The sequence below is a fragment of the Macaca fascicularis genome, chromosome 4, assembly GCF_037993035.2.
Source record: "Macaca fascicularis isolate 582-1 chromosome 4, T2T-MFA8v1.1".
Lineage (NCBI taxonomy): Eukaryota > Metazoa > Chordata > Mammalia > Primates > Cercopithecidae > Macaca > Macaca fascicularis.
Window position 1 is genome coordinate 136,911,514 of NC_088378.1, and position 246,619 is coordinate 137,158,132.

At 45.4% G+C, this 246,619-nt stretch overlaps 3 protein-coding genes, 4 long non-coding RNA genes, 2 other non-coding genes and 2 pseudogenes across 29 annotated transcripts; 6 read left to right on the plus strand and 5 right to left on the minus strand.

Annotated features, from left to right (window-relative positions):
- Positions 1 to 561: 561 nt before the first annotated feature.
- On the minus strand, positions 562 to 16,755 carry SNRPC (small nuclear ribonucleoprotein polypeptide C). 15 transcript variants are annotated; one of them, XM_045390714.3, is made up of 7 exons: positions 16,285 to 16,755; positions 15,891 to 15,933; positions 11,434 to 11,542; positions 6,335 to 6,424; positions 3,671 to 3,775; positions 1,353 to 1,409; positions 562 to 912 (listed from the first exon to the last, which is right to left on the minus strand). In XM_045390714.3, exons 1-7 carry the CDS (start codon positions 16,452 to 16,454, stop codon positions 788 to 790), a joined length of 699 nt encoding a protein of 232 aa, XP_045246649.2. In that variant the 5' UTR covers positions 16,455 to 16,755; the 3' UTR covers positions 562 to 787. The 15 variants fall into 15 exon arrangements, 13 of the variants coding, with proteins under 13 accessions (XP_045246649.2, XP_073894445.1, XP_065400199.1 ...); XM_074038344.1 differs by having other exon boundaries at positions 16,040 to 16,333; XM_065544128.1 differs by having other exon boundaries at positions 773 to 912; positions 11,406 to 11,542.
- Positions 16,756 to 25,477: 8,722 nt separating this feature from the next.
- LOC141410121 (uncharacterized) lies at positions 25,478 to 33,097 on the plus strand. The gene is made up of 2 exons (XR_012433897.1): positions 25,478 to 25,545; positions 29,398 to 33,097. It is a non-coding gene; the product is annotated as an uncharacterized lncRNA (long non-coding RNA).
- On the plus strand, positions 26,888 to 29,091 carry LOC135970639 (uncharacterized). Its single transcript, XR_010586433.2, has 2 exons — positions 26,888 to 27,656; positions 27,980 to 29,091. It is a non-coding gene; the product is annotated as an uncharacterized lncRNA (long non-coding RNA).
- Positions 33,098 to 57,847: 24,750 nt separating the features above from the next.
- On the plus strand, positions 57,848 to 67,579 carry LOC135970641 (uncharacterized). Its single transcript, XR_010586435.2, has 3 exons — positions 57,848 to 58,200; positions 61,002 to 61,074; positions 67,444 to 67,579. It is a non-coding gene; the product is annotated as an uncharacterized lncRNA (long non-coding RNA).
- LOC135970640 (uncharacterized) lies at positions 58,653 to 82,917 on the minus strand. The gene is made up of 3 exons (XR_010586434.1): positions 82,765 to 82,917; positions 68,398 to 68,488; positions 58,653 to 58,734 (listed from the first exon to the last, which is right to left on the minus strand). It is a non-coding gene; the product is annotated as an uncharacterized lncRNA (long non-coding RNA).
- A 215-nt stretch (positions 82,918 to 83,132) lies between these two features.
- ILRUN (inflammation and lipid regulator with UBA-like and NBR1-like domains) lies at positions 83,133 to 198,742 on the plus strand. Of its 7 annotated transcripts, none has more exons than XM_074038338.1 (5): positions 83,133 to 83,598; positions 128,399 to 128,553; positions 136,533 to 136,730; positions 176,796 to 177,145; positions 195,420 to 198,742. In XM_074038338.1, exons 2-5 carry the CDS (start codon positions 128,463 to 128,465, stop codon positions 195,453 to 195,455), a joined length of 675 nt encoding a protein of 224 aa, XP_073894439.1. In that variant the 5' UTR covers positions 83,133 to 83,598; positions 128,399 to 128,462; the 3' UTR covers positions 195,456 to 198,742. The 7 variants fall into 7 exon arrangements, with proteins under 7 accessions (XP_073894439.1, XP_005553309.3, XP_065400196.1 ...); XM_005553252.4 differs by having other exon boundaries at positions 83,133 to 83,471; XM_065544124.2 differs by lacking the exon at positions 195,420 to 198,742 and adding an exon at positions 192,552 to 192,817 and having other exon boundaries at positions 83,133 to 83,471.
- On the minus strand, positions 86,925 to 87,031 carry LOC123573262 (small nucleolar RNA U13). Its single transcript, XR_006697989.2, has one exon. It is a non-coding gene; the product is annotated as a small nucleolar RNA U13 (small nucleolar RNA).
- On the minus strand, positions 99,145 to 99,248 carry LOC123573247 (small nucleolar RNA U13). Its single transcript, XR_006697974.1, has one exon. It is a non-coding gene; the product is annotated as a small nucleolar RNA U13 (small nucleolar RNA).
- LOC123572922 (large ribosomal subunit protein uL30 pseudogene) lies at positions 166,846 to 167,583 on the minus strand (annotated as a pseudogene).
- An 8,958-nt stretch (positions 198,743 to 207,700) lies between the features above and the next one.
- LOC141410120 (interferon-induced transmembrane protein 3 pseudogene) lies at positions 207,701 to 208,565 on the plus strand (annotated as a pseudogene).
- Positions 208,566 to 226,548: 17,983 nt separating this feature from the next.
- Positions 226,549 to 245,046, plus strand: SPDEF (SAM pointed domain containing ETS transcription factor). Its single transcript, XM_005553256.5, has 6 exons — positions 226,549 to 226,948; positions 238,282 to 238,746; positions 241,612 to 241,809; positions 243,267 to 243,314; positions 243,433 to 243,579; positions 244,385 to 245,046. Exons 2-6 carry the CDS (start codon positions 238,311 to 238,313, stop codon positions 244,561 to 244,563), a joined length of 1,008 nt encoding a protein of 335 aa, XP_005553313.3. The 5' UTR covers positions 226,549 to 226,948; positions 238,282 to 238,310; the 3' UTR covers positions 244,564 to 245,046.
- The last annotated feature ends 1,573 nt before the right edge of the window (positions 245,047 to 246,619 follow it).

The following is a 246,619-nucleotide window of genomic DNA, read 5'->3' on the forward strand; positions in this document are numbered from 1 at the left end:
CAGGCTGGTCTGGAACTCCCGACCTCAGGTGATCTGCCTGCCTCAGTCCTCAAACTGCTTGGATTACAGGCGTGAGCCACCACGCCCGGCCTTAAAGTTATTTTTAAAAATAACTTTAAATAAGTTTTTTAAAAAGGAGAAACTTTTCACATTATTTGAGCCCAAGGAAGAGGGGAGCTGAGAGAAAGGAGAAGCTGAGTTTAGGGCAATTCTTGCCATTCTTAGCTGACATGCACACAACAGGAACTATTTTCCCTTACTTCAGCATAAAAGACTTAAAATTTTCCACTTACTATACAAAGTGTTATTCATGTGAAAAATTAACGGAGCTGTTGATTGTTTTAACCAACAAAAGCTCTGCAAGTGCTAGATTTAGTGCTGTACAAGATGACTTTACTAATAAAGGGAGGATGCCCGAAGAGATTTACTATATAGCTAAGGAAAAATAATCTCACACAGAGGATATGCTGAAGAGGTAATGAGCTAGAGAAACAGAACTGGAATGTTTCATTTCCTTTATGATACACAGAGAACACGGAGAGGAGGAAAAAGGGAACACACTTTTAATTGAAAGAGTTGACAATTTTATTTTCACATTTCCCAATATAAATGAAAACTGCATCTTTTTTGTCCCACTTCTCCCCTCCAAAACTATTCTCTCTTTGATAGGACAGGGGAGCAAGTCTTCCCTATGCTGTTTAGAAAACTCAGTATCACAGCAGCATGATCTCCTGGTGAAGCAGAACAGGTAATATAAAACTGATACAATGAAGCCTCCCCTCTATCCTTATCTGTCTGGTCGAGTCATTCCGGGCCGAGTGGGCACCATCATGGGACGGGCAGGAGGTCTCATCATTGGGGGCCCAGGCATCATTGGCATGTGGCCTCCCATGGGCGGCCTCATTCCAGGAGCTGCAGGACAAAACAAAGAAGAGGGCAAAAAAAGGGAGTCAGAAAATATTATTTAGGGAGAGTTTGATGGGACTTCAATTAAAAACAAAAAACGTAGCCCCCCTTGCAAAATGCTGGAAAAAAGACATACGTGACAGAAGAAATGCAACAAATTTATCACATCTGTAAATTACTTAGACATTCGCAGACAAAAAAACAAAAAGGTCAACACAAGAACCATATGGGAATCATGATCTAATGATAGTAAGGGGGAAACTATTAATACATTGCTTTCCAGAAATCACCAGGGACACTAGTTCCCTAAACTGACCTTTTTTTCTCACTCAGGGAAATTCACAACTAAGTCACATGTTTTTCAGTCAGCTCTTTTAATCAGTGATATCCACCATATAACCAGGAGCTATTTCATGAATGTACACAGGCACAGAGGACAATCTTACCACTAAGCGTTTGTTCGGAGTTGTAGGAAAGGTGAGCAGGAGGCCCATGCTGGGAACCTGTTAGTAACCATACTTAGCTCAAGTCAAGAAAAATAATAGGCAATAACGTGATTTATAACAATTAGTGCACACAAAAATCTGATTTTTCTAATGCATTTCAGAAACTATTAATGAATTTTTTTAAGTGTCCCATCAATAAACCAGCCAAATAAATGAGCCAGGGAGGGGAAGGCAGGCAGAGGGGTAGGGGAGGAACACAGGTGGTTTCAATGGAATCAATAATGTTCTACTTCTCAGCTGGGTGGTGGGTTCATGGATATTAATTTTACTATTATGCCCCATAATTTCATGTTATCTATGTTCTTTTTAAACATCAAATTTTACCAATTTATTTTTAACTAAATAATTTGGATTAAAGGTTTGCAGCAAAGGGTTCAAGAGAAAAGTATATTCAAACTTGAATATAGCCTTATCACAAATAGTGAAACACAAGAATATGCAAAGACACAAAATCCAACAGGTACAGAATTTAAGACCAATTTAAACAGGAACAGAGAATATTACTAACTTCTAAATACCACATAAAAGCCCATGCTTAACCTATATTTAAGAATTTCTTAGAGGAAATGGATGGACATAGACCAAAGATTAAAAACTGGCAACTTGTTTTCTTTGGTCTCCATAGTGGATTTACTTTGAATCAGTTGACAACATTGGGATTTCATACGAAAGAATAGATTCCTTTTTTCTTTTAAACTTTTTATGATGGAAATGTTCAAACATACACAAGAATAGTAAAGAAGAGTATAATGAACATCCATGTATCCATCATCCAGCTTCAACAATTACCCACTCATGGACAACTTTATCTCTACTCCCCACCCATTCCTATCCCTGTCCACCCTCTAACTACTCAATTATTTTAACACAAATCCCACAATCTTATCATTTTATCCTGGCTTGAAAAAACAGAAAACAAAAAGCAAACTCAGGAGAAAAGGCAACACCAAGCCTGTATTCTCGAATGTCAACCACAGGCTGAAGCTGAGTTCTAGAAGCCTTCTTTAGATGAATCATGCATTCCCCAGTTCACCACATCCCTAAAACCTCTAAGAATTTGAATTTGTGAGCCTGGGTTAAGGATGCTAAAGTCATTGAAGTCATTTTGATTGTGTTTTGGGCTCACAAGTCAGTAAGGCAGGAATTCTCTTTATCTATACTCTCCCCCTCCTCTAAGTGATACCCACAGCAGACATACTGATACTTCTGCCTAGGAAGCTACCCTAGTAACTTTGCAACTTGTTTTTCCAGAGGAGTTGGAGGTGTCGGTCACATCTGTTCCCAAACCTGATTATGTCAGTTGTAGTTATTACTCTAATTATATATATATAATTTTTCTGCAAACCAATTAAATGAGTGTGAAAAGAGAACAGCTTCTATGAAAACTAACTTAATACTTAGGAAGACTCAGATAAACTATCACCAAAAAATGCCCAACAATTTGGTAGGCAAAATTATCATAAAAGATTGGAACCAGATTATATCACAAGGCTTCAGACCACTTCAAAGAAATGAAACTAAAGTTGGTAGAGGACGTGTTATAGTTATGGCTTACTGGTTAATGCAATAAATATACAGTGTTCCAATCATTAGACACACTCTTAAAGCAAAGGTCCTGCTCATGTATCAGAAAGATTTGCAAATTAACGTATGTTTAAATTGACATTAAAATAAAATGTTTGAAGTGTAAGTTTTTTTACCCCTCCCCAAATAAAAAACCAACTACCAGGCTGAAAGCTTTTTAATATAATGATGTGGCCAAATTAAACCGCAAGATTCAACAAGCAGCAAGAGGTGGCTCTGCTCCAAATCAAAACTGAGAAAATGTATCTATAACCTTCCCCCTCCCCACAAAATGGAACAAGTTCATCAACCCTTCTCTTCAGTATAAATGGCCAAAAGCCAGGGTGAGGCAAGGAAACAGAAGAGAGGAAAATAAAAACAGACGCAACCTATCCTGCTTTTAGTAGCACAAGGTCACTGGATACCATCAATTATAATGATAAACCAAGTATTTCTTTTTCTTTACCATTAATAATTGACCAAATTTAATTTGTTACAATAGTACATTTAGACAGCTAATTAGACAATTTATATAAGTATTCCACCCTCAGAAGTGGAGCACAACTCCCCATTTTCAAGCTTTGGCTACACATACTAACTTCCATTAAGTGTCAGTTATGCATAGTGACTAAACTAAATGGAGCACACTAGAAACACAAGGGAGCAAACTAGAAAGACAAGACATTCAAACTTACCAGGTCCCACTGGCATCATCCCAGGAGGAGGAGGGCCCATCATTGGCATCATGGGAGGGCCCCCCATATGGGGTGCTGGCATCATACCAGGGCGAGGAGGACCCGCTGAAATAAAGAATGGAGCCTGTGGTTAAGGTGTGCTCACATATTAACATTTTCTCTTCTCTATTTTTTTTTGAGACGGGAGTTTCATTCTTGTTGCCCAGGCCAGAGTGCGATGACACGATCTCGGCTCACCGCAACCTCCACCTCCCAGGTTCAAGCGATTCTCCTGCCTCGGCCTCCCGAGTAGTTGAGATTACAGGCATGTGCCACCGTGCCCAGCTAACTTTGTATTTTTAGTAGAGACAGAGTTTCTCCGTGTTGGTCAGGATGGTCCCGAACTCCCAACCTCAGGTGATCTGCCCACCTCAACCTCCCAAAATGCTAGGATTATAGGCATTAGCCACTGCCCCCGGCAACATTTTCTCTTCTTAATCAAACTAAAAGGATCTCATGAACTCCTTCGAATTCTGAAACAATATCCCTCTTATGGTTTCTTTTTATAATAGCAGATCCACAAAAATCACATGCATAAAACATTAATAAAAAGCAAGAACAAGTCTGCCTAGACAGAAGAATAAAATAAAGTCAGATTCCCTAGGTTAAGAAAAATTGAGATTTTAATTTAAAAAAACAAACCAAGGGGGTGGAGAGGTTGTACCTTCTATAGGGCTCGTGACAAAAAGCTGATGGACTTAAGCCACAAGCATTTAATTTCAGATCCCTTTGTAAAAAATGAAAACATGGTTTTAAAAGATTCTTTGGAAATACAAAGACTTATATGCAGGGATATTCCTTATAGTATCATTTACAATACCTAAAATTTGGAACAACTTAAATATCCAATAAGAAAATAGGCCGGGCGCGGTGGCTCACGCCTGTAATCCCAGCGCTTTGGGAGGCCGAGGCGGGCGGATCACAAGGTCAGGAGATCGAGACCACGGTGAAACCCCGTCTCTACTAAAAATACAAAAAAAATTAGCCGGGCTCGGTTGCAGGCGCCTGTAGTCCCAGCTACTCGGGAGGCTGAGGCAGGAGAATGGCGTGAACCTGGGAGGCGGAGCTTGCAGTGAGCCGAGATCGTGCCACTGCACTCCAGCCTGGGCGACAGAGCGAGACTCCGTCTCAAAAAAAAAAAAAAAAAAAAGTGAGGCAGGCTGGGGATGGTGGCTTAAGCCTGTAATCCCAGCACTTTGGGAGGCCGAGGCGGGCAGATCACAGGAGGTCAGGAGGTCAGGAGTTCAGGACCAGCCTGGCCAACATGGCAAAACCCCATCTCTACTAAAAATACAAAATTAGCTGGGCATGGTGGTATGCACCTGCAATCCCAGTTACTTGGGAGGCTAAGGCAGGAGAATCACTTGAACCCAGGGAACCCAGGAGGCGGAGGTTGCAGTGAGCTGAGATCACGCCACTGCACTCTAGCCTGGGCGACACAGCAAGACTCTATCTCAAAAAAAAAAAAAAAAAGAAAGAAAGAAAGAAAGAAAATAGTGAGGTAAATTATGGTAAATTCATACCATAGACTATTCTGCTATCAAAAATAATGGAGTTGAGTACCAGCCAGTCAAGGTAGAAAAGGAGAGAGAAGTAACCTTGCAGTTGCTATGGGCTGAGGCCTGACCAGGTCCTAGGATGGCAGGTGCCCAGAAAAGGTTTGGCAGGACATTAGTGGTTCACCTACATTAGTGTGCAACTATTACAAACAGCCTACTTCCCTGAGTCTATACTTGTGATTGTGTGCAAGATTGAGTCTAGGTCCTGTATGTGATTTCAGTCTGACTGCTCCCAGAAGAGCCACAGTACAGTATGATCCAGTGCAGCACTCAGTCTCCTCTTGTCTGTCACACAGAAACAACAAACTTTCCCAGAAAGCTGGGCCCATGATCCACTCTCCTTTCAATGATCTCATTCTTACCTTTCTTTTTTTTCTTTGAGACACAGTCTTGCTGTGTTGCCCAGGCTGGAGTGCAGTGGGGTAATCTCAGCTCAATGCAACCTCCACCACCCAGGTTCAAGCAACTCTCCTGCCTCAGTCTTCTGAGTAGCTAGGACTACAGACATGCACCACCACGCCTGGCTAATTTTTGTATTTTTAGTAGGGATGGGGTTTCATGATGTTGGCCAGGCTGGTCTTGAACTCCTGACCTCAGGTGATCCACCTGCCTCAGCCTCCCAAAGTGTTGGGATTACAGGTGTGAACCACCACGCCCAGCCTAATTCTTATGTTTCTAAGATATAGATTTTGGTGTTAGGTGGGTTAGAAAATAGGGCAAAAGACTAAGGAGTTTATCAGCTATTTCAGTCCTCTAGTGCTGTGCTCATAGAGTAAATAATTTAATGTACCTAGCAACTCCTATTCATGTATTAGCTCATCTAATCAGAGGTTCATTCTGAGCTTTCTTTCCATTTAAATCTCTCTTAGATCCACACTTGGGATGCCACAAATACAGTACTTAGTGCAATGCAATCAAAAGTTAACTCTAAAGTTATTTTAGAAATTATACCACTAAAGTTGTTTTCCATTACTACACGCATTGAAAGCCAACGGTGAGATAATGTAACCTAATCAAAGGACAGCCTGCCCCATCACACCCCTTAAGATTAAAACTTTAAACTTACGAAGGCTGGGGGGAGGTGGTATCATCGCCCCTGCAGGAGGAGGAGCAGAGAATGGAGTAGGAGGTATCTTTCCTTGTTGAAATGCAGCCGCTTCGGAGATGAGGGTGAGAAAAGAAAAAAGATGAATAAGAGTTCAACAACCCAGTAACTAAAATAACCACTTTCTTTTAAGTCTTTGATGGTTCCAATTACTTTACTCTTGCTAGCTGTCCTCTAAAATTATTACATCATGGTTCTACAGTTTAAAAATCATTTTTAGGTATTCACCGGCTAAAATTGCAATTAATTGGTTTATTGATTCATATTTTCTGATTAGCATTTCTTTTTTTTTTTTGAGACGGAGTCTCAGGCTGGAGTGCAGCCCAGGCTGGAGTGCAGTGGCTGGATCTCAGCTCACTGCAAGCTCCGCCTCCTGGGCTTATGCCATTCTCCTGCCTCAGCCTCCCGAGTAGCTGGGACTATAGGCGCCCGCCACGTTTTTTGTATTTTTTAGTAGAGACGGAGTTTCACCGTGTTAGCCAGGATGGTCTCGATCTCCTGACCTCATGATCCGCACATCTTGGCCTCCCAAAGTGCTGGGATTACAGGCTTGAGCCACCGTGCCTGGCCTCTACTTAGCATTTCTATGGCTAAATTAAATATGGGAGACTGGAGTAAAAATTTCCTGCCTATCAATGTCTTTTCTTTTCGAGACAGAGTCTCACTGTCACCCATGCTGTAGTGCAGGGACACAATCGCAGCTCACAGCAGCATCGACCTCCCGGGCTCAGGTGATCCTCTCACTTCATCATCCCGAATAGCTACAGGTGCTTGGCACTATGCCTGGCTAACTTTTGTATTTTTTGTAGAGACTGGGTTTCACCAAATTGCCCAGGCTGGTCTCAAACTCCTGAGTTCATGCAATCCACTCATCTCAGCTTACCAGAGTGCCAGGATTACAGGCATGAGCCACCATGCCTGGCCCTATCAATGTCTTTTACCAAAGAGGAAGAGTCATCTTTAATCTGTAGATGTAGTTTATAACCAATTCAAGCCATTCATAGTTTTGTCTGAAAAAGTGTAATACATGCCCAAAAAGCTAGGCTTTATAAAATTTCTATCCTTCCTATGTATGCTGTCCTAGGTCAAAATAATACACTATGTTGGTTTACCAGTTTGGAAATCAATGCACTAACCTAGGATATTCAAAACATACAAAGATTTCAAACTATAAGCCTGCCCCAAAAGAGTTATGATTTTTAAGAAAATCTAATACAATCAATTTAAATTTTTTTTTCAGATGAAGCATAAGAGAAAACAAGAGAAACTGAAGATCATCTATATTTGGTTTTAGCAAAGAATCACAAATAAATATTAAAATATACACTCATAAAGTCTATTCCTGACATAAGCTGTCTATAGCCCATCCCACTCCACTCCAATGCAAAGGAAATCAAATTACTCATCAATTACTGATAATTAATGGGATCAGATCAAAAAAGTGACCTAAGTGGAGATTTATGAATAGCTTATTATCCATATGCCTCTGAACAAAGCCTGTGCGATCTCAGGGATTATATCCCAATGGACTTTTTCAATCAAAAAGGCCTCTCTCACATCTTTTGTAGGACAGCTTGTAAAGCCTGAAGTGGGGGAAGCAAAGTCACTGACTTAGTAGCAGGCTCTATGTCAACATAATCACGGATTTCATGAGTATGTCCCTGAGGGGGTCCCCTACTCTTCTCAAAAAGTCCCCCACTAAAAATGTTTATTATTCTGACTAGCCTTAAAACAAAAACAAAAACATGTACTCAAGCCGAGTGCAGTGGCTCCTGCCTATAATCCTAGCACTTTGGGAGGCTGAGGCAGGAGGATCTCTTGAGTTCCAGAGTTAAAGACTAGCTTGAGCAACATAGTGAGACCCCATCTCTACAAAAACTAAAGATTAGCTGGGAATGGTGGTGTGCACCTGTAGTCCCAGCTACCTGGGAGGCTGAGGCAGGAGGAATGCTTGAGCCCAGGAGTTCAAGGCTACAGTGAGCTATGATCGGGCAACTGCACTCCAGCCTGGGTGACAGAGTAAGACCCTATCTCTACAAAAATTAAAATTTAAATTAAAAAAAATGTTTATTCATCCTAAATTATTTTGCTGCCTATGGAAAGTAACTACAGAATATACTGTAAATCTTTTAATGCTAAGAAATTTCTAACATCTTTTCAAGTAAGGGGAAAAGATTACATCATGGTTTATTTTTTCATATGAAATGGGACAATGGGGCAGGTGTGGTGGCTCATGCCTATAATCCCAACACTTTTGGAGGCCCAGGCAGGAGGATTGCTTGAGGCCAGGAGTTCAAGACCGGCCTGAGCAACAAAGTGAGACACCATCTCTACACAAAATTTTACAAAATTAACCTAGCATTCCTAGCTACTCAGGAGGCCAAGACCAGAGGATCACCTGAGCCCAGAAATTTGAGGCTGCAGTGAGCTTTGATTATACCACAGCACTCCAGTCTGGGCAACAGAGTGAGACTCAGTTTTTTTAAAAAAATCGGGACTGGGCATGGTGGCTCATGCCTGTAATCCCACCACTTTGGGAGGCCAAAGCAGGTCAATACTTGATGTCAGGAGTTCAAGACCAGCCTGGCCAACATGGTGAAACCCCATTTCTACCAAAACCAAAAAAAATTAGCCAGGTGTGGTGGTGTGCGCCTGTAGTCCTAGCTACTCGGGAGGCTGAGGCAGGAGACTCACTTGAACCCAGGAGGCAGAGGTTGCAGTGAGCTGAGATCGTTCTGGCCTGGGCAACAGAGCAAGACTCAATCTCAAAAAAATAAATAAATAAAATAAATAAATAAAATCAATTTTTTTTTTTTTTTTTTGAGAGGGAGTCTCGCTCTGTCGCCCAGGCTGGAGTGCGGTGGCGCGATCTCTGCTCACTGCAAGCTCCGCCTCCCGGGTTCACGCCATTCTCCTGCCTCAGCCTCCCGAGTAGCTGGGACTACAGGCGCCCGCCACCTCGCCCGGCTAGTTTTTTGTATTTTTTAGTAGAGACGGGGTTTCACCAGGTTAGCCAGGATGGTCTCGATTTCCTGACCTCGTGATCTGCCCGTCTCGGCCTCCCAAAGTGCTGGGATTACAGGCTTGAGCCACCGCGCCCGGCCAAATCAATTTTAAAAACTGGGACAATGTCTGAGGTTTGCTCCATAATAATCCAGGAAGGAGAAGGAGTAGGTGACAACATTTAGTGGCTCTCTTGGCCAGAAACAATTTTGCCTTCCAGGGACACTGCACAATGCCTGGAGATATTTTTAGTAGTCACAACTGGAGATTGGTACTGGCATCTAGTTAGCAGATGCCAGGCATGCTGTCAAAAATCCTGCAACGCACAGAAAGATCCCCACAGCAAAAGATTATCCAGCCTTAAATGACAACAGTATCAAGGTTGAGAAGCCCAGAATAAATGCAACAAGAGTGCTACAGCTGAGTGATGAGAAATGAAGGGTGAGGAAATTCAGAATGGGAGGTTCATTAAGCTTGTCTATTTTTTTTTTTTTTTCAGACAGAGTCTCGCTCTATCGCCCAGGCCGGAATGCAGTGGTGAGACCTTGGCTCACTGCAACCTCCGCCTCCTGGGTTCAAGCGATTCATCTGCCTAAACCTCCCCGAGTAGCTGGGATTACAGGCATGCGCCACCACACCCAGCTAATTTTGTATTTTTCGTAGAGACAGGGTTTCTCCACGTTGGTCAGGCTGGTCTCTAACTCCTGATCTCAGGTGATCCACCCACCTCAGCCTCCCAAAGTGCTGGGATTACAGGCGTGAGCCACCATACCCAGCACCCGCTTGTCTATTTTATTTGAAAATTTTCACAATAGTTTTGCCTTTTTATTATTTATTAAATTATTACTATTTTTTTGAGACAGAGTCTCACTCTGTCGCCCAGACTGGAGTGCAGTTCAGTGGTGCAATCATAGCTTGCTGCAACCTCCGCTTCCTGGGTTTGAGCAATTCTCCTGCCTCAGTCTCCCAAGCAGCTGGGGCTACAAGCAGGCGCCACCATGCCCATCTGAATTTTTTGTATTTTTAGTAGAGATGGGGTTTCGCCATGTTGGCCAGGCTGGTCTCAAACTCCTGACCTCAGATGATCCACCACCTCCTCCTCTCAAAGTGCTGGGATTACAGGCGTAAGCCAGTGTGCCCGGCCAGTTTTGCCTTTTTATTACTTTTTAATTTAAAAAAAACTTTTTGGCCGGGATTACCGGCGTGAGCCACCACGCCTGGGCTAATTTTTATATTTTTAGTAGAGATGGGGTTTCACCATGTCGGCCAGGATGGTCTCCAACTCCTGGCCTCAAGTGATCTGCCCGCCTCAGCCTCCCAAAATGCTGGGATTACAGGCATTAGCCGCTGCACCTGCCCTACTGCTTTTTTAAAAAGTCACATCACAAAACCCACATTTGCTTGCCAGCTTGGAGTACAACGAATGATTAAGAAAGGCTGTGATTCAAATACACCAGGATGATCTAAACTAAAAATGCAACATCTCCTTCAGTTTGTGTCCTGGACCCAATAAGCCAGAACAAAATGTTCCTAACAATAAGAGCATGGGATGTACAACAGGGGTCCGAAACATATTCAGACTATTTTGTTACATCAAGTAGTTTCTTTTTGACTAGTACTCCGTCAGGACTACATCTAAATATAAAACATCTAAATATAGTCTCAAACTACTTGGGGAAAACCACAAACCCACTCCTGATCTGCTCCAAAAGAATAGGAACACACTTCTAAAACCTGTGGATTAACTACAAAGGGGCTTTATAGAAATTTGCTATAAAATCTGGTGTTAATAGATAAATATTAAGCAACTCCATTCTTCTCTGCCTCACTTCCCCATCTAACCTTATTGCTGTCTCTGATTGCTCTATCCTCAATAATAAATATTAATGTGTTCTTATATCCTTGGGAAACCAATGACCTTCCACTTCTTTCATTCAACATATCCAAATGCTCCTATTTATCATTCAGAATGAGTTGCCTCTGTGAAAAACACCAGAGACAGGGACAAGAAAGAATAGGACCATTTTACCACATCAGAACAAGAGACTGAAGCATACTTGTTTTGTCAATCAGGCTCTGAGCCTGCTCTTCCATCCATTTCTGATAATAGTCTTTCACATTCTCTTTGTGTTTCCTTCCACTGCAGTGTGTCTTTCTCACAGATGGCTGTAAAATAAAAAGATCATATCAGACATAGAAACAAATGTCCAACACTAAAAATTTAATAGTTTTGCCTTTATATAAGTAACGTGTCTAGTATCAGGAGCATTAGCTGGCTGCTACAGTATTACTTAAAAACATTATCCAGCAACATACTGTGGTAATTTTTTTACTATATTATCTAGACCAGAGGTCAGCAAACTATGCCCCATTGGCCAGCCACTGGCTTTTGTGTTTAAAAAAAAAAAAAAAAAAGTATTGGAACACAACCACATTTATCTCTATCTACCTTTTTTTTTTTTTGAACAGGGTCCTGCTCTGTTGCCCAGGATGGAATGCAATAGCACAATCTCAGCTCACTGCCGCCTCAACCATCCGGGCTCAAGCAATCATCCCACCTCAGCCTCCTGAGTTGCTGGGACTAGAGACACGAGCCACTATGACCAGCCAACTTTTAAATTTTTTGTAGAGATGACGTCTCACAATGTTGCCCAGGCTGGTCTCAAACCCCTAGGCTCAAGTGATCCTCTCACCTTGGCCTTCCAAAGTGCTGTGATATTACAGGTGTGAGCCACAGAGCCCAGCACATTTATTTATATATTGGCTACACCTTCTCTCTACAAGGAAAAGTTGAGTAACTGCAGCAAAGGTGGTGGTCCCAGCTACTTGGGAAGCTAAGATGAGAAGGACGTTTGAGGGTAGGAGATCAAGGCTACAGTGAGCCAAGATCACTCCACTACACTCCAGCCTGGGTGACAAAGCAAAATCCTATCTCAAAAAAAAAAAAAAATTGTTCCTGGCTGGGCACAGTGGCTCCAGCCTATAATCCCAGCACTTTGGGAGGCCGACGCGGGTGGATCACGAGGTAAGATTGAGACCATCCTGGCTAACATGGTGAAACCCCGTTTCTACTAAAAATACAAAAAATTAGCCAGGCATGGTGGCAGGTGCCTGTAGTCCCAGCTACTCAGGAGGCTGTGGCAGGAGAATGGCATGAACCCAGGAGGCAGAGCGTGTAGTGAGTTAAGATTGTGCCATTGCACTCCAACCTGGGAGACACAGAGAGACTCTGTCTCAAAAAAAAAAAAAAATTGTTCCTTGTCCTCCCAACCACTGCTTACATTAACACAACAATGATGCCTTAAGCCTAATAACAAAATCATGACTAGCAGCCAGTCACAGTGGCTCACACCTATAATCCCAGCACTTTGGGAGGCCAAAGTGGGCGGATCACCTGATGTCAGGAGTTCAAGACCACCCTGGCCAACAAGGTGAAACCCTGTCTCTACTGAAAATACAAAAATTAGCTGGGTATGATTGCACGTGCCTGTCATCCCAGCCACTCGGGAGGCTGAGGCAGGAGAATCACTTGAATCTGGGAAGTGGAGGTTGCAGGGAACTGAGATCATGCTACTGCACTCCAGAATGGGCAACACAGTGAGATTCCATCTCAAAAAAAAAAAACAAAAAACTTCATAACTAAAAATCAACCAAAGTCCAAAAGTTACAGCACTGAATGTTTTTACACATTTCTTTCTTTTATTTGGGGTTTTTTTTTTGAGATAGTCTTACTCTGTCACCCAGGCTGGAGTGCAGTGGCGAGATCTCGGCTTACTGCAACCTCCGCCTCTCAGGTTCAAGCGATTCTCCTGCCTCAGCCTCCCAAGTATCTGGGATGATAGGCGTGTGCCACCACACCCAGGTAATTTTTTTTGTATTTTTGGTAGAGATGGGGTTTCACTACATTGGCCAGGCTGGTCTTGAACTCCTGATCTCGTGATCCGCCCACCTTGGCCTCCCAGTGTTGGGATTACAGGCGTAAGCCACCATGCCCGGCTGTTTTTACACATTTCTAAGTCCACTATAGGGATCTGTAAAATCAATCACCATAGAAATGTTCTATTTTTGCAAGACATCATTTTAGAAGGAACAAGCGTTCATGACATTTCTCATGAAAAGACATTTTTAATATAAAGAAATACTTTTCAGTTCTCTGAATTCTGGCATTAGCAAGAAAGTGAATAATAGGTATATGAAACTATAATGCCAAAAAAGGGCAGAAAGGCACAGCCCCCTCATTAACAATTTCAGAAAATTATCTCTAGGGGGTTTTACCTAGAGAGGGGGTAAAAAAAGGACTAGGGATCTATAAGCAAGAACCGACGAGCTATTAAAAATACCAATTTATCAGAGCATTCTACTCCAGGACAATGTATGAAAATACACAGAACTTGGCCAGGCACAGTGACTCACTCCCAGCACTTTGGGAGGCCAAGGTGGGACTGTTTCTTCATGGCGAAACCCCGTCTCTACTAAAAATACAAAAACTAGCCGAGTGTGGTGGTGCAGGCCTGTAATCCCAGCTACTCGAGAGGCTGAGACAGGAGAACTGCTTTAACCCGGGATGCGGAGGCTGCAGTGAAACAAGGTCGTGCCATTACACTCCAGCCCGGGAAATAAAGCAATACTCCATCTCAAAAAAAAAAGATAATATACAGAACTATAACAACGTCTTCAAGAGGAACCACCCAACTTAAATGTTCCACATCTCTATTAATGCTGTACTACATCTGACCACATGTTAGAAAGAATTCCAAATAAAGTGACAATAGAAAAATCACTGGCCAGTTTCTTCCAGCTACTATTCAAGATAATCAAGAGTTATAATTTAGACCAGTCTGGGAAACACAGTGAGGCCTCAGCTGTAAAAAGAGTTATGATTTAATCAGATTTCTACAGAGGCAGCAAAGCATAGAGCTGCAGTGTTCAGGGCATGGTTCACAGACCTCTAAGGGTCTCTGAGACTCTTTCACGAGGTCTGCAAGTTCAAAGTGTTTCATAATACTGCTAAGCCATTACTTTCCTTTTTCACTGTATTGACATTTTCACTGATGATGCCAAATTCCTGGTACTTCAGAACGAATCAAGGCAATGGCACCCGACTGTATTAGTGATCACTGTATTCTTCAATGTATGTACTCATAGGGGAAAAAAAAGCTAGTTTCACTGAGTGAAATTAATGAAGCAACAAAATTATTAATTTTTATTAAATCTCAACCCTTAAGTTCAAGTCTTTTTAATATTCTGAGTGACAAAATGGGAAATATAGACAAAGCACTTGTGTTGCATGCCAAAATATGATGCCCTTTCAAGGAAAAGCAGGCATGTAATTGTTCAAATTATGAGCTCTACTAGCTGCCTCTCTTGAAGTCCTGGGCTCAAGCAATCCTCCTTCCTTGGCCTCCCGAAGTGCTGAAATTACAGGCATGAGCCACCATATCCAGCCCAGCTGCCTTTTTGATGGAACACCATTTTTATTTGAGAGTGACAGACACAAACCGTATATTCAGACTTCTCAAAAATGAATGGAGTGAGCCTGTCACTTCAAACAGAGCAATGGAAAGTATTGCCAGTGATAGAATTTGAGCTATTAAGCAAAAATCAGAATTTTGGAAAATCTTATCTGCCACCATAAGCTTGACAGCTTCCCAATATTTAAAGATGGTTCTGATTAGATTGTGACATTAATTAATGTGGGTTTTCATTACATAATCAAATGTGTCTACATTTGAAGCCTGGCACTAACTCAAGTCAATCAACTTTTCCAAATAACCAATGCACATTACAAAATCATGCAAGGCAAAGATCCACTCAAGTGCTCTTTAGACCACTAAAATTTTTTTTAAGAGGCGGGGTTAGCTGGGCATGGTGGCTCATGCCTGTAATCCCAGCACTTTGGGAGGCCAAGGCAGACAGATCACCTGAGGTCCGGGAGTTCGAGACCTCAGCCTGACCAACATAGAGAAACCTCGTCTCTACTAAATATTCAAAATTAGCCGGGCGTGGTGGCCCATGCCTGTAGTCCCAGCTACTCGGGAGGCTAAGGCAGGAGAATCACTTAAACCCGGGAGGTGTAGGTTGCAGTGAGCCGAGACAGCGCCACTGCACTCAAGCCTGGGCAACAAGAGCAAAACTCCGTCTCAAAAAAAAAAAAAAGTACTAACAAAACATTCTACTTTACTGCTGTATTATTTGATGAGCAGTTTTTTTTGTTTTGTTGTCCAGGCTGGAGTGCAGTGCCTGATCATGCCTCACTGCAGCCTGGACCTCAAGCGATTCTCTCACCTCATCCTCTTGCGTAGCTGGGACTACAGGCACACCACCGTGCCTGCCTTGTTAAGCGGTTTTTAATCAAAGTTACTCTAGGGTGGGAAATAACCTCCAACTATTTTCTATAAGCAGTAGACCTTAAACCTCAGCAGGTGGGAAAGCACAACTTGCATCTTTAAAAAAACACAAAACTCATTTAATTATTACACATAAGGCTTTTTGAAAGTATGGATACGCCACTTACAGAGTCATGGGTGAGGTATGTATCGCAGTAGTCACAATAAAACCTGAAAAGAGGTGAAAGGAAGAAAAAAAGAGATGACAACCAGCCAGATGCCCATCCATGGAAGCGCTGTTCATGGAAGATAAAAACCAAGAAACAAAAAGCCCGACCTCCTCACGACTCAAAAGCGTCAAAGCGTCGACATATAAACCAGGCTTTTTTTGTTGCCTTAAGCGGGATCCATCTCCACTCTAAGAGAGGGTGTCTAGCGCTCTCCATCTCCCTATCTCCGTCCACCTGTCCCAGATACTCTGCCATCCCACGAGGTTTCAGAAACCAGAACCCGCTCTCTGCTCCTGCATAGGGGCCACAACTAGTGACTACGATCACCCTCAGATTTCGGGGCCCCACTCACTTGGGCATGTTGCTCTGCAGGCCGTTGGCCACTCCGTTACGTGACGCCCGGAAATGACGCGCACAGTCAGCGACGACACCGCGGAACTCCACGAGACTAGCGAGAAGACCCGAAGCCCTCGCCACCAGCAGCCGAGCGAGGGGCGGGGCTTTTTCCTTTCTTCCTTTCATCTAATAGGATGGCGGGAAGGGGGAGTACTACGGGTCGCTACGAGGTTCAACCCAAGCTCTTTTAATCTTGTTTCTCGATGCTTCCGGAAGAGCGTATTTAATCTTTTTGTAAATATCTAATGATTCTCTGCAAAGCGCATGGGGCTGCTATAAATGCTGAAAAAACAGCAGTGAACAAAACGGATAAAAATTCTTGCCCTCGTGGAGTTGAGATTCTAGTGAAACAAGACAGATATTAAAACCAACAGGAGCCGGCGCCGTGGCTAGCGCCTGGAATCTCAGGTACTCCGGAGGCTGAGGCGGGAGGATCACGTGAGCCCAGGAGTTGGAGACCAGCCCTGGGCAACATAGCGAAACTTGTCTCTACAAAAAATTTAAAAACTAGGCGGACATTGGCCCGACGCGGTGGGTCACGCCTGTAATCCCAGCACTTTGGGAGGCCGAGGCGGGCGGATCGCCTGAGGTCAGGAGTTCGAGACCCGCCCGGCCAACCTGGTGAAACCCCGTCTCTACTAAAAATACAAAAAGTAGCTGGGCGTGGTGGCGGGCGCCTCTAATCCCAGCTACTCGGGAGGCTGAGGCAGGAGAATGGCTTGAACCCGGGAGGCGGTTGCAGTGAGCCGAGATCGCGCCATTGCACTCCAACCTGGGCGACAGAGCAAGACTCCGTATCAAAAAAAAAAAGAATTCGCCGGAGGTGGTAGCGCGCCCCTGTGGTCCCAGCTACTCAGGGGACTGAGATGGGAGGATCGCTTGAACCCAGGAGGTCGTGGCTATAGTGAGTCGTGATCGCGCCACTGCACTCCAGGCTGGGTGACAGAGTGGTACCCTGTCTCAAAAAAATAGTAAATATTTATAGTAGTCGGTTAGGTGGAGCAAAGTGAAGGGGGGAAGAGGGGAGTCCAACTTTACAGATGATAGAGAAAGGTTATCTCTTGCCTTTTTAAAATTTTTTGGTTTTGTTTTGTTTTGTTTTTTGAGACGGAGTCTCGCTCTGTCGCCCAGGCTGGAGTGCAGTGGCGCTATCTCGGTTCACTGCAAGCTCCACCTCCCGGGTTCAGGCCATTCTCCTGCTTCAGCCTCTCGAGTAGCTGGAACTACAGGCGCCCGCTACCACGCCCGGCTAATTTTTTGTATTTTTAGTAGAGACAGGGTTTCACCGTGTTAACCACGGTGGTCTTGAAGAACTCCTGACCTCAAGTAATCTGCCCGCCTCTGCCTCCCAAAGTGCTGGGATAACAGGCGTGAGCCACCGCGCCTGGCAGGTAATAATTCTTGTAGGGTTCAAGGAAGAATTACATGTGAAGATCCTTGTAAGTGTTTAATACAATGTACACACTAACCCCTCCACAAAAGGTAATTATTAAATAGGAAGAAATTGATAGAAGTAACTTTTGTAGAAGAAGTAACTTCTACCCTATGTTCTCTGATGGTAGAATTGCAACCAAATAATAATAATAATTGCTAGTTTATTTGAATGTTTACTATGTCATAGGTTCTTTAAACGCATTGATTTACTTAATCCATTCAACAGCCCTATTTCAGATGAGGAAACTGACTTTTAGAAATAATAAGTACCACAAAGATTACTTCCTGGTCCTAAGAGGAAAGTTAATTGTGTAATGAAGTTATCAGGCTCTTGCCACCCTAATACCGTGGTAAATCTTAACATAATTAATGGCAGAACAACCACATATTACATGTCTCCTGCTGGGATGACAACATTAAGTGGATACCATCTACTATGACATATTCTTTTTTTTTTTTTTTTTTTTTTTTTTTTTTTTTTTTGAGAGAGGGTTTCACCCTGTTGCCCAGGCTGAAATGCAGTGGTTCCATCACAGCTCACTTCAGCCTCAGCCTCCCGGGATCAAGCAATCCTCCCTCTTCAGCCTTCCAAGTAGCTGGGACTACAGGCACATGCCACCATACTCTTGTTAATTTTTTTTAATTTTTTGCAGAAAAAGGGTCTCAAACTCCTGACTTCAAGAAATTTTCCCACCTCAGCATCCCAAAGTTCTGGGATCGCATGTGTAAGCCTCTATACCCAACAACTATGACGTGTTATAAAGATGTTAAGTACCCACAAAAATTAAAAATATTTTTAAAAAAATGTTTAACTTAGATCTAACCAAGTTAACAGGATAGGCTATAGGATCAGCTAAAGGAAAGCAAAAGGCAGCAAACAAATTCTGGCAGTAGGACAACTGGCCTCTTTCCTTCACCAATTTAGGAAAAGGTATTTTTCTAGATTTAAATATTAAGAGACATAACAACAGATGTAGTGTATTATCTAGATCTAGATCCTAGTTTCGACAAACCAGCTATAAAGGACATTTTGCAGAAAATGCCTGGGTCTTGATATTGCAGTTCCAGAAACCCACCTTTGTCCAGGTCCCTTCAGTTGATTTTCCTCAAGGGAATGAATTCATCAGTTATGTTGTTTATTTTGTTTTGGTTTTCGGTTTCTTCTGAGACACATTCTCACTCTGTCACCCAGGCTGGAGTGCAGTGGCACTATCTCAGCTCACTGCAACCTCCGCTTCCCGGGTTCAAGAGATTCTTTTGCCTCAGCCTCCCAAGTAGCTGGGATTACAGGTGTGCGCCACCACGCCCAGCTCATTTTGTTGTTTTGTTTTGTTTTGTTTTGTTTTGTTTTGAGACAGAGTCTCGGTCTGTGGCCCAGTCTGGAGTGCAGTGGCCGGATCTCAGCTCACTGCAAGCTCCGCCTCCCGGGTTTACGCCATTCTCCTGCCTCAGCCTGCCATGTAGCTGGGACTACAGGCGCCTGCCACCTCGCCGGCTAGTTTTTTGTATCTTTTAGTAGAGACAGGGTTTCACCGTGTTAGCCAGGATGGTCTCAATCTCCTGACCTCGTGATCCGCCCGTCTCGGCCTCCCAAAGTGCTGGGATTACAGGCTTGAGCCACCGCGCCCGGCCTAATTTTTTTGTATTTTTAGTAGAGACGGGATTTTACCACATTGGCCAGGTTGGTCTCGAACTCCTGACCTCAAATGCTCTGCCAGCCTCAGCTTCCCAAAGTGCTGAGATTACAGGCATGAGCCACCATGTTCGGCCCATCAATTATGTTTTGATTTCTTTCTGATTTCCCTCTGTGCTGACCCTGGCCTTTTTTGCTTCCAAGTCTATTCTTCACTTTTCCCCTGCTCTTTTCAAAATGGCAGTGGAAGCCAGGTGCAGTAGCTCATACCCGTAATCCCAGCTACTCAGGAGGCTGAGGTAGAAGGATCATTTGAGCCCAGAAGTTGGAAGCTACAGTGAGCTATGGTCTGGTCACTGCACTCCAGCCTGGGTAATGGGGCGAGACTCCATCTCTATTTAAAAAAAAAAAGGTCGGGTGTGGTGGCACACACGCCTGTAATGCCAACACTTTGGGAGGCTGAGGCGAGCAGATCACAAAGTCAAGAGATCAAGACCATCCTGGCCAACATGGTGAAACCTAATTTCTACTAAAAATACAAAAATTAGCTGGGCATGGTGGTGTGCACCTGTAGTCCCAGCTACTCAGGAGGCTGAGGCAGGAGAATGGCTTGAACCTAGGAGGTGGAGGTTCCAGTGAGCCGAGATCACACCACTGCACTCCAGCCTGGCGACAGAGCGAGACTTTGACTCAAATAATAATAATAAAAAAAAGTCCGTGGCGGACTGACTCCATGAAGGCTGCAGGGGCTGGACTTCTATACTGGTTGACTTCCAAGCTGAATTGCTGGGCTCCATCAACTGGAGGCATTTTCTGGAGACTGGAGAGATCAAGGAAAAAGTCAGGGTATCTCCTACTCTGACACCACCTCCAAGCCAGAGTATCCATCCTCTCCCTACCCCTCAACATCAGGGTGTCTCCTATAACCTACTTGGGTCTAACTTGCAGTTGGTCCTAGACCCTGAGCTCTGGTAGCACAGTGTTGTCCTTCTGTCCCTCCAGTATAAGGGTGGTAGTAGCTTCTTGCTGTCACTCATCTCTGTCTGGGCTATTTGACTATTCTCTGTTTGGCTTTTTGTCTCTGCCAATACCTGTATAAACCATTTATCTGGATTAAGTTCCCTGGGTTTTAAAGACTTAGAATGGTTTTCCAGGTTGGACCTTGACATATAGGTATATATATGTGTGTGTGTATATATGCTCAGAGTGACCTTATCTCCAAGTTCCAAGGGTTATCTCCATCATGTCCTGACCATGGGCCCTGTTATCTTGTAAAGCAGTGCTTTTCACACTTTTTCTCTGAATGTTCCAGGCAACTGAGAGAGTTCATTTGTCACCCTCATTCCTCTAGTTCTGTAGCCAAAATCCCAAGTGCCTACCTGAGCTTGAAATGCCCTTGAACTCTTGTGCACTTGTGTGGTGTCTTAAAAACTCACAATGTTAGTAATCTACTTCATAACACATCTATGTTGGTCTTAAGGTATTTTACATATAAAATTTTTTTACTTATATTTGAATAGGTAGTATATACACGGTAGAAAATTAGAAAACCACAAAAATATTTCCCAGCCACATCCTTGTTCCCAGTTTCCTTTCTTTTTCTTTCTTTCTTTCTTTTTTTTTTTTTTTGAAACAGAGTCTCGCTGTCTCCCAGGCTAGAGTGCAGCGGCGCGATCTCGGCTCACTGCAAGCTCCACCTCCTGGGTTCACGCCATTCTCCTGCCTCAGCCTCCTGAGTAGCTGCGACTACAGACGCCCGCCACCACGCCCGGTTATTTATTTATTTATTTATTTATTTATTTATTTATTTATTTTGTATTTTTAGTAGAGACAGGGTTTCACCGTGTTAGCCAGGATGGTCTCGATCCGGACCTCGTGATCCGCCCGCCTTGGCCTCCCAAAGTGCTGGGATTACAGGTGTGAGCCACCGTGCCCGGCCTTATTTTTTTTATTTTTATCTTTTATTTTTTTAAGACGGAGTCTCACTCTGTCTCCCAGGCTGGAGTGCAGTGGCGCCATCTCGGCTCACTGCAAGCTCCGCCTCCCGGGTTCATGCCATTCTCCTGCCTCAGCCTCCCGAGTAGCTGGGACTACAGGCGCCCGCTACCACGCCCGGCTAATTTTTTGTGTTTTTAGTAGAGACGGGGTTTCACCATGTTAGCCAGGATGGTCTCGATCTCCTGACCTCATGATTCGCCCGCCTTGGCCTCCCAAAGTGCTGGGATTACAGGCGTGAGCCACCGCGGCCTGCCTCTTTTTTGTTTTGTTTTTTTTTAAGAGAGACGGAGTCTCACTCTGTGGCCCAGGCTGGAGTGCAGTGGTGCGCTCTTGGACCACTGCAACCTCCGCCTCCCGGGTTCAAGTGATTCTCCTGCCTCAGCCTCCCCAGTAGCCCGTACTACAGGTGTGCACTGCCACGCCCAGCTAATTTTTCTATTTTTGGTAGAGATGGGGTATTTCACCATGTTGGACTGGTCTTGAACTCCTGGCCTCAAGTGATCTACCTGCCTTGGCCTCCTAAAGTGCTGGAATTACAGACGTAAGCCACTGCACCCAGCCCTTTGTTCCCAGTTTCTTACATATCTTTCCAGAAAAAGATTATCCATATGCGAACAAAAATATGTTTCCTGGTTCTATTATACAGATACATAGTATTTCGTTGTGTAGATGTACCTCCATATATTAATCTGTCCTTTATTGATGAGTGCTTAAATTGTTTCCTGTCTCTTTCTAATTCAATGATGCTGCAGTACATCATTAATTCACAGACATGCAAACAGACATGCAAGCTAAAGTTTGGGCTGGGTGCTGTGGCTCAGACCTGTAATCCCAGCACTTTGGGAGGCCGGGGGTGGGGGTGGGGGGTGGATCACCTGAAGTCAGTAGTTCAAGACCAGTCTGACCAACATGGTGAAACCCTGTCTCTACTAAAAATAGAAAAATTAGCCAGGTGTAGTAGCATGCACCTGTAATCCCAGCTACTTGGGAGGCTGAGGCAGGAGAATCGCTTGGATTCAGGAGGCGGAGCTTGCATCGAGGGAAACCTGCGCCATTGCACTCCAGCCTGGGCAACAGAGTGAGACTGTGTTTCAAAAAACAAGCAAAAAAAAAGATCGACTGGGTGCGGTGACTCACGCTTGTAATCCCAGCACTTTGGGAGGCCAAGGTAGTTGGATCACCTGAGGTCAGAAGTTCGCAACCAGCCTGGCCGACATGATGAAACCCCGTCTCTACTAAAAATAGAAAAATTAGCCAGGCGTGGTGGCACACACCTGTAATCCCAGCTATTAGGAAGCTGAGGCAGTAGAATCACTTGAACCCAGGAGGCAGAGGTTGCAGTGAGCCGAGACTGTGCCATTGCACTCTGGCATGGGCAACAAGAGCAAAACTCTATCTCAAAAAAAGAAAAAATAATAAAATAAAATTCTAGGAGTGGAATTGCTGGCTTGAAGAGCTTTCTTTGCATTTGTAATTTTGAAAAATAATGCTAGATCGCCCTTCACTGTGGTTATATTTGAGAGTGCTTTTTTACCCTTTCTATCTAATAAATAAAAAATGGCATTGTAAGTCGGGCACGGTGGTCACGCCTGTAATCCCAGCACTTTGGGAGGCCGAGGTGGGCGAATCACCTGAGGTCAGGAGTTTGAGACCAGCCTGACCAAAATGGAGAAACCCCGTCTCTACTAAAAATACAAAATTAGCCAGGCATAGTGGCACTCGCCTGTAATCCCAGCTACTCAGGAGGCTGAGGCATGAGAATCGCTTGAATCTGGGAGGCAGAGGCTGCAGTGAGCCGAGATCAGCCACTGCACTCCAGCCGGGGTGAATGAGCAGGACTCTGTCTAAAAAAAAATGAAAATAAAAAAATAAACAAATAAATTTTCCCACATATTTTTCTTTTCTTTTCGAGACAGGACCTCTAACTTCATCTCACTAAAAGAGGAAAAAAAGAAAGACAGTCTCACTCTGTCACCCAGGCTGGAGTGTGGTGGTGTAGTCACAGCTCACTGCAGCCTTGGCCTTTTGGGCTCAAGCAATCCTCCCACCTGAGCCTCCCAAGTAGCTGATACTATAAGCACCTACCACCATGCCTGGCTAATTAAAAACAATTTTTTAAGAGACAAAGTCTTGCTATGTTACCCAGGCTGGTCTTGAACTCCTGGGTTCAAATGATCCTCCTGCCTTGGCCTCCCAAAGTGCTGGGATTTTAGGTGTGAGCCACTATGCCTAGCTCATTTTTTCTAATTCTTTTATTATTTCATTTCTTTTTCATGTTTATATCCTTTATCCATCTGGAACTTATTTTAAAGTAAGGTATGGAAGAGGGATCTATGCTAATTTTTCTTTTCACAAACATCAACCTAGTTATCCTAGCACCAGTTTTTGAAAAATCTACCATTTTTCCTACTAATTTGAAATCCTATTTTATTATAGGCTAAGCTCCTCTATATATTCTATTTCATCTCTGGGCTTTCTGGTCTGTTTCATTGGTCTATTGATGTGCCTCTACCAAGTGTTTTAATTATTACAACTCGTATCTGTTATTTTAATATAACAACCTATGTAAATTAAGCAGTTGAGTTACTTAGTTTTATCCCTTCCTAAAAAATTCTTCCAGTAGGCCGGGTGTGGTGGCTCATTCCTGTAATCCCAGCACTTTGGGAGGCCGAGGCAGATGGATCACCTGAGGTCAGGAGTTCAAGACCAGCCTGGCCAACATGGCAAAATCCTCTCTCTACTAAAAATACAAAAAATTAGCTAGGCATGGTGCTATATGCCTATAGTCCCAGCTACTGGGGAGGCTGAGGCAGGAGAATTGCTTGAACCTGGAAGGCGGAGGTTGCTGTGGGCCAAGGTTGTGCCACTGCACTCGAGCCTGGGTGACAGAATGAGACTCTCTCCCAAAAAAAAAAAATTCTGTTAGGCTGGGCATGGGGGCTCACGGCTGTAATCCCAGCACTTTGGGAGGCTGAGGCAGGCAGATTACAGTGTCAGGAGTTTGAGACCAGCCTGGCCAATATGGTGAAACCTCGTCTCTACTAAAAATACAAAAATTAGCCGGGCATGGTGGCAGGCGCCTGTAATCCCAGCTACTCGGGAGGCTGAGGCGGGAGAATGGCTTGAACCCGGGAGGCAGAGGTTGCAGTGAGCCGAGATCGCACCACTGCATTCCAACCTGGGCAACAGAGTGAGACTCTGTTTCAAAAAAAAAAAAAAAAAAAAAAAATTCCTCCAGCAGAATTGACTTTTGTGTTTTTCATGTAGGTTTGGCACATCTGCTGGCACAATGTGGTATAACCCTATGGGGGAACAGTTGCCAATTAAATGTACAATGTCCTGTTAAATTTGAATTTCAGATATGCAATAATTTTTAATATAAGTATATCCCATGTAATTATTTTTTTCTAAATCTGGAAACCCTACTATAGGGTACTGTATTAAAAAGAAATTTTCTAGTTGCAGATGACAAAACCCTACTTAAACCTGCTTAGGTAAATAGGATATAGAGGCTCAGAAAGCTGGGACATTGAAGGGTAGATTTATCCTCAGGTGTGATTGACCTAGGGCCTGAAATAATGTCACTTGGTCTCTTTCTCCATTTCTCATCTCTGCTTGTCTACTTCTCTTTGCCCACTGGCCTCATCGTCCCACGTTGCAACCTGGTTTCCTCCACACAGATGAGACAGCCTCATATATATATCTCCAAACTTCCATTCTTCTAGCACATAATGCCGGAAGCCAGGGAAGGACCTAAATGGGCACACTTATACATCAAGAGTCCTTCTTGGTTGGAAATGAGTGGAATGCAGGGGCCTTTGAAAACAGTATGCTGAGACTAGATAGGGCTCAAGGACAGTATCTCCAATTGAACTTTTAATGAACTCCCGTAGGCGCCAAGAAGGTGGGCAGATAAGGAAGAGCATAGAAACAAAGAACTGAGTAGAAGGTTACATCTGGGAAAAGAAAGTTTGTTTTGCATTGCATTCTTTCTGCTGACGTGGGGTTTATGGAGTATAAATAAAGTGAGGCGGAGGCTCTGAGCGCGGCCGCCATGTTCTCTGTGTGTCTTTGTCTTTTGTGTGTTCTTTCATTCTCCACCACCCCCGGCACGGACCCCAACAAGTGGCGCAGCGAGCAGGGTCAGCACGGGTGAGTAGGGGAGAACAAGAAGGGGAACCCCCTAGGGGCGGGTAAGGCCCAGATATTGTTAAGGGGAACCTTCTTAAGCTTTCATTATGGGGAATTCCATCTCTCTGGCCTCAGAATATTTACGGCTGTTTCAAGGACTGTTGCTGTCTATAGGAGTAGAAGTGAAAGAAAAAGACTTTCAAGTGATTGTTTGCCCATGTTGAACAACATTGTTACTGGTTTCAGTATCAGACTAAAGTGCAGCTGAATCGCAGAGAATGGTTACAGGTAGTAAAAACTCTGCTTAGAGCTCTCCAGTTAGGGGATATTATGCCTCTAAAATTGTGGACCTTGTGTGACTCTATCACTCAGACATTAGAGTTACTTGAGACTGATTCAGAGTGTGGTAATGTAGCCACAGGAGGAAAGGTATCTGAGGATTTGGAAAAAAAATAAATCTGAAATGAAGCCCATTTGTGCCAGGATAACAGAGGATGGGGGGGTAGCAAAAGGGGGAGAAGAGAAAAAGCCAGCTCTTCCTTCTTCTAAGGGAAATTCTGACATGCAGAGTATTATGGAAATGCTTCAACAAATATTACAGATATATTCTTCTAATTCACCTTTGCGAGCTTTCCCTGTTTCTTTTCCTTCTGCCCTGTTAAAAGAGGATTTTCCAGAGCCTCCAATTCCCCGGCTTCCTTATCTTTGCCTTTGTTTGGCAAAGTTGAAGCCCTGTTCACATCAGACATACTTTAAATTTATATTAAACACCTGTTTAATATGTTAAAACCAGTGTATATGTATATCTTGTTGTTTGTTAAAATATTATGAGTATTTCAATAGTCAATAAATAAACACATTAATATTAACTATTAATATTAATATAGTATTAATAACCCCAGCTAGGAAATTGTTATGTTATAGGGGTGCATAGGTTCCACCAATTTACACTCCAAACAGAAGTTGAGTATTCGAGTTGCTTAACACATTAACTACCTCTTGATATTTTCTGTGTTTTTAAATTTTAACCATTGTATTGTGTATGTAATGATTCTCAATTTGGTATTAATATACATATTTCCTAGTGAGTAATGATGTTAGACATATAGGTTTATTGTCATTTCTTTGTTCTGCTACTTTTGGTTGGGTTATTTACCTTTTCCTATTAATATGTTGGGATTCTTTATATTTGGGGATATGAGTATTATTATATATTATATATACTTTTAATTTAAAAAAAAAATTTAAGGAGCTGGATCTGTTTCCAATTATTTGTGCTTCTTTTGCTCCTAATGCTCAGTTTTCAAATGGTGGCAATAATGTCCAATTTAATGCCTTACAAATTAAATTTTTAAAAAGAAATGAAAGCTGCCATTTCTAACTATGGATCTCAATCTCCTTTTATCCTTGGTCTTCTTGATGTTTTTTCATCAGAAAATTTGATGATTCCTATAGACTGGAAGACTTTGGGGAAGACTTTTCTTGATCGTTCTCAGTGGTTACAATTGCACAGCTGGTAAATGAACAAGGCACATGTACAGGCTAGGAAAAATATTATGTGTGATCCCCCTGGACCCACTGAGGAACAACTCACAGGCACGGGCCAATATGCTACTCTTAATGCTCAGGCTGGTCTAGATGATGTTGCCCTTACTCAAATCAAGACTTTGTTTTTAAGGGCCTGAAATAAGGTAGAGATAACAGGAAAATGTTCCCTTTCCTCTGTGAAGATTTTATAGGGCACAAATGAACCATATCTATATTTCGTAGCCCGTCTTCAGGATGCTGTCTTCAAAATTGTGGGTGCTGGCCTTGCATCAAAAATTTTGTTACAAACATTGTCTTTTAAAAATGCTTATGCTGACTGTTAAAAATTGTTAAAATCGTTAAAGGCCAATGGGGCCAATTTAGATAAATATATTAAAACTTGTGTTAGTGTTGGAGGGGCTATTTATGATGCTCAATTATTTGCTGGAGCTTTGTCTAAAGCCTTAAAAGGAAATAACAAACAAGGTGTTTGCTTTCAGTGTGGTAAACCTAGACATTTCAAAAAAGAATGTCATAAAAATTGAACACTTTTATCCCTCAAGGCAGAAAGCTGCCTTCAGAGGTGTACAAATATTGTGGTAAAGGTCGACATTGGGCCGGGCGCGGTGGCTCAAGCCTGTAATCCCAGCACTTTGGGAGGCCGAGACGGGCGGATCACGAGGTCAGGAGTTCGAGACCATCCTGGCTAACACGGTGAAACCCCGTCTCTACTAAAAAATACAAAAAACTAGCTGGGCGAGGTGGTGGGCGCCTGTAGTCCCAGCTACTCGGGAGGCTGAGGCAGGAGAATGGCGTAAAAACCCGGGAGGCGGAGCTTGCAGTGAGCTGAGATCTGGCCACTGCACTCCACCCTGGGCAACATAGCGAGACTCCGTCTCAAAAAAAAAAAAAAAAAAAAAAAAAAAAGGTCGACATTGGACAAATAAATGTCGTTCCAAAACTGATAAAAGTGGAAATTTACTGTCTCCTCTCCTGGGAAACGGGAGTCGGGGCCCACAGGCTTGGGGCCCCAACAATTACAATACAAGTCTACTACAATATTCAGTGAGCAATGGCCTACAACATTAAGGAATAAATTCAAGTCCTCCTTAAGGATCCCACACCTTACCCCAGTTTCTCAGCTTTATGCGGCAACTAAGCAGAGCGCCGCTGCTGACTTAGCTATTACTCAGCCTTATACTTTGTCTCCTAATAGAGGAATATATAAATTAGCTATTAGAGTGTGTGACCCTTTGCCAAAAGGACATGTAGGACTTTTGTTAGGTCAAAACGACAGTGCTATATGGAAGTTAATGATGATTCCAGAAAGCATTGATCTTGATGTTACTAATAAAATTCTTATTATGGTACAAGTTTCACAATTTATATGCCTAGAGGCAGGGGAACGTATTCTCAATAGGGAGGATTTGGTAGCACAGAAAAAACTGTTTTTTGGGACACTTTAGTTTCTAATTAAAAGCCCTTATGTTCATTGCATATTAATGGAATAGTTTTTAAAGGGTTAATTGACATGGGGGTGAATATGTCTATTATTTGTTTAAATTAGTGGCCTATACAATGGGAAAAAAGACAAGTTTCAGTTATACTCACTGGCTTGGGTGCTGCTTCTGTGATTTATCAAGACATAGAACCTTTAACCTGTGTCGGTCCTAAAGGTCAACAAGGTCAAGTGTTTTTTTTTATTTTTATATTGTTCCTATCAATATTAATTATTGGGAACAAGATCTTTCACAACAATTTGCTGCTTTTTTAAACATTCCTCATATTTCCTCAGCTGCCAAAAATATGATGTTCAAAATGGGCTACAATCCTTTAAACTCATAGCCACCACTCCTATTTAGGTGAAACAGTGACCATTATTTAAAGAAATACTTAGGACTCTAAAAGAGTAAGTCAAAAAACAAATGGCCGAGAGGAATATAAAGCCACGTATTTCTGCATGGAATTCCCGTCTTTGTCTTGTCTTAAAACTATAAATGTTTACATTAAACCTAGGGAAAGTTTACAGCCTGGTCTTCCTAATCCTGCCCTTATCCCACAAAGTTAAAACCAGAGAAAAGCAGCAAGATGCTTTTGTATCATTACAAACTCAGCTTTCTTTCTACTCACTTAATATTGCCACAGAAAAAATTTAACTGGATTTTCTTATTCAATATTTAGGTTATACCTTGGGGGCACAAAATATTCGACCCCAAAAAATTCAAATTCGACGTGATCATTTAAAAACATTAAATGATTTTCAAAAGTTTCTAGGAGACATTAATTGGATGCGTCCTGTTTTAGGAATACCAACATATCAGTTATAACATCTTTTTTCTATTCTAGAAGGAGACAGTCACTTGGACAACTCACGTCATTTAACTCCTTTGGCTTTACAGGAACTCCAACTTGTTGAAGAACAACTTCAAAAGGCCCTTCCTTTTGTTTATTTCATACTTTACCTTCTCCCACAGGAATGATTCATCAAACTAATCGACCACTAAAATGGATCTTTTTGTCCAATAAAATATCTAAACGCTTGGCTACTTATATCGATTGTTTAGCTGAACTGATCATCAAAGGACAGCATCACTGTGGACAACTTTGGGGAGGAGATCCTTCCTTAATTATCTCTTAATTCACTCATAGTCAGATCACTTATCTTCTTGCAACTTCTGATTCTTGGCAAGAAGCTTCATCAATCTTGAGTTACAGTTTATCCTTATCCCTCGGTGCAACAGGGAGAATTGTTTGCTGTTCTGATGATCTTACTTGATTTCCCTACTACTGGTTGTAACATTGTTAGTGATTCTCAATACGCCGTTTATGTTACTTCTTATATTTCTCAGGCCACTTTACCTCTTTGTGCTACTTCTTCTCTTCAGAAATTCTTTTCTTTGTTATCCTTTACTTTGAGCCAACGTCGAGCTCCTTTATTCATCACTCATCTTCGTTCTCATTCTCAACTTTCTGGACCATTAGTTCATGGTAATACTCAGATTGATTTGCTTTTAATTGGCCACCTACATGCTGCAGAACAAAAATATACTCTACATCACACTAATAGTTCTGGCCTTCAACGATGGTTTCATTTAACTCATAAACAAGCTCGTTCTCTTATTCGAGCTTGTCCTTCCTGTGCTCCTTTGAGCATTCCATCCTTCCATCCTGGGGTTAATTCACGAGATGTCCCTTCTTTTGGACGATTAAAATGTTCATCATACCATTGATACCTTTTCTCATTTCTGTTATTACTCATCTCTTAGTTTGTTTCGCCATCATGGGCATTCCTCTTATACTTAAAACTGATAATGCCCCTGCTTATGTCTCTCGTAAATTACAAGTTTTCTTACAGCAATACAATATTCAACATATCACCGGTATCCCGGGCAACAGTCAAGGTCAAGCCATCATTGAGCGCACAAATTTAACTTTAAAAACTTAACTATTAAAACAAAACAAAAAGGGGGAAATGAGCCCCCCAGAAACCAGATTTTGAAACCAGATTTTGAAGGTTCTTTTTACCTTAATTTTTTTGAATCAATGGAGACAATTGCAAGACTCTGCTGTCGTAACCCATCTTTCCTCAACTCCCTCGGTGATAGTCCCCGCTGACAGTTTAAAGGTTTGGTATCCTAATGAAGAAGGTAAGTATGTTCAAGGGCAAGTTCTTGTTGTTTTTTTTTTTTTTTGAGATGGAGTCTCACTCTGTCGCCCAGGCTGGAGTGCAGTGGCCGGATCTCAGCTCACTGCAAGCTCCGCCTCCCGGGTTTACACCATTCTCCTGCCTCAGCCTCCCGAGTAGCTGGGACTACAGGCGCCGGCCACCTCGCCCGGCTAGTTTTTTGTATTTTTTTTTAGTAGAGACGGGGTTTCACCGTGTTAGCCTGGATGGTCTCGATCTCCTGACCTCGTGATCCGCCCGTCTCAGCCTCCCAAAGTGCTGGGATTACAGGCTTGAGCCACCGCGCCTGGCCAAGGGCAACTTCTAAAACAGGGACGGGGCTATGCTCTTGTCCTTACAGGGAGCGGACCTGAGTGGTTTCCTACAAGATGATTGAAACCCTGTTGAAAAGAAAACTGGATTCAGCATGCATTTCTTCCTTTGTTAGATGTGCCTCGGCAGGGGACTTATGTCTCTTAGTGAGGCTTTGTATGAATATTGGACTTATATTCCCTTTCCACCCTTGTATCAGGGAGTCACCTGGGAGGAGGCGGAAATTAAGGTTTTCACCCATAACATTACTTGGATGCCGTCCCCCATATGGACAAGGACAACATAGAACGGGAAACAGCAATTATAATCAGCACATACCAATTTGGAGTGGAAGCACTTCCAATATGTATGGGAATAGTCCTCATTGTCTCCGAAAATCGCATGAAGCTTGGGCTGTTCGTTATAATCATAGTCATGTGGCTGCTAATACTGTTATTATTGTAACTAGAAGTTTTTAATATAATCATACTGTATATAGTAATGAAACTATTCCTAGTTCTTTACTTTTTTGTCCTATTCTAGAGGTTTCTCCTAATATTGAGGTGCTGGAGTGACAACAATGTCGGGGAACTAAACCCCGGATTTTATTAGAATACAATGGGATGCAAATAACTGATTGAAGTGTGCACGGTGATTTTCAAACAAAATTTAGTCACATACCTTTGAAATGACACTGGGTAAATAAAGTATTGCTGCTAACAGTAATGAAACCTTGGTATGGTGTGAAGGAGGCCTGAAGTACAGAGTTATTTTTGGAAGTTGTTAGTTGCAGGCGATGCCATTAGCACTTTTGTGGGGAATATGCCCCTTAATCTTTCTAACCTGAATAACTCCTTTCATATTCAGTTATATCGGAATACCTCCTGATATATTATTGCTTGTGTCCGTAAGCCCTACCTATTATTAGCAGGAAATTTGACATGGGATAATCTTACGGGGATTGTTAATTGTACAGATACGTGTACATTTTTGTCTTGCCTCAATCATTCCTGGTGGCACAACTTTACTGGGGATATTTATATCCTCAGGGCTCGTAAGGAAATTTGGCTACCTGTTAACCTTACGCGACCATGGGGGGCATCACCTCTTGAGACTTATATTTGGACTTCTCTCCAGCGAACCCTCTGTGCCCTTGGACTTATAATTGCCTCGGTGATGAGCCTTGTCGCCATCGTCTCCACTGCGGCCGTAGCAGGGCTCGCTCTTCATCAAAGCATACAAAATGCTGAATTTGTGCAGCAATGGCATGAGCAATCTCACCGGTTATAGCTTCAACAACAAAACATTGATTCTCAACTTGCTGAAAGATTGGACAACATGGAACAAGCCTTGACACGGCTTGGAGATCAGCTCACTGTACTCAGTACTCGGATGACATTACAATGTGATTGGAACTCCACTCAATTTTGTGTAATGCCTATGCCTTTTAACATCTCTCAAAATTGGACTGTAATCCGAAAATTATTAGTAGGCCATAAAAATATTAGTTTGGACATCCAAGAGCTCACTCAGAACATTTCCGAAGCATTTTGACAACAATTACATGTGTTGTCCGGAACTGTAACCCTTCAGGAGCTGGGTCAGCGCCTTGCTGCCTTTAACCCATGGACCCAGATGAAGACATGGATTTCTACAATCTCTGGAAGTATATTGCTTTGGGCACTTGGATTGAGTCTACTTCTTTTGGTGATTTGATGCTCCCTCCGTCGCCTCCAAAAACAAAAGAAAACACAAGAACAAATATGGGCTACCTTTTTAGGACTGAGGCAAAACAAAAAAAAAAGGGGGGAAATGCAGGGGCCTTTGAAAACAGTATGCTGAGAATAGATAGGGCTCAAGGACAGTATCTCCAATTGAACTTTTAATGAACTCCCGTAGGCACCAAGAAGGCGGGCAGATAAGGAAGAGCATAGAAACAGAACTGAGTAGAAGGTTACATCTGGGAAAAGAAAGTTTGTTTTGCATTGCATTCTTTCTGCTGACGTGGGGTTTATGGAGTATAAATAAAGTGAGGCGGAGGCTCTGAGCGCGGCCGCCATGTTCTCTGTGTGTCTTTGTCTTTTGTGTGTTCTTTCATTCTCCACCACCCCCGGCACGGACCCCAACAGTGGAAAATTGTGATTGCCAGTTCCACTTAAACCTCAGGGAGAGAAGGAGGATACCCAAAACTTCGGGGAGTACTGTTGTCAAAGAAGAAGTATAAAAATGCATCCTGGACCCAAAATGGTATGTACAGCTGCAACCATTGGTCATGCCTAACCCAGTCTGCAAAGCCTAACTCAAAGGAGGTACCAGTTTAAGGTGGTAATTTCCATTGTCACCACCAGAAGACTTGGGTCCTTAGTTCCATAGTAACCTACACCTTCCTCAACTCTCCTGTATCTTTCCACAATGCTGAAACACAAAAAGTAATACTCAGTTATTCAACAAATGTTTACTGAGCTTTCTCTTTGTGTTCAGGTCTCTGTTGGCCATCATTAATAGGAAAATGAGTAACACACTGTGCCCATCATCAAGTTTAGTGTGGGATATAAGCATTTAAACAAAGAATTACAACATTTTATGGTAAGGACTATAATAAGACAACTTTATCAAAAGGCAGTAGCACAATGGTCATGAGCACAGCCTCTAGATCCAGTCTGCCTGTGTTTGAATCCTAGTACCACCACAAGCTGCTGCTTTGATCTTGGGAAAGTTGCTTAACCTCTTTGTGTCTCGGCTTTCTCATCTGTAAAATGCAGATGATAATAGTACCTCCTTCAGAGGGTCATGGCTGTGAGGGCTGATTAAGATCATTCTCAAAGCACTTGGCTGGGTGCGGTGGCTCATGCCTGTAATCCCAGCACTTTGGGAGGCCAAGACAGGCTGATCACGAGGTCAAGAAATTGAGACCATCCTGACTAACACAGTGAAAACCCATCTCTACTAAAAATACAAAAAATTAGCCAGGCGTGGTGGCGGGCGCCTGTAGTCCCAGCTACTCAGGAGGCTGCGGCAGGAAAATGGCATGAAACCGGGAGGCAGAGCTTGCAGTGAGCCGAGATCACGCCACTGCATTCCAGCCTGGGGGCTCAAAAACAAAAACAACAACAAATAATAAAGCACTTAGCACTGCGTGATAAGCATGCAGTAATTGGTGGACAGTGTTGGGACTGTCAATAAGAATAAGTACCCAAAACCCAGGTCTCTTGAATTCCAAATCCAGGAATCCCTCCAAGCCTCTTCAGGGCCACACAGGGGATGAGCTGTGGAACTGGAGAGGCATTTTTCTCCCAATAAGATACTTCAGCTTCACTTTGTTGTTTTGTTTGTTTTTACATCTTGTTTCTACTCCATCATATCAGCTTCACTTTGTAGCCATCGTTGCCTGGTGACTCCTCCATCAGTTAGGCACTCTTCAAAATCTACAATTCTTAGTTCCATTGCCAGACCTCAGGGCCGTGAAGTGCAGGGGAGAGACTGAATTCCAAAGACAGACTTGCCTCTGTACTCTGAGTGATGCTTCCAGAACTGTTGATCTGTTTGTTGATGGATGCCTCGTTGAGAAAGATTATACCGTTGTGGCCTTCCCTGCTAACTTTTAATTTTGAACTGAGAGCTTGTGGCCATGAAGTAGACTCGGAAGGATAAAACTGGATCTTTCTATTTGGAAACAACAGTGGGATATAAGGTTGTAAAAGCTCATGCCAGGCCTCCCAGGTAGGTGTAAACATAGCTGTGGCTGGGAACTCGTGACTGTGGCTGGCAATCTTCATCCCACTTTACCCTGCAAGTGAAATTGCTTGGGAGGTGACCTAGCTGCTGCTTTCCAAGGCCATGGGTATCTGGAGACAAGGCTTTATCCACCTAGCCTGGTCAAATGAGAACAATGCTAAGACTACGATGAGGATGCCCATCTGGCACCTACAAGGTGGTAGCAGACACCATCCATCTTTGCCTGGCTATGTGGGAAGGAAATAATTACTCATTAGTTCTGCTGTTATTGTCCTGGCTCCCGCACAGTAAACAGAGGGCTCACTACTGGGAATAGAAAAGGCCAAAGTCCCAGGGCCTGGGGAACATGTTCTTTGTTGAACCTCTTTATTAATCTAAAGCTGTTGGACCAACAGGTTGTGGTGTTAGGTGGAAGCTGGGCAGGCACTAACCACTAAGGCAGAAGAACTGGTTTGGCAGGGCGGTTTTGAGTAGCAGCTTATCGAAAAGGTGTTATTACTCCTTTTTTTTTATTTTTTGAGACAAGGTCTTAATCTGTCACCCAGGCTGGAGAGCAGTGGTATGATCTCAGCTCAATGCAACCTCTGCCTCCCGGGCTCAGGTGATCCTCTCACCCCAGCCTCCTGAGTAGCTGGGACTACAGATGCATGCCACCACACCTTTTGCATTTTTTGAAGAGACGGTTTCACAATACTGCCCAGGCTAGTCTTGAACTTCCGGGCTCAAGCTATCTGCCCGCCTCAGCCTCTCAAAGTGTTGGGATTACAGGCATGAGCCACCCCGCCGGCCCTATGGCCCACTCTTGAAATGTCTTTTCTTAGATAGATATGATATTTGGTCAGGGACTAGTCTATTAGCACAGGAAGCGTGAGTCTGACTCTAGGGGCGCCAAGCTGGAAACAGGAACATAAGTGGCCTCTGTATGGCTTCCTACTCCAGTAGAACCTGAGGTTGTGGTTGGGAATGAGACACATACAGACACACCCACACACATATGCCATTCTGCTGCCCTATGGCATGTTATCTTTTAGTGGCTTGGCTTTTACTGGGAGAGAAGGGAAACTAACGTTTATTAAGCACCTAGTTTGTGTCAGCACTAGGCAATGTGCTTTCATTATGTTATCTGATGGGATTTGATTTTGAAGCTTTTTTTACTGATAAGGAAACTGTGACTGAAGGAGATGATGTAATCTGAACAAAATTGCATAGTTAATACGTGGGAAAAATATAATTTGAGCCCAAATAGAGTCCAGTGCTTACCCACTTTCCATTGAACACACTGCCTGTACACCTGAGACCTCTACAGTCCAGGCCCAAGTGCAACCTGCCCCAAGTAACTCCTTTGCTGCAATGCCTGAAGCTCATTTTTTCAGAGAGAGACTTCAAATCACCAACTTGTAGCCCCCAGCTGGAATGCCTTCCACATAAAAGGGATAGCTCCCCTAAAAGGTATATCTTTTATATCTTTTTTTTAACATTTTTTTTTAAAAGATGGGATTTTTATGTTGCCCAGGCTGGTCTTGAACTCCTAGCCTCAAGTGATCCTCCTCCCTCAGCCTCCCAAAGTGCTAGGATTATAGGAGTGAGCCACCACACCTGGCAAGTGTATCTTATTGTATGTAAGTTATACCCCAATTAAACCTGACTTTTTATTTTTATTTATGTACTGATTTGGAGGCAGGGTCTCATTCTATTGCCCAGGCTGGGGTGCAGTGGCATGATCATGGCTCACTGTAACTTTGAACTCCTGGGCTCAAGCAATTGTCCCGCCTCATCCTCCCTAGGAGCAGCAGCTAGAACTACAGTCACACCACCATGTTTGTTTTTGTTTTTTGTTTTTAGGATTTTTTTCTCCTTTTTTGAGACATGGTCTCACTCTGTTGCCCAAGCTGGAGTGCAGTGGTGGGATCACAGTTTACTGCAGCCTCAACTGCCTGGGCTCAAGGAATTCCCCTACCTCAGCCTCCTGGGTACCTGGGACCACAAACATGTGTCACCATGCCCAGCTAGTTTTTTTAATTATTTGTAGAGATGAGGTCTCACTGTGTTGTCCAGGCTTGTCTTGAACTTCTGAGCTCAAGCAGTCCTCCTGCCTTGGCTTCCCAAAGTGCTGGGATTACAGGAGTGAGCCACCACTCCTGGCTGGACATCTAGTTAATTTTTGAATTTTGGGGATTATAGGCATGAGCCACCATCCCAGTCTATTTATTTAAGTGTAGTCAAAGCAGTGAGGAAGAAGGAAAGAGTAGAACAGCCAGGTGCAGTGGGTCACACCTGTAATTCCAGCACTCTGGGAGAATCACTTGAGCCCTGGAGTTAACCAGCCTGGGCAACATAGAGAGATCTCTTCGCTACCAAAATGAAAAAAAGAGTAGAACAAGGAGTTTGATCTGTAACTTGGAGCAATCGGTTAAGATAACTCACTACCTTGGGACTAGCCTGACTTTTCTTTTCTTTTCTTTTTTTTTTTTTTGAGATAGAGTTTCACTCTTGTTGCCCAGGCTGAAATGTAATGGCATGATCTCAGCTCACTGCAACCTCCACCTGCCGGGTTCAAGCGATTCTCCTGCCTCAGCCTCCCAAATAGCTGGGATTATAGGCGTGCACCACCATGCCTGGCTAATTTTGTATTTTTAGTAGAGACTGGGTTTCTCCATGTTGGTCAGCTGGTCTCAAACTGCCGACCTCAGGTGATCCACCCACCTTGGCCTCTCAAAGTGCTGGGATTACAGGCATGAGCCACCGCACCCAGCCAGGACTAGCCGGAGTTTTTAAAAGATGTTGGATATATTATATAAAGAGCTCCTACAAAATAACAATAAAATTACCATCAACTCAATAGAAAAATACAAATGAAAAGGAAATATATATATATAAATGTCCTTTATACAGCTGAAAAAATACTCATCCTCACTATAAGATGAATTTAAATTAAAAATTACTGAGATACCATTTATCACTTACTGGATTACTGGATTAGTAAAAATTCAAAAAATTGATATCACTTTGAATAGCCATGCCTATAGGTAGATAGGAACCACCATACATGTGTAAATTGAAACAGTTCCGTTGAAGACAGTTTGACAGAGTCTACGAAAATTCCTTGTGTATATACCTGGTAACTCACCAATTCCATTTCTAGGAATTTATCTTACAGTTATAGTTACAGGAGTGCAAAATGATGTGTATACAAGATTACTCATTGAAGCACTGTTTGGAAAAAAGAGCAAAAGTCTATAAACTTAAATGCCCATCAACAAGGGCCTGGTTAAATACATTATGGGACAAGCATACAGCAGAATAGTATGCACCTATAGGAAACAGTGAGAAGTAGCTGTGTATACTGACATGAAGAACTCTCAGAGATATGTTAGTTGAAGAAAGCAGGGTGCAGATCAGTGTTTATAGTAGATACCATTTATATAAAAAAGAGAGATACTACCTATTTATATGATTTTATAAATGCATTACAAATCTCAAAGGATCACAGAGCTTTGGGAGGCCAAGGCGAGAGGATCACTTGAACCCAGGAGTTTGAGACCAGCTTGGGCAACATAGAGAGACCTTCATCTCTACAAAAAAGTTTTGGGTTTGTTTTTGTTTTTGTTTTTGTTTTTTTGAGACAGTCTCGCTCTGTCGCCCAGGCTAGAGTGCAGTGGCACGATCACAGCTCACTGCAATCTCTGCCTCCTGGATTCAAGTGATTCTCCCACCTCAGCCTCTCAAATAGCTGGGATTACAGGCACGTGCCACTACATCCAGCTACTTTTTTTTTTTTTTTTTTTTTTTAAGTAGAGACTGGGTTTCACCATGTTGGCCAGGCTGGTCTGGAACTCCTGGCCTCAAGTGACCCATCTCCTTGGCCTCCTAAAGTGCTGGGCTTATAGGTGTGAGCCACTGCACCCAGCCCAAAAAAGTTTTTTGTTTTTTGCTTTTAATTAGCTGGGCATGGTGGCACATACCTGTAGTCCCAGCTACTTGGGAGGCAGAGGTAGGAGAATCACTTGAGCCCAGGAGTTCAAGATTACAGTGAGCTATGATTGGACCACCGTACTCCATCCTGACCCTGATCCAGTGAGACCCTGTCTCAAAAAACAAACAAACAAACAAAAACTCTCCAAGGAGCTAAGAAACTAGAAACAGTGGTTATCTGTTGTGAAGGGTAGAGGTGGGAGGGATATATTTCACTCTATACTTTTTCAAAAGTTTGATGTTTAAACTATGAATTTTGCCGGGTGCGGTGGCTCACGCCTGTAATCCCAGCACTTTTGGAGGCCGAGGCGGGCGGATCACGAGGTCAGGAGATGACACCATCCTGGCTAACACGGTGAAACCCCGTCTCTACTAAAAATACAAAAAATTAGCCGGGAGTAGCGGTGGGTACCTGTAGTCCCCAACTACTCGGGAGGCTGAGGCAGGAGAATGGTGTGAACCCGGGAGGTGGAGCTTGCAGTGAGCCGAGATCGCACCACTGCACTCCAGCCTGGGCGACTCAGCGAGACTCAAAAACAATCAAAGAAAAAAAAAACTATGAATTAAAAAAATTAAGTTAATCATTGTTAAACAATAAAGAAAGGAAATAAAAAGAAAATAACATGGTGGGAGGGGCCCACCACATGTCATGGTTGCCATTATGGGACCATTTCTTAGAACCACACCCTACAGGCCCAGTGTGGTGGCTCACACCTGTAATCCCAGCACTTTGGGAGGCCGAGGTGGGTGGATCACTTGAGGTCAGGAGTTCAAGATCAGCCTGGCTAACATGGCGAAACCCCATCTCTACTAAAAATAAAAAATTAGCCGGGCATGGTGGTGTGCGCCTGTAATCCCAGCTACTTGGGAGGCTGAGGCAGGAGAACCGCTTGAACCCAGGAGATGGAGGTTGCAGTGAGCTAAGATGACGCCACTGCACTTCAACCTGGGTGACAGAGCAAGACTCCGTCTCAAAAAAAAAAAAAAAAGGAAAAGCAAAGCCACACCCTACAAACTGCCTTATTCGTCAGACAGGCTCATCACTGGAAGAAGTGACATGCAGTCTCCTAGACTGGCAACCTTGTACTCACTCCCAGACTGGCAACCTCATAGTCACTCCCAGACTAGCAACCTTGTAGGTACTCCCTGCTCCTCCCAAATCCTTCCAATTGTGCAATGGGCAGGGCTGCTTCGTTGGGTCAGCACAGAGTGCAGGTGATTCGGCTTGGTTAATGACTCTAATCTAGGCTGTGTCAGTGACACGTGAGGATTATTCTGCTTGGGAAAGGAGGCAGTGAAATCAACCTTAGATTTATGTCCCAAGAACCCCAGGCTATTGTTCCTAACCTTCTTGGATATCCTTTAAAATCCTTCATTTGCTCGCCAAAGAAGTCTGTTTGGACTTCTCGACTCCTGAGTTTAAAGAAGTGGGTGCTTGTTTGATTCGACACTAACGTGAAGTACTAGGGACCTGTAATCTGGGAGTAAGCAAAGATTTCTTAGGACATAGAAAACAACAGTCATCTGAAAATTGGATAAATTAAACTTCATCAGAATCTATTAATAAAACTTCAGCTCATGACATAGACTGAGAAAATATTCATAAACATTTATTTCATGAAGGAGTTGGATCCAGAATATGTTTTTTAAACTCTTGCAAATCAATGAAAAAAAAAAAACAAAAAGTTTTTAATGGGAAAAGACTTGAACAGGCCGGGCGGAGTGACTCATACCTGTAATCCCACCATTTAGGGAAACCAAGGAGGAAGGCTTACTTGAGCCCAGGAGTTTGCGATCAGCCCAGGCAACATGGTGAGACACCATCTCTACAAAATAAAAACAGAGGGGAAGATTGTTTGAACCCCAGAGGTTAAGGCTGCAGTGAGCTGTGATTGCGCCACTGCATTCCAGCCTGGGTAACCGAGCAACCGAGCAAGACTCTGTCTCAAAAAAAAAAAAAAAAAAAAAAAAAAAAAGACTTGAACACTTCACAAAAGAAAATATACAAAATGCCAAAAAGCCCATTTAAAAAGCGCTTGAAAATAATATTAATCATTATGGAAGCACAAAGCAAAACCACAAAGAGATATTATCACAACCATAATGGCTACAATTTTAAAAATAGAAAGTAGGGGCTGGACATGGTGGCTCACGCCTATAATCCCAGCACTTTGGGAGGCTGAAGCAGGTGGATCACCTGAGATCAGGGGTTCAAGACCAGGCTGGCCAACATGGCAAAACCCTGTCTCTATTAAAAATACAAAAAATTAGCCGGGGGTGGTGGTGCGCATCTGTAATCCCAGCTACTAGTAGGGGCTGAGGCAGAATTGCTTGAACCCAGGAGCAGAGGTTGCAGTGAGCTGATATTGCACCACTGCACTCCAGCCTGGGCGGCAGGGCAAGACTCATCAAAAAAAATAAAAATAAAGTAGGGCTGGGCATGGTGGCCACTAACTATGTCTGGGCTGTCAACTGGGAATGAACACTAGGGAAATCGCTGGGGTAATGGAAATTGTGGCAGTGTCCTATTGATAGGAGTATGGATTACATGAAGGTAGGCATTTGTCAAAACTCAACAAATTGTGCACTTAAGGTTTGTGCAAGCAGGCCAGGCCCGGCGGCTCACGCCTGTAATCACAGCACTTTGGGAGACCTAGGCAGGCAGATCACCTGAGGTCAGGAGTGTGAGACCAGCCTGGCCAACATGGTGAAACCCTGTCTCTACTAAAAAATACAAAAAATTGGCCGGGCACAGTGGCTCACGCCTGTAATCCCAGCACTTTGGGAGGCCAAGGCGGGCAGATCACGAGGTCAGAAGTTTGAGACCAGCCTGGCCAATATGGTGAAACCCCATCTCTACTAAAAGATATAAAAATTAGCCAGGCATGGTGGCATGTGCCTGTAGTTTCAGCTCCTCAGGAGGCTGAGGCAGGAGAATCGCTGGAACCCAGGAGGTGGAGGTTGCAGTGAGCCGAGATCAAGCCACTGCACTCCAGCCTGCTCAACAGAGCAAGTCTCTGTCTCAAAAAAAAAAAATTAGCCAGGCATGGTGGTGGGCACCTGTAATTCCAGCTACTTTGGAGGCTGAGGCAGGAGAATTGCTTGAACCTGGGAGACAGATGTTGCAGTGAACCAAGATTGCGCCACTGCACTCCAGCTTGAGCAATAGAACAAGACAGAGCAAGACTCGGTCTCTGAAAAAAAAAAAAAAGAAAAATTCAACATTTTGGGAGGCTGAGGAAGGAGGCTTGAGCCCAGGAGTTCCAGACCAGCCTAGGCAACATAGTGAGACCCTGTCTCTACAAAAAAAAAAAAAAAAAAAGTTTTAAAAATTAACCAGGTGTGCTAGTTCACGTCTGTAACCCCAGCTACTCAGGAGGCTGACCAGGGAGGGTCACTTGAGCACAGGAGGTTGAGGCTACAGTGAGCTGTGATCATGCCACTGCTCTCCAGCCTGGATGACAGAGCAAGACCCTGACTCAAAAATAAACCAAACCAAACCAAAATAAAATGTTACTGGAAAAAGTGTCCAGGTCCAGACCACAAGAGGTCTGTATCCTGCACAGAAAGAATTCAAGGTGAGTTGCAGAACGCAGTTAGAAGAGATGGTTTATTGACAGCTACTGAGTTACAGCATGCAATGCCCTCAGAGAGCAGGAGGAACTTCTGGTCGCCCAGGCTGGAGTGCAGTGGTGCAATCTTGGCTCACTGCAACCTCCACCTCCTGGGTTCACGCCATTCTCCTGCCTCAGCTTCCCGAGTAGCTGGGACTACAGGCGCCCGCCACCACGCCCGGCTAATTTTTTGTATTTTTAGTAGAGATGGGGTTTCACTGTGTTAGCCAGGATGGTCTCAATTCTGACCTGGTGATCCGCCCGCCTCAGCCTCCCAAAGTGGTGAGATTACAGGTGTTAGCCACCACACCCAGCCTTTTTTTTTTTTTTTTCTTTTTTTGAGGAGTCTCACTCTGTCACCCAGGCTGGAGTGCAATGGCATGATCTCGGCTCACTGCAACCTCCGCCTCCCCATTTCAAGCGATTCTCCCACCTCAGCCTCCCAAGTAGCTGGGATTACAGGCACCTGCCATCATGCCCGGCTAATTTTGGTATTTTTGTGGAGATGAGGTTTCAACATGTTAGCCATGCTGGTCTTGAACTCCTGACCTCAGGTGATCCTCCCACCTCTGCTTCCCAAAGTGCTGGGATTACAGGCACAAGCCACCATGCCTGGCCTAAACTTTTTTTCTTTTTTGGGGGACAGGGTTTTGCTCTGTCACCTAATCTGGAGTGCAGTGGTGCAATCACAGCTCACAGCAGCCTTGGCCTCGCAGGTCCAAACAAATTCCCCCCTTAGCCTCCTGAGTGGCTAGGACTACAGGCACATGCCATCAATGCAGGAATTTTTTTTTTTTTTTTTTCAGACAGAGTCTTACTCTCTTGCCCAGGCTGGAGTGCAGTGGTGCCATCTCGACTCACTGCAACACCCGCCTCCCCAGTTCAAGCAATTCTCCTGCCTCAGCCTCCAAAGTAGCTGGGATTACAGGTGCCCGCCACCACGCCTGGCTAAGTTTTTTGTATTTTAGTAGAGATGGGGTTTCACCATGTTGGCCAGGCTGGTTTCAAACTCCTGACCTCAAGTGATCTGCCCGTCTCGGGCTCCTTAAGTGCTGGGATTACAGGCATGAGCCACTGCACCCAGCGTAGGAATTTTTTCAGGGTCGCTCTGCAAGCCGGGGACCTCTGGCCGGTGATGCCCCGGCCAACCCTTGCTCCGGCACACTACCTGCTGCAGGAGGCTGCCCGCTCATTTGGCCCATCCAGGCCAGGTCTGGCCTTGCACACTGGTTCGCAACTTCTTGTCCTGTGCCCAAGAAGAATGAGGATGCGCTGACATTCAAAGAGTGAGCAAGGTGGGGAGTTTTATTGAGTGATGAAACAGCTTTCAGTGGAGAGGGGACATGAGGGTGGTCCCCCTACCCAAAGGCAGGAAAGTCCCCTGTGTAGCTGGGTCTGGGGCATTTTACAGACTTAGAATGGGAAGTGCATGCAGATTGGTTTGTGAGCATGCAAAAAAGGTTAAAGTGAAGACACCACTCACAGATGGGCGCAACAGTGTAGAAAACCAATTAGGAAAGGGTAGATATATGTAAAATAGGTGAAGGGTGGAGATCAATCAAAGGAAGGCGCACCAAACTGGAAGACAAGCTCTCAATCTGGTCTGAGGATTTCACTTGTAGATTGACTTTCAGACTTTAAACTGTCTTCAGGTTGGAGGTGGGGTTTCACTGGGAATCCGCCCCTATCTGCCTAGGCATTTGGCTGCCTCTTGTTGCTATCACCACCACACCTGGCTAATTTTTTTTTTTTTTTAAAGATGGGGTCTTGTCATCTTGCCTAAACTGGTCTTGAACTCCTGGGCTCAAGAGAGCCTATTGCCTTGGCCTCCCAAAGTGCTAAGATTACAGGTGTAAGCTACTGCGCCCAATTTTATTTATTTATTTTTAATTTTATTTAAAATTAATTAATAAAATTAATTAAAATTAATTTTATTTATTTATTTATTTTGAGACAGAGTCTCACTTTGTTGCCCAGGCTGGAGTTCAGTGGTGCAGTCTTGGCTCACTGCAACCTCTGCCTCCTGGATTCAAGCAATTCTCCTGCCTCAGCCTCCCAAGTAGCTGAGGATTACAGGCACCCTCCGGCATGCCCAGCTAATTTTAGTATTTTTAGTAGAAATGGGGTTTCACCATGTTGGCCAGGCTGGTCTTGAACTCCTGATCTCAGGTGATCTGCCTGCCTTGGCCTCCCAAAGTGCTTGGATTACAGGTGTCAGCCACTGTGCCAGACCTATAATAATAATAATTATTATTATTGTTATTGAGATGGAGTCTTGCTCTGTCGCCCAGACTAGAGTGCAGTGGCACGATCTCAGCTCACTGCAACCTCTGCCTCCCGGGTTCAAGCTATTCTCCTGCCTCAGCTTCCTGAGTAACTGGGATTACAGGTGCCTGCCACCATGCCCGGCTAATTTGTATTTTTAGTAGAGACAGGGTTTCACCATTTGGTCAGGCTGGTCTTGAACTCCTGACCTCATGACCGCCCACCTTGGCCTCCCAAAGTGCTGGGATTACAGGCGTGAGCCACCATTAACAGGCGGATGGAGTCAGTTTTTAAAGTGGTGTCACCTTGGCTCTCCTATGCTCCTGCTTCCCTAACATAATCCAAAAAACTAAAAAGATTTCTCTACCTCATGTCCATCTGCCCCCGCAAAAAGACCCTGTAAATAAATATTGACTATAGTTGGTAGATTAGGCTTGAGTAAATGAGAAGACATACTGAAGGTAATGGAAACCAGTGTTCCTACTGTTGGAAAAGGAAGTTACAAAAATGGGGAGGAGGAAAGTACTATGCGATGTTGGATTAGACTTGGAGGTATCAATATGAACTCTTGGCTTTATACAAATTTCCTGGCTTTGTCCACTGAGAGAGCCTACAGAAGTAGCCACAGAGCATACCTAGCTCCCAGATCTTGGTTTCTGAATTCCATTCTCCAACAAAAGGAACCAGGGCTTCTGGGAGAACAGACTGCTGGCAGAGAAAGTGTAAGATGAACCTGAAATATCTTCTTATGCTACAAAGTAAGAAAATGCTCAAAGAATATTGGGGATATATCAAAAGAAGAAAGAAGCCAGTTTAAGGGGCTCCTGCTGGCCAAATCTGGGACAATCTGGCCATCAAAAATCCAAGGCTGGGTGCAGTGGCTCATGCCTGTAATCCCAGCACTTTGGGAGGCCAAGGCGGGCAGATCGCCTGAGGTCAGGAGTTTGTGACCAGCCTGGCCAACATGGTGAAACCCAGTCTCTACAAAAACACAAAAATTAGCCAGGCATGGTGGCGGGTGCTTGTAATCCCAGCTGCTCAGGAGGCTGAGGCAGGAGAATTGCTTGAACACGGGAGGCAGAGGTTGCAGGGAGGCAGAGGTTACAGTGAGCCAAGATTGTGCCATTGCACTCCAGCCTGGGTGACAGAGCAAGACTCTGTCTCAAAATGAATAAATAAATAAATAAAATAAAAAATAAAAGACAAGTCCCTGCAGTGGTTCATACCTATAATCCTAGCCCTTTGGGAGGCCAAGGTAGGAGAATCCCTTGTGCCCATAAGTTCAAGATGAGCTCTGGCAACATAGCAAGATTCGCTCTGAACAAAAATTTTTAAAAGTTGACTGGGTGTGATGGCTCATACCTGTAGTCCTAGCTACTCAGGGTAGTTTGGGAGGTAGGTGAGGTGGGGGATCACTTGAGCCAAAGAGGTCAAGACTGCAGTGAGCCATGACTGTGTCACTGCTCTCCAGCCTGGGTGGCAGAGCAAGAACCCTGCCTCAAAAAATGAAAAATAAGGCCGGGCGCAGTGGCTCACGCCTGTAATCACAGCACTTTGAGAGGCTGAGGTGGGAGGATCATGAGGTCAAGAGATCAAGATCATCCTGGCTAACATGGTGAAACCCATCTCTACTGAAAATACAAAAATTAGCTGGGCGTGGTGGTGTGTGCCTGTAGTCCCAGCTACTCGGGAGGCTGAGGCAAGAGAATCGCTTGAACCCAGGAGGCAGAAGTTGCAGTGAGCTGAGATCACACTACTGCACTCCAGACTGGCAACAGAGTGAAACTCTGTCTCAAAAATATATATATAATAAAATAAAATAAAAATCAATAAAGATGGTAGTGAATTATAACCCAATTAATAAAATATAGATCTACAAATCTATTATGATATAAATAAACAAAATGAATACATAAATAAATGGCGAAGAAGGAAAAGATCTTCCTTATGGTAGACTTACATCTACTAAATATTGAAGAAACAATGGAGTTAGAAAATTAGCATGGAGGCCGGATTTGGTGGCTCATTCCTGTAATCCCAGCACTTTGGGAGGCCAAGGCAGGCGGATCACCTGAGGCCAGGAGTTCAAGACCAGCCTGGCCAACATGGTGAAACCCCTATCTCTACTAAAAATACAAAAATTAGCCAGGCCTGGTGGCACACAGCTGTAGTCCCAGCTACTCGGGAGGCTGAGGCTCGAGAATCACTTGAAACCGGGAGGCAGAGATTGCAGTGAGCTCAGATCCCTCCACAGGACTCCAGTCTGGGTGACAGAGTCAGACTGCCTCAAAAAAACAAAAGAAGAAAAAATAATCATGGATGCTAAAACTTAAGTGTTAAATCATAATGAGGAACAGCCTCAAGGCATATCCTCACAAATTACTTTTTAATTATATGGAGGAAATTAATAACTTTACAGAGAGCATTCTGGTAGCCCCACCATTAATCAAGTGATTAAAATCAACTATCAATTTTAGGACAAACCAACTTTATATACCTCCTGAAATGATATTATAGTCCTGTATAACTGCATAATTTGAACCTAACGATGAGGAAACATTAGCCAAACAAAAATCAAGTGACATTCTGCAAAATAAATAGCCGTACTTTTTTGTGGCAGGGTCTCGCTCTGTTGCCCATGCTGGAGTGCAGTGGTATGATCATAGCTCACTGCAGCATTTACCTCCTTGGCTCAAGCAGTTCTCCCACCCCAGCCTCCGGAGTAGCTGGGTCTACAGGTGCTCACCATCACGCCCAGCTTTTTTTTTTAGAGATGGGGTCTCACTATGTTGTCCAGGTGGGTCTTGAGCATTTTTAGTAGAGACGGGGGTTTCACCACGTTGGGCAGGCTGGTCTCGAACTCCTGGCCTCAGGTGATCCTCCCTTCTCAGCCTCCCAAAGTATTGGGATTACAGGCATGAGGCACCACCCCTGGCCAATAGCTGTACTTTCCAAAAATGTCCATGTCAAGAAAGACAAAGTAAGGCTAGAGAACTGTTCCAGGTTAGACTAAAAACACATCATCCTGAATTGAAAAAAATATGATCCTGAACTGAAGATTATCTCGAGAACAGAAATGGGTTAAATGAATGCTATTTAGACAATTGCTGAAATTTGATTATGGACTATATTCGTTTCCTACGGCTGCTATGGTGAATTACCACAAATTTGGTGGCTTAAAATAACACACATTTGTTTTCTTATAGCTCTGGTCAAAGGTTGAACTCCCTGTGTACTGGTAAAGCACATATTGTCTCCAGTTTACTGTTTTTTGTTTTGAGACGGAGTTTCGCTCTTGTTGCCCGGGCTGGAGTGCAATGACGTGATCTCAGCTCACTGCAACCTCCGCCTCCGGGGTTGTGATTGGATTATAGACATGTGCCACCACGCCCAGCTAATTTTGTGTTGTTAGTAGAGTTAGTTTTCACCATGTGGGTCATACTGGTCTCTAACTCCTGACCTCAGGTGATCCACCCGCCTCAGCCTCCCAAAGTGCTGGGATTACAGGTGTGAGCCACTGTGTCCAGCCACCAGTTACAAAATGGGGCAAAATATAAACACATGGGAAATCTAGGTAAAGGTACCATTTTTGCGACTCCTCTGTAAGTTTGAGATTATGTTAAAATTTAAATGGATCAAAAGAATAAGTATTAGCAATAATATAGGCAGGGATATAAGCATAAATGTTCAGGTCAGTTCTAAAGTCAGTGGGATAAGTTCCTAACTAGAGTCAGAAAACTTAAATAATAACACTTCTTTGCATTTGGAGGATGCTTATTTTCCAAATCATTTCACAGCTATTGCCTTATTTGCTTCTTGCAATAACCACAGGAAGTCAGAAGAGCAGATATTTTTATTCCTATTGGACAAATAAAAAAACTGAAGCATGGAAGAGTTAATTGAATCACCTAAGATTCCACACATGTAAGTGGCAGAGTTCGAGATTAGAAACTCTCTTCTGATTTTCCTATGCTAGGTGTAAAAGAGTAGTCAAGAGTGGTTATAGGTACAGCTTAAGACAGACCTGTACTGAAATACACTTGAGTCCTGGCTACAACTTGTCTAGCTGTATTACTCAGTGTAGGCAAGGTTAGGTAGTGGTGACAAATAAACCCTGAAAAATCAACAGCTTAACAGAACAAAGGTTTATTTGTTGCTCCCATTTACAGTGTAATGTGGGCCAGTCAGCTTTTTTTTTTTTTTTTTTTTTTTTTTGGGACGGAGTCTCGCTCTGTCGCCCAGACTGGAGTGCAGTGGCGCGATCTCAGCTCACTGCAACCTCCGCCTCCCGGGTTCATGCCATTCTCCTGCCTCAGCTTCCCGAGTAACTGGGACTACAGGCGCCCACCACCACACCCGGCTAATTTTGTGTGTGTGTGTGTGTGTGTGTATTTTTAGCAGAGACAGGGTTTCACCGTGTTAGGCAAGATGGTCTCGACCTCCTGACCTCATGATCTGCCCGCCTCGGCCTTCCAAAGTGCTGGGATTGCAGGTGTGAGCCACCGTGCTTGGCCTCTTTTTTTTTTTTTTTTTTTTTACAGGGTCTCACTCTGTAGCCCAGGCTGGAATGCAGTGGCATGATCACAGCTCACTGCAGCTTCAACCTCCCAGGCTCAAGCAATCCTCCTACCTCAGCCTCCCAAGTAGCTGGAACCACAGGTGCACACCACCTCACCCAGCTAATTTTGTTATTTTTTGTAGAGATGTGGTCTCCCTGTGTTGACCAAGCTGGACAGTCAGCTCTCTTGAGAGGCTCTCCTCCAAGCAGTTACTCAGGGATCTAGGCTCTGTCCTTAGGAAGAGTGGCTGGGATGGATCCTTTGTTTCCAGCTGTGCAGATAAGGAAGAGAAAGTGGAACTTTGTGTGGAATGTTTTCAACCTGGAAATGGGGCATAGCACATCTAAAATCTATGGACCCGAATTCAGTCACATGGGTCCACCTCCAAGCATGGAGTTCTGGGAAATGCAGTCTTTCTGTGTGCTCGGGGGAAAATAAAACTGTTCGGGCCAGGTGCAGTGGCTCACGCTTGTAATCCCAGCACTTTGGGAGGCCAAGGAGGGCGGATCACCTGAGATCAGGAGTTCGAGACCAGCCTGGCTAACATGGTGAAACCCCATTTCTACCAAAAATACAAAAAATTAGCTGGGTGTGGTGGCGCATGCCTATAATCTCAGCTACTTGGGAGGCCAAGGCAGGAGAATCGCTTGAACACGGGAGGTGGAGGATGCAGTGAGCTGAGATCGCACCATTGCACTTCAGCTTGGGCAACAAGAGCGAAACTCCATCTCAAAAAACAAACAAACAAACAAAAACCAGTTCAGTGCATGCCTAAGTTTGACTCTGCCATACTAGCTATTGTAAACTTGAGTAATTTATTTAATCTCTTAAATATTCTCATTCATCAAACGCAGGCAATAATACCACAAAGAGTAGTTGTATTGACTGAAGGACAAAATGTACATGGCATGTATAGCACAGTACCTGTCACTGTAAATCATAAATGGGAGTTATTAGTTTTTGTTTGTTGTTATTAAGACAGGCTCTCCCTCTGCCACACAGGCTGGAGTGCAGTGGCATGATCACAGCCAACTGCAGCCTTGACTTCCCTGGCTCAAGTGATCCTCCCACCTCAGCCTCCTGAGTAGCTGGGACTACAGGCACACTCCACTATGCCCAGCTAATTTTATTTATTTATGTATTTATTTATTTTTGTAGTGACGGGGTCTCACTATGTTGCCCAGGCTACTCGTGAACTCCTAGGTTCAAGCCATTCTCTTCTCTCAGCCTCCCAAAATGGGGGAATTCAGGTGTGAGCCACCATGCCCAGTCAGTTATTAGTATTATAGAATTTTTCATGTCTCTTACAGTCCTGGTTATGTCAATTCCCTGGCCAGTAGTGGAGATTACTCATGCCAAACCTGTCCACGTGGTATTTATTTGTTCCTTGCTCTCTGCCCACAACGTAATGTACGTTGGTTTCATCAAAAGGAAAGACTAAGGCCTTGGAGCAGGGCCCACTTGGCAGGATGTAATATGAAGAGCAGTGGGTTACAAGTGTCATTTTGCAAGATATGCCCTAATGCAGAGGCTTGGGAACAGTGGAGGCAGCCATGAACGCTCCGGGGGTGGCTGAGATGGCCTCTCTTGTTGTTCTTAACAACAGGTGTTGGCAGACTTCCAACAACGCTGCCAAGGAGTCTATTCTGTCTAGAATTTAAAGGGAGAGGACAGGGTGGTGTCCACAGGAGGTGAGGGGCAGTAGCTGTCCAGAGCTTACAGCTTTCTCCATACTCAATGCCATTGTAATTTAAGTGGCTCAACTAAGGCCTGTCCAAAAAGGCCCGCATAGGAACACCCGGCACCTCCTGAAACACAGAACATGGAGATTCATGAGCAGGATGTAGGGTAGACTCCCTGCAAAGAGTCATGCATGACCATTTATTTTCTGCTAGGTAGAAATGTCCCTTTTAGTTTGGAAATGGGGACTGAGAGCCAGAATTTGGGAACCGAAGCCCTCATAGACCTTACTCCATTCCCGACACGCAGCCAAACCATGATTTGGCCCCCAACACAGAGGGCTGCTTAACTTTCTAGTTCTTGACCAGAGTTGAGAAGTTCAGCACATTTGGCAAACAATGTAATTCATGCTGATGTAGCCAAATTAATCCTCTTTTAGGTTAGCAGATGTCCAAGTTTTCTTTGTTTTACATACTAGTAGATTTGGGCTGGGCGCGGTGGCTCACGCTTGTAATCTCAGCACTTTTGGAGGCTGAGGTGGGCAGATCACGAGATCAAGACCATCCTGGCCAATATGGTAAAACCTCTTCTCTACTAAAAATACAAAAATTAGCTGGGCGTGGTGGCGTGCTCTTGTAGTCCCAGTTACTCGGGAAGCTGAGGCAGGAGAATCGCTTGAACCCAGGAAGCAGAAAAACTAGCAGATTTGGGAACACAGTAAAGTAAAAACTCAAGATTCTAGATCCATTTTAACAAATTAATTTATTCATTTATTTATTTTTGAGACGGAGTCTCACTCTTGTCACCCAGGCTGGAGTGCAATGGCACCATATCAGCTCACTGCAACCTCTGCACCCCGGGTTCAAGCGATTCTCCCACCTCAGCCTCCCTAGTGGCTGGGATTATAAGTGCCTACCACCACACCTGGCTAATTTGTTTTTTTTGTTTTTTGGGGGTTTTTTTTGACACTGAGTCTTACTTTGTTGCCCAGACTGGAGTGCAATGGCACGATCTTGGCTCACTGCAACCTCTGCACCCTAGGTTCAAGCAATTCTCCCACCTCAGCCTCCTGAGTAGCTAAGATTACAGGCGCCCGCCACCATGCCCGGCCAATTTTTGTATTTTTAGTAGAGACGGTGTTTCACTATGTTGGCCAGGCTGGTCTCGAACTCTTGACCTCAAGTGATTAGCCCACCTTGGCCTCCCAAAGTGTTGAGATTACCGTACAAGCATGAGCCACTGCTCCCAGCCTTAATTTTTATATCTAAAAACTTTTTTTTTTTTTTTTTTTTCATAGAGACAGTGTCTTGCTTTGTTGCCCAGGCTAGTCTCAAACTCCTGGGCTCAAGCTATCTGCCTGCCTCTGCCTCCCAAAGTGCTGGGATTACAGGCATGAGCCACCATGCCCAGATTGCCTAGCACTGTTTTTATATAAATAGTTCGTTTATTTGGAACAGCTTGCTGCATAGGTAGATTAAAGTTGTCTCCAAGTCACCCCATGGTGCCACTGCTACCACCCATGACCAGGCATGAAAATAAATGTGTGGAAAGCACTTGAAATCAAAGGTTGTGCTGGGCACGGTGGCTCATGCCTGTAATCTCAGCACTTTGGAAGGCCAAGGTGGATGGATCACTAGAGACCCGCCTGGGCAACATGGTGAAATCCCGTCTATTAAAAATACAAAACTTAGCTGGGCATGGTGGCACATGCCTGTAATCCCAGCTACACTGGAGGCTGAGGCAGGAGAATCTCTTGAGCTTGGGAGGCAGAAGGTGCGGTGAGCCGAGATTGTGTCACTGCCCTCCAGCCTGGGTGACAGAAAGCCACTCTGCTTAAAGAAAAAAAAAAATTAAATATACAATTTTAAAAAATTAAAAAATTAAATTAAAGGTTGTGGCAGACTGCAGTTACCACCAGCATTTTCTGAAGAGTCAAGAAGCGATATAGCAGAAGTTGAGACTACAAGGAAAGCGAGGAAAGTTAAGAAGAAAGAGGACGAACTTGCCAAAAGCAAATCTACATTTAAGGGCACTGATTCCCTCTCTACTGGTTCTGGGGAGATTGGCTAAAGAAACCCTGTTGTTAAAAAGGTTTTTCTCGGAGGAGAGTGCAATATGCAGCCATGACTCCAGTGACCCAACTTCACGTTCTAAGACCTTCACTAGAAGGTCTTAGAAGGTTCCATTTATGTAACCCTATGAACATTTCTTTTTTTTTTTTTTTTTTTTTTGAGACAGAGTCTCACTCTGTCGCCCAGGCTGGAGTGCAGCCGCACGATCTCCCGAGTAGCTGGGACTACATGTGCGTGCCACCATCCCTGGCTAATTTTTTGTGTTTTTAGTAAAGACGGGGTTTCACCATGTTAGCCAGGATGGTCTTGATCTCCTGACCTCGTGATCCGCCCACTTCGGCCTCCCAAACTGCTGGGATTATAGGCGTGAGCCATCGCACCCCGGCCTCCTAAGAACATTTCTTAATAGTGACTCTCCTGATCTATCCATTAGGTCCAATGACCCAGACTACCTCACAGGGTTGTTGTGCGGTTCAAATGAGATAAGGATGTGAGTGTATAATAGGTGCTTTGATTTAGTTTGGTATTTTAATTTCAGTTTAACTAAAAGCTTCTGAGCTTGGAATTTCCGATAAAAAGTTTAGGGAAACAGACAATAATTTCAAATCCAGCTTACTCCTTTCTGACCTCCACTTCTTCTTCCCAACATATATCCCTGTCTAGAAAGTCCCTATAAGTTCTCTCTTATAATACAAACGCCCCTGGGGAAAAGACAAGAGCTGACATATTTCCAGATAACACCTTAATCGTCCATATATGCTTCAGTTAAGGACTGGGATGGCATATGAGTTGGGCCCTTGAGAAGGAAGGGAGGACCCCCTGGAGGCTTAAACTCTGTAAAGAGATACAGAAAGCTGATGGCAGACTAAGTAGAAAGCAAACTTGGTCAACTTCCCAATTTTTCTGAGGGAAAAACCTGACAGAACAGGGCCATGTTTCAACAATTTTGTTGTATGTGCCAATTCCTATCTAAAGGGTTAGAATTGTTTGTTTTCCTCTCTTGTAAGATATACATAATTTATACATGTAAATGTCTAAATTATTTTTAGGCTGGACATGGTGGCTCACCCCTGTAATCCCAGCACTCAGGGAGACTGAGACAGAAGGATCCCTTGAGCCCAGGAGTTTGAGACCAGCCTGGGCAATGTAGGGAGACCCCGTTTCTATAAAAAATACAAAAATTAGCCCAGCATGGTAGAGTGCACCTGTAATCCCAACTACTTGGGAGGCTAAGGTGGGAGGATAGCTTGAGCCCAGGAAGTTGAGGCTGCAGTGAGCCAAGATCATGCCACTATGCTCCAGCCTGGATGGACAGTATGAAACTCTATCTCAAAATAATAAATAAATAAAAATGTTTTAAAAATCAAAATCCAAAAGAAAAAAAAAAAGAAAGTAAGAAAGAAAAAAAAAAAAAGAAAGAAAGCAAAGCAAGGATGGATGATAATAGTCCCTCCCTGAAACTAACTCCCTCCTTGCTCAGGAATCAAAACCTCATTTTGTAAGACTAATGAAAGGTTGCAAGAATAGGATTATGGGAGGGGCCTGAACTCTGCTAAAATATGGGCATAGTTTCTACGAGCCCTTACTGCTCACGGGTCATGTGGCCAGAAGTCACAAGATTTGTGACTTTCCCAATTGCTCCTACAGATAACATCACTATTGTAGAGCCTAAGAGTTTGTTTGTTTGTTTGTTTGTTTTTTGAGATGTTTTTCAGACTGAACCTATCCAGAATTGTGATTCATGACTCACCAGATCCTGTGGCCCCCACTATCCAGGGGTACACTTAGCACATGAGGACACCTGTGATTCCGCCACCTATGAGTTCATCCCCAACCAGTCAGCAATACCCATTCCCTAACCCCCTGCCCATCAAATTGTCTGGGAGACTGATTTGAGTGATAACTCCAATTCTCTTGTGTGGGCCAGCCACATATCAATCAAACTCTTTCTCTACTGCAATGCCATGGTCTCAGTGGATTGATTTTGTCTGTACACTGGGGCAGGAAGAACCCATCAGGCAATTACAATAGTATTTTGATGAACTGCTTTTCTTAGTTTTAATATAGTCCAATCTATCAATTATTCTTTTTATACTTGGTATTTTTTGTGTCCTGTTTAAGAAAACTTTGGCCTATTCTCACTGTGGTTTTTTTTTTTTTTTTTTTTGAGACGGAGTTTCACTCTTGTTGCCCAGGCTGGAGTGCAATGGCACAATCTTGGCTCACCGCAACCTCTGCCTCCCAGGTTCAAGCAATTCTCCTGCCTTAGCCTCCTGAGTAGCTGGGATTACAGGCTTGGGCCACCGTGCCTGGCTAATTTTGTATTTTTAGAAAAGACGAGGTTTCTCCATGTTGATCAGGCTGGTCTTGAACTCCCAACCTCAGGTGATCCACCCACCTTGGCCTCCCAAAGTGCTGGGATTATAGGCATGAGCCACCATGCCCAGCCTATTCTCACTTTTTTAAAAATAGAAAATTATTATTTTCCAAGGTAAATTGTACTTTGGTGGACTGAGGTGAAAGAATTGCTTGAAGCCAGGGCAACATAGTGAGACAAAAAAATAGTCTCTACAAAAAATTTTAAAAATTAGTCAGATGTGGCGGCATGGGCCTCTGATCCTAGCTACTTGGAAGGCTGAATTGGCAGGATCACTTGAGTCTGGTGGTTGAGGCTGCAGTGAGCCATGATCATGCCACTGCATTCCAGCCTGGGTGACAGAGGGGGAAAAAAAAAACAACCAAAACCAAAACCAAAAACAAAAATTGTAAAAAATGTAGGGCCTGGCCTGGTGCCTCAATACCTATAATCCCAGCACTTTGGTAGGCTGAGGTGGGAGGATCACCTGATCCCAGATGTTTGAGACCTGCCTGGGTAACACAGTGAGATCTTCTCTCTTCTTAAAAAAAAAAAAAAAAAACTTATAGACTTATAGATTATCAAAAAGAAGAAAAATAATCACCTATAATGCAGCATCCAGAAACAGAAGCTTTATAAACATTTTGGTGCATGTTCTATTATTTATAAATGTTTATATACATACTTTTTTTTCTCAAAAAAAACATGACCTCTAATCCCCAGCACTTTGGGAGGCCAAGTTGGGAGGATCACTTGAGGCCAGAAGTCCAAGAACATCCTGGGTAACAAAGCGAGAGCCTGTGTCTCCAAAAATAAAAATGGAAAATTAGCCAGGTACAGTGGTGCACACTTGTGGTCCAAGCTACTAAGGAGGCTGAAATGGGAAGACTGCTGAAACATAGGAATTAGTGGCTGCAGTAAGTTGTGATCACACCACTGCACTCCAGTCTAGTAGACAGAACAAGACTCTGTCTCTTAAAAAGAAAAAAAAAAAGGATGAAACTATCCTTGCTTTCAGTAAACTTTTTATTTATTTTTTATTTATTTTTTATTTTTTTATTTTTTTATTTTTATTTCTATTTTTTTTTGAGATGGAGTCTCGCTCTGCCACCCAGGCTGGAGTACGGTGGCTGGATCTCAGCTCACTGCAAGCTCCGCCTCCCGGGTTTACACCATTCTCCTGCCTCAGCCTCCTGAGTAGCTGGGGACTACAGGTGCTCGCCACCTCGCCTGGCTAGTTTGGTTTTTTTTTTGTTTGTTTTTTGTTTTTTTTTTGTATTTTAGTAGAGACACGGTTTCACCATGTTAGCCAGGATGGTCTCGATCTCCTGACCTCGTGATCTGCCCATCTCGGCCTCTTTTATTTTTAATTTAATTTAAAAATTTTTTCATTTAGAGACAGTCTCACTTTGTCACCCAGGCTGGAATGCAGTGGCGTGATCTTGGCTCACTGCAACCTCTGCCTCCCAGGTTAGCAATTCTCCTGCCTCAGCCTCCCAAGGAGCTGGGACTACAGGTACCTGCCACCGCATCCGGCTAATTTTCGTATCTTTAGTAGAGAGGGGGTTTTGCCACGTTGGCCAGGTTGGTCTCGAACTCCTGACCTCAGGTGATCTGCCATCCTTGGCCTCCCAAAGTGCTAGGATTATAGGCGTAAATCTCTGCGCCCAGCCAAATTTTTTTTTTTTTTTTTTTTAAATAATAGACACAGTCTCACTATATTGCCCAGGCTGGTCTCGAACTCTTGGGCTCAAGTGATCCTCCCACCTCAGCCTTCCAAAGTGTTGGGATTATAAGCATGAGCCACTGCACCTGGCCTAGTTAATTGTTTAAAATTAACATTTTATTTAAAAATACTTATCTTCATAAATTTTAATGGTTGTATAATACTCCATTATAGGGATATACCAAAAGTATCAGGCCAGGTGCTGTGGCTCACGCCTGTAATCCCAGCACTTTGGGAAGCCAAGGTGGGTGGATCACCTGAGGTCAGTAGTTCAATACCAGCCTGGCCAACATGGCAAAACCTCGTCTCTACTAAAAAATGCAAAAAATTAGCCGGGCATGGTGGTGGCATGTGCCTGTAATCCTAGCTACTCGGGAGGCTGAGGCAGGAGAATCACTTGAACCCAGGAGGCAGAGGTTGCAGTGAGCCAAGATCGCACAACTGCACTCCAGACTGGGCAACAGAGAGAGACTCCATCTCAAAACAAAACAAAACAAAAACAAAAACCCAGAAGTGTCCTTTTTAACTAGTAAATTTTACATAGTAAAATGTAAGCAAACAACATCAGTAACACTAAATGGAACTCTTTAGGAGTTTCCTTTGATTGAGGATCATTTGAGAAATCCACCAAGCCACTTGTATATAGTGTCAGAATTTTAGGCTCAGGTATACTTCTGATTCCACAGCCATGGGAAAGTCACCTAATGTCGCTCTACCCTGGAATTCTCCATGTTAGATAAGAGGTCTCAGAGCAAATAAACACTGAGGTTTGCTCCAGCTCTGAATGTCTGAGGATTCACCCATAACTGAGGCTGTTGCAATGTGTCTTTTCCTTCCGTAGTGTTTTTGCTGACTCACTTGTGACCCAAATGCTCCATCAGGTCAGAGGACACATGTATACATAAGAAAAACCCTTGGGAAACTCAGTGGCAAGGTAATCATGTCCTTGGAGCAGAATAAGTGCAAGGGATAAACAACACAGCTTTGCTTAAAACCAGCTGCCCTTGTGTGACCTGAAGGGGCTTCCCTAGAGAGGAGCTAAGAAGTGAAACTTTGCTTTTCGTCAGAAGAAAAGTGATTTGAAGAATTAAGGACTTTCAGGAAGGAAAATCACTGCTATGTTTAACTCTCAAAAGTTGAGGAGGCCAGACGTGGTGGCTCATGCCTGTGATGCCAACAATTTGGGATGCCAAGGTGAGAGGATCGTTTGAAGTCAGGAGTTCAAGACCAGCCTGGGACACATAGTGAGACATTGTCTCTATTAAAAAAAACGAAAAACAAAAAAAACGGCGGCGGGGGTGGTGGTGGGGGAAGAATCTCAAATTTAAAAAGATGCCATAAAAGGTACAAGGGTAAGGCATTGCAAAGACCATTATTAAGGGTGTTGAGGGCTGGCACAGTGGCTCATGCCTGTAATTCCACTTTGGGAGGCAGATCGCTTGAGCCTAGGAGTTTCAGCCCACAGTGAGCTGTGATCGCGCCACTGCACTCTAACATGGACGGTGGAGTGAGACTCCATTTTGGGGAAAAAAAAAAAAGAGTTGAGCAGAGGAAATACTAGGTGAACTCCACTCACTCAGAAATGTCACCTTGAATTACCAGGATGATAGTCGAGGGTCTGATTTGGAAAGCGAAGGTCAGAAATCTGAATTTTGGTTGGTATTTATTTGCTCACCACATTGCTATGGACAAATCACCTCTTTGAGTCTGTGTCTCCATCTGTACCATCTGTAAAATGAAAAAATGATAGTATCACATAAGCTTGTCGAGATAATTATGGAGATAAGCGGCTTGAGGCAAGTAAAGTTCTTAGCCAGTCCTGGCATGTGGTAAGCGCTCAGGTTTTTTTCTTTTGCAGTTAAAAACATTGAGGCCAGGCGTGGTAGCTCACGCCTGTAATCCCAACACTTTGGGAGTTCGAGGTGGGAGGACTGCTTGAGCCTAGAGTTCAAGACCAGCCTGGGCAACACAGAGAGACCCTTGTCTCTAAAAAATAAATAAATAAAAATTATTTTAAAATGAAAATAAAATATCGAGATAAAATTCATAATCCAGGCCAGGCGTGGTGGCTCACGCCTGTAATCCCAGCACTTTGGGAGGCTGAGGTGGGCGGATCACAAGGTCAGGAGATCAAGACCATCCTGGCCAACATGGCGAAACCCCGTCTCTATTAAAAGTACAAAAATTAGCTGGGCGTGGTGGTGCGTGCCTGTAATCCTAGCTACTCGGGAGGCTGAGGCAGCAGAATTGCTTGAACCAGGGAGTCGGAGGTTGCAGTGAGCCGAGATTGTACCACTGCGCTCGAGCCTGGTGACAGAGTGAGACCCTGTCTCAAAAAACAAAACAAAACAAAAAAATACTCCGTAAAATTTATCCTTTGAAACTGTACAACGTAGTGATTTTTCATATATTCACAAGACTATGCAACCATCACCACTAACTCACTCCAGAACTACTCAATTTTCATCACCCCAGAAAGAGACCCTGTGCCCATTAACAGTCATTCTTCATTACCTTTGTTACCCCTAACCCCTGGCAACTACTAATCTACTTTCTATCTTCATGAATTTCCCTATTCTGTACGTTTAATATAAACGGAATCTACAATATGTGGTCTTTTGTGATGGGCATCTTCCATTACCATTGAATACTGGATATCGTTGTTGTAGTTATTCCTATTTCCTATACATTATTTTAAAAAAAAAATAGAGGCCAGGCGCAGTGGCTCACGCCTGTAATCCCAGCACTTTGGGAGGGCGAGGTGGGCAAATTCCGAGGTCATTAGCTGCGAGTAGTGGCAGGTGCCTATAATCCCAGCTACTCAGGAGGCTGAGGCAGGAGAATTGTTGAACTGGGGAGGCAGGGGTTGCAATGAGCCGAAATTGCGCCATTGCATTCCAGCCTGGGTGACAGACAGAGACTCCATCTCGAAATAAATAAAAAAATTAAAATTACTTTATTTTTGTTGTTGTTGTTGAGATGGTCTTACTCTGTCGCCCAGGCTGGAGTGCAGTGGTACGGTCTTGGCTCACTGCAGCCTCGACCTCCCTGGCTCCAGCAATCCTTCCATCTCAGCCTCCTGAGTAGCTGGGACTACAGAGATGGGTGCCGCCACACCTTGCTAATTTTTATATTTTTGGTAGTGACAGGGTTTTGCCATGCTGCAGAGGCTGGTCTTGAACTCCTGGGTTCAAGCCATCCACCTGCCTCGGCCTCCCAAAGTGCTGGGATTATAGGCATGAACCACCGTGCCTGGCCCCAACAAATCAAATAGCATAAACTTCAAATGATATAATAGATAAAAAACCTCCTTGCAAGGAAGAAATTGCTACAGAAATGTAAGAATTAATTTACCCATTGGGGAATTCACTCTTTTGTGGGACTGGAGAGGTGCCCGCAGGAACTCTCCAGAGGGAAGATAAAATCATAAAATTCAGAAATATGACAGGACTGAAAATATCCTATTATTCAAAAATAGATTACCCATTTAAAAAATGTTCAGTTGACTTTTCTCCAAAAGCTTTTTACTTGCTGGACTAAGTTCTCTTTGTCATGAGACCTGCCACTACCCTGTCCAAGTCTATGGTTTCCCCTAAACCTTGGAGCCCTGCTGGCTCTGGATGTGAAACACAGAGTCAGAGCCATGGAGGATCATAAAAGGACACCAGCCTCTCCCTTAGGCCCAGCCACCAACAGTGGTCTTTGACGCGCCCCAAAGACACACGCTGAATCCACCAATAGATCTTCCGGAGGCAGAGATTACATTTGATTTCTAGTCTTAATTTTGCTCTTTTGTAATATAGAAAGAACAGAGTTAATTTTTATCTTGTGTGTGGGTTATGACTCATTGGGGATTTGCCCATGCAAATGGTCCTGCCTAAATGTAGATAACAATTTAACAACAATCATAACCCTCAGGATTATTAGCTCAGACTCTAAATGAAAAACTCTCTTCATTCACGGAAGTAATTATTCTCCTCTGCATTGACTTCCAGAGAATTTCGCAAAGCCTTGAGAAGAGTCTTCTCAGTTTGCTGTTTGATTTATCCTTCTCATCACAAGTCACAGGTATGTATGACTCTCAGAAACAAAAGAAGGTTAGGAAAGATTGTTGAACTGCCTTTTTGTCATACAGCCTGTGTGATGCTAGACAATTTTATCTCCCTGCTCAGTACTGCCCTCCTCTTATATTCTTAAAATTTTGAAATATTTGAAGAGGTAGTAGGATATGGTTGTTAAGAGATGAGACTCTTGTTCTGGGAGTTACCAGAGAGAAAAAGAAACAAAGTTAATAAGTAGAAGATTTTTAAAAATAAACAAGAGAAAAATTATTATTGTTATTGTTATTATCGTAGAGGCAGGGTCTCACCATGTTGCCCAGGCTGGTCTCAAACTCTTGAGCTCAGTGATCCACCAGCCTCAGCCTCCCAAAGTGCTGGCATTACAGGCATGAGCCACTGCACCCAGCCCAGAAAGATAATAATTAAAAAAAAAAAAAAAAAAAAATCAGACTCTGAAGCCAGACCATCTTCAAATCCCAGGATCACCACTTATTAGATTTGTGACATTGAGCAAGTTTCTAATCTCTGTACTTCAGTTTTCTCATCTGTAAAACAGACATAATCATAGTAACCGTAGGGTTGTAGGGTTGTTGAAATGATTACATTAGTTAATACACGTAAAGAATCTTAACAGTGCCAGTCACATAGTAAGCGTTTTCTGCTTATATACGTATGTATACATATACATATACGTATGTATGAATAATAATATAACAAAATCTGAGTCTTTACACATAAATCCTAACATTAAGCCATATGTGCTTTAGCTATTTTTTAAATAACTAAAATATGGCCAGGTATGGTGGCTCATGCCTGTAATCCCAGCACTTGGGAGGCCAAGGTGGGTGGATCACCTGTAATCCCAGCACTTGGGAGGCCAAGGTGGGTGGATCACCTGTAATCCCAGCACTTGGGAGGCCAAGGTGGGTGGATCACCTGAGGTCAAGAATTCAAGACCAGCCTGGTCAACATGATGAAACCCTGTCTCTACTAAAAATACAAAAATTAGCCAGGCTTTGGTGGTGGATGCCTGTAATCCCAGCTACTCTGGAGGCTGAGGCAGGAAAACTGCTTGAACCTGGGAGGCAGAGGTTGCATTGCAGTGAACCAAAATTGCGCCATTGCACTCCAGCCCGTGTGACAGAGCAAGACTCTGTCTCAAAAAAAAAAAAAAAAAAGAAAAGAAAAAAAAAAGAACTAAAATATTACAGAAACAGTTACACCCTACTAGTATCCCTCTTCTATTACATTTCTTCTTTTTCTTTCCTGAGATAACCATTATCCTGAATATTGATTATCCTGAATGTATGATTTATTATGAATCTATTATTTATCTTTTTTTTGAGACAGAGACAAAGTAGTGTCATGAGTGTGTACATATGTCCAAACTCATCAGAGTGTACATAATGAATATATGCAGGCTTTTGTGTATCAGTTACACCTCCATAAAGCTATTAAAAAATAATGGTATCGCCACTGCACTCCAGCCTAGTGACAGAGCGAGACTCTATTTCAAAAAAAAAAAAAGGTATCATATTGAGGGATCCTTTTGCCACCACTCTTTTCATTCAACTTTATAGTATTTACTCATGTTGCCACATGTAGCTACTTCAGCCAATTTAATTGGTGTAGATGTTTCATTCATGACTATATCACAATTTATCTTCCTTGACTATATCACATTTTCTGTACTATTGGGCATTTAGACTGCTTCCTATTGTTTGCTCTCATAAGCATTGTTGCAGTGTACATGTTTTTAATTTAAAATAAAATTTTTTTTGAGACAGGGTCTTGCCCTGTCACCCAGGCTGGAGTGTAGTGGTACAACCACAGCTCACTGCAGCCTGAACCTCCTGGGCTCAAACAATCACCCTACCTCAGCCTCCTGAGTAGTTGGGACTACAGGTGCATACTACTATGCCTGGCTAATTTTTTAATTTTTTATTTTTTTGTAGAGGGGGGTCTCATTATGTTACCCAGGCTGGTCTCAAACTCCTGGGCTCAAATCATCTTCCAGCCTTAGCTTCCCAAAGTTCTGGCATTATAAGGGTGAGCCACCACACCTAGCTGCAATATACATTCTCACTCTGTCGCCCAGGCTGGAGTGCAGTGGTGTGATCTCGGCTCACTGCAAGCTCCGCCTCCCAGGTTCACGCCATTCTCCTGCCTCAGCCTCCCAAGTAGCTGGGACTACAGGTGCCACCACGCCAGGCTAACTTTTTTGTATTTTTAGTAGAGACGGGGATTTCACCGTGTTAGCCAGGATGGTCTCGATCTCCTGACCTTGTGATCTGCCCTCCTCGGCCTCCCAAAGTGCAGGGATTACAGGCGTGAGCCACCGCGCCTGGCCTGCAATACACATTCTTATATGTCTTCTTGGGTACACGTGTGAGAGTTTTCTAGAGCATATACCTAGAAATAGAATTGCTGGGATGGGCCGGGCGCGGTGGCTCAAGCCTGTAATCCCAGCACTTTGGGAGGCCGAGGCGGGCGGATCACAAGGTCAGGAGATCGAGACCACGGTGAAACCCTGTCTCTACTAAAAATACAAAAAAAAAAAAAAATTAGCCGGGCGCGGTGGCGGGCGCCTGTAGTACCAGCTGCCCGGGAGGCTGAGGCAGGAGAATGGCGTGAGCCCGGGAGGTGGAGCTTGCAGTGAGCCGAGATCGCGCCACTGCACTCCAGCCTGGGCGGCAGAGCGAGACTCCGTCTCAAAAAAAAAAAAAAAAAAAAAAGAATTGCTGGGATGTAGGGGAAAACACCTCTTCTACTTTCCTAGATACTGCCAAATTGTGGCTGTGCTCAGTGGTTGTCCCAATTTTCACTTTCCCAGTAGAAAATGAGCAGTTCTCTGTCTCTCCACTGTTAGCAATACCCATTAATGTTGTCAATTTCTTTGTATGTCAAAGGGAAATCAATATTTATGGTTGTACTTCCTAAAGGTCTTCTATAAACAAATGGAATATCTTGTGAGATGTTGTTGCCCCCCCCCACCACTATGTGTTAGACGTCATGCTAAGTGCTTTACATACATTCTCTTATTTAAGTCTCATTTTTTTTTCTTTTTTCTGTCCGAGATGGAGTCTTATTCTATCTCCCAGGCTGGAGTGCAATGGCGTGATCTTGGCTCACTGCTACCTCTGCCTCCTGGGTTCAAGCAATTCTTCTGCCTCAGCCTCCTGAGTAGCGGGGATTATAGGCACATGCCACCATGCCTGGCTAATTTTTGTATTTTTAGTAGAGATGGGGTTTCACCATGTTGGCCAGGCTGGTTGTGAACTCCTGACCTCAAATGATCTGCCTACCTCAGCCTCCCTAAGTGCTAGGATTACAGGCATGAGCCACCACGCCCAGCCTAAGTCTCATGTTAACTATAGAAGGCAGGTATTAGGAAACAAGACTTAAAAGGGGTAATTAATTTATCTGATGTCACATGACTGGTAGGTGACAGGGAAGGATTTGAACTCAAGTCTATTAGACTTTAAGGGTCCTTTTGTTGGCCCAATGCTGAGCTGCATACATAATCTGTAGAAATTGCACTATATCAACTTTTTGTTTTTGTTTTCGTTATTTTGGAGAGAAGCAAGAATATTATTAATATTAGACTTTAATTTTACATCAACAACACTGTGTAACCAACAGCACAGGGAAGAGGTAGTGGACAGAGAAGATGGTCTGGCTTCCTGTTCCTTAACTAGCCTTGACTTTAACAGCAGAGCCCAAGCAACCTAAGAGCGCCTCACCTAGCCTCTTCATGAAGTGGGGAGAGATGGGAATTGGAAGTCAGAGGCTCATAACTTAAAGAAGGCTGATGGCAAGCCTGGGGAGAGGCCTGGAAATGAGGCAGGGGCTTTGGGCTGTGAGGAATCCCCTAGAGCAGGTCTTCGGCAGAGAACATGCCCCTGGCCCTGCCCAGGATGGATTCCTTGGTAGCATCATATGGGTGCTCCTTGGAGGGGATCTCCAGGATGACTGGGATGGAGCACTGGTAGGCATCCAAGGCGTGCCTCACCATCTCTGTAATGTACTGGTTGACGAAGATGATGCCAATGTCGTCCTGTTTAGAAACTGCTGGAAAGTGTCTTTGATCTCACTGATGGTTGTATGCTTCTTCACCACCAGGAAATTGGGATGGTAGTTCTTGTTAAGCTCCCCTATGCCACCTGGCAGGAAACCAGTCACCGTGTCCTGGTCTCCGAACTGTCTTTTTAGATGAGGAGTTGAGAACTAGAATGTACTTTTGTGTACATGAAAGTTATAGAGCTTGGCCAGGCACAGTGACTCACACCTGTAATCCCAGCACTTTGGGAGGCCGAGGCGGGCAGATCACCTGAGGTCAGGAGTTTGAGACCAGCCTGGCCAACATGGTGAAATCCTGTCTCTTCTAAAAATATAAAAATTAGCTGGGCTTGGTGGCGCATGCCTGTAGTCTCAGCTACTTGGGAGGCTGAAGCAGGAGAATCACTTGAACCAAGGAGGCAGAGGTTGCAATGCAATGAGCCTAGATCGTGCCACTGCACTCCAGCCTCAGTGACAGAGTGAGAGCCAGTCTCAAAAAAAAAAAAAAAATTTTATAGAGCTCAACTAAAAGTCTGGCGCTATGTTAATATGGGAGAGGTTGGGAGTGAGTGGGAGGTGTAGACAAAACAAGGTTGGCTGTCAGATGATAATATTGAAGCTGGGTGACGCATACATGGGAGTGCGTATACTGTTTTATTCACTTTTTTGTTTGTTTCTTTGAGACAGGGACTTGTTCTGTCACCCGGGCTGTAGAGCAGTGGTATGATCACAGCTTGCTGCAGCATCAACCTCCCAGGTTCAAGCAATCCTCCCACCTCAGCCTCCTGAGTGGCTAGAACTACAGCTGTACACTACCGCACCCAGCTAATTTTTTTTTCTGTAAAGTTCTATTGAGTTAGTAAATTTTCCTTTTTCTTTTTTGTACAGATGAGGTTTCACCATGTTGCTCAAGCTGGTCTTGAACTTCTGGCCTCAAGCAATCCACCTGTCTTGGCCTCTCAAAGTGCTGGGATTACAGGCATGAGCCATTGTATCCAGGCTACTTTTTTTTTAAAATAAAATTTCTCTCTGTGCTCAGGATGGAGTGCAATAGCATGATCATAGCTCACTGAAACTTTGAATTCCCAGGCTCAAGTGATCCCCCTGCATCAGCCTCCTGAGTACCTAGGACTATAGGCATGTACCACCACAACTGGCTAATTTTTTAATTTTTTTTTTTTTTTTTTGGTAGAGACAGGGTCTCTCAGCGGGGTGCGGTGGCTCACACCTGTAATCCCAGCACTTTCAGTGGCCGAGGCGGGCGGATCACCTAAGGTTAGGAGTTCGAGACCAGCCTGGCCAACATGGTGAAACTCCATCTCTACTAAAAACACAAAAATCAGCTCAGTGTGGTGGTGCACACCTGTAATCCCAGCTACGTGGGAGGCTGAGGCAGGAGAATCACTTGAACCCCAGAGGCAAAGTTTGCAATGAGCCCAAATTGTGCCACTGTACTCCAGCCTAGGAAACAAGTGCTAAACTCTGTCTCAAAATAAATAAATAAATTCCATAATAAAAAGTAACATATAATTTTTTTTAAAAAGGCTAGCATCATGTTTAATGACATATTCACAGATTTAGGTATTGAATGAATTTGGGTCTCTGATGTGAAAATCAAAACTTAGTAATACAGCATCTTTATAAAACACTTTATAGTTTGCAAAATATTTCCAAACTTTATCTCACAACTACTCTCAGAGGTAGATGGAGAGTACCTCTGAGATGATAATACTCCATTTCAGAGAAAAGAAAAGTGAAGTTCAAAGCAGTAGATCTGGGACTTTAACCCAGTTTTTAAACATGGAATTCAGTGATCTGCTCCTTTTATTCAAAATGGTTACAGCCCTATGCTTTTTCTGATTATAACAGTAAGCCTGGGAAACAGTGAGACCGTATCTCTACTTAAAAACAAACAAACAAAAACTGTAGCTAGGCATGGTGGTCTGCCCTGGAGATGGGAGGATCGCTTGAGCCTAAGTGTTTGAGGTTATACTGAACCATGATCATGCCACTGCACTATGGCCTGGGGGATAGAATGAGACCCTGTCTCTAAAATAATAATATATGTATATAATTTTAAAACAATTTAAACAAATTACAAAGAAGAAAAATGTGACTCCACCACACAGAGATAGGTATTGTTAACATTTTGTATATTATTCTTCAAAATTTTGTTCTTAATTTTTTTTTTTTTTTTGAGATGGAGTCTCTGTTGCCCATGCGATTATTCTGACTCAGCCTCCCATGTAGCTGGGACTACAGGTGCACACCCCCATGCCCCACTAATTTTTGTTTTGTTTTGCTTTGTTTTTGACAGAATCTTGCAGTGTCGCCAGGCTGGAGTGCAGTGGCGCGATCTCAGCTCAATGCAACCTCTGCCGCCTGGGTTCAAGCGATTCTCCTGCCTCAGCTTCCCAAGTAGTGGGGACTACGGGCACAGGCCACCATGCCCAGCTAATTTTTTTATTTTTAGTAGAGACAGGGTTTCACCATGTTGGCCAGGATGGTCTCTATCTCTTGTCCTCGAGATCTGCCTGCCTCGGCCTCCCAAAATGCTGGAATTACAGGTGTAAGCCACCATGCCCGGCCTGTTTTAAATTTCTTTTTACAAAAATAAACATATGACATAGTTTTGTAATCTTCTTTGTCCCTTGAACAATTATGTAGTTTAAACATGTGGCTGTGTCAATAAATTCAGATCTGCATTTATTACATGGCACTCTTGTAACTAGTTTAACTGATCTCCTTTTGTTAAGCATTTAGATGGTTTCCAATTTTTCAAAATTATGAACAATGGCAAAATAAACTTTCTCGTATCTTGGCTCATTCATTATTACATTAGGATTCATGACTGGGAGTGGAAAATCTGGGTGAAGGCATTTAGAAGAATTTTGTAACATATTGCCACCAATCTCAGAAATGTATGGATTTATATTCTCAATCATCCAGTGGGGTATTTTTCCCCACCAATTCATAGTTGCTTTTCTTGAGACAAACGGAATTCAAACACACCAGTGAAAATACAGAGTTTAATTTGCTGACCTGTAATCAAGTTGAACTATTGAGCAAACCATTAATAAACGATTAACTGTGTTTGCTTAAAGTAATGATCTTCTGCCGGGCTCAGTGGTTTATGCCTGTAGTCCCAGCACTTTGGGAAGCTGAGGCAGGAGGATCGCTTGAGCACAGGAGTTCAAAACTAGCCTGGACACAAAGTGAGACCTTGTCTCTACCAAAAATCAAAAACTTAGCCAGACATGGTGGTACGCACCTGTGGTTCCAGCTACTTGAGTCCAGGAAGTGGAGGCTGCAGTAAGCCGAGATCGTGTCATTGCACTCCAGCCTGGGCAACAGAGTAAAACCTTGTTTCAAAAAAAAAAAAAAGAGAAAGAAAAGAGAAGAAAAGAAATGGTAATGACCTTCAAGCTTTAATGTGCATTAGAATCACATGGTGATTCCTGGGCTCTATTTCAGACACACGGACTTACACTGCAGGGGTCTGGGACCCAATAATGGGCTTTTTTTTTTTTTTTTTGAGACAGAGTCTTGCTCTGTCACTCAGGCTGGAGTGTAGTGGTTCAATCTCGCCTCACTGAAACCTTCACCTCCCGGGTTCAAATGATTCTCGTGTCTCAGCCTCCCAAGTAGCTGGGATTACAGGTGCCCACAACCATGGCTCATTTTAGTAGAGACGGGTTTTCAACCATATTAGCCAGGCTGGTCTCGAGCTCCTGGCCTCAAATAATCCACCCACCTCGGCCTCCCAAAGTGCTGGGATTATAGGCATGAGCTGTTGCGCCCGGCCAAGAATGGGCTTTTTGTTGTTGTTGTTGTTGAGACAGAGTTTCACTCTTGTCTCCCAGGCTGGAGTGCAGTGGCACGATCTCGTCTCACTGCAACATCCACCTCCTGGGTTCAAGCGATTCTCCTATCTCAGTCTCTCAAGTAGCTGGGATTACAGACGTGCACCACCACACCCAGCTAATTTTTGTATTTTTAGTAGAGAAGGAGGTTTGCCATGTTGGCCAGGCTGGTCTCAAACTTTTGACTTCAGGTGATCTGCCCACCTTGGCCTCCCAAAGTACTAGGATTACAAGCGTGAGCCACCATGCCTAGCCAAGAATGGGCTTTTTTTTTTTTTTTTTTTTTTTTTTTTCAGATGGAGTCTCGCTCTGTTGCCCAAGCTGGAGTGCAGTGGCGTGATCTTAGCTCACTGCAAGCTCCACCTCCTGGGTTCACGCCATTCTTCTTCCTCAGCCTCCCAAATAACTGGGACTACAGGTGCCCGCCACCACACCTGGCTAATTTTTTTTTTTTTTTTTGTATTTTTAGTAGAGGTGGGGTTTCACTGTGTTAGCTAGGATGGTCTCGATCTCCTGACCTCGTGATCTGCCTGCCTCAGCCTCCCAAAGTGCTGGAATTACAGATGTCAGCCACCACGCCTGGCCAAGAATGGGCATTTTTAACAAGACCCACCGGCTCCCAAGTGACTGAGATTTAGGGAATTAGACTCTTGAGATACTAGCTTAAGGATACACACAAGGATAGATGAACAGTGTGCTGATTATGGACTTATTTAGCTTTTGGCCACATGAGGTCTGGTGAGAGAAAGGAAATATTCACTTATTCTCTCTACTCTTGACCTCTTCCACCTCATTCTGTCTCTGTCTCTCTGACACACAGAGACACACACACAGACACACACACACACTCTTTTTGGAGGAAATGAACATTTTACTTTTGGGGATGCCTTTACAGCAGGCTGCTATTATCAGTTACAAAGAGTTGCTTTCTAGTGATTCCTGTTTAGGGCTTTCTGTTTTGTTTTGATTTGCTTTCTTTTTCAAGCAGGCATCTTTGATGTTCCTAACCAGTTAAGCACCTGACAGTCAGTTGATTTTTCCTTTTCTGTAGAAACCCACTTTAAAGTATCCCAGAAGTTCTGCAGTGTGAGATTCGAGGAGATTGGAGGCAAATGAGTTCAGTGAAATTCTACGGGGCCTCTGAAAGGAGGCCCCTGGGTTGTCATCACTTGTTAGCATGGCCCTTCAAAATTCAAACTGGCTTTCCAGGCATTTTCCTTTCCAGGATAGCTCCCCTTTGCTAGCTTCAGGAAACAGCTTTTTAATTTTCTCCTTGAAGGTCTATTTTTGACACAAAGGCTTCATTTTTCATAGAACCCTGCAGATTTTCTATGTTTGGAGGCCTGGCAAAGGCATCAGACATGTGACCCTCCTAGGCAGGTCTGCCCTTGAAAAATGTATGCTAAGGGGAGGGCTGAGCCCTTCTTTCTCCCTACCCAGATGCCTGCCTGGGCCCACTGCCGAGGACCCCGGCCAGCTGTCGCATGTCCAGCCAGAGCAGCATTACCCACGGTATGTAGAGCCGACCTGTGTCTCATCTTTTCAGGGTCAAGCTCATGCAGACAAGTTATTTTTCTGATAAGTGACTCCTATTACTGGGAAAGGACCAGATGAGTGCCATTCATCCTTAAAAAAAACCCCATACATATATATATATATATATAAAATTATTCATTCACAGACATTTTTCATTTATGCCAAATATTTGTCTCTACCAGACGCAGTATACTTCATGGTAACAAAACCAAAGGGCCAATTAAAAAACAACACTTTGTTGAAATACAATTTACATGCAATAATATTCACCCATTTAAAGTGTACAGTTTGGCGGGGCGTAGTGGCTCATGCCTGTAATCCTAGAACTTTGGGAGGCAAAGGTGGGTGGATCACTTGAAGTCAGGAGTTCTAGACCAGCCTGGCCAACATGGCAAAATCCCATCTCTACTAAAAATACAAAAAAATTAGCCGGGTGTGGTGGTGTGCGCCTGTAATCCCAGCTACTTGGGAGACTAAGCCTGGACAATTGCTTCAACCGGGCAGGTGGAGGTTCAGTGAACCAAGATTACACACTGCACTCCAGCCTGGGTGACAGAGCGAGACTCTGTCTCAAAAAAAAAAAAGTGTACAGTTTGATGAGATTTGATAAATGCATATATCCATGTAACTGTTACCACAATTCAGATATAGAACAATTCCATTAACCCAACCCAAAAGATCCACTCATGCCCCTTCTCAGTCAATTCTCTGGGCCCCCTCCAAGCTCCCCTACAACTCCAGGCACCACTGGGGTCACTTTCCATCACTATAGCTCAGTTTTACCTATTCTTGAACTTCAAATAAGTGGAATTACACAGTGTATATTCCTTTGTGTCTGGCTTTTTTTGCTCAGTATGTTTCTGAAATTCATCCATGTTGCTGTACCTATCAATAGTTTACTCCTTTCGATTGCTGAGTAGTATTCCATTGTATGGGCATATTACAATTTGTTTATCCATTTGCTTGTTGATGAACATTTAGGTTGTTTCCATTACTTGAATACTGCAAATAAAACTGGTATGAATGGGCCGGGCTCAATGGCTCACGCCTGTAATCCCAGCACTTTGGGAGGCCAAGGCAGGCGGATCACCTGAGGTCAGGAGTTCAAGATCAGCCTGGCCAACATAGTGAAACCCCATCTCTACTAAAAATACAAAAATTAGCCAGGTGCGGTAGCACATGCCTGTAGTCCCAGATACTTGGGAGGCAGAGAACTGCTTGAACCCAGGGGGCAGAGGTTGCACTGAGCTGAGATCACGCCACTGCACTCCAGCCTGGACAACAGAGCAAGACTCCATCTCAGAAAAAAAAAAAACCCTGCTATGGATGTTCAAGTATTTGTATGGACATATGCTTTCATTTATTTTGAGTAAATAGATAGGAGCAAAATGTCTGGGTTTTATCGTAAGCATATGCTTAACTTTTAAAGAAATGGGGCATCAAAGCATGATGTAGACTGATTAAAAAAGGAAATAAAAAGAAATGGGACAGTTAAAAACATCTCATTTTTTGTTGTTAATTCTATATTATATGCCAAGAATGTCAACTCCTATTATATGTCAAGAATTCCAACTTTCTATTCTTATAGTTCATTTGGAAAGAGAACTGTTTTGAGTAAGAAGTCTGGGCCAGGACACCTTGACCTCAGGAGTTCAAGATCTGCCTGGGCAACATAGTGAGACCCTGTCTTTAAAAAAAAAAAAAAAAAAAAGAGTCAGAAATCCAGGGCTTGGCGCAAGTAGCTTAGCTCTAGACCTGGATTTTGAAAAGGGGGTCATTTAGCTTTTTCAGAGCTTCGATTCCCTAATCTTTAAATTAGGGCTGATAATTTCTTATGACAATCAAAAATTGGAAGTAGTCTCAAACGTCATCAATAGGTCACTGGTCAAGTGAAACATATGCTTAAATTGGAATACTATATAATCATTAAAAATAATAATGGAGCTGGGTGCAGTGACCCATGCCTGTAATCCTAGCACTTTGGGAGGCTGAGGCAGGAGGATTGTTTGAGCATAGGAGTTAAAGACCAGTTTGAGCAACATAGTGAGATCTCATCTCTACAAAAAAATTAAAAAAGTAGCTGAGCTTGGTGGAGTGTGCCTGTACTCCCAACTGCTCTAGAGACTGAGGTGGGAGGATCGCTTGAGCCCAGGAGGTCAAGGCTGCAGTGAGCCGTGATTGTGCCACTGCACTCCAGCCTGGGTGAAAGACCAAGATCCTGCCTCAAAAACAAAAACCAGAAAATAAACAAACAAAATTAAAATAAATATACATAATGACATAAATATATATTTACTGATGTGGAAAGCTGTTGTCAGTATACTCTCAGTGAAAAAAAGCAGCCTAGAAAGGCAGAGTATGATCCCATTTAGTCAAATTATACAAATGGAGAAACGGATGAAAAACATATTTACTCAAATATTAACAGTGGTTATCTCTGAGTAGCAGGATTTAGGGTGATTTTTACTTTTTTTTTTTTTTTTTTTACAATTTCTATATTGCTTAATTTTAGTTGCAACAAGCATGTATGAGTCTTTCAAAAAAAAATAAAGCTACTAAAAAACAAGCCAATGTAATTTGTTTTTCCTGAGAATGAGATAAGAGAATATATGGATATATTGAAAAACTATAAGGTATTACTAGTGACATGGCCAAAGAAAATAAAACATTGAAACAATGAAAAAATAAGGAAGGCCGGGCATGGCAGCTCACGCCTATAATCCCAGTGCTTTGGGAGGCCGAGGCGGGCAGATCACTTTAGGTCAGGAGTTCGAGGCCAGCCTGACCAACATGGAGAAACCCCACTTCTACTAAAAATATGAAAATTAGCTGGGAGTGGTGGCACGCGAATCCCAGCTACTCAGGAGGCTGAGGCAGGAGAATCGCTTGAACCCAGGAGATGGAGGTTGCGGTGGGCTGAGATTGTGCCATTGCTCTCCAGCCTCGGCAACAAGGGCGAAACTCCATCTCAAAAAAAAAAAAAAGAAAAAAGAAGGCAAAAAGTAAACTGTCAAGTGTTACATAAATTTAAGGTATTGGTATTTTTTTTTAAGTTTGTTTTGTTTTGTTTTTTGAGACAGACTCTCACTCTGTTGCCCAGGCTGGACAGCAGTAGCATGATCCTGGCTCACTGCAACCTCTGCCTCCCAGGTTCAAGCAATTCTCCTGCCTCAGCCTCCTGAGTAGCTGGGATTACAGGTGCGTGCCACCATTCCCAGCTAATCTTTGTGTTTTTAGTAGAGGCGGGGTTTCGCCATGGTGGCCAGGCTGACCTTGGCCTCCCAAAGTGCTGGGATTACAGGTGTGAGCCACTGTGCCCGGCCAAGGTATTGGCATTAGTATTTATTAGCTTAGTCTCCTCTAAAAGGATCTTGAAAATCATCAACGTAATCCCATAAAAGAAAGTAATGATGGCTCCTTACAAACACAAGTAGGCTGAACATAGTGAAAATGTAAAATCCTTAGGATTGAAAGAGGCTGGGTGCAGTGGCTCATGTCTATAATCCCAACACTTTGGGAGGCTGAAGCAGGAGGATTGCTTGAGGCCAGGAGTTCAAGGCCAACCTGGCCAACATAGCAAGACCCTGTCTCTATTATAAAAATAATAAAAATTAAAAAAAAAAAAAAGGACTGAAAGAAATCTGGAGTAAAGAGAAAGGCACAGGTTTCTTTCTGACCCTTGGGTTAAATCTTGGCTTTCTCAACATCTGTGTCTCTTTGAACAGGGTATTTAAACTTTTAATTTCTATTTCCTGATCTGCAAATTGGAAAAATAATAATAATCTCATTTTGCTGTGAAGATTAAATGAACCAAAGTACTTAATGTGATGGACTCTGACACATTGGAGAGTTCATTAAATATTTGTTCCCTTTTTTCTCCTTTCGTTTCTTAACTTTACCTGAGATGCAGACAGCAAGATGTTGTACACATTGGAACCCAGCTGGTAAAAAAGAGTGAAGAGAATGATTATAATAAAAGGGGAGAGGCTCTGGGTTTTTGTTTTTGTTTTTTTAACATGAGGGAGGGATAAGGAGTTCATGTTTACTTGGAGGATATTTGACTTGGCAAACTAAAGGGGCCAAGAAGAGAAGGGGAAAAAAAAGAAAAGAAGAATGGACTACTTCTGGATGTATCTAGGCCAAGGGACATGAGATAAAGACAGTCAGGTTTTCATCTGCATTCTCCCATTCACCACAGTAGGAAAAAAGAGACCCAGGGTCTCATGCTTTACCCAGAAGAAAAAATAGTACAATAGGCTGGTGCCTGCCATTTGAGTATCTCTTGAGTAGGGCAGTAGGGTAGAAGAACTGGAAAAACCCCAAATGTGGGGGTCTGGTCCTTTCCCATCATGCTTTGGGAGGATATCGCAAGTGGAGGGTTGCTCTTCAACCTCACCTATTCACTTCCCAGAGAAAATATGCCCCCCCAGGGACAACTTAGACTGCATTAGCTTTTCCTGGAGTGACTTCTAGATATATTTTTGCATTCAGTACGGAAAACGGGAAGCAGCAAAAAGAGCCAGGGACTTGGCCAGGCGCAGTGGCTCACGCCTGCAATCCCAGCACTTTGGGAGGCTGAGGTGGGCAGATCACTTGAGGTCAGGAGTTTGAAACCAGCCTGGACAACATAGTGAAACCCTGTCTCTACTAAAAATACAAAAATTAGCCAGGTGTGGTGGCAGGCGCCTGGAATCCCAGCTACTTGGGAGGCTGAGGCAAGAGAGTCGCTTGAATCTGGGAGGCAGAGGTTGCAGTGAGCCAAGATCGCACCACTGTACTCCAGCCTAGGCGACAGAGTGAGACTCTGTTTCAAAATAAGTAAATAAGTAAATAAGAGCCAGGGTCTTGGAGAGGTTCAAAGCTTCTAAATGACTTTGTCGTAATGCTTTCCCTTACTAGCCTGTTCCTCAAACTCTGTGGAGGATCATCCAGGCCTCCTGAGTCGAGTCTCCTGGAAGGCATCTCTGGGCACCCCAACCTACCCTGTACTCTTCCCTCCTCCCAAGTCCTACAGCCTCGTTGTCTACTTCCCATTTGGCACTTGAACATATGCAGCTTTGCATGGTTGCCTGCCTTTATGTAGTTATTTATAGAAATGTATGTCCTTGTCTCTCCCAATGTCATGTAAGACTTTAATATTTTACATTTACAAATGCTTATGCCTACCTCATTGAAACCTCCATTCCTGGGAAACAAACACAGAATGGAAAGTTTGGCTTGTGCTAGTTGTAGCCATACATTAAATTCCAACCTTTTTTTTTTTTTTTGAGATGAGTCTCGCTCTGTCACCAGGCTGGAATGCAGTAGCATGATCTCGGCTCACTGCAACCTCAGACTCCTTGGTTCAAGCGATTCTCTTGCCTCAGCTTCCTGAGTAGCTGGGATTACAGGCGTGTGCCACCACGCCCAGCTAATTTTTGGATTTTTAGTAGAGACAGGGTTTCACCACGTTGGCCAGGATGGTCTCGATCTCCTGACCTCAGGTGATCTGCCTGCCTTGGCCTCCCAAAGTGCTGGGATTACAGGCGTAGGTCACTGCACTCGGCTGGGTATCTTTTATCATTTAAGAATACATTGCGAGGCTGAGTACGGTGGTTGATGCCTATAATACCAGCACTCTGGGAGGCTGAGGCAGCAGGACTGCTCAAGCCCAGGAGTTCCAGCTGGAGTGAGTTATTTCGCCACTGCATTTCAGTCTTGGTGGAAAAGCAAGACCCCAAGTGTTTAAAAAAAAATGACATGCAATTCTTACTTCCCAAATAAAAGCTTTAAAGATCGTCCACGTTAACGGAGATAATAGAGATAATTCTGTCTCATTATTCTTTCTTTTTTTTTTTTTTTGAGATGGAGTCTCACTCTGTCTCCCAGGCTGGAGTGCAGTGGCACAATTTTGGCTCACTGCACCTCTGCCTCCCGGGTTCAAGCAATTCTCCTACCTCAGCCTCCCGAGTAGCTGTAATTATAGGTGCGTGGCACCACACCCAGTTAATTTTTGTATTTTTAGTAGAGATGGGGTTTTGCCATGTGGGCCAGGCTGGTCTCAAACTCCTGACCTCAGGTGATCCGCCTGCCTCAGCCTCCTACAGTGCTGGGATTACAGGCATGAGCCACCACGCCTGGCCTCTGTCTCATGATTCTTAGTGGACCAGCCAGTTGAAACATTTTTATTTTATTTTATTTTGAGATAGGGTCTTGCTCCATTGCCCCAGGCTGGAGTGCAGTGGCACAATCTCTGCTCACTGCAGCCTTGACCTCCTCTGTTCAAGAGATCCTCCCCACCTCAACCTCCCGAGTAGCTGGGATTACAGGCATGCACACCGCCCCCAGTTAGTTGTTCTTATGTTTTATTTTTGTCTCGATATGTTGACAAGGCTGGTCTTGAGCTCCTGAGCTCAAGTGATCCTCCTGCCTTGGCCTCCCAAAGTGCTGGGATTATAGGCGTGAGCCACCTTCCCTGGTCCTATTTATTTATTTGGAGATGGAGTCTCCCTCTGTTGCCCAGGCTGGAATGTAATAGTAGGTTCTCAGCTCACTACAATCTCCGCCTCCTAGGTTCAAGCGATTTTTCTGCCTCAGCCTCCTGAGTAGCTGGGATTACAGGCACACACCACCACGCCTGATTAATTTTTGTATTTTTAGTAGATACTAGGTTTCACCATCTTGGCCAGGCTGGTCTCAAACTCCTGACCTCAGGTGATCTGCCTGCCTGGGTCTTCCAAAGTGCTGGGATTACAGGCATGAGCCACCGCACATGGCCATATTTATTTATTTAAATACAGGAAAGTATAAAAAAGAAAATTAAAATTATTATTAATAATTCTCTATTAATATTTCCAATCTCTTGCTATGTGGATAAGTTCATATAGTGTACTAAATTACATACTGGTTTTTTTTTTTTTTTGAGACGGAGTCTTGCTCTGTTGCCCAGGCTGCAGTGCTGTGGCCGGATCTCAGCTCACTGCAAGCTCCGCCTCCCGGGTTCCCGCCACTCTCCTGCCTCAGCCTCCCGAGTAGCTGGGACTACAGGTGCCCGCTACCTTGCCTGGCTAGTTTTTTGTATCTTTAGTAGAGACGGGGTTTCACCGTGTTAGCCAGGATGGTCTCGATCTCCTGACCTCGTGATCCGCCCGTCTCGGCCTCCCAAAGTGCTGGGATTACAGGCTTGAGCCACCGCGCCCGGCCCATACTGTTTTCTTCACTTAACATAGCATAGGCAAATCGTATGATAAAAATTCTTCAACACATGCTTATTGTCAAAACTTGGAAAATGTAAAACAAACAAACAGGGCCAGGTACAGGAGCTCACACCTGTAATCCCAGCACTTTGGGAGGCTGAGGCAGGAGGATAGCCTGAACCCAGGAGTTGGAAACCAGCCTGGAGAACATGGCAAAACCTTGCCTCTACAAAAAATACAAAAATTAGCTGGGGGTGGTGGCATGCACCTGTCGTCTCAGCTACTCTGGAGGCTGAGGTGGTAGGATCGCTTGAGCCCAGGAGGTGGAGGATGCAGTGAACCGAGACTGCACTGTTGCACACTGCACACTCCAGCCTGGGCAACAGAGCTAGATGAAAGAAAAGAAAGAAAAAAAGAGGCCGGGTGCGGTGGCACAAGCCTGTAATCCCAGCACTTTGGGAGGCCGAGACGGATGGATCACGAGGTCAGGAGATCGAGACCATCCTGGCTAACACGGTGAAACCCCGTCTCTACTAAAAAAAAAAAAAATGCAAAAAAACTAGCTGGGCGTGGTGGCGGGCGCCTGTAGTCCCAGCTACTCGGTAGGCTGAGGCAGGAGAATGGCGTAAAACCCGGGAGGCGGAGCTTGCAGTGAGCTGAGATCCGGCCACTGCACTCCAGCCTGGGCAACAGAGCGAGACTCCGTCTCAAAAAAAAAAAAAAGAAAGAAAAAAAGAAAGAGAGAGAGAAAAAGAGAGAGAGAGAGAAGAGAGAAAGAGGGAAGGAAGGAAGGAGGGAGGCAGGGAAAGAGGGAGGGAGGGAGGCAGGGAAAGAGGGAGGGAGGGAGGGAAGGAAGGAATGAAGGAAGGAAGCAGGGAGGGAGGGAGGGAGGGAAGGAAGGAAGGAAGGAAGGAAGGAAGCAAGCAAGCAAGCAAGGGGAGGAAAGCTGGGCACAGAGGCTCATGCCTGTAATCCCAGCACTTTGGGAGGCCGAGGCGGGTGGATCACTTGAGATCAGGAATTTGAGACCAGCCTGGCCAACATGGCGAAACCCGTCTCTACAAAAAATATAAAAAGATTAGCTAGGCATGGTGGCTAATGCCTGTAATCCCAGCTACTCAGGAGACTGAGTGAGGCAGGAGAATTGCTTGAACCTGGGAGGCGGAGGTTGCAAGTTGCAGTGAGCACAGATCTTGTGACACTGCACTCCAGCCTTGGCAACAGAACGAGACTCTGTCTCAGGAAAAAATAAAAAATAAAGTAATAGTAAATAATAATTAAAGGTGGGCCTGGTAGCTCATGTCTGTAATCCTAGCACTTTGGGAGGACGAAACGGGTGGATCACCTGAGGTCAGGAGTTAGAGACCAGAGATGGTGAAACTGTCTCTATCAAAAATACAAAAAAATTAGCTGGGCGTGGTAGCAGGTGCCTGTAGTCCCAGCTACTCGGGAGCCTTAGGCAGGAGAATTGCTTGAACCTGGGAGGCAGGGGTTGCAGTGAGCCGAGATCAGGCCACTGCACTCGGCGACAGAGCGAGACTGTCTCAAAATAAATAAATAAAAATAATAATACTTATTATTTTTTGAGACACTCTTGCTCTGTCGCCCAGGCTGGAGTGCAATGGGGAGATCTTGGCTCACTGCGACCTCTGCCTTTTGGGTTCAAGCGATGATTCTCCTGCCTCAGCCTCCTGAGTAGCTGGGATTTCAGGCGCCCGCCACCACGCCTGACTAATTTTTTTCTTTTTTTTTGAGAGCAAGTTTTGCTCTTGTTGCCCAGGCTGGAGTGCAATGGCATGATCTCAGCTCACTGCAACCTCTGCCTCCCAGGTTCAAGTGATTCTCCTGCCTCAGCCTCCAGAGTAGCTGGGATTACAGGCATGCACCACCATGCCGGGCTAATTTTGTATTTTTAGTTGAAACGGAGTTTCTCCATGTTGGTCAGGCTGGTCTCGAGCTCCTGACCTCAAGTGATCTGCCCGCCTTGGTCTCCCAAAGTACTGGAATTACAGGCGTGAGCCACCAGGCCTGGCCAATTATTTTTGCATTTTTTAGTAGAGATGGGGTTTCACCATGTTGGCCAGGCTGGTCTCGAACTCTTGACCTCATGTGATTCATCCACCTCAACCTCCCAAAGTGCTGGGATTACAGGCATGAGCCACCATGCTTGACCAATAGCGATATAATTTGACCTCACCAATAACATTTAAAGAAAATCATTGAAAATTTTATCCTTTTTTTAAAATAAAACAGTCTGCTTTCATGGGGACAAAAAATAAAAATTAAAAAATAAAAAATAACTACCAAGTTAATATACACTCACTGTAAACATTCAAGCAGTATAGAAACTTAACATAAAAGTAAACATTCCCCAAAGTTTGGGTTGCCAGAATTAGCAAATAAAAATAGAGGACACAAGTTAATGTATAGGATATATTTATACTAAAAAACCTTGTTTATGTAAAAATGTAAAAATATGTAAGAATGATATTGTATCTTTGTTTTAATTTGCATTTCTTATTCATGGAGTTTAAAATATTTTCATTCATTTTCCAGCGTTTTATATATTTTTAAGAGACAGTCTTGGCCGGGCAGGGTGACTCATGCCTGTAATCCCAGCACTTTGGGAGGCCAACGGCAGATCACCTGAAGTCAGGAGTTTCAGACCAGCCTGGCCAACATCGGTGAAAATCCGTCACTACCAAAAAACACAAAATTTAGCCGGGCATGGTGGTGCACACCTGTGGTCTCTGCTACTCGCGAGGCTGAGGCAGGAGAATTGCTTGAACCTGGGAGGCAGAGGTTGCAACAAGCCGAGATCTCACCACTGCATTCCACCCTGGGCAACAGAGCAAGACTCCGCCTCAAAAAAAAAAAAAAAAAAAAAAAAGGGAGACTGAGTCTTGCTCAGGTGCCTAGGCTCCAGTGCAGTGGCACAATCACAGCTCACTGCAGCCTCAAACTCCTAGGCGCAGGCTATCTTCCTGCCTCAACTACCTGGAGCAGGTGGGACTACAGGTGCGTACCAGTTAACCGAGCTATTTTTAAAAAGTTTTGGTAGAGATGGGGTCTTGCTACACTGCCTGCCCAGGCTGGTCTCAAACTCTTGGCCTCAAGTGCTCCTCCCACCTTGGACTCCTTATTGATCTTTTTATTTTTATATGTAACTTAAAAAATTTTTTTGAGACAGCATCTCCTGTCACCCAGGCTGGAGTGCAGTGGCAGGAACATGGCTCACTGCAGCCTCAACTTCTTGGGCTCAAATGATCCTCCCTCCTCAGTCTCCCATGTAGCTGGGACCATGGGTGAGCACTACCACGCAGGATTAATTTTTAAATTTTTTGTGGTGTGGTGGTCTCACCATGTTGCTCAGGCTGGTCTCGAATTCCTGGACATAAGCTATCCTCCCACCTCCTCATTGATCTTAATAGCTTTTTATTTATTACATAAAAATATTAGGGCACAGTGGCTCACGCCTGCAATCCCAACACTTAGGGAGGCCAAGGGAGGAGGATCCCTCAAGCCCAGAAGTTTGAGATCAGCCAGGGCAACACAGTGAGACCCTGTCTCTACAGAAGGTTGAAAAAACAACATTAGCCGGTCATAGTGGCGCCCACTTGCAGTTCCAATTTCCTGGGGGAGCTGAGGTGGGAGGATTACTTGATCCCAGGAGTTCAAGGCTGCAGTGAGCCATGATCCTGCCATTGCACTCCAGCCTGGGCAACAGAACAAGATCTTGTCTGAAAAAAAAAAAAAAAATTGAATTATGTAGAGCGTTTAGGTGTGGGTTAAGACCTTAGTACTGTATGCGACTGACTGAGAGTTTTGAATTTTTCCCTAAATCAGCATTCTAATGGAGTCACCAGGTTCCAATAATATCGTCTTTTGGATCCTTGGTCAACACAATTTTCATCCATGGATACTGCAAGTTAAAACACTTTCTAGAAGTCTATGGTGCTAACATCAAATTAGTTCTTGGGTCAACTTTTTAATTTTTGTGTAAGGTCCCAATTGAACTTAATGTAGAAAGGGAATGTAGCAGGGTATAGTGAATGGAGTGCTAAACTGGGCGTTTGGAACCCCCTTTCCAGCTGTGTAATCTTGGGTGAATCATTTCCTCTCTATCCATTTCAATGTCTTCATCTGTAGAATGGGGAGGTTGGACTCGACAGTGTCAGTTCCTTTTAGTTATTGAGATTTTTATAATCGTTCTGTCTCTATTGCACCATCCAAAAGATTAGGACAAAACATGTTCATCTCTGAGTCCCAAATATGCATGGCTCCAGAACCTTAAAAAGTCACTGTAGTTTACTCTCTTTTGGTAGTGGGACGGAGGAATGGGTTCCCTTTCCAAAACATCCTGGCCCCCGACACATTACTACTTATTCCAGCTGTTTTTGAAATTGTGGAAAACACACTTCATAAGGAACTACAAATCTGGGTTCTAGTTTTGCTGCTCTGTATTTCTGGACAACGCACGTAAGCTTACTTCCCTGCAGAAGACCATTTCTCACTCATCCCCCCCACCCCTCCCCGCCTTGGATCTAGCAGTGCTGGGCAATTCGCAGTGTTTCAAAAACATTTCCTAACAGAAGAGGGCAGACAAGACAGTCTCTTTACTTCCTTTCTCATTCTTTGACAGACCTTGACCGGGAAGGTGTACAGTATATACAGAAATACTTTGTCTTCTATTTTAAATATAGAACAAGGCATGCTAAATTCTCATGACTTTATTTTGATAGGGTTGTTCCTGACAGAGTGGGTGGAAGGTTATGTGTGGTGTTCTTTTAGACCTGTGATAGATGTTTGTATCGAGACCTTTTTTATTTTCCGGAGACACGATGCTACCGTTGCATAACACAAACAGAACCGATAAACGGTAGTAATAGCAAAGAGTGCCCGGGAACCAAGGCTTTAAGGCAGCATCCCTCTGGGAAAGCGGCTCTTCAAACCCGTCCTTCAAGCGTGAGTGGCAGACTCCTGGCTGGGAGGGCTGAGTCGTGAGTGCACTTTGCTACTTGACCTTGCCACTGTCTCCCTCTCCCGTGACTTCAGTTTTCTCACCTGCAAAATGGTAGAGTTGTCATAAACGAAAATCCCTGAACTTCTCCCGCAGCCCCAGGCTTTAACAGCTCTCCTTGAAGGTGGGGACGGGGCGGAGTAATGGTCTGGACAGAAACTCCCGCACACGGCTGGACCATCTCTTTCCTCCTTCCTACTTTTCGCCCCCTCGCCCCGCCCCGGTGAGGTCACGCGGGGACGTCACGAGTTTGTGACGCCACTAAGGGACGGGCCTCCGGGAGAGGAAGGGGCGGGGCCTAGGCTGGCGACGCTTGCGCAGTGGGCGCGGCGCGGGAGGAGGCGGAGGCGGCGGAGTGGCGAGAGGCGAGAGGCGGCGGAGGCGGCGGAGCTGGGGGGGGTGGGAGGGGGGGGAGAGTGAGTGAGTGCCAGAGTGAGTTTACCCCTATGAGACTGTGAGAGGCCCGGGGCCTACCTCAAAGGAGCGGGGTCACGACGCTAGCTAGCAGCGGGCCCCCTCCCGGTCCCCGGGCCCGGCGGCGCGGCGGCGGCTCGGTTGTGAGGAGGCGGGGAAGCGGGTGTCCGGGCCCCGCCATGGAGGGCATGGACGTGGACCTGGACCCGGAGCTGATGCAGAAGTTCAGCTGCCTGGGCACCACCGACAAGGACGTGCTCATCTCTGAGTTCCAGAGGCTGCTCGGCTTCCAGCTCAATCCTGCCGGTTGCGCCTTCTTCCTGGACATGACCAACTGGTGAGCCGGCCCCGCCGTGCCAGCGCTGGCAGCGGCCTCGGGGCCCCTAGGGGAAGGGAAGGGACTCTCGAGCTCGGCGGCAGGGCGAGCCAGGCGGGTACTGAGGGCCACCCCCTTCCCGGGACAGGTAGGACAAGTGGGGGAGCACCGGGGGCATAGGAAGAATTTGAGGGCTGAGCAGGGCTAGAGGAGAGTTAGGGGCCACGGAGGCAGAAGGGGCGGAAGGGAGATGATGTGGGCAGCTCCTGAGGTTTTTCGAGGATTAGGGGCCAAGGGCCAAAGGACGTGAGATGTGAGGAAAAGACTTAGGCATTCAGGCATAGTGGGTAGACTTGGGAGGAAAAGGGTTATGGTATTGGCTAAGAGTAAAAAGCACAGGAGATTTGGATTTGGGGAGTGGGGAAAAAGGTTGGGGTTTGGAGTGAGGGGCTGAGGATGCCAGGATTGGGCGGAAACTATAGGGAAGGATTAGGTGCTGTGGAGCAACCTGAGCACTGGAGAGGCTTGGGAGTTAGGAGCTGAGAACAGATTAATTTGTGTGTCTGTCTCTTTCCAGTTGAGGATAGATAGGGAAAAGGGGGTGATATTATGAGGGAAGACAAGGGGGTATGGTGAGGAAGATGACTTTCTTAAGAGTTATGCCAGGGAGGAGTAGGATCTACTAGTAAATCGACACATGGAGGACTGGGAGTGTTAGACTTGGGACAGGGCCTGGGAACCACCTTAGGAAAAGTGGGGGAAATGAGATGATCTTGGGGAAAGGAACTTTCTGAAGGGACAGGACTCCTGGCAGAGGGTTCATCTGGGGCCACCAGAATGCTGGGAATGGAGAGGGGCTTATCTGAAAGAAAACTAAGTTGACAGATGTTTGGGAAAATGGAGAACTTAGGCTGGGAGCCAAGTGTTTTTGTGTTCACCTTGTAGAAGACTGAATTGGGGCAGAAGACTATCCGACGTAAAGGAGTGTTTCTTGGCTTTGGAAGTAGCACTTGCTGTTATTGACAAGCAAGGCTTCCCCTTGTACTCTGAATAGAGGTTGTTGGATTCACTCAGAGGCAGAGTTGGAGCGGAGACGATTAGACTTTCTTTGAAAGGATTTCAGGTGAAACAACTAATATGTCTTTGGGCAAAAGGCAAAAGGTTCAGTGCCCTTTGCTCTGTTGGGCATTCAGTCTCCTGACATGTGGAATCTTGTTTCTTTTGGCATCACTTGCACAACCAACCTCTCTTTTATTCCTTGTACCCTGAATGCCTCGAGCAATGATGGAAAAGAGGCTGTAAACCTACTTTTTGTCCCACTCCTAACCTAGTCCTACCCTGGATGATGCTCATCTGTTAGTAGGAGCCTTGTAGCCGTGGCTGCACCAAAGGTGATGTGTAAATTTTTTTTTTTTTTTTTTTTTAGACGGAGTCTCGCTCTGTCGCTCAGGCTGGAGTGCAGTGACGCAACCTCGATTCACTGCAACCTCTGCTTCCCAGGTTCAAGCAATTCTCCTGTCTCAGCCTCCCCAGCAGCTGGGACTACAGGCGCACACCACCTCGCCTGGCTAATTTTTTTGTATTTTTAGTAGAGATGGAGTTTCACCATATTGGTCAGGCAGATCTTGAACTGACCTCAGGTGACCCACCTGCCTTTGCCTCCCAAAGTGCTGGGAACATGTGTGAGCCAATTTTTTTTTTTTTTTTTTTTCCCTGTGTATCATCTTTGATGGGTCTTACTATTTTATCTTTAAGGTCGATTATTACAGCAAGAGCAGGTTTAAATTTCTAGATGTTTGGAAAACTCTTTGACTGGATGCAGGAGACAGCCTTTAGAATTAATCGTTTGTAATCTCCATTTGTATCTGTTACATCTGATGATCTCAGGCAGGGAATATAGCCTACTGTAGTTTTCTGACAGCTAACCTGAGGTGTTTAGTCAGAGAGACATGGGTTATTGAACACACTGAGAAGAGCTATTACTCTGGTGAAATTTAGAAGTAAAGTTATATCTTGAAGAGAGTTGTTCTCTTGCCTGACTGCTTCCCACCTCCGGCTCTTTTTCTTCCTTGTTTACACTAGTTCAGCATAGGAAACTTGGCATATTGTTGCTGCTAGTTTGGTAGGAGAGGATCATTATTTCTCCCAACCCCTTGTGAATTGGACTATTTAAACACTGCCCTAATAAGTTTTAAGTTCTTTAGGGTCAGTCTTTATTAGTGTAATTATTATGGCTACAAAAGCAGTGTAATGAATTTTATATGTTTGAGGTATGTATTTAACGTCTAAGATTTTTCTTAGGTGTTGTGGAAAGTGAATAGGTGAGGCCCAGTGTGGATAAGAAAAAAAAAAAACTTAAAAGGCTGCACGCCTATAATCCCAGCACTTTGGGAGGCTGGCTGAGGCAGGAGGATCACTTGAGTCTAGGAGTTTGAGACTAGCCTGGGTGACATAGTGAGATCCTGTCTCTACAAAAAATACAGCAAAATGAACCGGACATAATGGTGTGCGCCTGTAGTCCCAGCTACTTGGGAGGCTGAGGTGGGAGGATCACCCTGGGAAGTCGAGGCTGCAGTGAGCTGAAATCGCACCGTTGCACTCTAGACTGGGTGACAGAGTGGTGAGATGCTGTCTCAAAAAAAAAAAAAATGTGTATATATATACATATATATATATATATAGTTGGACTATAAAAGTTGTATTTGAGTTTTTACACGAAAAACTTAAGTTCAAAGCCATGGAGTAGCATATATGTTGATGACATGTTATTTCTGTATAAAAACAAGTTACATATATAAGCAAAGGAGTGAGCTGTTAAGAAAATGTGTTCTGGGCCAGGTGTCGTGGTGCATGCCTGTAGTCCCAGCTACCTGGGAGCCTGAGGTAGGAAGATACCTGAGCCCAGGAGATCGAGGCTGCAGTGAACCGTGATCATGCCACTGCCCTCCAGCCTGGGTGGCAGGATAAGACTCTGTCTGGGGGAAAGAAAAAAAAAAAGTGTTCTGGCTTTAGAGAAATTGAGAAGTTGGAAGTCAGTAGCTTAGAAATCCATGCAGTTAAGTGATAATTCAACTTTAAGTCACATTACCTTATTTTTTGGCTGTATAAGGCATGTTCTTTATTTTCTTTGATTATAAAATGAAAAATCACTTGTGAACTAAAAGCAGGAAGGCTTTTCATTTTTTTCTTTCTTATGAAAGATAGCGCCATAATCTAATACTGTGTTTTTTGATTCCTGTGTTTACCTAATTCATCTTGACAGTTTTGTATTTTATTTTTTGAGACAGGGTCTTATTCTGTCGCCCAGGCTGAAGTGCAGTGGCACAACCATGGCTCACTACAGCCTCCCAGACTTGAGCAATCCTCCCACCTCAGCCTCTTGAGTAGCTGGGACTACAGATGCGTGCCACCATGACTGGCTAATTTTTTTATTTTTTTACTTTTTATTTAATTTAATTTTTTTCCTTTTTCTCATGTCAGATGAGTAATGTGCGCGTGTTATATAACAAGATTCAAGGTTGGCACATGTCACGCATGCATGTAAACCACCCAATCATCACACATACGAATTGCAAAAGGATCAATTTAAAAATTTTTTTAGAGATGGGTTGCACTGTGTTGCCAGACCTAGTCTCGAACTCTTGGGCTCAGTCCTGCCTTAGTCTCCCAAAGTGTTGGAATTATAGACGTGAGCCACTGTGTCCAGCCAAGATTTTTTTTTCAAACATCCATCATAATTAATAAAATCTAGGTAAATATATATACACATAGTGTGCATGCATGCACATATCACAGTATTTGTATGTGTTGCTCAAGTAGAAATCTAAAGTCTAGACATGTGTTGTTTTAAGCATCATTTAATTTCTAACTGGGCAACTGTTGACATAGTCCTAATACAAGTTGACAAAAAATCTCTCAGCTTGCTGTCATGATTAACCTGTTGAATTGAAGATGATTAATCTTACTGTGACTTCATAAGTTCCTGCTTTGGGTTGTAATAAATACCATTCAGTTGTCTGATGTCTATTAAAAAATAATGTGGTAAATTAAAAATCATTGTTGAAAAGCGAAGACCCTCAGTCTTCTAAAATTAAACCTGAGTGCAGTAGCTCACTCCTATAATCCCAGCACTTTGGGAGACCAAGGCAGTAGGATTGCTTGAACCCAGGAGTTTGAGACCAGCATGGGCAAGATAGTGAGACCTCAATCTCTACAAAAATAAAAAAATTAGCTGCTCAGGGTGGCGCTCACCTGTAGTCCAAGACAAGTGGGAGGCTGAGGTGGGAGGATCAGTTGAGCCTGGGAGGTGAAGGGTGCAGTGAGCCGTGATTGTGCCGCTGTACTCCTGCCCAGGTAACAGAGAGAGACCCTGTCTCAAAAATAAAATAAAAATAAAACCTGAGTTGGAAAGGTTATGCTCTTGTGATGAAAAGTAAGAATTTTGTCATTGTTGAAAAACTGACTAAATGGAATGTTTTGGCCTTGTAGGTCTTCTACCTTGTTAACACATTTTTTTTTTTTTTTTGGTCTTAGGTTGACAACATTGTGTAGATATTTCTTTTCTTTTCTCTTTTCTTTTCTTTTCGAGACGGAGTCTTGCTCTGTCGCCCAGGCTGGAGTGCAGTGGCACCATATTGGCTCAATGCAACCGATTCTCCTGTTTCAGCCTCCCGAGTAGCTGGGACTATGGGCACCCACCACCACAACTGGCTAATTTTTGTAGTTTTAGTAGAGATGGGGTTTCACCACGTTTGGCCAGGCTGGTCTCGAACTCCTGACCTCAAATGATCCACCCACCTTGGCTGGGATTATAGGCGTGGGCCACTGCACCTGGCTTCTGTTTGTTAAATTTAGAACCAAATATTGTTTTCAGTTGAGCATGTTTGTAGCATTTATACCTGAGCTGGCAGCCATGCTGCTGGAGATTGATGCAATTGCCTGTTAACAAAAGTAGTCAATTTTCAGTTCCTAAGTGAGTATGTAAAGTGAATAAATGGTATGGTGAAAGTAAACCCAATATCTAAACCAAATTGAAATGACTTGTAGATTAATATCTGCAGTGTTCTATAGGTGGAATGTCTTTCAGAGATACTATTGGGCTGTGAATACAGAACTTGGAATTCTAAAACTGGAAACTGACTTAAGAGATTCTCTAGTTTAGGCCAGGCTCAGTGGCTCATGCCTGTAATCCCAGCACTTTGGGAGGCCGAGGCGGGCGGATCATGAGGTCAGGAGATTGAGACCATCGTGGCTAGCACGGTAACACCCCGTCTCTACTAAAAATACCTTAAAAAAAATTAGCCGGGTGTGGTGGTGGGCGCCTATAGTCCCAGCTACTCGGAAGGCTGAGGCAGGAGAATGGCGTGAACCCAGGAGGCGGAGCTTGCAGTGAGCTGAGATCGTGCCTCTGCACTCCAGCCTGGGCCACAGAGCGAGACTCCATCTCAAAAAAAGAGAGAGGGTCTCTAGTTTATTCCAACTTTTCCTGCAGATTTGCGTCCAGCCCTTCTAAGATAGTCATCTGTCCTATTATTGTATCCCTACATGCAGAGATTTGCATGATACCTTATTATAATGTTTAATTACTTTCCAGTTAGAATTATGTTAAAACTAAACCTTCCTTGCTACGATTTAAGCCTTTTTCGTTTGTGTATGTCCTCCTTGGAGATGGAGGGAGGATATCTAATAAACACTCTGTTAAGACATCAGAAAGCTTCTATTAATTGAAATTACTAAAAATTTTCAACTATGTAAAAGTTAAACATGTTCAATTTAATGGGTTCATGTTTTTTAATGTAGTCTAATTGGCTTTTTTTTTTTTTTTTTAAATGGGAAACCAACAAGATTCAGAGGAGAGCTTACCTCACTTTTTAAGAATTTGTGGTAAAATATATGTAACAAAATTTACCCTTTCAATCAATTTATTTATTTATTTATTTTTAATTTTTTTTTTTTTTTTTTGAGACACAGTTTCACTCTGTCCCCCAGGCTGGAGTGCAGTGGCGCATTCTTGGCTCACTGCAACCTCTACCTCCCAGGTTCAAGCAATTCTTGTGCGTCAGCCTCCCAAGTAGCTGGGATTATAGGTATGGGCCACCACCTCTGGCTAATTTTTTATTAGTAGTAGAGATGAGGTTTTGCCATGTTGGCCAGGCTGGTCTCAAACTCCTGACCTCGGGTGATCCACCTGCCTCAGCCTGCCAAAGTGCTGGGATTACAGGCGTGAGCCACCACGCCCACATTTAAATCAGTTTAAGGTGTACAGTTCAATGTTACATTAGGTGTTCATTATGAGTTGTTTAGCATTAGTGACAAGAGTCAAATAACTCTTCTAGATTTTTATACGACATTAACTTAGGAGTTAGTACTGGCCTTATTTCTCAGTATAGCAGTAGATAAAATATCTTTTAATAGCATATAGACAATGTTTTTCTACCTCCTAATTAGGCTAGTGCTGTGCAGTTGTGGTATTGCAACATCCTAGGTTGCCTGCAGGTATCTTCAGGGAGCAGTGTGTATGTTTTGGAATTCTACTTGCGTCCTCTATGGATGGAATAGATGTTTTCTAGAAAAGTAACTTAGGGCCGGACGTGGTGGCTCAAGCCTGTAATCCTAGCACTTTGGGAGGCCGAGACGGGCGAATCACGAGGTCAGGAGATCGAGACCATCTTGGCTAACACGGTGAAACCCCGTCTCTACTAAAAAATACAAAAAATTAGCCAGGCAAGGTGGCGGGCGCCTGTAGTCCCAGCTGCTCGGGAGGCTGAGGCAGGAGAATGGCGTGAACCCGAGAGGCGGAGCTTGCAGTGAGCTGAGATCCAGCTATTGCACTCCAGCCTGGGTGACAGAGTGAGACTCTGTCTCAAAAAAAAAAAAAAAAAAGAAAAAAGAAAAGTAACTTAGGAGAAATATTTCCGTAAAATATAATGTCCTATTAACTTTCTCAACATTGTCAGAAACACCCTACTAGATAAAGATATAACCACAAATCAATGAAATGAAATTAGAATCTAGATGTGAAAATCAGTTGTACCTCTTATCGCACAGTGCCTTCTCTGCCTGTTAATCCGTTTCTTAGTCACCCATGCTAAATGAGTTTCTCATCTACGCCGTGGTTTATATGTGTAAATCTAGGAAAACGTTCCTTTATGATAGAGATAATACTTGCTATTAATATTGGTTTCCTTAAATAAATGTGTGTCAAACAGTAGTTATAGGAAGAGGGCAAGGAAGGGCTACATAATAGCCGTAGAATATTTTGTACTCTATTGCATTTTTTTAAAAGGTTGAGAGTTCTTTGGACATTCTATCGATTGATTGATTGATTGATTGATTGAGACGGAGTCTCTCTCTGTTGCCCAGGCTGGAGTGCAATAGCAGGATCTCGGCTCACTGTAACCTCCGCCTCCTGGGTTCAAGCAATTCTTCTGTCTCAGCCTCCCGAGCAGCTGTGATTACAGGAGTGCACCATCACACCCGGCTAATTTTAGTATTTTTTATAGTGTTGGGTCTAACCGTATTGGCCAAACTGGTCTCGAACTTCTGACCTCAGGTGATCTGCCCACCTCGGCCTCCCAAAGTGCTGGGATTACAGGTGTGAGCCACCACGCCTGGCCTATTTATTTTTTTTGAAACAGGGTATCACTCTGTCACCCACACTGGAGCAGCACAATGGTTCATTCATAGCTCACTGCAGCCTGGACTTCTGGGGCAAAAATGATCCTCCCACCCCAGCCTCCCAAGTAGCTGGGACCACAGGCATGCACCATCATGCCCGGCTAATTTTCCTTTTTTTAAATTTTTGTGGAGACTGGACCTCCCTATGGTGCCCAGGCTGCACTTTTTGTTTGTTTGTTTTTTAAAGAGACGAGGTCTCACTATTCTGGCCAGGCTGGTCTTGAACTCCTGGGCTCAAGTAATTCTCCCACCTTGGCTTCCCAAAGTGCTGGGATAACAGGTGTGAGCCACCGTGCCTAGCCTTTTTTTTTTTTTTTTTTAAAGAGACTAGGTCTTGCCCTGTGGCCCAAGCTAGAGTGCAGTGGTGATGTTAGTTCACTGTAACCTCAAACTCCTGGTGTCAAGTGATCCTCCCACCTCAGCTTCGGAATACCTGGGACTACAGGTCTGCGCCACCCACACCTGGCTAATTTATTTTGTTTTGTAAAGAGATGGGTCTCATGTTTTCCAGGCTGGTCTTGAACTCCTGGCCTTAAGCAGCCCTCCTGCCTCAACATCCCAAAGTGTGGGGATTATTTTCCAGTTTTTTTGGTCTTTTTTTTTTTTTTTTTGGCACATGCACATTGGGACTCTTGGTATAATGTAGAATAGTTTACAAATAGAGCAGCCAGGTTCACTTTATTTTTAAAGGAACACAGTAAAAAGTACGTTGCTATCCTGCAGAAAGTCTTCTTTTTGCTGTGCTGTTACTGTAGGACTTGCATTTCTGAGCATACATCATGTCAGAGCTAATCACCATTATAGCCAGAGTGGGCAAAGGTGGTTTCTTTACCACCTCCCATTTCCCATTAAATGTATCTGTCACGTAATAGCAAAAACTATCAACCAGGCAATATTAAACAAATGTATTTTGGTTAGATCCCTAGCAGATGGTGTAATGCAAAAGCAGAGGACAGCCCATATCATAATTTTCTTTCTAATGGGAAACTCACATACCTGAGACTATCAGAGAAAAGTTATAGGATAATAAGAAGAAACATTCATAGCTTAATTCTGTATTAACAGTAAACTTTCAGAACAGATAGGAGTGGACTGAATTGAATAGAACCAGCAATTCACAAGGATTGAGTGCCAGCTATGCGCAAGTTGCTTATAAGTTAAGTTTTCTGTCATCCTAGCATTTTGGGAGGCCAAAGTAGGCAGATCTCTTGAGACCAGGAGTTCGAGACCAGCCTGGCCAACATGGTGAAACCCTAGCTCTACTAAAAAAAATACAAAAAATTAGCCAGGCATGGTGGTGTGCACCTGTAATTCCAGCTGCTTGGGAGGCCGAGGCAGGAGAATCGCTTGAACCCAAGGGACGGACGTTGTAGTGAGCTGAGATCGCACCACTGCACTCCAGCTTGGGCAACAGAGCAAGACCCTGTTTCAAAAAAAAAAAGAAGTAAGTTTTGAAATGGTTGGGGGATTAGAATTGATGGAAAAGCAGCATATTATAGTCAGAAGATATTTTCTAGGTGAAATAAAGGAAGAGCAGGTGGAGCAGGAGCCATATAGAAGATTGGCTTGTCTAGAATGTGGTTAATGAAATAAAGGCATGACAAGATGCGGAGCTCACTTTTATTTTTGATTTGGAATATTGCTGATTTTTAAAATAAGATTGTGAAATTGATACCATGTAAAATTAGCTATTTTATTTTTATTTATTTAATTTTAATTTTTTTAGAGACGAGATCTCACTGTGTTGCCCAGGCTGGAGTGCAGTGGCTGTTTACAGGCATGAGCATGTAGCACATTACAGCCTTGAACTCCGAGGCTCAAGTGATCCTCCCACCTCAGCTACCTGAGTAGTTGCGACTACATGTGTGCAGTACTGTGCCTGGCAAAATTAACTGTTTTAAAATGAACAATTCAGTGGTGGTTAGTGCATTCACAGTGTTGTGCAGCCACCACCTCTCTCTTGTTTCCAGACTTTTTCATAACCCCAAATTGAAACTTTACACCCATTAAGCCTGTGTAAAAGACTATTCTCTCCTCAGCCATTGGCAATGAGCAGTCTGAGTTCTGTCTCTATGTATGTACCTATTCTGGATATTTTCTTTTCTTTTCTTTTTTTTTTTTTTTTAATGGAGTTTCACTCTTGTTGCCCAGGCTAGAGTGAAATGACATGATTTCGGCTCACTGCAACCTCCGCCTCCCAGGTTCAAGTGATTCTCCTGCCTCAGCCTCCTGTGGATATTTCATGTAAATAGGATTGTACAGTATTTGTCCTTTTGTGTCTGTGTCTTTTTGTTGTTGTTGCCACCCCAGGCTGGAGTACAGTGGCGTGATCTCAGCTCACTACAACCTCTGCCTCCCAGGTTCAAGCGATTCTCTTGCCTTAGCCTCCCAAGTAACTGGGATTACAGGCATACAAGATCACGCCTGGCTAATTTTTATATTTTTTGTAGAGATGGGGTTTCACTATGTTGGCCAGGCTAGTCTTGAACTTCTGACCTCAAGTGATCCATCTGCCTTGGCCTCCAAAAGTGCTGGGATTACAGAAATGAGCCACTGTGCCCAGGCTTTTTTTTTTTTTTTGGTTTCTTTTAATGAAGCCTGTGTTTCTTGCCATGGCATCTTTCATTTAGCATAATGTTTTCAGGGTTCATCCATGTTGTAGTATGTATCAGTACTTCATTTTTTTTTATTTTTTATTTTTTATTGAGACAGACTCTCATTCTGTTGCCCAGGCTGGAACGCACTGGTGCTATCATGGCTAAGTGCAGCTTCGATTCCTGGTCTCAATCCATCCTCCCACCTCAGTCTTCCAAGTAGCTGGGATATAGGCATGTGCCACCATGCCCAGCCAATTTTTGTATTTTTTGTACAGACAAGATTTTGCCATGTTGCCCAAACTTGTTTAGAATTCCTGGGCTTAAGGGATCCACCAGCACTGGCCTCCCAAAGTTTTGGGATTACAGGCATGAGCCACCCCCCAACTCCCACCCCTGGCATCACTCTTTTTTATGGCTGAATAGTATTCCATTGTATATACATATCACAACTTGTTTTACCTGTTCATTCATTGGTAGACATTTGTTAGACATTCTGTCTTTTGACTGTTCTGAATAGTAAAGTTTTGAATATATGTGTGTACCTGTATTTGTTTGAGTACCTTTTTTTAGTTCCTTTAAGTATGTGTCTAGGAATGGAATTTTTGGATCATATGGTCATTCTGTTTTTGAGGAATCACCAAACTGTTTTCCACAGTGGCTGAATCATTTTACATTCCCAGCTGCAATGTATGAGTTGGTCCCAATTTCTCCACATCCTTGCCAACACTTGTTATTTTTCTTTCTTCTTTTAAACTTCCAGTTTAATGGAATATATATATGTATATGTGTGTGTGTGCATATATATAAGTTTTTGAGATGGAGTCTTGCTGTGTTGCCCAGACTGGAGTGCAGTGGCGCAATCTTGGCTCACTGCAACCTCCACCTCCTGGGTTCAAGCAATTCTCCTGCCCCAGCCTCCCAAGTAGCTGGGACTACAGGTGTGTGCCATCACGCCCGGCTAATATTTTTTGAACTTTTAGTAGAGACGGGGTTTCACCTTATTGGCCAGGCTGGTCTCAAATTCCTGACTTCAGGTGACCCGTCTGCCTTGTCCTCCCAAAGTGCTTGGATTACAGGCGTGAGCCACCACGCTCAGCCAACATTTTTCTTTTTAAAACTATAGCCATCCTAGTGGGTATGGATTGGTACCTTATTATGATTTTGGTTCTTATTTTTCTAATTACTAATTATATGAACATATTTTTATGTGCTTGTTGGCCATTTGTATATCTTCTTTGGAGAAATATCCATGTAAGTCCTTTGCCCATTTCTTTCCCCCACCTCCAGAGGAATTTTGTTGATGGCTCTAGTTTATTCCCTCCCAAAAGACCAACAGCAACCAGATGAAGTGAACTTAACCATAGGATTGTATTGTCTTCATAATAAAATTAGAGATGACATTTAGAACTGGATCACTTGGTCTTTTCTCGTCTTATCTCCTCCCAGTTCAGAATACTTGTATGTCTTAAAAGCAAGCATTCTTTTACATCTGCAGTTGGGTTCAATGCACTCTAGCCTCAGCACAATCTTCTTTATAGTTATAACCTTTTTCTGGAAAATTGGCTTAGTCTGCCCACGATAGCCACCCTGCTTCCTGTCATAATGCTGCTTTCTCTGGGCATACAGAGAATCCTTGCCTTTCTTATACTGTGTTACTTTGTGGGGTTGTTGTTTGCCATACTTCTTATAGAGAGTCTGGTGGCTTTTAGGAGTGTTCATTATGTTTGCTGGAGCACTGTCAGCACAAAAAGGCTTTGCCCATTTTTAAATTGGGTTGTCTTTTTGTTGTTCAGTTGTAAGAAGAAGTCTTTATATATTCTGGATATTAAACCTTTATTGGTTATATAAATTGCACTATTTTCTCCCATTCTGTAGGCTGTTTTTTCACTTTGTTGACAATGTCCTTTGATGCACACATGTTTCTGATGTGCTGAGGTCCATATCAACTCTTTTTTTCTTCGCCTGTGTTTTTGATGTCGTATCTTAAAATTCATTACCATGTAATCCCAGCACTTTGGGAGGCCGAGACGGGCGAATCACGAGGTCAGGAGATCGAGACCATCCTGGTTAACACGGTGAAACCTCGTCTCTACTAAAAATACAAAAAACTAGCCGGGCGAGGTGGCGGGCGCCTGTAGTCCCAGCTACTCGGGAGACTGAGGCAGGAGAATGGCGTAAACCTGGGAGGCGGAGCTTGCAGTGAGCTGAGATCCGGCCACTGTACTCCAACCTGGGCGGCAGAGCTAGACTCCGTCTCAAAAAAAAAAAAAAAATTCATTACCAAATCCAAGGTCATGAAGATTTATCGCTTTGTTTTCTTCTAAGAGTTTTATAGTTTTAGTTGTTTATATTTAGGTTGTTGGTCCATTTTGTATATAGATATCAGTTTTGTATAATTAATTTTTGTGTATGGTATGAGATGGGGACCAGCTTTACTCTGTGGAGCTTAATTTTGATCATGTTTCTGCTCTGGGACTGGCTTCTCATTAGCTCTGTACTAAATATATCCTTTAAGTGTAGTAAATATATATTTTGCTCTCTTTAGCCATCACTAAAAGTTGGGCCAGAAAAAAAGTGTGCAGGATTTTCTGGTCGGGTCAGAAAACTTATGAATGTTCCGTTGATACTCAAAACTGGATGTGTTTAAAAGGTCAATTTGCCAGGTGCAGTGGTGCACGCTTGTAGTCTTAGCTACTTGGGGTGCTGAGGCAGGAGGATTGCTTGAGCCCAGAAGTTCTGGGCTGTAGTGCGCTATGCTGGTTGGGTGTCTGTACTAAGTTCGTTATCAATATGGTGATCTCCTGGGAGGGAGCAGGAGACCACCAGATTGCCTAAGGAGGGGGCGGGCCAGCCCAGGTTGGAAATGGAGCAGGTCAAAACTCCCGTGCTAATCGGTAGTGGGATTACGTCTGTGAATAGCCACTGCACTCCATAGCAAGACCCAGTCTTTAAAAAAATAAAAAATTTAAAAATAAAAATCATTAAAGGTCAATTTATCCTTTTCCTTACTCCAGCCAGTTTTTCTTTCTAACTTTTCCTTGTTCTGTTTGTAGCTTCAGTGGTCTCCCAGAAATTAGACTTGAACTGAGTTATCTTTAAGGTCCTCTCTTTCCTGGAGACCCCAGTTCATTTGCCAAATCCAGTTAATTTTCACCTGGATTTGGTAGTGTACTTCCCAAATGTCTCTTTTTTTCCATTCCCACTGCCACTGCCTTAGTTTGCAGATTATGTTACTAGTTTAACAGAGTAACATTAGGCATAGTCCAAGTCGGTTTTCTACATGTGGCTTTCTTCCTTCCAGTCTATTTTGTGGACATACCACTACTAGATCAATATTTCTAAATCACAGCTTCAATCTAGGCCCTTCTTAGAAACCTCTAGCAGGGCCTTGTTGCTTACCAGATACAGAATAGCAAGCTTCAGCTTGACATTCATTCAGGACTCTGCAAAGACTGGTCCCAGTTTACCTAATTCTGCCTTTCCTGGCATATCTTTGCAATGAATGTTCTGCTTTTCTTTGCTTTATTCAAACTAGGCTGTTGCTCATTCCCACATAAACTTTTGCTCTCCCAGTTTTAAACTTGTTTCTCCTACTTAGAATGCTATTCTTTCCTTTCTCCCTGAAGAAGTCCTATTGTTTTTCTGAAATTGACATACTGATCCTGTTCCTAGTAGTGTACTCTTATTTGAACTCCACTCTCCTTTTTATAGTGTTTATTGTGTATAGAAACACACTTTTGAGAGGACAGCGCCCCCTAACAGCCTTTGTTTCTCCCTAAGCCTTTTATGCACTGCTTTGTACATAGTAGGTGCTCAGTAAACATTTGTTGAAGTAATGTGTGAGGGTAGATGGGAGAAAAGGCTTAATTTTTTTCTTATGCCTATGTTACTCAGTAATTTAGATGTGAATGGACAAAAATATTTTGTAAGCTCTCTAAAGTTCTCTTAGATCATTGCTATTGCGTTTCCATTGAGGAGAAGCTTTAAAAAGTCATATAAGTGCATAATAAGTTCAAATAGTTTAGAATAGTCTAAACAGGGGTTGCAAGCTAAAATATGTTTAGGTGCCAGATGGGTAACAACTGAAGGTGTATGAACTGGAAAGCCTTGCCTTTGTAAAAAGCATGTCTGATACTTGCCTTAAATATTGCCCTGCTAGAATGGGGGCCCAGTGTTAGATTTTTCTATTTTTTTCAAGAGAAGTAAAAAATATAGGTTTTTATAGGAAATGTCCTGGTTCTGTTATTTTTTTTGGGGGGGGGGTGGGGTGCCAAGTCTCGCTCTGTCACCTAGGCTGGAGTGCATTGGCAGGATCACTGCTCACTGCAACTTCCAGTCCCCCATACACCTCCCTGGTCTCTAAGTGATCCTCCCACTTCAGCCTCCCAAGTAGCTGGGACCACAGGCACCTGCCACTATGGCCAGTTAAGTTTTTGCATTTTTAGTAGAGACGGGGTCTTGCCATGTTGCCCAAGCTGGTCTCAAACTCCAGAGCTCAAGCGATCTGCCCACCTTGGCCTCCCAAAGTACTGGGATTACAGGCATGAGCCACTGTGACCGGCTGAAATGTCCTGATTTTTAAATGTTGGCAATATATTCAGGTATTTTTAACACACTGAAGACCAAATATGAAGCACATCTGTAGGCAGAATGTAGTCCTTGGGCTACTCCTTTGTAACCCCTGTACTAAAGATGAGAAGCATAAACCACTCCTGTTTCCAGATACAGCCACTGCTAACTATTTCTTCTGACCTTTTAGAAAATTTCTGTGCACTATATTCTGAGCTGAGATTGCCCCATTGCACAGAATATTCTGTGCAATATATATATGTGTGTATATATATAACATAAAATTTTCTATGCATGTGTATGTATGTAAAATTATATATATAAACTTTTTAAACAGCTGTAGTTACTGCTGTTGATTATCTTTAATCTTCAGAGTAGTAGATACCAAGGCCCTTATACCTCCATTGTTTGAGTGGGAACTGAATTTAGTTGTCAAGGTACTTGGATAGGCTGATCATATATACATATATATACACATACATGTATATACAAATACACAAACACGTGTGTAAAAATACACACGTGTGTTTGTGTGTGTATGTATATATATATTCTTTTTTGAGACAGGATCAAAAAGGTAGGTTTTTATACGAAAGGTCTTGGTTTTGTTTTTTTTTTGTTGGGGTAACAGGGTCTTGCTCTGTCATCCAGGCTGGAGTGCAATGACGTGATCATGGCTCACTGCAGCCTCGACTTCCCCGGCTCCAGCAATCCTCCCACCTCAACCTCCCGAATAGCTGGGACTACAGCTGTGTGCCAGCATGCCTGGCTAATTTTTAAAATTTTTTGTAGAGATGGGGTCTCCCTATGTTGCTCTGACTGGATTTTTATTTTGTTTTATTTTATTTTCACATCAGAGAGATAATGTGCAAATGTCATAACAAGGTTTGAGGGAGGCACATGTCTCACGTAAGTGTGAACACCCAATCATCACGCTTATGAACTACAAAAGGATCAATATTTTAAAAAATTAACAATGTTCTGGGTGTGGTGGCTCATGTCTGTAATCCCAGCACTTTGGGAGGCCGAGGCAGGCAAATCGTATGAGTCTAGGAGTTTGAGACTAGCCTGGGCCACATAGGGAGACCCCAACTCTACAAAAAATACAGAAATTAGCCAGGCATGGTGACATGAGCTTGTAGTCCCAGCTACTCGGGAGGCTGAGATGAGAGGATCACTTCAGAAGATGGAGGTTGGCCGGACACAGTGGCTCACGCCTGTAATCCCAGCACTTTGGGAGGCCAAGGCGGGTGGATCACGAGGTCAGAAGATCGAGACCATCCTGGCTAACACGGTGAAACCCTGTCTCTACTAAAAATACAAAAAAATTAGCTGGGTGTGGTGGCGGGTACCTGTAGTCCCAGCTACTCGGGAGGCAGAGGCAGAAGAATGGCGTGAACCTGGGAGGCAGAGCTTGCAGTGAGCCGAGATTGTGCCACTGCACTCCAGCCTGGGCGACAGAGCAAGACTCCGTCTCAAAAAAAAAAAAAAAAAAAAAAAGGATGGAGGTTGCAGTGAGCTGAGATTGCCCCATCGCACTCCAGCTTGGGTGAGAGAGCAAGACCCTGTCTTAAACAAGGCTGTGCATGATGGCTCATGCCTGTAATCCCAGCACTTTGGGAGGCCGAGGTAGGCGGATCATGAGGTCAGGAGTTCGAAACCAGCCTGCCCAACATGGTGAAACCCCGTCTCTAGTAAAAATGTAAAAATTAGCTGGGCGTGGTGGTATGCACCTGTAATCCCAACTACTCAGGAGGCTGAGTCAGGAGAATCGCTTGAACCCGGGAGGCAGAGGTTGCGGTGAGCTGAGGTCGCACCGCTACACTCCAGCCTGGAAGACAGAGCAAAACTGTCTCAAAAAAAAAAAAAAACAAAAAACAAAAAACAGTGTAGTGGTGGACTTTGTCATTTGAAATATAGTAAAATCGCTTCTCATTAAGCAACAAATTCTTATCCAGTAATTATGTATAATTTTATTAAAACTTAGTTTTGCTTTGTTAAGAAGTAAACTAGTAGTAAGCTCATCTGACAATACTATTTACATGATATTGTCGGAGAACAAGAAACCCAAAATGCAACAGGACTAAAACTGAAAAGGTTTAACTCTTTATTTTTATTTTTAAAATGAGACGGGGTCTTGCTATGTTGGCTGGCTGGTCTCAAACTCTTGAGCTCAAGCAGTTCTCCTGCCTTGGTCTCCCAAAGTGCTGGGATTTCAGGCGTGAGCCACTACACCCGGTGAAAGGGTTTAACTCTTTCTAAATCACCTTGTGTAGAGAAGATGAATACGTTTTTCACTTGTTGGAAGGGTAATTGATTTAGTAAATGGTGTTCTCATTTGTTAAAGTTAATGTTTGTCTTGGGAGTGGGAGCAGTTTATTCCCAAATATAGAGGATCAACCCCACTATGTACTGAGGTTTTAAAAACCTACCTTTTAAAATGAATAGTTGTGCTTTTTTTAGTGTGTTTTGAGCCTCAGGTCGGTCAAGTGTTTCTGAGGGTTCACACTTGAATTATTGTGCTTGAGGTCAGTGATTCACAGCCTCTTATGAAGCAGCCACCTTCTAATGATTGATTGAATGATACATGATGTGCTTCTAAAGTGCTTTCCGGTCAGCATTTTATTTTCTAAAGTAAATTTTATTTTTTACTTTTTTTTTTTTAAAAAACACTTTGATAACAGGCCTTGAGTAGAGTGGAAACGACTGGCTAGGGGTTGGGGTTTGCATACAACTATGACAGGGAAGCCCTACCTTATTTTTAAATTTTTAAAATAATTGTATTTTATTATGACATAAACAGCGCTTATACTTCAAGTTGCCCGCTTGGGTCTCTTCCAGGTGTACTTTTTCTTTCTTTCCTGTTCTAAAGCCTTTTAAAATAAACTTCCAGTCTTGCTCTGAAGAAGAAAAATTGTTAGAATCTGAATGTTGGCAAAAAGTTAAAAAAAAAAAAGTTAAAAAAATAGAAAGAAAGAAAAATAATAAAAAATAGGCCAGGCGCGGTGGCTCACACCTTTGAGAGGCGGAGGCAGGCAGATCACTTGAGGTCAGGAGTTCGAGACCAGCCTGGCCAACATGGTGAAACCTTGTTTCTACTAAAAATACAAAAATTAACCAGGTGCCTGTAATCCCAGCTACTCAGGAGGCTGAGGCAGGAGAATCACTTGAGCCTAGGAGGCAGAGGTTTCAGTGAGCTGAGATCGCGCCACTGCGCTCCAGCCTGGGCATCAGAGCGAGACTGTCTCAAAAAAAAAAAAAAAAAGAGACATGATTTGTGTTCATTGCAGATAAATTAGAAAGTTCTGATAAACAAAACAAAACAAAACACAAAAAAGCCATAATAATGGGACCCAGAGATAAAAATGTTAACCTTTTGATATATGTATATTCTAATAACATATTTTGTGTGTTGTACCTGTGCTTGCTTTATAAAAGTGGGGCATTTACTATATTCTAGATACTGTTTTAAGTGGTTTATATTTAATGTATAATTTAATACAATAATTCTAGGAAATGAATACTGTTATCCTCATTTTTTACAAAAGGAAAAGAGGCTTAGAGAGGTTAAATAAGCTAAAGTCACATGGGTGGAAATGGAATTCAAACATAAGTAGCCTGTGCTTCTGATTACTGTGTTTCACACATTGTATGAGTTTCCTAGTGTTGCTTAAGAAATAACACAAACTGGGTGGCTTAAACCTACAGAAAGTAACTTCCTTGTAGTTTGGGAAGCTAGAAGTTCCAAATTGAGGGTGTTAGCAGGTCCGTGATCCCTCTGAAGTTTCTAGGGCAGCATCCCTTCTTGCCTCTTGTTAGCTTTTGGTGGCTCCTTCCAATCTTTGGCCTTCCTTGGCTTGTAGCTGTATCACTCTAGTGTCTGCCTTATTAGTCACGTGGCTTTCCTTGTGTGTCTCCAAATCTCCTTCCCCTTATAAGGATACCAGTCAGCTGGTTGTAAGGCCCACCCTAATCTTGTATGACGTCATCTTAACTCATCTTAACTGATTACATCTGCAAAGACCCTGTTTCCAAATAAGGTCACATTCTGTGGTTCTGGGTGGACGTGAATTTTAGGGAGATACTATTGAACCTATTGCCCACCTTGTTGTGCAATCTGTTCTTCACTGAATGATATCTTATAACCGTTTTCCCAGTCTTAATAAATACAGTTCAACACTTACCTTTAAAAGTTTTGTAGTGTTATATAGATATGATTAATAATCTTTTCATTGGATATCTAGATTGTTTACATTTTTTTCAATATAAATTCAGTGTTGAACATTTCTCATAGTTAAATCTTTGCTTGCATCCCTATTTCCTTACAATTTATTCCTAGAATTAGATTGCTGGGCTGAGGATTGCTGGGCTAAATATAAACATGGCTTTTAATGCTCTTAATACTTAATTGCCAGATTGTCTTACACCTCATAAAGATTGGACGCATTTGTGTTTCTGCCATTACCGTAACGAGTGACTGTTTCTTTGACCATCTCATCAATGTAACACATAATATTTTTTTTTTCCAGTTTCATAGGTAAAAAAATGTGATCCTGTTTTAATTTGTATTTTGCCATTCCTTTTTTTTTTTTCCCTCCCAACTTTTAGGTTCAGAGGTACACGTGCAGGTTTGTTATACGGATAAATTGTGTGTCATGGGATTTAGCGTACAGATTGTCGCCCAGATAGTAAGCATAGTACCTGACAAGTAGTTTTTCGATCCTCACCCTCCTCCCACCCTTTTTTGTCATTTCTCGTGCGTACTTTCATGTGCTAAAGGTCTGTTGTAGTTATCTTATGAATTTACTGAACTTGCACTTTTGTCTTTTTTCCACGAAGAGCTTTACCTTTTTGGGAAATGAAATTTCTTTCTTTTTTTTTTGAGACGGAGTCTGGAGTGCAGTGGCGTGATCTTGGCTTACTGCAAGCTCTGCCTCCTGGGTTCTCACCCTTTTCCTGCCTCAGCCTCCCGAGTAGCTGGGACTACAGGCGCCCGCCACCACGCATGGCTAATTTTTGTGTTTTTGTATTTTTAGTAGAGGTGGAGTTTCACCGTGTTAGCCAGGATGGTCTCGATCTCCTGACCTTGCGATCCGCCCGCCTCGACCTCCCAAAGTGCTGGGATTACAGGCATGGGCCACCTCGCCTGGCCAAAATTTCTTTTTTTTATACTTGATTATAAAAGTAATAATGCTGGATATAAAAACCCAACAAATTCAGAATGAAGCCCTATCGGGTAGTACTATGCTCTCTTTCTGAGTGATGAAATCATTTGTATACCAAACCCCAGTGACATGCAATTTACCCATGTAACAAACCTGCACATGTTTGTACTCGCTGAACCTAAAATAAAAGTTGAAAAATAAAAATAAATTAGGGCTGGGTGCGTGGCTCATGCCTGTAATCCCAGCACTTTGGGAGGCCAAGGCGGGTGAATCACCCAAGGTCAGGAGTTCAAGACCACCCTGACCAACATGGTGAAACCCCGTCTCTACTAAAAAATAGAAAAATTAGCTGGGCATGGTGGTGGGCACCTGTAATCTCAGCTACTGGAGAGGCAGAAGAATCGCTTGAACTGGGAAGGCGGAGGTTGCAGTGAGCTGAGATTGCACCATTGCACTCCAGCCTGGGTAACAGAGCAAGACTCCGTCTCAAAAAAAAAAAAAAAAAAATTAAAAATGTAAAATTAGGTAATATTAAATATGTCAGTTCTCAGGCTGGACGCAGTGGTGCTCACCTGTAATCGCAACAATTTTTTTTATTTTTGAGACAGGATCTCACTGTGTCGCTCAGGCTGGAGTGCAGTGGTGTGATCACAGCTCACTGCAGCCTCGACCTCCTGGGCTTAAGTGATCCTCTGACCTTAGCCTGTCAAGTGGCTGAGATTAAAGGCATGTGCCACCACACAAGGCTAATTTTTGTATTTTTTGTACTTATGGGTTTTGTCATATTGCCTAGACTGGCCTCGAACTCCTGGGTGCAAGCATCTTCCCACCTCAGCATCCCAAAGTTCTGGGATTATAGACATGAGCCATGGTGACCGGCCTGTTTTGTTTTTAATAAATGGCATTATACTTTGGGGAACAACAACAAAAAACAGTAAAGCTGCTTGTAATACTAGAAGCTAATAACTTGTCAGTTTGTGTTCATATACATACATACATAGCTATTCGTATGCATATTATATATTTCAAATTGAAATATAATTGTGTATACATACTGCTTTATAGCCTACTTTTTAACTTATATTTATCTTTCCATATCTGTTTTTCATGACTCCTAGCATCCCTCTATTTGAGTATTCTGTAACTTAATCTGTCATTTATTGATTTTTTTCACTATTATAAATATCTCTGTTCACGTCATTATTTTCTTTTTTTTTTTTGAGACTGAGTCTGGCTCTGTCGCCCAGGCTGGAGTGCAGTGGCCGGATCTCAGCTCACTGCAAGCTCCGCCTCCCGGGTTTACGCCATTCTCCTGCCTCAGCCTCCGGAGTAGCTGGGACCACAGGCGCCCGCCACCTCGCCCGGCTAGTTTTTTGTATTTTTTAGTAGAGACGGGGTTTCACCGTGTTAGCCAGGATGGTCTCGATCTCCTGACCTTGTGATCCGCCCGTCTCAGCCTCCCAAAGTGCTGGGATTACAGGCTTGAGCCACCGCGCCCGGCTCACTTCATTATTTTCATCTCTCTCTCAATTCTCTCTCTTTTTTTTTTTTTTTTTTTCCTTTGAGACAGAGTCTCACTCTGTCACCCAGGCTGGAGTGCAGTAACGTGATCTCAGCTCACTGCAACCTCCGCCTCCTGGGTTCAAGTGACTCTCCTGCCTCATCCTCCCTAGTACCTGGGATTACAGGCATATACCACCATGCCTGGCTAATTTTTGCATTTTTAGTAGAGACGGCTTTGCTGTATTGTCTAGGCTGGTCTTGAACTCCTGACCTCAGGTGATCTGCCCGCCTCGGCCTCCCAAAGTGCTAGTATTACAGATGTGAGCCGCCGTGCCCAGCCTTCAATTCTTTTTTTTTATTGTGACATAAAACCCATGTATTTATTTAGGGCAAATTCTGAGAAGTGGAATTGGCAGGTCAAGGTATGCCCTTTTGAAGGTTCTTGATAAACATTGCCAGATTGCCTCCAAGAAGTATGTACCAATTAATTTTAACAGGCAGTAGAAAGCCTGATTTTGGATAATTATGTTTTTATCTTTACCAGGTAGATTTATCTGATAGATAAAAGGTGTTACTTGTTTTATTTTGTGTTTCATTGATTGCTGGTGAAGTCTTATGTCTTTTGTGTGTGTGATGGCTGTATTTTATATATGTACTGAAATTTTTGTTTTGAAAATTATATTTAGCTGGGCGAGGTGGTGCGCACCTGTAGTCCCAGCTACTTGGGAGGCTGAGGCAGTTGGATCACTTGAGCCCAGGAGGTCGAGGCTGCAGTGAGCTGAGATCGTGCCACTGCACTGGAGCCTGGGTGACAAAGTGAGACCTTGTCTTTTAAAAAAAACTTGCTCTCTCTCCATATATGTGTATATATATATATGTATATATATGGAGAGAGAGAAAGGGTCTTGCTCTGTTGCCCAGGCTTGAGTGCAGTCCTGGAATCATGGCTAACTGCAGCCTCAACCTCCCAGACTCAAATGATCCTTCTGCCTCAGTCTCCCTAGTAGCTGGGACTACAGGAATGTGCTGCCACGCCCAGCATTGTTTTTGTAGGGACAATGTCTTGCTGTGTTACCTGGGCTGGTCTGGAACTCCTGGGCTCAAGTGATCATCCCACCTCAGCCTCCCAACATACTGGGGTTACTGGGATGTGCCACCTGTGCCCAGCTCTATATATGATGTTCTCAAACTTGATTTTTAAATTTCACAGTATGTTATGGACAGCATGTTTTTTGTTTTCTGTTTTTGTTTTTTGAATGGGTGCATGGTATGTCCATTGTGGTTGGTCATATTTTATTTAACCACTACTTTGTTGATGGACAAGAGTTTTGCTACACTCTTAACTAACTGAAGAGTTATCTGTATCTTTACCTTGTTGTTGGCCTAACGGGTTAACATGTATTCATTTTAATTTGTTTTTCAGTTTTTATGAATGAGATTGGATATCTTTCCATATCTTTATTGGCCTTTTGTAGTTTTCTGTGACTTGTGTATTTTCCTCTCTACCTCTCTCAGATTGTTATTCTTTTCTTCACTGATTTATGTGAGCTGTTTGCATATTAAGGAAAATAGTTTATTAGATTCTTGCGGTTCCTCCAGTTTGTCTTTTAACTTGGTTTATAATGTTTTTTACTGCGTGGCACTTTTTGGGTGAATTTTTATGACATTGACTCCAGCAGTCTTTCTTTTTTGATTCCTGCTTTAAAGTGCGGTGGCAGTGTGTGTGGGGGGGCGTGGTGGGAGGTGGAGAAATAATTCTTTCCCTAACTGTTATATAAAATTCACTTATGTTTTCTTTATGACTGCATAATTTACATATAAATATTTTATATAGCTGAATTTTTTCAATGTTAGTATCTTAACGTTTTCCAGATGATTAGTCAGTTTCCCATTCATTGAAAAATATACATTTCGGGCCGGGCGCGGTGGCTCAAGCCTGTAATCCCAGCACTTTGGGAGGCCGAGACGGGCGGATCACGAGGTCAGGAGATCAAGACCATCCTGGCGAACACCGTGAAACCCCGTCTCTACTAAAAAATACAAAAAACTAGCCGGGCGAGGTGGCGGGCGCCTGTAGTCCCAGCTACTCGGGAGGCTGAGGCAGGAGAATGGCGTAAACCTGGGAGGCGGAGCTTGCAGTGAGCTGAGATCCGGCCACTCCACTCCAGCCCGGGCTACAGAGCGAGACTCCGTCTCAAAAAAAAAAAAAAAATACATTTCTCTGATGATTTGAAGTGCCATCTTTATCATATATGAAATGCTTATATATATTTGGGCTTGTTTTGCACTTTTTTTGTTGTTGTTTTTGCTATTTATTTTTTTGAGATGGAGTCTCGCTTTGTTGCCCAGGCTGGAGTGCAGTGGTGCCATCTCAGCTCACTGCAACCTCTACCTCCCAGGTTCATGTGATTCTCCTGCCTTAGCTTCCTGAGTAGCTGGGATGACAGGTCACCACCACCACGCCCGGCTGATTTTTGCATTTTTAGTGGAGACAGTGAAAGTAGAGGTAATAGAGACAGTGAAACTCACCATGTTAGCCAGACTGGTCTTGAACTCTTAACCTCAGGTGATTAGCCTGCCTGGGCCTCCCAAAGTGCTGGGATTACTTGTGTGAGCCACCGTGCTCGGCCTGTTTTGTTTTTGTTTTTGTTTTTTTTTTTTTGAGACGGAGTCTCGCTCTGTCGCCCAGGCTGGAGTGCAGTGGCGCGATCTCGGCTCACTGCAAGCTCCGCCTCCCGGGTTCACGCCATTCTCCTGCCTCAGCCTCCCGAGTAGCTGGGACTACAGGCGCCCACAACCGCGCCCGGCTAATTTTTTGTATTTTTAGTAGAGACGGGGTTTCACCGTGGTCTCGATCTCCTGACCTTGTGATCCGCCCGCCTCGGCCTCCCAAAGTGCTGGGATTACAGGCGTGAGCCACCGCGCCCGGCCTGCTCGGCCTGTTTTTGCACTTTTTCTTGAGTTGCATTGGTGTGCATGTCGTTTTTCAGGGCCTCAGTCAGAGTTAAAAAAATTTGTGTGTGTGTGTGTGTGGAGATGCAGGGGGTGGTCTCACCAATTTGCTCATGCTGGTTGTGAACTCCTGGGCTCAAGCGATCCTCCTGCCTGGCCTCCCAAAGTGCTGGGATTACAGGTGTGAGCTGCTGTACCCAGCTGAAAGTCAGAGTTTTAATGTTTACTTAAAGGTGTTTTTAAAGGGGAAGTACGTTTCCTTATTTAATTTTCATTTTATCCAAATTACAAATGTATGGTTTAAAGAGTAAAGTAGTTCTGTGGGCTTGTTAAAAGCAACAGGGGGTTCTAGTTCTAGACCTTTTTCCTTCCTTAACTCCCCAGAGGCAATCTGTTTCAATCCTTTCAACTGATTTTTGGGTTTTTACCTCTCTCTCAATTTTTTTTAACCTTTAATCATTATCTGTTGATTTTACACAGGGAGATAAGGATTTTGCTTTGTAATAGCCAGTGTTGTGGTGAAGAGCAAAGTTCAAAGCCTCTGCTGTGTGACATTTGGCACGTTACTGTCTCTGTGCCTCAGTTTTCTCATATGTAACATAAGGGCACCAGTTGTTAAATGGGAATTAGGTAAATTGATAGTATAAAGATTTGGGGGCCGGGCCCGATGGCTCACATCTGTAATCCCAGCACTTTGGGAGGCCGAGGCGGGCAAATCACCTGAGGTCAGGAGTTTGAGATCGGCCTGGCCAACATGGTGAAACCCCGTCTTTACTAAAAATACAAAAATTAGCTGGGCGTGGTGGCGTGTGCCTGTAATCCCAGCTACTCTGGAAGCTGAGGCAGGAGAATTGCTCGAACCCGGGAGGAGGAGGTTGTGGTGAGTCAAGATCGCACCATTGCCCTACAGCTTGGGTGACAGAGCAAGACTCTTTCAAAAAAAAAAAGATTTGGACCTCTGCCTGACCCATAGTAATTTTCAGTTTCACTGACCCCATTTCCTGTTCTCCCATTTTAGTTATTTGTAATTTGGCTAAATCAGTTTTCGTGTGTGTGTGTGTGTGTGTGTGGTTGTTACTGTTTTTGAGACAGGATCTCTCTGTCACCCAGTGGCACGATCATAACTCACTGCAGCCGTGACCTGGGCACAAGCGATCCTCCCACCTCAGCCATTCTAGTACCTGGAACTACAGGCGTGTGCCACCATACTCAGCTAATTACAAAAAAAACTTTTTGTAGAGACAGCTTTGCACTGCATTGCCCAGGCTGGTCTTGAACTCCTGAGCTCAAGTGATCCTCTTGCCTTGGCCTCCCGAAGTGCTGGCATTATGGGCATGAGTCACCAGTCTTATTATTTATCTCATTATAGTGTTTAAATGTTTATCAACGCTTGAGCCATTAGTGTTCTTGGATTACTTTTCTCTCAGCACAATATTTTGCTGCCCTGAGCGTGATACTTGTCTTGATTTTTGGTTTGTTCAGTCTCTTTTTTACTATCCTCAAACTCCTTACTAACTTTATATATATATTATATATATATATATATATATTTTTGAGACGGAGTCTCGCCCTGTCGCCCAGACTGGAGTGCAGTGGCGCGATCTCCACTCACTGCAAGCTCCGCCTCCCCGGGTTCCCGCCATTCTCCTGCCTCAGCCTCCCGAGTAGCTGGGACTACAGGCGCCCGCCACCGCGCCCGGCTAATTTTTGTATTTTTAGTAGAGACGGGGTTTCACCGTGTTAGTCAGGATGGTCTCGATCTCCTGACCTTGTGATCCGCCCGTCTCGGCCTCCCAAAGTGCTGGGATTACAGGTGTGAGCCACCGCTCCCGGCCAACTTTATATATATATAAAATTTATTCTCAGTAGTAGGTTCTGACACTGTAGATGTTCTGTCAGTTTTATCTTTTTGAAGATTCTTTTCCAGAACGTTGGACCTACTCTGATCTGGACTGGTTGAGCTCTGGGTCTGCACAGATCTCACCCCTGGGGTTTCTTTCAGCCTTTGTGGGAACCTTTGTTTCCTGGACCCCGTGTTTTTTGTTTTTTGTTTTTGTTTTTTGTTTTTTTTAGCTTCCTGAGACGGTAAGGGAGATAAAATTTGAAACGTTTGCATTCTGAAATTTTTCTTGCTTTGATACTTAGCTGATATCCCAGGTTTTGCTGGGGAGCAGTTTTTTAAGTTTGGAAATATTTTTCTCAGAATTTTGAAGACACTGATCCTTTGTCTTGTGTTTTCAGTGGTGATGTTGAAATATTCTGACTCTTTGTTCTTTGAATGAATCCTGTTTTCTTCCCTCTCTGAAAACTTTTAGTAACTTTGCTGCGTCCCTAGTGTCCTGAAATTTGATGGTGATGCATTTCAGCATTCATTTTCATATATTTTGTTCAGCTTTGGTGAGCTCTTTCAGTCTGGAAACTCCCTTCTCTTGTTATTGGAAAATTTCTTGAATTGATCCTTTAATTTCCTCTCCTTCCTTTTCTCTGTTCTCTTTTATTGGAGCTCCTGTTTTTTCAGATATTGAACTTTCTGGTCTGGTTCTGTAATTATGTTTTCTTTTTACCTTTTGACAAAATGTTTTCTTTGTTTTCTGGGTGATCTCAGCCTTGTTTCCTTCAAATTTGTTTGTTTGTTTATTTATTTGTTTATTTATTTATCTGGGACGGAGTCTCGCTCTGTCGCCCAGGCTGGAGTGCAGTGGAGCAATCTCAGCTTACTGTGAGCTCCGCCTCCCGGGTTCATGCCATTTTCCTGCCTCAGCCTCCCTAGTAGCTGGGACTACAGGCGCCCGCCACCACGCCTAATTTTTTTTTTTTTTGTATTTTAGTAGAGACGGGGTTTCACCGTGTTAGCCAGGATGGTCTCGATCTCCTGACCTCGTAATCCGCCCGTCTTGGCCTCCCAGAGTGCTGGGATTACAGGCGTGAGCCACCGCGCCTGGCTGTGTTTTTTTATTTATTTACTTTAGTTTTGTTTGTTTCATATTAGATGCTTTACCATAAATATATTGTGGTTCTTGACTACATACACCTATTAAAAAAATTTTGTTTTAAAGAGACAGGTTTTCTCTTTGTTGCCCAGACTGATCTTGAACTCCTGGGCTCATGCAATCCTCACACCTCAGCCTCCCAAAGTGCTGGGGTTAGAAGTGTGAGCCACCACACCCGGCCCACCACATACTCCTGTTTAAGAGTGGAACACAAAAAGAGGATTTGAGTTGGGCACAGTGGCTGACACCTGTAATCCCAGCACTTTGGGAGGCCAAGGTAAGTGGATCACCTGAGGTCAGGAGTTCGAGACCAGCCTGGGCAATGTGGTGAAACCCCCATCTCTACAAAAACTACAAAAATTAGCCATGCATGGTGGCGCACACCTGTAGTCCCAGGTACTCAGGAGGCTGAGGCAGGAGAATTGCTTGAACCCAGGAGGTGAAGTTTGAAATGAGCCACTGCACTCCAGCCTGAAAGACAGACCGAGACTCCATCTCAAAAAAAAAAAAAAAAAAAAAGAGTGGAAGCTATGGGCATGACTATGACTATAGGGTTTAACTGTGGGCTTAACAGCCCCACCCATTTCCTCCAGGGTGGGGCGGTCACTGGGCTATGCAGTGTTGTGACTACATTAGGGGATCTGAGGCCTAACTAGTGGGTTTAAGCAGATGTATAACCTCTCCTGTTTTTGTACATGTGGTTATTCCTGAACTGTTTTGGGATACTTATTGTAAACCAGGTTGCTGTTCTACTTTTCCCACTGCTGGCTAAGGAAGATTCAACTTTTTCAGGTTGGCTAAGTAATTTACCACTTGTCTACTTCCCAGTTCCCTTAATTAAGTTGCCTCAGTTACCATTTTGTCCTAGTGAATTCACGCCTTTTTCCCCATCCCTGTATTTTAGGAGGGCTTAGGAAGGGAGCTGAGGCTAATGCATGCATTCAGCCTTTAGTCTTTAACTGGAAACTGAAAGGAAGTACTGGATTTGCATCTAAAAGTTTTTATTCTGCCTTTCATTCTTACAATTTATATGGTTTTTTGGATATGATGTAACCTTTTGGTATACCAGTTGAATGATCCATTAAGTTTTGACAGTGTTATTGCCACATATATTATACAGATAACTTTCTCCAAATGGACTGAAAGGCTAAAGAACAAACTGTAGATGGTTATCTCTGGTTGATGGGATTAGTTGTTTTTGTTTCTTTGTGCTTTTACTTTATTTTTGCGTTTTTTGGGACAGGATCTTGATCCTTACGCAGGCTTGAGGTGCAGTGGTGCAATCATGGCTCACTGCAGCCTCCACCTCCCAGACTCAGTTGATACTCCCACGTCAGCCTCCTGAGTAGCTGGCTCTATAGGCACGTGCCACCACACCTGGCTACTTTGTGAATTTTTTGTTGCCCAGGCTGCCTTGAACTCCTGGGCTTAAGTGATCCGCCTGCCTCAGCCTCCCAAAGTGGTGGTATTACACACCCAGGGCCCCGGCCTTTGTGCTTTCACTTTAATTTATAAATTTTTCTATATTAATATGCATTACTTGTATAATTGGGGAAAATAGTATTTAAGTAGAGAAAAAATTGCTAGTTAATCAAATCCTTGGATGAAAGTTAGCTTTAGGGATCAGTGTGCTCCTCTGTTACATAATCCTAAATCTATCAAGAGTTGTGCTATGTCTTTTACCTCTTTTAGGTAATCTGCAATTAGAAACACTAATTTTAGGGGGTGTGTATATCATTTCTCCTTAACTTTTCTTTTCTTTTTTTTTTTTTTTTGAGACGGGGTCTCACTCTGTCATCCAGGCTGGAGTGCAGTGGCTCACTGCGACTTCTGCCTCCCAGGTTCAAGTGATTCTCCCACCTCAGCTTCCTGAGTAGCTGGGACTACAGGCACATGCCACCACAACTGGCTAATTTTTGTATTTTTTTTTTTTTGTAGAGATAGGGTTTCACCATGTTGGCCAAGCTGGTCTCGAACTCCTGACCTCAAGTGATCTGCCCGCCTCAGCCTTGCAAAGTGGAAGTGGGTGGGATTACAGGTGTGAGCCACCGTGCCCGGCCCTATCCTCATCTTTTAATTTTGAAGATTTTCTAACAAAAGAAAAGTTGAGATACTAACACAGTGATTTTGTATACTCTTCACATAGGTTCGCCAGTTATCACCATTTTGCCACATTTGCTTTATCTTGACTGAAGTATAATTTGCATACCATAAGTTAACCCATTTTAAATGTATAATTCAGTGATTTTTAGTAAGTTTATCTGTCTGCAACCATCACCCCAATCCAGTTTTAGAACACTTTCATTAATCCAGTAAGATTTTTTTTCTGTTTACAGTTAATCCATACCCACCCCCCCCCAGCCTTAGGCAACCACTAATCTTTTTTTGTCTCTAAAGATTTGCCTTTTTGGCCAGGCGGGGTGGCTCATGCCTATAATCCCAGCGCTTTGGGAGACCGAGGTGGGTGGGTTGCCTGAGTTCAGGGGTTCAAGACCAGGCTGGCCAACATGGTGAAACCCCGTCTCTACTAAAAATACAAAAAATTAGCCAGGCGTGGTAGTGGGTGCCTGTAATCCCAGCTACTCGGGAGGCTGAGGCAGGAGAATTGCTTGAACCCAGGATGCCAAGGTTGCGGTAAGCCGAGATTGTGCCACTACACTCCAGCCTGGGCAACAAGAGTGAAAATCCATCTCAAAAAAAAAAAAGAGTTGCCTTTTCTCCACATTTTTTTTTAAGTGGAAATCATGTAATATGTAGTCCTGTATCTGACTTGTTTCTCTTAGCACAGTGTTTATGATGTTCATTTGTGTTTTAGCATATATCAGTATATCATTCATTTTTGCTGAGATGTGGTATGGATATACCACATTTTGTTTACTTATTTATGTTATGTTAATTAGCTTTGTATCTAGGTGTGTTAAGTCTGAAGTCAGATGACTCAGTAGTCAATTTTATGTATGTTTGAATTTATGGTTAATTGTGAGGCCTTCACACACAGTTATTCATGTTATTACACAATTATTACAGGCAGTAATAAAAGTAACCACATCGATGGTTCCGGAGACCAGTGCACAAGTCATGTGGTTCTGGAAGTCTTTTGACTGGCAATTGGTGGGAGGGGTGTTTGTCGCTGTTTCTCTTGGGCAGAGCCTCCACAACAGCTGCCTTGTCAAAAGAAGGCCTCAGACTGGGTGTGGTGGTTCACGCCTCTAATCCCTGCACTCAGGAGGCCAAGATGGGAGGATCACTTGAGCCCAAGAGTTTGAGACCAGCCTGGGCAGTAAAGTGAGACCCTGTCACTACGTAAAAAAAAAGAAAAAAAGCTGGGTGTGATGGTACACACCTTTAGTCCCAGCTACTCCGCAGGCTGAGGCAGGAGGATCACTCGAGCCTAGGAAGTTGAGGCTGCGGTGAGCCATAATCATGCCACTGCCTTCCAGCCTGGGCAACAGAATGAGACTGTCTCATAAAAACAAGACTCATGCCTGTAATCCCAGCACTTTGGGAGGCCGAGAAGGGTGGATCACCTGAGGTCAGGAGTTCCAGACCAGCCTGGCCAACATGGTGAAACCCCGCCTCTACTAAAAATACAAAAAATTAGCCAGGTGTGGTGGCGGGTGCCTGTAATCCCAGCTACTCGGGAGGCTGAGGCAGGAAAATCACTTGAACTCAGGAGACGGAGGTTGCAGTGAGCCGAGATTGCGCCATTGCACTCCAGCCTGGCGACAAGAGCGAAACTCCATCTCTAAAAAAAAAAAAGAAAGAAAAAGAAAAAAAAAATTAGCCAGGCATTAATTTTTTAAAATAGTAGCCCCAGCTACTTGGGAGGCTGAGATGAGAGGATTGCTTGAGCCCAGGAGTTCTAGGCTGCAGAGAGCTATAATCCTGCCACTGCACTCCAGGCTGGGCAACAGAGTGAGACTGTCTCCAAAAAAGAAAAAAGAAGGTTTCAGAGTTCTCACAGGTAGCCTCTGAAGGCATCTTGGATAAGGCTGAGTCTTGACTGTTTTTGTGATCTTTTGTAGATGGGTCTGTTATTATTATTTTAGCCGCTTTTTACTTTTTATCAGTTTATTTTAGGTCTTGGGTGGCACCATGTAACAAAAGTAGGTGTTATCATCTCAGTCTATTACGCATGTGTTTATCAATTTGAGGGGTGAACATCACTGTGGGCTGAATGTTACTTGATGTGAGAGTATTTTGAGACATTAGGATCACAGATCATTATGTCAATTTATAAGTTGATGTACATTTGAATTTTTACTTACTGGCTATATTATGAATAAAACTGCTGTGAACATTTCACTTGTGAGACTGTGTGGACATATTTTTAAATTTCTCTTGGGTAGATACATAGGAAGGGAATTGTTAATTTGTATGGTAAAGTTATGTATAGCTTTTAAAGAATCTGCTAAACTGTTTTCCAAAGTAATTACCATTCTACATTCTTAGCAGCATTGTATGAGAGTTCTGTCAAGCTTTTATACTTTTTTTTTTCTGAACCATTTGAGATAACTTGCAAGGATTGTGAGATTTCACCTTTAAGCCCTTCAGCAAATACATCCTGAGAGAACAAGAGCATCATCCTACATGACTACAGTATCATTGTCACCCCGAAGGAGTTTAACATGGAAACAAAAGTTTTATCCAATATATAACCCAGTTTTAAATTTGTCCCCAGAGTGCTCTTTACAACCTTTCTTTTTTTAATGCAGGTTCTTCTCAGGGATCCTATGTTATCTTTGGTTGTCATGTCTCTTTAGACTTCTATCTAGAACAGTTCCTTCGCCTTTTGTGGGTATTCTATGACATTGGCATTTTTAGAGTTCATGCCAGTCAGAGCGTCCTATGTTGTTGGTTAGTTGTGATTAGAGTCAGATTATTTTGTTGGAAATAATACATAGATGATGCTGTGTCTTCTATTGCATCACATCAGGAGGCATATTATGTTAGTTTGTCCTACTATTGACTATGCTAAAATTGAATGTTTGGTTAAGATAGTGTCCACCTGTTTTTCTTCTTAATAATTAATAAGTAATCTGTGGGGATGACTCTCAGACTGGGAATATCCTGTTTTCCCAACAGTCTTCCTCCGCACTGTTTTAGTATCTATTGATAATCCTTGACTGAGTTGATACTGCATAGGTGGTTGCAAAAAGATTATTATCTAATTTTGTTGTTCCATCTTCATTTATTATTTGGCATTCCTCTGTGTATATATATTAATTTTTAAATAGAACATATTAAATTAGAGTTATGAAAGGAATTCATGATGAATAAAGCCAAATTTTGGTCATGTGTTAGTTTAACATTGTGAGCCTAAGTGTATTTGCCTTACCTTCAGCTATACAGGATCCAAAGAAGGGGTATTGAGAAAGATCTCCTTGACCTTTGTAAAGCTTGAACTACTTAAACACCTTCACTATGTTTACATTATTTGGGGATGTGTGCTGCTTTTCTGTCTTTGAGAGACCAATCTTTCTTTAAGGAAGAATCAGAATAAACTATAGATTTTGTTTTTTCTTCTCAGTTTTTAGTATCTTTTTCTTTGTAAACCAGATTGGATAGGTTTTTTTTTTTCCCCATGTATATTTGGATGGCTTTATGATTTTTTGATGGGGGGAGCTGGTAATTTTACTGGTGATAATTATGCAGTGTCATGTAAAGAAGCTATTTTTAAAAGTCCTTTTATTCTGGAGTGCATAAGAAATGCCATAGTTGGATGAGCTATCTCAAACCTGTTTGGTTGTCATCTGAAGAGTTGGTTGCCCAGAACATGAAAACATTAACAGAATACATGAGATCGTTTGTAAGTATAACAGGACTTTCACAGGATATATTCTGTAGGCAACCTCTGCCTCCCGGGTTCAAGCGATTCTCTTGCCTCAGCCTCCCGAATAGCTGGGATTACAGGCATGCAGCACCACACCTGGCTAATTTTGTATTTTTAGTAGAGATGGGGTTTCTCCATGTTGGTCCGGCTGGTCTTGAACTCCCGACCTCAAGTGATCTGCCTGCCTCGGCCTTCCAAAGTTCTGGGATTACAGGCGTGAGCCACTGCTCCTGGCCAAGTATATGGCTTTTTAAAGGTACCTATGTACCAGAAAGCAGCCAAATATGTCTGCAGAGTACTTGGAGATATTGGCTGCAGAATGAGTGGAGTTGGGGGTCAGAGTTTAAATGCCATGTGGCATTGTTTGGCAGAGATGAAACAGAAGATACTTTGAAGCACACTGTCAGGAAATCTCAAAGACAGGAATTATTAGACAGTCGTGAAGTATTTTAATCAAAGGTGTATGCAAAAGTGTGGCATTTCTTTTTAAAGCCTGTGCATTTTTCACTGTATACAGAAACGAGGTTGGAATGTTGTGTCATAATTTCATTTTTTTGGCATTTTTTTCCTTTTTAAAAAATGAAGGCTGGGCGTGGTCGCTCATGCTTGTAATCCCAGCACTTTGGGAAGCTAAGGTTGGAGGATCACTTGAGGCCAGGAGTTCGAAACCAGCCTGTGAAATGTAACAAGACTCTTTCTCTATTATAATTAAAAAATGTATTAAAAAAAATCAAAAACAGCCGGGCACGGTGGCTCACTCCTGCTATAATCCCAACACTTTGGGAGGCTGAGGTGGGAGGATTACTTGAGGCCCAGCATTTGAGACCTGTGTGGGCAACATAATGAGACCCCCATCTCTCTCCTTCTCTCTCTCTCTCTTTTTTTGAGACAGCGTCTTATCGCCCAGGCTGGAGTGCAGTCGTACAATAACAGCTTGCTGCATTCTTGACCTCTTGGGGTCAGGCCTCCTGAGTAGCTGGGACTACAGGTGTGTGCCACCAAGCCTGGCTAATGTTTTTATTTTTTTGTAGAAAAGGAATCTCCCTGTGTTGCCCAGGCTGGTCTTGAACTTCTGGGCTTCAGTGGTCCTCTTGTCTCAGCCTCCCAGAATGCTGGGATTATAGGCGTTGAGCTACCATGCCTAGTTTGAGACCCCCATCTCTATCAAAAAAAAAAAAAAAAAAAAAAGATAATAAAATTAGCCCGATGTTGTGGGGTGTACCTGTACTCTTACTTGGGAGGTTGAGGCAGGACGATTGCCTGAGTCTAGGAGTTCAAACCTGCAGAGCTGTGAGTGTGCCACTTCACTCTCCAGCCTGGGTGACAGCACAAGACCCTGTCTCTCTCAAAAAACAAAACAAAAAGTTGCAGATATTTTTTAGAAACTAGCTCTCTGACCATGATGAGATACACTTGACTGCTGCTGGTTTATTGTAAGTTCCCTGTTAGGTAACAAACTTTTGAAAGCCATACTTCATTATAGATTTATCTGATCATTTCGTAACTGCTATTTTAAATCATATCCTAAAGTTTCATGAGCAACAACAAACCATAGATACTTTGTTTCTAAAGATAGCTCTTTCTCAATCACATTTTGTCATTCTGGGACTTTTTGGGTATCATATATTTTCATGTCTCTCCCGGGCCAGTGTTCCAGCATTTTCAAAAATTTCAGTTAACACTGAACCTAGGGATTGTTTCCCATTTCGGGAAGTATCCGTAACAGTTAAATTCAGGGGGCAACAAGAATGGGAGTTATTTCTAAATATGTATCTTTGATGGCAAATTGAGTTCTTGGAAGCAGAGTTATTATGAAGGCAATGACTCAGCAAAAAAACAGCACCATTTTGATTCCGGTGCTGTGGCATGCTCCTGTAGTCCTAGCTACTCAGGAAGCTGAGGCAAGAGGAACGCTTGAGGCCGGGCGCGGTGGCTCAAGCCTGTAATCCCAGCACTTTGGGAGGCCGAGGCGGGTGGATCACGAGGTCAGGAGATCGAGACTATCCTGGCTAACATGGTGAAACCCCGTCTCTACTAAAAATACAAAAAACTAGCCGGGCGTGGTTGCGGGCGCCTGTAGTCTCAGCTACTTGGGAGGCTGAGGCGGGAGAATGGCGTGAACCCGGGAGGTGGAGCTTGCAGTGAGCCGAGATCACGCCACTGCACTCCAGCCTGGGAGACACAGCGAGACTCCGTCTCAAAAAAAAAAAAAAAAAAAAAAGAACGCTTGAACCCAGGAATTAGAGACCAGCCTGGGCATCATAACGAGGGCCTGTCTCCAAAAAACCCACAAAACCCCACCATTTTAATTGCAGTCTTTATTCTGCTTTCATGTTCATAGTTTTTTCTTGTTATGATAAACATTTTCAAATATACAGTAAAGTAGAATAATACAATGTGTAGCCATTATATTAGTTTTTGGTGCTGTGATACATTACCACAAACTATGTGACTTAAAAACACACACATTTATTATTTTAGCAGTTTTGGAGGTCACAAGTACGAATGGTCTCCGCACTAAAATCATGGCGTCACCAGCACTCTGTTCCTTTTGAAGAATCTTTTCTTGCCTTTTTCTGCTTCCAGAGGCCACAGGCATTCCTTAGCTCGTGGCCCTGTTTCTCCTTCAAAGCTGAGTGCTGCTTACGCTATTTCTCGGTTCTCTCTTTAAATTCCCTCTTCCACTTTTAAAGAAGTGATTGCATTGGTTTCATCTGGATAATTCTGGATAATCTCCCTATTTTAAGGTCAGCTGATTAACACCCTTAATTCGTCTTTGCGATATAACTTAACATATTCATAGGTTCCAGGGACTGGGACATTATTAGGATGACGAAAATGTTCTGAAACATGATATTCTAAACGTGGTGATGGTTGTACAATTCTGTAAATTTACTAAAAATCATTGAATTGTACAATTGAAATGGGTGGATTTTATGCCGCATAAATTATACCCAGTAAAATTGCTTTTTAAAGAGACCTTAGCTGGTTGGGGTGGCTCATGCCTGTATTCCCAGCACTTTCGGAGGCCAAGGCAGGTGGATTGCTTGAGTCCAGGAGTTCAAAACCAGTCTGGGCAACATAGTGAGACCCTGTCTCTCTCTCTCTCTCTCTTTTTTTTTTTTTAAGTTTAAAATTTTAAAGACAGAAATTTTAGAAACTTTTAGGTGCTCTCCTTTCATTTTAGATGTAAATCTAGATTTCATTTTCTTTTTTGAGACAGACTCTCATTCTGTCACCCAGGCTGGGGTGCAGTGGTATGATAACAGCTCACTGCAGCCTCAACCTCCTGGGCTCAAGTGATCTTTCCCCTTCAGCCTTCTGAGTAGCTGGGACTATAGGCACGTGCCACTATATCCGGATAATTTTTCAATTTTTTTTGTAGAGACAGAGTCTCACTTTGTTTTGCAGGCTGATTTTGAACTCCTGGCACCAAGTACTCCTCTTGCCCCAGCCTCCCAAAGTGCTGGGATTACAAGCATGAACTGTTATGGTCCTTTAGTGGTAAAATATACTTAACATTTCCCATCTTAATTTTTTTTTTTTTTTTGAGACAAGATCTCACTCTGTCACCCAGGTTGGTGTGGAGTGGCATGATTAGGACTCACTGTAGCCTTGAACTCCCGGGCTCAAGGGATCCTCCCACTGCAGCCTCCCAAGTAGCTGTGACTATAGGTGCACACCACCCTGTGTAGTCCCAGCCTGGCTAATTTTTAATTTTCTTTAAAATTAAAATTAAATTTTGTAGAGACGAGTTCTCACTATGTTGCCCAAGCTGAACCAATCTTGGGCGCGAGCAATCCCCCTGCCTTGGCCTCCCAAAGTGCTGGGATTACAGGCGTGAGCCACCATGGCCAGCCCATCTTACCCATTTTTAAATATACTATTCTGTAGGGTGTTAAGTATATTCACATCATTTTGCAGCCAATCTCCAGGATTCTTTCATCTTGCAAAACAGAAACTATGTACTCATTAAACAGCTACCCACTTTCCATATAAGTATTTGGCCTTTGTGATGGACTTATTTCACATATCATAAAATCCTCAAGGTTCATCCATAATGTTATGTGTTTCAGAATTTTCTTCCTTTTTAAGGCTAAATAATATCCCATTACATGTATACACCACATACTGTTTATCTGTTCATTTGTCAGTGGACACTTGGGTTGCTTTCACCATTTGACTGTTGTGAATAATGCTGCTCTGAACATGCATATTCTTTTTTAGAACTGCTTTCAGTTCTCTTAGATACCCAGAAGTGGAATTGCTAGATCTGGGTAAGTTTTAACTTAGTGCTCCAGCTTCTCTTCTGTGTCTTTTAATTGGCTTTGTACCTTCCATTCAAACTCTCCCTAGAAGCCATTATACACTTTTGAACTAATTCGTACCTATTATGTTGAAGGTAACAAACTTACTTCAAACTAGACAATGATAAAAGGGTTTATTTAAGGATATTTTTATGTTACACAGAATCCAAAGACAGAAATGTGTTTGTGCTTCAGGAACAACTAGACTCAATGACTTGAAATACCTTAGGTTTCTTTCTCTATGTGTTTTATCTAGATGTTTGCAGTGGTCTTTTATCTCTGTGGAAGACAGCCATGACTGTCCAGAGCTCTCAAATGTGTAGTTATAGACCAGATACTATAAGAGAAACTTTCTCAGTTCCTGTTCCAAATTTCTCAGTACCCCACCTCCATGAGCCACCGTGCCTGGACCTTACAGAACATTTTAAAGAATTGTAGAGTGTATAGCCTTGTGCCTACCACCTAGATTCCACAATGGTTAACATTTTTGCCATATTTGCTTTCTTTATGTAAGATTTTTAAAAAATCATTTGAAAGTTGTAGACATTATATGACCCTTGATCCTTAAATGTTTCTGCATGTGTCTTTTAAAAACAAGGATATTGTCATACATAACTATGTACTATTACCTAATACAATAATAAAACAATGCCACCACTTCCTTTCTCTTTTGTGGCAGAGTGCTTATTTTTTATTTTCTACTTGTAAAATGGTATAGCTGCTAAAGACACAAGGACCAGTTCTAAAAAGTAATAAAACTAATGGATCAATAAATAGGAAAAGAAGAGAGGTGAAACAATTTTAGACGCCATAGGGCTAAATATTGGGTAAAATATTGATGTTAACTTTGTCCCTCCTCTGAATGTGATTTTCCACAAATTCTTTTTACTAGTTGTCTTCACATATTAAAGAGTATCTACGAGTATATTTTTAGGTTGATAATATTGACAGTTGCCTTTAGCCCAACCCGAATTCCCTATTTGCAGTCATCTTTCTGTTTCAGTGAAAGTCTTAGTTTCTTTCCAGGCTTTAAAATTCATAGTAGTTTGTAATGTTTGGCCCCTCTTTTTGGTGTTCCATGTTAGATTCCTGTCATAGTGATGTTGGAAGGCCCTGGTTAAGAACATCTATTTTGCTGAGCCTTTTTCTGGCCAAATTATCTTTCTGGTCATTCAGAGATAGTAACGTCTTCTTGATTCTTGGTGGGTACATGGCTTTAGTAGCAATATTATTGGCATACCCCCGGTGAGGAAAACCCCTTGTGGTTCGGGATAACTATCTCTTGAAGCCCTAAGATGCTGCTGTTCATGCCTAATAAGATGGGTTCATTATTCTGTTTCCCATTTTAATTTGTGTCCAAATAAGGTTGGTAGTTTTCTTTTTCTCATAAATAATTTGTATTCTTTTGAGTTTCTCACTTGTTCAGAGAATGGAAAGAAAAGATACCTAGTTTTTTTTTTTTTTTTTTTTTTCCTTGAGAATCGGAGCTAATGGCATTCCTTCTCTATTTCTGATTTTATCTATTTTTTTTTTGACAGGGTCTCACTCTGTTGCCCAGGCTGGAGTGGTGCAATCTCAGCTCACTGCGGCCTCACCCTCCTAGGATCAAGTAATCCTCCCACTTCAGCCCCCTGAGTGGCTGGGACTATAGGTGTACGCAACCATGTCTGGCGATTTTGTTTTTTTTTTTTTGTAGAGATGGGGTTTCGCCATGTTATCTAGGCTTGTCTCGAACTTCTGGGCTGAAGTGATCCACCTGCCTCTACGCCTCCCAAGGTGTTGGGATTATAGGTATGAGCCACCACACCTGGACTGGTTTTCTTAACTGTTTTCTACCGCCATATTTTTGAATGATGTTTCTGGCCACATAAATATATAGGTGGTTTTTCTTCATAAGACTGCCTTATGGGCCGGGCGTGGTGGCTCACACCTGTAATCCCAGCACTTTGGGAGGCTGAAGCGGGTGAATCACCTGAGGTCGGGAGTTTGAGACCAGCCTGACCAACATGGAGAAACCCCGTCTCTACTAAAAATACAAAATTAGCCGAGCGTGGTGGCACATGGCTGTAATGAGGCAGGAGAATCGCTTGAACCCGGGAGATGGAGGTTGCAGCGAACTGAGATCGCACCACTACACTCCAGCCTGGGAACAGAGCAAGACTCCATTTAAAAAAAAAAAAGAAAAAAAAGAAAAAAAAAAAAGACTGCCTTATGTAAGTATATATACAACAAAAATAAATGTTCTATGTTTATGAATATATGCAAGATTAATTCTTTAAATAATTCAGTTTAATGGGGGTTACAATTCATTTATAGAATTCATAATGGTAATTAGTATGTTAAGAAAATCAGATGTTCAGAGTGTTATATAATTGGAAAATTCTGGGTAAGTTAAAACTTTTGAGTAGGTGTGGCTCTGAATGCTAATAATTGCCTAGCCTAGGGCAAATTAACCTCACCTGTCAGTGCCTCAGTAGCCTCATCTATAAAATGAAGGTTGAACAGAGTTGTATTTCATCAGGAAACATGTCAGTGTCACCAAATTCTTCTCCAGTTCAGGTTAACTTCATTGTCCATGCAGTTGAAACTGTGCTGTGTACCAAGCCCATCTTTCACCCTAAGAAGGAAAAGCTGCTTTGGGCCCATAGCCTCTGTGCGAGAGGCATTTGGAGTTACCTTTGTTTGAATGTCCCTGGTTAGCTATAGACTATAAACACTGAAGGCAGGGACCATACCTGTCTTGTAATTTGCTGTATCCCTAATGCTACAGGCCAGGTGCCTAGCACAAGGGTAAATGCTCATTCATTAAATATTTGTTGAATGAATGACTGCCAACCAGGACCTTTGCATACATTGCCTCTGCAGTCTTCACAGCCAACATTATAACGAGATAGGTGGTATCAACTCAGTGTTTTTTTTTTTTGAGATGGAGTCTCGCTCTGTCGCCCAGGCTGGAGTGCAGTGGCCGGATCTCAGCTCACTGCAAGCTCCGCCTCCCGGGTTTACACCATTCTCCTGCCTCAGCCTCCCGAGTAGCTGGGACTACAGGCGCCCGCCACCTCGCCCGGCTAGTTTTTTGTGTTTTTTAGTAGAGACGAGGTTTCACCGGGTTAGCCAGGATGGTCTCGATCTCCTGACCTTGTGATCCACCCGTCTCGGCCTCCCAAAGTGCTGGGATTACAAGCTTGAGCCACCGCGCCTGGCTCAACTCAGTTTTGCAGATGAGTAAAACTGATGAAGAGAGGCTTAGCTGCTTGTTCAAAGCCCCAGAGCCAAGAGTTGGAGCTGACTCTAAAGATCAGTCTTCTTTTTCTTGAGATGGAGTCTCGCCCTGTTGCCCAGGTTGGAGTGCAGTGGCGCAATCTCAGATCACTGCAAACTCTGCCTCCCGAGGTTCAAGCGATTCTCCTGCCTCAGCCTCCCGAGTAGCTGGGATTACAGGCACCCACCACCATGCCCAGCTAATTTTTGTATTTTTAGTACAGACAGGCTGGTCTTGAACTGCTGACCTCAGGCGATCTGCCCGCCTCGGCCTCCCTAAGTGCTGGGATTATAGGTGTGAACCACTGCGCCCAGCCTAAAGACCATACTCTTAAAAAAATAAATAAATAAAAATTATTTCATTGTGGTAAAATCTGCATGACATTAAATTTACCATTTTAAGTATACAGTTCTGTGGCATTAACTATATTGGCAGTGTGCAACTATTACCATCATCCACCTTTTTTTTTTTTTTTGAGACAGAGTCTCACTCTGTTGCCCAGGTTGGAGTGAGTGTAGTGGCACAATTTCGGCTCATTGCAACCTCCACCTCCTGGGTTCAAGCAATTCTCCTATCTCATCCTCCCAAGTAGCTCATTACAGGCATGCACTACGCCCAGCTAATTTTTGTATTTTTTGTAGAGATGAGGTTTCACCATGTTGGCCAGGCTGGTCTCGAACTCCTGCCCTCGAGTGATCTGCCTGCCTCTGCCTCCCAAAGTGTTGGGATTACAGGCGTGAGCCACCGCATCCGGCACCAGCATCCATCTTAATCTGTGCTTTTTTTTCACTGTTACATTGCCTCCGTTTGTTCTTCAGGGTACTTTTAACCATCTGAAATTAGATTTAAAACTTTTTTGAAAAGAAACACTGAAGGAATCTGGAGGTTTAAACTTTTAGACTGCACCAAATGCTGGGTCAGTGTTTTCCCTTTCGCATCACCTCAGCCAGCTCCATTTCATGAAGAATTTCTTGTTGGCTAATAATAGCTGAGTATGTTGTTTTGAACAAGAATACCTGCTATCATGTCTACTTTCTGACACTGAATTGGAGCTGTTTGATCTTATGCCTGCTGTTGCTCAGCCTAGTGGGCCAATAATTTAAATGCTCTGAACTCTGAGAAGCTGTGTACCCCAATTTTGTGACTGTGTACCTGCTTTATGGGTTAGCTCACTTGGGCTAAAGTCCACTTTCTGCCTTGTACTTGGGAAATGAATTTGCTTTGTCATCCTCCTCTCCACCTTCCTGCCAGGATTCCAGTTCGCTGCTTTCAGTTTCAGTTTGGGATTTAAAAATGGTTCTTAATCTTTCTTTGGCTGAATTACCTGTGTAATACACATACAAATAAGCTTTGACTGTAGGATAAGTTGGAAATGTGAAAGGAGATTTGAGGATAGGAATGGATCTGCCTGAGTTGGGTAGCTTGACTTTCCCATTTACTAGTGTTCCTACTGCAGTGGTCTTGAAGTCCTGTCCTGATGGCAGAGCCAAAGGTTGAAATATGACACAGCCTGGGGATGAGAATTGGCAATTGTCCTAAGTGCACAAATAGTTTCTTCTCTCCAAAACACATTTTGCAGCCAAGTGAACAGAAAACAATTCAGCAGGCTACTTACTGAAGACCTGCTGCAAAAAAATTCTCTTTTCAAAAAGGTAGACATACAGCTTTTCCAAAATGTTTTCAAAAGAGCAAATTGCAAACCAGGCTTATTTTTCTCCCATATTCTCCCTGATCCCTAAGTGTAATGCTAATTCCAGATGTACTTCTAAGCCTGTTTGTGGATGGTAGGGGCTGGATTTCCCCAAGTTTGGCCAGTCACAAACATCCTTCACTTTAGATCACTGTCAGCTAGATAGGAAACTGCTGAGAAGACTAAAGTCCAAGCTTTGTATTGGCTAGTCAAGCAAACAGGTGCAGTTTGGCCCCAGCGAAGCTCTCTTTATGTAACTATTATCAAGCACATGTATCATAGGCAGGCCATTGGTATTGTAATTTCAGTCATTACTGACTAATATGACAGGCCACCATTGCATGAGGCTTGACCTCAGGTACCTGCTCTAAATATAGCCTTCCTTTCTGGCAGTTGCAAGCACCTGGAGGAGCAGGCAGGCCCCCAGCAGAAAATTATTTGCTGCTATTAGCATTTCTGTTGATCAGTTGTGTACTGTCAGAGCTTGTTTCATGCTATGTTTATGTATAATTAAAAACAGCTCAGTGGATTCGTCAGTTTATGGTTGAATTATGTTTAGAAACATGCAGTTTGGATTGTTGTATAGTGTGGGAAGTGGAGATGATGTCATTGGTTTGAGTAAGACCAGAAGAGAGGCAGTTAATGTAATTACTAACAATTTCCTTGATCTCTGTAATGAACACAGCTTACTGAAACCCTTTAGTGGTCCTTGGTTTCTGGCACTGATAACCAAACTGACAGTCATGCGCTTCTGCTCAATTGTGAACTCTGGCTTATGTACTTGGTAGTTCCTTCTGTTGAAAGGGGATTTGTGAGTAATTAAAAAGAACACCAACATTTACAAAATGATACTTCCGAAAAAGAAACTACAAATGACTCTTTTTTTTTGTTGTTCTTTATGAGACGGAGCCTGGCACTGTTGCCTGGGCTGGAGTGCAATGGCGCTATCTCAGCTCACTGCAACCTCCACCTCCCGGGTTCAAGCGATTCTCCTGCCTCAGCCTCCCAAGTAGCTGGGATTACCCAGCTAATTTTTCAAGATCAGCCTCCCAAGTAGCCTGCCACCATGCCCAGCTAATTTTTTGTACTTTGTTTAGTAGAGACAGGGTTTCACTATGTTGGCCAGGCTGATCTTGAACTCCTGACCCCATGATCCGCCCACCTTGGCCTCCCAAAGTGCTGGCATTACAGGTGTGAGCCACTGAGCCCAGCCTTTACAAATGGCTCTTAAACCTGTAAAAAGATACTCAGCCTCTCAAAATCTCACTGAGATATATATATTTTTAACCTATTAGATGGGAGAAATCCAAAATGTTAGAGAAACAGCACTGATGAGCAAGTGGGGAAAATAGGCACACTCCTATATTCTTGGTGGGATCATTAGTGTATAACTTTTATTGAGGGAAGTTTGGATATATTTATTAAAACCACAAACTCTGTCACAGCAGTATCACTTACTAGGAATTTATCTCACAGATACACTTGCATGTATACAAAACTATGTGTGCTTGAACATATTTATGAAAGAGTTAATGACTGGAAACAAACTCAAAAGTCGACTGGTTAAATGATGATCCATCTGTATAGTGGTTACAGCTGTAAAAAACAATGAGGATGTGCTTTATGTACTAACAGAGATGTTTCCAAGATATAGCATTAAGAGAATAAAGCAAAGGGCATTGTATATTATGCTACCATTTGTATAAAAAAGAGGGAAAATAAGATTGTATATGATGTTTGCTTGAATGTAAGAAAGTTTTGGAAGGATATTTAAGAAAGTAATACGAACAGTTATGTCTGTGTGTGTGTGTGTTGGGGAAAAAAGAGAACATGGTTTTCTTTGTATGAAACTTCAAATTATGTGCACATATTACTTTATTTTAAAAAGTGGAGCTTCTGGCTGAGCTCAGTGACTCATGCCTGTAATCCTAGCGCTTTGGGAGGCTGAGATGGATGGATCGCTTGAGCTCGGGAGTTCGAGGCTAACCTGGGCAACATGGCAAAACCCTGCCTCTCTCTCTTTTTAAAAAAATATATTTAAAAATAATAATACAAAATAAAAAGTTGTGCTGCTTTGAATTCCATAGTTATAGAGATCTCTTTTAATTGATTTCTTTACCCATTCTTGTTTTCCTGTGGGTAACAAGGGAGATATCCTCATACTGTTGCTGATGGTACTAATGTTTGTTACTTTCTATGTGGGAAGAAAGTCATACACAAATTTGTTGGTCCTGGTGGTTTTCCTGTTGTTCCTCAGCCAGAATACAAGGCTTTAAAGACTTGTATGCCAGGAGCCTCAGGTTCTGTGACAAACCCTAAGAAACAGGCTTTTTCCTTTTGTTTAACAGGATAATATCGTCTGGACGGTACTGAAGTCTGTTGCCTTTTCTCTTTTTTCTGTAGGAACCTCCAAGCAGCAATTGGCGCCTATTATGACTTTGAGAGCCCAAACATCAGTGTGCCCTCCATGTCCTTTGTTGAAGATGTCACCATAGGAGAAGGGGAGTCAATACCTCCTGACACTCAGTTTGTAAAAACATGGCGGATCCAAAATTCTGGTAAGTACATAATGGGCAATCCTCCCTTGCCTAGTTTTCATTTTCTTAACAGTTAAATAAGAAGGAAATGTTTTAGCTTGTGTACGTGATTGTGTAACTGCGAGCTTTCTCTTACACATGATATGTAGCATTTTCTTGTACTGGTGTGATGACCAAACATTAGTGAAGTATCTCCTGCTCTAAAGTAGGAAGAAGAATTTATGTCTCATGCTTCTAAGCCACCTATAACTTAATGGGATCTAAACACAATCCAATATTGGTTTTGTTACTAGGAACTAGACTTGTATATGATGGAGTATTGTCTCCACCTGTACAGTTTTACTTCATCACTTTATTTCTGCTCTAATTAATCTTCCAGTCATTTCCAGCAGGCTAGAGGAGGTATATCCTTGAATAGAACAAGGTAGTTGGAAAGAGCTGTGAGCATCTGCTCTTCTGAAAGCTCTTTTTTTTTTTTTTTTTGCAACCAGAAGGATGATTGTCTCTGAAATTTCATTAGGTTATCTGAGACATTAATACCACTTTGAAAAATAGGATAGGAAATATGGGAATTTGCTCAAAATGGGAGACAGAAATTGTTGGTTAAAAAAAAAAATACAGGTTGGGTGTGGTGACTCAAACACAGAATCCAAGCACCTTTTTTTTTTTTTTTTTTTTTGAGACAGCAGCTCGCTCTGTTGCCCAGGCTGGAGTGCAGTGTTGTGATCATGGCTCATTGTAGCCTTGACCTCCTGGGCTCAGGCAATCCTCCTGCCTCAGCCTCTCCCGAGTAGCTGGGACCACAGGCATGCACTACTGTGCCCAGCTAATTTTTTAATTGTAGAGATGGAGTCTTCCTGCGTTGCCCAGGCTGATCTCGAACTCTTGGGCTCAAGCTATCCTCTCACTTGGATAGCTGAGATTACATATGTGTACATTGCACATGGCCTCCCAGCACTTTTACAGGTCAAGGCAGGACAGGAGGATCACTTGAGCCTAGGAGTTTAAGACCAGCTTTGACAGTGTAGTGAGATCCTGTCTCTACAAACAAGAAAAAGAAAAAAGAAAAAAATACAAGAAAAACATTGTTTTGATGTGCTGCAGCCTCTTTTAAGACACACTAGAAATAAGCTAACCATAGGCTGGGCATAGTGGCTCATGCCTGTAATCCCAGCTTTGGGAGGCTGAGGTGGAAGGATCACCTGAGGTCAGGAGTTGGAGACCAGTTTGGCCAACATGATGAAACCCATTCTAAAAATACAAAAATCAGCCAGGTATGGTGTTGGGCACCTTTAATCCCAGCTACTTGGGAGGCTGAGGCAGGAGAATTGCTTGAACCCAGGAGATAGAGGTTGCAGTGAGCTGAAATCATGCCACTGCACTCCAGGCTGGGTGACAGAGTGAGACTCTGTCTCAAAAAACATTAAATAAATAAAAATAAATACATAAATAAGTTAACCATAGTTCTTTGAAAATAGTGTCTCTGTGTCTAAATCTTTCCTTCCCTTTCCCTTTTCCTTTCCTTTCCTTTCTTTTCCTTTCCTTTCCTTCCTCTCTCTCTCCCCCTCCTTCCTTCCTTCCTTCCTTCCTTCCTTCCTTCCTTCTTTTCTTTTCTCTTTTCTTTTCTTTTCTCTTTTCTTTTCTTTTCTTTTCTTTCTCTCTCTCTCTCTCTCTCTCTCTCTCTCTCTCTCTCTTCTTCTTTTCTTTCTTTTCTTTCTTTTCTTTCTTTTCTTTCTTTTCTTCAAGGTCTCACTCTGTCACCCAGGCTGGGAGTGCAGTGGCGCAATCTTGGCCTCCTGGGCTCGAGTGATCCTCTTGCCTTGGCCTCGTGAGTACTTTCGATTGCAGATAGGAGCCACCGCACCATGCCTGGCTAATTTTTTAAAGTTTTTGTAGAAATAAGGTTTCATTATTTGCTCAGGCCGTTCTCAAACTCCTGGGCTCACACTATCCTCCCACCTTGGCCTCCTAAAATGCTGGGATTACAGGCATGAGCCACTGCACCTGGCCTTAAATTATTTTCTAATGACTTTTGGGAGCAGGCGTTGGGTTTAGTATTTCTCGTCACATCTAATGACAATTTATGTTGACTGATGGAGGGTGTTTTAACTTTCTTATTATTAATGAGTACTTCAGAGAAATTCTGAGAGGTGGAAAACTAGGCAAAAGAGAGTATTTAGCTAAAAATATGTGGTTGTGGGGGTGCCCTGTCTAGCAAGTTAATTTGATGTGAGATGATTTAAAACTCTGGGGACTCAAAGCTATAAAAGTGACCTTTTATTGATTTGGTTTACTTTTCAGTTCTTTACAATTCAGTTCTTTATGATGGAGAAAGACTGGCTAGACCAGCTTTTTATGTAAGAATGTACCTAATTGAATTGTTATTCTTAGTTTTTCTGGCATATTTGGAAGTAACTCTCCTTTGGAGGAAAGTTCAGTGTGTCATTGACCAAACACATAGTTTGGACTAACGCAATGTTGTGGATGACTCAGGACACCTGTGGCTTTGTAAAATTTCATTCGCCCCTTTCCTTTTTAGTTGTAACAGTGGTGCACTGTTAGTTTGGGAGGTACATGGTAACAGAGGAAAATAGCCATATTTTCTATTTTTCTTGAAATTCTTACTTGTTCAAAGTCTACTATACTTTGCGTAATTTCTTTCTCACCTTGCTTAATTTTGCCTGCTTTTAAAAAATATCAAGACAATTTCTTCATTTTATAGTAACTTTTATTTGTCATGTTTTTATTCTGAATTTAAAACCTGCTGTGTTACTGATCAAAAATGCTTTCAGAGGCTGGGTGCAGTGGCTCACACCTGTAATCCCAGCACTTTGGGAGGCCAAGGTGAGCAGATCACTTGAGGTCAAGAGTTCAAGACCAGCCTGGCCAACATGGCAAAACCCCACCTACTAAAAATTCAAAAAATTAGCTGGGCATGGTGTTGCACGCCTGTAGTCCCAGCTACTCAGGAGGCTGAGGCTTAAGAATCACTTGAACCCAGGAGGCAGAGGTTGTAGTGAGCCAAGATTGCACCGCTGCCCTCCAGCCTGGGCAACAGAGCCAGACTCCATCTCAAAAGAAAAAAAAAAAAAAGTTTTTTGGAGTCTATATATATATTTTTTTTTTTAAATAAATGAGGTTTGTTTGGAAAGTGTGACTTATTCAAGTTTTATTTGTTTATTTTAAAGTGAAGCCAGTACCTTGTTTACTTATAGTGAAAACAGTGAAAATGGCCTGGCTTTCTGTGAGCTCGTCAGTGTTTTTAAATACTGAAAGTTGTTAGAGTACTGTTGAAATGTTTTAAATACCATCTTGTGGCAGAATGACCATTTTATATTTCAGAAAGCCTCTTGATATATCTGCTTACTTACTAGACTGTTACTTGGGCTAATGGGGAGCTTGGGGAGGTTGATATGCAGTAGTTAGAATGTCAAATCAGAACCCCCAAAGCCTACCTTTCGTGTTGACTTACAAAAATCTCTATTGGTGGGCCTGACTGCTTTTCCCCTCTGCATTTGCTTTGTAACCCCAGTTTAAAACAGCCTCTGAATCTCTTTCCTTGTGTGAAAGGGCATTCTTGTGCCAAACAGATCTTGAAAGGTGAGGTAGCAGTTGCTAGAGATTTTATCTTTCAAGGTGCTTTGAATAAATAGGTTTTCTCTTCTTCTGGAAGTTGTCCACCCAGCTGTAGAGTAGTTTTATATCTATAAATTGGATGTTTTCCATTTGGTTAAGCAGAATCCGGCCACCCATAACTGAGTATCAGGCATATTATTTGAGAGAGGAAGAACATGCATGTGCACAGGTTCTTTGGTGTCATCCTAATCTGGCCTGAGTTCTTTCTGTAAATAGAGTAGTAACATAGAAGTAGGGCAGGCCCTGGCAATTTTTCCTCTGGCTGTCTTACTCTCATTCATAACCTCCCTAAGAAGTAAGCACTCACTGAAAGAGCTACATAAATAATAATTTTCATGCACTTCTGTCTTGTCATGTTTTAGGCGTTCAAATATACCACAGATGAGACTGATAGGAACTTCATACAGTTGTCCCAATAGCTTTCCCCAAAGAAGGCAAACGTCACACGCTGTTTAAAATTAAATTCCTGGCCAGGCGTGGTGGCTCAACCCTGTAATCCCACTACTTTGGGAGGCTGAGGCGGGTGGATCACCTGAGGTCAGGAGTTCAAGACCAGCCTGTCCAACATGGTGAAACACCATCTCTACTAAAACTACAGAAAAATTAGCCAGGCATGGTGGCAGGTGCCTATAATCCCGCCTATTCGGGAGTCTGAGGCAGGAGACTTGCATGAACCTGGGAGGCGGAGGTTGCAGTGAGCTGAGACCGCGCCGCTGTACTCCTGCCTGGGTGGCAGAGTGAGACTCCGTCTCATAAATAAATAATAAATAAATAAATAGAAATAAACTCCTAATATTTTTTAAGTCCTTTATTAGATTTGCAAAAACAGAACTGAGACATTTAATAACATAGATGCAGAATTCTAGGATTCAGACTTCTGTCACTGTGGAAGCATTGGAAGCTTAGTAAACCTGAGCAGGAAACTTGGGAGTTAAAATGAAAATTTGAAACTGTCCCTCTAAAAATGTGAGTAGACAGAATTCTCTTTACCAGCACCTAGAGCTTCTCAGTGCTCTGTTGTACAATTGTAGTGAATATTAAGCCGAGCATGTTACAATAACCCTAGTGTTTCTCTGACTTTGGTGAAATTTTTGTGATTGTCATATGAGAGGGTATCTTGGGCATATAGATCCAGAGTTGTCATTATTTTTTGAACTTCATAGAAGTGAATTAAAGGGATGGGAAAAGAACTTGAGAAAGAACAATTATTTCCTCCATTTTTCTTTTAGTGCATTAAAATAGTTAGCTTTCTGCCTTTCTCTTCAGTATGATTCTAGAGAAGATAATTTTGCTTCTTTCATTCAACACATTTTATTATGTTCCAGTCACTTTATTAGGTACAAGGGAGAAATGGTCACAAGATTGATGAAGGTTTCTGCTTTCATGGAGCTTAATATGAAATGCAGTGTCCACACTTATAAGGGTTAAAAAGGAGATCATCATTAAGGTTTGTCTTCTGCATTGCTATTTGGATATTCCTTACTGTCTCCAGACTATTTCTATAATTGTATATACTTACTAAGTCCCAGGATTTCTGGGACTGTTGGACTTTTGATTTTTGTGATGCTTGCTATCATCTCAAAATTGTAACATGACAGGTTTTTTGTTTTGTTTTGTTTTTACTTTATTTTAAAAAATAAAGTGATATTTCATATCTGGAGAATTACAACCTTAATTATATACTTGATTGTGATACTTAACTAGGAATGTCATAAAACATGGATTAGTTTTTCTTTTCTTCTAGATAGAAATCTATCCCCCATTAATCCAGTTTGCAACTGAGACTTAATTTAGAGCCCAGTTCTATTATACTTCTCGAATTCAGATTTCAGGTATGCTTAGTGTAGTCCAGACAACTCACTGTATTTCCCTTCCTTCTGTATCAAACATCAATATCTTTGACCTTTTCAGAGTTACTTGACCTAACAGTTGTGACTATAAGAACTATATGTATCATTGATAATGCTCAGAAGGCAGATGATTGGTTTTTCACTTCATAGCCAATGAACACTTCAGAGTTGTTGGTGGATAACTCTTCCAGTTTTTTTCCCAGAGGCTCTTTAAATACTCCACTGAGAACTGATAGGTATCTGGAGTACCAAGAAGGGCAGGACCCTAGCCAAATGCCAGTGTTTAATGTTACCGACTTAATGTTTTACCGACTAACTCAGTTTCTCTGGAATATAGCAGCACTCCTTTTGCACAGCTAAGATGACCCAATCATCTCAGCTGCTTGTGGTTGTGCCTAGGAGAGCTAAGTCTTTTTCACACCCAGTCTTGGTTTACCTTATTTTCTTATAAGTTCAAAAAACAGACATATTTTTGGGTTTTCATAAAAACAGACATTATCTTGCTGCAGGTATATGTGTATGTGTATGTGTGTGTATGTGTGTATCTTAAAGAATAACTGTGGATTTAGCCCCATGATAGTAGTATAGTTTTTCTCTTGGATTTTGGTCTTTAAAGAGACTGACATTTTGTAAGGTGCTTCATGTCAGCTACTATTCTGTTTGTTGTAAGACAAATAGGCTTTTGCCAGACCTCAGAAATGAAGAAGATAAATTGCATGTATTGTCAGTGTGTCATCCACAACCTTTCCACCAGCAGTGGTTGCCCTTTATAGGGTTAACTTAGGACATTTTGTTGGCAAATTTTTTAAAAAGAAGGTATGCTGAAACATAGTGGCCACTGCTTTAGCTGCTACCCCTTAAGACCCAAGGAGCACAGAGGGTGCCATTCATAATGGAGCTGAGATTTCAGGAATGGAACTCTGGTTTCCTTTCTCTGTCTGGTTTCTTTCCAGTAGTGAGCCATCAGGTATGTCAGAACTGGGCACTTAGAGAGCAAGGAACTGAGGCATCTTAGAGTACTGATAGGAGATAAATGACAAGCACCCTCTGTTCTGAGAGTCCTGCCATGTTCAACTTTTCACAGTGGTGTATTTTTATAATGAATGTATATATTCCAAAAAAAGATATATAGAGGTTTCTGTCTACAGTTAGAAAGGAGTTTATCAATTGCTGCGTATTGGAGAGACTTCACAGGAAAGATCACATCTAGTCACTGTGTGGCTGCCTGTACTGCTTGACTAGTGGGAACTAGTCAACACATAGATTTCTCATGAATTAGTTACATGAAAATAGGTACACAAGAGTGGGTACTGGCCGGGCGCCATGGCTCATGCCTGTAATTCCAGCGCTTTGGGAGGCCGAGGCGGGCAGATCACCTGAGGTCAGGAGTTCATGATCAGCCTGGCCAACAGGGTGAATCCCCATCTCTACTAAAAATACAAAGATTAGGCCAGGTGCGGTGGCTAACACCTGTAATCCCAGCACTTTGGGAGGCCGAGGCGGGCGGATCATGAGGTCAGCAGTTCGAGACCAGCCTGGCCAACATGGTAAAACCCCATCTCTTGTAAAAATACAATAATTAGCCAGGCGTGGTGGTGTGTGCCTGTAATGCCAGCTACTCAGGAGGCTGAAGCAGGAGAATCGCGTGAACCTGGGAGGCGGAGGTTGCAGTGAGCCAGAGATCACGCCATTGTACTTCAGCCTGGGCGACTCTTTACTCTATGAGAGTTACAGGTTAAATCGTGTTTGATTTAACCTGTAACTCTGTAAAAATGTATCTCCCTTTGACACGTCTGATTGACCCTCCTTCCCATCCTTTCCGCAAGTACCTCCAGCTGGTGCCATTGTTCTTGCAACCACAGTTCATTGATGTTATCAGGGGAGATCACCCCATTATTTATATTTTCATCACCACCTGAGGTCTAAACTTTTACTGCCTTTTATATTCATGTGATCTCTTGAGCTCTTGAGAATTTTATAGTTATGGACCCCAGAAGAAAAGTCATACTTCAGGCAAAAAGCAATTTTAAGTTGAGAATAATACCATTAAAATTACTCCTTGTGTGCTTCATCCTCTTGTTTCTGTGGAAAAACTGGCAACAATCAGATATACTGTGAAAATGGACATATGTTACCTTTTAGTAGACAGAGCTGTCCCCTAAACGTGGGCCTGTGTTTCATCTCCATGGCTCTTCATGGACATTATTCTTAGGTTCTACAGATTCAGTGTGATGTGTGGCCTTCCCTGGAGTCACCTGAAACACTCATTGTCTTGAGGAACTGCCTTGCTTTTGCCTTATGTGCTTCTTCATAGGGTTAGATTATTGGTCAGAGGTTGTTGGTTCTGATAATTCCTTTTGATCAGTTGTGTGAGACAATATATGGCTCAGGTGTATGTGGTTAGGTTTACGTATGTATGTGAGAAAAAGAGGCCTCTTCTACAGTTTCATAATAAACTGCACCCGGCATAGGACCATTGATTGCCTAACATTTTTTTCTTTTGCTTGAACTCAGGGGCAGAGGCCTGGCCTCCAGGGGTTTGTCTTAAATATGTCGGGGGAGACCAATTTGGACATGTGAACATGGTGATGGTGAGATCGCTAGAGCCCCAAGAGATTGCAGATGTCAGCGTCCAGATGTGCAGCCCCAGCAGAGCAGGAATGTATCAGGGACAGTGGCGGATGTGCACTGCTACAGGACTCTACTATGGAGGTGAGTATGTCCTTGTGCAGCCCAGGGTGAAAGAACTAAGGTAACATCTTACAACATCCCCAGTGTTGCTCACGGAGCCTGTCAAATTGCATAACAGGGCATGGCCTCTTTTTAACAGTCACCCCATGCAGGTAAATGATTTGCATTTTATGACTAATTGATTTAGTCTAGTGCTCTTTCTTTTATCCTAGGAATATAATTTAGTGACCTGTACGAGGTATTATATTTTGCATTCTAAATAAATATTTAGTAGTGCTATTGTTTTTATTATATAAGCTGGTAGATGCTATAAGAGTACTAAAGGCAGTCCTTGTTCTCAAAATCTCTAGACACAAGTCATATAAAACAGATAATGCACAAAATGTGCATACTTCTTCCAACCTACTTGTCAAACTGCTAACATATCTCACTCCCTTCTCTTTATTGCCAGACTTTTTGAGCAGTGACCTGTACTCACTGTCTCTTCTTTCACATTTTCCATACACTCTTCATCCCAATTTATCCTTTATCCTCTCCCCACTCCAATGAAAGTTAATCAGTGACTACCCTGTTTCCAAATCCAATAGCCTGTTTACAGTCTTCATACCAGCTGACCTTTTAATGATCATTGGCACCATACTACACATGTTTTTTGAAATATGTACTTTCTTAGACTCATAGGACATCTCTCCTGTTTCTCTTCCTCTTCTCTGTTCTTTCTCTGTCTCTGTCTATTCTCAACTTTACCCTGGGATTCCTAGATTCTCAGTTGAGCCCCATTCATGGTTGGTGACCTCATCCACCCATGTGGCTTCAGCTGTCACCAGTATACCATACACGGCGATGCTCAAATTAATATCTATAGCTGTGGCCTCTTTTCAGAACCCCACACCCGTGTTTTAACTTGTTGTGGGCAGAACTTTTAGCATCTCCCAGACAGAATTTATATTTGCTGGACATGGTGGCACATGCCTGTAATCCCAGCACTTTGGGAGGCTGAAGTGGCAGAATTGCATGAACCCAGGGGTTCGAGATCAGCCTGGGCAAAACAGAGAGACCTTGTCTCTACAAAAAATAAAAATAAATTAGCCAGGCATGGTGATGTGAACCTGTCATCCCAGCTCCTTGGGAGGCTGAGGTGGGAGAATTGCTTGAGCCTAGGAGGTCAAGGTTGCAGTGAACCATGATCATGCCACTGCACTCCAGTCTGGATTACAGAGTGAGTCCCTATCTCAAAACAAAACAAAACAAAACAAAAAAAACCAACCTTATATCCTTCTCATTGGCATGATAATCGGGTCAGAAACCTGGGAGCCATCATTTGTTCTGTCATTCCTAATCACAAACTGATTCCTATTGATTGCACTATATCCTATGTCCTGGAGATCAAAAACAAATAAATAGTACTTGCCTTCAGGGAGCTCTTAACTGGACTCATGGCCTGTAGGCCAGTGGGACCTTTGGAGTTATTTCTAGAAGTCCTAGAATTAATGATCTCATATATGTTTTTGCAGCCAGTGGCAACTTTAGAAATGTTAATATTAGAAAGAGTCTCATAGTGCTTATGTGATATCATTCTTTGCCTAAAGCTTTTGTACCTACTGTAATGAAGCTAAACTTCTTGGCACAGGATATAAAGCTCACGATCTGGCCTGGCCTCATTTTCACTCCCATCTTCAGTTATCCCCTAACTCCCCAACAGTCAGTCCCCAAAGATGCCATATGCTTTCACTTCTCCATGCCCTTGCTCATTTCTCTCATTGCCTGAAATAATCCTTTTATTTCATCAAATTGCTGCTCATCCTCAAGGCCCTGCCCGAGTCACCTTTCCTCCTTGCTTCCTCCCCCTTGCCTACTCTCTCCACTACCCTAAGAAAATTCATCCCTCCCCCTTCATTAATATCATGCACATGCTTGTTACTATATTTAACACATTGTATATTAGGTATTTGTTTTGCTTATCCGATTTTTATCCCATGAAATTGTGAACAATTTGTTGAATAATTGAATAATCACATATCAAAATGCAGAGAGATTATTTGTCCTGTAGGACTCCTATAGTCCCTGTAGGACTCCATTTTCAGGCAGTGTCTGGTAAGAATCCCCTCACCTGGGGTTAGAAGTCGTTTCTCCCACAGCTGAGCTCCTTTATATTAGCTCCTCACTTCTCACTCCTTTGTTTCTTCTCTTGGCACTTTACCTCTTTCTACCCATTTAGTTTGATAAATGTCTCATGTCACCTTTAAAACTGAAGGTGACACATGTCTGATTTATCTTTGTAACTCTCAGAAATGTTGAGCTTAATGCAGAATGGAGAGTGGCTACTTAGTAAATTTTTTAAATACATGCCACCATTTTTAAGGGGAGAAGAAGACAATATACATGACTTAAAAATAAAAAAAAAAAAATCCCTTTGATGAAAAAATACTACTTATCAATGTTCCCTAGTGGTTAAGAACACTAGTCTTGTTTTATGTGTGTGTGTTTTTAGTGTTAAATTTAAAATAATTATCACTGTGTGGGACATTACATTTTATACTATAGCAACTCTCTCAAATTCAGAAGTAGTTGGAATATAAATATGAGGGGACTTTAAAAAGATCTTGGAAAAATGGAATTAAAAGATAAAAGTAAAGGCTGGGTGCAGTGGCTCAAGCCTGTAATACCAGCACTTTGGGAGGCTGAGGCAGGCAGATCACTTGAGGTCAGGAGTTCAAGACCAGCCTGGCCAACCTAGTGAAATCCCGTCTCTACTGAAAATATAAAATTTAGCTGGGCAGGTGGCTCACACCTGTAATCCCGCTACTCGGGAGGCTGAGTCAGGAGAATCGTTTGAACCTGGGAGGCAGAGGTTGCCGTGAGCTGAGATTGCGCCACCGCACACCAGCCTGGATGACAGAGTGAAGGCTTCATATCAAAAAAAAAAAAAAAAAAAGATAAAAATAAGATATATAAACTTTATTTCTCAGCATAAGCTTCATCAAGTTCAAGACACTTTTGTAAGTCATGATAACAGCCATTTAGTCCATCCCCAAAGAACTGAGGGTCCTAGGAATTTAACCATGTAAATGCAGGTTTTTTTACATTATTATTACAAGAAAACTGGGTGTCCATTAAAGATTTTTTAAGACTAGGAAACAAAAAGAAGGTAGAAGGAACCAAATCAGGACTGTAAGGTGGATGCCTAATGATTTCCCATGGAAACTGTTAGAAAATTGCCTTTGGTTGATGAGAGGAATGAGCAGGAGCTCATAGTGGAGTAGATCTTTTTCTGCTAAAGCTTTGGCTGACTTTCTTAAAACTAACACACACACACGTACTTTTTTTTTTTTTTTTAAGATGGAGCCTTGCTCTTGTCGCCGGGCTGGAGTGCAGTGACACGATCTCAGCTCACTGCAACCTCTGCCTCCCGGGTTCAAGCGATTCTCCTGCCTCAGCCTTCTGAGTAGCTGGGGTTACAGGCACTCACCACCACACCCGAGTACTTTTTTGGTATTTTCAATAGAGGCAGGGTTTCACCATGTTGGCCAGGCTGTTCTTGAATTCCTGACCTCAGGTGATCTGCCCACCTTGGCCTCCCAGAGTGCTGGGATTACAGACGTGAGCCACTGCACCTGGCCTCTCTTTCTTTCTTCCTTTTTTTTTTTTTCATTGGTCATCCAGGCTGGAGTGCAGTAGAACGATCATAGCTCACTGGACTCGAAGTCCTGGACTCGAGCGATCCTCTTGCCTCAGCCTCCCAAACAGCTGGGATTATAGGCATGTGCCATCATACTTTTTTTTTTTTTTTTTTGGTAGAGACGGGACCTCTCTATGTTGCCCAGGTTGGTCTCAATTCCTGGACTCAAGTGGTCCTCCTGCCTCAGCCTCCTAAAGTGCTGGGATTACAGGCGTGAGCCACTGTACCCTGCTCTCAAAACACTTATTAGTGTTCTCGGCCCTCTAGAAAGTTGACAAGCAAAATACCCTGAGGAGCCAAAAAAAATTGTTGCCATGACCTTTGCTCTTGACTGGTCCACTTTTGCTTTCACTGGCCCACTTCCACCTCTTGGTAGCCATTGCTTTGATTGTGCTTTGTCTTTAAGGTCACAGTGGTAAAGCCGTGTTTCATCTCCTGTTGTAGTTATTTGAGAAATACTTCAGGATTTTGATCCCACTTGCTTAAGGTTTCCATTGAAAGCTCTGCTGTTGTCTGCAGCTAATCTGGGTTCAACAGTTTTGGCACCCATTGATTGGAAAGTTTGCTCACCTTTAATTTTTTAGTCAGAACTGTGTAAGCTGAATCAGTTGAGATGTCTGTGGTGTTGGCTGTTGTTTCTGCTATTAATCATTGGCTCTTGTTCAGTTAGAGCACAGACAAGATTAATTTTTTCCTCCAAAATTAATGTGAATGGTCCGCTGCTATGGGCATCTCCAGCGTCATGTTGTCCCTTCTTAAAACAGGTTATCCATTCATAAACTGCTGATTTCTTTGGGGCATTGTCCCCATAAACTTTGTGTGTGTGTGTGTATGTTTTTGAGACGGAGTCTCGCTCTGTCGCCCAGGCTGGAGTGCAGTGGAGCAATCTTGGCTCACTGCAAGCTCCACCTCCCGGGTTCACACCATTCTCCTGCCTCAGCCTCCCGAGTAGCTGGAACTACAGGCGCCCGCCACCATGCCTGGCTAATTTTTTGTATTTTTAGTAGAGACGGGGTTTCACCGTGTTAGCCAGGGTAGCCTCGATCTCCTGACCTTGTGATCCGCCTGCCTCGGCCTCCCAAAGTGCTGGGATTACAGGCATGAGCCACCGCGCCTGGCCCCCGTAAACTTTTTGGAAAGCATCAGTGATCTTCCATAGTGGATTCAAACTTCACTATGAATTGGATGTTTGCCCTTGCTTCAATTTTAGCAAAATTCATATTGCTCTGATAGTGTTTTTTTTTTTTGAACTGATGTCTTCTCCTTAGTGCCTCAAACTAGATGCTGTTCAGATTTGTTATAATAAGCTAGTATGAGTTTATTTGGATGCAAAAAAAGATTGAAATCCATACATAGTTTTTTCATAATACTCATTTTCCATGAATTTTTTTCATTTTCTTTTTTTTAAATTTAATTTTGTGCTTACCCACCATGAACTTTTTGAAGATGATTGGGGCAAAAACATTAAATTTTTAACTTAAAACTCCTAATTTTAACTTAAAAACCCTTTTTTGGTCTTATAGTCTGTAAGTTGTTTCTCAGGACTTTGTGGAATCTAATGCCTTCAAGGGATTTTAATAATTCATTTGATTTTGTAGTTTTCAAGCATTTTTGTTAAGCTATGGAACCTTTTCCTTGACAGAAGTATATATGAATGCCTTCTTGTAAAATGGGAAAGGATAAAAATGAAATGTTTCATTGAATTGGAGGCCTCCGTGGGCCTATGTTTCCCAGTCCTTGTGTGTCTGGGGTGACTGCTGGAGCTCTGTGTGGTATAGTTTGCCAACCTTTATCTGCTCCAGTGAACAGTTTAGTTCCATTTTATAAAGCACTGTATTTCATTGAATTCAAATTATTATTGGTTATAAAACATACCCTAGTATCAGTAACAGAAAGGGAATAGATTATGTATAAAACCTTAGCCATAAGCACATGGAAAAAAATAAACTGCCGTTATAACCATGATTGGCTCACTTGGCTTACTAGCTTATTGAGCGTAATATAGTGGTTAAGAGTATGGACTGTGGGACTCTGTTGCCTAGGCACAAACTTGGACAAATTTTCTGTTTTAACAGCAAAACATTGCTTTTTGGAGGTTTCTGTTTTTGGTGGGGTGGTTGTTTCTATAATTCTTTTTTTTTTTTTTTTTTTTGAGATGGAGTCTTGCTCTGTCACCCAGGCTGGAGTGCAGTAGCGTCATCTCGGCTCACTGCAGCCTCCGCCTCCCGGGTTCAAGCGATTCTCTTGCCTCAGGCTCCCGAGTAGCTGGGATTACAGGCACCTGCCACCATACCCAGCTGATTTTTGTATTTTTAGTAGAGGTGGGGTTTCACCATGTTGAATAGGCTGGTTTTGAACTCTTGACCTCGTGATCCACCTGCCTCAGCCTCCCAGAGTGCTGGGATTACAGGCGTGAGCCACCGCACCCAGCTGCTTCTATAATCTTTAGATAGTCTTCTTTAGAAAGAATCCACTCCCTTTATTCATTCATTCATTCATTGATTTATTTGAGACAGAGTCTCCCTCTGTTGCCAGGCTGGAGTGCAGTGGCGTGATCTCAGCTCACTGCAACCTCTGCCTCCTGGGTTCAAGCGATTCTCCTGCCTGAACCTCCCGAGTAGCTGGGACTACAGGTGCATGGCACCACACCTGGCTAATTTTTGTATTTTTAGTAGAGAAAGGGTTGCATGATGTTGGCCAGGGTGGTCTCAATCTCTTGACCTCGTGATCTGCCCACCTCAGCCTCCCAAAGTGCTGGGATTACAGACATGAGCCACTGCGCCTGACCCACTCCCTTTATTTTTGTAATAACTCTTAGATTGTTTCAGTTCACGTTTCCTCTTAGAAAGAATTTTTGCTGTATTCAGTCATTTACAGGTCTCCTGTAAAAGATCTCCTCCACCCTGTTTCAGCTTCGTTGTGCTCTTTCAGAGTTTCTCAGTGGGCGTGCTTTCGGCATGTGATGTGGACACTTCTTTATTGTGTGGGGCATATTACAAGATCTCTGGCCGCCTCCCACTAAAGATCTGTGGCTTCACCTGTTTATCTTGATAATAAACACTGGCCCCCACCACACAAATTTCTAGCTTGCTAGGTCCAAGACTAATAAATATCTGATTTTTGGCAGATTTATTTTCAAACCCTAGCATTTTATCTTTTTTTTCCTCGACTTTGATACCCCTTCCCACTCCACCCCATCGAAGGATGAGCTTCTTAGCTTTTATCTAAGTAGCAAATACTAACAAATAGTAGAAAGTTCTAACAAAGTCTAGTACTTACTATTTTTCAGGTATTATTTTGGGCTTTTTGCATATGTTACCTTGTGAAATATTAGCTGCATTTTATGGATGAGAAAACTAAAGACCAGAGAGGCTTAAGGTCTAGTAAATGTTGTAAATTAGTTATGAATTATAGTTATAAATTAACAAAAGTGATTTTATTATCTTTGTCATTAATTTGGCTGTCACTACTATTGGGGTTCAGAAGGAAACTGGTTCTAGGATGTTAATACTTGTTAGAGTTTAGTGAGGGTGGAGTATATGGTCCCGAAGTCCTCTCTCTACTTCCAGAGTGAGTGGGCATTGAGGTGAAGTTGAGATTGACAAGGCTATTCTTAGGTAGTTGGGTGTCTGTTTTCCCCAGAGAGTTCCTGACTGCTAGAAGATACTCAGTTCTATAGGACGTTGGACTCTGGGCAAAGGGTGAGCAGCTTGAGTGATTGTCCCTGTTTTAGCCTGGATGCCAATAGTAATATGCTTCATCTCCTACTAACAGAGTGCCGCCTTCCAGATTTCCAAAGGAGAGATTTACCCTGTACCATGATGGTTTCCTCTAACTCTCAGAGTCCTAGTTGTGAAATAAGCTAAGTCAAGTGTAGTCTGGTTATCTCGTACTTAAGGGGGATTCCACTACTTGAAGTAGTTCTTGTTAAATACCTCACACGGATCCCTAGGGACATTTCACATGTCGAGTAAATAACCTATGCATTATTTATTTGGTTTCTCAGAGTTTAGAAATGAAGCTCCCCTTATGAAGGTCCTAAACCACAGTATGTCCCACATGTTAGGAAACTTATTGGGTGTACTATGTAAGCTACACTGTTTATTTCCCAAACCGTTGTAAGTTCTTCCTTTACTTTCTCCATTTTGTAGCATGTCCTCCCTAATCAGGTAATATGAGACTTTCTTTCCTTATTTCTTGCTTATGTTTTACTTAACATCATGTTATAAAAGGAGCTGTGGTTTCATACAAACTTCTTCATACTAGAATCCATAATGTCTTCTACTCATATGCTATTCTGCCTGACATTTCTCCCAGTTATCTTGCCCTTTTGCTTATTAACCCCACATTTAGAACATTGTTCTTTTATGTTGAACTCAGAAAGGCTTCATCTTCTAGAAGATCCTGCATAAGATGCTCACTGTTTCAATTCTGATCTCTAGAATTCTCTAATACCAGAAATATGAGTAGCCCTTGAAAATAAGATTTCATTTTTGAGTTTTTTTCTTTTTTGAGAGAGTGTCTTGCTTTGTCACCCAGGCTGGAATGCAGTGGTGTGATCATGGCTCACTACAGCCTCGACCTCCTGGGCTCAAGCAGTTCTCCCATCTCAGCCTCCCAAGTAACTGGGACCACAGGCATGGGTTTTTGTTTGTGTTTTTGTTTTGTAGAGACAGGGTTTTGCCAAGTGGCCCGGCTGGTCTTGAACTCCTGGGCTCAAGCAATCCTCCCACTTCAGCCTCCCAAAGTGCTGGAATTACAGGTATGAGCCACAGCAACCTGCCAAATTTCATTTTTGATAAGTGAAATGCTCACCTAAGCTGTGACTTATATGGAAAATGTTTTAGAAGGAATGTTTCAAAATGTAAATGAGATCTGAAATTCTAAAATGTTATGTTACAAGATGATAGGCTATTTCAGCTTTGAAGAAGGAAACCTGCCATTGGTTGCACTGCCACCAGGTGGTGGTGATTGGTTGGTTGGTGGTCATTTCCAGATAGTTCTGTGTGAGTCAAAGGCAGTATGAAGGCCCAGTATGGTGGCTCACACCTGTAATCTCAGCACTTTGGGAGGCCGAGGCAGGTGGATTGCCTGAGCCCAGGAGCCCAAGACCAGCCTGGGCAACGTGGTGAAACTCCATCTCTACCAAAAATACAAAAAATTAGCCGGGCATGGTAACACACACCTGTAATCCCAGCTACTTAAGAGGCTGAGGTGGGAGGACTGCTTGAGCCTGGGAGGTGGAGGTTGCAGCGAGCCAAGATCGTTCCACTGCACTCCAACCTGGGCAACAGAGTGAGACCAGTTTCAACAACAACAATGTGGAATGGCTGTACTGTTCAGATTAACCTCTAAAGTGCACATATGTGGGTCTTGAACCTTCTATGGGCTGTCAAAAATTTAAAAATCAGATGAAATAGTGATCCTTTGTAAAGTGTAGTAATTAACAAGATATTGCATGTCCAGGCAGTAAAGCATCAAATGTTTACACTGCCTTGTCACTCGGCTGTGAGTAGTGTTAATGTGTGCTGTTAGTGCTAATGATGTTTGCTTTATAATTAATTTTCTTACTCCTCAACACACCATACACATGTATAGAAAAGGATTTGGTAGAGGGCAAAAATATAATTTGAAGGCTGCATCTTTTTTACTCACAGTAGCCAGCGCCCTTCTGTTAAACAGAAGCTTCTTTAGTCTGAAATGTTGGATTCCAGAAATTCTGAATTTAAGGGAGTAGTGATATTTCCTTAAAGATTTTTAAAAATCAAGTACAATTCTATATTAAAATACTAGCATACTTACTGTTAAAAGGAAAATAAATAGTTGTAAAGCCATTGACCATTTTAAAGATTACATATTTCAGCATAATTTGTATCTTAATATAATCCTTAACTTTTTTGTATATATGCATTAGTAAGGACTATAGCTTAGGCCAGGTCTAGTTAAAGTGTTTTACTTATTTAGGGAATATAGCCCTGTCAGAGTAAAACATTTGCAAATAGAACTTACTGCACTTCCCCAGTTCTGAAGTGACAGTAATTTTAATATGCATCCTTGGTTTAATGATTACTTTCCTTGTAGGGGAGAGAGGTAGAGCCACTGCCATATTAAATGAACATATTAATTAGATGATCCATCTTGATTTCAGAGATATTAAAAATGAATAAAAAAGTAATATTTAAAACTTAGATATGTGTGTTTTCTCTTTACAAAAAAAAAATATGTTGACATATGTGCTGAAACCATTTCAGGTAAGAAATTCTTAAGATTTCACTGAATTGTTATGTGATGGGAGTTTTTAGTAAGTGACATTGTGTACACTTGCCCCTAGATCAGACCGGAATATGTTTCTTATCAATGAGGAAGTAAGCATAATTGACTTTTATTCAAATTATCGGTATATGCTATAAAACTGTGTGGTTATTTTTTAACATAATGGTGATTGGTATCTTAATGTATAGGGCGGGCTTTTAAACTTTTATCCAATAACTTTGTTTTTGATGCAGTTTATATTCCTTAATTACTGTTCAGAATGTAGTCATAACTTCATTCTTAGAAACCTCTCATTAGCCTGGGGATCTTTGAAGAGGATAATCTCTCATTGAAAAGCAGATTGCATTCTGTTCCTGTAATGATGGTTTGACATCAGCCTTATAATGATGTAATGGGTTTTACCTTGAAGTGACAAGGATATTTTTTGGTTAGAAATTCATTAGTTTGTTCTGTGATTTTTATTTTGAAAAAATATTTCTTTAGCTTTTTATTTTTCTCCTTTTATTGTTAAAGAGCTTATACTTTCCTTTATTTACAAAGGAAATGTCAGTATTGGACATTCAGCCCCAAGAAGGAATGTTGTGAGCCTACTGGCCTCTGGATTTTTTAAATTTTGTTTTGTTTTTATTTTATTTTATTTTATTTTGTTTTACTTTACTTTACTTTATTTTTTAATTTATTTTGAGATAGAGTGTCTCACTCTATCACCCAGACTGGACAGTGTCAGGATCATAGCTCACTGTAGCCTTGAACTCCTGGGCCCAAACAATCTCCCACCTCAGTCTCACAAGTAGCTGGGACTACCTACCTGGCTAATATTTTCTTTTTTTTTTTTTTTTTTTTGTTTTTTTTTTGAGACGGAGTCTCGCTCTGTTGCCCGGGCTGGAGTGCAGTGGCCGGATCTCAGCTCACTGCAAGCTCCGCCTCCCGGGTTTACGCCATTCTCCTGCCTCAGCCTCCCGAGTAGCTGGAACTACAGGCGCCCGCCACCTCGCCCGGCTAGTTTTTTGTATTTTTAGTAGAGACGGGGTTTCACCGTGTTAGCCAGGATGGTCTCGATCTCCTGACCTCGTGATCCACCCGTCTCGGCCTCCCAAAGTGCTGGGATTACAGGCTTGAGCCACCGCGCCCGGCCCCTGGCTAATATTTTCAAAACCTTTTTTGTGGAGCGGGGGTCTCACTGCATTGCCAGGGTTGATCTATAATTCCTGGCCTTAAGCAATTCTTCCTGTTTGCTTCCCGAAGTGCTGGGAATACAGATGTGAACCACTCTGTCCAGTCTGGATTTCGCTTTGTAGTAACTAATATCCTGCCAGCTTCCTCTTAAGATTTCCAGGCCCAGCGTGGTGACTAACACCTGTAATCCCAGCACTTTGGGAGGCCAAGACGGGTGGATTACCAGAGGTCAGGAGTTCAAGACCACTAGCCTGTCCAACATGGTGAAACCCCATCTCTACAAAAATACAAAAATTAGCTGAGCATAAAGGCGGGTACTTGTAATCCCAGCTACTCGGGAGGCTGAGGCAGGAGAATCACTTGAACCCAGGAGGCCAGGAGGCGGAGGTTGCAGTAAGGTGAGGTTGCGCCATTGCATTGTAGCCTGGGCAACAGAGCGAGACTCTCTGTCTCAAGAAAAAAAAAAAAAAAAAGATTTCTAAGAGTTTCGTTTCTTTTCTTTCTTTCTTTCTTTCTTTCTTTCTTTCTTTCTTTCTTTCTTTCTTTCTTTCTTTCTCTCTCTCTCTCTCTTTCTCTCTTTCTCTTTCTTTCTTTCTTTCTCTCTCTCTTTCTCTCTTTCTCTCTTTCTCTTTCTCTTTTTTTTTTTTTTTTTTTTTTTTTTTTTTGAGACAGGGTCTCACTCTGGTTGCCCAGGCTGGAGGAGTGCAGTGGCACGATCTTGGCTCACTGTAGCCTTGACCTCCCAGGCTCAGGTGATTCTCCCACCTCAACCTTTCAAGTAGCTGAGATTACAGGTGCGTGCCGTTACACCCAGCTAATTTGTATTTTGAGTAGAGACAGGGTTTTGCTATGTTGCCCAGGGTGGTCTCAAACTCCTAGACTCATGCAATCCACCTGCTTCGGCCTCCCAGAGTGCTGGGATTACAGACGTGAGCCACCGTGCCGGCCAGATTTCTAAGAGTTTTGCTTGTAGTTTGTTTTGACATGATCTTGAAAGCAATGTAATTCTAAAGTGGTTTGGTTTTGGTTCAGTAGATTTCACAGTCATTTTTACTTTTTATTTTCATAATTTCTCTTATATGTTTAGAAATCAGAAGTGATTATGAAAGTAAATTTTATTTCTGACCTGAGCCTTATTTGAGGACTTAAAAAATGTTTAATAATACATTTTATTTAGCTGAATATAGCCAAAATATTTTTTCAACATGTGATGTAGCTACATCCCAAGTACTCAATAGCCACATGTGGCCAGTGGCCTGCTTTTTTGGACAGTGCAGCTCTGTGGATGCTGGCTGATATGTTGTACCATTTTTTTCTGTAAGAAATTATATAGAATTGGTGTTATTCTTCTAAAGAATTTCCAGCAAAACCATTTGAACCTGGAGGTGTTTAGGTTTTCAGTTACTAGTTCAATTTATTTTCATAGTTATAGGTCTATTCGGGTAATCTATTTCATCTTGAGTGACGTTGGGAAATTTCAAGGAAGTTGAATTTATGTTCATAGAGTTGTTTGTAGTATCATCTTATTATACTTTTAACATCTGTGTTTGATGATAATCCCTTTTTTCATTCTTGATATTTTGTGTCTCTTCTCTTTTTCTGTCTTTTGATAGATTTCCCAGTTTTCTTGGTCTTTGCAAAGAATCAGCTTCTGGTTTCATTGGTTTTTCTCTATTCTGTGTTCAATTTTATGGATTTCTGCTCTTTATTAATTCCTTCCTTCTTGATTTATTTCGTCATTTCTTAAGGTAGAAACTGAGATTATTGCTTTGAGACCTTTCTTCATTTATAAATGTTTAGTACTATAAATTTTCCTCTAAGTGTTGCTTTTAGTTGAATCCCACAACTTCTGAAATGTATTTTTTAAAAATATTTAGACACTGCAGTGAATGCAGAAATGTGTTTTTATTTTCATTCAGCTGAAAATATCTTCTAATTTCTCTTGAGACTTCCTGTTTGACCTATAGATTATGCAGAAGTGTGTTGTTTAGTTTTCAAATGTTTAGAAATTTTTATCTTGTTTAATGTTAGTTTCTCTTTTAAAATATATTTTTAATTTTTATTTTTACTTTGTAAAGATGGAGTCTTGCTAGCTTGTCCAGGGTGGTCTCATTCCTGGGCTTAAGCGATCCTTTTGCCTCTGCCTCCCAAAGTGTTAGGATTACAGGCATGTGCTCCCAGCTTTGTTAATAGTTTCTAGTTTAATTCCATTGTGGTCAGAGAATATCCTTTGTATGATTTCTTTCCCTCCCTCCCTCCCTCCCTCCCTCCCCGCCTCATCCCTGCCTCCCCTCCCCTCCCCTCCCCTCCCCTCCCCTCCCCTCCCTTCCCCTCTCCTATTCTCTTCTTTTTTCTTTTTCCTTTCCTTTCCATTCTTTTCCCTTTCCTTTCCCTTTCCCTTTCTGACAGGGTCTCACTCTGCCCAGCTTCCCAAGTAGCTGGGACTACAGGTGCACACCACCATGCCTGTCTTGTTTTTTACTTTTTATTTTTTGTAGAGACAGGGTCTTATTTTGTTGTCCCGGTTGGTCTCAAACTACTGGCTTCAAGGAGTCCTCCCACCTTGGCCTCCCAAAGTGCTGGGATTACAGACTTGAGCTACCACACTGGCTGATTTGATTTTTTGTTTCATTTATTAAGGTGTTTGTGGCTCAGGAGATGTTCTCTCTCTTGGTGAATATTCCATGTGTACTTCAAAAGCATGTGTATTTTGCTTTGTTGAGATGAGTTTTCTATACATGTCAGTTCAATCCAGTTAGTTGATTTTGTTGTTCAATTCCTTTATATCTGTTGATTTTTGTTGTTGTTTACTAGTTCTATCTGTTACTGAGAAGGGAGTGTTAAAAGGTCCAACTACAGTTGTGAGTTTGTGTTGTTACTTTTTTTCTCCTTTCAGTTATCAGGTTTTAATTTATGTATTTTGAAGCTCTGTTGTTAGGTATATAACATATTAGGATTATCTTTTAGGTGAATTACCCATTTATTAATGTGTAATATCCCTTTTCTTCCCTGATAATTTTCTTTGCTCTGAAGACTTTTGATAATAGTATAGCCACTTTAACTTTCTTTTGACTAGTGTTTACAAGGTCTTTATCTTTTAACTTTCAACCTACATGTATCATTTTATTTGGAGTTTCTTATAGATAGCACGTAGTTGGATCTATTTTTTCCTCCATTCTAACAATCTGTGTTTTCTAATTGGTGTGTTTAGACCATTCACATTTAATATAATTATTGAAATGTTGAAATTATTGCATTTAGTTGTATCACTTTATGTTTTGTTTTCTTAGTTGAAGACTTAAATCAGTCACATTGCTAAACTTATTAGTTACTTGTGATTAAATTGTTTTAAAAATGTATTTGCTCCAGCCAGGCGCAGTGGCTCACACCTGTAATCTCAACTCTTTGGGAGGCTGAGGAGGGCAGATCACGAGGTCAGGAGATCGAGACCATCCTGACAGTGAAACCCTGTCTCTACTAAAAAAAAAAAAAAAAAAAAAAAATTAGCCAGGCGTGGTAGTGGGCGCCTGTAGTCCCAGCTACTCGGGAGGCTGAGGCAGAAGAATGGCGTGAACCCAGGAGGTGGAGCTTGCAGCAGTGAGCTGAGATTGCACCACTGCACTCCAGCCTGGGCGACAGAACAAGACTCCATGTCAAAAAAAAAAAAAAAAAGTATTTGCTCTGATAAAAAGAAAGACATGATTTATTATAGAAAATAAAGTCTAAAGAGAAAAGGAAACATTTGTTCTGCCATCCAAATATAAACGCTTTTAGTTTAGTCTAGTTTAGTTTAGTTTAGTTTAGTTTAGTTTAGTTTAGTTTGAGATGGAGTCTCGCTCTGTCGCCGAGACTGGAGTGCAGTGGTGCGATCTTGGCTTATTGCAACCTCCGCCTCCCAGGTTCACGCTATTCTCCTGCCTCAGCCTCCGTAGTAGCTGGGACTATAAGCGTGCACCACCACGCTTGACTAATTTTTGTGTTTTGAGTAGAGACGGGGTTTCACCATGATGGCCAGGCTGGTCTCAAACTCCTGACCTCAGGTGATCTACCCGCCTCAGCCTCCCAAAGTGCTGGGAATACAGGCGTGAGCCATCGCGCCCGACCTAAACACTATTAATGTATGCATTTCCACATAGTTTTTAAAAATCCATGTATTAAAAGCAAAAAACTTTTTTGTTGTTTAAATATGATATTGTGCTATGTATCCTTATGTAACCTACTTTTTTCTGCCATTCACTAATGTTTTAGAACTTCTTCCCCTTAACATTAAATACTTTCAAAAACACAGTTTTTAGTAATTCCATACCATTCCACTAGATTACTATTAACTATAAACTATTATGGATGTTTTTTAATTGAGGTAAAATCCACATAATAATAAATCATTTTAAAGCATGCAGTTTAGTGTTACTTAGTACATTTATGGTGTTGTATAACCATTATCTCTATTTCATTCCAATGTATTTTATCACCCCAAAAGGAAACCTCACACCTGTTAAGCGGTCGTTCCCCTTTCCTCCCTTCCTACAGCCCCTGACAGCCACTAATGTTCTTTCTATTTCTCTGAGTAGATACTTCTTTTTGCTGGGATAGGGCAAGATATATAAATAGTAAGCAAATAATAAAATGTATTAGGCCATGCATGGTGGCTCACTCCTGTAATCCCAGCAGTTTGGGAGACCGAGGCAGGTAGATCACTTGAGGTCAGGTGTTTGAGACCAGCCTGGCCAACTTGGTGAAACTGTCTCTATCAAAAAATACAAAAATTAGCTGGGCGTGATGCTACATGCCTGTAATTCCTGCTACTCGAAAGGCTGAGGCACAAGAATGGCTTGAACCCAGGAGGCGGAGGTTGTGGTGAGCCAAGATCATGCCACTGCTCTCCAGCCTGGGTGACAGAGTGAGTCCCTGTCTCAAAAAAAAGATGGGGGGATGGGGGACTGAGAAACACTGGTGAAGTTCATAGTCCAGGAGTGTAGGTTCACCAAAAGACTGAAACCTAATCACACCTTACCATTATGTTACTACTGGCTTCTTTACTACAGTTTCTTTTAGCCAGTACATCCTGTCTACCTTTCAGCAGGGCATACTAAAAAGCAAGAAACACAGTTTGGAGAAATTGAATAGCATCACAATCAGTTTTGGCAGGCATGTTGGCATTATTAGGCCAGGAATTAAAAAAAAAATCTGTAAATAGTATGCTAAGTTCTTCAATGGAAAAAGTAGACAACATGCAAGAACAGATGGATAATGTAAGCAGGGAGATGGAAATTCTAAGAAAGAATCAAAATGCTAGAGATAAACATTAACAGAAATGAAAAATGACTTTGATGAGCTTGTTAGTGACTGGACACAACTGAGGAAATCTCTGAGCTTGTGGATATGTCAATAGAAATTCCAAAACTGAAAAAGAGAGAAAAGGCTGAATAAAAATAGAACAAACCAGGTACAGCGATGTGTGTCTGTAGTCCCAGTTATTTGGGAGGCTGAGGCAGGAACATTCCTTGAGCCCAGGAGTTCAAGTCCAGCCTGGGCAACATAGTGAGACCTCATTGCTTATAAAAACAAACCCAGGGCCAGGAGCTGTGGCTACGCCTGTAATCCCAGCACTTTGGGAGGCCGAGGCAGGCAGATCACAAGGTCAAGAGATCGAGACCATCCTGGCCAACATAGTGCAACACCATCTCTACTAAAAATACAAAAATTAGCTGGGCCTGGTGGTACACGCCTGTAGTTCCAGCTACTCGGGAGGCTGAGGCAGGAGAATCGCTTGAACCCAAGAGGCGGAGGTTGCAGTGAGCCAAGATCACGCCACTGCACTCCAGACTGGCGACAGAGTGAGACTCCATTTAAAAAACAAAACAAAACAAAAACCAGAATACAGTAGCCTTCGCACCACCCTATCTAGAGTTTCACTTTCCATGGTTTCAGTTACCCATAGTCAACCACAGTCTGAAAATATCAGATGGAAAATTCCAGAAATAAACAATTCTTAAGTTTCAAATTGCATTCCATTCTCAGGGGCATTCCATCGTGCCCAGGATATGAATCATCCCTTTGTCTAGCATATCCACGTGTATGCACTATTCACTTGTTAGTCACTTAGTAGCCATCTTGGTTATCAGATCAACTGTTGGGATATTGCAGTGCTTGAGTTGAAGTAACTCCTGTTTTACTTAATAATGCCCCCAAATGCAAGAGTAGTGATACTAGCATATTGTTGACATTGTTCTGTTTTATTATCAGTTATTGTTAACCTTTTACTGTGCCTAATTGTAAGTCAAAATTTATCATAGGTATGTATGTATAGGGAAAAACATATATATAAGATTTAGTACTTTCCATACTTTCAGGCATCCACTGGGAGTCTGGGAACTTATTTTCCATGGGTAAAGGAGGACTGCTATATCCACGAACTATGGGACAACTGCAAAAGGTGTAACGTAACGCATAATGGGAATAACAGAAGGAGAATAGAGAAAGGAACAGAAACACTATTTGAAGCAGTATGGCCGAAAATTTCTCCAAATTAATGTCAGACATCAAATCACAGGTCCAGGAAGCTCAGAGAATACCAAGCAGGATAATGCCCAGAAAATGACATGCCCAGTAAATGACATCTGGCATATCATACTCAAACTGCAGAAAATCAAAGATAAAGAAAAATCTTGAAAGAAGCCAAAGGGAAAAAATACCTTACCTATGGAGGAATAACAGTAAGAATTATATATGATTTCTCCTCAGAAATGCAATTAAGAAGAGAGTGGAATGAAATATTTTGAGGCTAGGCACAGTGACTTACGCCTATAATCCCAGCACTTTGGGAGTCTGAGGCAGAATGATAACTTCAGCCCAGGAGTTCAAGATCAGCATGGCCAACATAGGATAATTAAGAAATATTATGAGCAACTCTGTGCCCACAAACTTGATAATCTAGATGTAATGGAATAATTCCTTGAAATACACAATTTGCCAAAGCTTGCTCAAGAAAACACAGACAACTTGAATAGGCTTTTTTGTCTGTTAAAGAAATTGGATCAATAATTAAACTTCTGCAACAGAAAGCACCAGGGCCAAATGAGTTTTCCGGTGAATTCTACCAAACATTTAATGAAGAATTATACTAATTCTCTTTTTATGTATTTTTTGAAACAGAGTCTTGCTCTGTTGCCCAGGCTGGTATGCAGTGATCTCAGGTCACTGCAACCTCCGTCTCCCAGGCACAAATGATCCTCTCACCTTAGCCTCCCAAGTAGCTGGGACTACAGACCTGTGTCACCACACCTGGCTAGTTTTCTTTTGGTAGAGATGGTATTCTGCCATGTTGTCCAGGCTGGTCTTGAACTCCTGGGTCAGGCAATCTTCCTGGGATTACAGGTGTGAGCCACCACACCCAGCCTATACGAATTCTCTGCAGTTTCCTTCAGAAGATAGAAGCAAATGGAATACTTCCTAACTCCTTCTGTGAGACCAACATTACCCTAATACCCAAACCAGACAAAAATTACAGGAAAACTATAAAACTATTTCTCATGAACGTAGATGCACATATCCTCAACAAAATATTAGCAGATTGAATTTCAAAAATGTGTAAAAAGGCCAGGCACAGTGGCTCACGCCTGTAATCTCAACACTTTAGGGGGCTGAGGCAGGCAGATCACCTGAGATCAGGAGTTCAAGACCAGCCTGGCCAACATGGTGAAACCTCGTCTCTAGTAAAAATTCAAAAGTTAGCTGAGCATAGTGGTGTGCACCTGTAGTCCCAGCTACTCGGGAGGCTGAGGTAGGAGAATCGTTTGAACCCGGCGGGTAGAGGTTGCAGTGAGTCAAGATTGTGTCACAGCACTCCAACCTGAGTGACAGAAACAATATTTGGAGTGAGATTCCATCTCAAAAAAAAAAGTGTGAAAAGAATTACATGCAGGCCTGGGCGAGGTGGCTCACACCTGTAATCCCAGCACTTTCAGGAGACTGAGGCTGGTGGGTCACTTGAGGTCAGGAGTTCAAGACCAGCCTGGCTGACATGGCGAAACCCTGTCTCTACTAAAAATACAAAAATTAGCTGGGTGTGGTGGTGCATGTCTGTAATCCTAGCTACTCAGTAGGCTGAGGCAGGAGAATAGCTTGAATCAGGGAGGTGGAGGTTGCGGTGAGCCGAGATCGCGCCATTGCACTCCATCCTGAGAAACAAGAGCAAAACTCCCGTCTCAAAAACAAACAAACAAAAAAACAGTTAAACAGTGGGCCAAAGACCTGAACAGACATCTCACCAAAGTTGCACAGATGGCATGGCATATGAAAACTTATGAGAAGATATTCACCATTATATGTTTTCAGGACAATAAAAGTTAAAACAACTATGAGATATCACTATACACCTATTAAGATGGCCATAATCCCAAACGCCAACAATACCAAATGCTGGCAGGAATGTGGAGCAACAGGAATTCTCATTCACTGCTGGTGGGAATGCAAAATGGTACAGCCACATTCTCTTACCCTCCCATCAGCAGCTGTGCTCTTTGGTATTTACCCAGAGATGTTGAAAACTTACATTCACACAAAAACCTGCACACACATGTTTATAGCAACTTTATCTATAATTGCCAAAACTTGGATGCAATGAAGAAGACCTTTAGTTGGTGAGTGGACACATAAACTGTGGTACACCTGGACAATGGAGTATTACTCGGCGCTAAAAAGAAATGAGCCATTAAGCCACATGGAAGAACCTTAAATGCATATTACCAAGTGAAAGAAGCTGATCTGAAAAGGCTGCATACTGTCGGATTCCAACTCTATGACATTTTGGAAAAGATAAAACTACGGAGACAGTAAAAGGATCAGTGGTTGTCAGAACTGGGGGCAGGGAGAGATGAATAGGCAGAATACAGATTTTTAGGGCAGTGAAAAGTATTCTGAATACCACTTTTTTTTTTTTTTGAGACGGAGTCTTGCTCTGTCGCCCAGTCTGGAGTGCAGTGGCGTGATCTTGGCTCACTGCAACCTCCGCCTCCCGGGTTCAAGCAGTTCCCCTTTCTCAGTCTCCCGAGTAGCTGGGATTACAAGTGTGCGCCACCACACGGCTTCTTTTTATATTTTCAGTAGAGATGCGGTTTCACCATTTTGGTAAGGATGGTCTGGAACTCCTGACCTCGTGATCTTCCCACCTCGGCCTCCTAAAGTGCTAGGATTACAGGCGTGAGCCACCACACCCCGCCTGATATATTAATATAATAGGGGATACGTGTCATTGTACTTTTGTCCAAACCCATACAATGTACAACATAGAGTGAGCCCTAACATAAACTATTGATTTTGGTGATAATGGCATGTCAGTGTTGGCTCATTGATTGTAACAAATAGTACCACTGTGGTGCATTGTGGTGATAGGCAGGTTGTGCATATGTGGGGGAAATATCTGTACCTTCCTTTTGGTTTTGCTGTGAACCTAAAACTGCTGTAAAAAAAAATAAAATACGATCGGGCAAAGTGGCTTATGCCTATAATTCCAGCACTTTGAGAGCCTGAGGCAGGAGGATCGCTTGAGGCCCAGGAGTTTGAGACCAGCCTGGGCAATATATTGGAAGACCCCCATCTCTACAAAAAAATTTAAAAATTAGCTGAGCATGGTGACATGCACCTGTAGTCCTAGCTACTTTGCTGGCAAAGGTGGGAAGATTGCTTGAGTTCAGGAGGTCAAGACTACAGTGAGCTGTGATAGCACCATTGCACTCCAGCCTGAGCAACAAACAGAGACCCTGTCTTGGAAAAGAGAAAAATAAAGAATCTGTTAAAAAATGCCTCTCAGCCGGGTGCAGTGGCTTACACCTGTAATCCCAGCACTTCAGGAGGCCAAGGCGGGCGGATCTTGGGGTCAGGAGATCGAGACCATCCGGGCTAACACGGTGAAACTCCGTCTCTACTAAAAATACAAAAACTTAGCTGGGCGTGGTGGTGGGTGCCTGTAGTCCCAGCTACTCGGGGGGCTGAGGCAGGAGAATGGCGTGAACCTGAGAGGCGGAGGTTGCAGTGAGCCAAGATTGTGCCACTGCACTCCAGCCTGGGTGACAGAGATTCCGTCTCAAAAAAAAAAAAAAAAAAAAAAAGCCTCTCAATAAGAAAAAATAATGAACAGTAAGAAATAATAACCTTTGAAGTAGGATAGGCTGGAAGGGCTTTCCCAAATATGGGAAACTTTACCAGATTTAGTCTTTTAACTAAATTAGATTCATGTTTGGTGATTGGGAGAAGACACTTCATTTCTAAATTGAAAGAAGGTGGGCAAAAGCACAAACTCTGGTTAAGCATGACTAGTACACTTTTGGCATTCTGCGGGAAAGAATGGGGGACAGATTGGAGATCACAATACTCTTTGATGAAGATTAACACCCACTGGTCATCTGTAAGAGAGTCGAGTAGCTAACCATCACCGATCAAGGTGTACAACTTCAGCATGTCTGACCAAGAGAACATGTGTATACTCTGCACCTCAGATGTGGGTGAGTGGTTTGACTGCCTTTTGTAGGACTGATATGTCCAGATGGCCATGAGGGAGTTCTAGGTAACCCCATGAGAGATGTTGATAGAGATGTTAATTCAGCACCTACTCAGTCTGGTGCTGAATTAATGTCCCCAAAGCTCTGTGCTCACATTTGAACCAGGAAAATACCTTGGCCCATGAAGGGCGTGTGGTGGAGATGAAAAAGAAGGGATGCTTGGTAAAGTTGGATAAGACCAAAGAAATGAAGAAGATAGTGGGAAGAAATAAGAAAAAAAAGGGGGGGAAGGGAGGAGGAGGGAAAAAGAAGAAACATTTAGGAAGTTCTGCTTTGTTGCTATATTCAACTCTGACTTCTGTCAGTGAATTTGATGACTAAAGAGCTAGTGTAGTTCTTTTTGGAGAGAATGCTGAGGGGGAGAGGTTGCTGTTTTATTTGTTCTGCTGGTTCTTGCAGTGGTCCAGCTAGGTTTGTGATATAGATGGGGAGCAGTTTCCTTGAAGCCAGAAACAAAGACCATCCTCTTTCAGGAGGAGAGGGAAGAGAGAGCAGAGTTAACACAATGTATTATCTAAGATCTCTAGGAAGCAAAAGCTTTCACTAAGAGTAACTAGTTACCATCAGTAATGATGTCTTATACTTTTTGTTCATAATTGTATCCAAGATAGGGTTTGAGTTTCTTTTAAAAGACCAATGAGGCTTATATCTTACTTTGTTTTTAGTTGTTCAAAACTAACACATTAGCTCTGTAGAAGTTAAACCTCACCTTGGAAGATGTACCAGAGGAATGGGTGGTTGTTGTTTTTAAATGTTGGAATTTAAAGTTGAATTAGGTGGCCGGGCGTGGTGGCTCACACCTGTAATCCCAGCACTTTGGGAGGCCCAGGCAGGTGGATCACCTGAGGTCAGGAGTTCGAGATCAGCCTGGTAAACGGTGAAATCCCATCTTTACTTAAAAAAAACAAAAAAACAGCCAGGTGTGGTGGCGCATGCCTGCAGTCCCAGCTACTTGGGAGGCTAAGGCAGGAGAATAGCTTGAATCCGGGAAGTGGAGGTTGTCGTGAGCCGAGATCATGCCATTACTCTCCAGCTTGGGCAATAAGAGTGAAACTTCATCAAAAAAAAAGTGTGAATTAGGTAATTAGTTGGTAGTCTAGAATTTGACTTTCTGGTTATTTAATTAATAAATACTTGAAAGTATTTCTTGAGTATCTTATTCTACATTTTACCCTTTGATGAAAATCTCACGGGTATCAAGATGCACCAAGTATGTCCCAATTATACTGGTTGGTAAATTCACCAGAACTGGTGAAGGAGGCTGGGCACGGTGGCTCATACCTGTAATCCCAGCACTTTGGGAGGCCAAGGTGGGCTGATCCCTTGAAGTCAGGAGTTCAAGACCAACCTGACCAACATAGTGAAACCCTGTCTCTACCAAAAATACAAAAATTAACTGGGCGTGGTGACAGACACCTGTACTCCCAGCTACTTGGGAGGCTGAGGCATGAGAACCGCTTGAACCGAGGAGGCAGAGGTTGCAGTGAGCCGAGATCATGACACTGCACTCCAGCCTGAGCAACGGAGTGAGACTCAAAAAAGCAAAACCAAAAACAAAAAGAAGTGTTGGAGGAGTAAGAATACCAGCCATTTGTCTTCCTATTTGCATACAAAATGGACAATATTTAAATGTTAAGCCTTTTTATCCAATGTTATATTTAAGTGCTTCTCAACATTAATGCCAAAATGATTTTATGCCAGCTGTGTAGATTTGCCTCTTAATGTACTGTAGCTATCATTTTGATTTCCTGCATATCCTTAAACACAATTATACTTTGAAATTTAAATTAGTAATTAAAATTCTTAAGTATAGTTTCATGCTATATTACGTTTTTTTGCGGTAGTGCTATTACCCACTCAGATTATGCTTTTTTCATAGGCTATAGAAGTTTAAATTATTAGGATAGTATTTCCATCTTTTCTGCCAGGAAGTATTTTCTCCATGAGTATTAATTATTTTCTGATTAGTGGAATCTCAAAACTGACCAGGGGTGGGGTGGGAGTGTTGCAAGGTATCATCAGTAAGCACTAGACCAGGAGTAAAGAAGATCTGACTTCTAATTCTAATTCTGCCACATAATAAATTACTGATTGGCCTTCAACAAATAACAGAATCACTAGGCCTCTGATGTTTTTGTTTTTGTTTTGATTAATTGTGGTAAAATAACACGTACAATTTATTGTAACCATTTCTAAGTGTACAGTTCACTGGCAATAAGTATATTAACAAGCATCACCATTATTCACCTCTAGAACTCCTTTCATCTGCAAAACTGAAACTCTGTACCCATTAATAATTCTCCATTTCCCTTCACCCCAGCCATTGGAAACCGCCATACTACTGTCTCTGATTTTGACTACCTTACATACCTCACATAAGTGGAATTATATAGTATCTGTCCATTTGGGACTAGTTTATTTCATTTAACATTATCAAGGTTCATCCATATTATAGCATGTATCAATTTCCTTACTTTTAAAGGCTGAAAAATATTTTGGTGTATGTATATACTACATTTTGTTCATTGATCTTTTTTTTTTTTTTGAGACGGAGTCTCGCTCTGTTGCCCAGGCTGGAGTGCAGTGGCCGGATCTCAGTTCACTGCAAGCTCCGCCTCCCGGGTTGACGCCATTCTCCTGCCTCAGTCTCCTGAGTAGCTGGGACTACAGGCGCCCGCCATCTTGCCCAGCTAGTTTTTTGTATTTTTTAGTAGAGACAGGGTTTCACCATGTTAGCCAGGATGGTCTCGATCTCCTGACCTTGTGATCCGCCCATCTCGGCCTCCCAAAGTGCTGGGATAACAGGCTTGAGCCACCGCGCCCGGCCTGTTCATTGATCTTTTACTGGACATTTGGGTTACTTCTACCTTTTGGCTATTGTGAATAATGCTACTGTGAATGAACATGGGTGTACAAATATCTTTTTGAGACTTTGTTTTCAGATCGTTAGGTTATATACCTAGAAGTAGAGTTGCTGGATCATTTGTCAATTCTACGTTCAATTTTTTGTGGAATCGTATTGTTTTCCATAGCAGCTGCACCATTTACATTCCCAGCAGCACACAAGGTTTCTAATTTTGCCACGTCCTCACCAACATTTGGCATTTTCTGATGTCTCTAGGAAGCAAAAGCTTTCACCAAGGGCAACTAAGCATTTTTTTTTAGTAGTAGCCATCATAATAGGTGTGAGGTGGTATCTCATTGTGATTTGGTTTGCATTTCCCCAGAGATTAGTAATGTTAAGTATCTTTTTAAGTGCTAATTGGCCATTTGTATTTTTATAGAAATGTGTATTCAAGTCTTTTGCCCATTTTGAAATCAGGTTTTGTTTTCTGTTGTTGAGTTCTAGGAGTTCTTTATATATTTGAGATACTAACCCCTTATGACATATATGATCTGTACATATTTTCTCTCATTCCATGGGTAGCCTTTTCACTCTGTTGATTGTGTCATTTGATGCACAGTTTTTGATTCTGATGTCCAATTTATTAGCTTTTGGTGTCATATCCAAGAAACCATTGCCAAATCCAATGTGATGAAGCTTTTCCCCTATGCTTTTTTCTAGGAGTTTTATAATTTTAGCTCATATGTTTAGGTCTTTGATCCATTTTGAGTTAATTTTTGTATATGGCGTAAGGTAAGGGTCCAACTTCATTCTTTTGCATGTGGATATGCAGTTTTCTCAGCATCGTTTTTTGAAAAGACTGTCCTTTCACCGTTGAGTTGTTTTGGCACCCTTGTTGAAATCATTTGACCATATACGCAAGGTTTGTTTCTGGGCACTTTCTTCTATTCCGTTGGTCTATATGTCTGTCTTTCTGCCAATACCACACTAGTTTGTTTGTTTGTTTTTGAGATGGAGTCTTGCTCTGTCGCCAGGCTGGAGTGCCGTGGCGCAATCTTGGCTCACTGCAACCTCTGTCCCCCCTGGGTTCAAGCGATTCTCCTGCCTCAGCCTCCTGAGTACCTGGGACCACAGTGGTACACCACAATGCCCGGCTAATTTTTTGTATTTTTAGTAGAGACGGGGGTTTCACCATGTTTGGCCAGGCTGGTCTCAAACTCCTGACCTCAAGTGATCTGCCCGCCTCGGCCTCCCGAAGTGCTGGGATTACAGGTATGAGCCACCGTGCCGGGCCACCTTGTGATAAGTTTTGACATCAGGAATAAGTTAGTCTTCTTTTTCAAAATTATTTTGACTGTTCAAAAATTTTTAGCTCTTAGTGATGCTAAGATTAAAGGATTCAGGTGGTAACAGGCTGATCCCTCCATTGCAGAGGTCTTACCCATCAATCAATATTTTGCATAGCGGTTTCATCAATTTGTGATGATTGCCTAAATCATTTCATTAGAAGTTACAAAATAGTGATTCCTTCTACTTTTATTAGCTGGAATTCTTTTGAAGTGGAGGAATCCTTTTCTTCATCAACAGTGACTTATCTTGAAATTTAATTTCTACCAGAAAGGCTGGTTAAATGCTTATTTCTTTACCTTTAATTTTCAATTGTTAGAGTAAGAACGTGATGCTCTCGTTGCTTTCAATGAAATTAATGAAGAAGAAGAATTAAAGGTTTGATTTGATTTCCCCCTTTTTGTAGGTGTTGTTATAAACTCTTAGATTCTATATATGAAACCTGTTTTAGTTCATTGCAGATAGTGGCTAAGGAATATGAATTTTTAACACATAAACCATATGATCTTGATGGAGGTGGTTGGTCTGCAGAGCAGACTCCTATAAAGTAGTGTTACGGATTTTAAAACCGTTACTGTTTTGTTGTGTATATCTTCCCTACCAAAGATGGTGTCCATTAAGAAGTTAGTGTCCAGTCTTATCAAAGGCAGATGTTATCAACATAATTTATCATTATTTTAAAATGTATTATTGTATTTGAGACAGGGTCTCACTTTGTCATCCAGGCTGGAGTGCAGTGGCACAATCATAGCTTACTGCAGCCTCAAACTTATGGGCTCAAGCAGTCCTCCCACCTCAGCCTCCTGAGTAGTTGGGACTACAGGCATGTGCCATGATGCCCAGCTAATTTTTAAATTTTTTTATAGAGACAGGGTGTAGCTGTGTTGCTATTCTTGTGGGCTCAAGTGATCCTTCCTCCTCAGCCTCCTGAGAGGCTGGAGACAACAGGCATGAACCACTGTGCTCTACAATAATTTATATTTAAATTAGCAATATTAAATGTTAACATATCTTAGTAAGGAGGTCTCTTCTGCCTTCAATTTACTGTCATTGTTGTAGTTCTCCAGGTTAAATGAGACACATCTGATCCTCAGACATTATCCTTAACAGTGACTCTAACTTCCAACAGGGCAACACAGTAAACAGTTTTTTAATGCTACTTATGTTGCTAAGTACTTTCGCATTAACAGTTTGCTCCTTATTGAGCACCTGCCTTGTGCCAGTCACCATCCTAGGGAATTTACTTATCTCCATTTTTACGGTGTCCCACCTTGACCTAATTTTATTTTTTGAATATGTGAAACATTTTATGATTCCTAAGTCAAAACTTATTTACATAATACATTTAGATGGATATAATATATGTCCATCCCTGCCCCCTTCAGCTAGTCCCATCCTCCTGCTATAGGGTACTCATTTTTATTCATTGTTTTTTTCTTTTAGCACACACTATCGAATGTATATAAATTTGCCCCTTTTCTAATAGAAACTTATAACTACAGATATTGATCTTCATCTTACTTTTTTTTTTTTTTTTTTTTTTTTGAGACAGAGTCTTGCTTTGTCACCCAGGCTGGAGTGCAGTGGTGCTATCTTGGCTCACTGCAACCTCTGCCTCCCAGGTTCAGACGATTCTCCTGCCTCAGCCTCCCAAGTAGCTGGGACTACAGGCCCACACCGCCATGCTTGGCTAATTTTTGTATTTTCAGTAGAGACGGGGTTTCACCGTGTTGGCCAGGCTGATCTTGAACTCCTGACCTCAGGTGATCCACCCACCTCGACCTCCCAAAGTATTACAGGTGTGAGCCACTGTGCCTGGCTACTTTTTTTCACTTAATATGTATATCCTAGAGAGCACTCTTAAAAAGTAATAGAGGCCAGATGTGGTGGCTCATGCCTATCTTCCCAGCACTTTGTAATGCTGAGGCAGGAGAATCACTTCAGCCCAGGAGTTGAAGACCAGCCTGGGCAACAAAGGGAGACCCCATTTCTACAAAAAGTAAAAAATTAGGCAGGGTGGCAAGTGCCTATATGTAGTCCCAGCTACTCAAGAGGTTGAGGTGGGAGGATCACTTGAGCCTGGGAGGTCAAGGCTGCAGTGAGCCATGATTATGCCACTACACTCCATCCAGCCTGAGTGACATAGTGAGACTCTTTGTCTCAAAAAAAAGTTAATGGAAATCCTCATTTGTTCTGTGATATAGAAGAAATGAAGATCCTTCTATGTCTATATTCTGTGTACCTACTGATGGACATTTGAGTTGTTTTAAATTTCTTGCTGTTAACGAATAATGCAGTATTCTTAATTTTCCTCTAATAGCTTCTTCCTCATCTCTCTGCCCTCGTAGCAAAACTTCTTTGCAAACGTACCAGTAATAATTGTCTCCACCTCCTGATCTCTTACTCTCACAAATTCTATGTAGCTCTCTGTCCCCAGTACTCCACTGAAACAGACTGCTCTTTTCAAGCTCTCCAGTGACCTTTGTGTTGCTACATCCAATGGTTTGTCCTTAGTGATCTACTGACTTGACTTACTAGCAGCACTGGACCCAGCTGGTGACTCTGTCCTCTTGGAACACTTGTCACTAGGCTTCTAGAACACCATAGACTCCTGGTTTTCCTGTATTGTCAGGGTCGTTCCTTCTCTATCTTTTCTGATGCCCTTATTATTGAATGAATACATTTCTTCTCCTTCCTTATGGCGTCAGCTGATGGCTGAGCTGGGTGGGCCCATTTCAGGGGAGGGCAGTCATGCAAGAGGGAAGACTGTAAGGAAAGGGGTGATGGGGTCTCTGCATCTATGAGCTGGGAGGAGGAGGAGGAGGAGGAGAGGAAGGCATCTGGGTTCAAAGATCACCAGGAACAAGCCTGTAGTCTTGACAAAATCAGATTATTGAAATGATGCAGTGAGTGAAGGCACTTCAGAGTAACTGTGGAATGCCGTGGAACAGGAAGGAGGAGGGAAGCATCTTTTGTAGGGCTTGGGTTCTAGCTAAAGGATTCTGAGGAAGCTTTAAGGGATGCTTGGTGGGACAGGGGTCAGTTCTGGATTGGTTGCTGTTTCTGAGACAGGATTAGGTAAAACAGGAATAATTAGGGTTTAGGTGTTGACATGAAGCAAGGGCAGTTTAGCAACTGGGTATCCTCAGTAGTAGATGGCTATAGCAAACCAGGTCTGGAAGCGTTATTGCTACTAAGGCAGTAGCCACACACAGAGAGGGTCATTAGGACATTTTACTGCTGCTGCATGACCTTGGGAGAAATAATATTCCCTCTTAACTTTGTACTTGTCTTTATCTGTGTCTGTCCTCCCAGTCCAATTATGGGAGAGTTGCTTTTTCCTTTTTCATTCTGAACAGATTTTCATTTTTCAGCCCCAGCCAGGTTTTTACTCTTTTAATTCCATGGCACTGATTTCCTGGATTTGGGAAGCAGGGATCCTTGTTTCCTAAGATTTGAGGGAAATAAATAAGTGATTAAATGATTGCTGTACTCTTCCCTCCCCGTGTTTAAAGGAAAACCTCGTATTTTTTAAATAGGGCATAATGTGGGAAAATTGTGAAATAGGAATAGTTTCTTTGTTGTTTCCCCTTCAGTTCTCCTTTCAGTGCGTTTCTTAGGCTTCTCTTCTCTCCTGTGTGAAATTGTGCCCATTGGTTGATCTGATTTGTTGCTCTGATGATTAGATTTAAGGTTTTTTGAGGGGCATTTGCATTTTAAAAGGAAATTCCTGGGTATAATACTAAATACTAAGGAACAAGTTTCTAATGCACATTTGAGGCAAGAGGTGGTAAAGTGAGAATGGGTAAGGATGCGAAGTTTCCAGAGGTTGTCCTTCAGCAGTGCTCTGCTGCTGGTGGGGTCTAAGCCTCAGAAATCAGAAGTCACTGAGAAGGTAATGAACTGGAGCCTGTCTCTACCCTTTTCCCCTTTAGGTGCTGAGGTGTAGGTGGCATATTGATAGATGGGGTGAAAGAATGAGTGCCCACACATGTGTCAGGGGAGCGTGGCTACTGTGCTGAGTAAATTATGTGGCAGTGCAGACTAGAAGTTGAGACTAGAGATCAGCACCAGCACAACTGGAAGTTCCTTCTTTTCACAATGGTATGCACACACTGCTACCTTAGTAGTTCTAAGAGACACACGGAAAGATGTCAAGACCTGCTCATGATACTGACTTTTTTTTTTTTTTTCCAATTTGAGAGCATGTACTGTTTATTAACTGGCTATATTAGAAAAATAATCATGGTAGATGCCTTAGTTCATTCTTCTAATAAGCCTGTTGATCTGGTCTACCCTGTTTCCACCATCTCCACCTTCTACAAAATGGGTAGTTTTTTCTTCATTCCACTTCATGCAGAAGATAATTTGAAGGGCCACAGGAAGTTATTTGCTTCTTTGAAGCATTTTCCAACAGTATAGATCTCATGATCAAATCCTCCATGCAGGTGATGCCATATTTACCAAGAGGTCGAGCAATCAAGGTGTTGTCTGTCAGAGCAATTCACTTCTTACTGATTTTGCCATAACCATGCTTGTAGATTAGTTCATTTACTGACTTCAGATTTGGGTACTCCTATGCAGTATATGGTTCTGCAATCCTCAGCATGTTAATTGAAGCCTGTTGAACTTCACAAAGGTTCCATTAAAGATTTGATGAAGGCAAAGAAGCTGCAACATGTTTCAGACCTTTGGGTTCACACCATTGATACCTCTGATCCTGATGATAAACGCCAGTTTGGGTTCTGCAGGTACATAGAAGTTGCTAGCTTTTCTTGCCATCCTCGCCATTTGAATTTCAGTTCTGTGCATCTGCCTATATTCCTTGTGACAGTGCTTTGCTTTTTCATAGATAAGCTTCCTCCTTGCCTTTCAAAGCATCTTTTGGGCAAACTTTTTTCTCAAGCAATTGATCTTCAGCTCTGCAGAATTCCTTCGCTTTTTCTTAAGAGTTTCTGGCACAGCAGGAACCTTCTTCTCTTTGACAGCCTCCATGGTTCAAGCCTGAAAAGAGCATAATACTGACTTTTGCACTGCCTACTGTTGGGACATGTTTCAGTCCACTTTCAAGCCTTTCTCACTGAAGCTAGACAGTACATAGCCAGCTTTTCTATAGAGATGAAATATGAGCCTGCAGCTTATAGCTCAGCAGTGGACTGCAGCCAGACCCCTTTTGTTTCTTAATCCTCAGGGGAAATATGAGGTTCCTGTTCTGCTTTGAAGATCGGTTGATCTTCCTTCCTAAAGGATTTGAACCCACAACCTCCAAATCTGGAAGTGGCCTCCACCATAATCTTCATGTTGACCTTCACCAGGCTTTGCCTTCTGACACCAGGGCATTCATGTCTCACAACTCCCAGGCACAAGGAGTGGTGGTTGCTCTAAAGATCAGAAGCGTCCGGGAGTTTAGTCTTAGCTATACCTTTAACTACTGGGAGATGTCCATGTACATTAGATTTTTGAAAGTGGTGCTTTCCCAAGTCCCCTGACCTTTCCCCTTGGGAAGCCCAGAACCAAGTGGAGGCCTGTTGATGAAGCAGTGTATTGTTTGGTTTAAGTGGTTTCTCTTTACAACTGCTGGTTAGAAGCAGGCTCTGGGATTAGTCAAGCAGCCTCAGCCCAACATCCACATCAAGATGATGGTGGTTCAGTTGTACGGTCATTGATGTAACCCTAGTTTGAAGACTGTTAACTGACCTGTAATGTTTTACTGGGAAAGGGAGCGTTTCCCTGCAGATAGGACTGGCTTCTGTCTTCAGCTGATAAAACAGTGTTTTTGAGGCTTCTGAAGGACTTGGGCACATGATGGTTCCCTGTTTTTGCCCTACTACAACCTTGTTCTACCCCTTGCTAGATATCAAAGCACTCTCTTTTGCTAGTCAGTTCTCTCCATAGAGAGTGGTCTTCATCTCTTTTGCAGTTTTTGTTTTTGTTTATGTTTGAGATGAAGTCTCGCTCTGTGTTCCAGGCTGGAGTGCAGCGGCATGATCTCAGCTCACTGCAACCTCCCCCTCCCAGGTTCATGCGATTCTCCTGCCTCAGCCTCCCCAGTAGCTGGGATTACAGGTGTGTGCCACCATGCCTGGCTAATTTTTGTATTTTTAGTAGAGACAGGGTTTCACCATGTTGGCCGTACTGGTCTCTAACTCCTGACCTCAGATAATCCGCCCACCTCAACCTCCCAAAGTTCTGGGACTACAGGTGTGAGCCACCATGCCTGCCCTCTATTGCAGTTTTACCTGTTAATTTCTGAAATATGATTTTCTAATACTGCACCAATTTTTTTAGTGGACTTTATATTTTGTAATCATTAGGTTTACAGAGAAGTTGCAAATACATTCTTATATACCCAGTTTTTCCTATTGTTATCACCTTATATTATCATAGTACACTTGTTAAAGACATCAACATTGGTATATTACTATTAATTGAACTCCAGACTTTATTTGGATTTCACCAATTTTTTCACTAATGACCTCTTTCTATTCCAGAATCCAATCTAGGCTACCACATTACACTTAGTTGTCATGTGTCCCCATCTCCTCTAGTCTGTGACAATTTCTCAGTCTTTCAGTGTTTTTCATGACCCTTGACTGTCTTAAGGAATACTGGCAAGTATCTTGTAGAATGATGTGTAATCTGAGCTTGTCTGATGTTTTCCTCATGATTAGACTGATGTTATGGGTTTCAGGAAGAATACCACAGAGGTAAAGTACCCTATCAAGGATACTTGATATTCATCTAATATCATTGGTGATGCTAACCCTAATGGCTTGGTTAAGTAGTATGTTTGCTGGGTTTTTCTATTGTAGAGTTACTGTTTTTCCTTTTCCCTATTAAATTTTTTGGAAGCAAATTGTAAGGCTAGCCCACTCTCAAGGAGGGAATGGGAGATGTATGACATGTATGGAATTAAGCTCTACCTCTTGGAAACAGGGAGTATCTACATATATTGTTTGGAATTCCTCTGTGAGGAAGTTTGTCTCTTCTCTCCCACTTATGTGTATAACACATGTATCTTATTTTTTTGGAATGGAGTCTCGCTCTGTTGTCCAGGCTGGAGTGCAGTGGCGCGACCTCTGCTCACTGCAAGCTCTGCCTCCTGGGGTTCCCGCCATTCTCCTGCCTCAGCCTCCCAAGTAGCTGGGACTACAGGCTCCCGCCACCATGCCCGGCTAATTTTTTGTATATTTAGTAGAGATGGGGTTTCACCGTGTTAGCCAGGATGGTCTCGATCTCCTGACCTGGCGATCCACCTACCTTGGCCTCCCACAGTGCTGGGATTATAGGCATGAGCCACTGTACCCAGCTAGGATTCATGTATATTTATTTTATACTTTGGATTGTGACTTAAAACTATGTTATTTATTATGTTGCTCAAATTGTTCCAGCTTTGGCCAGTGGGAGTTCTTTCTGGTTGGTTTTTATGTGCCTGTGATATGCCCTTATCCTTTTGTTCTTTGACCACTTTCTTTCTGGTACTATAGGATGTTCCAGATTCATCTTGTATTTTCCATGCCCTAGCCGTAGAATCAGCCATTTGTCCAAGGAGCTCTTGTGCTTTTTATTGGAGAATCCTATATAGAAACCAAAATCTGGGCACTGGGTGTGTTCATTGCTACTGGGGTGTCATAACTTCTAGTCCTTCTTGGCAAACAGAGCCAGATAATACATGTATGCACACTGACTTTTGTATATAGACATATCTACAACTGATTCTGTATTTCTTCATCTATCATAACCAGGAACTTATATTGACATCTCTGACTTTAATTCAGTACCACAGCATTCATTTTTATAATGCCTTCCTTTCTTGCTTATCTATAATATCTTCAAAAGTGAGAAACCTTGTTCCCACTATCTAACATCCTTTTACTTCTTTGTTCAGCCCCAGTACACATGGACAGCAGTTTCAGAATTATATCCCATCAGAAACAAATTTACCATTTGGGAATGTTGCACTGATTTTTACAATTTTATTTTACTGGAGAAATTATGGATGTGTGTATATGCTGATTATGATGTGATTTGACCGTGATGCTAGCTTTTACATGTATGCAGACATTTTTTATCTGACCATAATCTATAATGTCTTTGTATGTCAGTATGAATCATTAAGATTTACGGATGTGGGCTCCAAGTTAAACATTTTCCTTTTATTCTCTTACATTTATTTTAAAAATTTGATTGGTTTTGGTTTTGTTGTTGTTGTTGTTACTTTTTTTTTTTTTTTTTTTTTTTGAGACAGAGTCTGACTCTGTCATCCAGGCCAGAGTGCAGTGACACGATCTCAACTCACTGCAACCTCCACCTCCTAGGTTCAAGTGATTCTCATGCCTCAGCATGCTGGGTAGCTGAGACTACAGGTGCACACCAGCACGTGTGGCAAATTTTTGTATTTTTAGTAGGGATGGGGTTTCACCATATTGCCCAGGCTGGTCTGGAACTCCTGACCTTAAGTGATCCACCTACTTTGGCCTCCCAAAGTGCTGGCATTACAGGCATGAACCACTGTGCCTGGCCTCTTTTACACTTATAGTCCAAGATTAAGAAATAGGAAAGCTATGTTCTCTCTTTAGTAATTTATGATGTATTTCTGCAAAAGGAAGTTTATACTATAATAAGGAGGTTTTGTCATCTGTAAAAGGGACAAGTTGAATGAGATAACATTTACAGTACTTTCTAGCTCTAATGTTCTGTCTCTGATGCTTTTTATTTTTATTATTATTATTTTTTGAGACAGGGTCTTACTCTGTTGCTCAGGCTGAAGTGCAGTGGTACAACCTCGACCTCCCAAGCTTAGGATATCTTCCCACCTCAGCCTCCCAAGTAGCTGGGTCTACAGGCATGTGCCACCATGCCTGGCTAATTTTTGTATTTTTTGTGGAAACAGTGTTTGACCATGTTCCCTAGGCTGGTGTTGCCATAGGCTGGTCTCAAACTCCTGAGCTCAAGCGATCTGCTCACCTTGGCTTCCCAAAGTGCTGGGATTACAGATGTGAGCTGCTATGCCTGGCCTCAGGTGCTTTAAAAGAAAATCTCCTTCAGGCCAGACATTTTAAAATCGGGGTCTCCGTTTGCTTTCTAAGTCCTCATTGTGTTCTCATGGCACATGATTCTACCTCCTTGGCTACTTCTTTGGGACATTTTGTGGTCCATTCTTCCTGTTGGTGCCAAAGATCATATGTCTGTGGGTAAAGATAGTGTGGCTTGGGAAATGGGACTGATTTAACCATAGCTTTAGCTCCCTGGGTACTTGGGTTCCCACATTCCTGTTAGGTGTGAGTTTTTAAAGCTATACTAAAAGCTGGGTGTTCTCAGTCTGCTTTAACTTGAATTATGACCTTGAGCCCATCACTTTTACCTCTAGACTTCACATTTTTAAAATCTAGAAAATGAAGCAGTTTCACTGGATGATCTCTTACACTTGTGGTTTTATTATAACAGATGATAAAATATCTGGCTAGCAGCCAGTTCTTATCTCAGTAATCAAGGCATTCTGGTAAGAATTGGGAATGGTCATTGTCTGTGAAACAAGCTTATTAGGCCATCTTTACCTTTTCTTTATTTTGTCATTTGTTTGATTAAAAATAATACAGTAGGCAGGGGGTGAACACATTCTGGAATGTAAGGTCTGGAAGTGGTACAGGATGACTGAGATTGTACCATGTAGAAGGTGTATTTTGCTGTTCATGATAACCCATTGCAGCAGTAACTTAGGAGGGTCAGAACTGATATTTATTGTTGGTATTTATAAATCAGTGGCTTCTCAAATGACTTTCCTTTTATAGCAACTATGTAGATCATGTACAGAGCTGAGCAATAGCCAATGCAAAGAGAGGGGGAGGTGGCTTAAGTATGATAAGTTCTGGTGAGTCATACTAAAGACATTTTTGGCCAGTGCAGTGGCTTATACCTGTAATCCCATTACTTGGAGAGGCTGAACCAGGAGGATCGCTTGAGCCCAGGAGTTTAACAACCTGGGCAACATAGTAAGACCTCATCTCTACTAAAAATTTAATTAAAAAAAAAAAGACATCAAAAAGAAAGAAAGAGACAGAGACAGACAGACAGACAGAAAGAAAGAAAGAAAGAAAGAAAGAGAAGGGAGGGAGGGAGGGAGGGAGGGGAAAGGAAAGAAAGGAGAGGGGGAGAGCGAAAGAAGTCTCACTATGTTGTCCAGAATGGTCTCAAACTCCTGGGCTCAAGTGATCCTCCTGCCTCAACCACCCAGAGTGCTGGAATTACAGGTACTAGCCACTGCACCCAGCCTAATGATGCTTTAGTTCTAAAGAGGGAAAAGGGGTGGTGGTAGGTCATTAGTCTTATTTATGGATAATAGCTTTCTCATAAGCATTTAGTTTCCTGAGCTAAGAGAATGAAGCATATGACCTGTGGCTGAGTAGCTGTGTGCCAAATGTATCGTGTACTTACAAAAGAATTTATTTTTAAAACAGATGGGTGGTAGACGAGAAGTAGGAGTAAAACTACAGGTTGAGTGAGTATCCCTTATCTGAAATGCTTGAGACCAGAATTGTTTCAGATTTTAGATTTTTTTTGATTTTTGAATATTTGTGTTATATCAGTTCATCATCCCTAATCCAAAAATCCAAAATCTGAAATGATTCAATGAGCTTTTCTTTTCAGTGTCAGATTGGTGGTCACAAAGTTTTGGATTTTCAAATTAGGAATACTCAGCCTGTATTGTAAGACAGGGCATATCTGTTTGGGAAAAGCAAATAGTAGAATGAAGGAATGCTATCTTTTGTTGGAAAGCTAGGATAGGAGAGTATGGAATGATTCGTCCTCAGACTGCCTGCTATTGGATTGACCCACTTCATTGGATTGATTTATGAGATTGAGCTTTGAACACAGGTCCTCTGATGCACTGTTCCTAGCACTGTCCCAGATTTTCAAGGGAAGTGGCACACTACACGTGCAGTGTTGTCAAGAGGTTTAACTTTTATGATGCTAGTTTACATGAGGATTTATATTTTCTTTAATGATAAGTGTATCTGGAATGTGAGTCATGCTAGTGCTGCTGGTGGCTTTAATTTCTTCTTCTCAGAGGAGAAAGAAGTTGCTAATTCCAGGAGTGAACAGCAGATGTCACTGCATCTCCACTTACTAGGGCCTGACTCTTAGCTGTTTGGATACAGCCAGTTCTTAATACAGCTCCCAAACCTCTAAGTTTTTATGGTTGTGTGATACCCTGAGATTCTCTTTTTGTTTTTGTTTTTGTTTTTTTTTGAGACAAGCTCTCACTCTGTCATCCAGGCTGGAGTGCAGGGGCACGATCTTGGCTCACTACAACCTCCGCCTCCCAGGTTCAAGCGATTCTCCCATCTCAGCCTCCCGAGTAGCCGGGACTACAGGCATGCCCCTCCACACCCAGCTAATTTTTGTATTTTTAGTAGAGACAGGGTTTCGCCATGTTGGCCAGGCTGGTCTCGAACTCCTGACCTCAACTGATCCACCCACCTCGGCCTCCCAAAGTGTTGGGATTACAGGCATGAGCCACCATGCCCAGCCAGGCTGCCTTCTTCTGATATACAGCCCAAATTAAAAATTTAGAATAAACACAGCCTAAGAGAGTTTTCCTTAGTGTCCTTCACTACTTGTTTTTAGTGTTTGTTCTAGGATTATATTATCTCTATTTCTAGGTAGCTAACTGGTGGAATGTATTTGCATTTTTCTATCAACCTTTCAACAGTTATTTAGGAGCCTAGACAATTTTTTGTATTTGTTTTGAGTAGGGTTCACACAGTTAAAAGCTTTTTGGCCTTTCTGTGTTTTGCTTTTTGAAAACCTTCCAGCAGGAATGTGTGTGTCTCTGTTCTCTGGAGTGAGGTGCTGAACATCAAAGGAAACTGCTACTTTCTTATTTTATTTGAACCCTTAGCTTTGGCACTTGAGCAAATCAAGAACTGAACTATGACCAAATGTCCTATGGTGCATCTATTTAAAAATACATGTATGGTTTAATTGTGGATAGGTGGTAGGGTTTCCCTCTATAGTCATGGACTGCATAATGATGTTTTGGTCAATGATGGTAGTCCCATAAAATTATAATGGAGCTGAAAAATTCCCATTACCTAGTGACACTGTAGCTTCCATAACATTGTAGTTTATTTTTTTAATGAATTTGGTGTAGCCTAATTGCACAGTGTTTATGAAGTCTACATTAGTGTTCAGTCCACATTCACTCGCTGACTCACCCAGATCAACTTCCAGGCTTGAAAGCTCCATTCATAGTAAATTCCCTAGACAGGTATATCATTTTTTATGTTTCATATCATATATTTTATTATTCTATGTTTAGATTTTTGTTGTTGTTGTTTGTTTACTTATTTTGAGATGGAGTCTCGCTCTGTCACCTAGGCTAGAGTGCAGTGGCACAATCTCGGCTCCACCTCCCAGGCTCAAGCATTTCTCCTGCCTCAGCCTCCTGAGTAGCTGGGATTATAGGCACCTGCCACCACGCCCAGCTAATTTTTTTTTTTTTTTTTTTTTTTTTTTTTTTTTTGAGACGGAGTCTTGCTCTGTCGCCCAGGCTGGGGTGCAGTGGCCGGATCTCAGCTCACTGCAAGCTCCACCTCCTGGGTTTACGCCATTCTCCTGCCTCAGCCTCCTGAGTAGCTGGGACTACAGGCGCCCGCCACCTCACCCGGCTAGTTTTTTGTATTTTTTAGTAGAGATGGGGTTTCACCGTGTTAGCCAGGATGGTCTCGATCTCCTGACCTCGTGATCCACCCGTCTCGGCCTCCCAAAGTGCTGGGATTACAGGCTTGAGCCACCGCGCCCGGCCGCCCAGCTAATTTTTAAATTTTTAGTAGAGACGGAGTTTCACTATGTTGGCCAGGCTGGTCTCGAACTCCTGACCTCAAGTGATCTGCCTGCTTCCACCTCCCAAAGTGTTGAGATTACAGGCGTGAGCTGCCACACCCGTCCGTAATTTTTTTTTTTTTTTTTTTTTTTTTAAGACAGAGTCTTGCTGTGTTGCCTGGGCTGGAGTGCATTGGTGCAATCACAGATCACTGCAGCCTGTACCTCCTGGGCTCAAGCAATCCTCCCACCTCTGTCCCCCAAGTAGCTGGGACTATAGGCGAGCACCACCACAGTCAGCTAATATTTAAATTTTGGTAGAGACAGGGTCTGTCTCTACCAGGTCACCCAGGCCAGTCTCAAACTTCTGGTCTGAAGTGATCCTCCTGCCTAGACCTCCCAGAGTGCCCGCGATTATAGGCATGAAAAATTGCACCTGGCCTTAGATATGTTTAGATACACACATACTTACTATTGTGCTACAGTTGACTACAGTATTCAATATAGTAACGGTATAGTAACATACTGTAGAGATTTGTAGCCTAGGAGCAATAGGCTATACCATCTAGCCTAGGTGTGTAGTAGGCTCTACCATCTAGGTTTGTACACTCTATGATGTTCACACAGTGATGAAATTACCTGATGATACATTCCTCAGAACATACCTTCTTCATTAAGCAATGCATGACTGTATGACAGAAAAGCAAAGCAGGTGTTAAATTGGGTATTTTAGAAATACATCAAATTCTTGGTGGTTTTTGGTCAAATTGCCAGGGTGATAGTATCTTCCATTTTGTCTAGAGAAGTGCTGGTCCTGGCGTAATTATTAATAGGTCCCTCTTTCACTCTCATTTGTCCTAGTTTGGACAACCTATGGTCATTCTAAATTGCTCCCAAAGGGAAGAGCGTTGGTAAAGTTGTAATTCTCGTAATTGTAAGCATTTTAAAACTCCAGAACTATGCCAGTCCTGAATTTTCTGAGTTAAAAAATACGTGTAAAATAAAGTGAAAAACCACAAAGAGGTATTAATTCTAGGAAGAGTAACTTTTGATTTCTATCTATTGATCGTTCTCTGGAATAATGATTTCCAAAGATGACGGTGCATTGGCATCAACTGGTAAGCTTTTTATAAATAGAGTTTCATGGATCTTACCACAGACCTCTGCTGAATTTATACTAGAATTTGAATTTGACATTACCAAAAATGTAGCTATGCATGCAATGCAAATGTACCAGGCAGCTTTGTTAGCAAGCTTTTAAAACTAGCATATAGAAGAATGTTTCATTCTATGGTTTGGATAATGTTTGGAGTTTTTGGTGGTGGCTATCTTGGGCCATAAGGGTAAGCCTAGCATTGACACGAGTTATCTTTTTGTTTCAGATGTCATCTGGGTGATTCTCAGTGTGGAGGTGGGTGGACTTTTAGGAGTAACGCAGCAGCTGTCATCTTTTGAAACGGAGTTCAACACACAGCCGCATCGTAAGGTAGAAGGAAACTTCAACCCTTTTGCCTCTCCCCAAAAGAACCGACAATCAGATGAAAACAACTTAAAAGACCCTGGGGGCTCCGAGTTCGACTCGATCAGCAAAAACACTTGGGCTCCTGCTCCTGACACATGGGCTCCTGCTCCTGACCAAACTGAGCAAGACCAGAATAGACTGTCACAGAACTCTGTAAATCTGTCTCCCAGCAGTCACGCAAACAACTTATCAGTAGTGACTTACAGTAAGGTAGGTGCCCTTGGAGAAGAAAAGGGGTAGGTGGTGGGCCTTGGGACTTGTGATACCCCTTCATGGCAAACCTAGAATCCTAGACTGCCGCTCCCCAGAGGAGGTTCTTTAAGACTGCTCAGCTCTCCTGCCAACAGCAACAACGCAAAAGCTCATCCCTTCTCCCCTTTCCCCACCCCCATCTTCATGTCCTGTGGATGTTGCTTCATCCACATTTATAATTTACTCCTGTCTCTCTGCTATAGTTTGGGTGTTGAAAGAGTGAAGTTCTTTACCTTTAGTATTTAAAAAAAAGAAAGAATGTTGCTCAATTATTTATTCTAAATATTGTTGTTGGGCTTTGCTTTATTTACCCTGTTTGCATGTCTTCTTGTTGATGTCTTTTCAGTCTTTTATGGCCCATCGACTTCTTATCCACAATCCAGAGAGGCCCCAGTGATATTTTGACTTTTCAAATATGGTGAATAAGTGAGAGAATTGTTTGTAGAGTTAACTGTGATTTTAAATATTCTGATTGTTGTGAGGCAGTCTTCTAGGTGTTTGATTTCTTGATCTGTTTTCCTCTATGCCAGTTGATTAGTGTCTTCCATAGTTTGCTAAGGTGATGATGGTTCCTGGTTGTTGATTTTGGTTGGTTGAATAAAGCCCTGATGCTGGGAGTTCATTGTTGTAGGTGGTTCATGTGGTGGAGTCCTGTGAGCATTCCTGTGTATTCTTCTCTGAATAATAATGCTGCATATTAAGCCTAGCATCCTACCCATATTACCTCATAAACTGTTATGTCTGTTCTGGCTTCAATTCATGTTGGCATTCACCTTAAATTTTAAAAATAAAGTTTATGTTTATTTGAGGGGCAAGTGACTATGTTGTAAGAATGATATTTTTCTGACCGGTAGTTTTATTTTATTTTTATTTTTATTTTTTATTTTTTCCAAGATGGGGTCTTGCTCTGTCACCGAGGCTGGAGTGCAGTGACGTAATCTTGGCTCACTGCAACTTCCGCCTCCCGGGTTCAAGAGATTCTCCTACCTCAGCCTCCCAAGTAGCTGGGATTACAGGCACCCACCACCATGGCTGGCTAAGTTTTGTATATTTAGTAGAGACAGGGTTTCACTATGTTGGTTAGGCTCGTCTCGAGCTCCTGACCTCAAGTGATCCTCCCGCCTCGGCCTTCCAAAGTGCTGGGACTACAGGCATGAGCCACAGCGCCTGGCCCTTTTTTTTTTTTTTTTTGAGACGGAGTTTTGCTCTCATTGCCCAGGCTGGAGTGCAATGGCGTGATCTCAGCTCACTGCAACCTCTGCCTCCCGGGTTCAAGCGATTCTCCTGCCTCGGCCTCCCAAGTAGCTGGGATTACAGACATGTGCCACCACGCCCAGCTAATTTTGTATTGTTAGTAGAGACGGGGTTTCACCACGTTGGTCATGCTGGTCTCTAACTCTTGACCTCAGGTGATCCACCCACCTTGGCCTCCCAAAATGCTGGGATTACAGGTGTGAGCCACCATGCCCGGCCTGACCAGTAGTTTAAATGTGGTCTAGATCAAGAGACAAATTAAGAAAACTAGGTGATGTGAGTCCTCTTTCACATGCTCTAATAGGAAAGACTTCTTTCAGTAGTAATAACATAATGAAGGATTGATTTATCGGTTGATTGGGTGGTCATTACAAAGGATTTTGTGGATTAGTGTTAATTGTATAGGATATAAGAGAAGTAAATTGGCAAGAGAGTAAATTGCCTGTATTTGAGGAAAGACGTTTCACATCTTAACGCTCTAATAAATAAAATGTTTTCTTCTAAGCTCCTATTTCTCTAGTATTTTTTCTTGAATTTAACCCTCCAGAGTCTGTGACTGTTCTGAGTGGTAAATGGGCCAGCCCTGGGCTAAGCATGCTTTGTTAGAATGAGAACTTGAGTCTGTTGGGTTTAATGGGAAGACTAACGTTGATTGAGGCAAAACAAACCAATTGCTCCTGTGCTTTCTCTAATGGAAGCTGCCTCACCCAACTACAAGCTTTCTGGCTTGGCCATCACTGCAGTTTTAGGAGAGAGCTGTGCTGTTCCTGGCCAGGGCACTGCACTTGTCTTCCTGAATTGAGAGACCATTAATTGTTTTCCTCTTTAGGGACTGATGCTTTTTAACCACCTCTGTGATGGTTGCACACAGTCATCACAGAAGGTTGGGAATGTTGGGCTGGTGTTTTCTGTCAGCGTTAATTGAGGTCCTACCAGGGGTTGCTTCTTTTGGAAGGACTGGACTAAGGTGAGGTTATTGACTTATTTCTTGAAGTTGATGAACTCCTGGTATTAATATGTTATCTAGTTTTTTTCCTGGACTTTGTAGGACCATTTAGAAGTAGCATTTGCAAGAACTGTAGAGAAGAACTTCCCATTAGAGATAATATCCAAAAAGACTATTGACTGTAATGCATTGAAAATGTGAAACCTAGATGCCAAAGAGAAATTGGAGTCTCCTTTTTTTCTTAATCTAAGCAGAATCCTAGAAAGCATTTATATGAAGCATCGAGCAGGTTCTCTGAAGGCATTTCTGGCTAAAGTTGAGTCAGCTCCACTCTAGCTCTTAGGGCTCCTTAGGAATAGAATAGGGTGTAGGAGGTAGTCATCAGTAAATATTCATACATCTGGGCACTGTTCAGAGCAGTGTACATCGTACATTAGGAGACTTGAGGAATAAAAGGATCCCTACCCACTAGGAGCCCGCAGTACAGTAGGGGATATGAAACGTGCACAAAGCAATTAGAGAGCAATTCAGTCAAAATGAAGTATGAGTTTGGTCAGTAGAGAACAACATAGTCCAAATGTATAATCTGTGTTTTGGGTTTTTGTGTGTGTGTGTGTGTGTGGTTTTTTTGAGATAGAGTCTCACTCTGCCACCCAGACTGGAGTGCAGTGGCACAATCACAGCTCACTGCAGCCTTGACTTCCTGGGCTCAAGCGATCCTCCCATCTCAGCCTCCCGGGTAGCTGGGACTACAGGCTTATGGCACTACAGTCGGCTAATTTTTAATTTTTTTTGTAGAGATGGGATCTCCCTATGTTGCCCAGGCTGGTCTTGAACTCTTGGGCTCAAGTGATCCTCTTACCTTGACCTCCCAAAGTGCTGAGATTATAGATGCAAGCCACTGCTCCCAGCCTATGTTGTATGTAATGGCTAAAAGGGTGCAATAAGAGTTAGAGAAGCAGAGATGAAGTGGAGATGGAGTTGAAGGAAAGGGCTTTTCAGAGGATGGGTGAGATTTGGAAAGATGGACAGACAGCAAGGACATGGAGAACAGTTGAAGTGCTGAGGGCAGAGTGAGTAAAGAGATGAAGTGGAGATGGAGTTGAAGGAAAGGGCTTTTCAGAGGATGGGTGAGACTTGGAAAGATGGACAGACAGCAAGGACACGGAGAACAGTTGAGGTGCCAAGGGCAGAGTGAGTAAGGGGCCTGCAGTCGCGAGGTATGGGTGATGGACAATGGGAGATAGGTTCAGTTGGTTGCAGTGTGTTTTTTTGATGAGTAGGGATTAAATAATTATACAAATGATGTTGAAAAGAATTGGTTAAATGGAGGACATCTGTCATAAATATGAGTGGACATCTATCATAAATCTTTGCTAAATGTGAGCCTTAAATGCAGAGATAATCCTAAACATTTATATTTGGCTTGAGAATATGTAATTTATTTATTTATAAAGGCAGGCATGCTTGAGGTTCTGAAGTATATACCTGAGGAAGTGATGAGATCAGGTATATATCAGAGTTATTTTTTAACTATTTGTATGGGCTAGGCATGCTGCTAAGTACTTTACATGTATCGTCTCATTTTTAGATGAGGAAACAAAGATGTAAAGATGATACATTACATGTATCTCATTTTTGGATGAGGAAACTAAAGCTTAGCTGGCTAAGTAACTTGCCTAGTATCACACAGCCAGTGAGAGGTGGAGCTGGCATTCAAGTCCCGGTGCCACATTACTGACAGGTGTTTGATGGTAGGTGAACCTGAGCTTTCCCTCGATCCTCCTGTTGGGCTGGAGGTTGTGTTGGGGGAAAGCTTGCATTGATTGAGTTGATGACTGGTAGTATCAAGGTGTGAATGAGGAGTTGTTTAAATAAGATACACAACCCTTATATAATCTGATCATTGACTATGGCATCTTTTGAAGAGCTCCAGTGTTTGCTGGGTCTTTAAAGTAGTGACTTCTTTTTCTGGTTGATAAAAAAGATAAAAGTATTTTTACACTCAAGGTACCCAAGCCATGTGGTGTTTATAGTAAATTAGCACCCTTTTATTTGTGAATGAGTGGAGAGGAAGAAAGAGACCTTGGGGCTCTGGAATTGGGAAGTGTTTTCCGTTCAGCCCAGGTGCCATTTTGTTGTTGTTTGTTTGTTTGTCTTTTGAGACGGGAGTTACGCTCTGTTGACCAGGCTGGAGTGCAGTGGCACAATCTCAGCTCACTGCAACCTTCGCCTCCTGAGTTCAAGCGATTCTCCTGCTTCAGTCTCTTGAGTAGCTGGGATTACAGGCACGCACCACCACGCCCAGCTAATTTTTTGTATTTTTAGTAGAGAGAGAGTTTCACCATGTTGGCCAGGCTGGTTTCGAACTCCTGACCTCAAATGATCTGCCCACCTCGGCCTCCCAAAGTGCTAGGATTACAGGCATGAGCCACCGCGCCTGGCTCAGGTGCCATCTTTATCGGCTAGGTAGGAGGGGTGCCTGAGGTGCTAGTGTCAGGGATCGCTGAGTTGGCAGTAGATCTGATTAACTCCAGAGAAGTCCCTGCTTGCCATCAAGTCTGGGAAAGAACGTGATGCTCTGGAAGCCTATGACCACAGTTTTAGCAGGCAGGTAGTTTACTACTGCCTCCATAGTTACAATTTAACTTGCTAAGGTTGGTAGGATGAAGGTAAAAGATTGCTTTAGGCACCTGCACTATGAGGGCTGGGTGGATATGTCAACAGAATGGCACATCTGTCAGTGCCAGGAACTGGACACCCTGGAGTCCTTCCCAGCTGTTCTTGAGTCATCGTAAGCTCTCTGAACTCAGTGCTCCGTCCCTGGGGGGGAAGGCCTGCCCTAGCTGCATCCCACAACCCAAAGGGGTTTCTCCCTGTGGGGAGCTGTCAGAAGGAGTCAGAAAAGTAAGTATAAGCTGACTCACCTCAAAGATTCATAAATCTGGCTCCCTGCTTTTGTTAGAATTTGGCTGGCCTTATTGTCAGCTCAGTTGTGACTGAACTATCTGTCCCAGGTGAACAGTGAGATCAAATACTGGTGAAGGCTAGAAAGTGTTTTAATTATCCCTTGTTATGTGATTAGCTGAAGAGCTTCTGACGATCAAGTCAGAGTAGGATGGGTGCTCACTCTGTTGACTCAAGGGTAACCTTGCTGTGAATTCTAGCACTGTGACTCATCTCTGGGGGGCCAGAGTAGCTTCTGTTTGGACAGTGTGAAACTGATGAAGAACAATTCACAGAGGTGTGGAAAGAGAAAAAAAAGCCCTGTTAAAGTTACATACACCTTTTTCTTATATGCCAGTAATTTTTAAGATTTCACTGTTTTCTAAGAAGGCCTTTACAGGGCAGTAAGACCCCAAATGACCTGATTCAGGACAGCTGGGAATAAGAGTATGGCTGGCAGAATCGAGGGGCTGTTCTTTAGGACAGCTACATGCTTTGCTTTCTTTCACTACAGGAGTAATGATTTACACTGGGAGCTGAAGAGGACCCCAAATTCACTTATTTTGTTTCTTGAAATATGGCTCTTATATTGTGTTTGTCCTTTCTTCCAAAAAAAAAAAAAGTGTTTGAGGCTGGTATATGTCATATATTCCCCCTTTAAACTGGATTACAGTCTGAGCCACTGTTATTACTTCCATCAAATGCTGGTTCAGAAGGAGAAACTTATTATTATCTTTGTGGGGAGGTTCATCCCGCTCCTCCAGAGCCAGCCCTGCCAAGTGCCATCTGCTCGCGCGCTCGTGCTTGCCGGCTTGCTTTTGTGCTTATTCTCTTCCCCCACCCCCACCCCTTTCCTCTCTTAACAGTCATCCTGTAAAGCATTTTGTATCTGGAGCTAGCAGGACTCAGTCTGCTTCTGTTACATCAGAAATCAGCTCTTTTTCTCACCTGCTGCTATCTGTGTTGACTAAGGCATAGAAGAGTTTTTTTCTCTCCATCCAGGTGAGGGTTTAGAAACAGTAGTGGGGGCTGCTGGAGGAGGTTTGGAAAAGGCAGATCTTTTGTTCTATGGGCCTGGCAATGTAATGGCTTGTGGATCTATTATCTACTTTGAAATGGCCAAAAAGTTTAACGTAATAATAAGGGAAGGGTTTGGGGTGATTTCGTGGAATTGGAACCAACATTTGCCCGGGTAGTTTGATCAGAAGGCAGGTAGTTGGTGTCCTCAACTGGGCTAGTGCTTATGTGAGGCATTAAGAGGGCACCAGTGTAACCTTCCCACTGCCATGAAACCCTAGAATTGTCTTCATTCTCACATGCAGATCCTCTCCATGAAAGGTTCAAAGATGGTTCAAAGAGAAGCTAGATGGAAAATTGGTGTCACTTGGCCCTCTGGCAAGGAACAGGTAGTAAGAACACACTATTCTCATGCCAATGAAAGTACATTAATCAGAGCTGTAAAACTATCATTGATTGAGCACTTACGCACCAGGCGCTGTGCTGAGGACTTTTTTAAATTTAATTTTCATTATTAAAATTTATCAGTGTACGTAGTTTAAGGAAACAAGTAGTTCTACAAAGCTTATGGCAAAAAACACCAGTCACCTCCCTGCTTCCCAGCCTCCAGTTTTTATTCCCCAGAGACAATAGACTCAGTGCTTGGCATGCATTACTTCATGTAGTCTACAAACAGTACCATGATAAAAGTGTTGTTATTATCACTCCTTTACAGTTACGGAGACTGGTTCAGTAATTTGCCCAATGTCGTGTACCGGGGTGATAAGACCAGGATACCAACAAAAGCAGTTATTTTGACTCCTAAGCGTGCTCTATTCTCTTAACATTGCACTGTGTTGCTTCCCAATTGCAGTGTTCGAGTGCACATTTTTATTAGCTGGGCCGACAGTTGTGGGCTTTCTGTAATGTACAGCTACATTTTAAATGAGGATCAAGGCAATCGTTGACCAAATATTATGTGACTTTTCTACTATTAAACCTCTTCTCCCCACAAACTATTGCTTTCTCTCGAGCCTCCAAGAAGGGAAAAGATTACCTAGAAACCTTCATAGTCACTTGGGTTTAGGTTTTTGTTGGCATTGAAATTTTCATTAACTCACTCTTGTTACAGCAGATCTGCATTTTTGATGTCATACACACAAAAACCAAACCTGTCTATATTCCTTGATAGTGGCCACAAGATACAGTCTGTGGAGTCTTATTTTTCTGGGACAAATTAAAAATCTCTCTTTGAATGTACTGAGTATTTTAGAATTAGAACATACGTAAGGGCTGTCCTACAGTTCCTTTAAAGTCGAGTTTTGTTTCTGTAAAGCCTATATGGAGAAAGAATATTTTAGGCAGAGGACAACCAGTGCAAGCCCTGAAGTGGAAGTTTGCCTGGTGTGTTCAAGGGATAGCAGGGAGGCCAGTGCCTGGAGCAGAACCACAAGAGGGAGAGTAGAAGGAGATGAAGTCAGGAGACAGAGACCAGATCGTGGAGCGTTTTGTGGGTCCTTATAAAGTTTTGGGCTTTTGGTCTGAGGGTAAAGGGGAGCCTTAAAAGGTTTTCAATAGAGGGATAATATGTGTGACTTAATGCTATAAAAGGAGCACTCTGGCTCTTGTATAGTAAATACAGGACAAGGGTAGGAACAGGAGGCCAACAGGGAAGTTAGTGCGGTCATCCAGGCAATGAGTAAGAGTGGTTCAGATCAGGCTGGTGGCAGTAGAGGTAAAAGAAGTGGTCCATGTCTGGATCTATATTGTGTAGTTAGAGCTAACAGGATTTGCTAATAGGTTGGAAGGGGATATAAGAGAAAATAAAGGATAACACCAGGGTTTTTGGCCTGAGCAATTAGAGGGATGGAGGTACCATCAATGGAGAGGGGAAAGGATGTGGTAGAAGTAGGGAAGAGATCAGGGTACCATTTTGGATACGTTGGATGTTTATATAAACATCTAAATGGAGGTGTCAAGTGGGCTGTTGCATTTCCAAGTTGAATATAGAGTGTAGGAGAGAAGTCTAGGTGGAGATATAAATTTGAGAGTTATGTCACATGGATGGTATCTAATGCTATAAGACTGAATGTGATTCCCTAAATGATGAGAGGTTAGGGTTTCTTAGCTGACTAAGACTGTTGACATTTTGGGCCAGTTAAGTCTCTTTTTTTTTTTTTTTTTTTTAACGAGGCAAGGGTATATGTGTCTTATGTGTTGTACAGTGGTTAGCAGCATTCCTGGCCTTTCACCCGCTAGATGCCAATAGTACCGCCCTCCCTCCCCACAGTGTAACAACCAGAAATGTTTCTTGACATTGCCAGATGTCCCCTGGGGGGCAAAATTCCCCCACTGGTGAACCTCTGGCATAGAGGTCCAAGGACTGAGCTTAACACTATCTATCTAACATGTAAACCATTTCATACTATCCATAGTACCTTTACTGCTTTCATTCTTATTCTTCATTCACAACACACTTGTGACTTTCATAGTTATAATCCTCATTTGAAAAAATAATAGGGAAGTATTATAAGTAACTTGCTCACATTCACACAGCAAATTGAAGGTGGGCTGCAGGCTGGAACCCGGGGATCCAGTTTGAGTCTAATGTTCTAGACCACACTACAATGAGGTTTGTTGGCAAGTGAAGTTTGTTGGCTATTCTCTGGAGGTAGTTTATACACTTAGTGTCAGGTCGTAGAGACCTCTTCGTTCATTGTAGGAACTGCAAAAGAATGTGAGGCCGGTAGGAAGCAACACAGAGCAACCAAGGGACCTGTCCCAGTTGGCTGGCAGATTAGCACACTCTGTACCAGAAGGGACTTGCCAGAAGACTCTGGGCTTAATATTTTGATGATTCTCTTTTGAAAACCCAGAAGAGCCAGTAAAGCCCTCCCAGCTTTGCTGGTGTTTACATTGGCATGAATGTTGTGTGCATTTTTTAAATAAATTAAGCAAACACTATGGGCCTTAGAAAATGTCTTTTGTTGTTTGTAACATTACTATCTGACTGAGAATAAAAAGTATCTCCAGGAACTTTCCTTTTTGTACCTCAGTAGCTTCCAAGCTGTCCAGCTCTATTTTATTTGCTTTGGGCTCTGAGCATTGTTTTAGATTGTTCTAATGCTATGCACTCTTGTAGCTAAAGCAGAGCTAATGTTCCCAAGATTGCCAGCATATTTTATTTTGGCTATAAGGGCTCATTCTCTTCCCCATACTCTGAATTCAGCATTTTAATTTCTGATGAAAGTTCTCAAAGTAGGACTAGTGAAATTATTGGTTCAAACAGATAAAGTATAATTCAAAAGTGTAAGAATGGCTCCTGGTATAGATGCTCAGGTTTCAAATGACTTGTTCTCAGCTAAGTCTGCTTTAATTGTATTCCAGCAGGACCAGAACAAAATGTAAGGTTAAGAACTGTTGTATCTCAGGAAAAATGGGAGCTTCCTTAGAGCTGTGGGTGTTCCCCTGCAAAGGTTTGAGGGTCTTGAACTTTTTGCTGTGATTTCACTGCCTAAGGGCCAGTTAAACCCGTTTGCTTTACACAGTCAATAATATTGACTGATATTTTTTCAGTCAGTAAGTGAGGTCTCCTGGGTGCTCAGCCACTAATCCCTATCTTCAAAGAATTTACTATCTGATAACATAGATGTGACTAATCTATAGGAAAGAAGAAGAGCCAGTGAAGATCAAGTATGTTGAGTTCTAGTTGACTTTTAAGTGATCATAGGAATTTGGCGACGGCCAAAGCAATAAGGCTTGGAGTAATCAGGAAAGCAATCCCTTGATGGAGGATGGATTCAAACTGAATTGGAGGGAAGAAGAACCACATGCGGGAAGGCTCAGAGGCAACCACAGGCAGGGTGTGTTCACAGGACACTGGCTAGCTTGGCCGTGGTGAGTGAGGTGTGCTTAAAGAGGGTGGGGTGCATTTTGGAGGAAGACCTTTAAAAGCCAAGCAAAGGAGAGTTAACATTTAATATGAAAGGAGAGAGTGCCAGTGCCAGCAATGCTTTTGAGTAGGGGAGTGGCAAGACAAAACCAAATATAGCTGAAAGGAACCAAGAAGGAGAGAGAGAGCTTATTCTCTTCCCTTAATCCACCAGCCATTATGGGAGCTGATGCCTGTCAATTAATTGTAAGACACACAGTGGAGATGATGGCTTGTAAGGAAAGGGTAGTTGACAGAAAGTTACAGGAACTTGAATGAAAATTCTGAGAGAAAGTTGGACCAGCAGCCTCACCCTGTGTCCTAGCAGGGTGGCTACATGACTGGGAACTTGAATAAGCTTCTCTCATGTGGGTGTCCTCCCCAGTGAGACTCTTACTGATTCTTTCTTCCTTTTTAGGAATTTCCTCTACCCTAGGAGATGACCGTGAAAGAGTTCTGTATAACAGCATCCCACTTGGATTCTAGCACACTTGCTATTACATCAGATCTTTGGAGCTAGAATTCTGAATCACAAATAGCTTTTTTCTGAAATCTTTACTAAAAGGGGAAGTCACATTCAGCTAGGATCCTCTACCTCCATGTAGAAACTTTGAATAATGTGTTTTCATTCACAATTATGTTTGAGTTTTATTCTTCATGGTTTTTAAAAAATTTGTAAGGGGAGTAGGGGTGGGTGAAGGCTGTGGAAGTTGCCTTTTGCCGTGGGGGACTTTGGATGGATAGGAGGATGGATGACAGGGAGGATGTATGGAAGGATGAGGGATGGAAGGATGGATGATAGAGGAAGGATGGAGGGATAGATGATGAAGGGTTGGATGAATGGGTGAAGGGAGGATAAATGGGTAGATGAGAAGTTCCCCAACAGGACTGTAGAGATAAGTTAAGAGCAACAGAAAAACTATTACAGAGGCAAATAAAAAAAGTTGTATTTAAAGAGCTTTAAAAATACATTCAGCACACTAATAACTGAGTTAAATGTTTCAGCACAATCAGAAGGCCTGGTTGAACTGAGCTTGCCCTGTCATCAGCCCTTGAGCATAAAAGTAGGGTTTTTTCCTATTCTTTGACTGGTTCTCGCGCTCATTCTCAGCCAGTGCATCAAATACATCTTTGAATTTTGGGAGACTGTCACATGAAAGTGACTTGAACAGGCCAAGTGTGGTGGCTCACACCTGTAATCCCAGCACTTTTGGGAGGCTAAGGTGAGTGGATCACCTGAGGTCCGGAGTTCTAAACCAGCCTGGCCAACGTGGTAAAATCCCATCTCTATTAAATAAACTACAAAAACTAGCTGGGCATGGTGGTACCTGTAGTCCTGGCTACTTGGGAGGCTGAGGCAGGAGAATTGCTTGAACCCAGGAGGTGGAGGTTGCAGTGAGTCAAGATCACGCCTGTGCACTCCAGCCTGGGCAGGAGAATCACTTACTTGAACCCAGGAGGTGGAGGTTGCAGTGAGTCGATATCGTGCCTGTGCACTCCAGCCTGGGCAACAGAGCGAGACCAATGTTAAATCATCTACAGAAGTCCTTCTCTCATGCTGATGTGGCCCTGCTCTGCCAACCAGCAAGCCTCCCGGAGGTAGTCAGAAGGCACTAAGGAAAGGGCCCTGGTTTGTACATTCCTGAGAGAGTGCTCATTGCCCTGCTCATTACTCCAGTACAGACTTAATTTTATTTCTAGTTAATGAGAGACTAATGGGTTTGATCAGGGCCTAGTCAGTTTCTGGCCCTTGCCAGCCAAGCCAGCCTGTGAGCAGGGCCTCACCACACAATGTTTGCAGTACACAGTCAGGACAGGACTTAGTACTAAACCCTGTATTCTTCTGTGTTTGCATTCAGTGTACATAACTGATACAAAAGGAGCACTAGGCGGGAGAAGCACTGACCAGGACTGACCCAGGAAATGAGGAGGAGGAGGGTCCTCATGGTGTTATCTGATAATGCCATCAGTATACACCGAGAGAGCATATTATTTCTCAGCCATACAGCAAACGTGCTTGTCTTTTTATTAACCTGTGTGAACCTTCTTATTTATTTAAATCAAATCACAAATAAAAGCAAAATAAAGACAGGTATGTGAAAGTCCTGTGTTGTGGTGATTTATCTAAACAACAAGCTTTCATATAGAGAAAGAGTAACGCAAAAATCTCTCAACAAGACATCCTTTTTTTCATTAGGAATTTCAGCCTTCTTTTTTTTCCTAGAATGTTGAAAAACGGGCTGACTCACCAGTCAGTGTATTTTATAATTCATTCATTCATTTTACTTGAGTCTACTGTGTGCAAGGCAGAAATAAGTATCAGGAACAGCTCTGTCCTCAGAAGGGCAGCCTACTCTTCTGATAGCACTGCCCTGCCTACTGATGAAAATAGGTGAATGCAGGTTAAAAAAAAAATCTAACTGAAATAGAACGATTGCCTGTTTTTTAGTACTTTGGCATACAGTTAATGTTTTCTATCAGTGATACTTTTTTAGTACTCCTTTTTGGAAAGGTTATTTTGACTTCTGTATAATTTTAGGAAGGACTCTAAGATATTGCAGGTTTACTCTCACATAAGATAAGTGATAACCAAGTCACTGGCTAGGAGTGATTCTTGCTATTCGACAGACACAACTATAAATGATTGTGTAAAACAAATCAGGAGAGACAGTTATTTTTAGGTTTGCTTTGAGGACAGGATTATAAGTACTAGATCTTAAATTTTCCTTTTAGGAGATTGTTAAGGATGAGACTGAGCTCATCTTTGTGTCTCTGAATGTTCTCTAACAATATTTTAGAGCTGAGCACAGTGGCTCATGCCTGTAATTACAGCACTTAGCCAAAGTGGGAAGATGATTTGAGGCCAGGAGTTCAAGACCAGCCTGGGCAACATAGCAAGGACCGCTCCCCCCCTACCCCCCCAACCAAAAAAAAAATTTTTAATTTTAGGAAATTAGCCAGATAATGGCTTGCAGTAGTTATTATTGCATTGTGGAGATGCAGTTCAGGACTTGGCCCAACTATTGTAATCATTCAGCTGGCCTAAGGCAAAAGTCTGTTTCCCAACACTGGCGAGCAGGAGGCGTTGCTGCCTTAGCTAATGACTGTGGAACTGTGGAGCCTCTGTGCTTTAAGAAGGCTTGTCTGCTCTCTAGCCAAGTTGAACTTAGGTCCCCATGCTCTTTCCTATGATAGCTGGTCAGTGAAAGCTTAGGGAAAGCTGAGGCAAAACAAGCAATACCTCAGCCCCTATGGACCTGAACAGTTTCATATCCCCTAGCACATATAGGGCTGTTCAGTGTAGCCTTTGGAAACCCATTTCTGTGTAAATAGTGTATGCCCTGAGCAACTAGCCTTTAGACCTGGAGTCAGATACCAGAGTTTTTTTCTGGGTTTGAGTATTTATAGTCTCCATTAGCGTGGATAAATCAGTCTTGCTGCTAGTCCCTATGTGATAGGACATGATTCTTCCTAGAGGGGAGTGACTTTCTGCATCAAGCTCACTGGGAGTTTTTTTGTTTGTTTTTTATTTGTTTGTTTGTTTGTTTTTTGAGACAGTCTTGCTCTGTCGCCCAGGCTGGAGTGCTGTGGCGCAATCTTGGCTCACTGCAAGCTCCACCTCCTGGGTTCACGCCATTCTCCTGCCTCAGCCTCCCAAGTAGCTGGGACTACAGGTGCCCGCCACCACGCCCGGCTAATTTTTTGTATTTTTTAGTAGAGACGGGGTTTCACCGTGTTAGCCAGGATGGTCTCGATCTCCCAACCTCATGATCCACCCTCCTCGGCCTCCCAAAGTGCTGGGATTACAGGCGTGAGCCACCATGCCTGGCCTCACTGGGTTTTATAATCAGGATGATGGCTTCGATTTTTGCTTGAGTCAAAGTTGAATTCAGGGTCCTTTGGTACCATCTAATGCATCTGCCCTTTGATCTGTTTTCCTTATTAGTAGTGGTACAAGTGTAACAAGAGGTATTTAATTGATTCCAGGTTAGCTAAAATATTCGGCATCTGCTTTTACTGCAGATAAAAGTTGAAGAGTTGCTAGGCCCCAGAAGAAAGTGAATGTTACCTGTATTGCCAAATCCTAATTTTAGGCTGGGATTGTCGTTGGCTACCAGAACCCATTATACCAGGTCTTAGAACTCCAGTGGAGGCTGGGCATGGTGGCTCAAGCCTGTAATCCCAGCACTTTGGGAGGCCGAGACAGGTGGATCACGAGGTCGGGAGATCGAGACCATCCTGGCTAACACGGTGAAACCCCGTCTCTACTAAAAATACAAAAAACTAGCCGGGCAAGGTGGCGGGCACCTGTAGTCCCAGCTACTCGGGAGGCTGAGGCAGGAGAATGGCATAAACCCGGGAGGCGGAGCTTGCAGTGAGCTGAGATCGCGCCACAGCACTCCAGCCTGGGCGACAGAGCGAGACTCCGTCTCAAAAAAAAAAAAAAAAAAAAAAACTCCAGTGGAATCTGAAATGTGGATGGGCCTCCCATATTGAAAGTACCTCCATCCAGAAGGTACCGCCATGGTCTTCCCACTTGGCCTACTGCCATAGGACTCCCCAGACAAGCTGTTCTTGGAATCTTTGCCAGGTTTTTCCTCTACAGCTGGTGTTATGTTGCCTGTGTTCTGTGATCCACATGAGACACCTATGATCCTGCGTGTGGGGAGTCTAGATTGTAAAATAGGTTCCAAATAGAGTCGGCACCCTCTCTCTTCCTTGAAGTGATGGTAATTAATTTGGGGGTAAGGAAAATAGAGCTTGTTTGTCAAACCATTTTTCTGTTCCAGTTAACAACATCTCTAATACGTAGTTCACTGGGTAAAGGAGAATTAGGTAGCATTTTTCTTCATAAAAGGCATGGAACATCAGTAAATAGAGGATCAACAATAACGATAATCTAAACTAGTTAAATACCACACTGAATGGTCTGAGGGCCAGGGCACTCAAACGGACATCTGAAAATGCACGTGTCTTTATTCCTCTTGCTGCCAGTTGCATAGAACCTGCTTTATTTATCTGTTAAGTGGGAATGTACAACAGCTTTTTGGCAAAGTCATAAACTCCCTTCTTCAAGTATTCTAGACAAATCATAAGGCCAGTACTTGCTTTATAAAGGCCCACATGAAGTGTGTAGAGCTTTGAACTGGAAAGCAGTTACATTTAGGGTAAAGGAGTAAATATTTCATAGGAAACATGCTGTTTGTTTTTTGAGTTTTCTCTTTTCTTTATTAAATGTATTATTTTTTTCCTAACCCTCAGAACCTGTGACTTTGTTTTATTTTTAAAAGGGAAGGTCTTACTCTGTCTCCCAGGCTGAAGTACAGTGGCATGATCATAGCTCACTGCAGCCTCGACCTCCTGGGCTCAAGTGATCCTCCGGCCTCAGCCTCCTGAGTATCTGGGACTCCAGCCATGCGTCGCCATGTCCAGCTAACTGAAAAAAAAAATTGCATGTGGAGATGGAGTCCACACTGTGTTACCCACACTGTTCTCCCAACTCCTCACCTCAAGCAGTTCTCCCGCCTCAGCCTCCCAAAGTGCTGGCATTGTAGACGTAAGCAACCATACCTAGCCAGGTTTTCTTTTTGCGGTGCATTTTTTTTCCTGCACAGAGACCTTTGAGCATTGTATTGGTTCTAACCCTTCAGGGAATTGAAGCTTTTGTTGCTTTTCTTGGGTAGTTCCAGATGAATGATTGTTGTTGGGAGCTGCTGAGTCAGGGCAGCTTGTTTTAAGCTGCTTTACTTTCTATTAGGTTGGTGAAAAAGTTAGTGCGTTTTTTGCCATTAAAAGTAATGGCAAAAGCCAGACATGGTGGCTCATGCCTGTAATCCCAGCACTTGACTCTGTCTCGAAAAAAATAAAAATAAAAATAATGGCAAAAACTGCAATTACTTTTGCACCAACTTGATACCTCTGATGTATGTTACCCCCCTACTAGGCCTTGCAAAATGGAATCTGAGAGCCCTTTGCTGCCCCAGCCCACGCTTGCTTGAGTGAGTGGATGCTGTGGCTGCTGAGATGGTTGGAGCCATAGCTCATCTGCTAGAGGCATGGTTGGCTCGGGCTGACAGCCATGTGGCATTTTGGCAAATGCCAGCTGCTTCCCTCACCAGTGCTGCTCCCTTAATCAGGTTGCCTCACCTCTCTGAGCTTTGAGACCATACTTGTCTCCTTGGATCTTTGTGAGGGTTAAAGAGAACGTGTTAGGTGCTGTTGTAGCACCTGGCACGTAGTGGATGCCCCGTTGGTGTTGGCCTGTCCGTTCCCCAGATCATCTCCTCAGGATTTTTTGTTTAGTTTAGTGATACCACCAAGCAACTAGAGACGTACTTCTGGTTTTGGGAGGCTTTATATGGAAAAAGAGAAAGCAGGGATTGGGGAGGAAGCACACGTCACGGTCCAGCATGGTCATGGTTCGTGCAGCTGCTTTTGATGTTGGCATATCTTGGTGTCTCATTCTTATGAGGGGAAGCAAGACTGTGAAGCCTCTTCCGCTCAGCCAAGCAGCACAGAAAGTGCCTTTGGCAGGTTGGAATAAACCTTATCATGTGGCAAGGGAGAGCCAGTTTGGGGAGAAGTAATACTGCAGTCCCTCAGATTTGGTTTTGAATCTTGGCTCTGCCTCTTACCACGTGATTTTTTTTTAAAAAAATGAGACAGGATTGGCCGGACACAGTGTCTCACACCTGTAATCCCAGCACTTTGGGAGGCCGACAGAGGCGGATCACAAGGTCGGGAGATCAAGACCATCCTGGCTAATACGGTGAAACCCCATCTGTACTAAAAATACAAAAGATTAGTTGGGTGTGTTGGCGGGCGCCTGTAGTCCCAGCTACACGGGAGGCTGAGGCAGGAGAATGGTGTGAACCTGGGAGGCGGAGCTTGCAGTGAGCCAAGATCGCACCACTGCACTCCAGCCGGGGCGACAGAGCAAGATTCCGTCTCAAAAAAAAAAAAAAGGCCGGGCGCGGTGGCTCAAGCCTGTAATCCCAGCACTTTGGGAGGCCGAGACGGGCGGATCATGAGGTCAGGAGATCGAGACCATCCTGGCTAATACGGTGAAACCCCGTCTCTACTAAAAAATACAAAAAACTAGCCGGGCGAAGTGGCGGGTGCCTGTAGTCCCAGCTACTCGGGAGGCTGAGGCAGGAGAATGGCGTTAAACCCGGGAGGCGGAGCTTGCAGTGAGCAGAGATCCGGCCACTGCACTCCAGCCTGGGTGACAGAGCAAGACTCCGTCTCAAAAAAAAAAAAAAAAAAAAAACTGAGACAGGATTTCGCTCTGTTGCCCAGCCTGGAGTGGTGCAGTTGCGTAATCATGGCTTATTGCAGCTTCGACCTTCCAGGTTCAAGTGATCTTCCCACCTCAGCCTCCCAAGTAGCTGGGACCATAGACATGTGCCACCATGCCTGGCTAATTTTTAAAAAAAATTTTATAGGCATGGGTTCTGACTACATTGTCCAGGCTAGTCTCGAGCTCCTGGGGTCAAGTGATCCTCCTACCTTGGCCTTACGAGGTCCTGGGATTATAGGCGTGAGCCACCGCACTTGGCCTAACCACATGACCTTGAACAAGTCTTAGTCTCTGCAGTAAAATGGGTATCAGTGAAACAGGTGTTATAATACTCACCTGGCTTTTAGGGCAGAGGTGAGGATTAAAGGCAATGTAGGATTAGCCCCTGGTACTGTACCTGGGACCTAGGTGCTAAATAAATAGTTGCTGTTTCTGTGTTTTTGCTGATATATGTGTTGTTAGCTAGCAGTAGCCTTACATCTGAAGTTAAGGTGCATAGAATGGCATATAAGGATCTTTAGCAGAGTGGTTGAGACACTTTTGTCAAGAAGAAAATAGGAAAGCTTTGTGGCCTGGGTGAAGGAAGGTTGGCATTGACTGATCTACCATCTGAAAGACTGGGGAGTTATCTCTCTACCGTCCCCTCTCTTTGGATGGTGTGATTCAGTGAGAAACTTAGCAACTTGAAATGTACTGATCTTTGACCTGCTGAGGTTTTGTGTGGCAAAGGCCCTCAGGCCTTGTCTGTGAATTGGGGCTTCCTTGTGACTCACTGGGAACCAGAGATTCTTGCACTTGGTTTGGTTGTCAAGTTGCACTGCTATGTCTACCATCACTGACTATCTTCACTCTCTTCCAGGGGCTCCATGGGCCTTACCCCTTCGGCCAGTCTTAAACGGGTGTCAGCAAGAAGAAAAATTAACAAAAGACAGAAGGCCTGACTTTGGGGGGTTAGGGCAAGGGGTTCCTCTGGATTGCAGACCACATCGCACAGACCCCTGGCTCTGACCCCCTCTCATCCCGGAAGAAGAGGAAGAAGCAGAACAGACTAGTTTTGAGTAAACTCAGTATGCATGTGTGAATGCTGAATCACAGGAATGGTGTTGAGGCTACCAAGAAGAAATCCATGCAGCCACTTTGGGTTTTGTTATAGGCATCAGTCTAACAAGTCATTAGGTCACTCGGGAAGGGGGAAAAAGTTTAAAATGGGGGAAAAAAAGCCATCTTTTTAAACAAAAATTATTTTGCCTACAGAGAGGTTGTAGTTTTGAGCACATGTTAATTTTTTTCCCTCTTTCCCCACTTTTCTTTTTTTAAATAAGGGATAACATATTCTTTATAGAATAGTGCTTGCTCTGGAAGAGATTCAGGTGAAAAGTTGGCGTGGCATGTTTGAGGACTCTGCGGATCAGTGCTACAGGAGTACATCTGCCGTGCCACATGACTCCAGAAGTCTCTGACCCCATTTGTTTTTAATGGCATCAGCCAATGAGTTATCACCCTTTTCCTCCTCTTTTCTCTTAATCTTCTGTTGATTTACACCTTTGACATTTGTATTCATCAACCCTGTGGCTTGTTAGCATCAGAACCTCTCTGAAGACCAAACTTCCCTGTGTGGCCAGGAGAGGAAGCCTTGAGGATAGATCTCGGGTGACGTGGGATTTTCTAAGCCCGAGAGGTGTCCTTCTGCACACCCTTGTAACAATTCAGATTGCTTTTCTTCCATGTTTCTCTTGGCAGAGAGAAATGCCATCATGCTTACTGCTCTTTTGGATTCTTCATGCAGTAGCTTCCCATTTGCTCTGGGAACAGTGCCTCTGTGCTGGTTATACGTATGCACCACGTGTGCACGCACGGGTGTTGGTGCAACTCGCCAGCAGGTGTGCAGCAGGCAAGCTTGAAGGTGGCCCATGCTTCTCTGTTGTCACACAACTCCTTTCCCTGTTTCCCTTCAGTTGTCCTCTGTGATATTTTCACAACCTGTTAGTGGAGGCTGAGCTGTAGAGGTTGGAAAATACAGCCCCAAAAGGGGAATTTGTCATGGGGAAGGGCCAGCCACTGACTACTTGATCTTGGAGACCACATTTAGATGGAAATGAGAGGACCTCCACAGCCCTGCCTCCCTGCCAGGATGCTAGGTTATTGGCTGGGAGGTGGGCAAGTGGCAGCCCAGCTGAAGCAAGAGGCTGATTGGCTGGCTGCTCACTCAGGCAGGTGGCCCCCCTGGCATCCTGTGGATTCTGAGCAGGTTGAGATGTGGATATCTCCATGGGAAGCTTGAACCAGGCTAGAACAGCTGTCTGCCAAAGATACAAGAATATGCAAAGTCCCTCTTCTCTTCTCACCCCCCTCCTTCCCTCAAGTCTTAGTTGGTTTGAGAGCCAGGGATATGGATCCAGGGTGCTGTTGCAGGGTCACCTGCCTGTTACCACACCCCCGTCCAGCTGGGTGGTAGGTGAGGGTATGAGACAGGCAGGGAGACCAGGTGATGAGTGGCTGCAAGGAGTCATATAGCCTGGGTGTGGGTGAGGGTCTGCCTGCCTGTTTCTGTCTGGGTGTCTGAGTTCCAAAAAATGTGTGTTGTTTGTTCCTCCTCATCCTCTTCTGAGACTGTTGTTTTTTTAAAGCTTGATTGTGGGAGAAAAGCTTGTGTGAAATTCCCTCTTCACCTCCCCACTCCCCCCCAAAATAAAAGGGGCATAAACTTTATTCCACTGGAGAAGCCCTGGGGGTGGGTGGAGCCAGCCTGCTGAGAAGCGTGGTGCAGCTGGGTCTGGGACTCGACTAGAGCTTACTCTGGAGCACCTACTTCCTGTGTGCATGGGAGTGTTCCATTCCCTAGCAGAGCAGAGGGAAGTCTCTGCCAGGTGCCCGCGCCACAGGCCTCAGGATGGCTTTTTGTCTGAGGGCCTCATTAGGCCCAGACTGCTGCTGCTGGTACCAGTCTCCTGAGACACTGCCTCCCTGGACCCCATGCATGCCCAGCTGTTCTTACTGCTTAGAAGCCTTGAAGCAGCACATCTCCACTGTCCCTGGCAGGATTGTGGGAGGCTTCACAACCCCTGCTTTCCTGACTTCCTCATCTGCCCAACACTGGGTGCCCCTTCCCAGTTTCCCAGCAGGGGCTTCATGGGCCACCATCAGTGGGTCTGGGTCTGCCAGAGTCGTCTTGCTCTTCCTCTTGCTTCTAGGCAACCACACTTGGCAAGTTAAACGTTCCAAGCACCTTGTCTCCCTTCCCAAGAACAAACCATTTATGTGCACATCCTTGGAGGTGAGGTGAGCTCCTTGCAGAGGGCCAGAGTAAGTGCAAGTCATGGAGTGCAGGCAGAGGGGTCCATGGCTTCCCCAGCCCAGGGACGGTATCAGTAGCTTTCATTCTCTTTCTCCTCACTGGTATGGGTTCAGAGCAATGCCTAGAGCCCCTCTCTGCTCCCCTGCCTAGTGGGGTGGTAGTGGCTACCTCTCAGCCCCAATAGTCCCTGCTCCTCTTAGAATCTTCACCAAGTGGCAGGCCACCTCTGGGCGGGACCACCTGCGTGTGGCACCCAGGAGGTGAGGCAGACACCATGGTTAGGTGTCTGAACCCAGTTGGGGAGACAGAGGGGTTCAGACTTGGGAAGAATCTGTCAGTGTGCATGGAGTGAGGTGTGTGTGTGTGGATGGATGTGCACGTGTGCATGCCTTTTTTCTTTTTGCCATGAGGACAGTTGAATTTGGGGCGTTTTTCTACAAGAAGCAGTCAGCCTTCTCTCCCCCGTAAGGACTGGCTGTAACCTTAAGCCCATCAAAGTTACTTCCAGCCTGGAGAGAACCTCACCAAACAGCTGGTGTGGCCTGAGGGTGGTCATGGTGGGAAATGGGCATGAGAATAAATACCTCCCCAAATTCAATCTGAGCCCAGCAGGAGAGGATGGTAGGGTTGCCAGGGCTCAGAAGTGCAAGCTGGTTCCCCACCCCACCCCACCTCACCGCACTTTTCCTTTGTTTCCTTGGGTGAATGCAGGAGCAGCAGTGGCTGCCCTTCCCACCTGGACAGTGGTGTGTGTAGAAAGCCAGCTGGATGTTTGTGGTGGGGCCTCATGGTGCCTAGGAGGAGATAAAGATGAGGAGGTTTTTCCTTATTGTATAAATGAATATTTGTATGATTAAATTAACACACACACCAAAAAAAAAAAAAAACTGTTTTCATGTGTGTTGGTGAGTTTTATTGAACCCTCAAGCCTCCTGTAAACTTGTGTGGCCCCATAATGGCTCCGTGATGGGTACTATTTGGCCTCTGGGCCTTTCCCTTTTGCAGATGGGAAAACTGAGACGCTGAGGTTCATCATATGTTTGGGAAATTAGTCCTGGGTTTATAATGGGATCTCCTGTGCTTTCTGGTGCCCAGTGACCAGGAAGGTAAGGCACCTGCCTCCAAATGACCTGTAGGTCACCAGGGTGCCATGCCTCTGTTGATCACTACTGTATCTCCAGCACAAATAAGTATCAGCCAAGTTAGCACTGATCAGCCAGCAAGCATTGTTTGGTTCCCTGCCCCATGGGCCTGAATGCAAGACTCTTCTTTCTCAGGGAGCACCCTGATACAGAGCCCAGAGTGAAAGAGCCTGGGGGACTGGCCCAGAGACCCCTGGGGTGAGTGCCCTCACCCGTGACAGTGTACCTGCATCCTGCTTCCTTCCAGGTGCCCACAGCTGTTTGTTCTCTGCAGGGGAGCCCACCCCCCACTTCACCTGGGTCTTCTGGCAACTTCAGACCCACTCCTAGGCCTTCCCCAACACCCCCACTGCTGAACAGTTATTTGCTTGGCAGAATCTGTTTGTCTTTGGGGCTGTAACCTGTCAAGGAGTCACTAGGCCCTGGGAGAAAGGAGCTAGTTTGATGGTAGCTCCTGGCCTGAGCCATTCCCACGGGGGCTGGGTGACAGGGAGGGGGCTCTCAGCTGAGTCTGGGAGATGGCAGGGAAGCAATTGCAGTGGTCTGGGCCCAGCCCTTCTGGCAGAGCAAACAGGTACTCTCAAGTCTCCTCTGTGCCTCAGCCCAGACTGTATCAGGGTGCTTCCCACCCTGTTCCTGAGAAGGTCCCTCCCTCAGGCTCTTCTCACGCAGGTTCCTGAGAAGGCCACCTGCTTGCTGTGACCCAGCGATTTCCCTGACATCACCTGGTGCCCAGCCCTGTCTGGTTGCCAAGAGGATAGGTACTGAGGGCACTCATGGCAGCCCCAGATTTTGGAAATGGGGAAGGAGCAGGCAAGACTGCTTAGAGATAGGAGAGAATATATGTGAGGTCGGTGGTCAAGGGTGTTCAGAGAATGGATTCTGGCCAGTCAGCGTGACTGAAGATGTATTAGTATAGAAACCAGAACCTGAAACTTAAAAAATACCTATATATATCCTTTTTAGCCCTTAGTTCTGAGACACTGTGATCTGGGGAAATGCTTTCCAATCTTGAATGTGTGAAAATGCAGATTCTGATTTAACAGGTCTTAGGGAAGGGAGCAAGATGCCGCATTTCTAGCAAGCTCTCATGGATGCTGCTGGTCCAACCACACGGGAGGTCCAGCCCCCACCCCACACCCCAAAATCCACCCAGCCTGTGGGATACTAGCCAGGGATATGTTGGCCAGGCCCACTAGGACTTGAAGGAGCCTAAGTCATCGGGAACAGTAATGTTTAAAATGTGAGCAGTGGTTCCCCAGCATTTCCCAGGGTTGATTCAGGCTGTGATTTTTGACTTAATCATGATTTCTGGTGTGCTGCCCTTCTGTCACAAACAACAAATGTCTGAGTATCCACTGTAATTGTGGCAATATTGCCTGACCATTATTGGCCGATTCCTGTTAAACAGTTTATGAATATGAATCACCTAATTTAATCCACAGCCGTCCAGATGAGGCAATCAAGAGCAGATAAGCCTGGTGCTCAGTTTGTGAGCAGCTAACATCTCTTAAGTGTCTGGAGTCCTGTACAAGTGGCAGTAAAGCTGCCTTGGGGAGCATGGAGTAGACCTTAACTTAGTCCAAGGGTGTCTAGGAGACTTCTCTGAAGAAATGACACTGAAGCTGAGACCTGAAGAATGGGAGGATGGGACAGAGCTGGAGGAAACAGCCTACAGGAAGATGGGAGAGGGCAGTGTACTGGAGAGGCCGAGAGGAGATCAGTGCCTCGGAGAATAGGGGCTTCCCAGTGATTGCCCCAGCCCAGCCTGGGAGAGCTCTGCCACCCTTGCTCCTTGGCACTTCGTTAATTCATTCACTTATTGAACATCATTTATGTGCTAGGCACTATTCCAGGTGCTTGGGATATAGCAGGAACCAAAAAAGAAAGCACCCTGCCGTCATGGAGCTGTGTTCTAGTTGGAGTAGACACACAAGGAACACAAACGTAGTATGTCAGGAGGTGACAGGTACTGTGGAGAAAAAGGATAGGAGTTCTGATGAGGGAGAGAGGATAACTATTTCATACAGGACAGTTGGGGAAGCCTTACCTAACACGCAGAGACTAAGCCTTATGAATACCTGGAGTAAGCAGAGCACCACAGGTGCAGAGGTCCTGGGTAGGGCCAGGAGATGAGGTCAGAGCGCTGAAGAGGTCAGATTGTGTGGGGTCTTGAGGTGACTGAAGTGGCCGTGGCTTTCATCCTGGGTGAGATGGGAGCCATTGCAGGTTTGTGAGCAGAGGGAGGAGTACATCTGGAATCCCCCTAGCTGCTGTGTTGAGGATAAACTGTGGAGGAAAGGGTAGGTGCAAATAAACTAGTAAGGTGGTTCCTGGGGAGTGACAGCGAAGGAGGTGAGAAGTGGTTGGATCCTCATTACGTTTTGAAAGTGGAGCCAACAGTATTTGCTGATGGGTTAGATGTAAAGGAGCAGAGAGAGAGAGAAATGACCCCTGAGATTTGGGCCCAAGCAACTAAGATCTACTTACTAGATTGACAAGTTACTGTTAGCTAAGAGGCAGGACCACATGGGGAGCAGACTTGAGGGGAGAAATCAGGAATTCTTTTTGGACTTGTTCAGTGTGAGATGCTCAGCAGGCATTCTCAAGGAAGGGGCCGGGCTGGCAGTGTGGATACACAAGGCTGCAGCTTAGAGGCGGGGTGGGGGAGTCCTCAGAGCGAGATGGAATTTAAAACCTCGGCAGAGATGGAATTTAAAACCTCGGCACTGGTTGAGGTTATCAAAGGAGTGAAACGTTGGACCTTATCTGTTGCTCTCTCAAAGCCTACTTTTTGCCCCAATTCCTTCTGCAAGGATCTTCTCTGACCAAGAAGACCTCTCCTCAGACTCAGAGCTCTGTTGACTGCAGTTGACGTCTCTTCTGTCCTTTTCCTTAGACTCTTGTGCCCCCACCCACTCCCTGCTGGTCACAGCGGACGGTTATGGAGTGGATGAGGGAATGGATGGTGTCCAGGCCAGGGGTGACCCCATCCAGGAACCAGGCTGCAAGGGCAGGGAGGAGTGGAACCACAGCCCCAGTAGGGCCTAGTTTAATTCCTGTGGTCCTTCCTCCCAAGCTCCAGTCTGGGGCCCTGGAGCCAAATCCTAGAAATTCCTCCTGCTGGGCTGTGAGGGAGAACCCTGAGAAAAGAGGGGGACTGTGTCTGCCTTGGGGCCTAAGAAAAGAAGCCCTGCAGGGGCCATGTTCACCTGCACCAAGCCCCCGCCCTGGTCAACAATCGAGACACCCTGGATCCCTGATGGGCTGGGGTGCCACGGCTCAGTGCCTCTGAGCAGCCAAGGCATCCCCCTCTGCACCTTATTCCCACCTCAGTCATGGGGCAGTGGGACACAGCAAGGGCCAGGGAGGAATTTCAGCCGAGCTATGAGGAAATCCTTGTCTCAGGCTGTGGCTGCTGATCCACGTTGTGGGAGCATGAGTGGTCCTTGGGGTGCTAGGAACATGGCCGCCTCAGCTGGTGTGGGGGTGTGTTTATGGCCAGCAGAGGGTGCCATGGGGCCCAGACCTCACCTGGAAAGGATGAACACTGCCCTGGCCTGGCCTCCCCTGCAAGGATTTCCCAAATTCCCACCCCTCAAGGGCGAGTGTTGCCTCTGCCCTCCACCCAGGTCGTTGAGCTTCAGTCTGAATCTAGGCTCTGCTGTTTATCAGCCATGTGACTGTGGTCAGTATATGTAGGCTTCAGAACTTCAATGTCCTAATCTGTAAAATGAGGATAGTTTCTACCCCAGAAGTGTCATAAGAATTAAAACCATCCGGCCGGGCGTGGTGGCTCAAGCCTGTAATCCCAGCACTTTGGGAGGCCGAGACAGGCGGATCACGAGGTCAGGAGATCAAGACCATCCTGGCTAACACGGTGAAACCCCGTCTCTACTAAAAAATACAAAAAACTAGCCGGGCGAGGTGGCGGTGCCTATAGTCCCAGCTACTCGGGAGGCTGAGGCAGGAGAATGGCAGGAACCCGGGAGGCGGAGCTTGCAGTGAGCCGAGATCCGGCCACTGCACTCCAGCCTGGGCGACAGAGCGAGACTCCGTCTCAAAAGAAAAAAAAAAAGAATTAAAACCTGCTTCCTCCCACCTCTCCCCCACACATTTCAGCTTCTTGACAGTTGAGCACACTCTAACCAGGGGCCCATGGCCATGGAGATGAAAGCTTGGGGTCGGGGATGCCTGCAGAGAGGTGGTGGGTTTGCAGGAGTTGTCAGGGTGGGTTGGGAGGGAATCTCTGTGTTGAACCCCTGCTGGGTCCTGTGATGTACGTCATCCAGGGCTGATGAAGAAACATGTTTCTGATGGGGAGATAGGACCTAGGAGATGGGAAAAGTGAGCACCAATAGGGAATCCAGGCTAAGGGTCCTGTGAGTGAGGCCCACAACGAATATGCCAGGCAGGAGGGTCTGGGAGAGCCAGGCTTTGCCCCAGTGCTTTGGGATGGTAGTCGCCATTGAGAGCATCCCCAAAGATGAGACAGCACTACCTTCCCCAGAGTCCCACAGTCTGTGTGGACCACTCCTAGCCCAGACTTTCTCTACAACACCTGAGCCATCAGGGAGAGCCAAGGCACCCCAGGGGGAAAAACATCAGTGACTGGTTGGGAAACAGGAACCGACTCCAGCTGGCTCCCATCCCCAGGCTGGGCAGCCAGGGTCTAGTGGGGTCCAATCATAGTGGTGGTGGTTGGGCCTGAGGGGAAGCACCCTTGGCTCTCAGGACTGGTTTGCATGGAGGAGAGGGTGATTTGCATCTTTGAGGAGTTTGCAGCTGTGGGAGGGGAGGGGGCGCTGGGAACCTTTATCCAGGCCTTCAGTCTCCTGCTTCCTTCTGGGTGAGGGGGAGGCGAGGAGCACACCCTGCTGCTGGCCAGTCCCTACTTTACTTCATGTAAGGAGCACAGCTAGGTCCTAGAGCCACTGTCTTGAGATTCAGGCTCTGTCTTGTGTAGAACATGTGGATTCAGAGCACAGAAGCCTCCACATTACCTGCACATGCACACAACCATTCACAAGCATGTAATCCAGCATACCTGTGCAGTTCTGTGCACTGCTCACATGGGGACATAGGCACATGCAATACATGTGCATCCACATACTGACACCCAGGTGCACACTCATTACTGTTACCTTAGTTCATATGCAGACACATCACACCCACAGGTTCACATAATCTCACACCAACCACACACAAGCTTACACATTCACATTCACACTGTAGAGTCATTTTAAAATTGTTTTTCCATAAGTCAGGCATAGTTTACATTCTTTCTATTCCATCTTCACAACCTCCAGAAGTAAGAACTAATTTTTCCTTGTGATTGAGGTATAATTTACATACAGTAAAGAACACAGAACTTACAGGCTCAGCGTGATGACTTCTCTCCTATGCACGCCCTGCATAACCATTGCCCAGGTCAAGATCTAGAGCATCTAGAGCATGCCAGAGCCCCAGCAGCTCCTGAGTGTGCCCTCCTGGTCAACAGCTCACACAAGAGGAGCTGTTATTCTGATAAGGTAAGTGCCACGGTTATTCCCATTTATTAGGTTAGAAAAACTGATGCTCAGCCCCGTGGTCACCCACTAAGTGGCCAGACTGAAGCTCTCTGACTTCAGACCACTACATAACATAAATATCCAGTAAATACCTCACAGTAATAGAAGGCCACGATCACAAAGACTTGGAAAAGCAACCTTTGTTTTTTCTACAAAGAAAGCAGCAGAGAAAATTTAAGCTTTGTAGAGTGTTGCGAACCTTGGAATCAAAACACAGGTTCCATTCTGTGATAGGAAACAGCACATCACAAAGCATTTTCACACAAGGCTTGTTTATAGTTTTTAGAGCGGGATATTCCATTTTTCCTTATAGGCCTCACTCCTGAGCAAAGATGTCTTGCTAGCTCCTCTCTAAGCAGATTTTCTTTTAGAATTCATAGCTACTTTTGAGTATTTGACAATGAATAGAAACCTAACAGCAGCACCCGTTTTGTCAACTGTGCCCTTCTGAGGGTGCGTATTGGTTCATAAAGGATCAGCAAGGTCTGTGAGCTCAGGGGTTGCAGCTCCTGTCCTGGGGCAGCGGATACAGGACTCGACGGGCACACACAGCACAGTGTGTCCATGGGGATGGGTTATGCGTTCAGGGACACTTCTGCACTAGAAGAAGCCACTCAAGCATTTTCATTGTGCCCTTCACCTGTGGTAACGCTATTGGCGAAGGTTGGTATTTATTTGTTCTGTTAATAAGTATATATTGAGGACTTAACCTGCCTTGTGCCCAGTAGTGCACTAGGTGCTGGGGATACAGCAGTGAAACAGACAAAAAAAAAATCCCTGCAGCATGGAGCTGATGTTCAGTAAACCATGGTGAATCAGGTGACGAAAGATGTTAGGGAGAAACAAGAGGAGATAAGAAAAGGGGAGTTGGGAGTGCAACTTTAATTATTTATTTTACCTTTTAAAAAAATAGAGTCAGGGGCTAGTCGTGGTGGCTCATGCCTGTAATCCCAGCACTTTGGGAGGCCAAGGTGGGCAGATCATTTGAGGTCAAGAGTTCAAGACAAGCCTGCCCAACATGGTGAAACCCCATCTCTACTAAAAATAACAAAATTAGCTGAGCATGATGGCACGCACCTTTAATTCTAGCTACTCAGGAGGCTGAGGCAGGAGAATCGCTTGAACCCAGGAGGCGGAGGTTGCAGTGAGCTGAGATTGCGCCACTGCACTGCAACCTGGACATTAGAGTAAGACTCCGTCTCAAAAAATAATAAAATTTAAAAAATAAAAACAGAGTTGGGTTCTCACTATGTTGGCCAGATAGCTCTTCAGCTCTTAGCCTCAAGCAATCCTGCCACCTCGGCCTCCCAAAGTGCTGGGATTACAGGAGTGAGCCACCACATCTGGCCAGGAGTGCAACTTTAAATGAGAGGTCAGGGAGGTCCTCACTGAGAAGGTGATGTTTGAGGTGGTGTGTGAAGTAGCCAAGGGGAGCGATCATTGTGGATATCTGGGAGAAGAGCATTTCAGGCAAGAAGAACAGCCAGAACAAAGCAAAATAGGTGTCCGTTGTATTCAGATGCCAACTATGGATTTTGTACACATTCTGGCACCTGTCCTGCCTTTAGTGCTGTGTGACTTTGAAGGAGCCATTCGCCCTCTCTGGGCTGTCTCTTCACCCACATGATGTGAGGTTTAGGTAAAGAGCTTCCCTGTCCACCTGAGCCCTCTCTGTCCTCGCAGGCCTGTCCTTACCAGTGGGGGAGCCTCTGTGGCCATCCCTCCCCAGAGATAGGGAGCCACAGACCACTTCTGTAGTCTGGTCACAGGGCGTGACAGTTCCATAGTAATGCCTCTGGCCTGATCACCCTCACCCCAGGGCCATCACAGCCTCAGTCCAGGGCTCTAACCCAAGGGTGGCAATAAGGAAAACTCTGGCATGGTTTATGGACATTTGAGCATTTTCTTTTTTCTTTTCTGTTTTTTTTTGTTTTTGTTTTTGTTTTTTTTGAGCTGGAGTCATGCTCTGTCGCCCAGGCTGGAGTGCAATGGCACGATCTTGGCTCACTGCAACCTCTGCCTCCCGGGTTCAAGTGATTCTCCTGCCTCAGCCTCCCAAGTAACTGGGATTACAGGCATGTGCCACCACGCCCAGCTAATTTTTGTATTTTTAGTAGAGACCGCGTTTTGCCATGTTGGCCAGACTGGTCTCAAACTCCTGACCTCGGGTGATCCACCCGCCTCAGCCTGCCAAAGTGCTGGAATTACAGGCATGAGCCACCGTGCCCAATCAAGCATTTTCAAATATTGGCTGTGTGTACTTGGGAGGATAAGTAACATTACTGGAGATCTAATTGTGCCTCGTATGTTACATGTTCACCCGCAAATTTATTTTTGAGGGGAATAGTGGATGAGAGCTGAGTCTGGGGTCCCTCTACCTTTCCTGGACACTTAAGTGGGAAGCCTGGGTCATCTCTGGAGGACCTGTCTCCTAAGTACTCTGGACCTCCTCTCAGGGTTGGCTCCATATCTCAGCCACTTCCCTTCCCTTTGTTCAGTTTGCTTCTCAGAAGCCTCTCAAGGAGAAATGGTCACCTAAGACCATCTTGGCAAAGGAGAGGGCAAAGAAGGAGATATTGACAGACCCTCTTGAGTCACTTGGGAATTGCATTCAGCTGCAAGTAGCATGGTCCTGAGTGATAGTGGCTTAGACAAGATAGGGATTTATTTTTCCCTCATTAGATGTAAAGTCTGAGGATATGTACAGGGCTGGCTTCCATCCTTAAGACAGCTACTGCAGCTCCAGACATCACATCCCCATTCCAGACACAGAAGAAAGACTGAATCAGCCCCCTTTGTAAGGAACTGCCTTAGAATCCCCACCTGATGACTTTCATGTATATCCCATGGGCCAGAACTTGGCTACTTGTTCCTTCTATCTGCAAGAAATGCTGTCATCATTATGTCCATAAAAGGAGGCCGGGTGTGGTGGCTGACACCTGTAATCCTAGCATTTGGGAGGCTGAGGAGGAAGGATCACTGGAATCCAGGAGTTTGAGACCAGCGTGGGCAACATAGCAAGACCTCATCCCTAATAAAAATTTAAAAATTAGCGGGACGGGATGACACATGCCTGTAGTACCAGCTACTCAGGAGGCTGAGGCGGGAGGCTCACTGGAGCCCAGGAATTAAGAGGCTGCAGTGAGCCATGATGGTGCCACTGCACTCCAGCCTGAGTAATGGAGCAAGACCCCATTTCTAAAAAAATAAATAATTTTTAAAAACAGAAGAAGAAAACGGATACTGGGGAGGCAACTAGCACTCTCTTCCCTACACATGTGCTGTACTCTTCCATCTCTGATCTTAAAAACTGCATGCTGGACAAATGCCACAAAGAGGAAACTGTTGAGAAAACGAAACTACTGGGGAAGGGAGGGCCCACTGAGAACCATCCGAGTAACTGACCACCGCTGGTCTTCGCTGGACACCACGAACCACACTGTCCAAACGTTCTTCTCCCCTGTCAGCAACGGCCAGCCCCCCAACTCTGAGGTGCTCAAGGAGGAGCACGAGGTGGCTGTGCTGAGGGCGCCCCACAACCTGATCCCCGCTGTCCACCATGATCCACATCCGCAGCGAGACCTCCGTGCCCGACCGTGTCGCCTGGTCCCTGTTCAACCCCCTCTTCATGAACCCCTGCTGCCTGGGCTTCATAGCATTCACTTACTCCGTGAAGTCTAGGGACAGGAAGATGGTTAGCGGCCTGACTGGGGCCCAGGCCTATGCCTCCACCGCCAAGTGCCTGAACAACGGGGCCCTGATTGCGGACCTCATGAGCATTCTGCTCATCGTCATCCCAGTGTTGATCTTCCAAGCCTATCGATCGATCAGGAGGCATCATCCAGGCCAGGAGCTTTGCCCATGACCTGAATCCCACATACTCCACCTTCCATTCCTTGCCCTGCCCTGGAGCCCAGTCCTGTGTCAGCCCTTTATCCTCACACACTTTTCTACAATGGCATTCAATAAAGTGCACGTGTTTCTGGTGAAAAAAAAAACCTGCATGCTGGCCGGGCACCGTGGCTCATGCCTGTAATCCCAGCACTTTGGAAGGCCGAGGCAGGTGGATCGCCTGAGGTCGGGAGTTCATGACCAGCCTGACCAATATGGAGAAACCCCATCTCTACTAAAAATACAAAATTAGCCGGCCTTGGTGGTGCATGCCTGTAATCCCAGCTACTCGGGAGGATGAGGTAGAATAGCTTCAACCCGGGAGACGGAGGTTGCAATGAGCTGAGATCGCGCCATTGCACTCCAGCCTGGGCAACTGAGCGAGACTCGAGACTCCGTCTCAAACAAACAAACAAAAACAAAACTCATGCTGTTTTCTCCACCTCTGGGGCCTTCCACCCTCAACCCACCCCAGCTAGGTAAGGAGCCGGCAGCTCATTATCTAACCTGCTGGGGTTGCCAGTAACAGAAACTCGCCAGGGTTGCTCAGGTGAAAGGAGGAGGGTGGAGAACTCAGAACACCAACGCATTGTATCCTTCAGAGGGGGGCGGAGGGGTGGGGCCTTGCTACCGCCCCCACCCCCCACTCAGCAAGGACTGGAAGCAAGTGTGGATTCTCTGGGAAGCTGACTTGAGGGGCAGCACTGCCCACAGCTGGAGACAACAGCGAACAAGCCAGGCCTAGTCCCTGCCCCCAGGGTGCTGACATTCTGATGGGGGAGAGACAGGCAGCACACAGACCAAACCTAAAGATCGTTTCAGGCTCTTGGTGCCAAGAAGATGAACAGCTTAGCGTGGGAGAGAGAAAGCAGGTGTCTAGGGAGCACCAGGTGCGCCGCCAGCACTCGGGAAATGTGTACTGAAGGCAGCCCTCAGGAAGGGGGCCCGGAACCCAGGGCTGTAGACCCTCACGGCGCAGGGGAGGAGCCCTCAGATCACAGCTCCGATGGAACACTCCAGATGTCAGGGACCGAGGCCCTCAGCCTGGGGCCTCACCCAGGCCTGGAGAAGGGAGGAGAGATCCTAGGCTGTGGGGGAGTCCTGCCCTAGTACCGGGATTTCTCAGAGGAGCTGCTGGGTCCAGAGACCCAGCAAATGCCAAGAGTCCAGGACTGTGGCCCCCTTCACAGTTTTCCCTAGTGGTCTGGGTGGGCCCTGGGTGTGCAGATGAGTGGTAAACTCCAAGATCTACTGGGGAAGGCAGGTAGGGCCCCCCCTCAACATTCCGTGCCCAGGACAGGCCCTCCGGGCAGCTGCCTGGGCTTGGAGGGAAACCAGCCCTAACCCCAAACCGATGATGTGGGACGAGCAACCCTTTCACCACCAGGGCACAGCCGCTATGCCCTGAGCATCCTTCTTGGTGGAGAAAGACGCCCAGGGTGCTGAGGAAGAAAGGACGCTGGCCGGCTCCCCAAATTCTCCTTCTGCAAGTCCTGCAGCTCCCGACCTTGTCTCTGGACACAGTACCTCGAGGCCCTTAGGAAGATGGAATGAACTCACTGTTGAAGGTGTTGATGCTGTTATCACGAATTAATGCCTCACCTCCACAGGCCATGCGTGTTCTCAGGCAGGAGTTCCCTGGAGCTTCACACGGACAGTCTATAGAGAATGCTCATCCCCACCTGACCCTTGAGAAGACTGAGACTCAGACGGGAGGTAAATTGCTCAACCCCCCGCCCCTGCCCCGGGAAAGGGGCAGTGGCTGGGGTTGGATCCTGCAGCTAAGGGTCATTGATGTCGGCTGAGGACTTTGTCCCGTGGCAGCAGTGAGCGCTGTGGGGGTATCATATATATCCCCATGATAAAAACCAGCAGCCCTCTCTCACACCCTCACATCCGTCCCTGGGACTACTGTCTATCCTAAGAGTGTGCACAAATACAATCTCCACTTTTCTCCCGTCTGTCCAGAAGCTGTAGTACGTTATCCCCCTTCTACAGCACAGGAAACCGAGTGCCAAGGAGGCTGAGACCCTACTCCAGGCTTCAGGGTGTCTGGGCTAGGTCCTCTGCCCCACACCTGCCCTTTGCCCCATCACCCATGTATGGCAGTGCTGAGAGGTGGGTAGGACATAGGCTCTAATGTCACTTACACCTGGCCTGAGTTCGTACCTGCTGGCCAGGTATGAACTTGGGCAGTTTGCTGATCTGCTGGGCCTCAGTGTTGTCACCCATGAAATGGAGCTACTTCCTGCTTCACAGGGTCAGACTATGCTGGACTTAGGCTCACTGAGGCCCCCGCCCTCCTCTGGGGATACAAGACCTCCCCAACCCTCACAGCACTACTCTGGGGGCTGAGCAACAGCTGGGGGGGTGGGGCAGCTCCCCACTGTGCCTGGTGCCCCCTTCCCTGTCCTGGCCCTATGCCAGCTAGGCCCGCCCAGGCCTCATCTTCCAGATGGCACCATAAAGCCATCCCCGAACCTGGCCCACACGGAAGCAAACAGCCCCTCCCAGGAGACCACACCCTGCTGGCGACCACAGCAGCATGTTCCCGTTGAAGGATGCCTGGGGACAGGTGTGAGGGGCAGCAGTTCAGAGCGGGCTCCTCCTTTCTGGGAAGGGGGAGGGAAGCCAGTCTGAGCAGGGAGCTGTGAGAGCTGGGAGGTCCTGAGACCTCAGCCACCCCCTCGCCTTTCTCTTCCTCATCCTCCTTCCTCTCTCAGTTCTCTGGTCCTCCCCTTCTGGAGAGGCAAACTGACCCTCTTCCAGTCAGCTGTGTGACCCTGGGCAGGCCAATCTGTCTGAGCTCGAGTTTTTCCCTCTGAAATGGGGATAAGCGCTCGGCAGCCCTTCCTTGGCTGGCTGTGAGGGCTGAAGGATGCTTTGGGAGGCATCCCTAGTGGTGCAGGAGTGATACAAGGCCTCCCCAGCCCTCACAGCACTCACCCCGTGTTCTCTGCTGTCCACGTGTTCGCACAAAGGTTGATCTTCGACCTAAGAGGTCAGCAGTGTTGTCTCCGTGCCTGAGGAAACCGAGCCCGGGGAGATGAAGGGGCTCCTGAGGTCACAGAAGTTGTCTGTCCACCCGCCTCATTCATGTATGTGCCTCACAGGTGAGAAACCCTGCACAGAAGGCTCGGCACATGCTTGTTTCCTTCCCCTTCCTCACACCTCTCCAAGGCTTGGCCCAGTCTTTACAGCCCGGCTCCCAGCCTGCCTCTGCCTCCCAGCCTCTCAGACCCCACGTGGCCCCTTTTCCCACTCCTGGGGTTCTTCCTGTCCCTGTTTCCCTGACACTTGCCAGGTGCCAGGTGCTGTTCTCACCTCCCTAGTCAGACCGTGAGCTCCCAAGGTCACAGTGGCTCACACCTGCAGTCCCAGCTACTTGGGAGGCTGATGTAGGAGTTCAAAACCAGCCTTGGCAACATAGCAAGACCCCATCTCCACCAAAAAAAAAAAAAAATTTTTTTTTCTAACTAGCCAGGGGTGTGTGTACCCATGGTCCTAGTTACTTGGGAGGCTGAGGTGGAGGATTGTTTGATCGCTTGAGTTGGAGGCTGCAGTGAGCTATGATCACGCCCCTGCACTCCACCTAGGTGGCTGAGTGAGACCCCAGCTTGAGAAAAAAAAAAAAGGAACTAACGAATGACTGTGTGAGTGAGGGAGCGAGGGGGTGAAGGAGGGTGGGGTGGTGTGTGAGGTTTCCTCACCTGCCGGTAGGGACACCTGGGAGGTTTGTGAGTGACACCTGAGATGCTGGGTGGGTCCTGCTTCCTGCAGCTGCTGCCAACTGTGTCCCAGACTGGGTGCGGGGATCCTGGCTTCTCTGACATGACGCAAAAGCCATGTCAAGAGGGCAGAAGAGTTTAAGGGTCACCGGCCAGCGGGGGGTGGGGGCGGGCAGCTTCTGAGGTCACGCAGGGCTGCTGGGTCCAGTGAAGGGCACGGATGACAAGAGGTCAAAACCAAAAGTGGAGAAAAGGGCTGGACAGAACAGCCTTCCTGGGACCGACTGACCCTGGGATCCCTCATTCAGGTTGGCCCCTGTATGGGCAGGACAGAGTCATGGCCTGGCTGTTTCTTATCAGCTGTGCATCCCTGAGCAAGTTAATGAACCTCTCTGGGCCTGTTTCCTCATCGGCAGATGGGAGTATGATACTCTATAGGGTTATTTTGAGAAGTAATATGTAGAAAAGCATGAGTCCACAGTGCCTGCACCACATAAAGTTTCGATAAATTCAAATAGTAATATTATTATTACATTAATAAAGGCACAGAGATCATGAGAGACCAAATTGAAGGCACTCAGCAGGCAGAAGCCAAGGCGAGACCAAGACTCCTACTTGGTGACTCCAGCTAGAGGCAGCAAAGCATGGGGTTGTACACCAGGCTCTGGAGCCAGGCTGCCTGGGCTCCCAGATAGCTCCGCCTCACTCACAGGATGTGTTACCTCAGGCAACCTCCTTAACCTCTCTGTGCCTCAGCGTCCCCATCTGTAGAATAGAGATTATATGTGCCTCATAGGGTTGTGCAGAGGATTCTGGAGTTAGTATGTGTGAAGCACGTGGAAGAGTGCTTTGTACAAAGAAAACACTCCATAGGCTCAACAGACACAGTGCTGTGTGACCTTGAGCAAGCCTCTCTCCTCTCTGGGCCTCCACCACATCCCTGTAAAATGAATCATTAGACAGGTTCAGCCTGAGGCTCCTCCGGGCTCTGAGGTCGGTAGTTCTGGGGAGGGGAGTCACACTGGGTGCAAACACCCCTTCCTATTTTTACAGTTCCCACATGCCTGAGGACAGGGTCCCCCGCAGTCTCTGTCCTCCCTCTCTCTGTCTCCTTTCCCCTCCTTAAGGCTGGCAGCCGAAGGAGAGCGGCATCCCTAGTAGTGAAGGAGCTGGGTAGTGGGTGTCAGTCATACGGTTGGGACAGTAGGGTTGGGAGAGAAGAGGTGATGAATTTCCTCTTACCAGCCTTCCGTCCTGTTCCTGCTTCCGCTAGTACCCTCTGTCCTCACAGCTGGGCAGCTGGGCCAGGCCCCTGCTCATCTCCAGGTGGTGCCCTCACAGGCAAGCTTGGCTTGCCCCTCCCTTGGGAGGGGACCCTCAGAGAAGCCCTCTCCCCCTCCTTGGCCCCGTAGAGCTGGGCAGGTGCTGCCTGGGAATGAAAACAGAGTCTATGAGTCAAGGCCTGACCCTGCTGTGTGACTCAGGCAGGCCCCTTACTCTCTCTGAGCCTGTCTTGGGGTCCGAGCGCAGGGCAGGCCATGTCTCAGCCCCTCCTGTGGAACTGGTGATAGGAGTCACCACCCAGGGAAGTAAGAGCTCAGTGTCCCCCAGCCCCAGGGCCTGACTTGGGTGGTCTGCATCACCCTCCTCCCCTTCGCCCCTCCTACTCGACAAGGCTTGAGTCACTTCAGGGGAGTGGTGCCCCTGACTGGAACCCCAGGGTGAGGTGGAAGCGGGTAGAAACCCCACACCAGGAAGCAAACCCTATTCCCCGTCACCCCTCCCCATCCTCCTCCTCCCCACAAGCCTGTGGCCATTGTTGCCCAAGGCGATCAGATCTTACATGGGAACCGGGAAGAGGGAACCTAGCCCACACCCTCTGCCCTCCTCAGGGACGTTTTCAGACCCACCTCAGCCCCAGCCCCAACTCACCTCCTGCCTCTCCATTGGTACCCCCGACCCCAGCAAAGTCCGTCCATCCTGTTCATTCCTTCAGTCCACGCACAGCTATCTGCCAGGCACTGCACTGGGGTCCAAGGATGCCAGGCACATGAGAAAGAACCCTGTGTCCATGGGCTCCCAGACCACGAGGCCAGCAGACAAGGAGGACTGTTGAATAATGCCGGATATGGCCAGGCACAGTGACTCACGCCTGTAATCCCAGAACTTTCGGAGGCCGAGGCAGGTGGATCACTTGAGGTCAGGAGTTTGAGACCAGCCTGGCCAACGTGGTGAAATCCCATCTTATTAAAAAAAAAAAAAAAAATACAATAGTTAGCCACGCTTGGTGGCGTGCGCCTGTAATCCCAGCTACTAGGGAGGCTGAGGCAGGAGAATTGCCTGAGGCAGAGGTTACAGTGAGATGAGATCGCACCACTGCACTCCAGCCTGGGTGACAAGAGCAAGACTTCGTCTCAAAAAGAAAAAAAAAAGTCTGGAAGCAAGAACCGCTGTCAGCCCTACGATGGCAGGGCCTGTTTTGTTGACGGTTGTATCCCCAGTGCCTAGAACATCTCGGTAAATGTTAGAATAAGTAAATGTTTGGCGAGAGCTGCTGGCAGCCTCTAGGGCTGAACCAACACACATGGTTGTAAAGTGAAGCAAAATGGGCAACTGGGGCAGGATCACAAGGGCCTTCCTGCCCTAAAACTCCTCGTGCTTTCTCACGGGGCGGCGGGAGCCATGGGAGATGGTTACCAGAGGGGCAGCCCCCACCTCACCCTCCATTCCCTTCCCCTGACTCTGACTTGATCCAGCGCATGGTCCCCCCCAGCTGTCCTTTCCTTCATCCAAGAAGTCGGTATCTGTTGATTTGTTGAAATAGGCACATAGTAAACACCTACTGCATGCCATTGTTGTGCTGTAGCTGGAGGTGAGTCCAACAGTCCTGCCCACACATTACCCACAATCCAGGACGGGGACTCGGAATGTGGGGTTTGTGGAGGTGCTTCAGCTGGTGGGGGGCAGTCTGTGAACCCCTGGGATTGCGCACGCACGCGCGTGTGTTTGTGTGTGTGTGTGTGTGTGTGTGTGTGTGTTCTGAGGTTCCATAGCTCTTAAGCAGATTCTGAAGTGACCAGAACCCACCCATACAGGTCAAGACCCACATGTGTGGGGAAGAGGTTGCTTTCCCTGGCATTGCATGTGGACCCCAACCCCACCCCATTCCCAGCAGCAGGTGAGGGCACCAAGCACGTCCATGTAGCGGTGGTGCTGCTGTCTGGCAGGAGCGTCCTGCCCAGCCCAGGCCCTGTGGGGCAGCTTCAGCTGTTTCGGCTTAGGATGGTTCCTGGGAACTCTGGCTGTCACTCTGTCTGGGAAGTCACTGTGGCGGAGGGGCAGGTCTCAGGCCAGGGACAGGGCAAGGGCAGTAGGATCAGTGGGTCAGACCAACACAACCAAAGGGGCACAGATGCTCCCTGAGTGTGGCAGCTGGCAGAGGGGCATCTTTCAACATAGTCCCGCCTTCCTTCCTTGCCCACTCCAGTGCTCAGAGCCACGCAGTGATTTTTTTCCTTTAATGTCCCTTTCCCCTTCCACCATCCTCATTCATTTGTTTATCTGTTTATTATTTAAGACAGGGTCTCACTCTGTCAACCAGGCTGGAGTGCAGTGGCGTGATCTTGGCTCACTGCAACCTCCACCTCCTGGGTTCAAGCAGTTTTCATGCCTCAGCCTCCTGAGTAGCTGGGATTACAGACGTGCACCAGCACGCCTGGCTAAGTGTTGTATTTTTAGTAGAGACGGGGTTTCACCATGTTGGTCAGGCTGGTCTCGAACTCCTGGCCTCATGTGATCTGTCTGCCTCGGCCTCCCAAAGTGCTGGGATTACAGGTGTGAGCCACCGTGCCTGGCTCATTTGTTCATTCATTTGATTTTTTTTATTTCTTTCTCTCCCTCCCCTCTCTCCCTCCCTCCCTCCCTTCTTTCCTTTCCTCCTCCTTTCTTCCTTTCGTTTTCTTGCTTTCTTTTTTGAGACAGGGTCTTGCTCTGTAGTGATCATAGCTCACTACAGCCTCAACCTCCTGGACTCAAATGATCCTCCCACCTCAGCCTCCAGAGTAGCTGGGACCCAGGCCACCACATTCAGCTCATTTATTTTTTAATTTTATGTAGAGATGAGAGTCTCACAATGGTGCCCAAGCGGGTATCAAACTCTTGGCCTCAAGCTATCCCCCTGCCTCAGCCTCCCAAAGTGCTGGGATTACAGGTGTGAGCTGCCACCCCTGGCCCCACATTTATTACTTTCATTTATTCTTGGGCACCACTTAGAAGAAAGACGTGAGAGTGTTAGGAGCACCAAGCTCTTGTGTCACTGAGCAGGGTTGTGAGGTCACTGGGGGGCTGAGAGGAGCCAGGGGAGGCCCAGGCAGGCAGGGAGCACAGGGCCAGGCAGGCTCCTCCCTGAGGTCCCCTCACCCCAGGGGTCAGCGTTGTGGAAGGTGGGGCCCTGCAGGGGGAGAGGGGCTGGGTGGGATTTGAAGGCGCTACAGAACATGGCAGGATGCAGTGGAGGTTATATGATGATGTTATTCCTCAGGGTTCTGTCTGCCTGGAGCCCAGAGCAGGAGGAGTTTGTGGGAAGAATGTACCCAGTGCATCTCAGCATCGTCCAGCAGAGAGGATGCCCCGAACTCTCAATTATGCCTCAATTTCCTCTTCTGTAAAATGGGGACAGTGTAGACAGAAAACTATAAGGCTGAGGACAAAAATAAGTGAGTTGATCCATGTGACATTACTGGTAATAATTGTGATCTTGGGGCCGGGCGCGGTGGCTCAAGCCTGTAATCCCAGCACTTTGGGAGGCCGAGACGGGCGGATCACAAGGTCAGGAGATCGAGACCATCCTGGCTAACACGGTGAAACCCCGTCTCTACTAAAAATACAAAAAAAAAAAATAAGCCGGGCGAGGTGGCGGGCGCCTGTAGTCCCAGCTGCTCGGGAGGCTGAGGCAGGAGAATTGCGCGAACCCGGGAGGCGGAGCTTGCAGTAAGCGGAGATCTGGCCACTGCACTCCAGCCTGGGCGACAGAGCCAGACTCCGTCTCAAAAAATAAATAAATAAAAAATAATTGTGATCTTGGGCTGCCAGTGGGTTCCCAGTATTCATTATATTATTAAAAATTAAGAGGTGGCCACACGTGGATCCTGGGGAGTATGTGTCATAAACCAAGGGTTACGGTTAATCCAGTGTGCACCCGAGGTCCTGAAAAAAGCCTCTGAAGTGCTTGTCACCTGCTGAGTGCCCGTCTGCATGGCCCTAAACTCCAGCCGTAATCAGTTGAGGGTGAGACAGAGGTCCCTGAGGGGAGAGAGCCCGCTGTTGACAGAGTCCCGGCTGCGTGCCAGGCGCTGCACTTCTCCTCATTCCCTCCTTACAGTATCCCTTTGAAGAAGGGATCCTTGATCCTCTTTCACCAATAAAGGAAACTAAGGCTGAGAGGGGAAGTGACTTGCCTGAGGACACTCAGCAAGAACACAGCAGAACTGGGACTTGAACTCAGTCTCCACACTCAGTGCTCTTTCCCCAACAGCCTAACTACCTTAGGCTTCTCCAACTCCATAGGAACATTGCCCTGAGGGCCTCTGAACACCACCACCTCCCCAGGGCCCAGAGGTGACAGCGCGAACAGGAGCCTATTAGCGAGCTCCCTTTAGCACCCACTTCTCATCTGTCTCCTGAAAGCTCATCCAGCAGGAGCCAGGCCCCTGGGGAGTGCCCATCCATCCTGGCTCATGACCCCACCCTCCACCATGCCCAAGGCTGCTCCCTTCTCCCCTCCAGACAATTCATCCCTTCACAGAAGGGCAGGTACATACTGGGAGTGAGAGGCTGGGAGACAGGAGGAAGGGGCCATAGAAAGGAGCTTCTCCTGGAAGAACAAGCCCTCGAGGTCAGGCCACTGGTGGACCAGAAGTGAGGGGAACAGAGGACTGACACCGGGCAGGGACTGCTGAGACTCTGAGGGAGCTGGGATGCTGAAGCCAGGCCTCCCAGGTCGTAACGCCATCCATGTGCACTCTGCAGTCCCTGCACCAGCACCTGAGCCCCAACTCTCAGCTCCAAACAAGTCCTGCCCACCCCGCTAGGCTGCAAAAGGCGGCCAAATGGCTGTGGATATTTGTACCCCCATGCTCAATTCCCCCACCCCTCATCCCGAGATAGCCAGAACTGTCTTGCCCAGGGCCCTGACACTGCCCCAGCCTGGGGGTAGCAGGAATAGAGGGAAGAGTCCTGTCTGGGCCACTGAGGTCCTGGGCTCTAACTCCTGCTTGGTTCTGCTGCCATCATGCTGTGTGGCCTCGGGCAGCTCGCTGCACTCTCTGAGCCTCACTAAAAAAAAGAAAAAAGGAAGCATGTTAGACTGGTGGATCTCCATCTCTTGGCTCTTCCCTCCTGTGTTTGTGATTCTAACTCCACAGTGGGACAGGGCTAGACTCCTTCGGGTCTTGAATCAAATGTCACCTGAAGGCCAGCGCGGTGACTTATGCCTGTAATCCCAGCACTCTGGGAGGCACGTGGACCACCTGAGGTCAGGACTTCGAGACCAGCCTGGCCAACATGGTAAAACCCCGTCTCTACTAAAAATACAAAAAAAAAAAAATCAGCTGGGCGTGGTGGCTTAGCTGGGCGTGGTGGCGGGCACCTGTAATCCCAGCTACTCAGGAGCCTGAGGCAGGAGAATCGCTTGAACCCAGGAGGCGGAGGCGGCGGTGAACTGAGACTGAGATGGCACCACTGTACTTCAGCCTGGGCAACAGAGCAAGACTCTGTCTCAAAAAAACAAAACAAAACAAATGTCACCCCCACGCTCCACCCAACACACGTAAAATTGCCCTCAACACTTCCCACACTCCTTTCCTGCTTCATTCTGGCCCTACCGCAGCAGTTCCCACCTCCCAACAAGCAATATCCACTTCTTTGTGTTTATTTACCCCGTTTCCAGCACTAGCACGTCAGCTCCATGGGAGAGCAAGATTGGTCTGTCCTGTTCACTGCCGTGTCCCCCGTGCCCGGAGTGTAGTAGGTGCTCAATAAACATTTGCTGAAGGTGTGACGGGGCTGAGGGGGGCGAGGGGTGCTAGAATCAGGCCTGAGTTTCTGAGCAAGCTGGATAGGGGCATGAGGAGGGGGAGGAAGGTGTGCTCACCGCTTGGCTGAGAGAAGGATGAGAGTTGGGGGTGCTGCAGGCTTAGGGTGGGTGTGTATTGTTCAGGGTAAGGAGGGAAGGAGTGTCCGGGAAGTGCCCACGTGGCAGTGATGGGGCTGCCGAGGTCCATGTGTGTGAGTGCAGGGGCCCCCTTAGGGGTTGGAGGGCCAGGCCTTCCTTCCCTATAAGTTCCCACCACTTCCACCCCACTACCCTCCCTACCCCCAGACGTAGTCCTCTCTGAGCTGAGGCGGAAGGCAGCGGCTGGACACAAAGGCATAACAGCCCTCCCTCCGAAAGCTGGAAAGCTCGCACCTCTGATAAGTTGGGTAAATTTCAAAGGGGCTAATGGGCGGGGGGAGAAGGCTACTGATAACGGGGCCAGAGTGCTGCCAGCAGCCTCCCCCCAAACTTCCCACCACCCGGCGGGCCCAGCCCCCTAGCCGGCCTGTGAGCAAAACAGGTTCCGATTGTGCTCTTATCTGGGCCTGCGGTTTTGTAAGGCCTGGCTGGCTGTGCATTAATGGGGGAAAGGCAGCGGTCAGCTCTAGGGTGTGAGCAGTGATGTGGGGCCCCTCCACCCCCCACGACGGGCCTGTTGGGCTGGGGGTGCACCTGGTGCTCTGTTGAGGGGGGTGGGTCAGGGAGGGGCAGCAGACACACCAGACCCTATGCAGTGGTGGCTAAGAGTGGGGCTTTGCACCAGATCCTGGCTCCTCCCCTCATTGTGCAAAGTACTAAGCCCCTCCCCCCCGTGTCTCAGTTTCCTCCCTGAGGTTAAAATAGGGATGCTAACGATAGGGGTGCTACCTCAAAGGGCCGTTAAGATAATTAAATAAGCTAACTGCTCTGAAGCAACCAGCATGGCGCTTGGCTCCCAGTGAGCACGGAGAGGTGAGCTGCTTGGCCAGGGGACCCGGGAAATACGCGGCCAGGGCTTCAAGGCCCCCACAGTCTAACTCCACCGTGCCTCCTCACTTCACCTCCCGCCACCTGGAATGCACACAGAGACCTGCAGAGCTCACACCCTCGCCTCCTTTGTGCCTCGCTCAAATCCCACCTCCCCAAAGGGATCTGCCCTGACCACGGTATTCAGCGCTACTCCCACAGCCCACCCACCGCTCCAGGCATCCTAGGCCCTTCCTGTCATGCACGCATCACCCTCCAGTGTACTATGCAATTTACTCATTTGCACCTTTCCTGTTGACAATCCTTCTCTAGAATGTAAGCCCAGTGAGGCTCTGCTGCATGCAGTGAACTGTGCCTGGCCCCCAGTAGCCCTCCAGCACATGCCTGTGGAGGGAATGGATTCATGCGGGCAGGCGCAGGCCACCCTGCTCCCCATCATAGGGTGGAGGTGGTAAAGACGATGCCATCTGTGTGTCCTGTCTGTCCCCCAAGCTAGGGCTGCAGGGTTCTCAGGCTTGGCGCCTAACTCTGGCAGGAGCCCTGCCTGGCTGTGTCAACACGAGAACTCTGAGGACCCCAAGGGCTGAGGCCCTGGCATGGGATGAGGCCTCTTCAGATGGCCTCCCAGGTGTGAAATGGCAATGGGGGTGGGTACAGTTAGCCCTTGGCTACTGGAAGAAACGGTCCATTTGCTCAGCCCCTATCAGAAGCTTGGGGTCCATTCGCTCAGCCCCCGTCAGGAGCTTGGGGTCGCTCTCTGAGGAGTCAGTCTGTGGAAGGGTAGGAGATGGCATTGATGGAACGAGGCCTGAAGCCCTTCCACCTGTCATTTTTCCCAGAACGGAGAGGGTCACTCACTGGGACTGCATCTAGTAGGTGTTCATGAAACTAGTAAGCCCGCAGCTGGCTACCCTTGGGAGTCATCACCGCCCTCCGAGGCAAGAAGACCCTGAGCAGTTGTGGCCACCAGGCCTTGAACTATCCTCAAAGGCAGGCTGTGCCCAGCCACTGTGCCTGGCCACCCTGGCCCCAGTGCCTATATGGGCCTGGCGGCACAGAGTAGGTGCTGGTCTGGGCAGAGCAACGTGTCGTGGCCCAAGTGTGCCCAAGGGGAGCCCTGGCATGCTGCAGTTGCTGAAAGTACCTCATTGTATGGCCCTGAGAACACAGCCACCACCTCCTGGGCTATTTCCCAGTCCTTGTTCACCATCCAGCTGCAACATGGTGTCCTGGAAAGAGGATTCCAACAGATCCAGCCTGAATCCTTCCTCTGCCCTTATCCAGGCTTGACTGGGAATGTCAGTGAGCCTCTTTTGCCTGTCTGTGAGTGAGACAGGCAGTGAACCCTCTGGCAGTGGACTCGCTAGGATTGAATGAGATAACGCATGCCATGTGGGAGCACAGATTGGGGTCTGGATTCAGATCCCAGCCCTGCTGTGTGTCCTTGGGCCTGGTGCCTGGCCTCTCTGGTCCCAAGGTCTTTGTACCACAAGACAGCTGGGTGGTTTCTGGGATCCCACCAACCAAGCTTCCTGCCCATCCTGTCCCCTCTGACCCTGTCTAGGTGACCAGCCTCAGGCTCTCCACACCCCAGCAGTGGGCACTCTCCCCCAAGCTGTCCAGCCTTTTCGCAGCTAGAGCCTGGGTCTGGGGGTGGGGCCTTGTGTCAGTCGGGAACTAACTGGCAGCTGCATGTCCCTGTGGCTGGCATGCGTCCCAGCTTTGTCTCTGCCACCATCCCCAGTCTGGCTCATCAGAGAGCAGGACGCAGCGAGGATGGGAGCGCAGACAGATGGAGGCAGAAAGAAAGCTAGGAAGGCAGGAATCCGACCAACAGACTGGCTCAGACAGACTGCCCTTTCCAAAGCGTGTCCACTTCTGCTGCCAGTTGACATTCGCTCATCACAGTGCTCCACCCGCAAGGTCAGCAGGGCAAGTGTTGTTATCGCCATTCACAGAGGAGGCGAGGGAGGCCCAGAGTGCTGGAGACTCGCTCGTGATCCCGCCGCTCGTCAATGACAGCGCTGCACAGAAACCGAGACGTGGACCTGAGTTCCACCTGGTGCTCTCCACACTGGCCTCTGATGGGCCAGTGGTCAGAGAGGACCAATGTGGGGAGGAAGCTCAGGCCAACCGCTCCAGAAATTGGTGTGTTGGGTCTGCTGCTGCCAGCTGCCCTAGAATCCCTGCCTTCAAGGAGTTAGAATCTCGGGAAGAAAGAAATAAGAAATACTGGGGAAATAATTAGAGAGCAAAGACTTGGGACACGTGAGGTCTGCAAGGACTCGGGGGGACAGGGAAAGGCTTTCTGGAGGAGAGGGCTCTTGAAACAGGCCTCTGAAGGATGGAGAGTCTCTCCACCAAAATAGGAGGGACTCAAGTCCATTTGAACGACAGAAAAAGGGAATGGCTGCTTCATCCAGGTGTTCCCACAGCGACGTCAGGAGGGTGTCTGGCTCCCGCTGGCTCCTCCTCTTCTGGGCTGTCCATATTCTCCCTGGGGGTAACAGCTCCTGACTTAACACGTCAAGGCTTGGAAACTCTAGTGGCAAGAGAGAATTTGTTATCTAAGTAGATTGGAGAAACGTTCCAGGACAGAGTCACACTGGGCCAACTGGGGTTGTGTACTGGACCCCAGATCTGGAAGGGGTGGACACGGAGCAGCCATCGCCCACAACAGATGAGTGGGGTCTGGATGGAGGGCAAACAGGAGGGGGCACATTTAACCAGCTGAGAGCTGGCCAGAGGAGGATTAGAGAGGAGTCCAGCCCAGGGAGCTGGAGGCAGGAAGCCTAGTGGACCCAGTGACCTGTTCCAGGGGCCCGGGACTTGGCCCTGAGAGGACGTGAGAGTAGCAACAGGGTTTTACTGCGCATGGGGCAGTCATGGAAATTAGGGATTTGAGTTTGAATCTGCTTCCCAGCTATGACCTTGGGCATGTACAAGCCTGAATTTCTTCACTTGAAAAATGGGCATATGCCTGGCCCAGTGGCTCATGCTTTTGGAGGCTGAGGCAGGCGGATAGCTTGAGGTCAGGAGCTCAAGACCAGCCTGGTCAACATGGCAAAACCCCGTCTCTACTAAAAGTACAAAAATTAGCCAGGCGTGGTGGTGCGTGCCTGTAATCCCAGCTACTCGAGAGGCTGAGGCAAGAGAATCACTTGAATCCGGGAGGTGGAGGTGGCAGTGAGCTCAGACCGGGCCACTGCACTCCAGCCTGGGTGACAGAGTGAGACTCTGTCTTAAAAAAAAAAAAAAAAAGAACAAAAGAAAAGAAAAATGGGCATAGCAACATCTACCTGTAAATGTTGCTGTGAAGAGTAAGATGGCATTTATCAAACACGTGGCCGGGTTCGTGGTCAGCAAGGCACTGAACAGGGCAGCCAGGCTCATGGAGCACTTTGACCGGCATTGTCTCCCTCCTTACAGTAGCTTCAGGGTTCTCTGGATATGGGAGGTGACTGTTCAGCAGATTTCAGACACTTTCCTCAAGTCACAAAGCTGGAAAATGACAGAACCAGGACATGTACTTGATCAAATCCCAAGCTGGTGCCAAGACACCATGCCCAGTGGATCGGGGTATCAAGAGGATGTGTCACCCAGAGTTCCCTCATTGGGAAAGTTGGTCTTTCCTCCCCTGAAGCCCACCAGCATTGCCTTAGATGGGCACCCAACCCACCTTGGGCACATCACTGACGTCCACCCCAGGCAGCCTCTTGGAGGCTGGGCCTGTGTGAGTCCAGCTGAGCAGATGGAGGAGCCCTCCCTTGCTCCCTCTTCGTGGACCTTTTCCAGCTTCCAGAGGCAACATTTGTTTCCCTACTCCAGGCTTAAATGGGTAGAGACCCTGTCCACAGCTGGTACAGCTTAGCTGGGCCCATCCATTCAGGAGACCCCTGTGAAGTGCTCCCTTGGGCCTTGAGTGAGGCCACACCAATAAGAATTCCCACTTAATAAAAGTGAAAAGTCCATTTCTCTCATAAAAGTCCTGAGGCAGGCAGTCTGCAGCTGGTATGGAGGTTTTACATAATCCTGAGAGACCCAGGCTCCTTCTAGCTCGCTGCTCTACTATCTTGTCCTCATGGTCTAAGATGGGCAGCCAGAATGCCAGCTATCACAGCTGCATTCCACCTAGCAAGACGGAGGAAGGATAAATAAGAATGGAGTAAATGGTACATGCCAGCTTACTTTTAAGAAAGATTCCTAGAAATCTTGGCACATAACATTCTGCTTGGTCATATAGTCACATCTAGCTGCAAGGGAGGCTGGGATAGTCTTAATTCTAGGCAGGCTTGTGCCCAGTTAAAAACCAGGCCTTGGCCAGGTACAGTGGCTCATGCTTATAATTCCAGCACTTTAGGAGGCCAAGGTACAAGGATTGCTTGAGGCCAGGAGTTCGAGACCAGCCTGGGCAACATAGGGAGACCCTGTCTCTACAAAAATAAATAAAATACAAAATAAAAATCAAGCCTTGTTTACTGAGGAAAAGGGGAGAATGGACAGCTATGTCTGACACCTTATCCACTCAATAAACAATTTTTTTTTTTTTTTTGAGCTTTGCTCTGTTGCCCAGACTGGAGTACAGTGGCACGATCTTGGCTCACTGCAACCTCTGCCTGCTGGGTTCAAGCGATTCTCCTGCTTCAGCCTCCCAAGTAGCTGGGATTACAGGCACCCACCACCACGCCCAGCTAATTTTTTTGTATGTTTAGTAGAGACGGGGTTTCACCACATTGGACAGGCTGGTTTTGAACTCCTGATCTCAAGTGATCTGCCCGCCTCGGCCTCCCAAAGTGTTAGGATTACAGGCATGAGCCACTGCGCCCGGCCTCAATAAACATTTAATTAGGTATTCATCATACTTACCCACATTATAGTGCTTATAGTATGATTAACAGCTTAGCATCTCATGAGTACCAAACAGTGCCAGGCATACAGTAGGTGCCTGTTAAGCAGTGGCCATTATTATTAATGCATCAGAATGCTGTGATATAAGCCAGGCTTCTGTGAGAAGAGGGAGGAGGGAGGCCTGGCCGGCAGAGAAGCAGGCACAAAAACGCACTCTAGGGGAAGGAGGTCCGCCTGGAAACATAGCGTGTCTTTCTTTATTGACCCTGGAGGGCTGGACCACTGGGGATTAGGAATGGTCGAGTGTACCATTTCAGGACCTTGTCTTACCTCCCCTTCCTCCACTCCGTCCTACCTCAGACTTTTCTGGGGAGTGACTGATAACTGATCCTCAACCAAGGTGCCAGTGATGATAACAGCCAAGTACAGGGCACCCTGGGGGTGCAAAGTGCAACCTTACGTTGGAGAATGTGGATATTGGTGAAGATGAGGGGCTAGTTCTAAAGGCCTTGGGATCCCCTGCAGTCCCAGAATCCTCATGCTGTGGGCAGTTACACAGTTACTCCTGAAACAAGGGAAGAATCAGCATTATCTAGAACTTTCTCCCCTGTCAGAATGGAGGTAGCAGGTACATGGAGCCCTTCTGAGATGATTTGGAGAAAGGAAGGCCCACCCTCCAGGGACAGCCCTCAGCCCACCTGGCAGGACATGGAAGAAGCCAAAAGCTGGAATGTGTGGCCCCTGCTGGGCTCAGGGAGGTGGAGGGGCTAGGGCAGCAAGCACTTGGTGGTGGGTACCCCTGTCCTGCGTGGCGTCCCTGCCATCACCCTTTGGGGCGGTGGGAGAGTAAGTTGCTGCTGGCTGGCCCCCCACTGTGGGCCTTGGAAAGCGAGCTAGGAGTCCTTCCTCACCACCACTGCGTGAGGACCCTGTGGGGCATGGAGAACACAGTTCCCACCAGGTCGTGGTTGGCCCACAAGCCTCGGGACCCCTCCCCAGGGTTCTCTGAAGCTCTCTCCATCCCTGGCCTGAGTAGCCAGACAGTACCTCCTCCAGGAAGCCCTCACTGATTTCCCTGGTTGGTGCCCACCCTCAGAGTCCCCTCAGCCCTCCATCAGGGCATGGGTGGCTCTGAATCTCCACTGCTGTTCACTTCTCTGTCCCTGGTCCTCAGCTGATCCATCTTAGAACTCCAGCCCTGGACCCACTTGACGTATCTCCGGCACCTTGCACATAATATGAGCTGAGTGGCTATGCAGCAACCAATGAACGAGTGAAAGAGCAAGTGAATGAATGAGTCCGCTGGCTGTCAGGGCATGAATCCCCCAGCAAGGAGGGGGACACCTGCAAGGGTTAACCGGGAGCCTGCCTGTGGTCTGAGGTAAGCAAGGAGTGTATTTGTTCAGGTAAATAAGGAAGGATTACTTATAATGGGAAATCAGGCCCTGGCCAACTCTTCATCTCGCGGCTGTCTGACTTCCTCCCAGCACATTCCTGCACTGTGCCGCGTCCACACTGCCCCACAGACCCAGTCCTCCAAGCCTGCTGCCAGCCCCCTGCAAACCCCTCAGGTTGGCCTTGCCACAGTGCCAGCAGGCAGCCCTGGGCTAGGAGTAGGGGACTCTCTACAGGCACGCAGCCCTGAGACCTCAGAGTGCCACCCTTTAAGGGTGGCCAGGCCCTCAGTGGCCAATCTGAGTGCTGCCTCTGCCACCAGCCCTGCTGGCCCCTGGTTCCGCTGGCCCCCCAGATGCCTGGCTGAGACACACCAGTGGCCTCAGCTGCCCACACCTCTTCCCGGTCCCTAAAGTTGGCACTGCAGCAGACAGCTCCCTGGTCACCAGGCAGCTAACAGGTGAGTCTGACGGGAGGTGTGGGTACCCTGGCATGGGGTCTTTCCCTGCCACCTTAGGGGTGGGTGACTGCAGGCAGGACTTGGAGGGGGCGCACTTTGCCAGCTCAGAGCTCATCTCCCTGTCATCAGTGACCCTGTGACCTGGGTCCCTTTACCCTCAGAATTCCCTGCCCCCTCCTCATGCTTCCCAGACTGCTTCCGTGGGCCAACTCTACATGCTGGGTGAGCCCCCTTGCCTGGCAAGGCCTGGGGTACCCCACACTGAGCCCAGTTTGCCCAGCTTGAGGGGAGGCCGCTATGCAAATGCAGAGCCGCAGCCCCTGAGACCCAGCCAGTTCTGCTTGGCTGGCAAAACACAAGCGGCTTTCCTGCTGCTGCCAGCCCGGCTGCCCTGCTGAGGGAAGGGTCTTCCTGGTGCCAGGCCACCAGTGGGCAGGGGCTTGCTGGAGCCTGATGGGTCAGCACTGAGGCTAAGGCCGGGTCCAGGGCGGGGCAGGGGAGACAGGTCCAGAGCCCAGGAGCTAGGCTGGGCAGAGACGGGCACAGGAAATGGGGCGGGGGTCACTGCTGAGCACACCGTCTGAGCCCTTGGACACCGGGGGAAGCTGAGCGCCTTGGGTCCCGGTCTTGGCACACAAGGAAAGCAACAGTAGCGGTCCCTCGAAGGTGCTCATTTCTAAAATTTGCCAGATTCCTGCAGTAGAGAGAGGAAGTGGGTGGTGGGATGACAGGGTGGCAAGCTGAAGGGCTAGGGCGACTGGGTGCCCCCGAGGCTGGCCAAGGTGTGTGTGCGCATGTGCATGTGTGTGCATGTGCATGTGTGTGTGTGTGTGTGTGTGTGTGTGTGTGTGAATGCATGTTGGGGATGGGCAGACCCAGATCCCTCACCTCACCTATCAGCTGGGGCCACCCAGCAGCCCACACCCAGGCCATGAGCCCCGCGTAGCCTGTGTCCTTTATGATGGCCATGGGCTTTCTCCTCCTCCTCAGCCAGGGCTGGGACTTGCCTCATTTCCTGCCCCAACCTCCCCAATAAAGCTCCATCTCCCCATCACCAGCTGCTCAGCTGAGTAACAAAGCAAACAGGCGTCCAGGCTGCCCCAGGCCCAAGCTGGTGGGCAGGGATGGGGAGGAGACACCCTACCAGGCAGGTAGGCCCAGGCCATGGTTCAGCCAGGCCAGCTGGGCTGAGCTTCACTCCACCCACCTGCAAGAAGGGCCAGAGCCAAGGACCCCCAACTTGGATTCCCACCACCCCAAATTCACAAACAAATGGTGGGGGGCATCCTTGGAGCTCCCAGGCAGGTGGGGCTGTGTGGAGGAGGTGGTCTTACTGCATAGGAGACCCACCCACGCCTTTGAGAGGCTGACAGTGCATGTACAAACATTTCCTCTGAGCAAGGCCCCATGAGGGGGGATCCAGAGCTGAAAACTACCAGACTTGCTTATTGCACACTGTCAGCTGTAAAACACTTCGGTTTTCACAAGGACCCTCTGAATTAGACGGACTTCTCTGTCAACCAAGTCTGAGGGAATAGGGCTGCACTCAGTAGTGCTCAGTCGATGTTCAGAAAGTGTGATGCTGGCAGGAGCAAAAACCGGGAGAACCCACTTTTTACCACTGAGGTCGTTGCAAGTATGAAGTGAATAGCCCTGAAACCATTAGAGCAGTTTTGTGCTAAATGACTTGTTGCAGCCTGAGTGTAACCTGGGGAAGTTAATTTAGGCTGACAGGGGGACAAAGACCCTCTAGGTGGAGGGCAAGAAGAAACAGGTGAGGTCCCGCCATATGGGACCGTGGGTGGGTCACTTTTCCTCACTGTACTTGCAACACCTTGTCTGTGAAACAAGAAGCTTAGACAAGGCTATTGTCTATTAAAGCAGGCTTCATGGAGGAGACAGCCTGGAGCAGGACCTTGAAGGCTGTGTAGGAGTTGGATTTGCCAGCCTGTCTCCTGGGCATTGGGCGGTGGGGGAAATGGGTGGGGCAAGAATTCTTGGTTCTGGCTCCTCCTAGAGGGCAGGGAGGGTGAGTGAAGCCTGCAGCTGCCTGGACTGGGCTAGAGAGCAGGACAGGGCCCCAGCCTCCCTCATCACCATCCTCAGCTCCCCCTAGACTCCACCCTCTGGCCCACCCCCTCTACTCTCCATCACCTCCTGCTTCTTCCTTTGCTCCCCAGTTTCCTCACACCATTCCCTCTCTGTTTCCTCTTCTCCAGCTGATCCCCTCACCTGCGCCCAGGGCCCCCCTCACATACGCTCAGCCCATCATAAATGATTTCCATTCACCCTCCATCTCAATCTCCACAACCCCTTTAAGACATGCTCTTGACACCCCATTTAACAGACAAGACAACTGAGCCTCAGAAGGGGCCGAGTCACTGGCCCCAGCCCCAGAGCTAGAGAGCAGTCAGGGATCAAACCTGGGCTGGGACCCTCTCCTAGTCCCCACCCCCACCCCGTTCATGCCCCACCCTGTGCCCCCAGCCAAGCGAGTGGCCTGTCAGGTGGAACAACTCTTCCCAAAGCAAACTTTGCACAAGCCGAGTTGCCCTGGGCTCTTCCTGACATTTAATGCCAAGCTCCTTCTGCTGGCTAGTTTGCATGTTTTCAGCCTGGGAGGCGCCCCCTGCCAGATTCTGCTCTCCCACCTCTCAGCGGCTGGGGTTGGGGGTGGGTAGAAGGGGGCCTCCAGACTTGGGGAGGGAGAGGCTCATCCTTCCTCCCCAGCCAGGGACCTTAGTGTGACTCTGCTGGGGGTCGGATGGGACCAGGACCTCCCCAGGATTATAACGGGGCACCACCAGGATAAAGGCCCCCCTCCTTCTCCCTCTAGCTCTGGCACAGGAGAGACGTGGCTGGAGGGACTGCCCAGCCCGGGGCTCCAGCACCTGAGACTGGTTGGGGCAAGGCCCAGGCCTCTCTGCTGCTGGGGTAGCAAGTTGCTCTGAGGGCTGCTGGGACCTGGCTCCTTCTGCCCCACCCCACCCTCTGTGCCAGGACAAAAGGGGGATGTGTCTCTGCTGACACTTCACAGGTGGGAACCAGTCCTGATAGCCCCTTAATAACCCACTCCCGCCCATCTCAACCTTGTTTGAAGCAATTTCTGTTCTTAGCCTGTCAGGACAGTTCTTTCTGGACTTTTCTCTTCTGTAATGTTGGAGTCCTTCACTTTGTCCTAACACCCCTCTCCAAGCCTGGAGGTGTGCTCCAGGGCCTGAGGATCAGGGCACAGGAATGTTTTTTCCCTTCAACCCATCAAGATTTTACAGATCAACAACCAGGTGTGTGGAGGGCCTCTGCCTTCCCTGGCCTGTGCTGGGTCTGGAGGGGGCCGCAGAAACACACAAGATAGACAGCAGTCACCACTGTGGACACACACCTCTTGGGAGATGGTGAAGCCTTCTCACATCGCTGTCCTGCCTGGTGACTTCAAAATCCAGACACACAGCTGTCTTTATGAGTCCCCATTTCGCTGTTGAAGAGGCTGAGGCTGAGAGGATTAGCCAAGGTGCCTCAGGCAGGAGCAGCAGAGCTCTGGTGACATCCATGTGTTCTCATGCCCTCAGTGACCCGGCTGCCTGGCTGGGCAGGGCTGTGGGGAGCAAGAGATCCAGGAAACCTCACGGCCCCTGTCCGGTGGCAAGCTGGGAGGTACGGCACATGCGGGGCTGGAGGAGGGTAGGGAAGAGGGAAGGTGTTGTGGCCGGCCCTTCAAGGAGTGGGGATGTGCAGGTAGTGGGGGCGTGGCAGCCTTGGTGGGGCCAAGAGGCCTGACTGGGGCGCTGAGAAGTGAAATGTGTTTACATACACATGGGCTCAACCAGGGCTGAAGGAAGACATGAATGGCAATTTCTGGAAAGCCCTGAAAGTTGAGCAGAATTGTACTTGCTATGGTGGGAAACTGGGTTCTGTCCCCGCCCCGTCAGCACGACTCACTGCAAGCCCCAGGTTTGTCTGGGCCGGGGTCCCTGCTGGCTGGAGGAGGCGGGGAGGTGCTGCTGCTGGGGTGGGAGCCAGGCCTGACGGCAGCTCGTGAGGTGCAGGACAGCCTGAAGCCGGCTCTGCTTCTTCAGACGGGTGGGCTGAGTCTTTCAGAGCCTCCAGACACCAACTCCAGGGACAGTGGGGGACACCCAGCCACACCCCTCATCCTGCCAAAAGTGTTGGCTGTAAATGGAGTATGCCTCTGCTTACAAGGGGAGCCCCAGGTGTCCACCTCTGTGTCCCCACCATCCTTCTTTAAGTCCCCAAAGCCAAAGCCAGGCTGATGGCAAGATTCATGGATCGTAGAATCCAGATGGTGCCTGGGCTAGAAAAGTCCCCACAGATGACTTGGCCTACAGAGCAGGAGACTGAGGGCTGGAGGGACCAGGGACTCACCCAGGGTCTCGCCTACAGAGGGAATAGGACTGGGTGTCACCGAATCTCCTGAAGTGGAGGTCTTCAGTTCTTTCCAGTCCACATCCCCCTTTGGAGCAAACTCAGCCACGATGGTCCACTTGGGGCTGCATTGGACCTCTGTACCTCCAGGCTGCGGGCACCTGTGCCACCCACACCCCACCAAGGCGACCGCTGTGGGGCTGGGTTGGCAGGTGGCCTGAGCAGAGGCAAAGGGGATGGTCAACAGGGGCGACCTTAGGAGCTAGAAGGTGCCGGGTCTGTCAGCACCAGCAGAAAGGAAGGTGGAGCCGAGTCTTGAGTTCGAGTCCCTGCTCGCTCACGCATGGACAGGTGCCCCATAGCAGGTCACAGTGCCCTTGTCCGTCAAGTGGGAATAATGCTGGCTGCCCCAGCTGGGAGGGCCCGGCAAAGCAGTTTATTCAGTTTGACCTTCCTCCTGTCCCAGCAAGCGCTGGACGTGGTGTCAGTGAGGGTGTGTGTGGACACCCGGGCTGCCCACGCAGCACGGCACAGAGAAGGCTTCACCGATGCAGATGTGTTCCTGCTGCCCGTGGGAACTGTGGGAAGAGCAAAACCACTGGGGTCCCCTGGCCCTCCACTTTGGCTTCCTGTGCCCCGTCCTCCTGCTACGTGGCCCCGCCCCCAGCTTCCCACCCCACAAAGCCTCACCCACTCCCCTGTACTTCCCCCCACAGAACCCAACTCCTGGGCCCACTAGCTAGCTCCCCAAGGTGAAACTCACACAGATCAGGGCTCCTGCAAAAGTTAGGGGGACAGGTGGCCTGGACAGGCCTGTGCCCAGAGGAGGTGGGGAAAACCAGGAGGCCTAGAAGAAACCCACCTCCTCTACTCTCATGCTGAGTCCAAGACAGCAAGGTGTCTCTCACTCAGCCACCGCCCCGCTCCCTTCTTCTGCCCTTGGAGACCCTGGGGAAGCAGGCGCTTGGAGATGGCCACAATGCAGTGCTTGACAGGGCAGGAGCTGCTGGCCCAGAGGTGGCAGCCTGGGCCCCCTTCCTGGGCAGAGGAGTGGTCTGTCCAGTGGGCAGAGGCGGTGCTCTGGGCAGTGAATGGTGGGCCATGAGGAGGGGGTCTGGCGCTTCTCTTGGGTCCAGCTAGTTTGAAGAGCAGTTTGAAGGGCGAGGTTGCGGCGAGGTCCTCCCTATGGGAGGGTTGGAGGAGGAGAGAAGGGGTGGGAGGAACGGCAGGGCAAAAGAGAGGCAGGGGCCCTGAGGGGATGGGGTAGGGCAGGGGTCAGGGGGTTCAGAGAAGCCAGACATGCTGCTGTGGCTGGGCCTGGTCGTGGCCTTGGCTGGGACTTCCTGCGGCCTGGGTAGCCCAGCTCTTCTCCAAGGTGCTGACCGGGGCAGGCCCGTGTGGCCCCTGCCCACTCTGCATGGCTCCTGGCCAAGTCCTGGCCCCACCTCCACGGCCCCTGACTCCAGCCCATTTAAGGGGGCCCAGAGGCTTGGATGGGTGGAGGGAGGGGCTGACAGCCAGCTCAGCAGGCCACGTGGGAAAGCCAGAGGAGGTCTGTTCCCCATCAGACCTCTTCCTCCTGGAGTGACGCTGGCTGGGGGCTGAGCACCAGGGCCAGAGTGACTATCTCTGTCGTTCCCTCAGCGCTCTTCTCAGTGGGGACTAAAGCCGGGGTCCTGGGCTCTGGGTGGGCTGGCATTGGGTCTCAGGATTGAGGTGGGGGCGAGGGTACATTTACCCCACACCACCCCGCCAGGAGGTAGGGCCTGAGAGCTGGGACCAAGCAGGATGTGGAAGACAGGCTCCAACCCCCACAGCAACCTGGGTCCTTAGCAAAGGCCTCCCAGGTGACTCCATTCCCGGAAACCGTGTTTCGGAGCTGTCAGGGAGGGCATCTTTTGCTAGTGCCACTTGGGGTGTGGGAGTGAAAACCTGGGAGGCAAAGGGTTCAAGGGGCACATTCCTAGCCCTGAGGGGTGAGAGTAGGCAGAGGGTAGTGGCAGGAAAAGCTGCACTAAATCTCTCATTTTGGGTCCCTCTGCTCTCTTTCCTTAATCTTCCTTCCTGGGGGAATGGAAGGTGCTAAGAGAAGGGGCCCAAGGTGGCTAATCCCCCTGGCCGCCACCCCACCAATCTGCTCCTGTCTCTGGGCCTTGGCCTCCACCAGCTGTTACCAAACTTTCTTTGTCTGGAGTGGGATCCGGGGCCTCTGGAGCAGGAGGGAGCCAGGACACGCTGAGCCTTAATCCAGACATGTGGCTTAATCCAGAAGAGATCAACTCGAGGTTTGGGAGCTGGAGGCATCGCTCAGGAGACGGCAGCCCTTGGGGCTGGCAGGCCAAGGCTGTAGGAACGCTGGGGCCTGCCATCTGAGGACCATGGACATGGCAGACGCCTGGCACGTCCCAGGACCCTCGGCCTACGGAGCAGTGGCCTGAGTGTCAGGAGGCCTCTGGTCTGGCCTTGGCTGTGCTGTGTGACTATGGGCACCTCCCTGCCATTCTTTGAGCCTCAGCTTTTCCAGTGCAGATGTGTCCCCATGGGCAGACCGTCACTGATGGATTTAATCCTGGGCTGAATTGCATGGCACAGATGAGGTGAGCCTGGAAAGTCACAGGAAGGAGCTGTTAGGAAGGGCTTGCTGGGACAGGAGGGCTTTGGGATGAATTGTGATGAGAAGGAAGGGGCGTCTTACAAAATAGCCATGTTGTGCCCACAGCACAGGGGCGGATATGAAATGCCATTCTCGTTAGAGCTTGGATTTGTGGTCACTATGTCAATCCCTGGTTCTGGTCTGGACCCTGCTGCTAAGAAGCACATGAATCACTTCCCCACTCTGAGCTTCCTTGTTCCCATTCTATGAAACAATCACATAATATGTGACCCCTTCCAGCTCTGATTATCTGGGCTAGGTAGGAGGTGGACTCAGAGGTGGGCGCCAGCCACTGGAGTGGGGCAGGGGAGGCAGTGGGGAGCCATGCGAGGTTCTTGAGCACAGGGGGGGTCTGATGAAAGGGTGCTGCAGGGAAGTGAACAGTGGGGTGGAATGAACAGCCAAGAGCTGGGGACAGACTTTAGAGCATCAAGGAACCCAGTCAGGAGGTGGGCAGATCCCCTAGGAAGATGGGACTGGCCAGAGCCTGCGCCTCAGAGAGAGTGTGGTCCAGTGAGCAGAACCCACGCCTGGTCAGGAAGAACCCCAGGCAAGCTGCACAGACTCCCTGAGCCTCACTGTCAGCATCTATAAAGCAGGGCTCTGGAGTCCATGTCACGCTGGGGCTGTGGGTAGGAAAGCGGGTGATGTGGGTGAAAGCCCTGGACATGGCACTGGTGCTCACTGCCAGGGGCTCGCAATGCTGTCCTCTCTTCTTCCCTCCAGAGGCCAGCCCAGAACCTGGAGATGCCTAGTTGTAGGTTGGGCACACCAGCCCTGGCTCCCTGACCAGTAAACCGAGCCCCCCTACTCCAGGCCTGGGCTGCCCTGGGGACGGAGCATTCCCCACCACCCGCAATCTGCGGAGAGTCGAACCTTTCCTCCGGCCACACAGTTAACCATTAACTTATTTTTCATCAGGGAAGCGTTGGAGCTAGGACTGAGGCTTGGTGGGGAGTAGATTCCTTGGCATTTAGGTATAGGGCAAGGTCAAGCTGGAATGTGGGGTGTAGAGGGGGAAGCAGCCTGAGCCAGGAGTCAGAAGACCTGGATTTGGGGATTTACCTCTCTGCACCTTGACTTCCCCGTTGCAGAATAGGGATGAGAATAAGAGCTGGGCCAGACGAGGTAGCTTGTGCCTGTCGTCCCAGCACTTTGGGAGGCTGAAGCAGGGGGATCCCTTGAGCCCAGGAGTTCGAGACCAGCCTGGGCAACATAGTGAGACCACATCTCTACAACAGATTTAAAAAATTAGCCAGGCATGATGGCGCACGCCTGTAGTCCCAGCTACTTGGGAGGCTGAAACAGGAGGATCACTTGAGCCCAGGAGGTCAAGGCTGCAGTGAGCCATCATTGCGCCCCTGCATTCTAGCCTGGGCAGCAGAGCGAGACCCTACCTCAAAAAAAAGAGAATAAGGCCTGTGCTGCCTTTCTACTGGTGAGGGGACGGATGTGAGGGCTTCGCACGCACTCAGCAAATGTGTCAAGGATGTGTCATTATATCCCTTCCTGGCAAATGCTGCCACCTGCCCTGCCCATTCATCCCCACCGACCCCTCACACAACCATGCCTGAAACACAGAAGCTGCCTCCCGTCCTACCTGTGGCTGAGGCCAAGCAAACAGGAGGGCCGCAAGGGAAGCGAGTTCTGCTTCTTGGAAAAGCTTCTGTCTCCCTGGCATGGCGCCCAGGGTGTTGGCAGAGACTGTCCTAACGTGGCAGGCATGGGGGCTCTGGGGATGTGGACGGGGCGGGAGGCAGGCAGGGGGTGATGAAGGAGGGGTGGGGGGCTGCAGGGGGGAGTCCCCAGGGGTGGAGTCACCTAGCGGGTAGGGCATGGGCACCGGCCAGGGTGGGGCCCAGGGGCAGAGCGAGCTGTTGGCACTGCCTGAGTCAATAATGTGAGCCCACAGCACACACGAGTGTTTGCACAGAAGGACTTGACATGATTCCAGGTCTGCCCTCTGTCCCCCACATCCCCAGCCCCGCCTCGGTCTCTGCCCACCCCACCCCACCCTGACCTTTCCTTCCTTGTCACTTAAAGGAGCCCTTGAATGGGAGAGTTGAAATCAAAGGGAACACCCTTCCCTCCTGCTGGCATTTTCTCCCCCACAGGAAGCTGCAGGAATGCCATGTAACACTGGGAAGGTTGCACTGTACAGGAGGGTGGGCAGAGGGAGCTGAAATTCTACCCGGGCTCCATTCGTCAAGCTATCCAGGGGGAAGGGATGTCATTTTCTCAGTTGTGTGAAATTAAATGGGCTAGCTGTGGCCCTACCAAAGGGGAGGTGTCTTCCAAACTGGCTTCTTTCCCTTGTCCCACCTGCAGAAGCAAATGCCAGCTGCATACGGAGGCTGTGCGGGTCAGTCCCACAGGGTAACTGGAGATGGATCGGGGAGCCCCCTTCCCCGCCCGCTGTCCCAGTAGGGCACCATAAATGTCACCGTTAGAGAGGATTTCAGTGTTTTGATTAAAGCCTTCCCCGACACTGGCCAGTTGCCTTTAAAGCAGTGATCCTTAAATTTGAACATGCGTGAGAATCACCCAGAGGCCAGTTAAACCAGACTGCGGAGTCTCCCCGAGAGCTGCTGATTCAGTGGTTCTGAAGTACCTGAGAATCCAGGTTTCTAGCAAGCTCCCAGGTGGCGCTGGTTCTGCTGGCCCAGACAGCACATTTTGAGAACCACCGCTTGAAAATATAAATAACCCTTGAGAAAGGACACAAATTAACTTGCCCTTAACAGGTTGATCTGCTCCTTTCCTCCTCCCTAACTGGTTCTCTGTATTATTAGGAGTGTGTATCTGTTGGTAATCGTCTGCCTCTGGCTTGATGTATTCTTTGTTTTGTTGTTGTTGTTGTTGTTGTTGTTGTTGTTGTTGTTGTTGAGACAGAGTTTTGCTCTGTCGCCCAGGCTGGAGTGCAGTGGCACGATCTCGCCTCACTGCAGCCACCTCCTGCGTTCAAGCCTCCGGAGTAGCTGAGACAGGAGAATCAGGCACCCACCACCTGCCCAGCTAATTTTTGTATTTTTAGTAGGGACGGGGTTTCACCATGTTGGCCAGGCTGGTCTCAAACTCCTGGCCTCAGGTGATCCGCCCGCCTCCGCCTCCCAAAGTGCTGGGCTTACAGGCGTGAGCTACTGTGCCGGGCCTGTCTTGATGTATTCTTAAGTCTCAGGTCCCCACATCATTACCATCCCAGAATATCCTGGGGTATCAGTGCTTGCGCACCTCTCCAGTCCCCCTTCTCACCCAAACTGTGCACTCTGATGGGGGTTCAGGGAAAAGGGCCTGGGCAGCCCTTGGGGAACCCGTGGGGAGCAAGGCCTCTGACTGCTTGTGTTGAGGCCAGATGGTTCCCCCTGGAGGGCCTTGGGGCAGCAGTGAGGAGCAGGTAGCTGAGTTGCTAAGGGTTTTAGGTGTTTCCTGGAGCCCTGCCCCATCTCGCCACCACCGCTGCTCCCCCTGGAAAGCCTGGCATGTGGCACTGCCTCCGGGTGGCCACATGCTCCTCCAGGCATCGGGGATAGTAGAGGGCTCTGGGAGCTGGAAGGGGCCCTGGGGGCAGCACCTTCCAAGGGAGGATAAGGGGAGGTGGGTACCATGCACCAACCCGGGGTATGGGGAGACGCACACCCGTGAGCTCTTGCTCAGAGGCCACCTCGAGAGTGCTGAGTTTACTTAGATCCCCCAGATGGCCCCGTGGGAGGGCAAGGGCTGGTCAACTGCCCGGCGTGTGGGAGGGTTTCTACCCCATCACACCCCCGCCTTGTTCCTCTCTTCTTTCCCCTGCTGGTGAAGATGATAGCCACCTTTAGGATGGTGGCCTCTGCCTGCCACCTCCACTCCTATGCTTGTCAAGGGCAGAAGAAAAACAAGCTTTGCTACAGCAGGAAAGATGTGGACATTGAGAGCCCCTTGTCCCCACCTCAGTTTGCTCATCCGCCAAATGGGGCAATCATGCCTTCCATTGTGAGGGCTGAATGAGGTCAGGAACCTCAGAAGGCTGTTCTAAGCACAGTATGTGTGGAGCTTTGCTGTCCCAGCCAGCCTGGCTTCCTTGGGGATCGAGGGAGCGATCCATTTCCAGTCCTGCGCCCGCTCCTACCTCGCTGTCTTTCCCAGACAGAAGGCCTGTCTGCCCAACCATGTCCTGGCTGCCCAGTGACCCGGAAGCCCCGAACTCTGTCCCAGGCCCAGCCCACTGTCCACAGGGCCCCTCATCCCCATAACCAGCTTAGCGGCCCCCACAGGGATGGAGAAGCCGTCAAACCTGAGTCCTCTTTCATTTCCGTAGACACAGCCGCCAGCCCGAACAGCAGCGGCATGGGCAGCGCCAGCCCGGGTCTGAGCAGCGTGTCCCCCAGCCACCTCCTGCTGCCCCCCGACACAGTGTCGCGGACAGGCTTGGAGAAGGTGGCAGCGGGGGCAGTGGGTCTCGAGAGACGGGACTGGAGTCCCAGTCCACCCGCCACGCCCGAGCAGGGCCTGTCCGCCTTCTACCTCTCCTACTTTGACATGCTGTACTCCGAGGACAGCAGCTGGGCAGCCAAGGTGCCTGGGGCCAGCAGTAGGGAGGAGCCACCTGAGGAGCCTGAGCAGTGCCCGGTCATTGACAGCCAAGCCCCAGGGGGCAGCCTGGACTTGGCGCCCAGCGGGCTGACCTTGGAGGAGCACTCACTGGAGCAGGTGCAGTCCATGGTGGTGGGCGAAGTGCTCAAGGACATCGAGACGGCCTGCAAGCTGCTCAACATCACCGCAGGTGAGCCCTCTCCCTGTGCCCGCTTCCGTAAGAGGGGTCGCAGGCAAGGCTGAGGTTGCTGGGGTGGGTCGGGGTACTGCTGGATGGACTCTGGCCACCTCTGGCCCAGCCACGGGCAACTTCAGGGATGCTGGCACTTCTACACACAGTCAGCTGTGAGCCAGGGCTGGGAAGGTTTCTATCCATCTCTAGTGTCCCAACCATGCCAGCCTAGTGTCCCCGCTGGTAGGTGCTGAATGATATGAATTCAAGCTCTGTGCCCCCCAACCTCCTCTTGGACTCCGCTCTCCCCTCATTCACTCTGCTCCAGCCACACTGGCCTCTTTGTTCCCACAACACTCACTACGCTGCTGCTTCTTCAGCCTAGAACGCTCTTCCCCCAAATATCTGCGTGGCTCACTTCCTTCAGGTCTTGGCTCAGATGGCACCATCCGCCTGAGGCCTTCCCTGACCCCTCCATTAAAATTGCTGCCCATGAGCACAGGACATGGTAAAGAAAACAAACAAAAAATGGAAAAAAAAAAAAAAAAAAGAAAAGGAAAAAAGAAAGAAGAAAAATTTCTAAAATTTCTGCCCACACCCCTACCTCCTGTTCCCACCTGCTTCCTCTCATAGCACTTACTCTCCTCAGTCGTGCTGCACCATATCTATTGACCTCGCTCACTCTCTGTGTCCTCTACTGGAATGTACACTCCACAAAGGCAGGGATTTTCATGTGTTTTGTTCATCACTCCATCCCCAGATGCTAGGATAGCACCTTGAACATAATTGATGCTCAATAAACAGTTGTTCAATAAGAAGCATTTCTTCCACCTTCTTCCTTCTTCCTTCTTCCTTCTTTCTGAGACGGAGTCTCGCTCTGTCGCCCAGGCTGGAGTGCAATGGCGCAATCTTGGCTCACTGCAAGCTCTGCCTCCGGGGTTCATGCAATTCTCCTGCCTCAGCCTCCCGAATAGCTGGGACTACAGGTGCCCGCCACCACGCCCAGTTAATTTTTGTATTTTTAGTAGAGACGAGGTTTCACCGTGTTAGCCAGGATGGTCTCCATCCCCTGACCTCGTGATCCGTCCACCTCGGCCTCCCAGAGTGCTGGGATTACAGGCCTGAGCTACCGCGCCCGGCCTCTTTTTTTTTTTTTTTTTTTTTTTGACAGGATCTCCGCTCTATCACCAAGGCTGGAGTGCAGTGGCGTGATCTCAGTTCACTGCCACCTCCGCCTCTGGGTTCAAGTGTTCTCCTGCCTCAGCCTCCTGAGTAGCTGGGATTACAGGTGCCCACCACCACACCCAGCTAATTTTTGTATTTTTAGTAGAGACGGGGGTATCACCATGTTGGCCAGGCTGGTCTCGAACTTCTGACCTCAGGTGATCTGTCTGCCTTGACCTCCCAAAGTGCTGGGATTACAGGCATGAGCTTCCTCTCTGGGCCAAAAAGCAGTTCCTAATATGCCAAGCCTTATTCTAGGACTGGGGAATTGAGTGGTGAACAGAACACAAAGTCCCTGTGTTTGTAGGGCTGACATTATAGTGAGGGAAACAGATCACAAATAAATAGAGAAATGTGTCACTGGTCTGGTGGGATGGAAGGCCCTGATGAGGAGGGGACGTCCCAGGGCCTGGCATACATGTGTCTATCAGCCAGACCTGGAAGGCGTGATTATGGAGCTGATGCTGTGGGCGGGGGTGCTGCTGAGTCTCTAGTCCTCTGTCCTGCCGTCACCTCTCCAGCTTCAGGCAGGCCTGACCCATGTCCCTCGGTCTTCAGGCCCTGACATTGCAGCACTCAACTCTGTGCATCTTTCCCTGGGAAGCAGGGGTCTTCATGCATTCCTCAGGCCTGGCCCCTGTCCCCAAAGCTGCCCCGTTGATGTCCTCATTTGAAGCTGCTCCTGCCGATGCCCCAGTCCTCCAGTTTCCCAATGCCCATGCCAGGCCGACTCCAGGAGTTCTCCCACAGGCCTCCTCCCCACCCACAGGGCTAGGGAGGGGAGGGCCCTGCTCCCTGAACAATGGGAACAGGAACAAATGGCTTTGACCTCGGGGAGGAAAATGGGCTTATTAAGTGGGGGCAGCCCAGCCTGCAGGTCACTCAGCTGGGACACTGGCTGGACCATGGTGTTCACTTGGAGGCCCTATTGTGACCATGCCCACCAGCCTATCCCCCACCTGTAGGCCTATGAGGCTCACCTCAGAGGAACACCCTAGGGGAATATCTAGGACCTAGCCGAGGGCTCCCCTCCTGGCCTCTGGGGCCTGTGGCTGCCCCATGACCATCCTGTGCCCTGCATTTACTTATTTAACACGTGCACGGAGCAGCTCCTGTGCGTCCAGCCCTTTATTCCGTGGAGGACAAGGGGATAGAGTGCCCTGTGCCTCAGTTTCCTTATCTGTAAGATACAGGGGCTGGAGGGAATGGTGGGGCTCTAAGACTAATTCCCAGATGGGTGTTTCTCTGGTTCCTTGAGGGGTTTGGGAAAGGCAAGAAGTACCTGATGGAGAAGCCCAGGTGTTTCCGGTAGAGTGTCACTGTCCCTCCGGGGCTGGGGCTCCCTCGAAAGGTCCTTTGGAGAGGCTGGAGGGATCTGGGAGGACCCAAGGCCTGAGTGAGGCGGGAAGTACAGATGCACCAGATTACCCTGCCCTGAACCAAGTTCATTTTTTAGGGCCCTGGTTCCTTCCTCTCGCCCCACTCTCTTCTTGGGTACCCACTTCCACAGGGGCCCTCAGGGGCTGACCTACCCCCACCCCCAGGAGCACAAGGTCTCAGGCCACAGGTCCCCGTGGGTGCCCCATCACAGCAGGGGGGGCTGTATTTGGGGTGGTGCTCTCAGGCTGCCCCTGAGCTGAGGGGATGCCTCTTGCCCAGATCCCGTGGACTGGAGTCCCGGCAATGTGCAGAAGTGGCTCCTGTGGACAGAGCACCAATACCGGCTGCCCCCTGTGGGCAAGGCGTTCCAGGAGCTGGCGGGCAAGGAGCTGTGCGCCATGTCGGAGGAGCAGTTCCGCCAGCGCTCGCCCCTGGGTGGGGATGTGCTGCACGCCCACCTGGACATCTGGAAGTCAGGTAGGATGTGGCGTGGGTGGGAGCAGCCCCTCCCAGGCTCCAAGCCAGGGACAGGATGCTGGCCAGGAGTTTGCCCTCTGCTGGGGCAGCAGCCCCTTGGCCCCCAGCTGGACTCCACTCTGAATCTCAGCCCCAGTTTCAGCTGCCTCCTGGATCCTGGTGCACTCCTCACCCCAACCCACTCCCAGTCCTGGTCAAGGCCCCAGAGCTTTGGGACAGAGCACCCGGGAGGTTAAAAGGTAGAAGTCAGACTGTGAGGATGCAGGGTGTCAGAGCTGGGGACAACTGTGGACGCTAGGAAGTCCTTTTTCCTTTTAAAATTTTGTTTTCCTTTGTTTTAGTTTGTTTGTTTGTTTTTTTATTAAATAAGTAATAAACGTGCATGTTATAAAATAGACCATAGTGAAAAGTAGTGTACCATAAACAGTTTCTCCCTCCTGCTCCCGACCCCCAGCTTCCAACCCCCTCCCTAGAGGCAACCACTCTTACCAGTTTCTTGAGTATCTCTCCAGGGAAAGTCTATGAATATTCAAGCACATATACATATATGCAGTTCTTCTTCTTCTTATATTTTTTTGACATAAATAGTAGCAGAGTATTACACTGCTCTGCATACCACAGTATGTCTTGGTATTAAAAACACAGTATGTCTTTAATTTTATACTCTGCTAAAATTAAAGCGGCCCTGCTTTAATTTTAGTTTTTGTTTTTTGAGACAGGGTCTTACTCTGTTGCCCAGGCTGGAGTACAGTGGCACAGTCACAGCTCACTGTAGCCTCGACTTCCTGGTTTCACTGGATCCTCCCACCCCAATCTCCTGAGTAGCTGAGTCTACAGGTGCACCACCACACTGCTCACTTTTGTATTTTTTGGTAGAGACGGGTTTTCACCATGTTGGCCAGGCTGGTCTCAAACTCCTGGGCTCGAGCAGTCCACCCACCTCGGCCTCCTGAAGTGCTGGGACTACAGGCGTGAGCCTCCGGGCCCGGCCTGCCCTAAGTTTCTAATGGCTGCGTGTCAGCCCCTGAGTGTCTAAATTGTCTCAATCTCATTGGGCACCCACTGCTGCCTGCACAGGGCCGGGTGCTTTGGAGGAGATGGTGCCTGCTCGATGAGTCAAGGAGTAAGAAGCAGGGCCCACTCATATGACCCTGTCAGAGACCAGTGCCCTGCCCCAGCCCCGGCAAGCCCCCATGTCAGATGTCCTCATCTGAACAAGCGGATGCGTGCAAGCCCTCTATGGCCCCTCCCAGCGCTGAAATCCTGAATTTTCGTCCAGGAAGCAGCTTCTTGTAACCAGCTTGCCTCCCCAGGTTGGCAGGAGGCAGGGACTGTGGCAGGGAGCCTCAGGGGCAACCCCCAGCCACAAAGGGGCTCCTGTGGCCCCACAATCCCACCCAAACGGCTCCCCTCCTCCACCTCTCCTGGGTCCCCAACCCTCTCTCCTTGCCCTGCAGCGGCCTGGATGAAAGAGCGGACTTCACCTGGGGCGATTCACTACTGCGGTGAGCCAGGCAGGGGCAGGGCGGGGGCGGGGACTCGGGTAGGGTGGAGGGGTGGCTGCCACTGAAGCAGGGACTGGCCTCCCCTTCCCACTCACTGCCCCCCTCCCTGGCCACCCAGCCTCGACCAGTGAGGAGAGCTGGACCGACAGCGAGGTGGACTCGTCATGCTCCGGGCAGCCCATCCACCTGTGGCAGTTCCTCAAGGAGCTGCTACTCAAGCCCCACAGCTATGGCCGCTTCATTAGGTGGCTCAACAAGGAGAAGGGTGAGCAGGGTGCCCAAGGGGCACTGCAGGGCCAGTGAGCATGGAGGTTGTGGGGGCTTCTGCCAGGCACTGTGCATGGGGGCAGGGGCGGGCAGAGGGGGGAAGCTGATCTCCACCTTTGTCCTGGATGCCAAATACACAGCTTTCATGAGATGGCCCTGGGGGGTCTGTGTGCAATTTGTGTCCATATCTGTCTCCTGCTAGACTCTGTCTCACTTAAGAGCTTAGTACAGCACAGCTCCTGGAACGAGCTCCAAATCGACTCTCCCTCCACCGTCTCGTATTAATTAATCCCGCCAGAAAGGGCTGCGCAGGCCAAAACTGCCTGGGAATAGCAAAGATGTTGTTTCAGGCTTGGGAACTACAGGGACACCTGTAATGGGGGAGGAGTGCTCTTGCCAAGTGAGCTGTGGGCACTGCTGGGAGCCACACAGGACTTTGGATTAGGGCACGCAAACCCCACACAGGAGCAGGGGCTGGCAAGGGCCAGGCCCGCAGGGCCCCAGAGAACCCACTAAGGTACACAGACTCAACTGTGCCGGGAGGTTTGTGACTCCAGAGTATTCTCTGCCATTCACTGGGGCCTGTGGCACCTGCTTTGCACACAACTCTTTAACCCTCACCACTACTGCACCTTGGGAGTAAGCATTCGGGTCCCTGGTCACCCCGCCCCACCCGAGCAGAAGGAGGCCTCTGCACGGGGTCTCTTGGTTCGCCCCGAGGCTGACCTGGTGGTCTGCGTCTTTCTCCTTCCTGCCGACTCACTCATACCGCTGGCTCTCTCGGGGCCCTCCTACTCTTCCAGGCATCTTCAAAATTGAGGACTCAGCCCAGGTGGCCCGGCTGTGGGGCATCCGCAAGAATCGTCCCGCCATGAACTATGACAAGCTAAGCCGCTCCATCCGCCAGTATTACAAGAAGGGCATCATCCGGAAGCCAGACATCTCCCAGCGCCTCGTCTACCAGTTCGTGCACCCCATCTGAGTGCCCGGCCCAGGGCCTAAAACCCGCCCTCTGGGGCCTCCCTCCTGCCTGTCCTGCCTCAGCCAGGCCCTGAGCTGGGGGAAAATGGGCAGTCTGCTCTGCTGCTCTGACCTTCCAGAGCCCAAGGTCAGGGAGAGGCGGCCCACTGCTCTCAGGGGGAGATGGGCCTTCTGGGGCCTTCGGGACCCCAGGGCAGGGGTGCTTCCTCCTCAGGCCCAGCTGCTCCCCTGGAGGACAGAGGGAGCCAGGACTGCTCCCCAACAAAGGACCCCTCTACCTGCCTCTGACCCCAGCATTTCCAGAGCAGAGCCTACAGAAGGGCAGTGACTCAGCGAAGGCCACAGGCAACCCAGGGCTCTCTCTGCTCCATCCCCCTGCCTCCCAATCCGCACCACACCTGGCATGGTGCAGGAAGACGTCTGCACCCCTGAGTTAGGGAGCTAGGAGTGCCCCCGGGAATGGATAATAAAGATACTAGAGAACTGACATGTCCCCAGTGTCTGCTCAGTGAATGGCACAGCCCCGAGGTCATCAATGGTCAAGTGTGGTTGTGGTCACAGGGCCTGGAGTAGTCAAGGGAGGCTTTCTGGAGGAGGCGGCTTTGGGCTGAGCCTAAAGGGAAAGGGATAATTGACTGGTAGATGCTTCTGGGAGAGAGATAGTGAGGCTTCAAAGTCAAGGAGGGGCTAGAACAGCCACCTTATCTTCCCTATCCCTGTTCGGGCTGAGAGGCGGGTGGTAAGGCTGGTGTTAAAGAGGTTCTTCATGCAGGACCCGAATGGGGAAGGTATCTTTCGCATCCTTTTGCTCTGTTGCAGAGCAGGGCTTTGCAACTAACAGGGTGGAAGAGAGGTTGGTCGGCTCCCGTTTCTGTTTCCTGAAGGCCTCAGCAGTACCGTCTGTGAAGATGTGAGCTCCTGTGAGTGGGTGTGAGACCCCCATGCGTGAGGGAAGAGGGTGTGCATTGATGTCTGTGGGCATGCTGGGGGTGACCAGGACCCGCCACCCACTCTCCCGGGCAAAGCAACTCATCCAGCTTCCTCCCACTTCCCTCACATTTATTACCCGGCTCAGTGTCCTTATGGTCTACTGTGTGCCAGGTGCTTTGTCATTTATCTTCCCAACAAAACTATGAAGTAGGGGCTACTCCCCCATTTTGCAGATGATGAAACCGAGGCTCAGAGTGCTGCAGTGACTTGCTGATGGTCACACAGCTGATTGACAGAGTAACTCATACCTGTCTTTCCACAAGAACAGGGCTCTCTCTGCCCCTCCAGCCCTCCGGCTTCCTGACTGGTTAGCACCCTTGGTCCTCTTTCACCCTTATCCTCTGAGGCCTGGCTTCCAGGAAACAGCAGGGGAGCCAGCACCACCCAGACCACCAAGGGTTAATTGCTACCCTGTACTGCTGCCTTCCGCCCTCAGCAATTTTGTTGTCCAGAAGAAAGTTTGCTCCTAGCAGTGAGCAAATAGCACCTTGGCATCTGTCAGCTGGGCTTGCACTGCAGGGAGGAGGGGGCCCTGCCCCAGGCCTGTGCCTCGCTGGGCCCCTGCTGTCTCTCACTCCCTTGGAGGGAGGAGTGCCAGGGGGAGCCTGGGACCCTGGCCAGAACCAGGCTCTGCTGAACTGGTTTTGTCTCCAGCCAGCCTGGCCTGCTCCTGACTGAGTCCCTGGAGCCACTTGCTTGTATGTCCCCAGCTGGGCCTGGGCCTGGAAAGGCCTCAGATCTCAGTCAGTGTTTGGACAAGAGGATAGGTATGGGCAGTGGATGCTAGGAGTACAAAGGTGGAGCAGCTCTGGAAAGGGTAGATGTGGGGGCCCGGGTGAGGCAGCTCCCTGCCCATGAACCTTGGCAGGCACATGCCCATCCAGTGACACCTTGTGAGCCGGCAGCGATCTGCAGATTCCTCTCCCTCCTCCAAACACCTCCCCAGCAGAACCCCACCTGGCTGGGGATTCTCTGACCCTTCTCCATGGGGGCCCCACCCTCAGGGCCCCTCATCACTAAATGGAACAGCCTGTGCAGGTAAGACAATACAACAACCTTTTGTCTTT

Bases quoted from the DNA above. Each gene is read 5' to 3' on its own strand.
- ILRUN (XM_065544124.2), top strand. From the start codon at position 83,314: ATGGAGGGCATGGACGTGGACCTGGACCCGGAGCTGATGCAGAAGTTC. The intron at 83,472-128,398 runs GTGAGCCGGCCC...TTTTTTCTGTAG, and splicing joins TTCCTGGACATGACCAACTG to GAACCTCCAAGCAGCAATTG. The intron at 177,146-192,551 runs GTAGGTGCCCTT...TATTTTTAAAAG, and splicing joins CAGTAGTGACTTACAGTAAG to GGAAGGTCTTACTCTGTCTC.
- SPDEF (XM_005553256.5), top strand. From the start codon at position 238,311: ATGGGCAGCGCCAGCCCGGGTCTGAGCAGCGTGTCCCCCAGCCACCTC. The intron at 243,315-243,432 runs GTGAGCCAGGCA...CTGGCCACCCAG, and splicing joins TGGGGCGATTCACTACTGCG to CCTCGACCAGTGAGGAGAGC. The intron at 243,580-244,384 runs GTGAGCAGGGTG...CTACTCTTCCAG, and splicing joins GTGGCTCAACAAGGAGAAGG to GCATCTTCAAAATTGAGGAC.
- SNRPC (XM_065544126.2), bottom strand. From the start codon at position 16,454: ATGAAAGGAAGAAAGGAAAAAGCCCCGCCCCTCGCTCGGCTGCTGGTG. The intron at 11,543-15,890 runs GTAAGTGGCGTA...TTTATTTTACAG, and splicing joins CATACCTCACCCATGACTCT to CCATCTGTGAGAAAGACACA. The intron at 3,776-6,334 runs GTAAGTTTAAAG...TCTTTATTTCAG, and splicing joins ACCACCTCCCCCCAGCCTTC to CGGGTCCTCCTCGCCCTGGT.